Source organism: Cetorhinus maximus, chromosome 12 (genome assembly GCF_964194155.1).
Source record: "Cetorhinus maximus chromosome 12, sCetMax3.hap1.1, whole genome shotgun sequence".
Taxonomy (NCBI): Eukaryota; Metazoa; Chordata; class Chondrichthyes; order Lamniformes; family Cetorhinidae; genus Cetorhinus; species Cetorhinus maximus.
Window position 1 is genome coordinate 110,014,666 of NC_135890.1, and position 266,659 is coordinate 110,281,324.

Consider the following 266,659-nt stretch of genomic DNA (forward strand, 5'->3'; position numbering starts at 1 on the left):
AATATTACAATTTCTTGTTTTCTTGACACTATTGTTCATTGAGTGAATCTGTTTTTCCAATATTAGAAGTTTTTTTTCTAAACCTTCAGAAGATCAGTTTCTTATCCTTTTTCTTACATCCCCTATTCTGTCAGCTATTCAAAAGCATTATTCCAGCACGGTTTCATGTTTAACAATAAATGAGAGGTTTTTCTGTATAGAACCATGATTTCTTGGTGTTATAAAGGAAGAGATTATACACCTGTGGACATCTTTCAATCTTATACAGATGTTTGTATAGAATTCATTGATGTGATCTGTGGTAGGTGTAATTGATTTTTTATTTTTTGACCACTGGTGCCCAGGTATTCGAGTCACCTGTGATGCAGTGAACATGAACCAGGAGCATCTTTGCCTCTTATCTCATTCCATGGGGAACAGATTTTGCAGCAGTTAGATCATAAGAACAATGCTGTTTGAGGTAAGTATATTATCCATACTAGTGCTAAAAAGTGTTATACTTTCTTGCATCCCCCATGCTCTGGCCAGTTATCCAACATTGCAACATTCTTCATGCATAGTTTCATCAATAAATGAGAAGTTCTGCTGGTATGAATTGCAGAGATTGACAAAAAGAACACCCACCCCCTCCACTAAATTGGAAGGGGAGAAAGGGAACTCTAATCCACATAAGTCTTTGCTGCGGTTCATTAAGTGCCAACATGTAGTTCAAAGGTTGCTCCACTTCCTAACAGATTAGCATAAAGCCAACCATAGAAATGTTTTTCCTGCATCTGCAAGAAGTTCTGCTTCACTGTTTGTTGCGCTCATCTCCAAATGATTCCGAGGACCACATTACCAGTTAGTCCCTTCAACGCTGTCTTTTTTTACCCTTTTATTTCCACAACTTATCAAATTACCAGCTCCTTTTGAATTGAATCCCATGCTGATTTCAAGCAGATACTTACAGTTGGTTATACTTGGCCACCATGGCTGGACAAAGCAACTGTATGTTGAAGTCAACTGTACACTAATACAATTTTAATTCCAGAAGAGGAAGAGCTGAAGTCGGGTGCAGGCAATGGATCCAGTGGTTCTATCTGAAGTCTGAAATACTTCTTGGTAAAGTTGCCATAGCAAGTATAACTAAAGAAAAATATAAATACATAAAGGTAAAAACTACCTTTTATACACAGTAATTAGGGAGTTTCATTTTTTAAACTTAATGATTATGCATTTCTCCTTTCCTGGTTAGCCTTATATAGAATGCTCAAAAACAACATGCAACAGAAAGCCCAACACATACTGCCAAAAAATCGTAGCCAGGTTCGCAGCCTTGGACTCTTATCATGCCCATCCTGTTAGGTCATCGAAGCAGAAGATAGACAATAACTTGTATGGCATTCAGACTGGATCAAAATTATTTGAAGATCATTAAGTGCTTGTCACCTTTGTCAGGTGGTGGTGGTTTGCAGAACCCAGTGAAAAATATGACTATGATTTTGTCCTAATTTTTTTTATATTTGTTCATGGGATGTGGGCATCACTGGCTAGGTCAGCATTTATTTCCCATCCCTAATTGCCCTTGAGGTGGTCGTGGTGAGCTGCCTTCTTGAAATGCTGCATTCCATGTGGTGTATGAATACCCACAATGCTTTAGGGAGTTCCAGGATTTTAACCCAGCAACAGCGAAGGAACGGCGATATAGTTCCAAGTCAGGATGGTGTGCGGCTTGGAAGGGAACTTGCAGGTGGTGGTGTTCCCATGCATCTGCTGCCCTTGTCCTTCTAGGTGGTAGAAGTCACGGGTTTAGAAGGTGTCGTTGAAAGAGCCTTGGTGAGTTTCTACTGTGCATCTTGTAGATGGTACACACTGCTGCCACTGTGCGTCGGTAATAGAGAGAATTAATGTTGAAAGTGGTAGATGGGGTGCAAATCAAGAGGTCTGATTTGTCCTGGATAATGTCTGTAGAATAAGGGTCTGGCACATGTAGGGTTAATGTGAGATTGAGTACAGTAAGCCCACACAGTGATGTAAGAGAGCACATGACCCACACCCTCAGTCAGTCTAGTGTTGGATAGAGCTGTGTGACAGCAAGCATGTAGACAGCTCCTATCTTGTACCCTTTACTGTATATTTGTATATAGTTCTAAGAGTCAATAAAAACTTACAGTTAACCTCTGTATGACTACGAAGAATTCTTCAGACCTACCAAACTGTAACCAACACCCTGCAACAGTGCCGACTTTCTTGAGTGTTGTTGGAGCTGCTCATCCAGGACAGTGGAAAATATTCTATCACACTCCTGACTTGTGTCTTGTAAGACAGTGGACAAGCTTTGGAAGGTCACGAGGTGAGTTACTCATTGCAGAATTCTCAACCTCTGACCTGCTCTTGTAGCCACAATATTTATATGGCTGGTCCAGTTCAGTTTCTGATCAATGGTAACCCCCAGGATGTTGATAGAGGGGGAATTCAATGATAGTAATGCCATTGAATGTCAGGGGAAGATGGCAAGATTCTCTGTTGGAGATGGGCATTGCTTGGCACTTGTGTGGCTCGAATGTGACTCGCCACTTATCAGCTCGAATGTGACTCGCCACTTATCAGCTCACAAGCTTGAATATCGTCCAGTTCTTGGTGCACATGGACACAGACTGCTTCAGTGTCTGAGGATTCATTAATTCAGTGAACACTGTGCAATCATCTGCAAATATCCCTACTTCTAACCTTATGGAGGCAAAGTCATTGACTAAACAGCTAAAGATGGTTGGACCTAGGACACTACCCCGAGGAACTCCTAAAGTCATGTCCCGGAACTGAGATGATTGACCTCCAACAACCATAACCATCTTCCTTTGTGCTAGGTATGACTCCAACCAGTGGAGTATTTCACCGATTCCCATTGACTCCAGTTTTGCTAGAGCTCCTTGATGCCACACTGTCAAATGGATTTTGGACTTGAGCATAATGCTGGCACACACCTGTGTATTAGTAAGGGAGTGCTACATTGGTAATGTGCTGTCTTTCATTGGGATGTTTAAATTGAGGACCCAGATGTCTTTGAAAATGCTACAATATTTTTATTGCCCAGCTCAAAACGTAGTGTATTTTCCTCATGTCCTGATCAACATTTCTCCTAAATGACAATGAAAACTGAATAACTGGTCATTTATCCTGCTACTGTTTGTTGGATTTTGCTGCCTAACAATCACTGCATTTCAAAATAATTAAATGTGAAGTTAAAGCAGAAAATGCTAGAAAAACTCAGTGGGTCTGGCATAATTAAATGTGATGTATTCTTGAGATGTTTGAGAGATTTGGTGCATTTTCTTTTGCAGTAAATCTACTGCAGATATGGGGTTTAATGAAAAAAGTCCATTTATTTCCAACATACACTTGTACAGTACATGTTAACAAATGTAAAAAAAAGTGCAACATGCATACAACTAACATGCAGGGCTAACAGTAAAAAGTTGCTTCCTTTTTAAATAACAAAATTGGAACTATTTTGAAAAAAACATACAGCAACTACTTTTTGTACATAAATTTTGAACACCATTGTTAGACATTATTTTACAACATTACACACTGGACTCTGAACACTGCATCTGTATAATAATCATGCTTTCTCTCAACAACCATCACACATACAGTATTCACAAAATTAAAGGCACTGAAGTTTATCTGTACAAACTAAACAAAAAATATTTTAAGCAGCATTTTCATTAAAAAAAATCATAGCACAGCTTCAACTGCAAGACTTGTCTGAAAACATTTCTCCCACAATAAGCTGTTCTTGTTAACTTGGTGCACTACATTAACTAACAATGAAACCCTGAAAACAAGTTTTCCAAGTGCAAGATTGCTAACTGTAATACATGTGGTCTAGAATGTAGTAACATGGCAATAAAAATGAAAGTCAGAATTGCATTCAGTTTCAAACATTCTAAATGTCTCACTTTTAATGAGAATGTGAATTAGCAGTCACCTTCAGCTTTTTGTTCCCCAAATAAATGCCTTCTTTTGATGAGAAAATCTCAGAAAGGAAATTAAAAAAAAAAACAGGAATTCAAGTCAGAGAGAGACAGATTTTAGACAATTTAGGACAGAATGTGCTCAAGAGAGATGAGGAGCGGTGTTGGTTAGTTCCACTATTTTGGTTAGACTCATGAACAATTTGTCACCTCTACAAAGACAAAATAAAGGAAATAATTCTGAATTCTAAGGTTGAGTGCACAAACTTTGGGATCTCTAATTGGAAATATCTAAAAACAGAAACTTTTATTAGCGCTAAGTTATTAAAAAAGTGTTAACAGTCAACTCCTCTTGACAGAAAAACAGCTCGATTGTTAAATTATCTCAAGTACTTGTCACAGATTTTGGTCTTAGCATAAGAGAGGGAAAACTTTGAATGCCGCCTCAACTTGAATTGAATTGTAAGGGCTGGCTTGCAAACAGTCGCAGTGTTAACAGTGGGGCATTGAACACACGAGTATCATGGATGGTCATATCCATGTACTGCTGCAGTTGTACATCAATAGTTTATATATACTGGTCTGATTAGTATAGCTTATTTTTTTTTTAAACAAGGGATCAATGTTGGTAAATGTTGACGGAAGAATAGCTGTTAGCTTACTTGAACACACTTTTATCTAGTCTTTCCTCTAGAATGCGATTTGTAGTCATCAAAGATCTTTTACATTTCTCAAACATTAAGTACTTAAAAAAAAGAGAATTCCCTCCCTTTAATTAATGGTTGGTGTAGGGGGTCATAAAGATCAAAAACATAAGCGTTTTCTTAACTTCCCCTCTAAGACTTACCTGAATACAAATTTCATCCAATTGGGTTAAGCATATCTATTCATAATCTGTATATACCAGTCTAAAAATTGAATATTTTTTAGACCAATTTTTGACGCAAAAATTTAAGGGTTGACTTTCACACCAGTAATATTTTTGATGGGTTGACATGCTTGTTGCTTCGGGCCCACAGTGTGAAACAAGAAAAAAAAACAAAATCTTAAACGAAATCCAAAAAAGACTGTCACTCCATCACTAAAAATACAAAGTTGTAGGCTCACTTTCAACTAAAACACACCCACACAGCACACTTAACATGGCTCTTCAAAACTATCCACTAGATAATCATGGAAGCAGTGTCCACACCGGCCATTTATCGTCTGTTACTCGTTCTCTCCCCCACCCCTCAAATAAGCCTGGTGGATTAGGTGCTGGGTTGTTTCCTTCCCCTGCTGTGGCTCGGCCACCATTTGCTGTGAGTTCAGGGAAGCCCTGGGGTGCCTGGGCTGAACCCCAGCCTGAGAACACTTTTTTTTGCGGGGGGGGGGGGGGGGGAGGTGGTGGTGGTGGGTAATGGCCCACTATGCAGTGGGAGGGGTTCAGGGGAGACCTCCATGGTCCACTCCGAACTGCTTACCCCACCATCACCTGGGAGGGGAAGCAGCAGCGTCGGCTGGGCCTGCGGTTTCAATGCTGCTCGGGGACTGGGGGAAGGGAAAGGAAAGGGCTGTGCCATTAGAAAATATCGTGCTGATTGCCACCAGCCATTAAACTAGGCTGTGGTGCAGGAGGATTGCACTGAGTCAGCACTTAGAAGGACCCAATTGACGAGGCTCGAGTCTCTCCCCACTTCACTAGGAAGACTGGGGGCAATGGTTGAGGACACAAGGCCCAGGCGTTCATTTATTTAATGTTCTCTCTGGAAGCTGGCCCTTGCATCCTGTTTTATTTAAATGAGAAGTGAATTGAGGTTTTTGATGTGATGGAAGAGATTATACTCCAGTTCTGAACTTTTTGGGTTTTGAACTCTGAAAAACTAAGGCCAGCTTTTACATGTGGTATACGAGAAATCGTAAAATTTTAAACTAAAAATCATGGATCGACTTTTACATGAAATCTACTTTTACACAGGTATGTACAGTATTTTAAAATGCTTTCGAGTCTGTAATATTTCAAATGGTGACACTTGTGTAAATGTGACAAACTTTGTATTTATAAAGAGTGAGAAACATTTGTAACGTAGTCATTTGGTAGTACAGAACTTGAGTATTCTGAAAAAAGACATCTAGTCAAAGCTTTTCATCTTGCACGTATCATGACAATCACAAGAATACCAATGTCAGAAGAAGCAACAACTTTATACTGTATAAGAGAATGTTGACTGGTTGGCAAGTGGACACTTATTGGTAGAGGTGTTGCCATGGAGAATGCACCAGTTAATGGTGACTGACAGTTAATTGCCAAGCATTGTTTGAAATTTTAAACCAGTCATCTTGACTCTGATTGGCCAAGGCATTGCCCTGAGGAATGAACCTGCGAATGGCTATCACTTATTTTGTTTAGCTGAAACAAGCGCAATGTGTGTACATGTTCTTTCTGTCTGCAAAGAACAGGGCCCCATGTTTTAATATACGTCGCTTCCAGTACACGCAAAGGTGCCACACTGTGAGCCTGACTGATAATCTTAAATTGGTTGTCAGCGTAATTCTTAGCACACTGAGGATTATTTAGCAAATGTTGTCCAATTACAGAATCACATTTGAGTTTTTCAAGCATGGGCTGGTTGAGCATGTCTGTACCTTGCCTGTTGCAAACAGCAGCTGGGACATGCTGTTTAATACAATCTGCCAGTCTTTGGGATGTTTGGCCTACATACCTAGCATCACACTGGCACTGAAATTCATATACCAAATTACTAATTTGTGTGATAGGCAGAGCGTCCTTTTGGTTTGATGGCAGCATCATGTTAGTGATGAATACCACTCGTGTTGCTACTGCACAGTAGCAACGTGAAACTTTTGGCCCTGAAAAGTGCCCAGTCTATCTCAGATTACCCTGGAAGGGCAAGGTATTTCAAAAAAATTTCTATTTTATGCTGCTACTATTTAGTAGCAACATGAGTGGTATTCGCCACTAACTATTCGTCAAGCCAAAAAGATTTTCTGCCTACCACACAAATGAGTAATGTGGTATATGAATTTCAGTGCCAGTGTGATGCTAGGTATGTAGGCTGTACGTCCCAAAGACTAGCGGATCATATCAAACAGCATGTGCCAGCCACTGTTTACAACGAGCAAGGTACAGACTGTACCCAACCAGCCCGTGCTTGCAAAACTCAAAAGAGTGTCCAACATTAGGTGTGATTCAGCGATTGGTCAAAATTTGCTAAATAATCCTCAGTGTGATAAAAATTATGCTGACAACCAATTTAAGAATGTCAGTTGGGCTCGCAGTGTGGTGCATTCGCATGTACTGGAAGCTACACATATTAATACACAGGGTCCTGTTCTTTGATGACAGAAAGAACATGTATACACAGTGCACCTGTTTCAGCTGAACAAAATAAGTGACAGTCATTCGCAGGGGCATTCCTCAGGGCAATGCCTTGACTACAGTCAAGCTGACTGGTTTAAACTTTCAAATGTAATGAATGTAAGTACTCCCATTAACTGACAGTCACCATTAGCTGGTGCATTCTCCATGGCAACACCTCTGCCAATCAGAGTCCACTTGCCAACCAGTCAGCACACTCCTCTCATACAGTATAAAGTTGTTGCTTTCCCAGACATTGGTATTCTTGTGATTGTCATGATAAGTGCAAGACGAAAAGCTTTGACAAAATGTCTTTTTCAGCAATAAATTTGTAATGGCTAAAAAAATTCTCCTGAACCATAATATACAAGTTTCTAATTCACCTTGCCACAACAAAACATGGGTTCTGATCGGAAACTTGAATAGCAATTAACCTTTGCGTAAATTTACCCAGCCTTTTCTTATCAATTAATCTTGGTAGCCTTAAAAGGACACACACGTACACTTCAGTAGACATTGTATAATTTTCCTGTCCATATAAAATTCCGCATCCTTTGACTTGCTGTGATCAGTGTTACATATGTGTGAGTGTATACAAAACAACTGAGATCATCTATCACACTTCAAGGTTTCAATAGTATATAAAATGAGCAAGAAACTTAGTAATTCCAGTACTTTATCGATAGCAAGAGCTCTGGATGATTTTTTTTCACACTTCTTGGCAGTAAGGCCAACTGTAGCATCATAAAATAAATTTAACAGACTAGCTATTGAAGCTGGAACCTTATAGGCTGTTACATTTAGTAGCAGACCATGTGGTGGCATTTGTTAGCTATTATAGCCAGCTGCTCAAATCTAAAGGATAATTTTGAAGTCTAAATATAGATAGCGTGGGCCCTTATTACCAATGGTCTCAGGCTTTTATGTCCAAATGCGATTTTAAGCTGCAATGTCCTTAGGCAATGAGTTTTGGAATCATCTGTCTCCAAGACTCTTGGTTTGAGTACTTCTTTTTAAAAAAAAACGTGGACTTTGGCTGCATTGCGAATCCTGCCACTTAGAGCAGTCATTAACAAATCTTCCTGCAAAGCACAAACCTATCTACCTCACAAGATCAGAGAGACAAACCTACTGTAATATAACTATCAACTGATTTTCTATAATTGAGACTTTACATGTTAATTCGAGAAACTGTCATGCCTATAGTTTAGTGATTTGTGTTATATATTCCAGTCTCAGTTTGTCTGGTTGACCCCAATCTTGCAAATCAGTTTATTATCGTGCTTCAATTCTACCTTAAACTTTTCCACTTTTTGATGCCCCATATTTCAGTATTTTTAAGCTGTACAATACTTGATAATATAATCACCACCCACTCCAATGTATACCTGAATTGGTAAGTTGATGCCAGTGCATTAACACATTGCCATGACATATTTAATGGAGTTCCACCATCTTTCTCAGAAATTTGAAAATACATAAATCAGGTATGGTTTCATTCGCTATTCAGCCAAAGTCTCTCAGCAATCATCTGCATCCATCAGATGGGAATTAACAGCAGAAAAATGCTGAAAAAAATTAAGAAGCACAGGATGCCAACTTGTGTTAATATGTATGACGTTCCATGGAGGTTTAATATAATAGTGTAACCATGATTAAGATTTCTTTTTACAAAAATATGTGATGCATCCTCATTTGACATTACCACAATGAATTACATCTTTCCTGCCACACAGTGGCCTTATAATACTGCTGACACAGTGCAGTGTCATGGAATGTAAGTACTCCTATGCAGCAATGAGATTATGTGCTGCTTATAAGGAGGAGCTAAACAAATCCATTCTTTCAGATGGTTTCTTCCTGCAGAAAAGAAACACAGAATCTTTAGAGGAGGGGAAAAAAGATGCAAGGAAGTCAGATGGGTTTTGAGGCATGATAATTTTACTTCAAATTGTTTGTCTCCCTTCTAAGAAGTGGGTCAGAACATACAACCTATGCCTAGGACGCTTTCTTTTTGCAATTGTTTCCCCACTCTCCCCATCTCTCTTTTGAATGCAATAAATCACGCTGGGGTACACTCCATGGGCACCGGTCTTCTGCTAGTATGACACTCAAGCGGTCATTTTCATCAGTCAACCAAGACATTAAATCTCAGCCCTTACATGTATAGATTGCTATCATAAGCAAGCCAGATCGTGTCTTCAGCTGAAACCAGTCACTGGATATCAGTTAGGAGTAGGAAACCTGACTGATGTTCTGCTCTTTAGTCAATGGACACATTCTTCAGCATCTTCTCAGATAGCCTGGCTGAAAACTTTTAACACAGCAAAGACCAGGAAGCAAATTTGGGACCTCCTGCTCTGAATCTCAGCTTCATTCTGCTTGTATCAATTGGGGCACCAGGAAACTTTGCCCCAGGAATTTCAAACTGAAATAGGTTTATAATGTCTATTTTATAGGTTGTTTAAAATGAAGTGTTTGTTCTCCAAGTAATTTGTGGGCTGAGAGAAATCTTAAAAAATGACAATCTCAGAAAATAATTCTTCAAAGTATTAGCAATAATCCTGGAAAATTGTCACATGTGGTAACAGGAAAATTTGACAAACTAATCACTACATGCTTACATGCTAGCTGATGATTCAAGCGGACTCAGTTTTGAGTAAGACCAGAGATTATAGAAATGGGGTTTTTCTCAGAAACAAATTCTCAAATACATAATATACCCATTATTTGTAGGAAGAAACATGGCAAATCGTAGAATAAAGAACAAAGAAATCTGACCAGAGGAATAATAAACAAGTAGGAAATAGTCACAATATTTACATGCATAACGCAATGTATCAAGAAATTACAAGAAAAAAAACAAAACCTTGTGTGAAATTTTGAATTTAAAAAGACAACTACCACTTTAGAATTATTTCAACAGCACTATTAAATGGAGAGGGCACAATGTCACAAATAGAGAATTGATGGAAAAGTAAAAAAATGTGAAGTCTGATGTGTACTTTATGCTGGTCATTCTCAACAGCATACTAACTCACAGCAAAACAATTTTACACAGAACTACATTCTACACTACTTCAGCTTAAGGCAAGAATGGGAAAGAAATTATTTACAGAAGTAGGTCCAAAAAGGGGTCTTTGTTTGGACAGAATGAATCATTGTGCTGTTTTCTGCAAATTCTATGGATTTAGGGGTAAAATGGAACTCATGTTATAATCTTGGGAAAGATAATTTATTCTCCCACAACCAAAAATGAGATTATTAAAAAAAGTGCAAATCATGCAGGATTTGGAGACAAGCTACATATATCAATTGCAACTATGAAACTTCATCTTAATCCATGTGATTTTCTTTTCCAGTTTTTCTGTTGGGTTTGGAGAATGTAACAAACAATAGTTTTCAGGACTTTGCCTCAACATTAAAGTTTCATTATAATCCTCCCAAAATTAAGTCGTCCTAGCTGAATCGGTACTTCAAAGTGGTCTTCTTTTAAAAGAAACACTGCGAACTGTTGCTACAAAGTGTGAAATTTCATTTTAAAAGTAAAAACGCAATTTCAGAAATTCTAGATTCATTCTAAAGAAGCAAACTAATTAGCATGGAGCTTTGCCTGCCAAAAACATTGTTTTTGAATAATTTTCTGAGCTGTTACAAGAGATTGGCCAATATAGGCTAGAACTTCAAATATTTTTGGTTTAAGGTTTTTATGTTTAAAAAGGAAGATTGGAATGCATTCTCCTTGCCAAGAAATCACATGGTATTATAGAATGGATTGCTAGTTCTCTTTTTCTCACACGGCTTTCTGAGCTTCCAGATAGGATGCATTCGTACATTCTGTTCCCGAGAAGTCAAGGCATAGAGTTCGTTGGCACTCTGGGTATGGAACTGGCTTAGTCCAAATGATGGAATGGAGCTAAAGTCTATACGCTGCCGTGTAACCTCTGGATCATTAATACTGTATTTGGAAGGAGAAAACATCTGACAAGGGTGTTCAACTTGATCTGCGCACTGAATATCAGGCAATTTCAGAGTTTTATGTTCCAATATAGAACTGGAAGTCTCAAATGATTTATTTCGTGGCTTTATGAAGGAAACCTGTTCTGTTTGCATATCCATTTCCCCACAGAAACTACTTTCCCATTGCATTTTTGCAACAGCATTAGGCAACAACAAACTCTCAATTAGTTTGACATGACTTGACCTTACAAAAGTTTCAGCTTCTTTCTCCCTGGATGACAGATCCTCACTAGATATGTTCAAGTTTCCCAGTTTGGCTAAGGAATGCGACCGCTTCATTTCTGAACAAATGGTTAGTCCTGCCTGACGCATCCTGGCTTCAATTTCTTGTATCCGGAGCTCAACTAAACCAGGTTGTCCTTGAATGCTGTGAAGGCTATCACTGCTGGAGCTACGAGTCAAGCTTGAAGCTAAAGGAGATGGTATCAGTGTTGCACAGATTTGCTGCAAGCGATCTTTAGTGAGAAATCCTGACCCACTCCTATTATTCACATAAGGTGTAGATGTTTTCTGGAATATGCCATCCATAAAGTTAAACTCATCACAGCTAGCTTCTGGCAATGCATTGTTCTCCACATCTTCGTAGGCTTGTGTTAGATCCTGAATGTCTACCACTGGCTTATGCATGATCAACTCCAAGGAGTCATTCTCTGCAAGTGCAGCTTTTCTATTTTCAAAATGATGTCTCTGCAGTGGTTTGTTTGGAGATTTTAGAAAAGTTAGTCTTTCCAACTCTTTGGTATGTTTTCTTACCAATCCAGCTTTCTGAAGCTGAAGGATAGATTCTTGATGCTGCATTAAGTAGCTTTGGACTTTTGATCTTTCCATCTCCTGGTTACATATCAGTTGTTTTACTTCTTTCATTGAATTAGCACTTATCTTTTCATTACTGCAACTAGGAGATACCACTCGATTATCTTCTACTGATTGCCTAACAGATGGCATAGAAAGCACAAACTTAGAGTGCTCCATTATTTCTGCCGTATTATCCTGCTCATTTCCTAAAGTTAGGACATTACTATTTAACTGACTTAATTTGTATTCTGGCTGATGTTTTTTGGATTCTGGCAGCTGCAGCAGCTGCCTGTCAGTTTTAGAGTCTGGATGAATAAACCCAGAATTTGAATCTATTAAAGTTTTTAGATAGTCATGGCTGCCCATACATGGACTTATTGCTGGTAACTGTTTCAAGTCCTGGTGTCCACCAGACAATGAAGTCATCGCATCAAGAACCAAAGTTTCATGATGGAAGTCATTGACCACATTTCTGCAGTTGTGATAAGCCTCCATGGTTTTTTGCTGTTGCTTATGCCCTTCACAGTTCGTTTCTAAACCTACACCACTTTCTGCAGTTTCATGCAAAAGTATTGCATCAGTTGTGTCAACAGCATCAGACCTATTGACAGGCTTTCTTGTCACTTGATATAGTTCTGACTCACTGGGAATTCCATCAAATTTCGTCATTGGTACATCTGCAGCTACATTTGATAAATATCCCAAAATACTGGACTTGGTTGCTTTTGTGTCTTTAGTGCTGGTACCACATATCTGTTCCTGATGCAAGTTTTTAGGATGATCTGTAAATTGCTCACGCAGAAGATTACTTACAGAGTCTGAGCAGTCCACAGCAAATTCATTAATAGGTTTACCATTGTTGGAGGTTTCAGTAGTAGTAACATCCTGGAATAAATATGAAACATTGCATAGTTTAAAATGGAAGTTGCAGGTAAAAATAACGATGTTTGAATACACTCTAAATATACAAATAAATTAAAAATAACAGGGACCAAAATCACGGTGAAGTAGTTTCAATCTAAAATGTTTTTGCAATAAGTTTTTAAAAACGCAACCTACTGGAGGTATAATCTCCTACGTCACGTATCCCAGCTATTGAAGGGCTCATTAGTGCCAGGGTCCTTTCTGGCCCTGGAAATAAAATTAGTGTTCCAACTGCATTTGGAAGTTTAGTTTAGACTGCCTGGAAGTCAGGGTTGCTGTCAATATTAGTACAGTTAGTGCAACATTTGAAATTGTATCTAGCTATGGTTTGACCACATCTTGAGTTTTTGCCTCTATATTAGGAAAAGGATTTAAGAACATAAGATATAGGAGAAGTGATAGGCCGTATGGCCCATCAAACCCGCTGAGCCATTCAATAATACCATGGATGATCTGCAACTTTAACTCCACTTTCACACTGATCTCTATGACCCTTGAATTCCTTGCTATACAAAAATCTATTGATCTCAGCCTTGAATATATAACTGAGTATCCAGATCCCTTTGGGGTAGAAATCTCTAAAGATTCTTTACTCTGAGGGAAAACATTTCTTCTCATCTCAGTCCTAAATGATTGACCCCTTATCCTGAAGTTATGCCACCGCTAGTTCCAGACACTCCAGCCAGGAGAAACAGCCTCTCAGTATCTGCCCTATCAAGCCCTCTCAGAATCTAATGTTCCAATGAGGTCACCTCTCATTCTTCTAAACTCCAGAGAGTAAAGGCCAATTCTATTCAATCTGTTCTCTCATTCTAGGAATCAATCTTGTGAACCTCTGTTGCACCCCATCTAAGGAAAATATATTCTTTCTTAGGTAAGACCACCAAAAACGTACACAGTACTCCAGGTGTGGTCTCACCAAAGCCCTGGACAATTGCAGCAAGGCTTCCCTCTTTGAAATAAAGGCCAACATACTGTTTGCTTGCTGTACCTGCATGTTAACTTTCACGTATGAGGATAACCAAATCTCTCTGGTCATCAACATTTAACAGTTTTGCACCGTTTAAAAAACATTTTCTTTTTCTGTTCTTTCTTCCAAAATGAATAACCTTATAATTCCCCACATTATCTACCAGCTTCTTGTTCACTCGCTTACCCTATCCATTTCCAGATTCCTCGTATCCTCCTTTCAGCTTATTTTCCCACCTAGCTTTGTATCGTCAGTAAATCTGGATATTTTGCACTCAGTCCCTCCGTACAAGTATGAAAATAGGTTGTACATAGCTGAGGCCTCAGCACTGATCCCTTGGCACCCCATCAGTGACAACTTGCCAACCTAAAAATGATCCATTTATTCCTAATCATTTTTGTCCTTTAACTAGCTCTTTATCCCTGCTAACATATTACCCCTAACCCCATGAGCACATCTTGTGAAACAATCTTTTATGTATCACTTTATCGAATACCTTTTAAAAATCCAATATACATCAACTGGTTCCCCATTATCCACTGATAATTATATCCACAAAAAATTTATCGAATATTATTTCCCTTTCATAAAACCATGCCGACTCTGCCTCAACATATTAAGATTTTCTAAATGCTCTGTTACCACTTCCTTAATAATAAATTCTAGCATTTTCCTGATAACTGATGTTAGGCTAATTGGCTTGTAGTTCCTCGTTTTTGCTCTCCTTCCATTCTTGAATGGACGTTTTACATTTACTCCCCTCCCTTTGGACCATTCGAGAATCTGGGGAATTTTGGAAGATCATTACCAGTACATCCACTAGTCTGTAGACACTTCTTTTGGAATGCCAGGATGTAGGGCTTGTAGGTCATCAGATCCAGGCGATTTGTTGGCTTTCAGTCCCATTAACTTCTTCAGTACTTTTTCTTGGCTAATATTAATCACTAAGTACCTCACTCTCATTAGGCCCTTGGCTCCCCACTATTTATTTTTTTCACTATGTATATTCTACTATGAAGACAGACACAAAACATTATCTGGAAAGTTAACAGAATTTTTCGTCCCATGGGCGGGTGTGTGCCTGACCTGAACGGGAGTAAAATCGTGCACAATGACGTCGGGTGAGCATCCCGCAGCGCCCACCATTAATTAAGTGGCCACTTAAGGCCCTTAACAGTCCAATTGGCTGTGATTTTTCCTTGCTCGTGTGATTTTCTGCTCATTGCACAGACAAAACAGGCAGGCGGCCAGCCGACATTTTCACAAACCTCATCCAAGGGCGGGATAAAAAGGGTCAGCAGCATCGCCAGCATGAGTAGTGAGGAGTTTTGGAGATAGTTTGCAGCTGGTTGCTTATTGGTACTTGACAGCTTTTGCAGGCCTCATTTCAGGGCTCACTGCTGTCTGCCAGGCCCCTGGATGATTCAGACCATTTGGACCCTTCCAGACGTTTGGACAGCCTTCCCTTACCCTGGTAATGGGGATTGTGGTCTCTGCTGGAGGCACCTCCTTTGAGGAGGAAGAGAGGGGCAGAAGGGAGAGGAGGCCTGGTGCAATGCAGCTTCCAGGGGAGGGACTTGTGGGAGGAGAGGCACAGGCACAGGGCCAGCAGGTAATCCAAGGTGGAAGGGTCCACAGAAGACACCACTATACTGCTGCCAGGGTTTACAGATGGTGATGCAGCTACCTCAACATGTCTGAGGTGCAATGTCGAAGGAGGCTCCACCTCTCAAGGGAGAGTATGACCTCTATTTGCCAGATGATTGGGCCTGAGATCAGCTCCGGCTGTGTGGGTGGACACCTCATGCCAGTGGCTCTGAAGGTCACAGCGGCCCTCAACTTCTATGCATCCAGCTCTTTCCACAGCTCAGTGGGGGATCTGTGTGGAGTCTCCCAGTCAGCTGTCCACAGTTGCGTCAAGCTGATGAGAGAAGCTCTGTTCAGGCAGGTACTGACCTTTATTCTTTACCATACAGATGAGGTAAGCCAGGCGGAGCGAGCCAGAGGCTTTACAGCGATTGTTGGGACCCCACCCACCACCCCGGTCCAGGGTGCCATCGACTGCGCACATCTGGCCATCAAGGCGCCAGCGGGTTAGCTAGGTGCCTTCGTCAGAAGGAAGGGATTCCACTCCGTGAACGTGCGGATAGTGTGTGACCACAGGAGGCAGATTCTGCAGGTTACCCTGGCAGTTCCCATGACGCGTGCATCCTGAGACACTCCCAGGTGCCGAGGCTCTTTAGTGCTCCAGCCCGACTGGATGGATGGCTGCTGGGTGACAAGGGCTATCTGTTGAAGAGGTGGCTCATGCCACCTCTCTGCCACCCAAGAACAGAGGCAGAGAAGCGTTACAATACGAGTCATGCCTCCACAAGAGCAATGGTAGAGAGGATCATAGGTCTTCTCAAGATGTGCTTCTGATGTCTGGACTGTTCAGGGGGAGCACTACAATACCCTCCAGAGTGGGTGTCACTGATTGTGGCTGCATGCTGCGCTCTCCACAATCCTGCACTGGCAAGGGCAGACCCACTAGAGGAAGAGGATCTTGATGCAGCTGCACAGGCCACAGATGATGAGTCCAATAGTAAGTCCGAAGATGATCACTGTGAGGAGAATGCTGAGGGCATAGAGCCAGACCTCAGTAACGTGCAGGGAGGCAGGGATACCAAGGATGCCTTGATCCAATGCTCCTTCAGCTAGGCTACCAAGGATCTGCTTCAAATGCATGTCAGGGCTGCCGCCTCCATCCCGGTTGTCTGAAAGAACTCTTTCATTTGAACAGCAAGAACACTCAATGCCTGTGCAATGAAGTTCAGAGCCACCCACGTTCAGCATTAGATACTGGAGTTCCCCACACCAATGAAATAAAAAGGTGAAGCATACTCAGGCCATGAAGACAAAAACACAATTTATGTCATTCTGACAATTCAATAATCTTAACAGAAACATTTCTGGTATTCAACATCAGACCAGTGTACATAATGTTAACAAAAACTAACATAAAATCACCTGTTACCTGATCTTCTTGTGCTTATGGTGCCTTTAACTTAAGTTTGTGAGTGTTACATCTAGGTGCTCCTCCCTCGGTGGTACCGGTACTGGAGACAGGCTGCAGACTTGTTGGCCTTGATGACCTTGGCGGTTGTACTCTGGCCAATAGAGCCTGTATTGGCCCCGTCTGGGAGGAAGTAGCCAGTGCCACACCTGGCATCTCCCCAGCGACCGCAGCCTCATCAGATGCCCCGGTCACTGGCAGAGGGGCGGAGCTGCTGCTGCCTTCATCCAGAGTGCCCTGAGAGGAGCCTGCAGAGATGACTGTGAGGTCACTGTGACCTCCCTGCACACTGCTGATGGACTCTGGGATACTGGGTGCCTAATCTATCTCCCACACTGACACTGACCACCTGAGGTCAGTGCCTGTGTGAGGGCTTGCAGGTGCGAGTGCAACCCCAGGAACCCCTCATTCTGTCCCTGGAGCTGCTTCTCCATGAGTGTCACTGCCCTCTAAAGGGAGGAGGCAGTGCACTCGGCCATGGTCAACGCAGTGCTCACGCTCCGCATGGACTCCTCTATCACGGAGACCATGGCACACAGACCCTCATGGATATCTGCCAGATCCTCCCACACATCTCACTGGATATCCAGCATCTGCCGCCTAATGGATGACTCCAGATGCTCATCATCAGCCTTCAACTGAGCATCGTCCTAGTCCCCAGCAGTCCTCCAACTGCTGTCACCCTGGGCACACTTTGCCTCCACCTGCACCTCAAGTGATTATGAAGTCCCCTCACCAATGTGCACCGATATACTAGCTGCTGCTCTAATGCCCACCGAGGTGCTGGTATCTGCGTGGGTGCCTGCTTCAGAGAGTGGGTGTGACGGAGGTGGAAATGACGCCCGGTGGTCCTCCGGTGTCAGGGGTGGCCCTTCGGGTCCGGAGATCAAATGCCTGCTGGCGAACCTAAAAGGGAGAAAGAGGACATGTTATTAGTTAAAATCAATCACTGTGCGTGCCAGGCACCCTGGTGAGACAATGGAGATCAGCATTATGGTGCACTCGTCTTCCAACGATTCATGGGGACTCCAGGTTCGAGGCTCACATCAATGAAAAGACTGCACTAGAATGGTTACACAAGCCGAAATTCTCACCTCTATGCACTGCACTCTTACCTTCATCTGACACCCCCACCTCTCCACGCCTAGTTGCACTTGGGACATGCCTGCTCTCAAAAACTCCAGGGACATCTTGCTCATACCTAGAAAGGATTAGGAGGCTAGCAGGGCCTCCGCCGGTCTGCGATCTTCCTATATTGTTGTGGGCAATCTTCTCCTGAAACAACAAAGGAGCATTGATTCGTACACTTGGTACATACAACGCCATTGCAGCCTGGCCAACCCCAGCTGAGGAACACCTGGCAGGGCATTTCCAATTCACGGCCCTTGAGCCGCAAGGCACTCAGTCCAAGCAGCCAGGGTTCACCCCCCTCCCCGGCCAGCTCTGGCATGATGAACAGTTGGCACTCAGACTCAAGCACCCTGAGGTCCACAGGGGGATGGCCAGACCTTACACATCTGCACACTGACCCATGTCAACGTGGTACTCACCCTTCCCGAGTGCAGCAGGTCATTGAAGCGCTTCTGGCACTGCACCCAGGAGCGCGCACCATGTCATGCTGCTGACCAACACTGCCACCTCCTCCCATGCCCTCTTGGTGAGATGGGGTGGCCTCCTCCTCCCATCCCTCAGGACAAGGGTGTCCCTCCTGGCAGCCACCTCCTTCAGGAGGACGGCGAGGCATTCAGCGAAGCGGGGGGCCGCGCGCCCACCCGACCTGCCCTCCTGTGTCCAGCTGCACTCAGGTCCATCGTGCCGGCTCAGGGAACGTCCTCGGTGGCAGCCTTCCAGGGGCTGCCTGGTCCACTTTTAAACCGGCCGCCGGGTCACCATTGGACCCGGCGCGCCCCTTCCTGGCCAGAGCAGAACTGCGTTTCATGCTGGGCAGGCCTTAACTGGCCCACCAGCGTGAAATTGCGGTCAGAGCTCGATCGCAGGCGGCAGTCCATTTCCCAGCCGCTCCCAGGCCCGCCCAAAGAAGGGAAAATCCTGTCCTCAATATTTCTTGCTTGTTCATTCCCATATTCTATTTTCTACTCTGTAATTTTTTGGTCATCCTTTTCCGGTTTCTAAACTCTCCCAATCCTCAACCTTACTACTCTTCTTGGTATTATAAGCCTCTTCTTTTAATATAATGCTATCCTTATCCACTTAGTGTAGTCAAGTATGGACCACTTTTCCCATGGAGTTTTTATTTCCCAATGGAATGTGTATTTGTTGAGAATCATGAAATATTTCTTTAAATGTTTGCCATTACTTATTCACTGTCATACCTTCTAATCTAATTTTCCAATTTACCCTCAGCCAACTCTCCCCTCATACCTATGTAATTGGTTTTATTTACTATTAAGTTTGCTTAAGTTTAATACTGAAGCTTCAGACTTTTGTACATCACTCTTGAACTCAATGTGGAATTCTATCATATTATGATCACTCTTCCCGAGGATCCCTTACTATAAGATTACTAATTAACCCTGTCTCATTGCACAAAAGAGAGCTAAGTTAGCTCCTTGTTTGTTCTATGAGGCACTGTTCCAGGAAACGGTCAAATGCATTCCAGGAACTTGTCCTCCAGACTACTTTTGCTGATTTGATTTGTACAGTTCACATAAAAATTAAAGTCCCCACAAGTATTGCATTTCCTTTGTTAAGAGCTCCTCTTATTTTTTGATTAATACTCTGTCCAAAAATATAGCTACTCTTACAGGGGCCATGCCGTGCCTTTCTTACATGCTCCCAGTCTAAACCAGGAAATGCTGGGAGCATGTAAGAAAGGCACGGCAATAATCATGGGTGATTTTCATATGCATATAGGCAGGACTAATAAAAATGGCAAGGGTAGCCTTGAGGGAGTGTTCATAGAGTGTATTAGAGATTGTTTCTTGGAGCAATATGTTGTGGAACCAACCAGGGAGCAGGCTATTCTGGATTTGGTTTTGTGTAATGAGATGGGATTAATTAATGATCTCATAGTAAAGGATCCTCTAGGGAACAGTGATCATAGCATGCTAGAATTTCAAGTTCAGTTTGAGAGTGAGAAACTTGAGTCTCACACTAGTGTTCTGGAGTTAAACAAAGTTAACTACATAGGTATGAGGGCAGATTTGGCTCCAGTGGACTGGGCAGGAAGACTACAAGGTAGGACAGTTGATGAACAGTGGCAGATATTTAAGGAGATAGTCATTTCCTCCCAAGTAAAATATATCCCAATGAGGAAGAAAGATGGTAAGAGGGGGAAAAAGCATCCATGGCTAAGCAAGGAAGTTAAAGATAACTTAAAGGCAAAAACTAAGGCATAACAAATTGCAAAGATCAGTGGCAGGCTGGAAGATTGGGAAACTTTTAAAGATCAACAAAGGGTTACTAAAAAAAAAATAGAAAGAGCAAAGGTAAATTATGAAAGAAAATTAGCGCAAAATGTAAAAACTGATTGCAAAAGCTTCTACAAGTATATAAAAGGAAAGAGAATAGTAAAAGTGAATGTTGGTCCCTTGGAAGACGAGGCTGGGGAGTTAAAAGTGGGGAATGCAGAAATGGCAGAGACACTTAATCAATATTTTGCCTCAGTTTTCACTGAGGAGGACACGAGTACCACCCCAATAGTAACAGGAGGCGCAGAGGATATAGAGAAGGAAGAACTTAGAACAATCACCATCACTAGAGAAAAAGTACTGTGCAAACTATTGGGATTAAAGGGTGACAAGTCCCCAGGACCTGATGGCCTACATCCCAGAGTCTTAAAGGAAGTGGCAGTGGAGATAGTGGATGCATTAGCCATAATATTCCAAAATTCCCTGGATTCTGGAAAGGTTCCAGTGGATTGGAAAAATGCTAATATAATGCCCTTAATCAAAAAGGGGGGAGGCAGAAGGTAGGAAACTATAGACCAGTTAGTTTAACGTCTGTCGTTGGGAAATTGTTGGAATCCATTATTAAGGAAGTAGTAATGAGACATTTGGAAAGTCAAATTGCAATCCATCAGAGTCAGCATGGTTTTATGAAGAGTAAATCGTGTCTGACTAATTTGTTAGAGTTCTTTGAAGATGTGATAAGCAAAGTGGATAATGGGGATCCTGTAGATGTAGTATATCTGGACTTCCAGAAGGCCTTTGATAAGATGCCGCACAAAAGATTAATACACAAGATAAGATCAAACGGAGTTAGGGGTAATATATTAGCTTGGATAGAGGATTGGCTAACCAACAGAAAGCAGAGAGCTGGGATAAATGGGTCTTTTACTGGATGGCAAGCTGTAACTAGTGGGGTGCCACAGGGTTCGGTCCTTGGGCCCCAACTATTTACAATCTATATTAAAGACTTGGATTCAGGGGTAGAAGGTACTATAGCTAAATTTGCAGATGACACAAAAATAGGTGGGAAAGTAAGTTGCAAGGAAGAAATAAGAAATTTACAAAGGGATATGGACAGGTTAGGTGAATGGGCCAAAATTTGGCAGGTAGAGTTTAACGTGGATAAGTGTGAGGTTATCCATTTTGGTCGGAAGAATAAAAAGGCGACTTATTTAAATGGAGAGAAACTTCAGAACGCTTCAGTGCAGAGGTATCTGGGTGTCCTCATACATGAATCGCTGAAAGCTAATATGCAGGTACAGCAGATAATAAGGAAGGCAAATGGAATTTTGGCATTTATTGCTAAAGGAATAGAGTATAAAAGTAGGGAAGTGTTGTTGCAACTGTACAAGGCATTGGTGAGACCGCACCTGGAGTACTGTGCACAGTTTTGGTCCCCTTACTTGAGGAAGGATGTAGTTGCACTGGAGGCGGTTCAGAGGAGGTTCACTAGATTGGTTCCAGAGATGCGGGGCTTGTCTAATGAGGACAGATTGAGCAGTTTAGGCCTATACTCGCTAGAGTTTAGAAGATGAGAGGAGATCTAATTGAGGAATATAAGATGCTAAAGGGCATAGACAAAGTAGATTGGAATGGATGTTTCCCCTTCTGCAGCATTCTAGAACAAAAGGCCATAGTTTTAGGCTAAGGGGTGGTAGATTTAAATCAGAGATGAGGAGGAATTACTTTTCTCAAAGGGTCGTGAATCTGTGGAATTTACTACCTCAGAGTGCGGTGGATGCCAAGACGCTGAATAAATTTAAGGAGGAGATAGACAGATTTTTAATTAGTAATGGGTTGAAAGGTTATGGGGAGAGGGCGGGAAATTGGAGTTGAGGCCAAAATGAGATCAGCCATGATCGTAATGAATGATGAGGCAGGCTCGAGGGACTGAATTGCCTACTCCTGCTCCTAGTTCTTATGTTATAAACTACTCACACCAGCATTTCCTGCTGTTTGTCATTTCCTGGCACCACCCATATCAATTCTACTTCCTGCTCTTCAGAGCCAAGATGCAGCTTTGCTATTGTCCTTTACATTATCAGGACTATCTCCGCTAGGTTTCCATTTTGTGTCTTTTTGAAATGTCAAGTACCCTGGAATATTTAGTTCCAATCTTGGTCACCATGCAACCATGTCTCTGTAATGGCTGTTATATCATTATATTATATTATATTTAACACTATTTGTGCCATTATTTAAAATCATAACAAATACTTCATGAATTCAGATAAAGAACCTTTAATTTTAATTTTTTACCATAATTTGGTTCACTAATGCACTATTACTGTTAAAATCAATGTTCCTTCCTGTTACATTCTGCTTATTTTGATCCAAGTCGTTTCGGTTGCTATGGCCTTTTCTTTTCTCTTTAGATTTATAAATATCCCCTCACCTGAATCCTCTCCCCCAACTTTTTAGTTGAAAGTCCTATCTAAGTCCTAAATATTTGATTTGCCAGGGCACAGGTCCCAGCTTGGATTAAGTGGAGCCTGTTAATTGTAAATTAATTGGGTGTTTAACTGTATTCAGATGATGTGTATTAACTGGGGATTCACTTGTGCCCCTATGTATAGAGACTGAAGCTGTGTTTGTTGGTTTTGGTGGTGCATGTTTTAATCTGTGTTCATGTAAATACGAGTTTATAAAGTGTGTAAAAATTAGGCTCTGGTTTTCCTTCAATGCCTGGTTATATGGAATAGAACAGAGCCCATTCCAACCTAACAGCTCCCTCTTTCCCCAGTACTGGTGACAGTGCCAAGTGTACTATCTGATAATTAGGCTTCTTGTTTCATGTCCCAGGTCATGCCTCCCTGGGACACGTTTTCCTGGAATTATTGTCTGTGCATGCTTCAGCCAGTCTTTATGGCTGTATACATGCTGGCCAGTCTTCAATTTGCACATACCTCTGCAAGTCTGTTATCTGTGCATGTGTAGGCCAGTTGTGTTTGCATATGTATCAGCCCCAGAAGTACCGTGATTTGTGCTTTAGGGTTCCAAATGCATGTCCGGGAAGGCGGTCAATGCAGTTTGTGAGCCTGATCTTATAGTTTTGCCAGCATCCCCCTGCTCTGGTTCGGCAGCACCAACAGAGTCCCTTAATTTATTCCCTGAGAGTTGGTCACCCTGGTCAGTGCCCATGCATTGAAACCCTCTGTATCCCACACAACTCTGAGCCACACATCCAACTCGCTGATCTGCTTGACCCTATGCCAATTTGCGATTACTAACCTTCGAGATTCTACTTATTAATTTGGGCCCTAGCTCCTCAAACTCCCTCAGCAGAACTTCATTCCTCCTATTTGTCATTAGTTCCTATGCAACCATGACCACTGGATCCTTCCATTTCTTCCCCAACTGAGAGAAGATATCCTTAACCCTGACCCTGAACAGGCAACATAACTGCTGGAACTCCCAGTCGTGACTGCAAGGAAGCGTTACTATCCCCCAGCACTACTAAATTCTTTTTTACTATCCTAAGAATGGCCTCTTGGACCAGGGTGCCTTGGTCAATTTGCTCAACTACCCTGCAGACTTTGCTCTCATCCACACAGGAAGCAAGGGACTCATACCTGTTGGAAAAGGGCAAAGTCCTAGGCTCTTCCAGCACTGCACGAGGTGTCCCCTTATCTGCCTGACTTGTCGTCATACTTTCCTGACCATGATGACTAACTGGACCCGTATCACTTCCTAATTTAAAGGATGTGACTGAATCCTGGATCAAAGTGCCTAGGTAACTCTTGATCACCACCGCTCTCCCCCCCCACCCGCGATGCCCCACAATGTCCACACCTTGGACTCCAGCTTAACACACTGAGCTGAACTTCCTTAAAACACAAACACTTATTGCTGATGTGTTTGTCCAGGGTCACAGTGCTCTCCAGGAAATCCCATATGCAGCAGTTGTGTCACGCCACCTGCACTGCCATCTCTAGCTAATCTTATTTTATTGATTAAATGTTTATGTATATAATCAGCTTTGCATATAATTTTTTTAACTAATTACTTGTACTAGTTCATGTTATAGGTAGATTAAATTAAACATTTATATAGAGTTATGAGAGGTGTCCAGGGGATGACTACAAGGATGATTTCTGGAATAATCAAATTGGGTTACAAGGAGCAATGGTCTACTCTGAGAGTTTACTCATAAAATAAGGAGGATGACAGGGGACTTACTAGAGACCGTGAAAAATTTTAGGATTATAGAGAAATGGAATCTAGGAAACCTTTGCTGTTTAATATAGGAATCAAGGGCTAAGGCACATAGTTAAGGGTGTCAAAAGTTAATCATAAGTTGATGCACTTTCTAATATGCAATTGAGGGATATGGAATAGAGGGATTGATGGAAAAGGAAACTATCACAGGTTTATAAGCAGTTTTCTTCTTTTTATTCATTCACAGGATGTGCGCTTCGCTAAGCATTTATTGCGCATCCTTAGTTGCCCTTGAGAAGGTGGTGGTGAGCAGCCTTCTCGAACCGCTGCAGTCCATGTGGTTTGGGTACACCCACAGTGCTGTTAGGAAGGGAGTTCCAGGATTTTGACCCAGCCACAGTGAAGGAACAGTGATATATATCTAAGTCAGGGTGGTGAGTGGCTTGGAGGGGGACTTCCAGGTGGTAGTGTTCCCATCTATCGGTTGCCCTTATCCTTCTAGATGGTAGTGGTCATGGGTTTGGAAAGTGCTGTTCTAAGCAGCCTTGGTGAATTCCTGCAGTGCATCTTGCTTTTGGTACACACTGCGTCTACTGTGCGTCAGAGGGGGAGGGAGTGAATGTTTGTGGATGTGGTGCCAATCAAGCGGGCTGCTTTGTCCTGGATGGTGTCAAGCTTCTTCAGTGTTGTGGAAGCTGCACTCATCCAGGCAAGTAGGGAGCATTCCATCACACTCCTGGCTTGTGCCTTGTAGATGGTGGACAAACTTTGGGGAGTCAAGAGGCGTTTTACTCGTCGCAGGATTCCTAGCCGCCGACCTGCTCTTGTAGCCACAGTATTTATATGGCGAGTCCAGTTCAGTTTCTGGTCAATGATAACCCCCCAAATGTTGATAGTGGGGGATTCAGTGATGGTAATGCCTTTGAACATCAAGGGACGATGGTTAGATTCTCTCCTGTTGGAGAAGGTGATCGCCTGGCAGTTGTGTGGTGCGAATGTTACTTGCCACTTGCCAGCCCAAGTCTGGATATTGTCCAGGTTTTGCTGCATTTGGACATGGACTGCTTCAGTATCTGAGTCGTCACAAATGGTGCTGAACATTGTGCAATCGTATGCGAACATCCCCACTTCTGACCTTATGATGGTCATTGATGAAGCAGCTGAAAATGGTTGGGCCGAGGACAATACCCTGAGGAACTCCTGCATTGATGCCCTGGAACGCAGATGATTGACCTCCAACAACCACAACCATCTTCCTTTGTGCTAGGTATGACTCCAACTAGTGGAGAGTTTTCCCCGATTCTCATTGACTCCAGTTTTGCAAGGGCTCCGTGATGCCACGCTCGGTCAAATGCGGCCCTGAGGTCAAGGGCAGTCATTCTCACCTCACCTCGGGAATTCAGCTCTTTTGTCCATTTTTGAACCAAGGCTGTAATGAGATCAGGAGCTGAGTGACCTTGGCAGAACCCAAACTGGGCATCAGTGAGCAGGTTATTGCAAAGCAAGTTGATAGCACAGTTGATGACCCCTTCCATTACTTTACTGATGAGCAAGAGTAGACTGATGAAATAGTAATTGGCTGGGTTGGATTTGTCTTGCTTTTTGTGTACAGGACATACCTGGGCAATTTTCCACATAGCTGGGTAGATGCCAGTGCTGTAGCTATACTGGAACAGCTTGGCTAGGGCCGTGGCAAGTTCTGAATACTGAAGTCTTCAGTATTATTGCTGGAATATTGTCAGGCCCTATAGCCTTTACACTACCCAGTGCCTTCAACCGTTCCTTGATATCACGTGGAGTGAATTGAATTGGTTGAAGGCTGGCATTTGTGATGCTGGGGATCTCCAGAGGAGGCTGAGATGGATCAGCCACTTGGCACTTCTTGCTGAAGATTGTTGCAAATGCTTCAGCCTTATCTTTTGCACTGATATGCTGGGCTCCCCCAACATTGAGGGTGGGGATATTTGTGGAGCATCCTCCTCCAGTGAATTGTTTAATTGTCCACCAACATTCACGACTGGTAAGAGTTTCTGTTAGTAGGACAGATTCAAGGTTATTATCTTTAAAAACACCATCTGGTTTCTTACTGTATGACTGGAACAGTTGGCTCCGTGTATCAAGTGCAACTGTCCTGCCAAAGATCAGCCATGACCATATTGAATGGCGGAGCAACTCGACAGGCCATATGATCTACTCCTGCCCCTATTTCTTGTGATCTTGTGAAAACTTCACAATGTCAAAAGTATGTTAATGTAATTTCCCCTCTTCCTCAATGTGCTTCAACTAAGGATTTCTAGAAGAAATGTCATCAGACAGTTACAGTTTCTTTTCTACTTCCGCCCTCAATCCAAACATGTGCTAAGGTTAGTGGTATATTTTATTTTTGTGTGCCCACCAGATTGTCAACTTGCATTTGGGCTTATGAATAATGAAAGTTTCAAGCCCTCCATGGTATTGACTGTAAATTACTCAACCTACTTGGTTTCTGGGGTTGTTCAGCCACAGAATGCCCTTGCTGAATAATATTTCCTACCAACATTGGTTAAATTTTACTTGATTAAATAAACTGCCTGTAGTTTCTGGCCTTATCATGGCCATGCAATGAGTTAAAAGTCATGTTAAATCTGATAAACTACACAATACTACCAACGTCAGCTTATCAATATGAACATTTGAGTGCTTTCACAGAAATTAGCATTTGTCTTGTCGGTTAACAGAACAAAACTGTTGTGATGCAAATTGTGATGCTGACATGTGATTTATATTTGAGCGAATCTGGTATCTAATTGTCGCAAAGACAAGTTGAACCTGGATGGTATCACAGGTGTCTTTTTTAAAAGATATATAGGTTTACATTAATTACTCAATTGTTATATTATATATTAACCAGCAAATAGAAAGGTTGTATTGAAGTGAATGAGAGGTTGGAGTATACTAAAATGGTCACAGTTCTTTTATTATTTGTACTTACCTCATCCTCTTTCAAATAATTTCTTGTTGTGTTGTTGTTATTGTTCACATTGTCTTTATTGAGTTGACTTTCAAAACTTGACGTTGAATCTGACTCCAGTATGTTTGTTAGGTTTGCAACTGTCTCTGCATCATTTTCTTTATTAGGTCCATTAACCATGATGTGGTCACCTTGATCATACATACCAAAATCCGGTGTGTTCTCATTTTCCTCTTCTGATTCCTCCACTGCTGTAAACATCAGGTAAGTATTTTCCTGTTGGCTTAGCACTCTGTTTTCACCGTCATAAGTATCCAGAAGCTGAGGTGAGTCAAGTATCCCGGTGTCACAGACAACATCTTCTGCGAACCTGAAATCTGCATTATCAATCTGAATTGAATTCCTTTCCACATCATCAACTCGGCCTGAAAACTGTTCCAGCTCTTTCTGCTGTTTGACGTAGGCACTGTCTGTAATGGGGTCCGACAGACACCTGAAATAGTAATTGGAATTAACTGGCTCACTTTTAACCTCGTTGGCTACTACTGCATTTTGAGATGTCTTAATACCACTATATTTCTGCTCCCCAGATGTGTGTTGAATTCCTGCTTTACATCTGTTCAAGTCTTGTTGGATAGATGCTCTGCTGCTCTGGAACATCGGATCCCTCATAGTCTCTTCTAAGTCGCTTTCAGAGTTGCGTCGCCATAAGATATTATGTCGATGTTTACTGTTTTAAAGACAAAGAAGGTTATTACCCACAGGATCAATACTAGTAAAATATTGCTTAGTGATCTAATAAGAGGGGAAAACAAATCGTGCATTTATTTCACACTTTTCACAACCTCAAGTTGCCCCAAACAACTTTTGTAATGTAGGAAACATGGTAGCCAATTTGCATGCAGCAAGATCCCACAAATGTCACAGATAGTGACCAGATAATCTGCATTAGTGATGTTGGTTCAGGATAAATATTGGCCAGAAAATGGGCCTTCTCCTCTTTAAATAGCACCATGGGATCTTTTACACCCACCTCATTCAAAAGATGGTAACTCCAACAGTACAACACTCTCTCAGTATTGCACTAAAGTATCAGCGTAGATAAAGTGCTCTGGAGTAAGACTTGAACCTACAATCTTCTGTCTCAGAAGCAAGCATGCTATCACAAAGAAAAGGCTAACACCTTTCTAATTTAACACTAGTCTGTTTGGTTACCAATGGATGCTTCTGACCAGCTCAGAAGTGGTCAGCTGCTGCCACAAACAATTAACCAGATATTACTCTTTAACACTGACCCATGCTAAGTCAACAAACATTCTTGTCAAGCAAAGAAACAAAACAATATTGTACTAACAGTCCATGAGAGTTTAACTTCTGCATAGAAGTGTTTTGCCTCTCAAAAAGGAATTGCATGCGTCATTTTTACTTATGGAACTGTCAAATCATTCAAAAATCTTCAGGTTAAGTACCACTAACTTTATGTAGCCAGCCATATTTTGCTGCCTTGTTTCTAAACATTGCAAATCTAGCTTAAGTATAAAAGTAAAATACTACGGATGCTGGAATTCTGAAATAAAAACAAAAAATACTAGCAACATCTGTGGAAAGAGAAAGTGAGTTAATGTTTCATCAGAACTGCCTGCCTGACCTGCTGAGTATTTCCAATTTTTTCTGCTTTTATCTAGCTTAAGTAGTTGATTACTTTTCAGTGTTGACAGCTTGAATCCACTCAGCAGCAACTGCAGTGCCACTACTGGCATGAGGGTGTAATTATAGCATTGCAAACTGGCATTTTCTATTTTAAATGTTGATACAAGAATTGACAGTAGAAGTATAAAAATAGGGATAGACATTGCGATTTAAAGATGAGGAATGAATTACACCCATGCACCCTGGTCCAATTACCTCCCTCCCCTATACCCTACCTGGTCTTAATTCCCCACGTGCAACACCACAAGAAATCCAGTAGTATACCTTTGATTTTACTGACAAAGATAATTAAATTCTAACTAACTTAACATCCTTTTTAATTTTGTCTTTTTTTAAAACATTGAATGTTGATAAACGCAAGGAAACTGGCTAGAAGTTACTGAAGCCAACAGGGAGTTGCACACACAGTTGAAATTACATCACAATTGGATAAATGTGGGTTAACTAAGTGTTCTTGGATAAGGCTTAGCAATGGCCTAGTCTTTAGATATTAGTGGAGATCCCAGCCCTCAATTATAAGCAATTTTAAAAATTGTTGACAGGAGACCAGGGCTGCCTCCTTTTATCATGTTTCAAAGACTATTGGGCAAGTTAGCAATATGGATGAGACAAAATACAGCTTTACAACACTGAGATGGGAAAATAGTGAATCAAGTCAAAATTCCCAACATATTGAGGTCTCTGTCAAAATTGGACCACATAGGATCCTTACACGGAATGAGACAAAAAAAAAATCCAAGCGTAAATCAACCCATTTTAATTCCCAGCAACTAACTTAAGATTACCACATGTAAAGGCGTGCTGACAATACAAGAAAAGGTTCAGTTTTGCCAACACCATTATTATTATTACTATTTCAAGAAATATAATTACAACATTAACAACAAAAGTGGTCAAATAATGTCTCTAATGTATAGAAATGCCCTGAGGTGCTACATGGAGGCTTGAGCAAAAATTTCATTGGAAGTCTGAGCAACAAAGAAAGAAGGAAAATTGAGAAAATTAATTTAAATTCCATGTCTTTTTTTAGGCCAATGATCTCTTACTAGCATTCCTGGGTTTACTGCAGGTACATAAAGCTATGCTCAGTTAAAAATTGTTGATCATTACACAAATTACCCAGCCTTCCAAGTAATCTAAAACAAGCAGTGTAATTCCTTTGATGTCTGGAATTTAGTTATGCAAAAATAATCTTGGCAATCATAATACTCCCCCACAATTTATAAATTATTTTCCATTGCCTTAAATTTATTTTCACTGCCTTGCAATTTCTTACAAAGAATGCCCAAGTGCCCTCCTCATTTATCTTTCATCTCAATCTTTGTGTATGGGAAGAGCAGAGCAAAAAGACTCAAGATCAGATCTCCCCTCACTTTTGAATGAGGCGAAGCACCTTAGGACTTAATATTTTACAGCAATGTCATATGTGACAGTGTACTAACGATAATAACTAGATTTGGTTTGCTTCAGAAGTAGTTATTTACCTAGCATCTAAAATGCCTTCATATTCTGCCAACTGCCTCATGAACCCTGCATTTGGCTGTGCAACATTCCGTTTCTCCTTCACATATTTGTAGGCTTTCTCGAGTGACCACCTATATTCTTTCATTGCATATGCGATGACTGTTGATGCAGACCGGCTAACACCCATTTTGCAATGTACCAGACACTTGGAGTGATTTTTCCTGTGCGTAAAGAAAGATTAGAGAGCTAAAATAGTTGCATAAATACCTTGTTTGAAAAGCTAGAGAAAGCTTAGAATGGAAGTTAATGTACCGAAAGTGTCAAAAAGTACCAAATGAAGCATTAAATAACATTACATAAGAATTGCATCCTTTTCTGATCACTAATGAGCACTGAAGACTGGTTCTAACAATATTTCGAAGCCTTTATTATCATCTTGCTTATCTTTAGGATATTAACCCAATATATTAACACCAAATTATTTAAAATTAAAATATAAAAGTACATAAAGTTAGAAAAGGTCCTTTAAGACTACTTTTGACATACTTTCCAATGATCTCCAATTATTTCAGGAGGTTCACAACCAGAGTCAAAACACGCAGGAGGGGAAACAATTGAAATTTTTTCCTGAACTTAGAGACAAACAAGAACTGGATATTCACATTTACTAGCACAATATTGAAGTACACATGTATTCAGTCCTTAATGGCTGCATTTCGCATAGTCCCAAGTAAACTGAGCTACAGTATTCTCTATTAGATTGCCTATGTCTATACAGTAGACTCCAATTATGAGATATAATTTTGTCCAGAAAGTCTGATAACTGGAACAAACCACATCCATTTAAATCTGTTTACAGCCATAAACATTTGTTTGGTTTAACTGGACAAGATAATTGCTTTGGCTAGCCAAACTTCATACATGCTCCCCATCCCACCTCCTCCCCAACTTCTCTCCAGGCTACAAGTCTCCACAGTCTATCAGATCTAATATTTCCAATTATAATAGCTATCAAACATATGGGATAAATTGGGTCCAATGGGATTTTGCTTTAAGTGGTTTACACTATACTTGCTTGCCTCTATTTATATCTTAGTAATTTAAAACATTAAATATATACAAGTCAGAAAATCAAGGTAGGAACAATAGAAGATCAAAGAATCCACTCCAAAGTTCAAGAATTCTTCAGATTATTTTCCCGAGTATTAGTATGAAGTCCATACCCTTACACATTGTATTCAATCAAGAATCCATTGATGGTCTTTTTGAACACTGAAGCTAAAAGTATTCACCATGCTAAGTAGTAGTCTTAAGGACTTAGACTTAAGAATGAAGTTATTGCTCCTCCATCCACAATAAGGAAAAGGTATTCTCACCTAATTATGCATTTGGATCTGTTATCATAGCTCCTCAATCAGCTATGTTTCAAATTCTGTGGTTATAAGAACATCTGAAATAGGAGGAGTAGGCCATTCAGCCCTTCAATCCAGCTCCACATTCCAATAAAACCACAGCTTATCTTCTATCTCAACTCCATTTTCCTGCACTATCCCTTTTTGCCTTGAATCTCAATGATTACAGCAACAGGAGGGTGATATTTGGCCTGTTGAGCCCGTGTGGCCTGCTGCAAGAGCAATTTATTTAGTCCTACTTCCCAGCCCTTCCCCCGTAGCCCCGCAAATTATTGCCCCTCAGGTACTTATTCATTTCCCTTTTCAAAGACACAACTGAAACTGCCACCAATACCCATTCCAGATTGTAACTACTTGCTATGTCAAAATGTTTTCCCTCATGTTGCCTTTGGTTCTTTTGCCAATTAGCTTAAATCTGTGTCGTGTCAGTCAAACAAATTAAAATACAACTGCCCAAAATTTGCCCTCCTTGATGTTGCTGACTCAGATGTGTGTTTGCTCAAGTCATCTAGTGACAGTTAATTGGCACCTCCAAACTTATTCACACCACACTTTCAATTAATGTCTCTCTACACGTGCTCAAGCGAATCCCAAATTAATGTTCACCACCTGCATACAATTAAACACGATTAGTAACAATTAATACACTGGTTTGCAACCTTGTTGTCAAAGGGAATAGTTTCTCCCTATCTACTCTGTTTAGACCCCTCATGATTTTGAATACCTTTATCAAATCTCCTCATATCCTTCACCTCGAAGGAGAACAACCCCAGCTCCTTCAACCTATCAATGCAACTGATGTCCTTCATCCCTGGAACCATTCTCATAGAAAATAAGAGCAGGAGAAGATCATTCAGCCCTTTGAGCCTACTCTTCCATTCAATGTAGTCATAGCTGATCCTCTCTCCCAACACCATACTCCAGCTCTCTCCCAAAACCCCTTGATGTCTTTAGTGTCCAGAAATCTATTTCCTTCTTAAATATAATCAGTGACTTGGCTTCCACAGCCTTCTCTGGCAGAGAATTCCAGAGGTTCACCACCCTCTGAGTGAAGAAAGTTCTCCTTATCTCAGCCCTGAATGGCCTACCCCGTATCCTCAGACTGTGACCCCTTGTTCTAGACCCCCAGCCAGAGGAAATATCCTCCCTGCATCCAGTCTGTCCAGGCCTGTCAGAATTTTATACGTTCCAATAAGATCCTCTTTTATTCTTCTAAACTCTAGTAAATACCAGCCAAGTCGACCCAATCTCTCCTCGTACGACAATCCTGCCATCCCAGGAATCAGTCTGGTGAACTTTCGCTGCACTCCCTCTATGGCAAGTATATCCTTTGAGGTAAGGAGACCAAAACTGCACACAGTATTCCAGGGGCAGGACTTTACCGTCAGTGAGTGGGGGCGGAGCCTGCTCACTGACACGTAAAATGGTGTGCGGTGACGTCGGGCGGAACTCCCGACGTCACCATGCCCCATTTAAATTTTCAGGTAGGCAGGGACGCAGCGAAATCAGCTGCACGCCTGCCGACCTGTCAATGGCCAATTGAGGCCATTGGCAGAGTCAATTAAGTAATTAAAGGACCTGCTCGTCCAACCTTAAGGTTGGCGGGCAGGCCAGAAACCCCGGCGGGAATTAGAAAAAGCATGATGCCTCATCCACAGGTGGGATGAGGTTTCCTGCAGGTTTTAAAAAAATTTAATAAAGGTTTTGTAAAAATTATGGACATGTCCCAACTCATGTGACATTGTCACATGAGGGAACATGTTAGGGAAATTTTATCATTCTACATTTAGCTATTTTACATTCAGAGCCGATCTCCCTGAAGCAGCACTCAGCCTCAGGAAGATGAGTGCGCTCTTTCGTGCGCATGCGCGAAAGAGCGCACACTGGATTTTGGGACTCCACCCCGCCTGCACAGAGAGCGCACAGTGCTTCTGTGCCGACGTCACACTGGGCGGGCCTTATTTGGCCCGCCCACGTAAAATGGCGCTGCACCCCCGATCAGGGGCGAGGATCGGAAGTGCGCCTGTGTGCGCCCGCCCTTCAACTTCACCCCCGACTGGGGGAAAATCCTGCCCCAGGTGTGGTCTCACCAAGGCCCTGTACAGCTGCATTAAGACATCCTTGCTCCTATACTCAAATCCCCTTGCAATGAAGGCCAACATACCATTTGCTTTCCTAGCTGCTAACTGTACTTGCATGCTTGCTTTCAGTTACTGGTGGACAAGGACACCCAGGTCCCTTTGTACATCAACATTTCCAAATCTATCGCCATTTAAATAATACTCTGCCATTCTGTTATTCCTACTGAAGTGGATAACTTCGCACTTATCCACGTTATACTGCATCTGCCATGTATTTGCCCACTCGCTCAATTTGTCTAAATTGCCTGGAAGCCTCTTTACATTCTCACCGTCACTCACATTCCCACCTAGTTTTGTGTCATCAGCAAACTTCTAAATATTACATTTGGTTCCCTCATCTAAATCATTGATATATATTGTGAATAACTGGGGTCCAAGCAATGATCCCTGTGGTACCCCACTAGTCACCGCCTGCTACTCCGAAAAAGACCCATTTATTCCTTGGCTCAGTCTCTCAACCAATTCTCAATCCATGCCAATATATTACCCCCAATCCCATGTGCTTTAATTTTGCACACTAACCTCTTATGTGGGACTTTATCAAAAGCTTTTGGAAAATCCAAATACACCGCATCCACTGGTTCTCCCTTATCTATTCTACTAGTTACGTCCTCAAAAAACTCCAGCAGGTTTGTTGAACACAATTTCCCTTTCATAAATCCATGTTGACTTTGTCTAATCCCGTTGGTATTTTCGAAGTGTTCTGATATCACATCCTTTATGATAGTCTCTAGCATTTTCCCTACGACTGATGTTAGGCTAACCGGTTTGTAATTCCCTGTTTTCGCCCTCTCTCCTTTTTAAAAATAGTGGGGTTACACTTGCTGCCTTCCAATCTGTTGGGACTGTTCCAGAATCTACAAAAGATGAAGATTATTTTGGAAGATGACAACCAACGTATCCACTATTTCCATGGCCACCTCCTTTAGTACTCTGGGATGTAGATTATCACGCCCAGAGCATTTATCAGCTTTCAGTCCCAATAATTTCTCCAGCACTAATTGTTTTTTTTTGACTAATGCTAATTTCCTTCAAATCCTCCTTCTCACAAGATGGTTGGTTCCCTAGCATTTCTGGCACGTTATTAGTGTCTTATTCTGTGAAGACAGAACTAAAGTAGTTGTTTAATTGCTCTGCCATTTCCTTGTTCTCCATTATAAATTCTCCCGTTTTGGACTGTAAGGGACCTACATTTGCATTCACTAATCTTTTTCTTTTTACATACTGATAGAAACTTTTACAGTCCGCTTTTATGTTCCTTGCAAGTTTACTCTGATACTCTATTTTTTCCCTATTAATCAATCTCTTGGTCCACCTTTGCTGAATTCTAAACTGCAATCAATCCTTGGGCTCTCCTTTTCTAGCAACTTTATATGGCTCCTCTTTGGATCCAATACTATCCTTAATTTATTTTGTTAACCATGGTTGGGCTGCTTTACCTGTTGTGTTTTTGACCAGAAAGGAATGTATAACTGTTGCAATGCATGCATTCGTTCCTTAAATATTAGTAATTGCCTATCCACCATCATGCCTTTAAATGATGTTCCCCAATCTATCATAGCCAACTCACCCCTCATACCTTCGTAGTTCCTTTGTTTAGATTTAGGACCCTCGTTTTATATTGGACTACTTAACTTTCCATCCTAATGAAGAATTCTATCATATTATGATCAATCTTCCCTAAAGGACCCCGCACAACAAGATTATTGATTATCCACTTCTCATTGCACAAAACCAAATCTAGGATAGCCCGTTCCCTAGATGGTTCCACAACATACTGTCTAAAAAAAATTCTCTCTTATGCAATCCAGGAATTCATATGCCACGGTATTATTGCTAATTTGGTTTGCCCAGTGTATATGTAGATTAAAGTCACCCGTTATTACTGTAGCACCATTGTTACATGCATCTCTAATTTCCTGCTTAATGTCATCCCCTACCTTACCACTACTGTTTGGATGCCTATAGACAATCCCCACTAATGTTTCTGTCCCTTATTGCTTCTAAGCTCCACATAGACGGATTCAACATCTAGATTTTCTGACTCAAATCCTTTCTCACTATTGTACTGATTTCATCCTTAACTAACAACGCCACTCCACCTCCTTTTCCTTTTTGCCTGTCCTTCCTAAATATCGAATACCCTTGGATATTCAGTTCCCAGTCTTGGTCACCCTGCAGCCATGTCTCTGTAATCGCAATCATATCGTACCGGTTCACATCTATTTGTGGTGTTAATTTATTACAAATGCTTTGTGCATTCAGACACAGTGACTTTAGATTTGTCGTCATAACATTTTTACACACCTTTTTTTGTACTGTGGCCCTATTTGCTGCTTGCCCTCACTTCATCTGCCTTCCACTTTTACTTTCTACTTTTCTGTCCTTTTTTATCTTTGTTTCCCTCTCTTGTGTCTCCCCTTTCAAGTTCCCATCCTCCTGTCATTCTCGTTTGAACCCACCCCCACAATACTAGTGAAGACCCTGCAATGATATTGGTCCCAGTCCTGCTGGGGTGCAACCCCCCATCCAGTTTGCACAGGTTCCATCTTTCCCAGAATCGGTCCCAATGCCTCAGGAATCTAAATCCGTCCGTTCTTTACCATCTCTCCAGCCGTGCATTCATCTGGTCTAGTCTCCTATTCTGGATTTCGTTAGCACGTGGCACTGGAAGTAATCCTGAAATTAATACCTTGAAGGTCCTACTTTTTAATTTATTTCTTAGCTCCCTATATTCTGCTTGTAGGACCTGATCCCTCTTTTCACCTATGTCGTTGGTACTGATATGGACCACGGCCTCTGGTTATTCACTCTACCCCTTCAGAATGTCCTACAGCCAGTGACATCATTAACTCTGGCTCCAGGGAGGCCACATACCATCCTGGTGTCACATCTGCGGCTGCAGAAACATCTATCTTTCCCCTTATGATAGAATTCCCTATCACCATTGATCTCCCACTCTTTTCCCTCCCCGTGTGGCTGGGCCACTTGTGGTGCCATGGGGCTCTTGCTGCATTCCGCCGAGAAACAATCTCCCCCAGCAGTATCCAAAATGGAAAATCTGTTAGAGAGGGAGATGGACCCAGGAAACTCCTGCACTACCTGCCTAATGCTTTTACTCTGTCTGGCAGTCACCCATTCTCTTTCTGCCTGTGCACTCTTTACCTGTGGTGTGACCACCTCACTGTACGTGCTATCCATGAAGATTTCATACTGGCAAATGTTCCACCGTGACTCCAGCCGCAATCCAGCTCGAAAACGCAAATTTTGAGTAGCTGCAGCTGGAGACTGTTCCTGCACACGTGGTCACCCTGGACACTGGAAGTCTCCCTGATTTCCCACATCGCGCAGGAGCATTCCAAGTGGATGAGCTGCCCTGCCATGACTTACCCTTAAATTACTCCCTTAAATCTTACTTCCTCTGGTTTAAAGAATATTAAATATATACTAGGGACCTTACTTTACTTCTTATACTTCAAACACTACTTAATCTAAATTAATCTCATAATGAAGGCAACCTTGCTGTTACCAATAAATTGTACCAGTATTAAAAGATAAATAAGCAAAACAAGTAAAATAAGTAAAATACTCACCTAAGACATCACACTTGACTTTCGCCAAATCTGGTCGGTCCACTGAGATGCACACCAGGAGCAGTGGCAGCAGGTGGCTCTTTTAACCTCCCGGTTCCGTGCTCAGTCTTGCTCTTTCTCTATTACCCTCCGGGCTCCGCTCTCAGACTCGCTCTTTCTCGTGCTCTTTTACGCTCCCGGCTCCGCTCTCAGTCTCGCTCTTTCTCGTGCTCTTTTACGCTCCCGGCTCCGCTCTCAGTCTCGCTCTTTCTCGAGTTCTTTTATCTTCCCGGCTCAGCACCCTCTACAATGCCTTCATATTCTTCTGAAAGTGTGCTGTCCAGAACTGGACACAATTCTTTGGATGAGGCTAAACCACTATTTTATGCATGTTCATTATAACTGGCTTGCGTTTGTACTCTATGCCTCTACTGATGCCCTTAGTATCCAAAAATCTGTTGATCTTGGTCTTGAATATACTCAACGACTGATCATCCACAGCTCTCTAGGGTAGAGAATTCCAAAGATTCATAATCCTTTGTGCGAAAAATAATTCTCCTCATCTCTCTAAATGGCCAATCCATATTTTGAGTCTGTTGGACCTTGTTCTGGACTCCCCATCCAGGACAAACATATTCCGTCATCCACCTTATAAAATTCTGAATGGGCTTGACATGTTTCGGTGAATCCACTTCTCATTCATCTAAGCTCTGGGGAATATATGTCTGGTCTACTCACTCAATCTTTCCTCACAGGACAATCCCCCATCCCAGGCATCAGTCAAATGAACATTTTGTTGCATTCCCTTTTAGGCAAGTACATCCTTCTTTAGGTAAGGAGACCAGAACTGTACACAGTATTCCAAGTGTGATTTTTAATTCATTTACAGCATGTAGGCATCACTGGCTGGGTCAGCATTTATTGTCCATCCCTAATTGCCCTTGAGAAGGTGGTGGTGAGCTGCCTTCTTGAACCACTGCAGTCCACATGGTGTAGGTACACCAACAGTGCTGTTAGGGAGGGAGTTCCAGGATTTTGACCCAGTGACAGTGAAGGAATGGCGATATATTTCCAAGTCAGGATGGTGAGTCACGTGAAGGGGAACTTCCAGGTGGTGGTGTTCCCATCTATCTGCAGCCCTTGTCCTTCTAGATGGTAGTGGTCGTGGGTTTGGAAGATGCTACTTAAGGAGCCTTGGTGAGTTTCTGCAGTGCATCTTCTGGATGGTACACATTGCTGCCACAGTCCGTCAGTGGTGGAGGGAGTAAATGTTTGTGGAAGGGCAATCAAGTGGACTGCTTTGTCCTGGAAGGTGTCGATCCTCTTGAGTGCTATTGGAGCTTCGCTCATCCAAGCAAGTGGAGAGTATTCCATCACGCTCCTGACGCGTGCTTGTCGATGGTGGACAGGCTTTGGGGAGGCAAGTGGTGAGTTACTTCTCGCAGGATTCCTAGCCTCTGACCTACTCTTGGAGCCACAGAACTTATATGGCTAGTCTAGTTCAGTTTCTGGTCAATGGTAACCCCCCAGGGTGTTGATAGTGGGGGATTCAGTGATGATAATACCACTGAATGTCAAGGGGCAATGGTTAGATTCTCTCATGTTGGAGATGGTCACTACCTGGCACTTGTGTGGTGTGAATGTTACTTGCCACTTGTCAGCCCAAGCCTGGATATTGTCCAGGTCTTGCTGCATTTGGACATGGACTGCTTCAGTATCTGAGGAGTTGTGAATAGTGCTGAATATTGTGCAATTATCAGCACACATCCCCACTTCTGACCTTATGGTGGGAAGATCACTGAAGCAGCTGAAGATGGTTGGGCCTAGGAGAGTATCCTGGGGAACTCACCAAGGGTCTATATAATTGCAGTAAGACTTCTTTACACTTATGCTCCAATCCTTTAGTGTTAAGGACTAACATAATGGCCCAGATCTTCTGGTCTCCAGATTGTTGGAGACCGAACGTATGACCCAAGATGCACGTTGGAACCTTGCGGAAGATCTGATGTGCTGACTTCCGTGGGAATTGCCAGGCAAATTTCAGCTTCCTAAGGACAATCCCACTGCTCCCTGGGACCCTTTGTGAAAGTCTCCGACCCTTGGCTAGAGTCAGACATTGGTTTGTTCTGCAGCACTTACCTGAATAGTTATCCAGGAAATGTTAGACAGAAAAATTCTAATCTAACTCCTGGGTGACCCCACGCCGATCACCCAACCACCCCTTGGCCATCCTCCCGATCCGACAACCCCTCAACCCACCTGCCGCCCTACCTACCTGCCTCACCTAACCTAGCCAGTTACTCATTCAGCCACTCACCCATTCACTAACATTCAAGTTGGACCTTTAAACATACTACAAGGCAGCTAGTGCCATAAAAAAGCATGCATATCCTATCATCCCCCCATATGCTACAATGCTGTGATGGAGTTTTCTCGAGGGACACCATGCCCTGCATTTCTTGAAAAGCTGGGCTCAGAAGACCTGGCAAGGAATGCGGAGCTGTGATGAGGCTTGGAAAAGTTAGAGCAGAGCAACAACTGAACGACGATTGCCATTTGAAGATCCAGGCCAATTTTTTTCCTAACTGCTTGCTGTTCCTGCACGTTAACTTTCTGTATTTTGTATAAAAGACAACTGGGTCCCTCTGAATACCAATAATTCCTAGTCTCTCAAGATTTAAAAAAATATTCTTCTTTCCTAATTTTCCTACCAAAGGGATAACTTCACAATTCTCCACATTCCACTAATCCAAAATTGATCGTTTATTCCTACCTCTTGTCTGTTAATCACTTCTAAATTTATGCTAATATATTTTCCTTATTATTATCCCATAAGCCTAATTTTATATAATTTTAATAATAACCTCTTGTGGCACCTTACTGAACGTTTTTGGAATTCCACATACACTACATTTCCCCCTTGTCTACCATGCTAGTTATATCCTCGAGAAAACTGAGGAATTTGTCAAACACTATTTTCTTTCATAAATCTGTGTTGACTCTGCTTAATCATATTATGATTTTCTTAATGCCTTGTTACCACATCCCTCATAATTGACTCCAGCATTTTCACGACTACTTATGTCAGGTTAATTGGCCTATAGTTTCAGTTTTCTGCCTCCCTCCTTTCCTGAATAACAGGGTGATGTTTGCTCCCTTCCAATCTGTGGTAAGCAATCTAAATTCTAGAGAATTCTGGAAGATCAAAACAATGCATCCACTATCTCTGTAGCCACCTTTATTAAGGCCCTGGGATATAGGCCATCAGGTCCAAAGGATTTGTTGGCTTTTCATCCTCTTAATTTCTCCAGTATTATTTCTTTCTTTATACTAATTCCTTTAAGATCACCATTCTCACCAGACCCTTGGTTCCCCACTATTTACAGAACATTTTCTCTTCTACCATAAAGGTAGATACAAAGTGTCGAACATCTCTGCCGTTTTCTTATTCCCCATTTTAAATTCTCCTGTCTCTGCCCATAAAGGACCCACGTTTTATTTTGCTAATCTCTTCCTTTACTTATTTGTAAGAGCACTTACAATCTGTTTTTATTTCTCTTGCTAGATTACTCTCATAATGTATTTTCTCTCCATCAATTTCTTGGTCATCCTTTGCTGAATTCTAAAATCCTTTCAATCCTCAGGTTCTCTTCACTTTGGGCAACAGTATCAGCTTCTTCCTTTAATCTAATATTATCTTTAATTTCAAGTTAGCCATGGTTGGACCATTTTTCTCAGGTCTTTAATTACATAAGGGAATGTATATTCATTGCATTACCGTATTCATTACACTAGATTACTGATGGGTTCTGAATTTGCTTTAGCGCACACACCATCAACTCACAGGTTCACTAAATATTTGACTCTGGAGGCTCAGCTAATGTAATCAAATGATCATTTTGCCCACATGGAAAACTAGTTTACAAAGCAGAATGTTCCTCTACCTACTTGGCTTTTGTTATGAAGTTATATGTGTCATTCCAATATGCCAGTAGGTCTGTAGCATCTTCGTCAAACACCCGTACATTGTGATAGCAGAACATTCCTGGAAAGAAGTTATCTATTTCTCTGGTTACATTTAAGATGTAACCAACACTGTAAGAGACCAGGAAAATTGCATTGAGAAATTTCTTGACAATCATTTTTTTTAAGCAGTGTTAATGAAGGACAACCCACTAAAATGCATGTACTTAGTAAACACAGCATGATAATAAACAAAACTGTGACATATTTCAAAATATTGGTTCCTTGTCATGGCAATGTTCAGTTTCTCTGATGCAGAAATGGGTCAAGGCCCCATCAGGGTAGTACTCAGAAAGCTGTGACCTCCTGCATCACAGGAGTGAGTTAGCTAATCTCAACATTGGGCAGCTGTTTGGAGTCCTGCACTTGACCTCAAGCACCCTATACTATTGAGGGAGGAAAATAAGTCTAGAATCCCCACAAAGAGTGAGAGTAATATAAATAAAATTTCATGTGGATGGCCCCGTCATATATTTCAGAGTTAACCTTTATATTGCTCATGTGATATTCTTGTGTGAGACCCAAAACTGAGTGACATAGATTGTTTATGATCTCCTATACTGGCCTAGTAAGCCGCTCCCATATTGGTACGATGATGGGGGAAGATGGTGGTGTAATGGTATTGTCAATGGACTACTAATCCAGCGGCCTAGGCCAGTACCCTGGGGACAGGGGTTCAAATCACACCACGGCACCTGATGGGATTTAAATTCAATAAAAAATAATTGGAATTGAGAGATAGTCTCAGTAATGGTGACCATGAAACTATCATTGATTGTTGTAAAAACCCATCTGGTTCACTAATGTCCTTTAGGGAAGGAAATCTGCTGTCCTTACCTGGTCTGGCCTACATGTGACTCCAGATCCACAGCAATGTGGTTGAATCTTAACTGCCTTCTGAAATGGCCCAGTAAGCCACTCAGTTCAAGGCCAATGAGGTATGGGCAACAAATGCTGGCCTTGCCAGCAACATCCACATCCCATAAAAGAATAAAAAAATGTGTAGATTTGTGGGCGTTATCGTGCCACTGATTCCCTTTCGTTCTGTAATGTCAGTCAACAAAAGAATAGTTTTATGAGCTAACAGTAGCAATTAGAGAAATGAAATATTAAAAAAAACATACTGTTGTAATTATTTTGTCCTTACCCTGTGCTTTGAAGTTCTTCCAAGTTTGAAGCATTCCACTCTGAACCCTAAAATGGCAATGATTATAATCACTCTCTGGCACAGAAGTTTTGAAAACTGACCTTTAAATATTGTAATTTTCACTATGCCAGTTACACTATTACCTCTGTCATGAAGCTATGCAGCTTTATTTTTGAAAATATGATTTAAACTTTCAATTGACTGGAAATTTTGCAATTTGAAATGAGACACAACAAACTACTTAAAAATGCAAGGCCACCATCCAAGGTGAAGGTGTAGAAAACAAACAAGTCACCCTCACGGGAGTATGAAGAAAGAGACATTAAAATGCAATGTGCTGGATATTGAAAAAGTGGCTGCCACAGACAGACCTATGGAATCCTGGGCTTTATAAATCAGGCGCATAAAGTGTAAAAGCAAGGAACTTACGATAAACCTGTATAAAACAATGGCTCCGTCCAGTTCTGGGCACCACGCTTTAGGAAGGCCGAGAAGGCATTAGAGTGTGATCTTGGTGTGCAGGAAACAATTTCAAAGTTTGCAGACGAAACAAAACTTGGGGGAATTGTAAACTGTGAGGAGGACAGCGTAGAACTTCAAAAGAACATTCACACATTGGTAGAGTGGACAGATAGGTGGCAGATGAAGTTCAATACAGAGAAGTATGAGGTGATACACTTTGGTAGAAAGAAAATGGAGGGACAGTATAAAATAAAGGATACTATTCTAAAGGGTGTCCAGGAGCAGAGAGACCTGGGTGTATATGCACAAAAGTCATTAATGGTGGCAGGACAGATAGAGAGAGCTGTTTTTAAAGCATACAGTATTCTAGGCTTCCTTAATAAGGGCATAGAGTACAAGAGCAGGGAAGTTTTGATGAACTTATATAAGACACTGGTTAGACTTCAGCTGGAGTATTGTGTACAGTTCTGGGCGCCATACTATAAGGATATGAACGCATTGGAGAGAGTGCAGAAGAGGTTTACGAGAATTGTTCCAGGGATAAGACACTTCAGTTATGAGGAAAGATTGGAGAACCTGGGACCGTTTTCATTAGAGAGGAGAAGGCCGAGAGGAGACTTGATAGAAGTTTTCAAAACCATGAGGGGTCTGGACAGAGTAGATAGGGAGAAACTGTTTCCACTTGTAATCGGATCAAGAACCAGAGGGCACAGTTTTAAAGTGTTTTGCAAAAGAAGAAAATGCGAAGTGAGAATTTTTTTCCCCACACAGCGAGTATTTAGGGTTTTGAATGCACTGCCTGGAAGTGTGGTGGAGGCAGCTTCAATTGCGGCATTCAAAAGGGCATTGGATGATTGTTTAAATAGAAACAACATGCAGGGTTACAAGGAAAAGGCAAGAGATTGGCACTAAATTAAAATGCTCAGAGAACCAGTGCAGACACGATGGGCCAAATGGCCTCCTTCCGCACAGTAACAATTCTGTGATTCTATGTGTGCAGAAAAGGTTCTCAAGAATGTAGAAGCTGGGTTGTTCTGCTTGGAGATAAGATGATTAAGAGAAGATTTGATAGAAGATCTCAAGATCTAAAGGGGCCTAGACAGAGTGGATAGGGAGAAACTGCTCCTGATGGCGGAAGGATCAAGAACCAGAGGACACTGATTTAAGGTGACTGGCAAAAGAAGCATCAGAGACATGAGAAAAAACACTTTTTTTTTTACACAGTGAGTGGTAAGAATTTGGAACGCATTGCTCTAGTGTAGTGGAGGCAGATTGAATCAAAGTCTTCAGAAGAGCACTGGATAATTATCTTAAGAGAAAAAAATTGCAGGGCTACAGGGAAAAGGGAGTGGGACTAGCTGAGTTGGTCTTGCAGAAAATCAGCACGAACACGATGGGCTGAATAGTCTGCTTTTGTACTGTAGCCATTCTATGATATTCCTCATTATAGTTCCCTTCAATAACTGTAGATTCAAGGACCGACTTCACAAATGGGCATTACTTGTCAACTGCAGTGTTAGCTGATTGGGAAACTGTGCAAATGCAATTTCCGGACCTGTGCCATTTCTCGCAGCAAATGCCTAATCCCAGAGTCAGCCCTCAACTTTCCTCCTGTTTAATTTTCCTATATCACCAACCTTCCCACACCTTGGCAGCCACCTCGGAAAGGCCACCATTGATGAGGAGATCCAACACTGATCAGCTGCGCCAGCTCAGCCTTCTACAAACTATGGCAGTGAGTGTTTGACAACAGAGACATCCACAAGTCAACATAAGTCCTAATGTACTCCTGTAATGCAATGGGACATGGTCTTTGTATTAGCAACACATAAGAGCCTCCACCATATCCTCCAGGTTCAATGGGAGGACAGTTGAACAAACAATAGTGTCCTTCTTGAAGCCAGCTCACAAGCATTTAGGCAAAACTCCTGCAAAATCAACTTCAATGGACTGGACACCATGTCCAGATGGCAGAAAACAGTCTTCCCAAACAGGTCCTATTTTCTCAACTCTCAAATGAGTAATGTTCTGGGGAGGAGAAAGAAAATGCTTCAAAGATACTCTAAAGCTCTCCCTGAAGTGTGGCACTATTGACATTAATGGCTGGGAGGAGCTTGCTACTAATCATTCAGAATGGCGACAAATTATCTATCAAGCTGCATCATGTTTTGAGTCACAAAGTCTTAATGATGAGGCAGAGCAGCAGAAGTAGTAAAGCAAACAAATCCTGCACTCTGGATCCCACTGCCTCGTGGGACGTCCTGCCCCATGTACCAACGATCTGTGGGTCGAGAATCGACCAATTCAGTCACATGAAAATCCATGGCAGAAATTTGCGACCGAGTAGATGTCATCCTCAAATCGAGGCACAGCCATCGATGATCGCCAACCTGACCATCAAGACACTAGAAGTACAAGTGGGTATTTGCTTGTTTGAATTTTCCCTTGTACAAAGCCATCATCCTAACTGATCAACACAGGGTATGCCCACTACATCACTACCAGCTAGTATTTTATATCATGTTAACAAAGGTAAAATAGTTCAATGGTCCAAGAGCTCTCAGTTGCTGAACTTTGAGGTCCTCTTTGTGGCAATTTTTTCCCCCACTATGACCATATGTGGAAAACGATGGTATGCTATTTTCCAAAAAATTAGCTTAAGGGTTTACAAGGTCGATCCCCTTTTCAGTTCTCAATATTCTGGGGCTAGTAACTAGCCAAATCCCATTCTCCAAGGTCTCTCAAAATTCCTGCTAGAAGGTTATGAGAGAGGTGCAGGTTTGCCCTCCCAAACCAATTTCTCATGGCTCCCTGTGGGGAAGCACTTTATCTCTGTCACCTTGCCCAGGTAAGATGGATAGCTTCAGTGTCCATCAATTTTATGATGCAATAAGCCTTCCTAACTTGCAGATCACTGATTATTTACATTTGAGCTTTTTGTCACCATATTAATTTCTAATTACCCAATATATATACCTACATAGTGAAATCAACCTGTAATAGATATTAGAGATTCAGAACAGGGCTTGCATTAAAACATCTACTCATACCACCTAAAGTGAGTCCCAAAGGATTCACTCTATATTACAAAATGTTTCACTCTAAATTTTCAGAAAATACATCACATTTTTGATGAGCATATTTGAGTCCCTGGAATTGCAGGGATATCAAGCCTCTGGCTAAATGGAAGACATTTTATTTAAACAAATCACATAAATTAATTAGCACATATGGCACAAATGTGGCCCATGGGAGCAGGTTGTTGGGTTGGGGGTTGTAGTTGTAGAATCTGGAAGATGGCCTTACCATGCAGAGGCCAATTGGAGCCCTCAAGTGGCCAATTAAGGGCTACTTAAGGGCCTCCCTGCCACCGCTGGCATTTTACCAATGGTGAGAGGAGCCCTCGGCAACCTGTGGAAACCACCCAGTAAAAGCTAGTGGCCTCTCTGCAGGCTCTAGTGTGTTCCTCCTGACTGGGCACTGTGATCCATGGAGAGTACCATGGAAGCAATGTTGCTACATTGAGTCTATCGTGTTGTGTGGCACAACCACCGTGCCAAGTGGGATAGATTTCGAATAGATCTAGTGACTCAATACTGGGCAACCATGAGGCGCTGTGGGCCATCAGCAGCAGCTGAATTGTACTCAACCACAATCTGTAACCTCATGGTCCGGCATATCCCCCACTCTACCATTATCACCAAGCCAGGGGATTAACCCTGGTTCAATGAAGAGTGCAGGAGGGCATGCCTGAGCAGCACCAGGCACACCTAAAAATGAGATGTCAACCTGGCAAAGCAACAACACAGGACTACTTGCATGCCAAATATCATAAACAGCAAGTGATAGACAGAGCTAAGCAATTCCACTAGCAGCAGATCAGGTCTAAACTCTGCAGTCCTGACACATCCAGTTGTGAATGGTGGTGGACAATTAAACAACTCACTGGAGGAGAAGGCTCCACAAATATTTCCATCCTCAATTATGGGGGAGCCCAGTGTGTCAGTGCAAAAGATAAGGCTGAAGCATTTGCAACAATCTTCAGCCATAAGTGCTGAGTGGATGATCCATCTTGGCCTCCTCTGGAGGTCCCAAGCATCACAGGTGCCAGTCTTCAGCCAATTTGATACACTCCATGCGATATCTAGAAATGGATGGAGGCAATGGGTACTGGGAAGGCTTTGGGCCTCGGCAATATTCCGGCAATCCTACTAAAGACTTGTACTCCTGAACTTGCCATGCCCCTAACCAAGTTGTTCCAGGACAGCTAAAACACTGGCACCTACCCAGCAACGTTGAAAATTGCCCAGGTATGTCCTGTACACAAAAAGCAGGACAAAGCCAACCCGGCCAATTACTGCCCCATCAGTCCACTCAATCATCAGTAAAGTGATGGAAGGGGTCATTAATAGTGCTATCAAGCGGCATTTCCTTAGAAATAACCTGCTCACTGATGCTCAGTTTGGGTTCCACCAGGGCCACTCAGCTTCTGAGCTCATTACAGCCTTGGTCCAAATATGGACCAAAGAGATGAACTCTTAAGGCAAGGTGAGAGTGACTGCTCTTGACATCAAGGCCACATTCAACTGAGTATGGCATCAAGGAGCCCAAGCAAAACTGGAATCAATGGGAATCAAGGGGAAAACTCTCCGCTGGTTGGAGTCATACTTAGCACAAAGGAAGATGGTTGTAGTTGTTAGAGGTCAATCATCTCAGTTCCAGGACATCACTACAGGAGTTCCTCAGGGTAGTGTCCTCGGCCCAGCCATCTTCAGCTGCTTCACCAATGACCTTCCTTCCTTCATAAGGTCAAAAGTGGGGAGGTTCGCTGATGGTTGCACAATGTTCAGCACCATTCGTGGCTCCTTAGATACTGAAGCAGTCCATGTCCAAATGCAGCAAGACCTGGACAATATCCAGGCTTGGGCTGACAACTGGCAAGTAACATTCACGCCACATAAGTGTCAGGCAATGACCATTTCCAACATGAGAGAATCTAACCATCACCCCTTGGCATTCAATGGTATTACCATTGCTGAATCCTCCACTATAAACATCCTGGGGGTTCCCATTGACCAGAAACTGAACTAAACTAGTCATATAAATAGTATGGCTACAGGAGCATGTCAGAAGCTAGGAATCCTGCAGCGAGTAACACACCACCTTACTCCCCAAGCCTGTCCACTATCTACAAGGCACAAGTCAGGAGTATGATGGAATACTCCCCACTTGCCTGGATGAGTGCAGCTCCAACAACACTCAAGAAGCTTGACACCATCCAGGACAAAGCGGCCCACTTGATTGGCACCCCATCCACAAACATTCACTCCCTCTACCACCGTCGCACAGTGGTAGCAGTGTGTACAATCTACAAGATACACTCCAGGTGCTCACCAAGGCTCCTTAGACTGCCAAACCCAAGACCACTACCATCGAGAAGGAGAATGGCAGCAGATACACTACCAGCTGGAAGTTCCCCTCCAAGCCACTCAGCATCCTGACTTGAAAATATATCGCCGGTCCTTCACTGTTACTGGGTCAAAACTCTGGAACTCCTTCCCCAACAGCACTCTGGGTGTACCTAAACCACATGGACTGCTGTGGTTCAGAAAGACAGCTCACTACCACCTTCTCAAGGGCAATTAGGGATGGGTAATAAATGCTGGCTTAGTCAGCGATACCACATCCCATGAATAAATTTTTTTTTAAAAATCTCCCCCCTCAGCCCTCCCCAACAACCTCGGCCAGATGCAGTACCAGCAGGGGCCACCGTTTCCAGTGCTGTGACCCAAGAAATGCCAGCCCTCTGATACACTGGCAACTTTCTGAGACAGAATCTTGTCTCTTCAAGGGATAGGAAGCCAAGTGCCCGTTAGTTAATTGCCCAACGGCCAAAGAAAACATGTCAGACCTCCCAGAAAAGTCAGAGGCGGGGTTCACTATTGGGGCCACCACTGCCTGCATTAGATTCAGCCCTACCTCTGAAGGATCAGTTGGCACCAGCAACTATTGTGTACAAATGTGCTAAGTGATAATGAACAAGTATACTATGTACAGGGTTCTATATCCTTGAGGCATGTGTATGAGCTTTCAATGAAGGATTCACTCCACTTTCCCGATAGACAGCACCTAACACCACTTGATGCCTTCCCACTGATAGAAAGTTACCAACTGGGAACAGTGGACAGATTTTGTCCTTTGTCCCTCATTGTGTGTGGAAGTTTAATTATTATTCAAGGTAGTCGCTTTTGCTTTATGTATTGAGGTTTCAATGCCTGCTGCAATTATTTGCCAATTCTTTTCTCCTTTGATGGAGTTACTAAATTATACTAGGACTGATAAGATCAGGAGTAACACACCCAGAGAACCATGGATGACCAGAGATATTCAGGTTACGATGAGAAGGAAAAGAGAGGCTTTTAGCAGGTACAAGGCAGGCAAATCAGGGGAGGCATTAGTGGAGTACAGAAAGTGCAGGGTGGAGCTTAAGAAAGCAATTAGGAGAGCAAAGAGGAGATATGAGAAAGCTCTGGCTGGTAAAAGTAGGGAAAAGCCCAAGATATTCTATAAGTATACCAATGGGAAGAGGATAACCAGGGAAAGAGTAGGGCCCATAAGGGACCAAGGGGGCAATCAATGGGTGGAGCCAGATGACATCGGTAGAGTGTTGAATGAATACTTCACATCTGTCTTTACCCAAAAGAATGAGGATGAAGGTATCAAACTCAGGGAGAGACACTGCGAGGTTCTTAAGCAAATTGATACAGGGAGTGACAAGGTATTAGAGGTGTTGGCAGGCTTAAAAGTGGACAAATCTCCAGGTCCAGATGATTTGTGTCCCAGACTGCTGAGGGAGGCAAGGGAGGAGATCACAGGGGCTCTGACCCAAATTTTTAATTCCTCTCTGGCCACGGGGAGGTGCCAGAGGACTGGAGAACAGCTAACTGTTTAAGAAGGGTTGTAGAGATAAGCCAGGGAACTACAGGCCAGTGAGTCTCACATCAGTGGTAGGGAAACTATTGGAGAAAATTCTGAAGGAGAGAATCTATCTCCACTTGGAGAGGCAAGGTTTGATCAGGGATAGTCAGCATGGCTTTGTCAGAGGGAGGTCATGCCTAACAAATTTGACTGAATTTTTTGAGGAGGTGACCAGGTGTGTAGATGAGGGTAGTGCAGTTGATGTAGTTTATATGGATTTCAGCAAAGCCTTTGACAAGGTCCCACATGGGAGACTTATAAAGAAGGCAAATACACATGGGATACAGGGTAATTTGATAAGGTGGATTCAAAATTGGCTTAGTTGTAGGAGACAGAGGGTGATGACAGAAGGATGCTTTAGTGACTGGAAGCCAGTGTCCAGTGGCATACCACAGGGATTTGTGCTGGATCCCCTGTTATTTGTCATTTATATAAACGACATAGATGACAATGTAGGGGGGTAGGATTAATAAGTTTGCGGATGACACAAAGATTAACCGGGTGGTTAACAGTGAGGTTGAATGTCTTGGGCTACAGGCAGATATGGACGGGCTGGTCAAATGGGCAGATAAGTGGCAGATGGAATTTAACCCTGAAAAGTGAGAGGTGATACACTTTGGAAGGAGTAATTTGACAAGGAAGTATTCAATGAATGGTATGACACCAGGAAGTTCTGAGGAACAAAAGAACCTTGGCGTGTGTGTCCATTGATCTATGAAGGCAGTTATGAATGTTAGTGGGGTGGTGAAAAAGGCATATGGGACACTTGCCTTTATCAATCGAGGCAAAAGTAGGGAGGTAATGTTGGAGTTGTACAGAACCTTGACGAGGCCACAGCTGGAGTAGTGTGTGCAGTTCTGGTCGCCACATGATAGGAAGGATGTGATTGCACTGGAGGGGATGCAGAGGAGATTCACCAGGATGTTGCCTGGGATGGAACATTTAAGTTATGAAGAGACATACTTGGGTTGTTTTCGTTGGAGCAGAGAAGACTAAGGGGTAACCTGATAGAGGTGTACAAGATTATGAGGGGCATGGACAGGGTGGATGGGGAGTTGTTCCCCTTAGTTGAAGGGTCAATCACAAGGGGACATAAGTTCAAGGTGAGGGGCAGGAGGTTTGGGGGGGGGATGTGAGGAAAATCTTTTTTACCCAGAGGGTGGTGACAGCCTGGAATGCGCTGCCTGGGAGGGTGGTGGAGGCAGGTTACCTCACATCCTTTAAAAAGTATCTGAATGAGCACTTGGCACGTCATAACATTCAAGGCTATGGGCCAAGTGTTGGTAAATGGGATTAGGTAGGTAGGTCAGGTGTTTCTCACGTGTCGGTGCAGACTCAATGGGCCGAAGGGTCTCTTCTGCACTCTGTGATTCTGTGAAAAGAGGGGATCACAGCCAAGCCTGATCCTATTCTCATCCAACATTCAAAGAGGCAGATTTTCCAACAAGAGTCACTGGATAATGATCAGGAATGGGAACCTTAGCTGAAAATATAACTAGCCACCCTACTTGGCTATACTTTCCACCTACATGCCCCACCAAATCAGCACCGTGATAATGTGGCACTTATCAATAAGTCATACTTTGCTCTCTGCTCTGCTAGTACCTTCTGCAATTTAAAGTACCTCATGCTGTTCACCCTTCTTACCTCTCCCCACTTGAGTTTCTTCCTGAGATGTGCATTTCTTCCTCGGCTTCACAATGAGTGACTTTTCATCCTTGCTGATTTAAATCACCATCTCAGTACTCCTTGTCCCCTTCTCCCTACTTCTGTAATCTCTACTAAACTCTCAGTTCCTCTCACTTACTTTGTGTATTCCCTCCCCTCCTTTTGCCTCAGCATTGTCAGCTATGCATTAAGCCCTATGCTTTGTACTCCTTCCTTAAACCCCTTTGAAGTCGCACCCCCTTAAAAGCCAATTCTTCCCCTCCTAATATCTCCTTTGGCTTCGTGCTCACTTTATTGAATTTGCCTCTGTCATGCATTTTGGGACACTCTTACATTAAAAAATGATGCATGTTGTTAATCTTCCTCGCATTAGCTCAGGGAGCCTAGATCAACTGTGGCTGCAGGTGGGAATAGCTAGCTCAGCACAGACACGGAATCATAAATCCTTTCAGTTCAGTTACACATTGTCTTTGCCACCTACTCAAGAGATAAGTCCTTGTGCCATTTGACTGTGAACATTTCAAAGTTGAATTCATTGTTGCTACGCTCTGGAGTTTGTTAAAAAAGAAAATGATTTCCATTTATATAGTACCTTATCAGATGTTTCAAATGTAAGGAAGTGAAGAACTGCAATTGTATGTAGTAAATGCTGCAGTCATTTTGAATTCAAGATCTCAAAAATAGCAATTAAATGTATGACCATTTATGTTTTTGATACTGCTAATTACAAGAACAATGTTGACCAAGACACAGATAATACCTTACTTTTTTTTTCTAATACTACTGTGGGGTAAGTAGATGTCATTAAAATTAGAAGCATTGCCTCTAATGTTTTAACTAGTTTCCTGTTTTGCTACAAATAAATATTTTTAAGTTGACTGAAGAGTTTGCTGAAGGCTCGGGCTGCTCAAAATTTTGTGCGAAATACTGGATGGAGTTCAAAACAAAACAGTTATTAAAAATGTTTAACAAGCCAGTCACGAATATCAGAAGTAATCATCCTGAGATTTGTTCATGGTAAGAATACAATTTTACCACAGAAACTTTACATAAATCTTAATATTATTAAAAGTTTCACATATCCACAAACATCCTATTAAGTTTTATATTATAAATTCATACATTTGCATTTAAAAACTGCACAGTGCCACCACTAGCAGAAATGTGCTATGGCAATGAGATAAATTTGCACATGCAGTTTCCATTTTAAAATGTGGGGATAGGAATTTTCATCAAGTCTACAACACAGAAATGGGCCGCACATCTCAACTGGTCTATGTTGGCATTTTTGCCCCACGATTTCTATTTATAGTGGAAATTTGCACATGGGTCCAATTATTTCCCATTCTCCAATGCCACTTCACCTGCACACTACACTTGATCTTAAGTCCTCCATGCAATGCCAAAGCAAATTGACTAACGTTTAATTAGAGCAGTATAAATCAAAGTTTGCTTCCAGCCTATTTTAATTACATGCCATCATATACTGTGCTTTTGATGAGTGACATGTTATCCATTGTTTCAACACAAATAAGTCTACTTAATGATAGCAATAATTTGCAAACATCACTGGAAGGATTCAATCTTTTTTGAACTGCCTTTTACAAAATTCTTTCAAGGGATGTGAGCATTGCTGGCAAGGCCAGCATTTGTTTCTCATCTCTGATTGTCTTGACAAGGTGGTGGTGTGCTGCCTTCTTGAACTGCTGCAGTCCATGTGGTGTGGGTACACCAGTGCTGTTAAGAAGGAAGTTCGAGGACTTTGACCCAGCGACAGTGAAGGAACGACGATGTACTTCCAAGCTAGGATGGTGAGTGTCTTGGAGGTGGTCATGTTGACATACGCTTGCTGCCCTTATCCTTCTAGATGGTAGAAGTTGCAGGTTTGGAAGGTGCTGTCAAAGCAGCCTTGATGAGTTGCTATAGTGCACCTTTTGATGGCACACACTGATGCCATTGTGTGTTGGTGGTGTAGGGAGTGAATGTTCAAGGTGGAGAATGGGTTGCCGATCAAGTGGGCTGCTTTGTTCTGGATGGTGTTGAACTTCTCAAGAGTTGATGGAATCGCACTCATCCACACTTCTTCGTCTTCCATCACACTTGTGCCTCGTGGACAGTCTTTGGGGAGTCAGGAAATGAGTTACTAGCCACAGAATTCCCAACCTCTGACCTAATTTTGTTTTGGAAATGTGGCCGCAAAGGTTTCCGAGTGCATTTTAATACAAATAACTCACCTTTTGAGAGTTTGTGAAGAAAATAAAAAAGCCTGCAGAGAAGTCTGGAACATTCTGAAAAGTGTAAAGTGTCTTCACACCTTTGAACATATAGGTGCTGTATCGTAATGTAGATGTGTTTTTAATGTAACAATTCATCATAGGGATCTGTCATTTAAAATATCCTGTCAGCTTGTGCTGTCACCTTTTCTATTGTAATTTAAGTGGCTCTGGCTGAAAAAAAAATTGTGGTTTTGACAATTGAAAAACATCTAATCACCTGCTCCCTTAAATTGATTGACAGACACTCTGTTTTGAAATTGAACTGGAAATGAGCACCTTCTGTTTTTTTCCTTCCTAGAGAAGTCAATTGTTTGGACAGCTGTGACCATTAACAATGCTTGGTTGAGATTTAAGTGCTAATGGGTTTCGTCACAGTAGGTGTTCCATTCATCTGAGAATGAATGACAGTTTCAAGAGGTTATAATAACAGACTGTCCCTCTGATGCACTTTTAGGTTTATTGGCTTAAGCTAATAGGATTACATGTATCTCATTTTTTTTCACATGGAGGAATTCATTTTTTCCTTAGAATCAATGATATGGAGTCATTCATTAGATGGTGATTTCTATTTCCCTTCCCTAAGAAATGTAAAATATTTTCCAATGATGTTGTATGAAATCTGAGGACATAGTGCATACTGTGTGAATGGCTATGGAGGATACATGGGGAGCATGGAGTGATCGGAGAGGGCATGGAGGATACATGGGGACACAGAGATGGCATGGATAATCCGAGGGGGACATAGGTTGGCATAGAGAGTGGGTGGGGGGTTGCAAGGCAGGCAAAGGGTGAGGTTGAGGGGGCCTTTAAACATTGTTAGGAGCTGGGATACAGTGTTGAAGAATAAAAGCGGGCCACACTCCTTACGCACTCCAGCATGGCTTTCAAACTGCACTGCGAACCTGACCCCAGTATAAAAAGAGAAAAATGCCATTTGAAGTCACATATGTGCAGTTTGCAAAACACAAATGTTTGCTGGTTAGGTTTTTCCAAGCCCAGAGGAAGATTCAACCTCAACTATTCAATGGACTATCTGACACTAGATAAGTGTATTTGAGATAGGTATCTTGAAAAGGTGGAAATGAACAAGGGTATCCAATAATTGATAGGACATGAATGTATATTTTGGAAGGAGCAGGGTGGCAGCATGCATTCCATGGAATGGGACACTGACAAATATTTAAATTGGAGAAGGTGGGGGAGAAATAAGATGAAGACTCGGCAGACTCAGTTGTTCTTATCCAGAAGTAGCAAATGTACATTCCTTTAAAACAACGGTTTCATTTTGATGAATACAACGGTGTCAAAAAAAGTCACCCTGTAATTAAACAAATCTACAGAATAGAGAGAAAAAAATATTACCAGATAAAGATGATCAAATATTAAGGAAGCTTTATCCATTTGTCCTAAAATGATCAGCATTTCATTATCAATAAATCCTTTGTACTCTTTCAGATTGCAGTTCATCTGCTGTTCCAACTCATTTCGAATCTGTCAACAAAAAAATCTTCAGTAGCATGCATAATGCAATAATTATTATACATTTTTTTAGTAAAATTTTTTAGTCCTATTTTCTCTATCTCAATAAGATGGACTCTTCTTGGTATGTGACGCCATAGAGAGTGACAGTTCCCTGAAGACTAGTTCAAGTAGCAAATCTTTGTGTCCGAATGTCAACCAAACTATTTAGAGTAAAGGGCATCTTAACTGAACCTGATACAGCCTTTGCCGGATTTTCAAGTATGTATTGGAATCTGACTGATTTTGCACCCTGCCTTTGTTTAGGGTAGCAAGGTAAACTGCAATGCTCAACTGCTTCTGTGGCTGAGATCAACTAACACAGCATAGACCAGGAATTAGACTTAGATCTTTATGTCTATGTGCTGCAGTGGATGACATCATAATACTAGGCTCTCAGGTGATTTATATGACAATTTTTAAGTCAGTAAAATATGTATTCTTTGTTCCAATTCCAAGATTACTCTTCACCTAGAACCAAGACGTTTATAGCACAAAAGGTGACCAATGCAGCCAATCATGTCTATCAGTTCTTTGCTGGGGCAATCCCAAACCAATCACATTACCCTACTCTCTCCTCATAGTTCTGCCTCTTCCTCCATTTCAAATGTTTATCTGCTGTTCTCTTGAAAGAGACAAACATCTCTCTCAACGATATAACTTGGGAAGCATTCCTTGTCCTAACAAATCGATGCTAAAACATCTCCTAACTTCTGTCTTCACTGGGGAGGTGATAGCGTAGTGGTATTATCACTGGAGTAGTAATTCAGAGACCGAGGGTAATGCTCTGGGCACCCGGGTTCGAATCCCACCACGGCAGGTGGTGGAATTTGAATTCAATAAAAAAATCTGGAATTATTGATTGTTGTAAAAACCCATCTGGTTCAAATCTGGCCTACATGTGGCTCCAGACCCTCAGCAATGTGATTGACTCTTAAATGCCCTCTGAAATGGCCTAGCAAGCCACTTAGTTGTACCAAACTGCTACAAAGCCACGCAATGAGACCGGATGGAGCACCTGGCATCGACCTAGGCACAAGAAACGACAACTGCAATCTCAGCCATGTCGATCTTACAAAGTCCTCCTCACTAACATCTGGGGGCTAGTGCCAAAATTGGGAGAGCTGTCTCACAGACTAGTCAAGCAGCCTGACATAGTCATCCTCACGGAATCATACCTTACAGATAATGTCCCAGACACCACCATCACCATCCCTGGTATGTCCTGTTCCGGCAGAGGTGGCAGCACAGTGGTATACAGTTGGGAGGGAGTTGCCCTGGAAGTCCTCAACATCAACTCCAGATCCCATGAAGTGTCATGGCATCAGGTTGAACAAGGGCAAGGAAACCTCCTGCTGATTACCGTGTACCGCCCTCCCTCAGCTGATGAATCAGTGCTCCTCCATGTTGAACACCAGTTGGAGGAAGCACTGAGGGCGGCAAGGGCACATAATGTACTCTGGGTGGGGACTTCACTGTCCGTTACCAAGAGTGGCTCGGTAGTATCACTACTGACCAGGCTGGCCGAGTCCTAAAGGGCATAGCTGCTAGACCGGGTCTGCAGCAGATGGTGAGGGAACCAACAAGAGGGAAAAACATACTTGACCTCATCCTCACCAACCTGCCTGCTGCAGATACTGTATCGGTAGGAGAGACCACTGCACAGTTGTTGTGGAGACAAAATCCCACCATTCACATTGAGGATACCCTCCATCGTGTTGTGTGGCACTACCATCATGCTAAATGGGATAGATAGCAACTCAAGACTGGGCCTCCATGAGGCGCTGTGGGCCATCAGCAGCAGAATTGCAAACAACCACAATCTGTAACCTCATGACCCAGCATATCCCCCACTCTAGCATTACCACCAAGCCTGGGTATCAACCCTTGTTCAATAAAGTGTGCAGGACTGCATGCCAGGAGCATCACCAGGCATACCTAAAAATGAGATGTCAAACTGGTGAAGCTATAACACAGGACTACTTGCGTGCCAAACAGCATAAGCAGCAAGTGATGTTCAGAGATAAGCGATCCCACAACCATTGGATCAGATCTAAGCTCTGCAGTCCTGCCACATCCAGTCGTGAATGGTGGTGGACAATTAAACAACTCTTTGGAGGAGGAGGTTCCACAAATATCCCCATGCTCACTGGTGGTGGAGCCCAGCACATCAGTGCAAAAGATAAGGCTGAAGCATTTGCTACAATCTGCAGCCAGAAGTGCCAACTGGATGATCCATCTCGGCCTCCACTGGAGGTTCCCAGTATCATAGAATACAGTCTTCAGCCAATGTGATTCATTCCAATTGATATCAAGAAACGGCTTAAGGCACTGGATACTGCAAAGGCTATGGGCTCTGACAATATTCTGGCATTAGTACTGAAGACCTGTGCTCCAGAACTTGCCACGTACCTAGCCAAGCTGTTCCAGTACAGCTACAACACTGGCATCTACCCAGCCATGTGGAAAATTGCCCAGGTATATCCTGTACACAAAAAGCAGAACAATTCCAACCTGGCCAATTAGCACTCCATCTGGCTACTCTCCATCGTCAGTAAAATAATGGAAGGGGTCATCAACATTTGCTATCAAGTGGCACTTGCTTTGCAATAACCTGCTCGCTAACGCCCAGTTTGGGTTCTGCCAGAGCCACTCAGCTCCTGACTTCATTACAGCCCAGGTTCAAACATGGACAAAAGAGCTGAACTCCCAAGGTGAGGTGAGAGTCACTGCCCTTGACATCAAGGCCGCATTTGACAGCATGTGGCATCAAGGAGCCCTAGCACAACTGGAGTCAATGGGAATCAGGGGGGAAAGCTCTCCGCTGGTTGGAGTCATTCCTAGCACAAATGAAGATGGTTGTGGTTGTTGGAGGTCAGTAATCTTTTTTATAAAAGTAATAGGAGCAGAAATTAGGCCAATTGGCCCATCGAGTCTGCTCCGCTATTCAATCATGGCTGATAAGTTTCTCAACCCCATTCTCCCTTCTTCTCCCCGTAACCTTTGATCCCCTTACCAATCAAGAACCTATCTATCTTGGTCTTAAATACACTCAATGACCTGGCCTCCACAGCCTTCTGTGGCAATGAATTCCATAGATTCACCACTCTCTGGCTTAAGAAGTTTCTCCTCATCTCTGTTCTAAAAGGTCTTCCCTTTACTCTGAGGCTGTGCCCTCGGGTCCTAGTCTCTCCTACTAATGGAAACATCTTCTTCACGTCCACTCTATCCAGGCCTTTCAGTATTCTGTAAGTTTCAATCAGATCCCCCCTCATCCTTCTAAACTCCATCGAGTATAGACCCAGAGTCCTCAAATGTTCCTCATATGTTAAGCCTTTCATTCCTGGGATCATTCTCGTGAACCTCCTCTGGACCCTCTCCAGGGCCAGCACATCCTTCCTGAGATACGGGGCCCAAAATTGCTCACAATATTCTAAATGTGGTCTGACCAGAGCCTTATAAAGCCTCAGCAGCACATCCCGACTTTTATATTTTAGTCCTCTCGAAATAAATGCCAACATTGCATTTGCCTTCCTAACTACCGATCAACCTGCAAGTTAACCTTAAGAGAATCCTGGACTAGGACTCCCAAGTCCCTTTGCACTGCAGATTTCTGAATTCTCTCCCCATTTAGAAAATAGACCATGCCTCTATTCTTCCTACCAAAGTGCATGACCTCACACTTCCCCACGTTATATTCCATCTGCCACTTCTTTGCCCATTCTCCTAACCTGTCCAAATCCTTCTGCAGCCTCCCCGCCTCCTCAATACTACCTGTCCCTCCACCTATCTTTGTATCATCTGCAAACTTAGCCAGGATGCCCTCAGTTCCTTCATCTAGATCATTAATGTATAAAGTGAAAAGTTGTGGTCCCAACACTGACCCCTGCGGAACTCCAATAGTCACCGGCCGCCATCCTGAGAAGGACCCCCTTATCCCCACTCTCCGCCTCCTGCCAGACAGCCAATCTTCTATCCATGCTAGTACCTTGTCTTTAACACCATGGGCTCTTATCTTACTGAGCAGCCTCCTGTGCGGCAACTTGTCAAAGGCCTTCTGGAAGTCCAAGTAGATAACATCCATTGGCTCTCCTTTGTCTAACCTACTTGTTACCTCCTCAAAGAATTCTAACAGATTTGTCAGGCATGACCTCCCCTTGATGAAACCATGCTGACTTTGCCTGATTTTACCATGCACTTCCAAGTATTCTGAAATCTCATCCTTAATAATGGACTCTAAAATCTTACCAACGACCGAGGTCAGGCTAATCGGCCTGTAATTTCCCGTCTTTTACCTCACTCCCTTCTTAAACAGAGAGGTTACAGTAGCAATTTTCCAGTCCTCTGGGACCCTCCCTGACTCCAGTGATTCCTGAAAGATCACCACTAACGCCTCCACTATCTCTTCAGCTATCTCCTTCAGAACTCTGGGGTGTAATCCATCTAGCCCAGGTGATTTATCCACCTTCACACCTTTCAGTTTTCCTAGCACCTTCTCCTTGGTAATGGCCACCATACTCACCTCTGCCCCCCCGATTCTCTTGAACTTTGGGGATGTCACTCGTGTCTTCCACTGTGAAGACTGACGCAAAGTACCTATTCAGTTCCTCCACCATTTCTTTGTTCCCCCTACTACTTCTGCAGCGTCATTTTCCAGCGGCCCAATGTCCACTTTTGCCTCTCTCTTACCCTTTATATATCTAAAAAACTCTTGCAATCTTCTTTTATATTACTGGCTAGTTTACCCTCATATTTAATCTTCTCCCTCCTTATTTCTTTTTTAGTTGTCCTCTGTTGGTCTTTGTAGGCTTCCCAATCCCCTGGTTTCCCACTGCTCTTCGCCGCATTGTATGCTTTCTCTTTAGCTTTTATGCTGTTCCTCACTTCCCTTGTCAGCCATGGTTGCCTCGTCCTCCCTTTAGTATGCTTCTTCTTCCTAGGGATGAATTTTGCTGTGTCTCCCAAATTACTCCCAGAAACTCCTGCCATTGCTGTTCCACTGTCTTTCCTGCTAGGCTCATCTCCCAGTCAATTCTGGCCAGCTCCTCCCTCATGCCTCTGTAGTTGCCTTTATTCAACTGTAATACCGTTACATCTGATTCCAGCTTTTTCCTTTCAAATTGCAGGGTAAATTCTATCATATTATGGTCACTTCCTCCTAAGGGTTCCTTCCTTCACCTTAAGCTCCCTTATCAAATCTGCCTCATTACACATCACTAAATCTAGAATTGCCTGTTCCCTAGTGGGCTCCACCACAAGCTGCTCCAAAAAGCCATCTCATAGACATTCCACAAATCCCTTTTCTTGGAATCCACTACCAACCTGATTTTCCCAGTCTACCTGCATATTGAAATCCCCCATGATCACTGTAACCTTGTCTTTCTTACACATCTTTTCTATCTCCTGGTGTATCTTGTGCCCCACATCCTGACTGCTGTTCGGAGGCCTGTACATAACTCCCATTATGGTTTTTTTACCTTTGCAGTTCCTCAACTCTCCCTACACAGATTCTACATCATCTGACCCTACATCATTTCTTGCTATCGATTTAATTTCATTACTTACTAACAAAGCAACCCCACTCCCTCTGCCAACCTGCCTATCTTTTCGATAGGATGTATATCCTTGGATATTTAGCTCCCAGTACTGATCCCCTTGCAGCCATGTCTCCGTAATGCCCACCACATCATACCTGCCAATTTCAATCTGCGCCACAAGCTCATTTACCTTATTTCGTATACTGCGTGCATTCAGATACAACACCTTCAGTCCTGTATTTCCTGTCCTCTTTCTCATTGTCATCCCTTTATCTGATGTGCTTGAAGTTAGATTCCTAGCCCTTTCCAAACACACTGTCCTATTTTGTGTTCTGGAGACTTTAATAGCCTCTCCTGGGCTCTCCTTTCTTCTCAGTTTTTTCATAATTTTCCATTAAGTTGAATCCACCCCCCCACACGCTAACCTGCTGCTTTGTTTCCCATTAGTCATGATTCTTGGAGTTTTACCCTTCTCTCACCCCCCCACTTTCTAGTTTAAAGTCCTGTTGACCACCCTATTTACCCTTTTCACTAGAACATTGGTCCCAGATCGGTTCAGGTGGAGACCGTCCCAACGGTACAGATCCCTCCTGTTCCAATACTGATGCCAGTGCCCCACGAAATGGAACCCCTCTTTCCCGCACCACTCCTTTAGCCACGTGTTTATTTCCCTTATTCTCGCGTCCCTATGCCAATTTGCATGTGGCTCGGGTAGTAATCCGGAGAATATAACCCTTGAGGACCTGTTCTTTAATTTAGTTCCTAGTTCCTGATAATCCCCAAACAGGTCGTCTTTCCTAGTCTTACCTATGTTATTTGTCCCGACGTGGACCACAACAACTGGATCCTCCCCCTCCCCCTCTCTCTCCAATATCCTTTCAAGCCGGTCAGAGATGTCCCTCACCCTGGCATCGGGCAGGCAACATACCATGCGGGACTCTCGATCCTGCTTACAAAGGAAGCTATCAATTCCCCTAATTATAGAATTTCCTACAACTACCACTTGTCTTTTTGCTCCCCCCTCTTGAATTGCCTCCTGTGCCACGGTGCCATGGTCAGCTGGCTCATCCTCCCTAAAGCCCTCTTCCTCATCCACACAGGGAGCAAGTACCTCGTACCTGTTGGACAAGCTCAAGAGCTAAGGCTCCTCTGTTCCTGAACACAGGATCCCTCTACCTGCCTCACTTGCAGTCACACCCTGCTGACCCTGACCACTGACCGGACTTGAGGTACTTAATCTACCGGGTGTGACCGCCTCCTGATACAAAGCGTCCAGGTAACTCTCCCCCTCCCGGATGTGCCGCAGCGTCTGGAGCTCGGACTCCAGCTCATCAATTCTGAGCCGGAGTTCCTCCAGCAACCAACACTTGCTGCAGATGTGGTCACTGCGGCGCGCAATGGGATCTGCCAGCTCCCACATCATACAGCTACAGCACATCACCTGCCCAGCCATCTCTACTTAGATAATTAATTTATTACTTAGCTTTGCAGTGTTTTTTTTCCAAATTTGGTGCAGATTTCTTACCAAGCAATCAGGTCACAACTTTCCTGTGACGTCACTTTTTCAGTTTTGGCTTCAGTTACTCTGTGCCCCGAGGTCACCGCTCCGGTGCTCCTCCCTCCGAGTCTGCTCCATAGAGACAAGGCCGCGAATCCCCGAGGTAAGCTAGATTTATACTCACCGCTCCGGTGCTCCTCCCTCCGAGTCTGCTCCCAGGATTACTCACCAATCAGCTGCTTTTTCTTTAACATCCACTTTCAGAAGCGTGTCCCTCGCAAGTCTGGTGCACTCCTCAAGGCACTGCCTCTTTCTCTCTTTTTTTTTAGGTTTGAGGAGGAGGGAGGGATGGAAACACTACAGCAATGTAATGTTTGGGGCTATTCCGTTCTTTGACAATGGGTCCTCCTCGATTCCCTCCTGAGTCGCGGTGGCTGCGATGACTTCTTCCAGAATGCTTCAATCACTTCTCACCAGCGCCCTCTGTTGGATGCCCTTCCTCCTGTTGAGTGTAACAGTCCTTCTCCTCTGTTCCCTCCTGAGTCGCGGAGGCTGCAATGACTTCTCCCAGAATGCTTCAGTCACTTCTCACCAGCGCCCTCTGTTGGATCCCAGGTCTCAGCTCCAGGGCATCACCGCAGGAGTTTCTCAGGGTAGTGCCCTTGGCCCAGCCATTTTCAGCTGCTTCATCAATGACCTTCCTTCCATCAAGGTCAGAAGTGAGGATGTTTGCTGATGATTGCACGATGTTCAGCACCATTCACAACTCCTCAGATACTGAAGCAGTCCATGTCCAAATACAGCCAGACCTGGACAATATCCAGGCTTGGGCTGACAAGTGGCAAGTAACATTCACACAACAGAAGTGACAGGCAGTGACCATCTCCAGTAAGAGAGAATCCAACCATCGCCTCTTGATGTTCAAGCATTACCATCACTGAAACCCCAATATCAACATCCCGGACGGGGGATTACCATTGACCAGAAACTGAACTGGACTAGCCATATAAATACTGTGGCTACAAGAGGCTAGGAATCCTGCGATGAGTAACTTGCCTCCTGACTCCTCAAAGCCTGTCCACCATATACAAGGCACGAGTCAGGAGTATGATGGAATACTCCCCACTTGCCTGAATAAGTGCAGCTCCAACAACACTTAAGAAGTTTGAAACCGTCCAGGACAAAGCAGCCTGCTTGATTGGCACCACATCCACAAACATTCACTCCCTCCACCACTAACGCACAGTAGCAGCAGTGTGTACCAAAAATAAGATGCACTGCAGGAATTCACCAAGGCTCCTTAGACAGCACCTTCCAAACCCACGACCATTACCATCTCGAAGGACAAGGGCAGCAGATAAATGGGAACACCACCACCTGGAAGCTCCCCTCCAAGTCACTCAACATCCTGACTTGGAAATATATCGCCATTCCTTCACTGTTGCTGGCTCACAATCCTGGAACTCCCTTCCTAACAGCACTGTGGGTGTACCTACGCCATATGGACTGCAGCGGTTCAAGAAGGCAGCTCACCACCACCTTCTCAAGGGCAATAAGGGATGGGCAATAAATACTGGTCCAGCCAGCGACGCCCACATCCCGTGAACAAATTTTTAAAAAAATCAAGTCTATAATGGGACTCCCAAAGCTGTACACAATATTCTAAGTTGGGCTAAGCATTGCCTTTCAGAAATGGAATACATGCCTTTTTGCTATTTATAAAACCCAAAATGCCAATGTTGTTTGTCTGATGTTGCTTTATCTACCTGTACCTTTAAGCAAACCACCAACCTGCCTGTTCCCATGCAGGTATCCTAATTCAAGCACCAACAACAGTGCTTTGTGACTGGGTTGCAAAGGGCTGAACAGGATTAATGTAGGTAGGATCATTCCCCTATTTTCGGTTTCTGGCTATAGACATATACTCCAGATATACTCTTGTCTTTCTTTGCTGAAGTAATCAATGATTCTTCTATGTACAGGTAGAAACAAAATAAAATGCTGGAAATCTTAAAGAAAAGCTGAAAATACTAGAAATAGCATGGCAATCACCATCCAAAAAGGACAGACTCATGTTTTAAGTGTACACCTTTATGGCAAAGCATGAATTTATATTTTCCTTTGTTTAAATGCTGGCTAATTATATTTTGATTGTTAGAAGAAATCACACATTTACTTTATTAACATGGATTAATGGACTGCAAAATCAGTGCATTTGTTAAGGTGCAAGCACAAAACAACTGTTTAGGGGGAGTCGTTAAGTATAAATTGCTCTTCCTAAAGTCATTTTTGTAAATCATTGATAGAAAACTTGTTACTCACAAGTAACATTTCCACAATTTGACGCATGATATTTGTTTAGCACAACTGCAAACTTACTTCTTTAGAAGTGACATTTTCCAAATCTTTGCTCATCATTATGTATCTTAGTCTGTTTCTTATTAATTGTTCGGTTAGTTCATTCTCTGTTGGTCTGTTAAAAAAAAGTCCACAAGTACATTTATTTCAAAGTTCATTTGTCTTACCTGACTAAGAAAATCCAAACTCCTAACCAAAAACAAAAGAGGGTAAGTGTGACACTGGTGTCGTACCAAGCTGCGTTTCTAGTTTCAATCTTATCCAATGCCAAATGAGGTTTTTTCAGCCAGGGTTAGAAATGGACTGCAACAATTACTGGTGTATTGGCAAATCAGATAGCATTCCCACTCATTAATGTTATCTAAGAGCTATGCGCTGAATGTGCTGATTTGGCAGCGATTCTCTCCACGGTTGAAATGCCTGATACTCAATGTTGAGTTTTTGATTCTTACATTGGAATGGTTCTTAGGAGGAAGAAACTACTAAGAGAAACTAAAAATTCCTTTTAGCTTTTGTGGCGGTGGGGGGGGCGTAGTGGAGGAATTTTTGTGGCTATTAGAATATCAGTGCAGCAGGGCAGAACATTTTTCCACTCGTTTTTTTTCTTATGTCAGGCCTAGCACTCTGATCAGATTCAGTGTACAGCTCTTCCTGATCTGCCGTAAACAGAGAGACAAATAACTCTATAATGGCATTTTCATTCCAACACTGGAATTTTATGCCTTCACTGACTCAGAAGTATATTTAGTGAAGAATATTATGGGCTATCAGTGAGGGGAGAGTTTCAACCCAGGTGCTAGAGACAAAAGGAGAAAAAATACACTTCTTAAAAAAAACACACTTGTTGCTCAGAAAATCACCTGTTGATAATTTATATATTCCAAAGTATAGGCTCATTGGGAAAATACGAGCATACCATATCTCTACTTAATGTACCATTTCTCTTGTATCTTTTAAGGCATCAATGTAAATTTAATTTAGATGGCACGTTAAATATTTACAAGAATGCTCAATCATACTAAACAGCTGTCTGCACAATACACATGACAACTGAAAATGGTTGGGTTTTCTCTATGCTCCTTGTGCAAACTGCTGCAAAAGCAATGCAAGGTTAAAAAATATTTAAAAACAAAACAAACTAGGGTTGAGAAAGAACAGAGCAACAAAATGAATAAACATAAAATAAGAAATAGCAAATTTGTACTTCTTTATACGACCTCAGCAGTTTTCAGTATTTTGCTTTTTGTTTCAATGTCACTTACTCTTCAATGCATATTTGTCAAAAATAATTCTTAAAAATTGGACCTGGGAAAGTGGGATCATCTCAAATTGATCACAAAAAACTCTTGGGGAAAAAAAAAGCTTATAAAGGGGTGTAATCTTTACTCACTTTTCAGCAAACATTGGGGGTGAGTCAGCCCGCATGGAATGCAAGTCTTGCATTGTGTTCCATTCATTAATACAACTTTGGTCTGAATTAATGCAGCTCTCATAGTAACTGGTCCAAGTCAAAGCAATTCCTGATGGGTAGTAATTGTACCTACGTGCTATTTCGCAGGACTTGTGGAGAATTTGTAGTGCTGACCTATAAAACACAAATAATGGACGTGTTTTAAACCTTTCGTCTCTATAACCGTGCAAACAAATACCTTATTCAGGTCATCTTCATTGACATCTGACTTAGAAAGGAAATCTTACTATCCATGTCCCCTTTGAAAATAGAACATTTGAAGACTTTTGATTCCTTTGGAATTTGTGCTATTGATGTTTTCTTGCTGTTTATTTAAACTGTAAATGCCAATGACAGGCTGAGATAAATTACTGAGCTTAACAGGATGAGGGAAGGGAATTACTATCGCCAGAGGCAATCACTGACCTTTGGGTGTTTTGGTAATTGTGTGATCGCATTGAAATTAATTCACCTCTCTCAGTCTACTGATTCACTAAGGATTCTGCTAGTTCCCCTGATGAGGTTGTCAGTATATAATGTCTGAACAAAAATTGGTCAAAATAAAATAAAAACAAGGGTTTTAAAGTTACTTACAGTTTTTCTAATTTATGCATAGTGCTAATTCTTTTCAAGATGCATGAGGCTTTATGACCATTGAAGTTCATTCGTTGAGTACACTAACTCTCCTATTAAGGCATCTAATTATATTTTGAATAAATCAAATATCTTTCCCTATATTATCTTGCAAAATCATTCCAAACATTTATCATTCTTTGAGCTAAGATGATTTTCATGGTGTATTTCTCCAAATTTACTTTTTCCTTTAGATAGAGACAGACTGTACATGAAGTAATTCAAATACAGGTAGTTACAACTAACAATTTTAGTGGCATTTTAAGGTTCACTGATACAGACACTGCCAATAGGTGTACATTGCCATCTTATCTAGTACAAACCAGAATTTTACTGTAATGTAACCTGAGTTAAATATTGAGCTGCAGTGAAGAATCTGAGAAGAGAGGTAAGTTTATGAAATCAGTATATACTATACTGCAAAATCAGAAAACTTTTAGCAATCCACAGCCCGAGTACCCTTTCACATGTTTCATGCACCCATTATCACTGCTAACCTCCACATCCTCTAACTCAAACTCTTCCCAGTCTTGCTTCACTTTATTTGATACTTGACTGATCTTCAACTTTATGTCTCAACTTCTACTTGCCTAACTGTACTACACAAATCTACACTCCAGAAATTGATCTTTCAACCATTATACTGCTGTAATTTTCAATTCATATCTACAATCACTTTCTTTAGTTACTTCTTCCAGTTGTTCAAAAGATCCTTAAAAACCTCATTATTGAATCACGCCTTTAGCTCCCTTTAATTCTATCTGTTCTCAGGCTTGATGTTGTCTTCTCTCATGTAAAGTGCTTAGATATAGTTCTATGTTAGGTTCACTATATAAAATAATTTTCTACTTGTTGTTTGTGTTCATCTTATCTTCCCATCATCAACCCAAAGTCCATGCTAGCTTCTAATAGTCGGGTTGATCCAGCCATGGGCACATCGAGTTACAACATTAAGGTACTTCCTTGGTTTGCCCAATAGGATAATATCTTTCCTAGTGATTTTTCCCTTCCCCTAAGTTACATCAGTTTAGTGAAATGGCTACTAAAGAAAGTTTCCATCCAGTTTACAAGCCCAATAATCATTATGACATCAATGTGGGCATTTGTCTCACATTCCAGAAGTACATATTAGAAGATAGACCAATCATTCTACAAAATCAAGTAAATTATATCAGTCAATAAAACAGCAATAGGGAATACAATACATTACTTACCACATGGCTTGTACAGAAACTGGCTTGAAGATATGAATGCGATCCACTGTACTCACACTGAATCCACTGAAGTAAAAGAGAATTGTTATATAACACTATCCAGGTAGCAACAGCTTATTTAAAACACCAGAGGCAATATTCTTAAAGTGCAATTTCACAATTAAGTGCTGTAAACAAACTTATTCCTAAATGTATTCACTATGGTTAGCATGTTTTATTAGTGGATTTAGTGAAAAACTTCTTTTCAGTTGTACTCTGGAGGCCTGAAAGCACCTCAAAAGACTTAATCCATTAGCCAAAGGCACCCCTTATTGAGCACGCCTGTTACCCACCATTTTTATTATGTTTGCTCTCTGTCAAGCAAAACAATGGTTTTCAGTAAGACCAAAGTCTAAAAGGGCTTGTGAACAATATAAAAGCAGGAAAAAATATAGGGCTGAATTTCCGCCCCCCCCCGCCCCCATTGTGGGGGGGGGTGGGCGGGAGCGAGCGCGAACCTTGTGCGCCGCCATTTTACATGGGCAGGCCAATTAAGCCCCGCCCAGTGTGATGCAACCCGGAAGTGCTGAGCGCTCCCTGTGCGGGCGGGGGTGGATTCCCTGGTCAGGGGCTGCGCTCTTTCACGCAGATGCGCGAAAGAGCACAGAAATCTCCCTAAGGCACCTCCATGCCTCAGGGAGATCAGTTTAAGTTCTGGAATATTCAGTAAAGGTGAAAAAAACATTTTAAGGACATGTCCTCTCATGTGAAACTGTCACATGTGCTGGGACATGTCCATTAATTTTTTCAAAAACTTTTATTTAAATAATAAACCCTTCATGAAACCTCATTTCACCCGTGGATGAGGTTTCATTAAAATTGTGAAGGCCGCCCTGGGCTCTTCGCCTGCCCGCCAACCTTAAGATTGGACGAGCAGCATTCTTAACAACTTTAATTATTTTGTTAATGGCCTTAATAGGCCTTTGACAGCTCGGCGGGCGTGCAGCTGACACGGCTGCGCGCCCGCCAAACTGACAATCTAAATGACGTGCGGTGACGTTGGGACGCCCACCTGATGTCACTGCGCGTCATTTTATGGGTCGGTGAGCGGGCCTTGCCCCCGCTCGCCGATGGGAAAATTCTTCCCATAGAATTGGCATAGAAGGATATGAGTGTTGTCATCCAGTGGAACGTTTAAAATTGCCATCTCCTTCACATTCAATCCAACGTCTTAAATTCTTAAGCATCATTTAATCTTGTAATGTTGAAAAATGTAAAATGTCAGCAGTGCATCAATATTGAATGTGTATAAGTGCCAAGCAATGCTTCAAGTCACTGAAGTACCAAATGCTGTGTCACAAAAAGGCAAAGCCACCTTACATTGTTCCTACACAGCTCCGAGGCCTCATCTATTGCTACCACATCGCAGTTGGCGCATATTTCTAGTGTTGCTAGTCGGAGGAAATGTGTGTTTGAGACAAATGACCCTGCGACCTTTACCGACTTTATGGTCTCAAAGTCATCACCATAAAGAAAGTGGGCCACCACTGGGGGAACGGGGGATGGGCTGCCATTGGGGAGTCCCACTACAAGAAGGGTGGAGGTGCGATGCAGCAGGCCTTGCAAGCCTGTTGGAAAGTAGGTAGCATCTGTTCTGCCTAAAAAGCAGCATTTCTTTTAACCATAAAATTGTGATTCCTCCTGTAGACTCTGTGCAAACCAATACTCGGAGCACTTGTTCCAAAGAGACGCTTTGTTCCCCACCCCCACATGCCTTCCACAGAATGTTGAATACTGAAGGCAGTCAGCCAGACTACCCCTGCATCCAGTATGAACTGGGAAATAGAGAGAAACCCTCATTGCAATGTCACTTGTGGGCAGATACATTTTATGCTGCCAGACAGACCCTCTGGAACGGGACAGGGTACAAGCTGATAAAACAGTGGAGGGCATTCCCAAATCCACCATAATACAAGAGGAATGGAGCAGAAAAGCTTAGGCCCTAGCTTCCATTTCAGAATTGAATTGGCAGAGGCTTAACTGCAGGTTAGATAACATTAGAATTACACAATCGATCTGAAAGAGAAAGATAGATTAATGTTTCAAGCAGCGCACTTAGAATTGAGTTTCTAGTTAGTTGAAAGGACGTGTAAAAGCAGCATTAAAAGCAAAAGTGCTTTAATCACTGAATAAGCACCGATGTGTATACTCTGCTGCATTTTGTGGAGTCCCTCCTTGCAATCCATGCAGTACTTTTTGACTTTTTGTCTTGTGCCTCTTTCCACCTGCAAATCATTGTCTCTGGAGTTCCCAAAGATCGATCTTTAGCTGCATTCTATATTTCATCTACATGCTTCCCCTTGCCGATATAATTTGTAAACATGGAAGCAGTTTAGGACTCCATTGAAATTTGAATATCGACTGCCTGTTAAAACACTCATAGTTATGTCTAGAGTCCAGACCAAGTACTGAAGGGAAGTCTATACAGCTTGTAACCATGCTTTTCTTGATTTAAAAGTCCTCAATACAACCACAGGGTACAAACGCAAATGCCCCATACTAGCATTTCTCTCCTTTTCTTCAATTGTTGTTTAAAAAATTATTTTATAAATTGCATTAGTATCTTGAAGTCTTACTGAGATTTAAAAAATAATACTTTGGGCATTTCAGCAATGTGTTCTTTTCACTAGCACAAGTGTTTATCGAGATATTTACCAGTAAAAGCTACTATAAATGTAATTAATATAATCAACTCCCCTGTCAATTCTTTGGAAACCTTGTATTTTATGCGTTACAAAAAGTGTACAATATAATTGAACAGCATTACAAAATTTCAATGGAAAAAGTTAGTCAAAGACTTAAAATTAAGAAGTAGTCTGATAATACAAAGTTTAAAAACGTTCAGCAAACCAGGTTTTTGAATGGATAAACCCCAATATCCAAAGTTAGGTGATTCCAGACTCTCATAGATATGATGCATAATTTCATAGAAACTAAGCTTTAAAAAGTTAAATTAAAAATGCTGGGAAAATTTCAATGTAGGAAATTGAGTCTTGTAGGTTTCCTTAAACCCCTCTAAGAACGGGGTAATCCCTTATCACCCACAATGAGAGTAGAAACAGGTTGGCTAAACAAAGAAATTCCTTGCATTTAAACACAAAATTTTAAGCCAAGGACACAGATAAGTGTTATACTATATTAAGGATTATACTACATTAACAATTATGATTTTAGCCAGTCCTACTTTTTCTTTCTTAATTATGGAGGAATCCAGTTCCTTACCCATCTCCATCCAAGTGAATCTTTGTGTCACACCAGAGTGGAAGGGTCATTCCTATAGTACATGTATTACTAGAGAGAAAAAAGGTCAGCATTAAAGTATGATGATCAGTTTAGTAACGTGTCACGCATCTGTTTTATGAAGGTGCATCTGACACTTTAAAAACTATTCAGAGCAGGAAAACAATCTTAATTCAAATTTCATAGTCTAAATTATTCAAATGAACTACAATAGTTAATAACACCTCTAGTGACCAAAAGGGCATGGCCATAAACTAGATTAAATTGGCTCTGTGTTAATAAGTGAATGTTGCATTGAGTTTCCAAAAAAAAAAGACTTGGTGGCCTCTTTCCCTATTTTCCCAAAACGCTTTGCATAAAAAAGTGTTCAAAGAAAAAGTTCATAATGCAGATCTACAATTGCTTTGTCCGCCAATATTATTTATTTAACAGGAAGTCTATGCTGTCTGTTCTGGTGCTTAGTTTAGCTACAGCAATCCAAAACTAACTTCACTACTCTGCAGGGTCCCACAGCTCTGTATTTTCCTCTGGTTCAAGTACTTATTCAATTTCCCCTTAAAAATGCAATGGTCTGAAGCACTCCAGGCTCCAACAATCCTTTGGAAACAAATTTCACCTAACTTATCTCTCTCTCTCTCTCACTCACAGGGACAATTTTAAATATGAGCCCTCATCACTGACTCTCTAGCCAAAGGAAATAGTTTTCCTAATTATGCTGCTTCAGTGAAAATGGCCCCAGTATCCTCTTACTTTCCTCATAACTAGCATTTTTCATTCCTGGTATCATCTAATCAAAATAACACAACACTTTTTTATGCAAAAGACTGAAAATTCTTTCTGGACTCCCACTGCTTAACTTTCTTCTCCTAATGTACCTCCTCCCTGTCCCCTCCCCATAAATGCTTAACACACTATATACCTCTCTTTACTTGCGAAGTCAATTCCCAGAAGAACATTCTCTTCTGTATCTTGTTGTCCATTAGTATAGACAACTACCATGTATCGGATTCGATCAGCAGACATGCTTTCCAAACGTACAGCCTGTGGGAGCAAACCAATTCCAAAGAGTTTCAGCAAAAGATTAAACATATTAATCCTATTGTCAGCTAGGTTTGGTTACTCCACTGCTCTTAGCATTGTAATTAGTTAAGAAGTTTGTCTGCAAATACTATTGATTACTGGGGGAACCCAAATACAGAGCGGTGCAAAAGCACGAATAATGTATCTGGGTGACCTGGAACTGCCACTCCACTTTTTTCTGCCACAGAGAAATTGAAGTTATCAAGTTGGCTCTCCAAATATTCATCAGATTTGCAAATTTGTCTTCCCCTCAATTTGTTTTCTCCTGCCGTTTCTGAAAGCACTAAATCTGTAGACTTCCATGGACACCATTCTCCTCTTGTACCTTGCCATTAGTGATTTTTATTTTGTGGACCCTAAATGTGTTAATAAGCTACTTGCCAACAGGGTGAATCACATACAATCCTAATCATGTCTGTTCCCAACATACCAACTTACATTAGAAGTCATTGGATAGCAATCAAAAGTAGAAACTGATTTTCCTCTCCCAAACTAAAAGGGAGAAGGCTAATTATATCCCAGCATCACTGTGGCTGAGGGCAGCTAATTCAGCGCTGATCAGGGATCAAACATGAGACTTCTTGGACTTGTATGGATCAGTAATTCATTGGAAAAACTCAGAACTATTGGGAGAGATAAATGATTGAGGTAAATTGATCAATGCTGTTAAATTCTTTCGAGTTATCAACAGTCACAGATTGCAACTCTTTCGAGTACAATCACAGTTCTTGGTTTCTGGGAGTGGGACATGAACCCACAACCCTCTGATTCAAAGGCGAGGGTGCTATGAACTGAGCCACAGCTGACACCTCGCTTTCAATGCTGTTAAAGCAGTATCGGAGTAAATGACAGGATGATTGATTAAGTGAATGCTTTCCAGCTGCAACACTGATCTACCTTTCTGTGCTTCAACAGTTTATTGCCTATTTAATATTCCTCTATTCTTGTGGCTTTACTCTATTTTAAGTAAGTACTGTGCCATCAACAAGTATATCACATATAAGTTAAATGAGTGGGCAAAAAATTGGCAGATGGAGTATAATGTGGGAAAGTATGAACTTGTCCACTTTGGCAGAAGAATAGAAGTGCAGCATATTATTTAAATTGGGACAGATTGCAGAACTCGCTGGTACAGAGGGACCTGGATATCCTGGTACTGTACATGAGTCACAAAGGTTAGTGTGCAGATACAGCAAATGATTAGGAAAACAAATAGAAAGTTGTCATTTATTGTAGGAGGAATGGAATATAAAAGTAGGGATGTTTTGATTCAATTATCTTGGATCCTCATTTAGAGTATTGCATACAGTTTTGGTCTCTTTATTTAAGAAATTACATAATTGCATTAGAAGCAGTTCAGAGAAGGTTCACTCAACTGATTCCTGGGATGAGGAGGCTATCCTATGAGGAAAGGCTGGACAGGTTGGACCTGAATCCATTGGAGTTTAGAAGAATGAGAGGTGATCTTATTGAAACACATAGGGTGGGATTTTCTGGCCCTGCCCACCGTCCAGTCCCACTGAAAGTTAATGGACTTCTGGCTGGGGTGCAAATTCTCCCGCAGCAGTCCCACCACGAAAGAGTTGGAAAATCCTGGCCATAAGATCATGAGGGGACTAGACAGGGTGGATGCTGAGAGGATGTTTCCCTTTGTGGGAAAGACTAAAACTAGGGGACTTCTTAAAACTTCTTAAAATAAGGGGTCTCCCATTTAAGACAGAGATGAGGAGAATTTTTTTCTCTGAGGGTTGAGAGTCTGTGGAACTGTTCCCCAAAGCGCAGTGGAGGCAGGGTCATTGAATATTTTTAACTCACTTGTCAATCAAAAAGCTAAGAATTTGGAAGGAGAGTGGAGTTGAGGCCACAATCAGATAAGCCATGATCTTATTGAATGATAGAGCAGGCTCAAGGGGCTGGATACATAGGAGACCAGGGCAGAAAATAGGAAAATGGTGGAAGCACTTTTGTCTCCCAATTCAAGATGTGCTTAAACAGAGTTAAGAATTTTCCCGCATGCAACTGGAGGGCTTACTTTGGGTCCTGTGGAAGTTCTAGGATCAAGCTGTGCATTGAATTTGTGGCAAAAAATGGGTGCAAGGAAGGAGAGTTCAGGCCTACTCTGACCAGCAGGTATATGTCACACATTTGCCAAAGCTCTTCACATGGGGGTCTGGAATAAGCAGCTGGTGATTAGCAAGCCTGATGCATTCCATTGAACTTCACACCCAGGACATCTAGCTGCCTGATACATTGCAAGCTGTGCTATATAACTTCCATCACATTGATGCCTATTGTGCAGTTGTTATGGAAACTGAGCAATGGTACAAATTCTTCTGAAAAGCCTTACTTGAAAACTGGTTACAAGATCAAACATTTCTATATCTAGGGATTAGTCCTTATCTTAATTGGATTGCAGAGACATTAGCAGTTGCTACTGAATCCTCACATTTCCAACTAACAGATTCATCATTCAATGACAGATAGCATCTACCCAGCTGTGATCCTGAGTGTACTTGCAAAACACATGTTAACGTTTAGTTGATCTGCTCACTATGCTGCTCAGGAAATTTTCTTGTAACTGCTACTTCACCAAGGAAGACTCAAACCCATATTCATCAGTTGTTTCACGGTCAACTAGTGACAACCCTCCTTGATTTAGGGGAAGTGGGGATAGAAAAAAGGAAAGAGGGGTCTCTTTGGGGTTAACTTGGCTCCAATGTTTTTCTTGCTGCATATTAATGACTTGGGCCAGGATTTTTACAGCCCCACCGTGGCGTCTCTCCCAGTGAGCCATTTAAATCTCCATTCAGTTCGGCCAGACCGTAATATCCCACTGGGTGGGAGGGGAACTAAAATCCTGGCCCTGGACTTGGGTGTACAGGGCATAATGTTAAAATTTGCAGATGACAGAAAACTTGGAAGTATCGTGAACTGTAAGGAGGGAAGTGATAAACTTCAAGATGACTTAGACAGGCTGGGTGAATGGATTGAACGTGGCAGCTGAAATTTAATGCAGGGAAGCGTGAAGTGATTCACTTTAGTAGAAAGAACAAGAGGCAATATAAAAGGGATAATTCTAAAAGGATGCAGAGCAGAGGTTTCTGGGGCATGTATGTGCACAAATCATTGAAGGCGGTAGGGCAGGTTGAGAAAGCAATTAAAAAGGCATATGGAATCCTCAGTTTTATAAATAAAAGCATAGACTACTAAAGCAAGGAAGTTATGATGAAACTTTATAAAATACTGGTCTGGCCTCAACTGGAGTAGTGTGTCCAATTCTGCCACACTTCAGGAAGGATGTGAAGGCTTTAGAGAGGATACAGAGGTTTACAAGGATGATTCCAGGGATGAGGGACTTCAGTTACATGGATAGATTGGAGAAGATGGGCTGTTCTCCTTAGAGAAGGTTGAGAGGAGATTTGATAGAGGTGTTCAAAATCATGAGGGTCCAGACAGAGTATATGGAGAGAAACTGTTCACATTGTCAGAAGGGTCAAGAATGAGAGGACATTGATATAAGGTGAAGAGCAAAAGAACCAATGGCGACATGAGGAAAAATTTTTAAGCAGTAGTGGTTAATACCTTGAATGCACTGCCTTAGATTGTGAATAGAGGCAAATTCAATCATGGCTTTTAAAAGGGAATTGGATAAATACCTGAAGTGAAAAAGATTTGCAGGGCTATGGGGAAAGGGCTGGGGACTGTGATAAGGTGATTGCTCTTGCAGAAGCCTGGCAGATACAACAGGCTGAATAGCCCCCTTCTGTGCTGCAACCACTCTTGGTTGACATGCCTGGTGATAGAAGATTGGAACAGGATCAACATTCACTGACGCACTGTAATCAGATGCCAGTGTACAGGACTTTAGGAGACTTTTATGATTGACCAGTCAGCTTGACTCATTAAAATAGGACATGGACACATTGATCAATCATTAGGGCTGGAATTTATCACACTCAGATTCGAACAAATTTGTATGCTAACATTGGCATGATGGTCTTGCTTGGCAAGTAACAGGAACTTCAGTGCTCTGACGCAATAAGCAGTACAGATTTAGCTATGTGAAACCCAAGCAGCAGCCGTGCGCAATGGAGGTTTCCAAGCTTTGGCTATTACCAGCGTGGATTTCAGTAGCTTGCTTTGGATACCCATGATGTTTTCACACATCAGTCACTCCATTCATCAAGGAAAAAAGTTAGGACACAGTCTCTTGCTTCTCTTACCAGCTTTATCCTGTCTTCAGGGCGGAGGTGGTTGATCATCACTTGAAGATGTAGCTGTAGATCTCCTGCAGTAAAAAAGATTTTGTTTGAAAACCATAGCGATTTAAAATATTTTTTAATCTTTCATTTCAAATTGGCTTTTAGTGAAATCTTGGAAGAACAGCTACAAAATGGACAGGGCATGGTACAGGACATTTGTTTATGATTAGCTACACCATGAAATATTGATGCAGAGTGGGCACATGACACTCCAAGTTATGTTGCGTTATGCATAATCATCACAAAGTGGGAGTAGGCAGAACAAAAATCACGGAAAGGGAAGCACAACTCAAAATTTTCAAATAATGATAAAATTCAATTATATGCATGTAGAGGGGTAAAAGCAGTATTCTTAGTTTACAATAGATGTTATCTGTTTATCCAACTTCTACTTACTTTGATCTCTAATTTGAAACAAATCACAAGATTAACTGAATCATTTAAAGGAAAATGCAGCAGATTCCTCTAATACCAGGGATAAAATAACGCTTGCTTGAAATAGAAAATAAATCACCAATACATCTAGATAAAGTGCTGAAAGAGGCGCTGAAAGATTTGACAGCTTATAGTCTTCTTGTGATTTTTCATAGGGAGAACTGTAAATTTAGACAGAAAACAGAAGCTTAGACAAAGTTTCACAGAAACTTTCACAACAATTCTTGAGTAAAAAGGCGTTACATTGCAGGTAGGATCTGTGGCGACCAGAAAAATAAAAGGAGTGGATGGTGTTCTACTATGAAAAACTGTAGGGCTCTGTAAATATTTCATTTGTCATCAGCATCCTACCATTTACATAAGATGATGGGCATGCAATAAAACAAATCTGTTGGAGATGGGGTAGCTTCAGATGGTGCATTTTTGCTGATGGTTGAAGAGACCAATCCATGAGAGGCAAGTTCTGCCACAAGTGCCACATATGAGGTGGTTATCATGTGTCGCTGTGGGTAGTTGTTTTCAGTGTTAGTGCTGGTCGCCAAGCTGCTGCAGTCACTGATCATCGTGGCAGTGCATACCAGCCCACGGGTGATGTCGCCATTTTCCTCTGTGGTCAGTTTGTGCCTCCCAGATGCAAAATTTAATGTTAATTTTGTTCATTTCGCGCTTGCAAGCACCCTTGAAGTGGAGTTTTGGCCGTCCCATTGATCTTCTGGCTCCTAAAACCTCAGCATACAGAAAATCCTTGGGTACACATCATCATCCAGCCAACGAAGTTGCATCTGCTTGGTGAGAGCCAATGTCTTTGGGAGACTTGGCTTTGAGAGGACTGGCACAATCATGATTTTGTCCTTCCACAAGATGCTCAGAATGTGCCATAAACAGTGAAAATGAAAGTTGTTGAGCTTCCTTTCCTCCAAGTTACCCATGTTTCACAGCCATACAACAAGGTGCTGAGAACACAGGCCTCATTAACCAGCATCATGGTCCTAGGAGTCAGCTTGATGTTATTCCACACACATTTTATGAGTCGGTCAAAGGTGGTAGCTGCTTCCTCTATTTCGAGTTCTGCATGAAGAGACAGGTTGTCTGTCATTGTGGACCCAAGGCAGCAGAATTTGCTAATCACTTGCAGTAGGATATTATTTAGAGTGATCAAGGGTGAAGATGTGACACCCTGTTACATAACCACCATTTTCTTGATGCTTAATAGTTAGGGGGAACAAGTTACAGGCATGGGAGAGACAATCCATAAGTCTTTCATATAAGTCAGTAAATTAATAAGGAATTGTTCAACAAGTAATTGTTATAAAACCCTGTTTTATATCAAAAGATGACATATTTTGTGGCTTCAACCCACTCAAACAAAGTTTTAAAAAGACTCAAGTGTCATAAACAGCAGGTCTCAAAATGGCCAAACATTTAGTTAACTTCACCTGGCAATTTACAAGCCTATCAGAATGGAGTCAGGATCTTGATGTAGCCAACCAGAGACAAGAAGCTTAAATGTGTGTGAATTGCCATCTCCTGAATTACTCAAAGACATTCAGACACAATCTAATTATTTAGGTGGGTGAGCACCAAGCCATTAAACTCAATCACTTTGGACAATGGACCCCAGCTGAGACGAGGGCCCCACCGACCACTTTAATCTAATCACTATAAACAATGGACCTGGCATGAGCTTGTTATGACCACGTTTGGTAACTGGCTAGCTTGCAAAGGAGAGTCATGGAGAGACAGCAAGTTCTTTTAAGAAAGATTGCTGCCACTGCAATTGCAGGAGGTGCATTTACCTGACATGCAGTCGCAGTGCCTGTGACACCACTGCTTGTCACAGCAGCTGTCTGCATAAAAGAATAGGACCATCCATAATATTGAGCAATGTAAAGATATTTAAACACGTGCAACATCAATAAAATGTGTTTTTCTTTTCACATGATTAAGGATTGCAGTCCTCACAGAATATTGAACCCCAAAGCATCAGTTAAAAATCCTGAGATTGTATTTGCAACTTGCTTGTTGCCCTGTTCGCTGCCTCACTGGCCACCCTGCTCCTGAACCCTCACTGCCTCCCTCTCACTTGCAGCCCTTTACCCTTGCTGTCTATAGGCAGCGAGTGCAGTGGCGAGTGAAGAGGCCAAGGGTTGGGAGCGGAAGGGGGCGAGCAGAGCGATGAGTGGAGGGGTGAACGAGGTGAGCAAGTGGGTGGCGAGTGATCAATGGGTGCATAAAGATGACATCAGCGGCACCATACATGCGCTGAGGGCGTGGAGTCAGTGCTGCCTTCCTGTTCCATGCTCACAATGATGATATCAGCAACATCGACTTCCTGTTTTAGTGCAGTAGCAGGAGATAGTGTTTAAGAAACTGCTTTTCCAGGGCCAGAGACCAGAAAGACCTTGAGTGGGTAACTGCAAGAAGAGGACTTGTAGTTCCTCCCTCTCTCCAGCCATTCTGCAAGCTTGTGCCCCGCCTGTATCTGACCACTCAATCATCCCAGGCAGCATCCTCAATGTAAACAAAGCAGCTGCTGGCTTCAGAAGAAAAGACATAAATCGTCAGTCAATATTTTAAGTGCTTTGACTCGACAAAATCTGGAAAGATTACCGAAACCAGCCTGAAACCCTCCAAGTCATCAATCTACAGGATCCGTATATGAGTGACTTTCTTTTAGGTCTCAAACAATTTAACCTACCCTCCCTCTTTAAAACTTACTTGTGTGTGTGAACCTCTTGAATGCTTGTGAGAGAGTTGGAGGTTTGTTTTTATTATTTTTACATATCAGGTGTTAAGTACAATAAATATTTCCTTTTCTTTTAAAACTTACAAGAAAACCTGTCTGTGTGCACCTTTTACAGTCACAGCACTTGAACAGTTAAACACTCACTGAACTGGTAAGCACCGGTCAACCAAGAGGTGGACAGAGAGTGGAGCCATTCTACCACTCCTCACCTGGCCATAACAGTAATCATTAAATGCTTGGCTAAAGGTTTTTTTTTCGATAAATTGACTTTTGAGCAATACTTAAATGTTACTCACGTACATTATTTTGAAAAAAATCATAACATTACTTGAAGTAATCTTTCTTGCCACCACTATATCTAATTTGAACTAGAGCACCAACTATTTTAATTGCAGCAACTTGGTATAAGAGTTTCTTTAAATGAATGTCTGGTAACATACTTGTCATTTTTCATGTGTGATCCTAGGCAGTGAATGCCAGCGGGGTATTCAACCACATTCATCACTTCATGCATCAGTATGTTTATTAGATCGCTCATTTCACATTCAGAGATAGCATTTTCCAGCAGAAATCACTTAGTGATCATAAATGTAAACAGAAACTGATTTTCCCACTCCCTAGTGAACAGCTACCTCGTTTAAATATAACGCCATCAACCATTGACAAAATGAAGAGCAGCTAACTCGGTTATGCTAATAATTGAACCTGGGACCTTCTAGATGATATTGCTTAGTGCACAGTGCCTATAACTACTAAGTAATCAAGGGAATATGAATAAACAATTGTTATCGCAGATGGATTTATTAATCAGTATCGACTCAAATTATTCAAGTATCAACACCTTTAGGATTAAGCTTTCATATTAATCTTTGAACTATAGTTATGTCTGAGACACACACTATAATAATGTCTAAAAACTGGAGTGCACATTTGGACAATATTTTGCTCTCTTCTCACCTTCTGCCCCTATTATAACGTTCATGAACAAATTTCAGCAATTTTATAAGTAAAGCTTAACATGCAGTTCCTCGGACGGCCCGCTTCTACCTCCTATCCAAAATCCACAAACAGAACTGTCCCGACAGACCGATCATGTCAGCCTGTTCCTGCCCCACGGAACTCATTTCTTGCTATCTTGACTCCATTCTCTCTCCCCTTGTCCAGTCTCTTCCTGCCTACATCCGCGACTCCTCTGATGCCCTCCATCAATCAACAATTTCCAGTTCCCTGGCCCCAACCACCTCCTCTTCACCATGGACGTCCAATCCCTCTACACCTCCGTCCCCCACCGGGATGGTCTGAGGGCTCTCCGCTTCTTCCTCGAACAGAGGCCCGCACAATCCCCATCCATCACTACTCTCCTCCGTCTGGCTGAACTTGTTCTCTCACTGAACAATTTCTCCTTAAACTCGTCTCACTTCCTCCAAATAAAAGGGTACCCGCATGGGCCCCAGTTATGCCTGCCTCTTTATGGGGTATGTGGAACATTCCTTGTTCCAGTCCTACTCAGGCCCCCTCCCATAACTCTTTCTCTGGTACATCGATGACTGATTCGGTGCCGCCTCATGCTCTCGTCTGGACCTGGGAAAATTTATTAATTTTGCTTCCAATTTCCACCCCTTCATCATTTTCACATGGTCCATCACTGACACGTCCCTCCCCTTCCTTGACCTCTCTGTCTCAATTTCTGGTGATAGACTGTCCAGCAATATTCATTACAAGCCTACCGACTCCCACAGCTACCTCGACTACAGCTCCTCACACCCCACTTCCTGTAAGGACTCCATCCCATTCTCTCAGTTCCTTCGCCTCCGTTGCATCTGTTCTGATGATGCCACTTTCAAAAACAGTTCCTCTGACATGTCTTCCTTCTTCCTTAACCGAGGTTTTCCACGCACGGCGGTTAACAGGGCCCTCAACTGTGTCCGGCCCATCTCCCGCACATTTGCCCTCACTCCTTTCTCTCCCTCCCAGAACCATGTCCTCACTTATCACCCCACCAGCCTCTGTATTCAAAGGATCATCCTCCGCCATTTCCACCAACTCCAGCGTGATGCCATCACCAAACACATCTTCCCTTCACTCCCCCGGCGGCATTCCGCAGGGATCGTTCCCTCCGGGACACCCTGGTCCACTCCTCCATCACCCCCTACACCTCAATCCCCTCCCATGGCACCTTCCCATGCAACCGCAGAAGGTGCAACACCTACCCCTTTACTTCCCCCCATCTCACTGCCCAAGGGCCCAAACACTTCCTTCAAGTTAAGCAGCGCTTCACTTGCACTTCCCTCAATTTAGTCTACTGCATTCGCTGCTCCCAATGCAGTCTCCTCTACATTGGAGAGACCAAACGCAGACTAGGCGACCACTTTGCGGAACACCTTCGGTCTGTCCGTAAGCATGACCCAGACCTCCCTGTCGCTTGCCATTTCAACACACCACCCTGCTCTCATGCCCACATGTCCGTCCTTGGCCTGCTGCAATGTTCCAGTGAAGCTCAACGCAAACTGGAGGAACAGCACCTCATCTTCCGACTAGGCACTTTACAGTCTTCCGGACTTAATATTGAATCGACAATTTCACGTCATGAACTCTCTCCTCCATCCCCACCCCCTTTCCGATCCCCCTTTTTCCAATAATTTATATATTTTAAAAATATATTTTTCTTTTTCCACCTATTTTTAAATCTATCGTTTTATCTCCACCTTTTAGCCCATTTCGATATCTTCCCCCCACCCCACCCCCACTAAGGCCATCTGCCGCTTGGTTGTCCTGCTTTCTACCCTTAATGTCACCATTAGCACATTCCTTAGATAATATCACCACCGTCAACACCCCTTTGTCCTTTTGTCTACGACATCTCTGGTAATCTCTTCTTTGCCTCCACCTATCACTGGCCCTCTATCCAGCTCTACCCGTCCCACCCCCCTCTACCAGCTTATATTTCACCACATTTCTATATTTCTTTAGTCTGATGAAGAGTCATCCAGATTCAAAATGTTAACTGTGTTCCTCTGTGCAGATGCTGTCAGACCTGCTGAGTTTTTCCAGCTATTTTTGTTTTTGTTTCAGATTTCCAGCATCCGCAGTATTTTGCTTTTATCTTAACATGCAGTTGTTGGTCTCAACAATAATTTGTAAATAATGACAAAACTCACATAAAAGACTTTTCAAATTATAATTTTGTTTCCTGTAACTACTATATATTCCAGTCCTCCCTGTACCCACCAGTCATAGAAAATCTCAAGCATATCAGTGGAACTATGTATTCCCTCCTCAGAGACGCCCGGGGCGGACACAACTGTGGAAAAGGGGCAGGCAGCTGGATTGAAAATGACTCGATTAACAGCTGTGTTGAATAGTTCGGTCACATTGTTCAATCATCCTAATTTAAGCTCCCTTGTCTAGTTCTGTCATACAATTCTAGCAGTCTGCAATAGTCTTTCAGTCTTTCTCTGTAATCTTTTTCAGCCCCATAACACTCAGCTGTCAGCACTCACCTGTCTCTGGCCTCTTGAGCATCCTTGATTTTAATTGCTCCACCATTGGTGGCCATGTCTTTAGCTGCCTAGATCTCTACATCTGGGATTCCATCCCTAAACCTCTCCACCTCACTACCCCTCTTTCCTCCTTTTAAGATGCTTCTTAAAATCTACTTCTTTGACCAAGCTTTTGGCCATTTGCCCTAATGTCGCCGTACATGGTCCAGTGTTAAATTTGGTTTTACGATTGTTCCTATGAAGTACCCGGGGAAATGTTATTACATTAAAGGTGCTATATAAAAACAAGTTGTTATAATAGCTGTTATTGAAAGGATTCATTTAATGACACCTGAAAACTTGCTGGGATCCAAACACAAATGAAGGAAAGTCACATTTCTGTTTTTAGTCTTGGAAATGGTGCTGCTATTAAGAGATTTCCTTCAAATTAAAAGGAAAATGTCGCCTATTATTACTTTTTCCATCCTATTTCAAAATATACATTTTAGAGCTTACGGTACAAATGCACTGCAATGTGATAATGAACTAAACCAACCAATTCTTGGTCTTATGGTAGCTGATCACAGCCAGACTGTATAGTTATATAATTGTCTACAGTACATTTAAGCTGGGGAAGGCAAAGATAATTGCACAATCAATATCTTCACACACACTGCATGAATAAACATTGCAAAACATCTCGATTTATCCTTGGCTCAAATGTCAATGTCCTCTGATCTGCAATTATCATAAGTGATATCATGTTTGTCTTTCCGCTGCATTAGCTCAATTTTATCTCCATTTTTCGACAGACATTACTCAAACAAAAGCATTTTTAAATGTTGCTCTAATGTTAAGAGCCACAAAATTTTCTCAAGAGTTAGGGATAAGCAAATCACGTGTGTGGAAAAAGGAAAATATTCTCAACATATCAGAAAAAATGCGACTTCCATGTAATAAAAAACAAAATTTGACATTTAATCTCTGTAAATCAGAGACTTCGATTATAGGAAGTAGCTTTGTAGATTATATATTAGATCATTAATTTTCTGCTTCAGAGGACTAGTGGATAGAAATATGGAATGAGAGCCACAAAATATTGGTTAAAAACCTTGTAATGCCAAATAATGAAAACAGAATTACTTAATTTTAGTTACTAGTAGCTCTCACCCATCGTTTCCAGGATAACTATTTTAGTAATCCAAAAGGTCTAACAGAACCAAGACAAATGTTTAAATATAAGCAGCAGGATCTCAGTAAAATCTGCCAGGAAACAGAATAATGCAACAAAAGGGATGGCTACACCACTTGGCTTTAGTTACTCTTTAACAAGTTTGAACGTTTTAGATTATTGATTGTTTTAGCAGAAGCTTAACTGGACCAGGCACAAATACAGGTCAGAGGCTAGGTATTCTGCAGAAGTAACTCATCTTCTGACTCCTCACACTTTTATTCATAGGCAGTAATTAAATATTAGTAAGTCTGAAGCCTTTGCCTCTCAACATCAATTCTGTCCCCCCCCACCATCCCACATTGAAACCAGATTGTTCATAACCTCAGCATCGTATTTGCTTTGATCTGAGCATCTGGTCACATATCTTAAAAACAAAAAACTACTGCGGATGCTGGAAATCCAAAACAAAAACAGAATTACCTGGAAAAACTCAGCAGGTCTGGCAGCATTGGTGGAGAAGAAAAGAGTTGACGTTTCGAGTCCAATGACCCTTCAACAGAACTGAGTATAGTTAGGAGAGGGGTGAAATATAAGCTGGTTTAAGGTGGGGGGCGGGGGGAGAGAAGTTGAGGGTGGGGTGGTTGTAGAGACAAGCAAGCAGTGATAGGAGCAGAGAATCAAAAGATGTCACAGACAAAAGGATCAAAGAGGTGTTGAAGGTGGTGATATTAACTAAGAGAATGTGCTAATTAAGAATGGATGGCAGGACACTCAAGGTACAGCTCTAGTGGGAGTGGGGTGGAAAGATTGACAAGGTATTAGTTGTAGATTTTTAAAAAATGGAAATAGGTGGGAAAAGAAAAATCTATATAAATTATTGAAAAAAACAAAAGGGAGGGGGAAGAAATGGGGTGGGGATGGGGGGAGGGAGTTTAAGATCTAAAGTTGTTGAATTCAATATTCAGCCCGGAAGGCTGTAAAGTGCCTAGTCGGAAGATGAGGTGCTGTTCCTCCAGTTTGCGTTGGGCTTCACTGGAACAATGCAGCAAGCCAAGGACAGACATGTGGGCAAGAGAGCAGGGTGGAGTGTTAAAATGGCAAGCGACAGGGAGGTTTGGGTCTTTCTTGCGGACAGACCACAGGTGTTCTGCAAAGCGGTCGCCCAGTTTGCGTTTGGTCTCTCCAATGTAAAGGAGACCACATTGGGAGCAACGAATGCAGTAGACTAAGTTAGGGGAAATGCAAGTGAAATGCTGCTTCACTTGAAAGGAGTGTTTGGGCCCTTGGACGGTGAGGAGAGAGGAAGTGAAGGGGCAGGTGTTGCATCTTCTGCGTGGGCATGGGGAGGTGCCATAGGTGGGGGTTGAGGAGTAGGGGGTGATGGAGGAGTGGACCAGGGTGTCCCGGAGGGAACGATCCCTACGGAATGCCGCCGGGGGGATGAATGGAAGATGTGTTTGGTGGTGGCATCATGCTGGAGTTGGCGGAAATGGCGGAGGATGATCCTTTGAATGCGGAGGCTGGTGGGGTGATAAGTGAGGACAAGGGGGACCCTATCGTGTTTCTGGGAGGGAGGAGAAGGTGTGAGGGCGGATGCGCGGGAGATGGGCCGGACACAGTTGAGGGCCCTGTCAACGACGGTGGGTGGAAAACCTCGGTTAAAGAAGGAGGACATGTCAGAGGAACTGTTTTTGAAGGTAGCGTCATCAGAACAGATGCGACGGAGGCGAAGGAACTGAGAGAATGGGATGGAGTCCTTACAGGAAGCGGGTTGTGAGGAGCTGTAGTCGAGGTAGCTGTGGGAGTCGGTAGGCTTGTAATGGATATTGGTGGACAACAACTTTAGATCTTAAACTCCCTCCCCCCATCCCCACCCCATTCCTTCCCCCTCCCTTTTGTTATTTTTCAATAATTTATATAGATTTTTCTTTTCCCACCTATTTCCATTATTTTTAAATCTACAACTAATACCTTGTCAATCTTTCCACCCCACTCCCACTAGAGCTGTACCTTGAGTGTCCTGCCATCCATTCTTAATTAGCACATTCTCTTAGATAATATCACCACCTTCAACACCTCTTTGATCCTTTTGTCTGTGACATCTTTTGATTCTCTGCTCCTATCACTGCTTGCTTGTCCCTACAACCACCCCACCCTCAACTTCTCTCTCCCTGCCCCCCCACCTTAAACCAGCTTATATTTCACCCCTCTCCTAACTATACTCAGTTCTGTTGAAGGGTCATTGGACTCGAAATGTCAACTCTTTTCTTCTCCACAGATGCTGCCAGACTTGCTGAGTTTTTCCAGGTAATTCTGTTTTTGTTTTGGTCACATATCTTCTCTGCAATGAAGAACAACATTACTTCCACCTCCGTAATATTGTCCATTGCTGCCCATCTGCTCCTGAAATCTCATTTGTATTTTTGTTGCTTCCAGACTCGACTATTCCAAGGCCCTCGTGGCCAGCCCCATCTTCCATCCTCCATAAACTTAAGCGCACTCAAAACTCTGTTGCACTTATCCTAACTTGCACCATCAGGTTTCCCCATCACCCCTGTTTTTGCGTTAGCTCCCGATCCCTGTTTGTCCCCAATTTGAAATTCTCGTTGTGTTCAAATCAACTTGACAGCCTTGCCCTTCCATATCTCCGTAATTCCTTCCGCTCTGCAGCCCTCTAAGATTTCTATGTTGCTCCAATTTTGGCCTCTTGTCCATGCCCACTTGCTTCATCCCACCATTGGAGACAGCCTTTAGCTGTCTAGGTCCTAAACTCTGGATTCCTTCCCCAAATTTCTCCACTTCTCCCCCTTTCTCTCCTCTTTTACAACCCATCTTAAAACTTCTCTCTTTCACCATGCTTTTAGTTGACTGTCCTAATGTGTCCTTTATTGGATCAAGTTTTGTCTGATAGCACTCCTGTGAAGCATCTTGGGACATTTTACTACATCAAAAGAAGAAATCCAAAACCCCAGTTATTTACTGAAGGAATGAAGCCACAAGATTCCACAGGTTACAGCAAAACAAAGCAAACACTAAATACTATTTTAGGTAACCACCTATATTCTAAAAACCCAGAATCAACATAAGTTAAACAGGAATTAACATCAGGAAGATATAATATTTTTCAATTTTATTGGAATTTATTGTAAAATAGTGGTATGGAGAAAGAGAAAGACTTAAGTGGATTAAAGGCAGCTGGTCTGAAGGCCTTGCTGTTTTAGGAGATGCACCAGGTTTGAAATGTGAAGTAGGTAAACATAGGTGTCAAGGGAACATTTGCATTTTTAAATAAACCAGACTAGATTGTTTTCAAAGGAGGGGAAAAATGTGTAATCTAGCCGTGAGAAGTTTAGAAACAGGGTGTTTATTTTTCCCAAAGATTACTGGTAAAATGGTTCTATGCTAAATTTTTACGATCAGAAGGGTAAAGTCCAAAAACATAGTGAAACAATGGGTATTTGCATTCAAAGGGGAAAATGTGTATAAAGGAGCAAAGGCTGTAAGGCCAGGGATTCTAAGACCTAACAAGTGTGAAAAGCCTTCAGCATCTATGCCTCAAGCTGCTGTCTTCACAGAACTGAAGTTAAGAAAACTCACTTTGAATTCGACTGGTTCAGGGTATTGTGTGTCACATTGCCTGGGTCTTTTAAAATCTGTGCGTCTTACTGTTGCCTTAATAAAAATGTAACTGGGAGACAGATTAAGTAGGAGATTTAGAAGTTATTATAGTAGTAATTTGTAGACATATGTCTATGTTTAAAAATAATTTTTCTTGTTAATAAATGCTTAATCGAGTTTTGTAAAAACCTTTAAGGCTCAGTGGTCTTATTACAACTGAATTCAAAGCCCCATCTCGAAATATACAAATTGAAAAAATAGATGTGGTAATTGTTTCAAGTTTCCCTCTGGGATTTGAACAACTCAGCATTTACTATCGGCTGTGCCATGACATAGTTGGGGGCTCTTTGCAAGATATATTTGAAATTCCTTGATTGGTTTGGAGTTGGTGTATCTTAAGGTTACAAAAATCAGAAGCTCTTTAAATTCAGGAGTTGGTGTGAGGTTTTTTTTTTAAAAAAGAGGTGAGACTGCAATATGGCTTTGGCAGTTGCTCAGACTTATTTGGGAGTTGAAGTTATAACTTTATTTACCCGTTGTAAACCAGCCAAAGTTAAGTTAATGGAAGTAGCAGATAAAGTACAATTGTGGTTACCTGCAGCAGCAAAGGAAACAGATATAATTGAAGGTTTAGCACAGCATTTAAAGTTTGAAGTGATACCTGGCACTAGTGAGTCATAGCTGGAGGTAGTGAGACATCAGTTAAAAATGAAGAGGCTTGAATTTGAACAAACAAAGGAACGGAGAAAACATGAACTAGAGGCAAACGAAAAGGAAAAATAATTGGAAATGAAAAAACTGGAGCTAGAGGCAGCAGAAAAAAGACAGGGCATTTCAAAGGGAGCAAGTGAAATGACACGAGAAAGAAAAGAAGCTGGAACTGGAATTCTAGGCAAGAGAGAAAGATAAAGAAAGAGAGGCAAGGGAAAGAGAGAAGGAAAGAGAAAGGGCATACCAGCTTAAAAGGCTGGAAGTTAAAAAAGAGATCTCAGATTCTGAGGAAAGTTCTTATGAGGAAAAAATCTTTACCCTAAAACCCAGTGCAGAGATGTTTAAATTTGTACAAGCTCTTCCAAAGTTTGAGGAAAGACATGTGGAAGCATTCTTTATTTCATTTGAGATGATAAACAGATGAAATGGCCACAGGAAAACTGGACATTGTTCTTACAATCCAGGTTGGTGGGTACAGCACATGGGGTTTATGCTCCACTGTCAGAAGAAATGTTGGTGAATTATGAAGTGGTTAAAAAAAGCTATTTGGAATGCATATGAGTTGGTTCCTGAGGCATACAGGCAGAAATTTAGGAATACTAGAAAACAGCCTAGGCAAACTTATATTAAGTTTGAAAAAGTGAAACAAAGTAATTTTGACCAGCGGATACGGGCATTAAAGATAGAGATAACATATGCAGCTCTTAGAGGAGTAATTCTTTCGGAAGAATTTAAAGATTCAATCCCTTCGGTAGTGAGAATTCATGTGGAGGAACAAAGGGTTCAAATGGTAAGACAAGAAGCAGAGATAGCTGAGGATTATGAGTTAGTTCATAGAGCTAAACCTTTTTTGTCAACCTTTTAAATCAGAAAAGGATAGAAAGTGGGATGGTGAAAGGAAGGTGGGGTAGTCAGGGAAGAGGAGGAGTAGGTGGAAATTCACAGGAAGTTTTTTCTCAGAATTAAAAGAAAGGTACTGAGGGTAGAAATGGCATTCAAAAATTGAGGCGTTTTCATTGTAATAAAGTTGGACATATGAAATCTGTGTGCTGGAAATTGCAGGGAAAATCTGCTGCAATTACAGGGGTGCAGAAAAGTTCTGGAGGCAAAAGGTTCTGAGGTTCAGGCACAGGAAAAAACAGTGGTTTGTGTACAAGTAAAACGGAAAATCGGTGAAAGGTAAATAAGTGGGAATATGTTCACAATTTACCCCAAAGAATTCAGAGGAGCAGGTTGCAGAAATGTTTAAAGATTTTGTGTCTGAAGGGAAAGTATGTCCACGTGTATAGGGTGGAGTAGGTAAAGATGTTAAAATCTAAAGAGACACAGGGGCTAGTCAATCCTTAATGTTGTGGGATAGTGACATTTGTTGTTCAGAGGGAGTATAGCAGGAACAGGTGATAATAAGTAGGGTTCATAGAGATGCTAAACCTATTCCATTGGGGAAGGTAAATTTAAAGAGTAAGTGTTTGTTGCTGTCGTGGAAAAATTGCCCATTTCAGAGGTTCAATTTATTTTGGGTATATAGCTAGGTCACAAATGTGGATGATGCCTATGGTAGTTGAGCAGCCTGTAGAAGTGTTACAGAGAGAGCATCCAGGATTGTTTCGAGATTTTGCGATAACGAGATCACAGGCTCATAGGTTGAAACAAGAAGAACAGGAAGTTCAAAGGCAGGGAGAAGGTGTGGAAATCCAATTAGCTGACACCCTGTTTAATAAGGTTGTTCAGGAAGAAAGGCTGGAAGATAATTCAGTTGAAGTGTTTAACTCAAAGAGGCTAGTGGAATTACAGAAAAAGGATTTGCAAATACAACTTTTATATCTGACAGCTTACTCAGAAACAGAGGCAAAATGTATTCCAGAATGTTATTACCTTAAGGGTAATGTTTTAATGAGAAAATGGAGGCCTTATCATGTTTCAGCAAATGCAAGCTAGAGGGTGGTGCATCAGATTGTTATCCCATTTGGGTATAGAAATGAGATTGCAGAAACATTATCAAGAATTGGAGCTTAAAGGGAAACTTGGACGTTTAAAACCTGGATACTGAACTGAAATGATTTCTGTTGATATGAAGGATTTGTGTATATATATATTATGTTAATGCATGTATCTGGTAATGTAATAGTGTTAGTATATAGCTAAGTAAAGGAGATAGTATAAGATGGGTTAATAAAATGAAGTCGTCTTTTTAAATTACGATAGTTCATTTTTTAAAAATAAGGATGGGGGTGTCAGGAAGGTATAATAATTCTCAATGTTATTGGAATTTATTGTACAATTGTGTGTGTGTGTGTGTGTGTGTGTGTGTGAGAGAGAGAGTGTGTGTGAGAGAGAGAGAGAGAGTGAGTAAGTGAGAGATAATAAGAGAGAGAGAGACTTAATTGGATTAAAATTGGCTGATCTGAAGGCTTTGATGTTTTAGGAGATGAGCTAGGTTTGAAATGTTAAGTAGGTAAACATAGGTTTCAAGGGAACTGTTGTATTTTTAAATAAACCAGACTAGATTGTTTTCAAAGGATGGGTGAAATGTGTCACCTACCCAGGCAAAGTTTAAAAAGTGTGTTTATTTTTCCCAAAGATTACTGGGAAATGGGTACTATGCTAATTTGTTATGATCAGAAGGATAAAGTCCAAAGACATAGTGAAACAATGGGTATTTGCATTCAAAGGGGAAAATATGTATAAAGGAGCGAAGGCTGTATGTAAGGGTAGACATTTTTAAGATCTAACAAGTGTGAAAAGCCTTCAGCATCTATGCCTCAAGCTGCTGTCTTCACACAAGTGAAGTTAAGAAAACTCACTTTGAATTTGACTGGTTCAGGGTATTGTGTGTCACCTTGCCTGGGTCTTTTAAAATCTGTGTCTTACTGTTACCTTAATGAAAATGTAACTGGGAGTCAGGTTAAGTAGGGGATTTAGAAGTTATTATAGTAGTAATTTGTAGTCATATGTCTACGTTTAAAAATAATTTTTCTTGTTAATAAATGTTCAATCTAGTTTTGTAAAAAACCTATAAGGCTTAGTGGTCTTATTACTACTGAATTCAAAGCCCACAGCTCAAAACATACAATTTAAAGAAATAGCTGTGGCAGTTGTCTCAAGTTTATCTCTGGGGATTTGAACAACTCAGCATCTACCACTGGCCTTGCCTTAATGATTATGAACTATAAATTACACAATAAGTGGCAGATACAACTAACAGAGATCTTACAAATTGGCTTTGCAGTCCACTCAGCCTAGATATCATCAATCTCAGTCACAATGTTCTTCAAAATTCTGTCTTCCTCAAAAAGAATTTCAACTACACTTCTTCCAGAATTTAGTCTGATCCCCAGCCGATAGCAGTGCACAACCAACCAAGTCCCAAGGGCACAGTCTTCACCAAAAACTTCCTCAACCCTGCTTAAGACAGTCTGGTTGATATGGATTCACCAATGTTATTTTCAAACAACAGAAACAGTCACAGCAACTGCATATTTGCCTATTCTTAGTGCCTGGATCTAGCCCACCTGTATTGCACCATTGGAATCATTATCAACTGAACTCTGATGGCTCTGTGTCCTTTTATGTGGTTTCAATCACGTTTCAGTCGCCCCAGACGTTTTGGTTTCCATTCTCAGTTTCAGTCTTACTTTCCTTAGCAACTGGAAGAATTAGTTTCCCTTTTCAACTGTCTCAAAAACTACAAGCTTTGAAACCACAGATTCCATCACAATTGTAAATTCTGTTTTACAATTTCATTGTACTGAAATTCTAGTGAACAAATTCATCTCTCATTTATAGCCAGTGATTATGGAAATGACTCAAACTTCTCCAAATCTACACTACAAATAATCACACTGTTTTGTTTTCTGCCTTTTTAATTATAAAGAAACACATCAAGACATAATGCCCCTCCCCGCCCAATTATACTGCCAGCACAGTTGCAATACATTTTGCAGATGAGGTTAGAGAAGTGTTAAAAGTGGTAAAAAGATTCACTAAGTACAGAGAAACTATTTCCTCTGGTGGAGAAATCCAGAAAAAGAGAGTGTAATTTTAAAATTAGGACTCAGACATATGAGTGAAATTAGAATCCATATTTTGAAAGAGAAATCTAGAACTTGCTTTCTCAAAAGGCTGTGAATGCTGAATCAATTGAAAGTTTCATGACTGAGAGCGATAGATTTTTATTAGGTAAGGCTATCAAAGGATATGGCTCAAGGACAGGTAAACTGAGTCCAAGTACAGATCAGCCACGATCTAATTAAATAAAGAATCACATCTGAAGGCTGAATAGCCTACTCCTTTCTTCTGAAAACTTTAGGAATGGATTAAGGACACACTCCTTCATCGCTCTGTAAGGGGTAGCTCACATCGAATCAAATCTCCTCTATTAACTTATTGGCCTGGAATTTCCAGTCATTCCTATGATTTTATTTTTCCAAACAGTTCTTTGAACACCTTTAGACTGCTCCTCTCACTTAAGTGAAATTGAACAGCTTAATCAGATCTGTATTATCTGTGTACTGAAAAGAAAGCATATCTAAATGAATTATCGTAGAAAATCTCAGTATTAATCACTTAATGAGCCAAGCACCTGTTTACCTCAAGTGGCATTTAGGAGAGTTTTGACCTTAGACTGCTCACCTGCATATGTGTGCTGATGGTAACATCGTGGGACCTGTGGGCTGTTTCCCTGCTGTAGAAAAAGTGCTGCACCCTTTACTGTGAAGAAACTGTCACTGAGGCTGTATAAGAGACGGAACAAAAACAAAGGTCAGAGAAATTACTAAAAAATGCACAGTTTCATGTAATTAATCTACATTAAATTTATTGCTGTCTTTCTTCCCTATTTCTTTCCTAAAGGCATCTGCTCTTGCTGGTTTACAGGCCCACAGTGCCAATTGCTCACTGGTACCTTGTTTAAATAGGTATTCTTCCTGAGTGTCAAAATGCACTTTTACTGGAGAAGATGATGTATTGTAAGGAGTGTTGTAAGGTGTAATTGCAATTTATGTTGCCTAAAGTTGTCTTTTTTGATTACAAACTGAGAACAAATGAAACCGTGAGGACAAAAGCTTATTCTCTGCTTTATTATTCATTGTTATTTATAAAAAACAGTCTAGCCTGTAACTAGCTGAAATCAGAAGATTCACTTAGAAAAAGGATCATTTTCTGGAATGTAGCAGTACTTGCAAATAGGGAGACCTTGAATGCTGCTAGCAGCTAGATGACCGAAGGGAACTTGCATCCTGCCGAGCCAGAGTTCTCCTACATCACTAGCAGAATGGCTACAGATATAAGATATTGTTCTCAGTTGAAATAGATGACAGCAAGTGTTCATTAAATATAATTAACACATACATGCAAATCAAGTAAATAAGCTCTTGATCACTAGGTTTGTTGAGGCTAAATAATTCAATGTGTTGTGGCAAGGTTGTCTCTGGGTTCAAACTGGGATTGTATCAGAGAAATAGACTGTCGGAATCAGCCATTATAATTCAACTACTTTACACCATTATCAGGTGCTAGTCACAGCCAAAGCCTGCTGCTGTCCTCACCCAATATCTACACACATTTTCAAAATTTGTTAGTTATTAACCAAGTTTTACAGGTGAATTAATTGCAAAGCATGTTTTAGAGTAGATTTTACGTTATCTATTAAAAAATAGTTTTAAAACCTGCAACAAGCATGAACAATTCCTTCTATATGGTTATTGTATCTGTGCCAAGCATTTTCAAACTTTATTAAAGCAATGCAACATACATTTAATACAAACACTAGAAAAGTCAATTAATATTCAAACTTATGCACTGAAGACACACCCAAAACATTATTACAAGGTAATATACAGACTATCAGGGTAGTTTAACATGAGCCACAAACAATTTATCATATTTACAAACTACTCTGAACAGAGTTGTGTAAATTAAAAAGCATAACACAAGACTGAAATTATCCAATAATCCTTTCTATTCTTGTGTGAGCGAAGGACTTTAAAAGTGATGAGAAATTGTCAATGGCAATACAACTACTTACCATTGAGCAGGATCTAACAGTTACAACAACGAAGGACACATTACTTCATAGCTCTGTAAAAGGTCACTCACTCTGAATCAAACCTCTTCTTATAAAGCTATTGGTCTCAAATTTGGGGTTGTAATAACAGTGAAAGAGTCACTGATTGCCATCATTACCCTGTTAAACTGACACCAGCTTCTGACATGTGCAGTTAAATGCGGAAATCCAGAAGCCGCCTTCAGTGAATTCCTACTCCTCCACAGGATGCACTGTTGCAGTCTTCACACGATCAACACAAAATCAACAATTTGACATGAACTTCAACTTTATATGCATTATTCTTGCTGCAAAAAACAATAACGTTAAGCCCTGTTCAATCAGGAAGAACTGTTTTTCATTACTGATCAACTTCTCTAGCCCCACTAGCCTCTTCCTCATGTCCCCACTACACCTTCTGCCACTTATCTTGAAACTATGTACCCTGGTTCTAGAATTCTCCATCAAGGGAAACAATTTTATCCTGTCCACTCTATCTATTCCCCTCACAATTTTGTACACCTCAATCAAGTCACCTCTCAGCCTTCTTTGTTCTAAGGAAAATAACCTCAACCTATCCAATCTCTCCTCATAGCTGCACTTTTCTAACCCTGGTAACATTCTTGTAAACCTCCTCTGCACTCTCTTCAGAGCTATTACGTCCTTCCTGTAATGTGGTGACCAGAACTGCACACAATACTCCAGTTGTGGCCTCACCAGGGTGTTTTACACAATTCCAATATTATATCCTTACTTTTATATTCTATACCTCTGCCAATGAAGGAGGGCATTCCATATGCCTTCTTTACATCCTTGTCTACTTGAACTGCTGCCTTCAGGGACCTGTGTACTTGTACGCCAAGATCTCTCACTTCATCTACCCCTCTTAGTATATTCCCATTTATTTTGTAATCCCTGTAACTGTTTGACCTCCCTAAATGTATGACCTCACACTTTTCTATGTTAAAATCCATCTACCACTTTACCACCCACTCCACCAACCCATCTATATCGTTTTGGAGATTATGGCTATCCTCTACACAATCCACTACTCGGCCAATCTTTGTGTCATCTGCAAATTTCCCAATCCTGCCCCCCACGTTCACTTCCAAATCGTTAACATATAACACAAACAGCAAGGGTCCCAACACCGAGCCCTGTGGAACACCACTTGAGACAACTTTCTATTTGCAAGGGCATCCATCGACCATTACCCTTAGTTTCCTGTTACAAAGCCAACCTTTTATCCAGTTTGCCACATTACCCTGAATCCCATGGGCTTTTACTTTCCTGACCAATCTGCCATGTGGGACCTTGTCAAATGCCTTGCTAAAATCCATGTACACAACATCCACTGCACTACCTTCATCAGCCCTTCTTGTCACTTCCTTAAAGAATTCAATCAAATTTGTGAGGCAAGACCTTCCTTTAACAAATCCATGCTGACCATCCCTGACTAGTCCATGCCTTTCCACATGACAGTTAATCCTATCTCTCGGAGTTGATTCTACTAATTTGCTCACCACCGATGTAAGACTAACTGGCCTATAATTGTTTGGCATTTCCTTTGATCCCTTTTTAAACAATGGAACTACGTTTGCATTTCTCCAGTCCTCCTGTACCTCCCCTGTATCTAGTGAAGATTGGAAAATCATCCTCAGAGCATCTGCTATCTCCTCCCTGACTTCCTTCAGCAGCCTCAGAAACAATCCATCTGGCCCTGGTGATTTATCAGCTTTCAAGGATTTCAACCCTTTGAGTACTTCCTCTCTCTTTATGACTATCCCGTCCAATATCTCGCAGTGTTCCTCCTGGACTACTATATCTACATCCTCCCTTTCCTTTGTAAACACGGAGACAAAATATTCATTCAAAACCCTTCCCACAGCCTCTGCATCTACACACAAGTTTCCATCTTCATCTCTGATAGGTCCCACTTTTTCTTTAACTAACCTTTTAGCATTAATGTATTGGTAAAACATCTTTGGGTTATCTTTAACTTTACTTGCTAAACTTTTTTCATGCTCTCTCTTTGATTTCTTTATTTCCTTTTTTAGGAAATAGGGTTGAGGGTGGATAAAAGGGAACCAGTATAGTGTATTTGTATTTCTAAAAGGCATTCCATAAGGTGCCACATAAAAAGATTACTACACAAGGTAAGAGCTCTTGTGTTGGGTGTAATAAATTAGCATAGATAGAGGACTGGCTAACTAAAAGGAAACAGAGTCAGGATAAATGGATCATCTTCAGGTTGGCAAACTTCAGCCAGTGCGGTACCACAGGAATCAGTGCTAGGGGGTTTACTATTTACAATCTATATTAATGACTTGGACGAAGCAACCAAGTGTATTGTAGCCAAATTTGCTGACGATACATTGATAGTTAGGGAAGCCAAGTTGTGAGGGGGACACAAAGGCCCAGATTTTCTCAGAAGTGACTGAAAATCGTAAGTCCTACCCCCAAACACGGCACTTCCCATTTTTGAAGGGGGTGGGAATGGGGGTGGTGGGGTGCGTTTCGCATATGCATGTTTTAGGGGGTGCAGCTAGCCATTTAAATTATCAGCTGCCACCATGAAGTGGGATTTTTGTAGGTTAGGAGTGTGAAACCTGAAGTGTGCAGGTTCGACCAGGTAGGGGCAGGACTGAACTTTGCAGCTTCATTTGGGTAGACAGAGTACCCCTTTGCAGAGGTCCAGGACACCTTTGGGGGAGGTAAGGTACACTTTTGGAATGGTTAAAAGTAGGCATAAATATGTGTAAAATGTGCATAAACCCATTACTGCCAAGTTCATTGGAAAAATTAACAGACCTGTCAAAATCAATAAAATCAAAACAGTCAAAGCAACCTATCAAAACTGTCAGAAGCACCTTACAAAAAAACTTTGGGCACAGTGCCAGAGCCCTGAGGCAGGTTTTCTGCCCAGCCCACCTCCACACCCAGCATCCTCCTCAGTTATTCCTAGGTCACTCATCCCGACTTAATCCAGCCGTTCCCCCACCCAAACTGAAAATGATGTCTGAGCAGCTTTTTTAAAAGTCAAATCATCCCACCTCTACGCACCCAACTCAGGAGTGAAAATCTGGGCTAAAGAGTCTGCAAAAGGATATAGATAGGAGAACTGAGTGGGCAAAAATTCAGCAGTAGTAGTATGATGTGGGAAAATGTGAGGTTGTCCAGTTTGGTGAGAAGAGATAGAAAATCAGAATATTGTTTAAATGGAGAGACACAGCCGAATACTACAGTACAGAGGGATCTGGATGTCCTTGTATATGAATCACAAAAAGTGCAACATATAAGATTCTGAGAGGACTTTACAAAGTCGATGTCTCCCCTCGTGCAGAACTCTAGAACTAGGGGGCACAGTTTCAAAATAAAGGATCTCCCACTTAAGATGGAGACAAGGAGAAATTTCTTCTCTTGGATGGTTCTTAATCTTTGGAATTCTCAACCCGAGAGAACAATGGAAGCTGTATTGTTGAATTAATTCAAGGTTTATTTGGCAGCGGTGGTGGTGATGGTTGGGTGAGACGTCAGCAGGAAAGTGAAGTTACGGCCATAATCAGATCAGCCATGATTTTATTGAATGGCAGAGCAGGCTCGAGGGGCCAAATGGCCTACTCTTGCTCCTATTTTTTATGTTCTTATTTTTCCTCTAGTGAAAATGATTGTTTTAAGTTCCTCCCTATCTTTTTCCTCTTGATTTTCTACTATTCTTCGGATACTTTTAGCGTCTTTTGCCGTGAAGACAAATACAAAATATTTATTCGAAGTCTCTGCCATTTCAGTGTTTCCCATTAATTCACAATCTCACTCTCTATAGGACCAATATTTACTTTAGCTGCTCTCTTCCTTTTTTATGTACTTGTAGAAGCTCTTATTGCCAGTTTTTATTTTTCTTGCTAGTTTACTATCATTCTATTTTCTCCCTCTTTTTAACAAAAAATCATGTTTTGTTAGTTTCTAAAATTTCCCTAATCTTCTGGCCTACCACAAGTCTTCGCAATATTGCGTGCCTTTTCTTTTAATCTGACATCACCCTTAACTTCCTTAGTTAGCCATGGATGATTCATCCTTCTTGTAGAGTCTTTATTTCTTATTGAGAACTGACAACAGCAGACATTAGAAAGGGGGAGGGGAAGGGGGTGAGGTGGAAGGATTGAACCTAGGGCAGAGTTATCTGGGGCACATCAGTGCACTACCCCATTCTGCCTTCCCAGTCAACTCAAAATGTAAATTTAAACTGGGATTTAAAAGTTAGACCGGGGAATCCTCCCTGTAGTATGTCTAAAACACAGGACTAATTGTACCCTTTGATCCCTAACCAACCCATCGTGAACTTTGTAAACTATTAAGGATTTCATAGCAGCGATCCATTGCTTGTAATACAGCAAGAAAAACTGCACCTATGAAAACTAGCCCTGTGAAAAATGAAAGAAACATGTCATTCTCTCCCTTTCTAATATCTTATATCGCAGTTTAACCCACATGTAATGCAGAGGTAATACCAAGTGACATCAGATGGCAGGAACACATCAATATGACATAAATGAGCTTTAAACAGAACAGCACATGAAATCATACTTAGTACAATAAAATTACTTTCATGTTAAAAAAGTACTGCTTCATTTTCTCTAGACTCTCAGCTTTAGCATGTATTGCAAATGGAGATAGGTTTCATTTGTCTACAACTTGTTCACAAACAGCTTCCTTAAAACATAGCATAATTGTTTTTACAGAATAATATTTTTAGAAAACAATTGTGTGAAACATATTTCCTCATACAATACAAAGATTTACAATCCCAGAGGGATAACATTTCCAGTAATCAATCTGTTAACCAGAGTAGCAATCTTCAAGCATCCCTACATCAGACAGAAAGCCAAGTCAGGATATGGAGCCCTTGCTAGGATGTGACTCAGCAGCCTGCTTCCTGCAAGAACAAGGGTCAGTAAATAGTCATCAACAACCTGGCTTAACTTAGCTGTCTTTCATGTATCTGTTAGTTAGAATACTGGTCCAATCAACATATATTTTTGTCAAAAAAACAACGGGTGGGTTTCCCACTGATGTAGTCTTCAAAGCTTTTTATTAAATAAATCCTTAGTTTACATCTTAAATGCTATTACTAGAATGAAGTTACTTGTTGCTTCTTACGAACAATTCTGCTAGACAAAATCATCTGTAGGAAGCAGCATCCATCGGAACTCCAGATCCAATGTGGACCCAATTCAGTATACTTGAGCTCTCTTGCAATTTTTTACTGGAAAAAGTCAGTGCAGAAGAATTCCCTCTTTCCATAGGTAAAAGCAAAATACTGCAGATGCTGGAAATCTGAAACAAAAACAGAAAATGCTGGAAAAACTCAGCAGGTCTAACAGCATCTGTGGAGAGAAAAAAAAGAGTTAACGTTTCGAGTCCTTAAGATTTAAGAGAAGTAAAAATGTAACTAAATTTATACTGTTTAAGTGGGGTGGAGCAGGTGAAGCTGGATAGAAGGCCACTGAAAGGTGGAGGCAAAGGAGAGATTGCCAGAGATGTCATGGAGAAAAGGACAAAGGGTTGTTAATGATAGTGATACTGCCTAAAGGAGGTGCCGATGGTGGCATTAAGATCAGAAAGAAGAATGTGATAATGGCAGGACAAGGGTAAGCACCCTGGAAAGAACAACATGAACAAGTGACAGATGGTCCTAGTGGGGGTGGGTTGAGGGGAGGGGATGGTGGTGGGAAAAGAGATTGAAAATAGGATAAAAGGTGGGGATGAAACAATGAATAAAAATGAAAGTAAATAAAAATAAGTGGATAAAAAAATAAAAATTAGCAAATGAGAATGAATATTGAAAAAAGGGGATAAAAAGGGGGTGAGGATGGAGGAGAGAGTTCATGTTCTGATGTTGTTGAACTCGATGTTGAGTCCAGAAAGCTGTAAAGTGTCTAATTGGAAGATGAAGTGCTGTTCCTCCAGTTTGCGTTGGGCTTCACTGGAACATTGCAGCAGGCCAAGGACAGACATGTGGGCATCAGAGCAGGATGGGGTGTTGAAATGGATGTCACTTGTTCATAAAAACAAAAAACTACTGCGGATGCTGGAAATCCAAAACAAAAACAGAATTACCTGGAAAAACTCAGCAGGTCTGGCAGCATCGGCGGAGAAGAAAAGAGTTGACGTTTCGAGTCCTCATGACCCTTCAACATTCTGTTCATTTTGACGTTTCGAGTCCTCATGACCCTTCAACATGAAGGGTCATGAGGACTCGAAACGTCAACTCTTTTCTTCTCCGCCGATGCTGCCAGACCTGCTGAGTTTTTCCAGGTAATTCTGTTTTTGTTTTGTCACTTGTTCATGCTGTTCTTTCTAGAGTGCTTACCCTTGTCCTGCCATTATCACATTCTGCTTTCTGATTTTAATGCCACCATCAGCATCTCCTTTAGGCCGTATCACCCTTTGTCCTTTTGCCCATGACATCTCTGGCAATATCTCCTTTGCCTCCACCTATCACTGGCCCTCTATCCAGCTTCACCTGCACCGTCCCCCTGAAACAGCATAAATTTCATTACATTTTTACTTCTCCTTAGCTCTGAAGAGTCATAAGGACTCGAAACGTTAACTGTTTTTTTCTCTCCACAGGTGCTGTGAGACCTAAGTTTTTCCAGCATTTTCTGTTTTTGTTCCCTCTTGCCATAACTTTTTGTACATGCACAGCTGCTCCGTGAACTTCATTTTTTGGGGTTGCAGGCAAGAGAATACAGATACAATCATATTGATCAATGAGTTTTAGGATTTTGGAATGGAATAATTTAAGGCTTATGGTTTTAGTGTTCATGTCTAGCAGGTATATCAAAATTCATCTGTTAGTATGTTTTTCCTTAATGCTCTTCTAAAGTAAAAACTACTTTGAGAGATTTTGATGTGATAAAACCCTACATAAGTAAAAGTTTAATTACATTACACCAATGAGTGTTAAATGGACAGGGCTATCAGGTAAATCTTGCAAGATATTTTACCTTGTTTTTATGCACAATATATGATCAGATATATCACTGCATTGTCATTTACCCTGCTACTATTTTTTCTCAGTCTTAATTCTAAAATTTCTGCATTCAAAAAACTTCTACAGTACATTGGAAATAAGTCTACTGCAGCACAATGTAACTGTAACAATGAACATAGTGGTTCAGACTCTGCTTGGTTGTTCCAGGAACCCCCCCTTCCCTTTCCAATGATGACAATAACACCAATTTACAGGCAGTCAAGCAGCCCAAGTGTGATAAATTGCATTTTAATTGGTAAATAAAATAACTGTCATTGGGCAAGTGATCTCAAAATTCATTCACATGGTGAATTGTGTCTGTTTTGTGTTTGCTGGTGGAAAAATACAAAAGCAGGGTGTGAAAACATTTTTGATCATTGTGAGTTACTGATTTTTAAAAAACATACACAAGCACTAAATTCTGTGTATGTACGCATAGCATTTTCTACTAAATTAAGTGCATGCGACTAGAATGGTGTTGCCATAGCCACAAATGCCTGCTATTTCTATTGGACTATCAGATTTGCTGTGCATCTATCCCCACCAAGTGACCAATAGAAGAAATGCATAAAGAGTTCCCACACAATATTGGGAAAGGGTGCAAAATGCCAGGAATGAAGATATAAGGTGTTGAATTGTCTGTATGTTGGATGCACGCGTCATTTAGTGATTTATGAGATTTGTGTCCATCGATACAGATCAATTTTCAGTGCCTTATCCAGCTGACCCAAGAAATTGTGAAGGATAACAAAGGACCTAAAAATGGTGAAACATGTTTTTAATTTCTGGTCTGTTGAATGAGATTAGAGTTTTTGACTGGCCAACATTCACTTTCTTGCACAGCACTAGATTATAATTAAAAAGAATCATCTAAAAGAAAGTACATACACAATGGGAATAATGTTATGGTTTGTTAGTACAAATGAATATCAATTATTCAGATTTTCTTCTAGATGAACAGGTAAAGTGGCATGCAGATAGAGTGTTGAAATTCTGCAAACAGAACACCCAAGTGTAAATTAATGAGAGATTACAGAAACAAATGGCAGGAACATTAAGAAGTGAAACTGTAATGCCATTGTACTGCAGGATTTAGAAGTATGATCATTTAGCTGGTTTATACAAGCAAACCCTGAACAACGGATGAAACTGCTCTTCCTCCCCATTCCCAAGCAATAACATAGCAAAAAGTTGCAATTGACTCAATCGTCAAATATCTACAAAGGACAATGTTTAATTGCAATTCCTTGCTTGATTTCTTTAAATTTTAAATGTGCAATTTTCCATAAACCTGAAGAGAAAACCTTTTACTAGCAAGCATTTTATAACATTTCCCATGGAACCAAACTGAAACTCTACAAAACATATTCTTTTGAGATGATAGACCTAGGAGGCGAGGCAGTGTACATTATTGGAATTTCAGAAAGGCATTTGACACTGTCCCACATAATAGGTTATGACATAAGGTCCAAACCCATGTGTTGATAGAAATTCTTTAAAATGGATTGACAAATAGTTGTTTGGTAGATAACAATAAGTAGTAGTGCATGGACAAGTTTGAAGTGGATAGCCACTTAATCAGGAGACTGCAACAAGGACCTGTGTTGGTGCCGTTGATGTTTTTTCTTCTTCAGGTATCATGTTTTACAATGTTGGTGCTCATGGCTCTCCAACTTTCACGATTCTTCATAGCAACCAACATCTTGCTGTTCTCAAATCTTATACTTGTTCTGTTTCTTAAACTGGTGGTGTGTTTCCTCCTTTGCCTTTCCCTTGCTCTGCCTCCCTCAATTTTACCAGTCAAGACCAGATGTTCTAGTTTCTCTCTCCTGAGTATGTGCCCAGAATTTTTATAAATGATTTGGAGGAAGGAATTGCATCCAAAATGCTCATATTTCTAAGCAATACCAATTTGGAGGCCAATGAAGAATGTCAATTTGTGTAAATTCAAAAAGGATTTGACAAGTGAGCAGAGAAAGGCAGATGCAATTGAATAAAGGGAAATATATGTCGTAAGACTTGTCAGAGGGAATATTGATGTGGATAATGTGTTAAATGGAAATGTAGTTCAGTAGTTGAGCAAAAGAGAGATCTTGAGTTTTAGTGGACAGGTCACTAAAACCATCAGCACAGTCTTCTCAGGTTGCTATAGAATGTTGTGATACGTAGGAAGGGACAAAATACACAAATCCACAGATGTTATTTTAAAATTGTATTTGGCCTTGGTGAGACCACACCTGCAGCACTATTTGAAGTCTTAGTTTTAGGAGAACAATTTCTCCTTAAACTGGTCTCACTTCCTCCAAATAAAAGGTGTGGCTATGGGTACCTGCATAGGCCCCAGTTATGCCTGTCTCTTTATGAGGTATGTGGAACATTCCTTGTTCCAGTCCTACTCAGGCCCCTCCCACAACTCTTTTTATCGGTACATCGATGACTATTTTGGTGCCACTTCATGCTCTCATCTGGACCTGGAAAAATATATCAATTTTGCTTCCAATTTCCACCCTTCCATCACCTTCACATGGTCCATCTCCGACACTTCCCTTCCCTTCCTTGGCCTCGCTGCCTCAATTTCTGGTGATAGACTGTCCGCCAATATTCATTACAAGCCCACTGATTCCCATAGCAACCTCAACTACAGCTCCTCACACCCTGCTTCTTGTGTGGACTCCATCCCATTCTTTCAGTTCTTTCGCCTCCATTGCATCTGTTCTGATGATGCTACTTTCCAAAACGGTGCTTCTGACATGTCTCCCTTCCCGCGCCTCTGCCCTTACACCTTCCTCTCCCTGCCAGAACCATGATAGGGTCCCCCTTGTCCTCACTTTTCACTCCAACAGCCTCCGCATTCAAAGGATCATCCTCCGCCATTTCCGCCAACTCCAGCAAGATGCCACCGCCAAACACATCTTCCCTTCACCCCCACAATCAGCATTCCGTAGGGACCGTTCCCTCTGGGACACCCTGGTCCACTCCTCCATCAACCCCAACACCTCATGCCCCTCCCATGGCACCTTCCCATGTAATCGCAGAAGGTGCAACACTTGCTCCTTTACCTCCTCACCGTCCAAGGGCACAAACACTCCTTTCAGATGAAGCAGCGCTTCACTTGAACCTCCTTCAATTTGGTCTACTGCATTCGCTGCTCCCAATGCGGTCTCCTCTACATTGGAGAGACCAAACGCAGACTGGATGACCGCTTTGCGGAACACCTTCGGTCTGTCCGCAAACATGGCACAGACCTTCCTGTCACTTGCCATTTCAATACACCATCCTGCTCTCATGCCCACATGTCGATCTTTGACCTGCTGCAATGTTCCAGTGAAGCCCAACTTCATCTTCCGATTAGGCACTTTACAGCCATCTGGACTTAACATTGAGTTCAACAACTTCCGACCATGAACTCTCTCCACCATCCTCACCCCTTTTTTTAATCCCCTTTTTTCAATATTCATTTTTATTTTTAAATTTTTATTTTTTATCCACTTATCTTTATTTTTATTTATTTTCATTTTTATTCATTGTTTCATCCCCACCTTTTATCCTATTTTCGATCTTTTTCCCACCACCGTCCCCTCCCCCCACCTCACCCCCACTAGGGCCAACTGTCACTTGTTCATGTTGTTCTTTCCAGGGTGCTTACCCTTGTCCTGTTATTTAAGCTGGAGATGTCTGAAGTTAGCTGGAGCTGTTTGAGCTGCCTTGGGCAGCAGCTAGCAGTTTTATTCTGAAGTGAATTCTATAGCAAAGTGGAAGAGGGTAAAGGTCATGTGTATATCTTTGTGTAAGCTACAGCAGTTTGCCTTGTGAGATATTACTGGATTCCATATTTAAATAAGTGGATGTTGCCTGGAAGGTGTTTACTTGTAGGTTTGACCAAGTAGTGTGTTTTGGGGGAATGTTTTGAGAGACTAACCTTAATTGTGTAACTGTAATCTTGTGTGCTTAGTTTTTCTTTTTTGTGAATAAAACTTTTACTTTTAATTTTTAAAAACCCAAAAGTGTTACTGGATCTCTTACTGCTGAGATTGGTACGTCATCTTCTCGTTATTAGAATACAAAAAAAAAGGTTGTGGCCTATAAGCCAAGTTTCCCTCTGGGACTTGGTTTGCGCAGCAATTAACACCAGCTGTGGTCATAACAATGTTTACAGATATTTGGAGAGTGCAACTCCAGTTCCAATGGTTTTTGATTGAAACCAGTGATTTTAAATAACTGAACCTCAGCTTTTATTACATAGGATTCCACAATTTTCCAGGATTTTTACCAGTTTTGGGCCACTGTATTCCACAACAATACATCTATTTCTCTCAAAATAAGAAAAAAACAATGGTTTTAATTATAGATCATGGATTTAAATTTACATTTTCCCATATGACAGGTTTGTGAACTTAATCAATCAGGAGAAGGCTGGTCTTTCCTCACCTCAAAAGAGAAGGAAAACTGGAGGTTGAGATTTTCCCACAATTGTTAACTATCAGTTTCACACAAGGTACAAATGCAACTCATTTGATGAGACCAATAGTAGAGTGAGGAAGATATAAATGACTTAAAACAATACTTTAAGAAAAACCTAATGGTTATTATCTTTTCAGTGTTTCAGTGAAAATTAATAGCCATAAATATCAACATAAAAAATACTATTCAAATTACACAATATATTAAAATTGTGCATACTCACCTCTGTTGCTGTAATCTACGATCATCATCACTTCCAACTTCCTGTAAGAGAAAAAGAAAGTCACCAATTCTTGCTTTAAATCCCTTGATACAACGGAATGGTCATCACTGGGGCTTACGCAAGTTCGTGGCTACTTGGAGAGATCCAAAACAAGAATCTGTTTGTTTGAAAAAAAAGCCTTCTGCTGCAACTAGTTTATGGAAAGCTCTTGTCCCTTCAATAAACACATCACGGAATTCAAGTGTACCAAAGCACTATCTATTTTCCAAATGCACAGACCTCCTGCTGCTAAAGATCTGCACTTTACAACACTGATGTTTTTTCTATTTCCTCTAGTCTCCGAATGAGCTAAAAACATTAGCATGAAATTATAGATAGTTTTGTGCTACAAAATTAGAAACTTGGTCTGAAACAGCACAAAAGCATTTCACATTAGTCCCTTATGGACAACAGATTGAGGCAACTTGCAACTCATCAATCTGGATTTTTACTGCATGTTCCAGACTTGTTTGTATCACACATAGGAATTTCATTTTAAAGCTTTTGTCAAATTAATTTTGGTCTGATTATATTTTTGAAAGCTGCAAAATTAAAATCCCCATGAATAGAAGAGTTTAGAATGAATGAAAAAGACAGCATTCTTTACTGTTCTGAACCCAGCAATTTACATTATCTCACATGGATTAATTATAGAAATTTGATGGATGTTTTTTGACTTAAGCTTACAAAAGGCCAGCTTTTAAATAGTCAATGATCAATGATACTGGAGGAAATATTATTGTTCAGAATTCAACATTAAGCTTTATCTATCTGACAGTGTAGGGACATTTCTATATTTTGGGGTGAAAGCGGTTTATGCCAGCAGTGCAAAACAGGCATGAGGTGAATCGGATTTTTCACTGCGTCACAATACCTTTCCACTAAAGTTCTTAGAACGATAACTCAAATTCCTCTTGGAGACTCCTTTCCTAGTCTCACTGTGGTTTGAAATTAAAAATGGTGGCAACATTTTCCAAGTCAATAGAAAATAGTTTTATGTGGTGAAAAAAAATCTGCTGCTGATTTGCCACAAGTCTGTTTGCTCTGCTGATGTAGACCAGTTTCGCCCTCTTTATGTTTTATATGGATAGGGAAAATCAAATATAAAATGGCCTCAGACAATTAGATTTCTAAAGTTCTCTCAAAATTACTATTGGCACCATGTTGCTGATTACACACTGAATATAAAACTGGCAGGAACAATCACAGAAAATGCTGGAAAAACTCAGCAGGTCTGACAGCATCTGTGGAGAGAGAAACAGAGTTGACGTTTCAAGTCTGTATGACTCTTCTTCAGAGCAGGGCTCCCAGTCCTGCCAGCATAAAACTGACAGGACTGGGAGCCCTGCTAAACACTTGCTGGGACTGGCATGGGTTTCATGTGATGTTAAAGCAGTTTCACAGAAAGTCCAATATAAATGTGGCTAAATGTGTCTAAAATAACCCATTTTATCTGAAGCAGTGACGACCAAGACACACAACTGAATGAAAGGATGAATAATACCTAAAATGGTGAAAGTAAGTGAAGATGGATGCACATTACTAACAGTGGGATTTGAGATCAACTTTACCTTGGTAATGCAACTAAGAAAGGAGGATTCTAATTTGTGAAACTGAGAACAGTCAGGCTGTGCAAGTGCCAAAACTTTCATGCAATTTGCCAGTGTTGACGGGATTGGGGTTGGCATATTGGACTGTGGCATGCATAGAATTGTACTAAATTGTGCCTTTAGCTTTACCTACTTCATGTATTCAGAGAATTATTAGGATAACCTAAAAAAGATACCCAAAAATGATTTGCAGCAATCTACATCTGTATATTTTAGTATTATACTACAGAACAAAGCAGTACAATAAGACATGTTTTGCCTTAGGGACCTAATAGCCAATGTCAGTATAGGATACCAGTGCATAACATGCTCCAGGTTCAACAGGCAAGAGAATGAAAAAAATATTGCAAGAATGGGGAAATCACAAAGACATTTATCTATTTATTGCAGAAAATTAATCTACCCTAGTTGGCCATTGTTCCAAACATTAATCATGAGCATCAAGAGCTTTAATTTTAGGGTAGACCAACTCTTAACTCCATAACGAACCAGGATGTTGTGAATTTCTGAGTGGAGTGAGACATGGGCTTCAAAATGCCTGTTGCCACAATCCTTTACCAAAACTCCTTTGAGCAGGTGATCCAACCAGTATCTTGGATAAAGAGCACTTCTGTATTTTGTTTATACTCCAGGGATAGAGCTTGGCTTGAACAAAACGACTATTGGTTGTTAAGTATTTATGTAGCAGATGTTTGCTGATCGGCAAGAATGGTGAACATTTCAAGGACAAGCAGGCATTAAGTCTATTTGATCAGCCTATTGATAATTTGAATTCATAACACAATATTCAAATTTCAGAACAGCACATAAAGACATTTTTAATTGTTTGGCAAGAACCCGCCATTTTATTTATGCAGCTGGAGCTATTTAAGCAGACCAAAATTTCAGCAATGGAAATTCTCTTACATCTTGTGTACACATGTTTATATGATAAAAGTTGCAACATAAGAATTTGAATATTGGCATGAGTTTCAAAAACAAAGCTTCAATGAGACAGTTATCTGGACTCACAAGAGTCCATAACTTGTTCCAATCTTTTATTTTATCCGTTATCTGGAAGGATGTATAAATGTTTCAATTATAAGTTTCTGTTAGCATTGAAGGTCACTAAGCACAAGCCTTTAAGGACGACAGGGGTTTGTCACGTCAAACAGGAAGCACTACATCACAGTTCATGGCAAAGGACTGGTACTTGTGATGGATTGGAATAGAAGAAAACATTTCCTTATGTAATACTGGAAATGAAATGCAGTGCATACACTAACAAAGAGCAAGAGCAACACTGCATTGCTGCAGTACTGCTAATTAGGATGAACATCACTAATTCTTAATGTGCTGAAGGATCCTGAAGATCAGCCCAGGGTGATAATACATATGTAATTTTTTTACCCCTTGCTGATCTTTGCAAAGCAGAGAGAAAGAGCGAGCGAGCAAGAAAGGGAGAGGGGGACTATGGTGGCAATAGCAAGGATGATGCGCAGAAAAAAAGAAAGCAGACATAGCTTAAACCCAAAACCTTGTGTGCCGATAGAGAATGTGAAGGAAGCAAGAGTGAAGATAATGGAAAATGTAGGAAACTAAAAAACGAGATGGATTAATTTCCTAAAGATATGCACCAAGACACACAAGTAAAATGAAATACAACAGCTAAGTGGTTTAGGTGAGGGATGCAAGGACAATACAAAGGCTGTTAGCAATTGTTCCTGTTAATGAGATCAGTAGAAAGTAGAAAGCTTGGAATCACTGAAAATTGACCAGAAAACAAGTGCAAATTTTGCATTCCTAGCAATAATGGTTTCAGGGAATCATAAACAGACTATTTCTATAATTCACAGTGTGGCAAAAAAAAAAGGACAAAGTCAATTGGAAAGCTATATCAATCAGCAAAATAGTTGGAGATACAAGGCTTGTTGGAGAAAGTAGAATGGGTAGAAAGACAAATAAGAAAATGTAAAGGCTTAGGCTGAATAGAACTGATAAGGACGTTACCATGGTGAGGTGAAGGAAGGTGTTAAGAAAGGCACCTTAGGTAGTGAAAAAGCTTCACTGCATCACACAGAATGATTTGAGTGCTTCAAATATGGAAATTGACAATGATGATTTATTTGAATAGGTAGTTGGCAGGAAAGAGTGCAAACATTGCAGAGCTTTGGTCTGTTTGCCAAGGAAGATGTTTGCTGAACAGGAAATTGGGACACCCAGGTGAAGGCATTCAGGGAACTGCTGCCCCAAGGAGAGGACATAGGTGTGCTGGCCAAATCTTCATGTGCAGGCAGCTGATAAAAAAGGACTGAAATGTATAATGTGTATTTTGCAGACTTCAAGTAAGTTTATGATTTAGTGGGGAGAGATGGTACCCGAGTTGCTGGAACTGTATGGAACAGCTGGAAAAATAAATATATTGATAAAACATATATACAGAAGAACAAAAATTTGCCTAAGAGTTGAAGGAAGTGTGTCAGAATGGTTCAATGCACAGATGGGCCTCTGCTTTATCAAGGTCACATCTCATCTCATCAATAGCCTTGTAGAAAGTAGATGAAAGGTAAATACATAGAAAAAGGTAGCAACACAAAACTGTATGGGTAGGCTGCATGTTGCTATAATCAATAGAAGCTTGGTTATCACAATTAAGGAGCTGGATGAAGAAGGAAAGAAGTAGGATTTGTTTCTTAAAAGAAAAAAAATACTATGCTGGGTAATAAAATATCAGCTTACATGGCTTCTTTGAGATGTATTCTGTGAAATCTGCACTGCTGAATAATTCCCGCACAACATTTCTTTTCCTAATCTTATTTTATAATATTTTACAGTATACATATATATAATATACATATATGTCTAGACTTTGCAAAGCTATAGGGAAAGAGCTGGGGAGTGGGACTAACTGGTAGCTCCTTCAGAATGACAGCACAGCCACAGTGGGGTAAATGGCTTCCCTTCGTGTGGTATGATTCTATATTTTAAAATATAACAAAATTTAGATCTCATTATAGCCACTTAAAAATTATCATGGACAGAATGGTGGGTGCCAAATGTCACTTGCCCTTTCAGCCACAGGATGGGGTGTGGTGCAATGAAACCTAACAACACAGAAAAGGAGAAGAAAATAAAACAAATCTTAATTGAGAGATGGAATAAAATCTAAATTGTAATGAATACATTAGGAAATGTTTTTTAAAAACTGATAAAACACCAATTCCTCCAGAATATAGAATATATTTACAACTTCTTTGTGAAATTGTCTACAACTTACATTTGTGCTACACCACATGCGGGAATAAGTTTCAGCTGCTAAACAATGAGGGGAAAAAAAGACATCAAGTAGGGTTAAGGAAAATTAAAAGGAAAGAGGAAATGAAAACAGGTTTAATTTGATAGGTTTTTATTTTGAAGTGATGAAGTGGCTTAAGGAGAGATCGAGACAGGGATCGTGACTGAAGGTTTGTCATTGATGGGGCTGATGTGATGCAATGTTCATGGGTGTAAAATACATTTATGAAATCTCACATTGATCTCCTAAGCCTAGTAAACCTGCTGGTCAAATAAAGAGTGAGCAGCAGATGTGATTTTCCTGCATGTCAAAACAATATTGCTAAACTCAAATACAATAGCATGAAACTGAATAATTTTGTTGATTACAAAACACAAGTGTTTAATTATGCTAGGTCCATACACCAATCAGCCCAGCCTTCAATTGGGTCCACTAGTTCCCCTTGGGCTAGAGAATCCTCCCTAAGCTTGCTGGGCTCACTTTCAAATCCTTCCATGGCTTTGCTCCTCACTTTCTTGGCAATCGCCTTTAAACATATGTCCTTACACAAAACTTCCAGCTCCCTAATGCCACCTTACTTCTCATTTCCTATTCTCTCCATTCAAATGTTGTTGGCCATTCCTTCAGCTATTGTCGGGATATGGGGAAAGAGCTGGGGTGTGGGACTAACTGATTTGCTATTTGAAAGGGCTAATGCAGACTCAATGTACAAAAAATGGCCCCCTTCTGTGCTGTGCTAATATATTGTTATATTACCAACCTCTTAAACAATCTAACTCAATTTATCTGCCTTTTGCCACCTTCCAGGACTTCAAAAGTCTCCTTAAGAGCTTCTCTCTCATTACATATTCTTGCCCTTTTCTAACTATTCTCTCATTTTTCTCTCTCTTGTATAGTGTCCCCTTCTTATCGGCCCTCTAAAGTGTTCTGAGACATAACTTTGTATGGTTGTGGTGCTATGCAAATATGAAGTATTGTTATAGTTATAACTCTCTTGCTATCCTGCACAGGTATCGAGCTGATGTTTGATACTTGTAAATCTCCAAGTCATTTGTCGCAATCTTTACAGAAGAGACAGTGGCCTGTTACCTGCTATAAAAAATTGCAGCATTAGATAGTAAAATTAAAAGACATTCAATTTTGAACCTCCCCTAGGGCTCCATTTTCAGTAGTCGCTGCCCAATCATTACAAGTGGAAGAAATAAGCTGCTGCCTCTGATAATTAAAGTATGCCTCTGTGACTGCCATTGACTAAAAGGCTCAGTGGAGACCTTTCATATGAGTTTGTTTAATCTCTTGTCTAAGAATAGCTTGGAAGCACAGAGCAATAAAAGTATCAAGAGGCTCTTCAAACTCATATAGTGAACTCGTGATCATTTATATACTGAAAATAATTTGTTTTTATTTGTGAATAAAATAATTTCCTGAGGCTCAAAGCCATCTAAAGCTCACTACATTTTCCCTTAATATATCTATGTTTATCCACCTGGATCCTAAATTTTTCAGTCATAATATGGTGTGATTCATGCACTATATCAAAATGTGGCTAACTGCAAGAACAAAAGCTTGCATTTGTATAGCACCACTAACTTAGAAAGCATTTCAAGGTGCTTCACAGAGGCATAGTCAGAGAAAAATGGATATCAAGGAGGGTGTCCTAAAGTTTATCAAGAAGTGGGATTTAAGGAGGGCCTTCAAAAGGAGAAGGTGGACAGGTTTATGGAAAGAAATCCAGGATATGGACCCTGCACAGCACACAGTTATGGATCAAAAGGAAGAGGGATGCACGAAAGGCTACAGTCAGAGGAATGGAGAGTTAGTGAGGGGATTGTGGGAGGTTACAGGGATTGGGAAAGGCAAGGCCATGAAGCAATTTAAACATCTATGAATATATTACACTTGAGATATTGGGAAATTGGGAGCCATAATAGTTCAGTAATGCCAGGGGTGATTGTTGAGCAGAACGTGGTGCAGGATAGGATACAGGCAATGAGTTTTTGACTAACTGAAGTTTACAGAAATGGAAACTGAGGAGCTGGCCATGTAAGTATTGGAATAGCAAAGTCTGTAGGTGACAAAGGCATCTATCAGTAGAACATGGGTTGATGCGGACAATGTTACTGAATTACTGAAAGTAGGTAATCTTTGTGATAGAGAGGGTACTTGGTTGGAACCTCCACTTGGGGTCAAATAGGATGCCAAGACTACAAACAGTCTGGTTTGGCTTGAGACAGTAACTAAGTACATGGGTGGAATCAATGGCAAGTGTACAGTTTGTGGTGAGGGCCAAAACGATGGCTTCAGTCTTACCAATGGTCAACTGGAAGAAGCTACAGCTTATCCAAGATTAGGTATCAGACCAATAGTATGAAAACACAAGCATTAGATGGTTTGAGAGAAGTGGAGGAGATGTAGAGCTGGATGTTGTGGATGGTGTCGTTAAAAGGGCAGCATTTAGATGAGGAAGAAGGGGATAAAGACAGATCCTTGGGGGACACTGGCAGTAACAGTATGGGGGCTGGAAGAAAAGCCATTTCAAGAGTTGCTATGGCTATGATAACCAAAGTAGTACAATCCCACTGAGCTAGGCAACGGAGGAAAGGCATTGGAGGAGGATTCTGTCAAAGTCAATCACCAATTCTGTCGTTACTTGACATTCACTTTCCATTGAATAGTGATCAGGATCAAGGACACTAGCTGATTTTTTTCCCTCCTAGAACAATGATGAGGTTGATTGTAACCTCCCATCTATAGCCCAGATTAATTAACCGAGAACAGGCTATTACGATCCGGTTAGGGCTCAGTAACTTTCTGTTTAAAGTAGACAAAGTTTAAAATCCCAGTTATCCACGAAGAGGACAAAGCCATTTTAGCTTTGTAGTCACCTTTTTAAATGAGATAAAATATCTCTCAACTCCATCTTCAGTGAATTTAGGCACAAGGCAAAGATTCTTAGTTATATTAAACATCGGAGTGGGACTCCACTCATCATCCGAACTACTCAGCTCTTATGCCCCATAACCTAAGTTTATCTTTAGCTAGTTCAAACTGTGATTTTGCTGCCTCTTTGAAACTCTCACTGTCTCATTCCTTATCGCTTTCCTCCCTTGCTAAGTTCTCTGCCTGGAGTTCACGTTCAAGCTTTCGAATTTCTCTTTTTCAAGTTCAAGCATTTGCTTTTCTCTATCTCTATTTACCTCAAGCTACTGAATTCTAGCTAACTCAAGCTGTGTTATACCCATGTGAGGTTTTTCTTCTTCTAATTCCAAATGCTACGCTATTACCGCAACCATGTCTGCTTCTATGTCTGCTTTCTTAGCTCCTGCCTTTAACCCTAACTTCAACTTTCCTGCTAATGCGATTAACCTAACCTTGGTTAACTTTTGCAAATCATTCAGGAATAAATCTTCCCTCTCCAGAAAAGTCGTAGCAACTAACAAAGCCATTTTGTTTTTCAATAAGTATAGTAAGATTCACTGAAAATATTATCAACCTCAGCAAGTCCCAGCACCTATATTTCTCTGTGCATTCAAAACCCCGCAAGGGCCCCTGATTTATATTACGATTTGGTTAGGGACCGGTAACATTTTGTTTAAAGTATACGAAGTTTGAAAGCCAAATAACCCACTCAGGGAATAAAGCCACAAAGTTCCACAATTTTAAACGAAAATAAACTTTACTATGCAAACCACAACAATCTACAATATCTATCTTATACTTTAACATTGAGAATTAACATGGCGTAAATATGAATTAACAGGCAAACCGTGGTCAAACACACCGCATCGCACATTAACTGGTAGATGCCACCAAGATTCCTCAGCGATCCAATCAGACGTCAGTCACCACTGCAAGTCACAAATTCTCATTAACTCTGTATCCCTCATGAGGGATTTCAACACCACACTTTCAAAGAGTTAGCTTCCAAATTCCCTCGAAAACTGCTCAGACTGAGAGGGCCTCAATGACTGCTCACCTCCAGATGGTTCAACCTCTTCTCCTAGGACTGAATAGCTGCTCTGAGCTATAAATGGCTCCCAGGGCTTCTTCTGAGCCCTAACCCTGCCCAACAGCGAACCAGTGACCTTCTGCCTTCTTGTTATATATTCTCAGCTCCCCAAGACTTCACTGAGCCCTAATTGCCTGGAGCCTGCCAACAGTAGCACCTATTCAGTATCCAACCCTGCTGCAGAACACTTATTCTCCCAGCAAACACACAGATAAATTGAAACCAGACAACATTCTTCAGCTCCACCCATCTCCATGATAAAGTAACCTGCTCTGATCTATCTTCAAACTGACTTCCAAGCCAATTATCCTTCCTTTACCATTTCTCCAGCTAAGTAAACCCACCTGCTGTTCTATGGTTTCAACACTTCCCTTCTGACTCTATTAAACAAACATGGGTAACCTTCTGAACTGCTATTTTCTTTTAGGTATTCTGGAAATTTCTAAAGCCCAGCATTTTAATTACCTTACCTTCACAACAACAATCTTCCCAGAACTAAACTTTACCTCTAAGATATAACATGAGCCACGAACTAGGTATTCGTCACCTACCATGAATTGAACTCCCTTCATCCTTACATTAAAGCACATATAACATGAAGTCACGTCCTTTACCTGCTATCCAACTAGCAGAGTTTATTTGAACTGGACTCTCAGTTTTGGAATGCAAATTTGGGTAAATTTATTAGAGTCATATCTTTCAGGTCAATATTTTCTTGTAAAATATGGAAGGACATTGCATTATCTGGACACTTGGAAGTTGACCTGGATTTTTTTATTTTAAAAAGGTCATAAGTTCACCTTAGGTTGTCAACAACCATGCCTTTTCTAGGAAACCACATGAATTCAGCTAACTGATCAGCATGACACTTGATGCGGAGACATGTTTGCATGTTTGCAATGCAATTATTTTAATTGATGGAAAAATTCTGGTTTAAAGGCAAAGGCTAGTGATTTACTGGAAATTACATGACAGAAATTAGCCTTTTGTGAACTCAGTTGGGAATGAGCTGAGAAAGTGAATCTGCCTGGCTCCCACTCGGCTTACCTTGCCTGAAATAGAGTGGTTATCAGTATCCAGTTAGGAGTCCTCATCTTAGTGGAACTTGTCTCTCTTTGGAAACGCAAAAGTGAGAGAGTGAGAATGTGTGTGTGTGGGAATTTTAAAAGGAATAGATAGTTATAATTCCAGCTTACAATTATGCGTTAACCAGTTCTTGCAACTGGTTTTTAAAAAGAAGTTTCTTGTTATAATAAATCAATCATTCTGAGTTTATTAAAAGAAGTCTGGTTAAAGTCTCTTTTATTCTGGGTCAATCTTTGGCCATTTTGGGGAGTGAATTAAACTTTTAAACGAATGGTACAACCTGTTGAGCAGTGGGGCTGGATAAACTGGGCACTTCTCCCATCCCGGTCGTAACATAGATTGGAGGCTCTTGCAGAATCTTGAAACGCAGACAATGGGTGATTGGACGTGGAATAATAATAATTAGTAGAGGATAAGAGGACAGATACCAGGTTTCTAATACATTACTAAAGAAAAATGGCTTTGGAAGTTGCTAAGATTTTCTAGAGATAGAAGATTTAACCCTGACTGGTTTAAAAAAAGTAACCAAGACTAAGCTAATGGAATTGGCGGATAAGTTAAAGATAGAATTAACTGTAGGGATGAGGAAAGTGGGCATAGTTCAGAATTAGAAACTGGAAGAGATACAAGAGGCACCACAAGATTGGGGGGGGGGGGGTGAGTCAACTGAGTTAGCTAGGATTCAGTTGCAAATGAAACAACTTGAAAAAGAAAGAGAATTGGTATTGAAAAGGCTTGAGAGAGGGGAAAAAGAAAGAGCATTTAAGAAGCTGGAAATGGAAGGATAAAGGAAGAGAAGCAAAGGAATGAGAAAGGGAATACCAGCTTAAAAGGCTGGCATTAAATAAAAAAACCTCAGGTGCTGGGGAAAGTTCTGATGCCGAAAATACTACCCTCAACCCAAAGCCCAGTGGGGAGATGTTTAAATTTGTACAAGCCTTCCCAAGGTTTGAGGACAGGGATGTAGAGGCATTCTTTATTTCATTTGAAAGAGCAGCTAAGTAAATGAAGTGGACATTGCTCCTACAGAGTAGGTTGGTGGGTAGAGTTCATGAGGTTAATGCATCACTTTCAGAAGAGGTTTCTGTGGATTATGATGCAGTAAAAAAAGCTTTTTTAATGCATATAGTTTGGTGGCATGAGGCGTACAGTATAGGCAGAACTTTCAAAACATAAGGAAACAGCCTGGGCAGACCTATATTGAATTTGAGACAGTAAAGCAAAGTAACTTTGACCATTGGATATAGGCATTAAAGGCAGATACAACATATGAAGCTCTTAGGGAAATAATTGTCCAGGAAGAATTTAAAAATTCACTTCCTCCAGTAGTTAGAACCCATGTTGAAGACCAGAGGGTTGCAACAACTAGACAGGCAGTGGAGATGGCTGACGATTATGAGCTGGTCCATAAATCCAAACCCTTTTTCCGTCACCCCCACAAACCCAAGAAGGATAGAAGATGGGAAGGTGAAAGGAAGGCAAGTAGCCAGGGGAGAGAAGGGACGGCTGGGAATGCTCCGGAAATTTGCCCTCATAGCAGGGTAGGTGGTGGCATAGTGGTACAGTCACTGGATTGGGATCCCACCATGGCAGATAGTGAAATTTGAATTCAATTAAAATCTGGAATTAAAAGTCTAATGATGACCATGAAACCATTGTCGATTGTCATATAAAAAAACATCAGGTTCACTAATGTCCTTTAGGGAAAGAAATCTCCTGCCCACTCCTGATCTGGCCTCCATGTGACTCCAGACCCACAGCAGTGCGATTGATTCTTAAATGCCCTCTGAAATGACCTAGCAAGCCACTCAATTGTATCAAAACCGTTAAAATGTCTTAAGGAATGAAACCAGACGGACCACCTGGCATTGACTTAGGCACTGGAAACGACAACGGCAAAATCAGCCCTGTCAACCCTGCAAAGTCCTCCTTACTAACATCTGGTGGCTTGTGCCAAAATTGGGAGAGCTGTCTCACAGACAAGCCAAACAACAGCCTGACATAGTCATATTTACAGAATTGTACCATAACAGACAATGTGCCAGGTACCACCATCACCATCATTGGGTATGTCCTGTCCCAATGGCAGGACAGGCCCAGCAGAGGTGGCGGCAGAGTGGTATACAGGCAGAAGGGAGTTGCCCTGGGAGTCCTCAACATTGATTCCGGATCCCATGAAGTCTCATGGCATCAGGTCAAACACGGGAAAGGAAACTTCCTGCTGATTACCACGTACCCCCCTTTCAGTTGATGAATCAGTACTCCTCCATGATGAACACCATTTGGAGGAAGCACTGAGGGAGGCAAGGATGCAGAATGTACTCTGGGCGGGGGAATTCAATGTCCATCACCAAGAGGGGCTCGGTAGCACCACTACTGACTGAGGTGGTCAAGTCATAAAGGACATAGCTGCTAGACTGTGTTTGCTGCAGGTGGTGAGGGAACCAACAAGAGGGAAAAACATACTTGATTTCATCCTCACCAATCTGCCTGCCACAAATGCATTTGTCCATGAGAGTATCGGTAGGACTGACCACCCTACAGTCCCTGTGGAGATGAAGTCCCATCTTCACATTGAGGATACTCTCCATTGTGTGGTGTGGCACTACCACCATGCTAAATGGGATAGATTTTGAACAGATCTAGCAACTCAAGACTGGGCATCCATGAGGTGCTGTGGGCCATCAGCAGAATTGTGCTCAACCACTCTATCATTACCACCAAGCCAGTTCAATGAAGAATGCAGGATAGCATGCCAGTAGCAGCACCAGGCATAACTAACAATGAGGTGTCAACCTGCTGAAGCAACAACACAAGGCTACATGCATGCCAAACAGCATCAGCAGCAAGTGAAAGACAGAGCTAAGTGATTCCACAACCAATGGATTAGATCTAAGTTCTGCAGTCCTGCCACATCCAGTCGTGAATGGTGGTGGTCAATTAAATAACTCACTGGAGGAGGAGGCTCCACAAATATCCCCATCGTCAACGATGGAGGAGCCCAGCATGTCAGTGCGCAAGATAAGGCTGAAGCACCTGCTACAATCTTCAGCCATGAAATGCCAGGTGAATGATCCACGTTGGTCTCCCCCAGAGGTCCCCAGCATCGCTGATGCCAGTCTTCAGCCAATTCGATTTGCTCCATGTGATATCAAGAAATGACTGAAGGCACTGGATACTGCAAAGGCATGAAAATATTCCGGCAATAGTACTGAAGACTAGTGTTTCAGAACTTGCCGCACCCCTAGCCAAGCTGTTCCAGTACAGTTACGACACAGGCATCTACCCAGAAATGTGGAAAATTGCCCAGGTATGTCCCATACACAAAAAAAAGGGACAAATCCAACCCAGCCAACTGCCACCCAACAGTCTACTCTCGATCATCAGTAAAATGATGGAAGGGGCCATCAACATTGCTATCAAGCAGCACGTGCTTAGCAATAACCTGCTCACCAACACTCAGTTTGGGTTCCGCCAGGTCCACTCAGCCCCTGACCTCATTACAACCTTGGTTCAAACATGGACAAAAGAACTGAACTCCTGAGATGAGGTGAGAGTGACTGCCCTTGACATCAAGGCCACATTTGACTGAGTGTTGCATCAAGGAGCCCTAGCAAAACTGGAGTCATTGAGAATCGGGGGGAAAACGCTCCATTGGTTTGAATCAGACCTAGTACAAAGGAAGATGGTTGTGGTTGTTGGAGGTCAGTCATCTCAGCTGCAGGACATCACTGCAGGAGTTCCTCAGGGTGGTGTCCTAGGCCCAACCATCTTCAGTTGTTTCATCAACTGACCTTCCTTCCATCACAAGGTCAGAAGTAAGGATTTTTGCTGATGATTGCACAATGTTCAGCATCATTTGTGACTCCTCAGATACTGACGCAGTCCATGTCCAAATGCAGCAAGACCTGGACAACATCCTATCTTGGGCTGATAAATGGCAAGTAACATTCGGGCCACACAAGTGCCAGGCAATGACCACCTCCAACAAGAGAGAATCTAACCATCGCCCCTTGACATCCAATGGCATTGCCATCACTGAATCCTCCACTACCAACATCCTGCGGGTTACCATTGACCAGAAACTGAACTGAACTAACCATACAAATATTGTGGCTACAAGAGCAGGTCAGAGGCTAGGAATACTGTGGCAAGTAATTCACCTCCTGACTCCCCAAAGCCTGTCCACAATCTACAAAGCACAAGTCAGGAGTGTGATGGAATACTCTCCATTTGCCTGGGTGAGTGCAGCTCCAACAACATTCAAGCTTGACATCATCCAGGACAAGCACCTGGATGGTGCTTGATTGGCACCCCATCCACAAACATTCATTCTCCACCACCGACGTAGATGTTATGCACTGCTGCTACTGTGCAAGGTGCACTGCTGAAACTCATCAAGGCTCCTTAGACAGCACCTACCAAACCCATGACCACTACCATCTAGAAGGGCAAGGACAGCAGACAGATGGGAACATCACCACCTGCAAGTTCCCCTCCAAGCCACTTACCATCTTGACTTGGAACTATATCACCACTCCTTCACTGTCACTGAGTCAAAATCCTGGACTCCCTCCCTAACAGCACTATGGGTATCCTATACCACATGGACTGCAGCGGTTCAAGGCGGCAGCTCAGTACCACCTTCTCAAGGGCAATTAGGGATGGGCAATAAATGCTGGCCTAGCCAGTGAAGCCCATTTCCCTTGAATGAATAAATACAAGAAAGGAAGGCACTGAGGGTGGAAGTGATATCCGAAGGCCTAAGCGTTTCCATTATAACGAGGCGGAACACTTCCGTGCAAATTGCTGGAAATTGCACAGGAAATCCACGGATCTTCCTGGGGTATGTAAGGGCGATTCAGGAAAAGAAGCCCCAACTGAAAATACACCAGATCAAGTTGTAGTGTTAACTACAGCTGTGAAACTAAGTGTGAACACTGTTTTGAGTTCAGGAGAGGCAAATAAGATACATGAGAGTCATGAAGATTTCTTATCGAGAGGAAAAGTAATCCTTTATACCTCAAACGAGGCATCTAAACCTATAATTATATGAAGAGATACGGGAGCCATTCAAACACACTTACTGGGGAAAGGCATAACTTTTCCACCAGAAAGCACATCAAAAGCCAAAATTTTAATAAATGGTATCGGCGGGGAGTATATACTGGTACCTTTGTACCGGGTGCACTTGGGATGTGACCTAATGTCTGGGACAGTGGCGGTAGGGATTATCCACAAGTTACCCGTACATAGAGTTGACTTACTCATGGGAAATGATTTAGCCGGAGCAAAGCTAGTAGTTTCTCCCATAACTACGGAAAGCTCAAGTCAAGCTAAAGAGACCAAGCAGTTACAGGAAAAGGTTTCAGGAGTTTTTCATTTGTGTGCGATGACCCGAGGAATGGCTAAGCAAAGTCCATCATTGGAAGTCAAAGTGATATCACAGGCAGACATTTGGTTAGCTGAAACATTCTTTAGACACTTAGATAATCCAAAAGAGTTGTTAAATTAAATCTCCTCTAGTTGAAGCTTAGCAAACCGATCAGAGTTAAGTAAGATAGCACAATCAGCCCAAACTGAAACTGAAGCTGAGGAAGTTCCAGAAAGGGTGTTAGTAGACTGTGTGGGACTGTTACCAGAAACAAAAACAGGACACCAGTATATCCTTACTATTATGGAAATGACAATGTGATTTCCAGAGGCCATCCCTTTAAGAACAATTACAGCTAAAGTAGTGGTAGAGAAGTTAATCCAATTTTTTTAAAATTCGATATTGATTACTGATAGGGATCCAGTCAGGTCAAGGTTCCAATTTTGTGTGTAAAATTTTTCAAAACATAATGAGTAGTTTGGGTATAAAACAGTTAAAATCCACAGCATATCATCCACCGACACGGGGAGCTTTAGAGAGGTACCATCAAACTCACAAAACAGTGATTAAAGCATATTGTCATGAATATCCCAATGATTGGAACAAAGGAATGGACTTTCTTTCAATTGCTACCTGAGATTCACTGAATGAATCTGCCAGTTTTAGTCCTTTTGAATTAATTTATGGACATGAGATACGAGGTCCTCTGAAATTAATCAAAGAAATGTTTTTGGGACATAAGGACAAATCCTCTATGTTAGATTATGTGTCCATGTTCCAGGAACGGCTCACCAGAGACTGCAAGGTGGTTCAAGAACATCTTAAAGTTTCTTAAAGATGAAGGAATGGGTAGATAAGCAAGCTGTGACCTGAACATCACAGCCAGGGAATGAAGTACTAGTGTTATTTATTGCCTTTACAGGGGAAATCTCTGAAAGCACGGTTCAGTGGTCCATACAAGGTAATAAAGAGGGTTGGTAAAGTAAGTTATTTGAATGACAACCTAGATCCCAGGAAACGGAATAGGCTGTGTCATATCAAAACGTTAAAACAATAGCATCATAGGGAGGATGATAAGAAGGAGAAGGTATGTCAGGTTGTAAGCACAATGGGGGACAAAAGAGACAGCGAGTGAGAGGTGGAAGGAGACTTAGATAGTTCACAAATTGAACCTCTTATTATCTGGCTAGCTAACACTGAAATATTAGGACAGATAGACACCATATTTTCATACTTAGAGGGAGAACAAGATGATGATCTGGTGAGTTTACTTGCAGAATTTAAAGGAATCTGTAGGGATAAACCAGGGTGTACAACTTTAGCCAAGCATGGTATGGATGTAGGGGAATCTTCTCCAATAAAACAACATCCTTATCATTTAAGTACAGAGAAACATGCTCAAGTGAAAGCAGAAATTCAATATATGTTAGAAAATCATCTAATTGAATCTAGTCAAAGCAGCTGGAGTTCTCCAGTAGTGTTAGTGCTTAAAGCTAATGGGACAACCAGATTCTGCACAGTGAATAGAAAGGTTAATGCAGTAACAAAAACTGATTCCTACCCAAACCCTAGTTTAGAAGATTGTATTGACAGAGTTGGCAGTGCCATATTCCTTACTAAGATAGATTTCTTGAAAGGATACTGGTAACTACCTTTAATGTCGTGAGCTAAGGAGATAATGGCTTTCCTCATGCTGAATGGGTTACACCAATGCCATTCGGGCTAAAAAAAAACACTCCAGCCACTTTCCAAAGACTAATGAATCAAGTTGCAACTAGTGTTTCTAACTCTGTACTTTGCTTGGATGATGTATTGATTTACAGCAACACTTGGAAAGATCATTTAAAACAATTGGAAGCCCTTTTTAAGCAATACAGTTGGTAGATCTAGTATTAAACATTGACAAGAGAGAGTTTGTGAAAGTGAGAGTAACTTAACTAGGGTATATCATAGAGCTGGGGCAAGTCTCGCCAAGAACAGTGAAAGTACAGGCTTTGATGGAATTCCCTGTCACTAAAACTAAACAGGGAAATCATGAGATTTTTAGGGATGTGTGGCTCTGATCGTAAATTTGTGCCAAACTTCAGCACAATAGCAGCTCCACTAGCAGATTTATTGCAAAAGAAAGTAAAGGTGGTAGGGTCAAGAGAGTGACAGGCAGCGTTTGAGAAGCTGAAGGCGATCCTAACTAATGAACCAGTGTTAACCACCCCCAATTTCACTAAACCCTTCAAGGTGGCAATTGATGCTAGTGACTTTGGGGTGGGTGTGGTCTTATTGCAAAATGGTGAATCAGGCATAGAGAAGCCAGTGGGTACTTCTCTAAAAAATTAAATCCGCATCAAAAGAGATACTCTATGGAAAAGGAAACCCTGGAATTGTTACTGGCTCTGAAACATTTTGAGGTATATATTCGTCATGGCTGTAAAGAAAAACTAGTATATATTGACCATAATCCCTCGGCCTTGGTGAAAAAATTGAAGACTCAGAATGACAGACTGTTCTGATGGAGGTTGCTAATACAGCCTTCTAACTTAAAGATCGTTCATATTGCTGGAAAGGATAATATAATTGCTGACGCATTATCAATAATGTAATTTTTGTAGATTTATTTGGAAATAAAAAAAATCAGAGAAAACTGCACAGACCCTGTGTAAGGAATGAATGGCTGAGTGACTGCATGTTTGAATTTTGTTTTATATATTGTGTATCTTTTCCTGTACACTTTGTGATGAAACACATTTGGAAATGGTGTTTCATTTCTTAAGGGTGGAGGCACGTTAGAATCATATCTTTCAGGACAATATTTTCATTTAAAATATGGAAAGACATTGCATTATCTGGACACTTGAAAGCTGACCTGGATTTTCAAGTTCACCTTGGACTGTCAACAATCATGCCTTTTCTAGGGGCCCACATGATATTTTCAGCTAACTGATCAGCATGGCACTAGATGGGGGAGAGCTGTTTGCTTGTTTGCACTGCAGTTATTTTAATTGCTGGAATAAACTAGTTTAAGGACAAAGGCTAGTGATTTACTGGAAATCGCATGACAGAAATGAGCTTTAAGTTTTGAACTTGGTTTTTTGTGAATTCAGCAGGGAATGAACTGAGAAAGTGAAGCTGCCCAACTTGCATTCTCCTTGCCTTGCCTGAAATAGAGTGGTTACCAGTATCCAGCTAGGAATATTCATCTCCATGGAACTTGTCTGTCTTTGGAAACCTGAGAGGCAGAGACAAGGAAGACTGACCCGGCTCTATTTTCCTCCATGCTGAAGTTTTGTTGGTGAGAACCTCCAGGCATCAACTTGGATTAGCGATCTGTCTTCACATGAGGGAGCACCAGGTTGAAAGTTTTTTCTTCAGCCGCCCATCTCTGCAGAGACTCCACTTGTTTGTCATTTGTGTGTGTGTGTGTGTGTGTGTGTGTGTGCGCGCGCGCACGCGCGCGTGTGCATGTATGTATGTGCGTACATGCTGGGGAATTTTAAAGGGATAGGTAGTTACACTTCCAGATTACAATAGTGTGTTAACCAGTTCTTAAAACTTCTTTTTAAAAACAAAGTGTATGTTATAATAAATCAGTTTATTGAAAGAAACTTGGTTAAAGTCTCTTTTATTTTGGATCTAACAGTAGCGAAGGTAAATCTTTGGCCATTTTGGGGAAGGAATTAAACTTTTAAACTAATGGCACAACCTGTGGAGTTAGTGGGGCTAGATAAATTGTGCACTGCTTCCATTCCGGTCGTAACAAATTGAATGTTGAAACTGCCAAGGATCAAACAACCAATGTTATGATGAATATAGACAATTAAAATTAATTATGGAACTAAGTGTGAAACTAAGGCATAACTAATTGAAGTTACATTACATTTATCAATAAGAAATTAAGCGTTACAATACAGAACATTAGTATATTAATTATAAAACACTGCACTGAAGAACTGGTCATAACAGGTTAGTGTGTGCAACTATTGATCTCTGACACTGAACTCTTGTGATACAGTCAGTGGCTCATTCACAACCAGAATTGGACACAGGCACAGAATTTTGAAGACAAGCATGCACTTCAATCTAGGCAACACTAGCACCTGGAAACCCCATGTCTCAAGCAGGAGAGGGTGGAGTGAGAATCAAGTGAACATAAAGGATTCTTTGAAGGAAGAGATATACCGAATAATTTACAAACATTTTTATGATACTGCACTGTTGGATACTCCCTTGCTGATCAAAGGTTTGAGAGGCAGAAAAAAATTACCAGGGATTGAAAATTATTGATGGAAGGAGAAACAGAACTAAAGTTTCAGGCCGATGCTACCTGACCTGCTGAGTATTTTCAGCATTTTGTATTTTTTAAATTTCAGATATATCGCATCCACAACATTTTGCTTTTGCATCAAAATGATCTCCTTTATTTCGCATTGGAAAACAGTAAGAATCCAAACACAATCAAAAATCGAGGTCAGGAATTGTAGAAAAGAATCTTTCTCCACCCGATAAAAGCCAGCTATCTAAACCTCTTCTCTAGCTTTCTACTATGTTACAAAATGCGAGTCAAGCATAAGTTTCGTTACAATAATTGCTGAAATAGTAGTGTATGTATTAAAAGGAAGGAACAATGTCCCTGGTTATGATTCACATTATTAAAAGCATGTGGTGTCTCTAATGCATCATAAGCAACTACAAAGTGCAGGTTTCATCTCTTACTAAGAACCACTCTAAATATGTACACGAATATTTTAGGAACTATTGTAACTAGTCTTATGCTTCATTCACTTTTTTAAACATATCGGAAGGCTGTAAAAGTGGTTTATACAGGGGATGTTCTTAACTGAGCTGACAGATTCCTTTGGATAATACTTCATCTCCATTTGATTGTGATGGGTCCCAAAACAATCAACTGCTGTTAATTACCAGACCGGGATGGGAGGAGTGCGCAGTTTATCTAGCCCGACTACTCTACAGGTCACACCATTAGTTTAAAGGTTTAATTCGCTCCCCAAAATGACCAAAGATTTACCTTCGCTACTGTTAGACCCAGAATAAAAGAGACTTTAACCAGGCTTCTTTCAGTAAAATTATTTTATTATAACTCAAAACTAATTAAAAACAAGTTGCAAAAACTGGTTAACATACTATTGTAATCTAGAGGTGTAACTATCTAACCCTTTTAAGATTCCCCAGCGCACACACACACGCACACACACACACACAAAGGACAAACAAGTAGTCTCTGTAGGAAAGGGCAGCTGAATAAAAAAATTTCCGATCTGGTACTCCCTCATGTGATGACAGATCGCTCGTCCCAGTAGATGCCTGGAGGTTCTCACCAACTGATCTTTGGCGCGGAGGAAAATAGATCAGTCCTCTTTGTCTCTGCCTCTCGGGTTTCCAAAGACAGACAAGTTCCATTGAGCTGAGGATTCCTAGCTGGATACTGATAACCGTCTACTTCAGGCAAGGCAAGGAGAGTGCAAGCGGGGCAACTTCACTTTCTCAGTGAGGTAACCCTTAATTTCTTATCAACAACTTTTGCTACAAGTTACTGCACCCACTTGTATACCCTGTGAAGTAGTTTACCAACTGTACAATGTTAAACGGGAGACTTTTTTTCAACTTAGGACTTTTTGAAATTCTGTAGAGAAGACCATGTGAGACCAGATTTCGAAACCTATTACAAATCCACACTTCACATGCTCTACCCAGGATGGTAGCAGCTGGGGCATCAGTGTAAAGAGAATGGTAAGTAATTCAATGTATTTTTCAGGGCATTTATGCCAGGCAAACGGAGGCAGTTAAAATTGACCTTGCTGTGTCCGAGAGTAACTCAGATGTATACCTATAATCAGTGCACTCTTTTATTGATGATACCCAAACCAAAGACAAAAGGTTGTGCTGCAATCATTCCAAATTTATTGAGGAGTAATGAACAGTTCTTTGACAGGGCATAAGACAACCAATTTATAGACAATCTACGCAAATTCCATTACAACCTTAAATTTGGCAATGAAAATGTTAATCCAAAGAAGGCATTGCATTCTCTCCTTGGAGAGAAGGCGGCTGAGAGATTTTATAAGTTCAAAATCTTGGGGAGGCTGGACAGAGTAGATAGGGAGAAGCTGTTCCTGATCTTAAAAGGATCAAGAATGAGAGGACACAGATTTAAAGTGATTTGCAAAAGAAGCAAATGTGAAGTGAGAAAAAACTTCTTCACACAGCCAGAGGTTCGGGTCTGGAATGCACTGCCAGGAAATGTGGTGGAGGCAGGTTCAATCAAGGCATTCAAGAGGGTATTAGATGTTTACTTGATTAGAAACAATGTGCAGGGGTACGGGGAGAAGGCAGGGCAACGGCACAAGGTAATAATGCTCATTTGGAGAGCCAGTGCAGACACGATGAGCCGAATGGTTTCCTTCTGTGCCATTAAAATTCTGTGATTCTGTAAACAATGTCTTGTCTATTACATAACTACGGCAGCCTGCGGGAAGTCATTATAAAAGGACAGTCCTTGTTTTTAAATAAAAAAAGTCATTAAATATTAGATGATCAGTTAGACCGCCCTGGAAAAGGACAATTTTCCAATCTTGTCAGGCTTCTTTAATTTTTAATTCTCCGTAAAGCAGCAAAATCTCATCACAAACCTTAAGAATGTTAACAATTCACTATTGCTAATGAAACGTTTGAAAACAAAACATAAAACAATGTAGCTGTTCAAATCAAAACAAAGCAGCCATATACAACCCTCGCTTGTAGGAAAATTAGTGTTACCAGGATATCGTGATCAATACCCGGAACACAAAACAATTTTGTTAAATTGTGCATACTCTTTGGTGATCGCACATTTCAGTTGATCCTGAATTCATTACTCGAGTTTTGCTCTCAATGCTAATATTAACAGCACCATTGTTTTAAAAAAAAACGATTGAAATTGAATAACCTGGGTATAAATCTTGACAATTAACAGGTACAAATAATGATATGGTGAAATACGATCAGCGATAAGGGCAAAGAGGAAATTCGCTGTTCTCTGGTTGTGGCAAGCATTCAATTCTAATTCTACACCTTGCCCGACATAACGCTTGCATTGTAAACACTTTTGCTTTCCAGGTATAATAATAATAATCATGCCCCCATGAGGCCTGGAACATTCCCAGCCGGCCTCGGAAGGCTCGTCAGCCCCAGGCTGCTGACTCACCGGGAGCAAACTCACCGAGACACTGGGGCTGGAGGAGGCGCTCGGGGTCGGAGAACGCTGCACCGTCACCAGGGCCATAAGGAGAGCAATCAAAAGGAGCGAAGGAGCTCAGCAGGTGAATGCGGGAGAGGCTAAGGCCGGAGGCGGGGCTGGATGATGCCCGGATTCTGCAGACCGTTAGAAACGTACGGCTCACGCGGCGAGGGGAGAGGGGGGTGGTGGTGGTGGGGGGGCGAACGCGAGAGTAAGCGCGTGACCAAAGAGAGGATCGCGAGCATGTGAGTGAAGATGATGGCGATGGTGGTGGTGGGGGGCGAAAAGGGGGAGGGGCGGGAAAAATATTTATTATTATATTTTCGCCCGTTAGTGTGATTGCCCCTGAACAATATATCTCAAAAACTAAAGTAAGGATTTCAACGAAATTTCATACACAGATAGGGTATTGGCCTAAGTAAGAACCGACTGGCTTTTGGCGAAGATCCGATTCTGGATTTTTTTTTTAATATAAGGCCCCTTAACATCGGGAGATAGGGCAAATTGATTTTTTTTCTTTCAATGTTGTGGGTTGCTTTATTTAGAATGTTGTGGATTTCCTGAATAAGCTGTCAAAATGTGAGCAGAGTGTTCGGAGCAGGTTGTTGGATGTAGATTGGCCTGAAGTCTCCATGGTGAGATGGCATCTATTAATAAGTTTATTTCTTTTTTTCAGCTTTGTAGTTACAGAGCATCAACTAGGCAGGGAAAAGCTTCAGGAAGAGCTGCACAATTGTAATAAAATTGAGAGGCGAAGGTACGCAATCTTGAGTGCCCTCTTGTCTTCTACTCTGCATTCTTGATGTCATTCATTCTTTCACAATCGGGGAAGCTGACAGGCATTTAACAATGTTGTTAGACCATAAGACGAGCAGGCTGTCAGTTTTGCTTCGGTTCTTGTGCCTTTACACTATACCAAGGCCAATCAAGATTTCTGTTTCAAGTAGTTGGGTGTTCGATCATGCCCAGAAATCCCTATGCACTACATGCAAAATCTCAGCTAAATCATTGCAGGAAGCATTGACTGAATGTTAGGTCCTTCTCTATAGAGTGGGAGGGTCATCTGGGTTATTTTTTACAGCTAATTTCACAGCGACTTTGCAAGTCAATAAATTCACGAACCCAAGCAGAGTGAAGGCAGTCAAATTTGTATCACACCACTCTGGCTAATTAAATAGACAATACTAGAATTTCACCTGATTTTCATATTGAATTGACATCTAACCTAAATTTAAAAGTGAAAAAAAGACCTTGTATTTATATTGCACCTTTCATGACTTCAAGAATATCCCAGAGTGCTTTACAGCCAAGTAAGTACTATTGTAGTTGCTATTGTAATGTAAAAAAAAATACAGCAGCTAATTTGCACACGGGAGGATTCCACCAACAATGTGATAATCCCCAGATAATCTGCGTTTGTAATGTTGATACAGGGATAAATACTGGCCATGACTCCAGCAAAAACTTCCTGTTGTCCTTTTGAAATAATGCCATGGGATCATTTACATTCACCTAAGAGGGTGGTCTGCGCCTCATTTGAAAGATGGCATTTCTGATAGTATGCCAGTTCCTCAGTACTGCACTGAGGTGTCAGTCTAGATTTTTCAAGGATGTGGAGTGGAATTTGAACCCACAACTTTAGATATAAGAGTGCTATGACCTGCGCCATGCCTAACACCATGTAAAACAGCCAGAAACAGCCACGTTCTTGGCATCAGCAGCAGATTTACTGTGAAACGCACCATGCCATGGCACCGGCCCCAAAATACAGGACAAATCTGACACATTTTTGAAATATCTCCTGTCCAATACAATGTGAGCAATTATTGTGTATTGTGTCCTTCCCTAATTTGTAAACTTCGTTGTTCTGGAATGTGGGGTCATCTACTGACCGGAAGTGAGAACTGTAACAGAGCGGCTCAAATTCACATTTACTGTCAGTGCTACAGAAACAGGATAATGTGCATTGTGAGCAAATAATTTCTGTCTATAAAGCCTATTAGATTATTTCACATTTTATAGTGAAAAATAAGAAGAATTGAGAAATAATAAATAATTTACTTTACTCATTGGATAGTTGTAAATTTGCCACATTACCTTTTATTAGCCATTAAGTGGCATTTCTGTCTTGATTTCTCAGGATAGTCTTTACTTGAAATAAACCAAACACACATACCAATAAAATAGGGAAAACATGTAAAGCGGAAAGGGGCGAAATACAGAAATAATAAAATTAAATTAAAATATAAGTGTAAAATGCAGGGCTGATGTCTCCATGGCACTCAGAGGGGTCCCCCTGCAGGCAATAGCTGCTCACCCCTACCCCTGACTTTGACACCACTGCTGTAGAGGGTGATCCCTCTTATCATAACCTGCCTACCTGTCCCCCGCTCATTGTTTAAAAAAAGCTTTCAGAGCTTCTAAACATGGAAGCACCCTCTCCTTCTCCCTGCAGCTTCAGCAGTGGCCACCTCTGATTGGGCTGTCAGCTCTGAGAGGCCTTCTTCATGAACAGTGGTCCCGGGGGCGGCCTCTTCATTGCCCCTGCCAGTAAAATCACAAATGTTGTCCACTGCGTGGGCTTGGGACCAGCTTTCGGTCCTTATTAATAGTAATGGATTTCGGTGGTTTGAGACAGTCAAATTTTTAGTGCTGATGGGGTCTATTTCTAACAATGTGAATATTTATTTCATTGATGAGAGATGTGGAGCTGTTTAATGTCCTGTACAGATGGAACTGACAGTGCATGCAATAAATCAGGTCCAGCTTTGTAGGAAATCCATGATCAGAATTGCAGCTTCATAGTTAAAAGATAAACGGGCTGAATATTCAGGGTTAATCTTCCTCATAACTGAACTCAGAACGTGATAAATAAGCAAAGTCCTGCTGATGCTGGAAATTTGACATAAAAACAGAAAGTGCTGGAAATACTCAGCATACCTGGCAGGATTTGTGGAGCGAGAAAAACAGAGCCATCATTTTGGTCAATGATGACCCTTCTTCAGAACATGTGATATTGGTTTTAACGCTGCTGTTTTCAGTTCTCGATGACTGAGTTCTGCATTGAAATCATTCTAAAGCTGTGGTCCGCAAACCCCTGGGGGTGCAAAAAAACTTTCCAGAGGTCTGAAAAATAAATTTTTGACTGGGCGAGAGAGGAACGCAAGACAAGGAGAGAAGAAAACAAAAAAAAAGGATATGCTGCCTGCTTTGTATAAATTACTGGTAGTTAGTGTTAGTCCTGCAAGAGAAGCTGACAAGATGCACATCTGAAGCTTCTGAATACTTGCCCTTCTTCACGCTGATGAACACCTTAGCAGCCATATTTTCAGTGGTGAGTCTCACTGTTACTTTACGGAGGGGAAGTGGGAGACCAGCTGTTGTTGGATTAATACAAGTGTGTATTCAATTTGGAATCATACAGCAAGTAAGTGTCATTATGATGCTGTCTGACTTGCTGAGTGTTCTAACATTTTCTGTTTATCTTCATTCCTTGTTGGCTTGATTCTAGTAATGTAGGAAAACCTGTCAGTTTGATTTATACCTTTATTGCAACATGCTGGAAGATATCATGTAAATTCCTTGCATGATTAATTAAGGCTGAGAAGCTGGGCTGGATTTGCATACATCTGTAAAATATGCAAGAGAAAGTCTAAATTTTTCTTTCTCTTGGCTGGGTCCCAAAGGGGCGGGGGCCCCAAAAATGAAGCTGCACATAGGGCCGCACTAACTCTTAATCTACCACTGCGTGACATTGCAAACAGGTTAGTTAATAATTCACACAGCTATTACTATATTGCATGAGGAAAGGTCAAAGACTATATTCTGATCACAGGAAACTGAGATCAGACCTCAGCTGTAACATATTATACAAAGTAAACGAACCACCTTTATTTGTTTTGTTTCAGTTATTAGACGATCGACACAAAAAAATGCACGTTGCAGTAATTGGGGCTGGCGTGATTGGTTTGTCTACAGCTCAATGCATCATTAATCGTTTTCACTCCATAGTCAAACCATTGACTATTATAGTTTACGCAGATAAGTTTACACCGCATACTACAAGCGATGGAGCTGCTGGATTGTGGCAACCGTATGCGCATGATCGAGAGAACTTGGAGGAAGTGTAAGAAGAAAACTTTTTAAAACTAAAAATAAAAATGTGCCACATAAGAAATAGAAATGATGGAAGACTCATGTAATAGTTTCACCTTGTTTTTTAGTAGTTACTAATTTTCCTTTATTTTTCTTTTACTTTCTTCTATTTATTTATCTCTTCCTGAAGATGTTGGCTGTTGCTAGGATTTAGTTCCATTGGTGCCAGAAATCCAAATCTTCTGGCTGGACATTATTAATGGGTGAATATAATCAATGGCTGGTTATTTGAGCATGATGAGCATTACAACCAGATCTAATTCTATCCTCCCCTTTCTAACAGGCATTTCTGGATGATGATCAGGAGCAGGAATCTTAGCTACTTGCTTGGGTTCACTGAGCTCAAAAGGACAGTGGGATTTTCCAGTCCTGCCCACCATGGGACCAGAAATTCCAGCCCGAAGCCAACGGACCTTTCAGCTGGTCTGTCAAATATTCCATCCCACCCACAACAAATCCCATGGCGGGTGGGACTGGAAAATCCCGCTGTAGGATCTCTAATTGTACCCCTGGCTCAGACTGGCTAACGAAGCATAGACATAAAATCAAGCCTGTGATTTTGTTTGAGTTTGTTGTTCAGCAACACATCAGTCAACCAGGATGGGAGCTCCATCCTATTGGGCTAATGTCACTATTTTCTTTTTGAGAGAACTAGCAGGCAATCTGTTCCCAGAGAAGCAAGATTGACCTCAAAAGTGCCGTAATGAAAGAGTTATTGTAGTAAATGGATGAGTTTCAGTGACCTCATGGTCTTATATTATGATTCTGCTTCCAATATGGCCTGCCTCCGCGTGGGGTGTTCACTGACGTATCTCTAATCTCTCCTGTTTGTGCACAGTCAAATTTAAAGATGGTAAATTGAAAGTGTAAACTTATGTCCCACACAGTGTAGTGGATTGTTGCGTTAATGTGCTGGGACACTGCAGCATTCCATTTTATGGCCTGTGAAGCCCTTTTGAAAAATTCAGTAATAGTTTAGCACTATACATAATAAGTGTAGCTGGATAGAACTGGGCGTGAATTTTACAGTCCCCCCATTGGCGTTTTTGAAGATGATGGGCACATAAATTGAAGTGCGTAACCAAATTACCACCTTCCTGCCCATCCCTGACTCCCATATTATGGGGAGTGGGTTGGCATCAGGCAGCCTGCCCTCCCTTAGGCCTATTGAGGTCCTTAAGTGGACAATTAACTGCCACTTTCATTTCACCTGTGTTGGGAGTCCCCTGTGCCCTTTGGGGGTACCAAACTTGTACCCTCCCTTTGTCCTTCCTGCCGGTCTAACCCCACCCCCCTCACTGGGGCTCCCAATTATACCCGCCCAAAATCCTTGGACTTACCCAAGTCTGGTATCCATCTCTTCTTGGGAACTGCCTGTAGTCCCAACAGTGGCCACTACTCTCTTCTGGTACTGCTGGTACTACAGAGCTGCTGGCCAATGACATTGCCTTGTTGCTCTCTAGCGCTGAACTTTCTGGCTCTGAGGGTTGGAAATCCCTATCTGTTCCTATTAAGGCCAGCCCAGCCAGATTTCTGGTCAGCAAGGACGGGGTGACCAACTATCCCAGATTTTCTGTGACTGTCCTGTATTTCGGCTTTGCATCCCAAGTCCTGAGCTAGGTCTTCCTGGGACATGTTTTGTTCCAAATTTTTTCCCATCACTGCAGACTGATTCTGTGCATGCTTCGGCCATGGCTGGTTGGCGTTCAGATCAGGGTTTTCCTGCCTCCCACTCCCAGCTCCCATGGTCTTCACCCGCTACCACTGTCTCGCCAGCACAATCCCCCTCCAGCCCCTTGGTCCTGCCAGAATGCACCCCCCCCCCAGCCCCCACCAAACGTTGGATCCCACAATCTGCCAGCAACCCCCATGCCTCCCCACACTCCCATGGTCTCACCATCTCACACACACACGCACCCCCGCCCCCCCTCCAGCCGGCCACGGTCCGTCTGCCCCCTTGCCCCACCCAGCCTCCCCCCTGGGAGCAGGTATTCCACCCCTATGTAAAATCCAATCTCTGATCTTTGTCCCTGTATGTTAAAGGTTGTTCTGATCCATGGTAGCTTCAATAACAATGTGTGCAATAATAGTAGCTTTAATATTTACTTGTTTTTTTTCTTTTATGCCAATGGAATTTTCTGTAGTGACTAAATACTTGTGGCATTGTTTGAGTGCAATCATGGATTGTGACATATTTCCCAATGTTTTAACTGCAGCAAATGGAACAAGGAAACATTTGATTACCTTCTGAGATATGTGAATTCACCTGATGCCAATGAAATGGGTTTGTTTTTACAGTCTGGGTATAACCTCTTCAAGGAACGAGTGCCGGTAAGCGTTTGTCCCAAATATGAAGATGTTTAATTAAAGTAACAGTCTTCTTATCTTGCACCTTCCTTAATAGGTCTGTAACTGTATTTTCCTCATGTATAGCCAAGGACTAGTGAACTTACTTTTGGATGGGCAAATGTCTGTTCCTCGTATTTTACATGTGTAAGAGATTTAACTTTTTAATTTCAATGGTCCAGATTTTGCGATGGTGTTGATGATGAAACTATTTGTGTTCGCCGTCATTATGCCTCTGAAATAGACAGCAATTTCTTGAGTTTGCAGCTGTGCAATTAAACCCAGAAATCCAAAAGTTATTTTCATAGACTCTGTGCTTCTGAAGTACTCCCATACAAGTCACTGAACTGACGAGAACTTGACCTTTTACGCTATTACACTGTAATAACCCTTGAAAAAGTTACACCTTATTGACAAGGTGTAAGTCCATTTTTAATGGTACACTAAATTCATAATTACTTCTGAAAATCTTTTCTGGCCCCGAGAAACTAATTTTAGATTTGTGGGATGTCATATCTTAATGATAAAATTTACAGTTTTAAAGAGCTTGTTTATGATATTTCAGCTTCACTGAATCCCATGTATGTTCCCATCAACTATTTCACTTTATGTAAAATTTAATAAAAACAATAACAACATATATTTGTATAACATAATAAATGTCCCAAGGCACTTCACAGGAGCATTCCAAACAAAACGTAAGAACATATAAGGAGACCAAAAGATTGCTCAATGAGATAGGTTTTAAGGAGAGTCTGAAAGGTAGAAAGTGAAGGATAACCAGTGCATTTTACTCCTTGCTTTGATGGTAGAAAGTGAAAGTTAATCAGTGCATTTTACTTTTTGGTTTGGTGTGAGAATTATTCAGTGTGATTGGCTGCTTTTCTTGCTGATGACATCACTGTTCCTGGACACCTGGAGATTCTCTTGATTTGGCATCACATTCACAGTAACATCAGGAAAGGTGAAATCCATCCCACAGAGATCGCTAGATTTTTGTAGACAGCTTCTTTCTGGTCACTGGTGAATGTCATTGCTTCACTACTGACCGCAAAATCCAGGGCATTATGGTGTAATTTGTTTGCTCGTTGTGAATCGCCCAACACGTTGGACATTGGAAGAAAGACAGCAATGCTCCAACTCAATCTTTTTAGGAAGGGCTTCTGTTATTTCCAGCTTAATTTTCATCATACGAATTAGGAGCAGGAATAGGCCACTCAGCCCCTTGAGACTGCTTCGCCATTTAATAAGATAATGGCTGATCTGAATGTAACCTCAACTCAACATTCCTGCCTACACCCGATCAGTTGTTTTTCTTTTTGAGAAGCTCAAATGGTACTGCTAACTATTTTACTTTACTCATTATCATGAGCTGCTTAAGTGTTTGATACAGAGTGTCCATTCTTACTCTGCCAAAATATTCTCACAGCGATTTCATTGTTTCCCAATTTTCTTGCCATATTTTCATGTGTGTTCATGTTTATACAGGATAAGACACATGAGGTTAATCAGTGATTTATAGGAAAAACACTCAGTTGATGCTGCATTATCCAATTGCCTCTCCAATGTTAAGATATGAATTAACCAAATTTTCCCAGCTAAATGCCAGCAAAACTGAAGCTGCCCATTTCATGACCCCTGTCATCAGCTTTGGCTTTGACGTAATCATCAGCCGCCCACTACCACCTCCTTTGGCTCAGTCTGGTGGTGGAGAACCTTGATGTACTGTTTGACCTTGAGCTGAGCTTCCTCCATCACCCGCTTCTGCCCCAACTTTTCCTCTACTGCTGTTAAAACCCTAACCTGTGTCTTTATCACCTATAGTCTCAACTTCTCTAATGCTACACCAGCATTAGAGGCCTCCACCTCCCACTACTCACAATTCGTATTGGGGGTACACCAGAGATGCTTTGGGGAAGCACGGCAATTGCCCAGAAGTGCAAACTTCTCCTGGGCAATTGCTTTGCAATAGAAACCATCTGAGAATGTGATTTAAGTCGTAAACTTTGGATGGTTCCGACTGGGTTATACCAATAGATACCCAGAAAAGGATAGAAGGATTAAAACCACTTCTAACTTCTGGGTAACTACTGTACAGACCCAGGCTGACCCCCACAGGACTCCTGCTATCCCCTCAACCCCCCAAGGGCTCCCCCTACACCCCCCCAACTAACACCCCATGGGATTCCCCCACCCCCATAGGGCTCTTCTGCGCCCTCTCCCCACTGCCAGGCCCGACTCTCACCTCCAGGCTAGACCCAACTTGACCCGACCTGAGCCCCGACGCCTGACCTATGACCCCCGACCTCCAATCATCCCTCTGACCACTGACACCCCCCGACCTTTCCACCCCCAACACCCCCCACCGGCCTCAGTTCCCTCGATCTCCAGGTCCCTGCCCCGACCTCCGATTCCCCCGCCCCCCAAGTCCCATCCACTTACTTTAGATACTTACCTTCTCCTTGGCCTGTCAAGGGCCTTTAAACTTCAAAGGACCTTTAAATTTACCTGGTTTACGGCATCTAGTGCCATAAAAAAGGGACGTGGCCTCCTTCCCTTTGACTCTGCTGCACTTCGACGCTAGACCCCAAGGATGCACTCCACTGCCTGGATTTCACCCTGCCTGAATTGGAAGGTTGTGCGAGAGAGGCTGGGAAAAAATTCAGGTAAGAAATTGGGCACGGAGTGACAATCTGACCGATGCTGATTGCCACTCTGAGAAACTTTAGGCCCCTTGTCTTCTTCTAGTATAACCTGCTCTAGATATCCAGCATATTGATTTCAAGGTCCTCAACCTCAATTTGTTATGATGCAACAGATGATGTATGCCAGGCAGATCAAATCCATGAGGGGAAACTTGATCGTGCTATCATAACGGTTTTGCAATTTGTATTTATTTTGAGATGCATGCACTGAATTCGGAAGTAACAATTCCACCCAGACTTAAAAAAAAAACTAAAATTAAAATATTTATTAACGAAAGAAAAGATTTCAAGCACATACATAGAACTACAAATTACTACTATAATAACTCCTAAAATCCCTAATTAACCTGACTCCCAGTTACACCCCCTTGAAGGCAACAATACAAAAATAGATTTTTTTAGATTTTAAACAGATCCAGCAAATTAACACAATACCCTGGACAGTGGAATTCAAAATGGCTTTTTCCAGCTCCAGTTTTTGTAGACAGCAGGTTTATGCACAAATTCTGGAGGCTTCACACACTTCTGTTAGATCTTACAATGCGTTCCCCTGAAACATAGCCTCATTCTCCTTTGTATATATTTCTTTCTTTCTTAATATGTAAATTCTATTATTTCATAAGTGTTTAAAACTATATTTCCCTCATAACATAAAAACTTCACAATAAACCAGAAAAATATTATGAAAATTATTACACTTTCACCTTCAGAGCTTCAACCATCATAATCTATTTGTTTTTCCAGTCATGCATACCCTCTGCTCCTCAAACACTAGGCTACTCCCTTTTACACTGTGCTCCTCTTAACACTAGCTTATTGTTCCTCTCTTTGACAGTGCCTTTGCCTCTCCCTCCAAGTTTTTCCACTTTCTCTCCATTTAGTTTCTACTGAATGTCCACTGTTTTTCTCTACCTTGCAAAGTGCTTTGAGATCCCTCCTTGTATGTGAGAAACACTAAATGAGCATAGATTATTGTTGTTGAAAGCCTTGTTGGTGATCTAATAGGATTGTGATCCAGAGGGCAGGAGCATAGTGACTGAAGGATCTAGTCACTCAGGGTTCATGTCATTCACAGATGGCCGAACTAAAGAACAAAGATTGAAAGTATGAGACACAAATAAACAAAAGACTAAGACCACTAAACATTGCACAATTCAAAATCAGTATAAGAAAAATTTCTTGCAGAGACTCTAATAAAAGTCAGCACAAATATTTTACTGGTTGATCCTCCAGCCTGCATTACAGGACCTGTAAGGAACATAGGAACAGGAGGAGACAATTTAGCCCTTTGAGCCTGCTTAGCCATTCAGTTAGATCAAGGTTGATCTGTACTTCTGCCCCATTTACTCACCTTAACTCCCTACTCTTTGATACCTTTCCCTTACTTAAATTTAAAAATAAATTACCTAGCATCTACAGCCTTTTTGGGAGCAAATTTCAGATTTCCACTGCCTTTTGTGTGAAAAAGAGTTTTTTTTTGATTTTGCTGCTAAATGTCCTAAGTCTGCTAAACACTTGTGTTCTAGATTCCTCGACCAGAGGAAATAATTTCTGTGAGCTTATGATCAGGTGAGGAGGGGTGGAATGACTCTCCTCTTTTCCAATTCTCATTGGACCACAAGAGTTTTTTTTAAAAAGGGATATGCTGGCCAATTCAGTGAGTGTTTAACTGCTAACGTGATATGACAATAAAAGACACATACTGACATTTTCTTGAGCTTTTTGAAAAAAGGATAGTTTTTATTGTACTTAACCTGGTCTAAGAAAAACAATAAAAACCTCTCCAACTTACACACACACACACACACACACACTCTCTCTCTCACACAAGCAAATAGATTACAGATCGGGAAGATCGAGTAAGCAATTTAAAGTCAGTAAAGTTAGAGCTACATGGTCCTTGAAGGTTGATAATTGGTGACTTGGCTGGTTTTAGCCTGAACTCGGTGTTGAGACGGTTCAAAGATGTAGACAGACGTTTTATCTGTTCTTCTGAAGGTAGCAGCTAAACTGTTGAGTTCTTTTTAAAATCTGAGTGTGACACATGGAGAATCAAGCAACAGCAGACAGGATTCAAAACTTGCAAGTTGCCTGGGGAGAGAGAAAGACACACACAGGGATCTTGCTTCTTCAGCACCTCCTGTGCCTTTGGTCTGTAAAGAAAACAGGAGCTTAAACACACAGAGTTAGCTGGCTTGTCTCATGACCCTCTCCAACTGCCCAGTGACCTAAATATAGTCATGGCTAGTGTATTCCGGTTGTAACTTGATTGGATTATTGTTGGGAATTTATCAGCCAGAGTCCTTTGTCTGAAGTGATTACGTCTAATGCTGGTTCCCCACCCTGTTGACACTGGATGTCCTGCAAATGGGGACAGGGGATGTGGTTCATTCACATTCCCGTAAGGTAATTGACTTTGATGGGTTCTTCCAATCAGTTAGGTTCCACTTAATGGTATTGGAATGTAGAAGGGACAGTGGTGCCTGTGTACAGCTATCTTTGTGATTTCAAATCCCTGGAATATGGCTTTAATCTTTCAAAAAATTCAATTAGCAATACATTTATAAAGTAATTTCTTCATAAAGCATGGTTTCATAACAATCTATCTTCTCGAATCTCATAATCATTTTAAATATTTCTATTTGATCACCCCTGAGCCGTATAAACTCAAGGAAATACAAGCCAAGTTTATGCAGCTTGTCCTCATTATTTAACCCGTTAAATCATGATATTATTCTGATGGATGGTTCCCTACTCCAAGGCCAATATATTTTTCCTGAAGTGCAATCCCAAAACTGAATGCTGTACCACAGATAGGGTCAGACCAAAGCTATGTACAACTCAACCTTTACTTCCTGCCTACTTTGTATATTTATGTCCCTTTGTAACTTCCTATTTCCAGTCACCCAAATTACTGTGCCTTCTAACTTGGTGTCATCTGCAAACTTGAATATGCAACTCTCTATTTCTTCATCATTTTTATTTGGCAAAACACTGAGATCCCATTGCAGATCCCTGAGAACACCAAAGACTCCACTGAGAAGAAACCAACAAAGAGTTAAACAAGAAACTCAATGATGAGTTATTATGTGACTTGATACATTGTTAAACAAAGAGCTGAAGTGGATATTTGCATATTGCTATCAATGGCTTTGTAATCCCATTGACAGGGATGAGCAAAATGTCTCAATTCACAAAAGCAAAAATGAGCACAAGCAAGAGGATCAGAGATCCAAATGCCAATTAATCTTCAATTCCAAGAAGCTACAAATGCAAAATCTTATTATTTGCAGTTTCTAAATGAGTCAATTTTGGTTACTGTGTTTGACTTGGAATAATGTCAAATGAACACAAATAGAATTATGATGGTTAAAGCATGCAACATTTATTGGGCTGAATTTTGCCGTCAGCGAGCAGGGGGCAGGGCCGATGCGCAAAATGACGCGGGATGACGTCGAGGGGAACCCCCAATGTCATCCCGCCCCATTTAAATTTTCAGGAAGGTGAGGGCGCAGCCAAATCAGCTGTGAGGCCGCCGATCTGTCAATGGCCAATTGAGGCCATTGACAGGATCATTAAAACAATTAAAGGACCTGCCCATCCAACCTTAAGGTTGGTGGACAGGCCAGGAGCCCCGGTGGGGAATAGAAAAAACATGAAACCTCATCCACCGGCAGGATGAGGTTCATGTAGGGATTTAAAAAGGTGAATAAAGTTTTAGTGAAATTTATTAACATGTCCCATCTCGTGTGACATTGTCACATGAGGGAGACATGTTAAGGATTTTTTTTTTCTATTTTTAATGTTTATACAGCTGTCAGGTATCTCCCTGAGGCAGCACTTAGTCTCAGGGAGATGTGTGCTCTTTCGTGCGCATGCGCGGAAGAGCGCACTCTCGCATTTGGGGAATGCCCCCCCGCCCACACAGAAAGTGCATAGCATTTCCCGCCGGGCGTCACACTGGGCAGGCCTTAATTGGCCCGCCCACTTAAAATGGCGGCGGGCCCCACTTCTCCAGCGGGGATTGGCTCCCTGCCCGCTGGAAATCGGGTCGGGCCCACCTACCTGGTAGGCAGAAAATTCTGCCCGTTGTGTCATTTATGCAGTGAGTGCAGTAAAGACATGATATGATTATCTCTTTCATCCCTATCTTTTATAGCCTCCTTGATCCATAGTTAATATTCTCTGATACAGCATGTTATTGAGGAAGGCGAAAATTTTGCAAGAACTCTGCCCATTTACTCCTGACATTTCTATGTTTTAAAAAAAAAATGCACATTTACCAGCATTGATTGGTGATGTGACGATTTGGCCATTGTAACTGACTATGTAAATTGTTGTAAAAGGGGCAACAAAAGAAAATCTGCCAAGAATATGTGCTTAGAATTTATGGTTGGTGTAATTAGTGAATCAGCACTTCATGGGCTGAATTTTCCCCCCGTTGGCAGAGAGGTTAATAGGCGGACGCGTACGAGCGCACTTCCGATCAGCGTCCCCGATTGGAGGCATGCCGCCATTTTACGTGGGTGGGCCAATTAAGGCCCGCCCAGCGTGACGTCCGCAAGGAAGCGCTATGCGCTCCCTGTGCGGGCGGGGGAATCCCAAAATCGAGAGTACGCTCTTTCATGCATGTGCACGAAAGAGCGCACTCATCTCCCTGAGGCTAAGTGCTGCCTCAGGGAGATCGGCACTAAGTATGAAAAAGACAAAAATAGAAAAATAAAGTTTCCCTTACATGTCCCCTCGTGTGACAATGTCACATGAGTTGGAACATGTCCATAATTTTCACAAAACCTATATTTAAATTTTTAAAAAACCTACATGAAACCTCATCCCGCCCGTGGATGAGGTTTCATATTTTTCCTCGTTCCCGCCAGAGCCCCTGGCCTGCCCGCCAACCTTAAGGTTGGACGGGCAGGTCCTTTAATCACTTAATTGACCCTGTCAATGGCCTCAATTGGCCATTGACAGGTCAGCGGGCGCGCAGCTGATTTTGCTGCGCTCCCGCCTTCCTGAAAATTTAAATGGGGCGCGGTGACGTCGGGAGTTCCCCCCGACCTCACCGCGCATCATTTTACGTGTCGGCGAGCGGGCCCTGCCCCCACCCACCGACTCGTAAAATTCTGCCCCATGAATTTATATGACATTCTTCTGTCTGTTAATTTAATTGGCATTTAACAGTTTTGTTCAGTAAGTTAATACCTTTGCTAAAGAAGTGAACTGAGGAATTTAATGTGAACCCATTAAGCATTCATTAATAATGCCAACAGTGATTTCTTGGCTTTGATGTCTGCAAGTTGATATCACTGGCCAGCACATTGAGAAGAACTTTCTGTCCAAGTTATATCCTGAGAGCTGAAAACTACATAATGTTGCATTACTATCAAGGATTCAATCTATACTTATATATATTCTCAAATCACATCAAAAATTCTTTAGAAGCTGGTGGAAATTTTCAGTTATGATATTAATTTCTAAAAATGTCATTTTCTTTTCCTGCACATGGATACTTTCTGATAGGTGTGGCATTAACTACTACAGTCCACAGCGACTTGATCTTTCCTAGCTATGAGCATCTGTCTGAGTTCATACAGGAAACTGATTGGCTTCCCCTTGGTGTCATTCTACGTCAAATAACTCAATACCAATGGACTTGTCCCAACTCCACAGTGCACCACTAATCTCAGAGAGCTAGGTAAACAGAAGGATAGACAAATAGGAAATTTTGTTTATCAACACATATGCTGTTTGTCTATGTGCAATTGAGATTATAGCAAGAAAACAAATTACATTGTATAGTTCTAATATTTCAGGACCTGAGGAAAATGCATCTAATCTGATTCTTCGCTCATTCATCCTTTTAAGGACCCATCCTGGAAAGATGCTGTTTTGGGGTTTAGACACTTGACAGAAGAAGAACTCAAACTGTTTCCTGGATTTAGGTATTTATTTTCCCTAAAGGTTCTGAGCTATCCTAAAATGTCTTCACATGACGATGATATCACTGAATGCTCTAGTCCTGCAATGCAGAAATTGAATCCAGAGTCAAAACATCACTAATTAAACAACGGTTATTGGTGTACACTTTAGGTTAACGGACAATCTTTCTGAGTACGACTGGTCATCAAGAAAAGTTCAAACTGCTATTCTGAGTTGATAAAAATGCTCCTGGTTAATTTTCTAAAGAATAAGATTATCAGTGACCCTGTGTCAGAACACTTACCTGCAGACCATGCTGATAGTACTAAATCTCTTCCCATGATCATAGTCAGATCAACCTGTAGAGGGTTACAGCCACTCCGCCTGAAATCCCATTAAGTTCAATCAGGTTGAAGACAGAAGTGATTTTTTTTTTTAAGGCATCCGTTCCAAAAGAGAAAATAATTTGCACTTCAGGCCCTTGCATGTCTAAACAGACCAGAGTAATCAGTTCTGTTCAAATTTAGGCTCCCTCCTGAGTGGAAATCAAACTTTCTGCCCTCTCCAACTCTAGAATTTTGGGGCCAGGATATTTTTCTGTATTATAAGACAAAATACAGAATTTATTCATTAATACGCCTCACGCTAAGTCCTGATAAGTCCTAAGTGAAGAAGTGTTAAAACGGGAATTTCTTTTAGGGCCTCCCTGTTGTCACCACAGCAGCTTAAAATTATAAATGTATTTGATATAGTAAATTGTTCCAAGGAGCTTCACTGGAGTATTATCAGAGAAAATCTGATGCTGAATCACATAGAGATCTATTAGGACAGGTGGCCAAAAATTTGGTCATATGGGTATATTTTAAGCAGAATCTTGAAAAAGGAGTGTGACAGTAACAATGCAGAAGTTTTAGGAACAGGATTCCAGAGGTTAGGGCCTGAGCAATGGAAGGTACGGCCGGCTGTGGTGGGGTGATGGAAAACGGGGTTGCACAAGACACCAGCTGTAGGAGCAGAGAAATCTCCAAGGGTTTTGGGGCAGGAAGAGGTTACAGCTATAAGAAGGGACCAAGTCATGGAAGGATTTGAACACAAATCATTCTTTCAAGGCTTTCACATCTCTTTTAAGATGTGCAAGTTTATTGTCTCAGTCCAAGTACATGAATAAACAGTCAATGACAGTTATGGGGGAAGACTTCTTCTGTCGCCTATGTGTATTGAAATTGCAAAGCCATTCATAAATTATGAGGTTTACAGTTTTGTTCGACCTCACACATAGAACAAATCTTCCCCACCACTGGTTTTTGGTATGACCCAACAACAAACAGATCTGCTTCCCATTCATGAATATTCTGTTTTGCAGCTATGGTTGGTTTAACACTGCACTAATGTTGGAGGGAAAGAGCTATTTACCGTGGTTGATGGAGAGGTAAGATGCAATGATTTTTATCCACATCATTTCTGCTCAGTATTGGCTAGCTGATCTGAGGTGACTGAGGATCTCAATCCTGATAAGAGCTACAATAAATATAGTAAAATAAAATTAAGCCTTCATCTAAGGTTTTAGGGAGGTGAGAATTCTTCTTGGCCCAATTCCAAGCTGGGAAACAGCACTGTGTAGGCCTGAGATCAGCTGCCAGTGACTGTAGTGCCTCCACAGTGATTTCTTATTTGAGCCCCATTGCAACTTGGAAGCATTGAATGATGAAGAAAAGATGAGATGGTTAGTTTTAGTAGAGAAAGCCTAAAGTTTATTCCTGTGCTATAAGTGTTAGCAAGACATATAGAAATATAATTTTAAATGACAATACGGATTCCGGTAACAAACTTCACAGACATCTTTCATCTTATTTAAGGTTAAAAGAACATGGAGTTCAGTTTGTTCAGAAGAAAATCACTTCCTTCCAAGAGGTATTCGTGACTAACATTATGACATATAATGCCTGAGGTAGTTTTCCTATGTAACATCATTAGTGTGTCTATGTTTTTTGTGCGTCAGTGTGTTCTTACACATGCTGTTTGTTTTATGCATGTATCTATGATAGTTATCTCCAGACTTTGATGTGACAGTGAATTGTACAGGTATCCGAGCTCAAGAGCTGCAGCCAGACCCAGAACTCCAACCTGCTAGAGGGCAGATCATAAAGGTACTCTATATCTTGCAATCACTAGGGGTTCAGGAGAATGGGTAATTATTCTTTTCTTCCTATTTCATGATTTCTTCACAGCAGACACCAAGAGGGTGGCAAGAGCCTTGACTAAGGCAGCTCTTTATATGGCTCTGTAACTAGAATGCTGAAGTTCCAATGAACTGCCCTGATGTGTCTAACCCTCTGCTGCATCATAGACTACATAAATTGTTGTAATAATATTCATAATATCACTAAAGCGGGCTGGGAAAATCGACGAAGGGGAAGATCAGTGGTTGAGCAGTGGCAGAATTTAAGCAGATATTTCATAACGCTCAGCAAAAGTTCATCTCAGTCAAAAAGAAGGACTCGATGAGGAGGATGAACCACCCGTGATTAACAAAGGTGGTCAAAAACTATGGCATACAAAACAGTGAAAACTAGTGGTAGGCAGGAGGATTGGGAATTTTTTAAAGAACCAGCAGCGGATGCCTAAAAAGCTAATAAAAAGGGAGAAAATTGATCAAAGTAAATTGACAACAAATATAAAAACAAACAGCAAGAGCTTCTACAGGTATATAAAAAGAAAGAGAGTAGCTAAATTGAGCATGGGACCCTTGGAGGATGCGACTGGAGAATTGATAACAGGGAACAGGGAAATGGTAGATAATTTATACTAATAATTTATATCGGTCTTCATGGTGGAGGACACTATAAACATCCCAAAGATATCAGATAAGCAAGGAGCTAATGGGAGGAAAGACCTTGTAACAGTCTCTATCACGAGGGACAAAGTATTTGACAAACTAATGAGACTAAAGGCAGACAAGTCGCCAGGATCTGATGGCATGCATCCAAGCGTTTTAAAGGAAGTGGCTGCAGATATAGTGGAGGCATTGATTAAAATATTCCAGAACTCACTGGATTCCGGGAAGGTCCCAGCAGTTTGGAAAACTACTAATGTGACGCCCCTGTTCAAGAAGGGAGGGAGACAAAAAGCAGGAAACTATAGGCCAGTCAGCCTAACATCTGTTGTTGGGATAACGCCAGAGTCCATTATTAAGGAAGAAATAGCAGGACATTTAGAAAAGCTTAACGCAATCAAACAGAGTCAACATGGTTTTGTGAATGGGAAATCATGTTTGACAAATTTGCTAGAGTTCTCTGAGGATATAACAAGCAGAGCTGATAAAGGTGAACCGTTAGATGCAGTATATTTGGATTTCCAGAAGGCATTCGATAAGATGCCACATGGAAGGTTATTCCACAAGATAGGAGCTCACAGAATTGGGGGTAATGTATTAGCATGGACTGAGAATTGGTTAATACACAGAAGACAAGAGAGTCGGGATTAATGGGCAGGATTTTCCTGTCGGTGAGCAGGGGGAGGGGCCCACTTGCCGACGCGTAAAATGACGTGCGGTGAGGTCGGGGGGAACTCCCGATGTCACCGTGCCCCATTTAAATTTTTCAGTAAGCGGGGGCGCAGCAAAATCAGCTGCACGCCTGTCAATGGCCAATTGAGGCCATTGACAGAATAATTACACTAATTAATGGGCCTGCCTGTCCAACCTTAAGGTTGGCGGGCAGGCCAGGAGCCCCAACGGGAATTAGAAAAAGCATGAAACCTCATCCACAGACGGGATGAGATTTCATGTAGGTTTTTAAAAATTTTAATAAAGTTTTTGTAAAAATTATGGAAATGTCCCAACTCATGTGACAGTGTCACATGAGGGGACATGTCAGGGAAATTTTATTTTTCTATTTTTAGCTTTTCTACATTTAGAGCTGATCTTCCTGAGGCAGCACTTAGCCTCAGGGAGATGAGTGTGCTCTTTTGTGCACATGCGCGAAATAGCACACTCTTGAATTTGGGACCCCCACCCCCCCAGCCCGCACAGGGAGTTCACAGCGCTCCCGTGCAGATGTCACGCTAGGTGGGCCTTTATTGGCCCGCCCACGTAAAATGGCGCCGTGCCCCCGATTGGGGACGCCAATCGGAAGCGCGCTTGTGCACGCCTGCCCTTCAACTTCGCCCCCGATGGGAGGAAAATCCTGCCCAATGGGTCTTTTTCAGCTTGGAAAGACGTAACTAGTGGAGTGCCACAAGGATCAGTCTTAGGGCATCAATTATTTACTATATATGTTAATGACTTGGAGGTGGGGGCAGAGTGTAATGTGTCCAAATTTGCTGACAATACAAAAATAGGTGGGAGGGCATGTTGTGATGAGGACATAAGGAATCTGCAAGGGGATATAGACAGGTTGAGTGAGTGGGCAAAAACTTGGCAGATGGAGTTTAATGTGTGAGGTCATGCACTTTGGTAGGAAGAATCAGAAGGTAGACTATTATTTAAATGGAGCGAGACTCCAAAAAAGTGCAGCACATAGGGATCTGGGTCTTCTTGTGCATGAAACACAAAATGTTAGCATGCAGGGGCAGCAAGTAATTAAGAAGGCAAATGGAATTTTGGCCTGTATTGCTAGAGGGCTGGGGTTTAGAAATAGGCAAGTTTGTTACAACTGTACAGGGTGTTGGTGAGGCTGCACCTGGAATATTGTGTAAAGTTTTGGTCCCCGTATTTAAGAAAGGGTATACTGGCATCAGAGGAAGTTCAAAAGAGATTCACTAGGCTGATTCCTGGAATGAAGGGGTTGACTTGTCAAGACTGGCTAAACAGGCTAGGCCTTTATTCATTAAGAGTTTAGAAGCGTGAGGGGGGATCTTATTGAAACGTACAAGATTCTGAGGGGGCTTGACAGCGTAGATGTTGAGAAGGTGTTTCCACTAGTGGGGGAAATTCGAACTAGGGGACATAGTAGAGAATTTTCCCTATGGCGGGCGGGAGCAGGCGGGGCCGGGCACGGAGGCGATCACCGCCCGCGATCAGCTGCACGCCGCCATTGGCCCGCCCAGCGTAACACATGGCCAGTAGTGCTTAGCGCTACCTGTGCGAGCAGGGGGAGGAGGAAGAGTCGGGGCCTGCACTGTTTCGCGCATGCACACAAAAGAGCGCAGCAATGTCCCTGAGGCACAGGGGTGCTCAGGGAGATTAAGTAGATGATGAAACTTTTTTAAAAATAAAGTAAAAAATTATTTAAACATGTCCCCTCATGTGACACGTTTGTGAAGTTTGCAAAATTTATTTAATTATTTTATAAAACCTTCAGGAAACCTCATTCCGCCCGTGGATGAGGTTTCCTGAAAAACGCGAAGGCCGCTAGCGTTGCTAATAAGTTAAATTACTTATTTAATGGCCTTAATAGGCCGTTGATAGGCAGCTGCGCACCCGCCGAACGAAATATCGAAATGACGCGCGATGACATTGGGACGCATGCCTGATGTCATCTCGCGCCATTTTATGTGTCAGCGTGTCGGGCCCGCCCCCGCAAGCCGACGGCAATATTCTGCCCATAGTTACGAAATAAGGGGATACTCATTTAAAACTGAGATGCGAAGGAATTTATTTCCTCAGAGGGGAGCGAATGTCTGGAATCCTCTAACCCACAGAGTTGTGGAGGCTAGATATTTAAAGAGGAGATAGATAGATTTTTGAAATATCGGGGAGCTGAGGGCTATGAGGAATGGGCATGAAAGAGGAGTTGAGGCCTGGGCAGATCAGCCATGATCTTATTGAATGGCGGGGCAGGGTTGAGGGGCCAAATGGCCTACTCCTACTCCTATTTCTTATGTTCTTATGTAACACAACATATTTCAGAGTGCCTCTACTGAAAGCAGTGGAAGTGACAAATTTGGACTGGCATGAATGCCAATCTGAAGTCATCCGATGCATTGGAAACCATGTTACCAAGTTAGCAAGATATTCCTTTTATACTTTTAAGTTATTTGGATCCAACCACTGCAGTTGGGTTAATTGGAATTTTAGTCCACCCAAATACCATTTTTAAACTTAGGAAATTATGGCCAGGATTTTGCCCTCATTGGGCGGGCTCGGCGAGGGCCCGCAGGAGCAGTTGGGAAGCCGACTGCCGTCTGCGATCGGGGCCCGACCATGATTTCACACTGGCGGGCCAATTAAGGTCTGCCCAGCGTGAAACTCGCGCTGCAGCACTCAGCGCTGCCTGTGGTGGGGTTGGGAGGGGGTGGTTGCAGAGGGAGGAGCGTGAGCACGCAGGTTCGCGCATACGAGCGAGTGCATGCAGGAAAAGCTCTCTGAGGCACAGAGCTACCTCAGGGAGATTAAGATTTTGAAAAATAAAAAAGAAAAATGTTTAAAATGTTAACAATATGCCGTCTCATGTGACTCTGTAACATGAGCAGGGTCATGTTAGAAATCAGTTTGAAAATTTTTTTTAAATGACGGATCAAAACCTCATCCCACCTGTGGATGAGGTTTCGCAAAATGTCCAAAGGGCACTTGGCCTTTTCGCCTGCCTGCCAACCGTAAGGTTGGATGGGCAGCAAAAAATTTAATTCACTTAGATTTTTAATTGCCTTAATAGGCCTGTTAATTGTCAGCGCACGCGCTGCCGACTCCTGCGCACGCCTGCCGACTGAAATATTGTGTGTCATTTTACACTTGTTCGGGTTGGGTGCCTGCCCCTCCCCCCACTCCCCCCTGATGAACAGAAAATTCTGCCCTATGAGCCCAACATTAACACTGCTGAAAATATCTCAGTATTAGATTGCTTTTTTCTTATAGGAGTTATTATTGACAAATAATTTACCACAGTCCTAATATGCACCGAATATACCTGAATTTCAGAAATACAATATTTTTCACTTATTTCAAGCTACCTAATATTGCAGTTGTTTAATCTCTCATCTATTTAAAATTTTTATCAGGTTTATGCACCATGGATAAAGCACTTCATTCTGTCACACGATGAAAGGACTGGGATTTATTCCGAACCATATATTATACCAGGGTAAGTATAATCAAAGCACTTAAAGGACTGAAGGCTACAAGGTAACTATAGTGAAGATCGATGGGAGAACAGTTTGTCTGAATGGAGAAAATAAAAAAAATGCTACAATTATCCTAATGTCTGTCAAGTTCTCTGGAATTTTGTTTCTTTCCTTTTCTGCCAGCCTGCATTATCTTTGATTTTGATCGTCTCTCTCCTTTCCCTCTCAGCCCTATTGCTTTTCCTATATGCTATTTATTTTCTACTCTTCCATAGTTCAGTTGAATAAATAGTCAAAAATAAGCTGTGACAGAAAGCTTTATGAACTTGCTATTCTTACGTTTATAAACTTGCTAATCCAGAAACAACATTGTTCACAGGATATTGTATGACAAAATAATTTTCCTTTTCCCCTTTTTTGAGGATGCGAATCCTTCCTTTTTTTTGATCTGCCAACCCCTGCACTGATATTAATGGGTGTGCAATATGAAACTGGTGACTAGGAGATGTGAAAAAGGAGCTTAGATCAACCTCCCTCTACCTGTCTTACCTCCCTGCGAGGAAGTGTCAGTCCTCTGTATTGTACCTTGCCATGCAGGATGGCAAGATTCAGTGTGCTAAGACTCAGGATTGCTTTTGTGGTTCCTCACACAATGAGCTCTCTATCAGCTAAACTTTCATGACGGGGTTAGAGTCAGGGTTGCCAATCAGAACAAAGATATTCCTGCTCTCCCCAAGAGGATTGTGCATATGGAGAAGTGAATTGAAAGGACGATCCAGTACACTTGCTGCAAACAACTAAGAATGCCCCCAGCTCATAAGGAAAAGAAATAAGAATAATACAAGTTGCCCACCTGTACAAATTATTCAGCATACATATTATAACACTATTACTGGCTGAGAAGTAAGTTTCGTATCGGGAGAAAGGTTGTGTGCCACCTTCAATTTGAAAACCGCATTGCAGTCAGTTTTATTGTTTTCTTATTTCAGGAGCAAGTTAGTAACCGTGGGAGGAATCTTCCAGCTTGGGAATTGGAATGAGGAGAATGATCCCAAAGACCACAACAAAATATGGGAAGGTGGCTGCAAACTTGTACCTAGTCTGAAGGTTTGCACTTAAGAATTTTATTCCACTATATTGGAAATCAGAATTCCTGTGGAGAAAAAACACATGGAAACCCATATGAATGATTAATTTCTGTTCATTACTTAACAAATTAACTTCTTGCAGAATGCCAGGATAGTTGAAGACTGGACTGGACTTCGACCTGCCCGTAACAGGATCTGTATAGAACGACAGACCTTTCATGCAGGACCAGAGAAATTTGAGGTATGACACCAAAGCAGAAATAATAAATTTTGAAAATGGTTAACAAAAGAAAAAGGACGAGGAAGAATGAAATAAACTTAAAATAAAGCATCAAACATAAAGTTGCACTCCACTGCAATCATTGAGGAATATTTTTCTTTAATTTGCTTAATTACAGCTGATGATACATGCAGCAAATTATCAATTTGTCATATCCACATTCAAAGCATGTATTCAGTACACCAATAATTATGGGCAGAATTTTGCCCTTGGCATGTGGGATCGGTGGGGGCGGTCGGGAAGCCGACCGCTACCCACGATCAGCAGTGCTCTGCGATCCTACACGGGTGGGCTAATTAAGACCCGTCCAGCGTGATATGCGAGTGGCAGCGCTGAGTGCTACCTGTGCAGGTGGGGGGAGGAGGGCGAACAGGTCCAGCGTGCATTTCACGCACACGCGCAAAAGAGCACGGAGCTGCCTCAGGGAATGAAGAATATATTGAACAAATTTTTGAACAACAAAAAAAATTAATGAAACATGCCCCCTCATTTGACTCTGTCACATGAGCAGGGACATGTTTTTAATTAAAAATTAAAGTTTTTATTTCATTTATATTTGCTTTGGAAACTTCATCTCGCCTGTGGATGAGGTTTCCAAAAAAATGCAAAGGCCGCTTGGCCTTTTCACCTGCCCTTGAGGTTGAACGGGGCAGTGAAAAACTATGAACAATTGATAACTTAATAGCCTTAATAGGCCTTTTAATTGTCGGCAGGCACGCTGTCAGCTCTGGCGTGTGCCCGCCGACCAAACTATCGCGAGAGTGTGCGTTGACGTCAGCATGCTCGACCAATGTCAACGCATGTCATTTCACGCTTGGTCGGGTCGGGCGTGCACCCACCCACCGAGCTAAAAATTCTGCCCTATGTTTCTAAACTATTCAGTGCAAGTTTTATTTGGCTTTTCTGTGCTATTAAAGAAGGAATTTTAATTTTTATAGCACCTTTCATGTTCTCAGGAAGTCACAAAGCAACTTACAGCCAATGAATTACTTCTGAATTGTAGTTTTGTTTGAAAACATGACAACCAATTTGTTTACAGCAAGGCTTCACAAGCAGCCAAGAGATAACCAATCAGTTAGTCAGTTTTAGATGTTGTTAGTCGAGGGTAAGTATTGGCCGAAACATTTGCTTTCTTCAGATTGTGTCAGGGGATCTTTTAATTCCATCCAAATATACAGGGTTTTGGCCGCCTGTTATATGCAGAACCTGATATTTAATTCCATTGACTGCAATGGAACAGAATATCAGGTGCTGCATAGATCCGATATCATCCTACCTCCCAAGAGAAATTTCTGTCCCACTATCTGCAATGCAGCTTCTCTAAAAGGGCTGCACTCCTTTAGTACTGCACTGAAGTGTTAGCCTAGATTACGTGCTGAAATCGCAGTGGAGCTTGAGCTGCAAGCGTCTGACTCAGAGGTGACAGTGGTACGAATGAATCAAGCTAACCATTATAATGAGAAATGTGGTGCATCCATCGATCCCATCAAACTAACTTAGAACTTTACCTAAAGATTGCAGGTTAGGTGCAACGCTTCTTTAATTGTGACGGCAGAGGAGTGGAATTTTGTCATGCTACTGCGGGTCCTGCCACTGTAAATTGGTCCTGATCAACACGCTTAAAGGTTAAAATATGAGTAAGGAAGTCTCAGAGGGCTGGATTTTCAGCCCTGCTTGGGCCCAATTAGGAAGCAGGCGGGAGCTGAAAATAGATCTGGCCTGTATGCCAGTTTCCCGGCTCCATCTTATCTCCAGGCCAATTCTGCAGAGGCCAGATCAGGGGGCCAGGAGGATTACCTAGCAGCATGCAGCAGGTAGCTGATCAGGCTCATTAAGAGCCTAATTGTCCAGGTTCCTGTAGGCGGCGGAGGCCAGTTTGGGCTGCCTGGAGGCAGCCTCAGAGCAGCATGCCAGGAAGCCAGTCCTCCAGGCAGGACTAGGGACTGTCCCTGTTGATTGAGTCCAGGAACCAGGAACAGCCTTATGGAAGTGTTCCCAACCCTCATCCCCACAGTGAGAGTCTTGCTGCTAAATCTAGTTTTAATTAAAGATATGAAAAAGTTGGAGGCAGGGTGCCTCCATGTTGAAGTACCCTCTCTCTTACTTGCCTACCATTACAGCCTGCTGTTTCTTTCAAGCTGGAAGGCCTCTGATTTGCCCTGCAACTTCGAGAGCCTATCTGTCAACTTTCATGAGATGGTGAACCTGGCCTCTGATCATTAATTGGCTGCCCTAGGGACAGCTTCAGGACCCAGAAACCATCCCAATCTCTGTTTCCTGCTCCCAGAGGGAAGATCCAGGCAGAGTCACAGCATCCAGGGGCCTGCAGCGATTCAAGTGAATTTGCTTTCCTTTGGAAGTGAAAATTACTTAGAGTCATAGAGGTCTACAGCACAGAAAAAGATCCTTCGGCCCATCGAGTCTGTGCCAGTCAAACAAGTACCTAACTATCCTAATCCCATTTTCCAGCACTAGGCCCATAGCCTTGTATGCCATGGCATCACAAGTGCACATCCAAATACTTCTTAAATGTTATGAGGGTATCTGCCTCTACCACCCTTTCAGGCAGTGAGTTCCAGATTCCCACCACCCTCTGGGTGAAAAAATTCTTCCTCACATCCCCTCTAAACCTCCTGCCCCTTACCTTAAATCTATGCCCCGTGGTTATTGATCCCTCCACCAAGGAGAAAAGTTCCTTCCTGTCTGCCCTATCTATGCCCCTCATAATTTTATATACAATCATGTCCCCCCTCAATCTCCTCTGCTCCAGGGAAAATAACCCCAGTCTATCCTATATCTCCTCATAACTAAAACTCTCCAGCCCAGGCAACATCCTGGTAAATCTTCTCTGCACTCTCTCTAGTGCAATCACATCCTTCCTATAATGCAAATTCCAGAACTGCACACAATACTCTAGCTGTGGCCTAGTCAGCATTTTATACAGTTCCAGCATAGCCTCCCTGCTCTTATATTCTATGCCTCGGCTAATAAAGGCAAGTATCCCATATGCCTTCTTAACCACCTTATCTACCTGTCCCGCTACCTTAAGGGACCGGTGGACATGCACACCAAGGTCCCTCTGATCCTCGGTACTTCCCAGGGTCCTACCATTCATCGTGTATTCCCATGCCTTATTTGTCCTGCCCAGGTGCATCACCTCACACTTATCTGGATTAAATTCCGTTTGCCACTGATCAGCCCATCTGACCAGCCCATCTATATCCTCCTGTTATCTAAGGCTATCCTCCTCATTATTTACCACCCCACCACTTTTCGTGTCGTCTGTGAACTTACTGATCAAACCTCTTACATTCAAGTCTAAATCGTTTATATATACCACAAACAGCAAGGGACCCAACACCGATCCTTGTTGAACCCCACTGGACATAGGCATCCAGTCACAAAAACACCCCTCGACCATCACCCTCTGCTTCCTGTCACTTAACCAATTCTGGATCCAATTTGCCAAATTGCCTTGGATCCCATGGGCTCTTACCTTCGTTATCAGTCTCCCATGCGGGACCTTATCAAAAGCCTTGCTGAAATCCAAGTAGACTACGTCAAATGCATTGCCCTCATCTACACACCTGCTCACCTCTTCGAAAAGTTCAATCAAATTAGTCAGACATGACCCCTTAACAAAACCATGCTGACTGTCCTTGATTAATCCCTGCCTCTCCAAATGTAGTTCCCTATAGGTTGAGTTCAACCTAGAGGTTAAGTTCCAGTATATTCTGAATTTCAAAAATCATTCTGCAGTTCTTTTGATTGGAATAGAGGACATCAGTCAATTTTCCCAAGATGAAAGATGCATGCTTACAGACCTGGTGCACATATCAGTTGGGCTGTTAACTTTTGTCTGTGTGAGACCAACACCTGAAGGTTTCTGACAACTGGGAACATTTGTAATTTTTTTCTAACAAGTTTTTTTTTAATGTATCCTTTCATGGGATGTGGGCATCGCTGGCAATGTCAGCATTTGTTGCCCACCTCTAATTGCCCAGCGTGCTAGAGGGCAGTTATGAGTCAACCACATTGCTGTGGGTCTGGAGTCACATATAGGCCAGACCAGGTAAGGATGGCGGACTCTCTTCCCTAAAAGACATTAGTGAACCAGATGGGTTTTTACAACAATAAATGATAGTTGTCATGGTCACCATTACTGAGACTAGCTTTATATTCCAGATTTATTAATTGAATTTAAATTCCACCAGCTGCCATGGTGAGATTTGAACCCATGTCCCCAAAGCATTAGCCTGGGCCTCTAGGCTATTAGTCTAGTGACATTATCACTACGTCACCTTCTCCCCAAATACAAATTGGATAAAGTAGGAACAAGTAGGATAAAGATAAAGAAAGAAAGAAAAATAATATTTTTGAAGAAGCTATGGGGTGAGGGATATATTACATTGAAATAACATTTCCATCCCATTCTACCAGGGTGATCATAAGAAATAGGTGCAGGAGTGGGCCATTTGGCATATCGAGCCTGCTCTACCATTCGATAAGATCATCACTGCTCTGATTGTGGCCTTTTTCACTTTCCTGCCTGAACTCCCCATAACCCTTAACTTCCTTGTTGACCAAAAATCGAACTAACCAACTGTCCTGTATTTTAAGGGATTGTCCCTTATTTTGACCGTTTCTCATTCGTCCCTTATTTCTACAACAGCCTGTGGAAGACTGAGCCTGGGAGTCTCCTCTTGCCTTTATCTCGTATTTTCTGTGAGCATGCACACTGTGGCCGTTGGCCACCAAGGGGAGTTATTGTGACCAGCACCTCCCCGGTCGAAGAGTCACTTTTTTTCAAAAGAGTTGGTCATCCTGCATGCTACTGTCATAAAGCTGCCTTTAATGTCACATTTCTGAAAGGCCTAAATCGCATGACAGACCATTTCAGAATAGCCACTGGGATAAAGTACAATCTCACCATCTTCTGGTAGATCTATATTATTGCATGAACAAATCCTTGCCAAAATCTCCATAAAATAAAAAAAATGAAGTTTAAAGTTAACAATCATGCACCTGTATTATGGGCCTAAGACAGGCACAGTAATGAGTTTAGCAATGCAGAAGCTCATGCCTGATCTGCATGGGAGTTTGGGCCACTGCTAAATAGATTAGGGCCTTTGTCTAGGGCCTCTGTCTGAAATGAGTGCAGGTCTCACTTTGATATTGAAATGAGGCTCCTGCACTCATTATGGACTCCTAAATTTGCCTTAGTCAGAGCTTGCAATGTGTAAGATGGTCCAAAATTTTATTTTCTGTAGAGCTGAAAGCTGTGCTCCTCCTGGCTGCAGAAAACAACTGCAGTCCATTAGCCTTAGACCCCTTCCAATCACATTCTCTCCTCCCCTACTGAATCTACCTCTGCATCTCAGTGTGGTCCAAAATTCTTAAAACGCAGACAGGCAAACTGTGGCAATGTTGTCTGCAGCTCCCTTGAGCTATTTTGATTATGCCTAAAGACAAATTTACTTTGGTGGCATATTGCTTAAATAGAGCCCAGAATAGGCCCCTGTGACTAATATCGTTGTTGACTAGGTTTTGCTTAACAGAGGAACACTGGGAAATGTAGCAGTGTGCACTTCATGAAAATAGATAGTAGTGGAAATATAAAATGGGACCTTCACCACCTGAAAAGAGGAAATACAATTTAACTTTTATTATGGAGGAAACCCTTTAACAGAATTTTAACCTGTGTAAGATATGCTGATGGAGATGCTATTTATCTTCTGTTTCTGTTTCAATTTTTCACGATGCTCTACCATATCTTGTTTTGATTTGATGCAAAAAGGAACCATAAATCTCCTCAAGTTTAATCACTTTCTTTATGTTGTAGGTGATTCACAACTATGGTCATGGGGGTTTTGGTCTGACTATTCACTGGGGCTGTGCCATGCAAGTGGCAAACATCTTTGGCAGGATTCTTCAGGAGAAGAAGCCGAGCTGGAAATCCCAGTTGTAATTAGGCATAGTCACACTTGCCTTGCCTTACTGTTACTTCTGCTTCTTCAAATAATGATGATAAATGGCTTTAAAACAGGTAGAAATTTGTACCCATTGGCCCAGCTTTTCACCGAGTTGGAATGACTCTGGCCATTTAAAAATGGCGAGTGGGACCCAATTCCAGTATTTCTGCCCCCATTCTTGGCACCCCCAATTTTCACTGGTGTGGGATAAGGGCATGGGTAGCCCACATCTTAAACTTTGGACCTGGCTGGCTCTATTGCGAGGATAGGCGTCTCCTAGACCCCCGAAATTTTTGTGTAGTCTGCCCAGGTTCTGGATGACTTGTGGTTCATGACCTCTCCGAGGAGTCATGAACCATAGTTTGTATTCGGGACTCTTCCAAAGGTAAGTTCAAAAGGTCTTACCCATGCCACTGATGCTCCTTCCATGCCCATTCGCCCAGTATACCTTATATATGGAACCAATGAGCCATATAGTAACAATGACATGTGTGGAACTGCTCCAAAAAAAAAATACCCATTTATAAATCATCTTTTAAAAAAAAAACTGTTGTTCCTACAACCCTGTAAAATGTCAATCAGACAGACCATTAAAGTATAAATAACAGAGTCTTCAAACACTTCATAACTCTTAATTTTGGGCAATTAAACATTGAGACATTGACAAAAGAGATCACAGGAAGAATAACTTATTATACCCACTTAAAGACGTCAATCAAGCAAACTTAACAGCTGTTACCAATTGCAAAAACAGAACCTCATGCTGAGATAATCCTTGATGAGTCTGGGCTCTCAACCAAACATGCATAATAAGGCCATCCACTTATACTGAAAGAGTTCTTACACCTGTCCTCATTATGCATGCTTGAGTTGACATAGAAGTGGCATGGGTGTGGTGTGGGGCTAGAGGGCCTAACAGCATTTAATACAACTGGGACAAAGCGTCAGAGAACCGAGGTGGGCCTTCTAACCAGCCCGCCTCAGCACTCGCCTGCCCTCGTAGCTGCCTATGCTCTGCTTTCAGGGCTGACTGTATCCAGCAGTCACCCCCTCTCCCCAAGCGAAATTTGCAACATTTGGAGGCCTTTCTGCTGTTGTGAATCGGGAAATTTCCTGATTCGAGCTACCTGCCTTGGTAGTAAAAATTCGGCCCATCATATTAGTTTGTCATTGGCAAGTGATGAGCCCATTGTATTCTCCAAAATTGCCGAACCTTCCTCCCTCCCTGCCCTCCAAGCTTCTCCTCTATTAGTCCGCAGCTAAGTGTCTTTGTCCTACAAATCCCCAGATAATCCCTTGCTAACTCTAGAAATTTGTAAGTGGGGAATTCGTGTGTCACTCACTCTGAGGCACTGTGCAGTGGTACAAATTTGTACTTAGATGATTTTTGTTGCTTTGTAGTCTGCATTTTAGAAATCAGTTCATATCTTTTAAAATGGGACATGAATTGGGTGGGCAACACTGTTCCTTCTAAGCCTCTAAATCTAAGCCTCCTGGGTATCCTAATTTATCCTTGTCTGTCTTGAGAAATTGTCCTGACAAATGGTGCCAGGAAAGATTATTGTCCTAATTTTTAATCATATTAATAAATTTCTTTTAAGAAAAAAATTCTGCATTAAATGGACCTGAATTTTACCGCCAGCTACAGAACTTTTTGCATTTAACTTGCGCTATTGTGAATTTTATTTTTGGTGATTGAGTAGTATTAATAATATCCAATTTAATGGCTGGGGATACTATCAGGTAACCTTAAACAAGGTTTATAATGAATCCTGCAATGATTTCAAATAATTGATCCACAGTCAATAATTACTTTAATATCGAAACTACCTTGGATGATTTTGCGAACTAAATACAAATAACAAGGCAAATTCAGATTCAGAAATTCCTGACATCAAAAATCAATTAATGCAAATACAGCTCAGAAATAATATATTCATACTTTTTTGACTTATCATAATTGTTATATTAAATTTAAAGAGCGGACAACCTTCATGACTTCAGAATGTAAAAGAGTGAAGAATAAGTGGCCCATTGAATCCTCTAACATTACATCATTACATTAGGAACAAGGAATGAATTAATATGACAATTATTTGGTAATAGTAATTAATCTGTTACAACATAATTTATCCAGCCATATAGAATGGTGTATTATGGTATTGTTCATAACGACAAGGAATGTTGTGTTTTGACATTGTTGACTTATTGACACAGAATAGTTAATTTAACAATTCAACAAGGTCGCCTATAGAATTTTTAAATTCACTATAAATGAGCTCAATAAAACTTAAAATGAATTACAAAAAGAATCTTCATTTAATAAAATTATCTTTTTATATTTTAATGCAAACATTAATATCATTAAGTATATTTTTGTCCCATTACTATGAAGTAGCTTATTTACATCAATCAGGAAACAAGTTTACCAGTGACAGGCTGTCATGCAAGCACTGCATATGTTTTGTAAACAGTAAAATGCTCCAGTTCACTGCTTGGAGAACAAGTAAAATACATTCGAACACAAGACAGTAGTCACCTGATATACACAAGCAATCTGTAGGTGCACATTGAATATCAAAGCACAGTATTAATTTAATAATATGCTGTGCAGGTCCACATTTGAACTCACGTTGAACACATTCTTACAGTTCGGAGTAAAAAGAGCTCACAGGAAACCCAGATAATTCAATATTCACAAACACAATTTGAAACAAGCCAACAGTAATACCTGCACCACAGCCAGACAGAACACAGAGAGACCCAAACCTCCCTGATAATTCCATGGAGTCTCCTTGGGATTTGGAGATCAATTCTGCCATGTCCTGCTTATAATCAAACACAAAAAGAAATCACCAACGACATAGCCATGAATTTGACTCAGCCTCAAAGATCCCCTCCTGTCCCAGATTATGGTTGACAAAGGTTGTATCAAATGTACATAATGACATTTGCAATCAATCAAAATTGTCCAGATAATGGTGATAAGTGTGCCTATTTCCACTTCGCTTTTGTAGATTTGCATAAATGTGTAGGTCATAATTGTGTATGATATTAGTAGCAGAATTAACACATTTGTATGTTCACTCTGTCTACTATTACTAATATTACACAGTTTCAATCCAGTGAACTTTCTGAGGTTGGTAAGGATATGTGGTATCTATGATATTAATTTTCCCAGTGATAAAATGAATAGAAAAATAATTCCTTGGAGTGAATAACAGGCTGAGGTCTAATCAAGGGATATGGTCCAATTGTTTACATATAATAGTGGATGCTTGGAAGTGAGTTACAGGTGTCATCTAATTGAGGAATTGGAAGGTTAATATATAAAATAACTTAACCAAGAGTGAACTAAAGGCTGGATAACAACAAAGGATTTGGGGTAGTTTATATCACATAATAGATAACTGAGAGTGAGTTATAGGCTAGCATCTATTTGGGTTTTGAATGATGACCTGAACCACATGATATTGAGTAGTTTATAATTGCCATCTAAACCCTCAGTTATATATTTTAAACTAATAGATCGCTGTAGTGTTGCTCATGAGTAGTCCAGGACCTAAATGTTTACCACAATTTGCCACCGCAAAATATCACATCACCAACTCAAGGTAAGACGCACCTTACTGACACTGAATGTTACATGCTTCACAAATATATTTGTAGTACTATTAACTACTACTTTACAAAACTTGTTTAATCTGACTATTTCATCCCTGTCTTCCACCATAGTTTTGCGGATACCTTATAGAGTTGTTTATATTCCCTTCGCTAAAACCCTTTTTCATGAGTTATTTATATGATTAGCAGAGACTTTTTTTTGCTTCTTTGTTGCATTTCTAACTCTTGCTAAAACTACTTTTGGCATGTCACTGCCTTGGGAGGTTTTTATTTATTAATGGTTAGATCTCCAATGAGTTGAACCTGAACAGGTGATCATTGCTTATCACCCAGGCCCAGCTAACTGACCATCTCCAGCCAACCAATGTCTGAGGTCAACATCAGAGCACTTAACAAATATCCACCCCACCCATCACCCCACGGGCCTAACTAAAATAACGGTTTTGACAATACTTCTGTTTAGTGGTTTTATCTATAATTTGCCAGAAAATTATACCTTATTTTTGACAATTCTTTCCACCAGTATGCTTCACAGCTGTTTGGAAATTTTCTGCCTAGGTGTTATGACGTATTTCAAAGTATTTTAGTGCCACAGGGATAGAATGAAAACTGTGGTGCTTTTCACTCTCAAACAGAATTTGACTCTAAGTTCAAACTCTGTTCCCTGGTCTACCTGATCATTGTAACATTCAGAAGCAATCAGATTCAGCTCAAACTCTTGCCACCAATTCTACCCCCTATTTCGGCATTACCTCAGTTTGGACCAGTGTTTACAATCTTAGCATTCTATTTAGTCCTTAGCTTTGCTTCCAACCCCATATCCTTTCCTTCACAAAGACCACCTACTTTCACCTCCGTAACATCATCTGTCTCTGCCTCATGTGCCTCATCATTTGCTGCTGAAATTCACATCCATGCCCTTCTCACTTCTAAGCCTGACTATATGAATGTTCTCCTGAATCATTTCCTACCTACTCCTCTGCAAATTTCAGCTCATCCAAAATTCTGCTGCCCATATTCTATTTCGTACCAAGTCATACTCGCCCATCACTCCTGTCCATGCTGACCTATGTTGGGTCAGTCCCTCAACATCTCCAATTTAAATTTCTCTACCTTGTGATTAAATCCTTTAAAGCCTCCTCTCCACTCCGCCCTCCATAATTTTTAACCTCCTCCAGCCCTTCAACCTCACCAGGACTCTCTATTTCTCTGGCTCGGGCCTCCTGTGCACCCACTCTTCTGTTCACTCTACCATAGGTAGCTGTGTCTTCAAGCCACAAGATTCCATGCTGGGATTTTACAACCCTCTGCCTCTCCACTTTAAAGACCCTCCTTAAAGCCAACATATTTGACCAAGTTTTTGACCTTCCCTTCTATTAGCTTCTTCTTTGTTTCAGCATTGATTTTGAGTCTCATTACATCTCTCAGAATTGCCTTGATCATTTTTTTCTATGTTAAAGATGCCACATAAGTGGAAATTGTTATGGTGCACTCTGTTTTTGTGGAACTATAATATCCAGTGTGAATCTAAGACTCCCATCTCTCACTGTTTCATATTCCTAGAACTAGCATTCCTAGCACCCAAGCCCCAGTGAAATTTAAGCTCAAAACAGCAGACAGAAGGGCAGGCTTTTACAGTAGAAACATCTTGGAGGTGTAGCATTAAATAATTAATTTTATGGGTGAGATTATTGAGTTTCTTTAAAATCTATGAAATTTTGAAGTGAGCTTGATGTGTTATTTCTAGCTGTGTGTATTCACCTGAGTTGGAAAAGAAAATAGCAACCGAAAACAAAGTAAAGAAATTACTTGAGCAATATGATTGATACCCTGATTCACAAGCGCAAGTTTTACAAACATTTGAGGGATTTGATTTTTAATTTGATGCTCATTGCTTGTTTTTCTTGATAATTCTTGCTACATTTGGTTTATTCGTGTTTAATGAATCTGATCTTGGTGGTCGAACAGCCAAGTAGATATTTGAACCAGTTTTTTTTGCCCTGTAGATTTGTGATGGTCATACCTGATGCATGCCACTCATGACTTGTTAAGCTTCTGAGATCAGGTTTTCAGACACAACACAGCATAATTGAAAAATGACCAAAATTCTTCATGTAAGTCTGCATTCCCCTGTGAGCAGCATATTTGCTGCTTTCGTTTTCCAATCACATTAGAGAGATGTACAGTGTATGGAAATTAGGCTTAATCAATCAAAATTATTGGGATGAACTTTAATTTAGCTTCAAAATTGAGGTTTTAGCTTCTGGTCTGAACGAGTGCTCTGACTGAGGAGCAGTGGCACATGACCAATGAGAAAGGGCTATCCATGCTTTGATGAGCCCTGTTGCATACAGCATATCACTAAACATTCAATCTGACATGGTATTGAGAAAAACAAGCTGCTTCCCCATGAGGAGAACAGGAGGACTTTGAAAGTGATGTAACCATGCATCAGTAGAGATCTGAGGGCACGTACCTGCCATCTTCTGTGCCGGGAAAGGAGAAGATCACTTTTTGGGGGAGAGGGGCATGATATTCAATTATGTGTACTACTTGTGAGTTATCTAAAGTTGCACACATTTCAACAGTCAGATTTTGTGTTTGCTTGTAACCACAGTAATCACAAAATAGCCAATTTCTGAGCGAGAACTCATTGCTATTACAATGGCTCCACCAACCTGTAGTTAAGTGGCAGCCTGTCTCAGCTGGTAGCAATTCAGCCTCTAAATGTAGGTTCAAGCCCTGCTCCAGGACTTGAGCGCGCAATCTACGCTGAAACTCTAATGTAGTAGAGCGAGTGTAACATGAAGTCAGTTGTCATCCTTCAAATAAAACATTAAGCCAAATTTCCAATTACGTGTCAGGTCTACATTAAAAATCCCCTCCAGAATTTCCCCAAAGGTTTTCCAGCTGGATATCTCCAGAACCTCTGGAGAAACAGCTAAAAGTGCCTGTTCTGCTGTTTCATGGTTCTGCTGCTCATCCACTAAAGTTACAGCAGCAGATCAGGGAAACTGTGGAAATTCGGGGCCTCCATTTTATTTTGAGCAAGAGCAGGGATTCTCCTGGTGTCCTGGCTATCATTTCTACCACCACCATAAACAGAATCAATCGTCACTTGTGGGACCTTATTGTGTGCATTACACTTTGATTGTTTTCCAAGTGCTTTAGGATATTTCTAAGGCATTTTAACTCCTGTACAGATGCATGCCTTGATTTCTATTCACACAGGCAACTTCTCTTGCGCAAAAGTGAGCATGATTTGTCTGTCTGAAAGCCTGCCTATACCAGCCCAAATTAACCATGAACCATTGTTTGTTCTCAATATTTCCAAATTAATTAAATGTGATTTTAATGTAGCTAATTTAATGCCATTTGGAGTACATATACTAAGGCATTCATACATGACATGTTGAGCTCATGTTCGAAGCTCAACTCAATGTTAATCAGATTCTGCTGTCATTAAACCTTTTATAATTTTTTACAATTCACAAATGTTCTTGAAACTGCCCATTTCTCATCTTGAATCAGTGTCACTGTTGTTACTTCTCGCTGTCCCAGTGAAAGAGTTAGATTATGGTCTTAAGAGGGACTACCCCAACATAATTCCTTACAGCTAGTAAATATCTCTACGATTATCACAGGTTATATATTACTTCACTCATGCAAATAGGATTGGTTAGAGTTATGATTCTCAGTGAAGCACTGAAATGATATTGGTTCAAGCAGAGATATAGAGAGAATAAAAGAGGCAACTAGTGCGTGAACTCAATGTGTGGATCAGGGGTGGGGGTTAGCCAATCCTGTTTGGCAAGTACATGTCACATTTACCTAGTACAATCTTATATGTAACTGAGAATAGCTCTACTTGTAATGTACCTGTGAAATTTGCTACCAGAAATACTGAAAGTTAAAAATTCAAACATTTCTATCTTCTGGAAAATTTGTTGGAATGTTCTTAAAGCATGGCCCTCAATAAGTTCAAATCAAAAGCACCCTAATGATACTATCGCCTTAGCATCAGGGATTGGCTTTCAGCATAGCAAAGAATAACCAATTACAATATTGGTATAGCAACAGTGAAAATCTTATAATATTACTGATACCAACCAGGAATAATCAAGTCCGATATTAGCAACAAGGAATGACCTATTGTGACAGCGAAGTGACAGAATGCTGCCTATTGTGATATAGATGGCATACACATCAGGAAATGGCACCTTAGAAAAACATTGTTTTACCAGCAAGAGACTCATTAAGATATCACCTGCTTAGCAAAACACCTGATACAAGACCAGCTCGTTGAAGTTAGTGGGTAGCCATGATCTTGCATTTATACATGTTAACATACATAAATTTCCTGTTGGAAATGTTGACTTTCTCAGTATGTAACTGAGTTTTCTATAAAGCGGTGCAGCCTCAAGCACATTTTTTATTGTTTTAAAGTTACAGGTTTGTTAAGCAGTCCCATTGCATGGTACAGTAATACAGACAAACCTTGCAAATACAAACTGGTCTTTCTAATGAGATTACTTCTTTTTGTGAAGATGACCAGGATTTCCTGCTTTACCTACCTCATATTCACATTGAGGCTATTTCTTGTGTGGTTTGATCTTCCGTGCAATGATAAAGTCAAGTCCTTGTGCACCAACTTGTCCATACTTGGCAGCACGCCTGCAAAGTTCATTTGGACAGTGTACTTTCAGTACTTATTTCCTGCTTATCTTCTGTGCAAGAGTTATGATTAATTGAAAATGGGACTGTGTGGCCACTATAAGAGATTGTTTAGACCAGCTTATTGAAGTTTAATGAGTACCCATGATAGTTTTCAATTCATTTATTAATAAACATTGTACTTCCTGTTGCAAATATTTAATTTATCAATGCATGGGGTTAACTCACAGTAGGGGGAAATCATATACAATAGCAGTTTGTAGTAACAAAGCTTGTCTGTATTATGGCTGGGTAAATGGCAAGGTATGAAAGGCAGGTCCCTCCCCTTACATTCTACTTTAGATTCTACCTTTTAGTTTCCAATCATTTTTGGGTGCCCTTTGGTTTGACATCACAAGACTGCTGGGGTGGGGTGGGGTTGTTTCCCCTTTTTTTAATATATATATGAGCAACGCTCTACATTTGTTTCCCACCTTAATACTCACGCCATTTTTTAACCAGCAGAATGGATGTATAATGGTAATTATCACAATGCTGTCTGCTTCCTGTGAGGCCATTTTTGGTCTGGTTGCTCTTCCAACAGACTCACTCTAGGTGCTCCTGGTTGAGTTGCTTGAGCAATGTGTCCTGCCCACCATTTCCTGACCCCACTCTTGCTGACTGGACTCTTGTAGACCTCGCCCCATTGTTTCAATCGGTAGGAAGCAGGAAGCAAGGGCTGCCAATAAACAGCATCCACTGTATACTGAAAGCGTCAGGTAGATTGAGGATTCCAACATAACCTGATTGGGAAAAACAGGTTCTGTAAACTAATGTGCCTTTCTTCACTGTCTTTTCAATAATGTAACTACCATTTTACAAAGTTTTCTGAAAGGTGCTTTAAACATTTCTCCTTGGTCCTTACTTCCTTGTAGCATACAGCATTTACAGCTGAAAATACAAGTTGCTTCCAAGCCTCTGCCAAGTCACTCTGAAGTTAGCCACTAGGATGTGAGCATGGACCATCACGGGGGTAGCACTGCATTTCCTTCACTCTCTGAGTTTTTAAAAATTCTCTCACAGGGTGTGGACATTGCTGGCTAGGCCAGCATTTATTGCCCACCCCTAATTGCCCTTGAGAAGGTGGTGTGAGCTGCCTTCTTGAACCACTGCAATTCCATATGGTATAGGTACAGCCACAGTGCTGTTAGGAAGGGAATTCTGGGACAGTGAAGGAACAACGATATAGCTCCAAATCAAGATGGTGTGTGGCTTGGAAGGGAACTTGCAGGCGGTGGTGTTCCCAATGTCTGTTGCCCTCGTCCTTCGAGGTGGTAGATGTTGCGGGTTTGGAAGATGCTGTCGAGGGAGCCTTGGTGTGTTGCTGCAGTGCATCATGTAGATGGTAAACACAGCTGCCACTGTGCATTGGTGATGGAGGGAGTGACTGTTCAAGATGGTGGATGGAGTGCCAATCAAGCGGGCTGCTTTGTCCTGGATGGTGTCAAACTTCTTGAGTGTTGTTGGAGCACACTCATCCAGGTAAGTGGAAAGTATACCATCACACTCCTGACTTGTACCCTTGTAGATGGTGGACAGGCTTTGGGGAGTCAGGAGGGGGGTTACTCTTTGCAGAATTGCCAGTCTCTGACCTGCTCTAGTAACCACAGTACTTACATGGTTGGTCCAGTTCAGTTTCTGGTCAATGGTAACCTCCAGGATGTTGGTAATGGGGGTTTCAGTGATGGTAATACCATTGAATGTTCAGAGGAGGTGGTTAGATTCTCTTTTGTTAGAGACAGTCATTGTCTGGCACTTGTCTGGCAGGAATGTAACTTGCCACACATCAGTCCAAGCCTGCATGTTGTCCAGGTCTTGCCGCATATGGACGTGGACTGCTTCAGTATCTGAAGAGTCACGAATGGTGCTGAACATTGTGCAATCATCAGCAAACATCCCCACTTCTGACCTTATGTTGGAGGGGAGGTCATTAATGAAGCAGTTGAAGATGGTTGGGCCTAGGACACTGCTCTGAGGAATTCCTGTAGTGATGTCCTAGGACTGAGATGATTGACTTCCAACAACCACAACCATCTTCCTTTGTGTTAGGTATGACTCCAACCAGTTGAGAGTTTTCCACTGATTTCCATTGACTCCAGTTTATTAGGGCTCCTTGATGCCACACTCGGTCAAATACTGCCTTGATATCAAGGGCAGTCATTCCCACCTCACCTCTTAAATTCAGCCCTTTTGTCCATGTTTGGACCAAGGCTGTAGTGAAGTTGGAATCTGAGTGGCCATGGCAGAACCCAAACTGAGCATCAGTGAGCGGATTATTTCTGAGTAAATGCCGCTTGATAGCACTGTCTACAAAACCTCCCATCACTTTGCTGATGTTCGAGAGTAGACTGATGGGGCAGTAATTGGCTGGGTTGGATTTGTCCTACTTTTTGTGGACAGGACATACCTTGGCAATTTTCCACATTGTCAGGTAGATGCCAGTGTTGTAACGGTCCTGGAACAGCCTGGCTACAGGAGCAGCTAGTTCTGGAAGCCTGTAGTCTCAGTATGGTCGCATGGCTAAGAAAGGGAAACAGATTTGGAATTCTCTGCATCTCACTGCTCTGTGGCACAGTGCATTAGATTGAACGTACGACACAACTTTGCCACCATGGCAACAATCTGTAAAACTCTATGGAGCCTTAGACACTTTGTTTACTACATTTCACCTCCTTTCCCATTCTCTCCTTGTCTCCTCCAGATGGTGACTCATTGTGAGGCACAATTCCACCAGTGTAGGCAATGCACCAGTAGATTTCCTAAGTGGCCATTTTCATGTGTGGACATATGTGACAGAATGCTATTTAACTATAGGAACATTACAGTGGAGCATGATCCTGCCCTTACCAGGCAGCCTTATGATTACTTTCCAGCAGGAGTAGTATTCAGAATAGTATTCAGAAGCATGAACTCTGAAAGATTCTGTCCCCTTCAGGGACACAGCGAGTTGCATTGGGTGGAATTTAATGCCTTTCCCCGTGGCGAGTTTGGTGGCAGGGGAGCATTTAATCAGGCAGGCGGATCGTGGGTGGTGATCCTGCAGCCTTCCTGCCACAGGGAGGCTGTTAGGTTTCAGCAGATAGTCTTCCCACACTGCTGGTAAAAAGCCAGTGGCAGCCAGAAATCCTTAATTAGTGTCCTAATTGACCTCTAGGCAGGAGGGCTGCCCCTACCACTGGTGAAATGCCATGGTGGAAGGAAGGCAACAGGCACACCAACCAAGCCTTCTGTCTCCATTAAATGGACCCCCCTGCCTCCCAGCCTGTCCTGAAAGGGTTAGTAAAATCCAACTCACCGAGTGCACTGTGGATAGATTGAATTATGATCTATTGAAAAAGGTGGGACTTGTTTTCATCATACCTGTGCAATGAAAGGAGTGATTAGGGCTCCCACGCGTGCCATCCCACTGCATGTTCCTAATCCCAATGCACGGGTGGCAGTCGGGTAAACCTGGAAGAAATAAAGCCAGAGAGAATTAAAGTGAAGGATGACATTTGGGGATATTTGGGTATTGTTACTTTACTACTTAGTCTGCACAAAAGAAAAACAAAGCTGTAGATCACAGCCAGGAGAGGAAATGGAATAAAGTGAGAGGATTAGAGTGGTGAAGCCAAAACTATGGTTAAAGAGAAAGATTTTGAGAAATTTTCTTAAGAGAAAAGGAGGTGGCAAGGTGGAGGGAACTGGGTGGACAAGGGTTTTGGCTTTAGATGGAGAGAGACTGAGGTGGAGGTAGTGAATGATGTAGAGCTGAAACAGAGCAGTCATAGTAGAGTGAGTATGGAGGAAAAAACTGAACTTAATGGTTATAAAACCATTTTACAGCGACACTATAATTGCCATGTACACAGCTGAAGATTCTTGTTACGTTGGAGTTCATCCCTACTCTTTTCCATCTTATCCTTCTTGACAAATGCAAATTGTTTGAGGGAATCTGAATTTAATTCTTGGTTTCAGAATCTTAATTCTAACTTTGGTTGCTCCTCAAAGGTGAAGATTGTTTTTAAAAAAAAAACTGTCAATCTAATCATGTAGATTCCAATTAGTGCACTGTATCCAATTTCTTTCTTTATATCATGCACCATTTTTATGCATCCTCAGGATGTGGGTATCACTGGTGAGCCCACATTTATTGCCCATCCCTAGTTGCCCTGAGGCGATGGCATTGGGCCTTCCTCAGCCACTGTAGTGGTTTCACACAACTGAGTGGCTTACTAGTCCAGATCAGAGGGCAGTTAAAAGTCAACCATGTTGGTGTCAGACTGAAGTTAAACGGAATCCTGACAGATCCCAGGTTTGCTTTTATAAAAGGACATCTGTGAAACAGTTGCATTTTTATGACAATCCAACTGCTTCACTTACGCTTTTACTGCATATTTTAAAAACTAAATTCAAACTCTGAAACTGACATTGTCATTTTCTGGATTACCAGTTAAGTAACATAACCACTGCACTACTGCACACATGAGAAATGGATAGCTTGACTCTAGAATTCTTGTGTGCAGCAGTACATTGACCTTACCTCAGGAGTATAAACATATGCAGCTTGAAATCCACCTGATATGAAAGCTCTGGCAATAAAGAGGAATGCTGTGAGGGCCAACCTGAAGAAGAGAACCACATAAATAGTCATCCCCACAGATAATAGGATAACTGATATAAAAAATGAATTAGAAACAAAAGGCAATTATTCCTCTATTCATTCTGACTAAACTGTTTCTTCTACATGCAGCCCTGCAGCCAATGTGGTATCTCACAACATCACTGGAACTTAGCAATGATTCAGAGGAGGCCCAATGCAGATCAGTGTCAGGAATTTCAGAACCCCAAATATTGGGTAGCCTAACGCACATTGAATTTAGTATTGTCACAAGGACTAACCTTGTACAATGAATTTCTGGCTTGTGAAATTTAATGTAAACATACTTTTTGTTACCTAAGTAAAATGCAATGATCTGTGTGAGAAATGTTCATACTTAAATTTAGCAAAAAAGGCAGTACTCTAATGCATTTCTTCAAATTTGGTTTGTATCTGCCAAGGTTATTTAGAGTTATTTAGCACCCAGTGAGTTCTGTCAAAGATGACTGGAACAATTTGAGACAATAAGGATTTTGCACACACAGCATAATAACATATTAAAGTGTGCTAGTAGACTTCTCATAGTGTCGCTCAAGATTGTAGTCTCATATTTGGGGTGCAATTTTTAATGTTTACCTTGCAGTGTAAACAAACAGTAAGTTTCCCATCACTGTAAAAGAAGAAATCTGCTAAAGTCAGTGTCACATGGTAAAAATATTATACCCTTTACTGATACTAAAAGGTATAATATTTGTAATACTATTTATCTGCCTTCTTACTTAGTTAAGTAACTTTGTTCCTGTTCAAAACCTCTTATTCTTCACTATTTACAATATAAAATCTTCCTTCTTTTTCTATTAGTGTGATTTCCAACCAAGGTGCATTTCAGTGTTTTTATATGTAACTATTCGGGGAGGTTTTCCCATTGTCACCAGTGACCAACCCCTCAACTGAAGTCAATTTGCCATTGTCTGAAAATGACCATGATCCTGGCTCCAACATCATTTCCTCTCAGCAACACTAAAAATGTCATTCAAAACAACACTCCAATTCTTTACTTAATGGGTAAAAAATATTTTACATTTTTTGCCATTTATACCTTGCATTACCACAATGGGTGAATAGGTGTGACTCAGGTAAATCTCAAAGACTGAACTCCAGGTACTGGGGCACCTGTCTGCTACTCCTCAAATAGTAAACTTACAGGTGCAAAATGATATTTTAAAAAGGGCCAATCATTTTTCTGACATTGGAGAGGACTTAAATAGCCTCTAACTGACTTTAGGTTGGGCATGTTCAGAGCAGCCCTTGTAATCTGAATAACAGATTGTGAGTTACATGATGTAAAAGCTCTACTTTGGAAAAACTATGTATTATGTGGTTTACTGTTAGCAATTATTATGACCACAGTCGATGTTATTTGCTGAACAAGCCAAATCCCAGAGGGATTTTGCCTGGAACCGGGACAGCCAAGATGCAAGGGCCATTGTATTTGCCCTGATCTCGGGATTCCCACAGGTGCAGGGTACGATTGACTGCACTCATGTGGCACCCAGGTCTCCGTCGCTAAGCTTGGTGGACTTCATCAACTGCAAGGGCTTCCACTCACTGAACATGCAGCTGGTATGCGACCACCAGAAACACATCCTTCAGGTGTGTGCACGCTTTCCAGGGAGTGTGCACGATGCTACATCTCGAGTCATTCGCAGATCCCTGCAGTCTTCCACAGAGGCTGCAGGGTTGGCTCCTTGGGGACAAGGGCTACCCTCAGAGGCTGTTGCTGATGACACCCATGTGGCAGCCTCAGACTGCAGCAGAGCGACGCTATAATGAGGCTCATGCAGCAGCTTGCAACTTGGTAGAGCAGACCATCAGGATGTTGAAAATGCGGTTCTGATGCCTGGACCAGTCTGGTGGAGCCCTGCAATACAGTCCGCAGAGGGTGTCATGCATCGTTGTTGTCTGCTGGGCCCTTTACAACCTGGTACTGCAACGGGGAGAGGAGCTGGCTGAGGAGAAGATGGAGGAGCTGCATGTCTCCTCCAATGAGGAGGATGCCAACAGGGATGAGGTTGGGTGGGGTCCTCGGTGGTGACAATGATGGGGATGGGGCTCTCGCACTGGCTAGACGAGGCAGGCGTGCTCAGGAAGCCCTCCTAGCTTCCAGATTTATGGAGGATAATGATGACATGCAGTGAGGCATCCCCATAGATCCTCACATCACAGCTGTGAACGTTTGACTCCAGTCTGGCTTATGGCAGTGCCAGTACCCTCTGTGAGAATGCTCCTGTCATGGAGATGCAGTGGAGGGCCTAATAGTCACTCGATTGCAGGAGCATGATGACAACATGCAGTAAGGATACTTCATAGATCTTCACATAGCCTCTGGGAATGTCTGACTCCTGTCTGGCCACAAGCTCGCTTGCGCTCCATGATCAGGGCCATCTCAGAGACGCAGCCATGAAACGTGAGACGCATCTGATGCTGTGTCCGCCTTCAGCACCTCAGCCCTTCAGGAGCTGGTGCACAGCATCACTGGTTATAGATGCTGGTTTGTTGGAGGCCAGCCCTGCCTTAAAGGTGCTGAGAGCACACAGAGAGAATGAGAGAACTCGGTGGCATCTGCCCACTACATTCTGGCAGCAATGACCAGCACCACTGTGGTGCAGGCATCAGTAATGTTTTCAGGGAGTGTGCGACTGGACCATCACTGTGGTCTGAAGGCTGCACAGAGTACAGGGAAGAGGCCCTGGACTGAGACACCTGCCTTTTATCTTGTGCAGAAAAGTTTCACATCTGAATGACAAGAACATTGCTCATCAGAACAAGGAGCAACAGGGAGACATTCTTAAGAGTTTATTGACAATAGTGAACAGTATGTACAAGTATCAACACCCGTGGCTGGGCTGTGCAACTACTCTTACCTAACTTTCCTAACCCTGATGCCACGTCTTGGTGTTCCCCAGATATCCACAGCAGAGGTGGAGGCAGCCTGCTGACTGTGGCGACCTGTCTGTGATGACTTTGGTGGGCGTCCTCTGGAGGGCCAAGACTTGATGGGCCCTGGCCTGCTTTCAGAGTCCTGCTGTGTGGCAATGGCACCCTCCTCGGCCTGTGAAGCTGGAGTTGCGGAAGTCACAGGAAGAGGGGATTTGGAAGGGCCGGTCACCCCCAGAGTCACCTGGGTGGATGGATCCGGAGTGTGCACCTGCTGATCCTCCTCCCTATGGGTGCCGAAGGGCCCCTGGCTGACTCTGTGAGTGGAAGGGGTCACTGGAGTGAGATCAAGCTGCTCAGCATTCTTCTCGCATACGCACTGTTGGAAGCCAGCTATGGCATCAGCGATGGAGTTAAGCCGACGCAGAAGTGCAGGAGTGACATCCTGGACCAAGGTCTCCATGGCGGCTGGCATCCTGCCAGTGTTGACCTCAGTGGGTTGCAATGCCAGGGCTATCACCTCAGCCTGAAGACGGACAGACTCCTTCATCTTGCCTTGCAATCTGAGGAGTCATCTGACTCGGACTCAGCAACGTTCTGGCCTCCACCAGTCCTCCGAGCGCCAGGAACCTGCAAAGTCCCTGCCTCTGCCTGCTGTGGATCAGAAATTGTGATGTGCTCACCAGATTGTGATCCCGAGGCTATTCTAAAGCTAGGCCCCACCGAGGTGTGTGTCTCTGCGCTGGTGGAGGGTGTGGGTGAACGCTGACGGGTCTTCAGAGGTTTCTTCGAGGCTTGATTGGAAGCCCTGAGTCATGGACTCTGTCGGCTGTTTGGCAGATGTGCCTGCGAAAGCAAGGGGAGATAATTAGTACATGGCAGTCGCCTGTGAAAGAGGACACATCACTCACAGCATGGTTGTCTGATGGATGTTGCACTGCTGGATCCTCACTTAGTAGAGCAGCTCTGACCTCACCATCAGCACAGGACCAGTCCCGGTCATCGCCGGCTAGCTGGATGGCTCTGTTTTTGAATTCTGTCAGAACTTTGATCTCCGGCATCCTTCCACCTGTCTGCGATTTCCCTCCTATTGTGAGCCAGTTTGTCCTGCATTGATAGAGATCAGGAGAGTGTATCAGGATGCCTGCCGGGCCAGATCATAAGTACGTCTGGCCTGTTTGGGTGTTGAGTGGTCCCATCAACGGGATGAGGACAATGACGGTGTGTGTGAAATGATGATGTCCCTTGCACTGGCAATGAATGAGGACCCTGTGAATGTGTGATGGGTTTGTGAGTGTGTGAGTTGAGAGTGATAAGAGTGACTTACCCTGGCAGAACGGAGGAGATCATTCATCCTTTTGCGGAACTGGGTGGCTGTCCTCCTCTGCAGGGCGTTTGTGCTGACCACTGCTGCCACTACCTCCCAAGCTGGGTTGGTGACATTGTTACCCATCCTGCGGCCAGAGCAGGGGCAGGGCAAATCCCATCGGGCTCCATGGCATCCAGCATTCACTCAAGGGACCCGATTTTGAAGCAGGGGGCTGCAGTCTTTTTTCCTTTGCTGGCCATGTCTCCTGGGCAGCGATGGTGAGCTGGTGGCGATGAGCGCTTTGCTGGCGGCTGCCTTTTAAAGATGTTGGCAGGCGTGATGCAACAGCAGGGTGATGGCGGCGGGCGAAGGAAAGCCCGCTCGCCATGGAAACAGCGTGTTTCGCAGGAGCGAATAAATAATGAGGCAGGTTCGGGACGATACAGCGTGAAAACCTGCCATTTTCACCAGTGGATAGGACTCCATTTACCCGCCCGCTACCGCACTTAGTGCAATTCTGGGAAAATTCCGCCCAAAGACTTTTTTGGTCCCGCTGGATGGCTGGTTCAGATTTCACACCTTTTCTCAGCATAGAGCTGGTCTTAGGACATCTCCCCTGCACAGCCACCACAACTCAACTAAACATCTTTCCTTAAATGTCATTTTTCCCTTTCATCTTAGATTCCATTGTTCTCAAACGCCTCTTTGACCTCAATTTTTCCAAAATATAAAAATCTTTCATGTTTTCCTATTGCCTCCACTTTCGGGTTAAATAAAATTTAATAACCCCTTGTTTACTTATGAAACCTTTGTAAGCTGTAAAAGTCCCTTGTCACTTCTAAGCTCCCCTTTGAAATTTGACAGCTGAAAAGTCAAATCCCTACTTATCACCTAATACAAAATTTAAAACATGACCTATTTACTTGTAAATTCACTTCACCAGAGCCTCTCATTATAAATGCATGCATCTAGCTTCTTTACCCTTTTATCTTTCAACTCCCACAGACAAGCTGTTTCTATGAACCTCCCCCCCAGTTTAATTAATCATGGACACATGCACACATCCTCCATTACAGAATACCACCATGTTCCCAAAATATTAAAAATATTATGACATGGCAGGTGATGTGTGCTGGGTGGACCAAATCCACAAGGGAAATTTGGCCACAAAATCACAACTGTTTTGCAATTTGTGTTTATTACAAGAAGATTTGTGCACTGCATTCAAAAGTAATGAGTCCACTAACACCTTTGGAGATTTTAAAAACCAAATTAAAACAGTTATTAACAAAATAAAAGATTTCAAGCACATACATAAGATTACAGTTACTTAATAATATAACAAATCCCAAAATTTCTAATGAACCTGATACACAACTACACACCCACTTTAAGGCAATAGTCCAAAATAGATTTTAAATTTAAATAATCAAGCTAGCAAGTTTACCACGGCACCCACTTGACAGTGGAATTCCAAAGGCCTCCACCTTTGGTTACTGGACACAGCATACTTCAGCAAAAGTGGCTGGAGGCTTCCCTAAGGCTGTTTTACACGGTCCTTTAGATCTTACATGCACCCCCCCCCCTCCCCGCCAACAACATAGCCTTCCATTCCTCTTTAATATATGTTTCTCTCTCTTTAATCTGTAAATTCCATTATTCTATATATCTTTGGAAATTTACTTTTCCCATAATATAAAAATCTTTCTTGTCGCCAAGATGGTCAGCACCTTTGGGTAAAATAAACACACTGCTTGGCCTTGCTTATCTTGTTAGTTGTAAACATCCTATCATCCCTTTGAAACCCAAACAACTCTTCACTTATCTAAAAATGCAAATTTCCTTCACACTCTATATGCTAAGCCCTCACCCATGGTTACTCATTAACATTCCAAATGCCTTTTACCCCTAACTTCTTTTGATAATTTCAAGCTACCTGACTCAAATTAAATCACAGACTCACACCCTTTAACCTACTTTATAATAAGCCACAGTAATATAATGAAAAAATGTTACTTTCATGCCAAAACAATTACACCCATCTCCACATAATAGTATGGGAAATCTGCTAGCGTTGATAAAACAAACTAAGGAAGTTTAAAAGAGATAAGAATCTTACCTCCCAACACAAATGAACAACAGCAGAGCAAAAAATGAAAAGATAAGGAAAGACACCGCCATCGTCTTCTTACGCCCAATCCGATCAATAATCCATAATGTCACTAAAACACCTGCAGAAAAATCAACATGCCCACATGAATGATGAACCCAGGTGCTGTTACATGGATTTTTACCTAGGTGGCATGAGTTAATTCTCTCTGCATGTATTTTTAAAAAAATAATTGCTCCTACTTTATTTTTTCTTGTGACTGTGAATTCAGCCAGCTGTACAACCATGGAACATCCCAGCAAAGTTCATTCACGTGCACACACAAACGCTTTCCTGCAAGGGCCAATCCACCTTGGATTGGGAGGAGGAACTTCGGTGTGTCTGGTTTCACACTGGTATAATTCTCACCTCTGAGTCAGAGGTTGTGGGTTCAAGGCCCATTCTAGAAAGTGACTGCATAAATTTAGGTTAAAATTTCAGAGCAGTATTGAGGGAGTGCTGCCTTGTTTTACAAAGTACTTTTTCAAAAAGAGCTGAGTTCCCCTTGTGTTCAAGCCAAGATTCATCCTTCAACCACCTCCAAAAGAAAGAAAAAACTTGCATTTATATAGTGCCTTTCATGACCTCAAGACATCACAAAGTGATTTTCAACCAATGAAGTACTTTTGAAGTGTAGTAATTGTTATAATACAGGAAATATGGCAGCCAATTTGTTCACAGCGAAGTCCACAGACAACATTGAGATGAATGACCAGTTAAAGTTATTCTTTTAGTGATGGTGGTTGAGGGATAAATAATAATCAGAGCACCAACAAATTTACTAGCTGTTCTTCTAATTGCTGTTTGTGGGACGATTGCAGTTTGCAAATTGGCCGCTGCGTTTGCCTGTAAAACAGTGACTATACTACAAAGGCAAGTACATTTATTCACTGAGCCATCAGGAGCTGTCTTCTTCATTTCTTTGAATATCTTTCATCGTTGGATGAAAGTTGATAGGAATATGCAAAGACTTATTGGACAAACATTCTGTGGTAACAAAATAATACCTATGCTATTGGAATATTGCATTATGAGGATGACAAATGTCTCTGCAATTATTCAGTACTGGATAATATAAGTTATTAGACTAATATCCTGGAGTTCTCACTCAATTTTCTTCCCCCTTCCGCCACCCAATGACAAATCAATGATAAATCCACTCATGAATGCAAAATAGAACACCTTCCAAGTTCTTACCTGGGAATTCTGACAATGTAGTCCAGAGAAGGTCTGTGTAATCTGTGACATTCAGATATTTACATTCCAATGTACACCTTCCCTCAGGTTTCTTACCACCTGTCGACACTAAAAAAAATTAAGTAAAATTACCTTCAGCCCATGTACTCATGCCAAGTGAATATTATTCACACACTATTTTATATTTTTTGTCGATTTTCTCTCCTGAAGGGACTGACATGCTGTATTCAAAAGAAATGTGTTTATGGCTTTACATAGTCACGAGAGCAATCTTCCTTTAAGACGTGTAATTGAAGAACAGGAGAAATATGTAATTGTGTAATGTGGAGTCGGCTCAAAATGCAGGAAATATTCAGTCAATTGGAGGCATAGTGGTATTGTCAGAGGACTAGTAATCTAGAGACCCAGGGTAATGCACTGGGGACTTGGGTTTGAATCCCACCACGGCAGATTGCAAAATTTGAATTCAATAAAAATGTGGAATTAAAAGCCTAATGATGAAGCAATTGTCCTCTGAAATGGCCTAGCAAGCCACTCAGTTGTATCAAACTGCTAAAAAACCAATAAAAAGGAATGAAACCAGATGGAGCACCCAGCATCAGAAACGACAATGGCAAACCCAGCCCTGTCAACCCCGCAAAGGCCTCCTTACTAACATCTGGGGGCTTGTGCCAAAATTGGGAGAGCTGTCTCACAGATTAGTCAAGCAACAGGATTGTCACACAATCATACCTTACAGATCATGCCCCAGAGACCACCATCACCATTCCTTGGTATGTCCTGTACACAAAAAGCAGGAAAAATGCAACCCGGCCAATTACCATCCCATCAGTCTACTGTTCAATCATCAGTAAAGTGATGGAATAGGTCATCAACAGTGCTACCAAGCGGCACTTGCTTAGCAATAAGCTGCTCACTGACACTCAGTTGGGTTTTGCCAGGGTCACTCAGCTTCTGACCTCATTACAGCTGAACTCTAGAGGTGAGGTGAGTTAAGGTGACTGCCCTTGACATCAAGGCAGTATTTGACCGAGTGTGGCAAGTGTAGCAAGACTGGAATCAATGGGAATCAGGGGGAAAACTCACCCCTGTTGGAGTCATACCTAGCACAAAGGAAGATGGTTGTGGTTGTTGGAGGTCAATCATCTCAGTTCCAGGACATCACTGCAGGAGTTCCTCAGGGTAGTCTCCTAGGCCCAACCATCTTCAGCTGCTTCATCAATGAACTTCCTTCCATCATAAGGTCATAAGTGAGGATGTTTGCTGATGATTGCACAATGTTCAGCATCATTCGCAATTCCTCAGATACTGAAGCAGTCAATGTCCATATGCAGCAAGACCTGGAGAATATTCAGGCTTGGGCTGAGAAGTAACAAGTAATATTCGTGCCACGCAAGTGCCAGGTAATGACCATCTCCAGCAAAAGAGAATCTAACCATCACTCCTTGACATTCAATGGCATTACCATCACTGAATCCCCCACTATTAACATCCTGGGGGTTACCATTGACCAGAAACTGAACTGGACTAGCCATATAAATACTGTGGCTACAAGAGCAAGTCAGAGGCTAGGAATCCTGCAGCAAGTAACTCACCTCCTGACTCCCCAAAGCCTGTCCACCATCAGGAGTGTGATGGAATACTCGCAGCTTGCCTGGACGTCTGCAGCTCCAACAACACTCAAGAAGCTTGACACAATTCAGGACAAAGCAGCCCACTTGATTGGCACCCCATCCACAAACATTCACTCCCTCCACCACCGACAAACAGTGGCAGCTCTGTGTACCATGTACAAAATGCACTGCATAAATTTACCAAGGCTCCTTAGGCAGCACCTTCTAAACCCACAACCACTACCATCTAGATGGACAAGGGCAGCAGATACACTACCACCTGGAATTTCCCCTCCAAGCCACTCACCATCCTGACTTGGAAATATATCGCCATTCCTTCACTGTCACTGGGTCAAAATCCGGGAACTCCCTGCCTAACAGCACTGTGAGTGTACCTACACCACATGGACTACAGCGGTTTAAAGAGGCAGCTCACCACCACCTTCTCAAGGAAAATTAGGGATGGGCAATAAATGCTGGCCTAGCCAGCGATACCCACATTCCGCAAATGAATAACAAAAGAAATGCTTAGCTAATATCATGATTGAGCTTCAAAAGAATGAGAGAGGTAAGGATTCCCGCACATTTGAGGTCCTGAGAAGACAGACTCAGAAAAGGAAATGGTGCAATGAGTCTTGATATCAACGCAAAAGTGACGCAGCGGGAAGGAAGAATATAAAAAATGCTTTATTTGGAACTGGGTGGAAATTTCAAAGGAACAATGGCAATTAATTAAAAGGCAAAAAAGTAACAGCAGAGAAAAAGATTGGATCCAAGAGCTGAGAGAAGAATTGCCTATCACAATACAAGCTATAATTTGTCCATATAAAACTTAACTAGAAAACTAACATCTAACGTGAAATCCAGCAGCATTTAAGATTACTTTTCAGGCTGTTCTTGGCAACAACCTCCAATTCATCACATACATAACACATTGCCTATTTGCATGATCTTAACAGGTAATGTTAGTACCTTGACGGAGATTCCCACTTAATATATCAATGGAACAGCCCACTGAAAATGAGTGAGCAACAAATACAGATGATGATTCACTCCAAAAAGTGTTCTGTTGGGCAAATCAGTTTGTTTCCATGTTATTGGAGTTAGGTTTAAGACCAATATTGTCATTTAGCTGGAGTTGTTTCTTTAACATTGACTTTAGTCCATTAGAACAGCTTTCAGAACTACAGTCAATGTGGATCAACAAGATTTGCCCTCTCCTCCCCCATCACTATACTGGCAAAATAGGGAGATGTACTTACTGCTACACACGTCACCTGCCTGGAAAAGCTCTGTGGTTAATAGAACGAGTCCATAATAGGAGAAAGCATTGGAAAACCTGAAAACAGAAGCAGAGGCCAATCACTCGGCAATGTAACCTTCCCTTCTCCACATTATGAACCCTGTGCAGAGATGTTGGCTAGTCTAAAATTAACTAAGGGCGGAATCGTCCCAGATTTGCACAAAGTACGGTAGCAGGTGGGAAAAAAGTTGATTTACCTGCCAGACGTAATGGCGGGTTTTCACGAGGAGGCCTGCGTGATGTTCTCTACACCTGCCCCCCCCCCTCCCTCCCCACCAGCTGCAGGAGGGGCAGCAACATCACCAGTCCGGCTTGGGAGGCAGTGGTCAGTGCCAATGCTGCCCACAAGAGATCAGCCATCCAGTGCAGAAAGAGGATGAATGATCTCATCCGTGCCGCCAGGGTAAGTCAATCATCTCATCACTCTGAATTCAGACATTCACAAGCCCATTACTCATTCAGTGGCATCTCACTCACTGCCAGCTCAAGAAACATCACCATTCACTCCCTCACACACACCCTCAAACTCCATCTGACCTCACCTCCTCTGGAGATCACCTCCTCATCCCATCCATAGCTCCACTCAGCGCACATACTCGCACACCTGGCATCCTTTTCATTTGGCTGGGCATGCGCCTCGCTCACACTCTCTCCATTTGTCTTTATGCAGGACAAGATCGCGCACAATAAAAGGGAGAGGTCCCAGACTGGGGATGGAGTCCCGGACAGCAAGACCCTCATTCCCTTTGAAGACTGCGCACTAGAGCTGGTTGGAGAGGACGTGGACCGTTTCTGCGGTGATGGCGAGGTCAGCGCCAAGCAACCAATTGAGTATTGTGCACCAGATCATCCCTCTGGCAACTCAACTGTGAGTCCACTGTTCTGTGTACCGCAGTGGCCATTCACTAGCAATCTCCACATTCTCTCCTAGGCACATCTGCCACATCGCCCTCAGGCAACCTAGGCCCTGACTCCAGCACCGACAGCACCTCCGATAAGGACCCTGAGGACAGCCCCCTCAAAGACCCATCACAGTGCTCACCCACACCCTCCACAATGCAGCAACACACACCTTAGTGGAACCTACATGTACAGCAGGCTTGGGTTCACTATCTGATGAACACAGCACACAATCTGTTCCAATGCAGGAGCTGGCAGGGACACCCGAGGTTGCTGGCACTCGGAGGACTGCTGGAGGCAAGAGATCTGTTGAGTCTGAGTCAGATGATGAGCCTTGGGACTCGGTCCTAAATCAGTTGTTGGAGCTGCAGCAACATTCACAGGAACAGCAGGAAGGGATGACGGCTGCACTCCTCAGATTGCAAGGCATGATGGAGGAGTCCGTCCACCTTCAGTTCTAGATGATCGTGCCATCATGCCACCGCACCAAGGTCAACATTGACAGGATGGCAGCCATCATGGAGACCTTGGTTCAGGACATCTGTCCTGCACTGCTGCGTGGGCTAAACTCCATCACTGATGCCGTAGTTGGCCTCCAGCAGTGTCAGCGCGAGAGATGTGTGGGGCAGCTGGATTTCACTCCAGCTGCCCCTTCTACTCAAGAACTCAGGTAGGGGCCGGAAACCCATAGGCCTGAATTTTCAGCTCGGTGGGCGGGCACGATCGGCGGGCCCGGGATCTTCCCCCGACTGCGATGAAGCGTGCGGTGGAAAGCTCAGTGCTGTCGGGGTGGAGGCTGGAGGGGGGCAGGCGATGGTGTCAACAAGGTCTTGGGCAAGTGCTGAGAGCTGCCTCAGGGAGCTGCAGACCCAAAAACCATGAAATAAAGTTTTGAAATTCAGAAAAAAAATGTCCAAACAACACAAGCCTGCACCTGAACATATAGATGATAAAAATGCTGTCCACAGTTTTTTGATTTTAATTTTATTTAATAACGGAAACCTCATCCCGCTCTTGGATGATGTTTGATGAAAAATGCAAAGTCCGCCTGGCTGATTCACCCGTCCGCCAACCATAACGAAAAATTGGAGGCAATTGCGCTGGTTAATGAGCTTAATTGTCCTCTTAATTGTTAGCGGGCGTGCTTCCAACATTTTGCGCATGCCTGTCGAGCAAAATATCACGCAAGTGCGAGATGACATCGCAACGCTTGCCCGATGTCTTCTCTTGCAATTTTACACCTGATTAGGTCTGGCGGGCGCCAGCCTGCCCACAGGACGTAAAATTCTGCCCATAGTGGGGAGGACCAGCAGCTCAACACATCAGCTCCAGCTCCACAGACCGAGGAGGGTGCACCTGCCCCACATCACGAGATCAAAAGCAGGCTGGAGCCCTCCATGTCTTGGCCCTCCAGAAGAGGCCCGCCAAGGTCATCACAGTAGCAGTCAGCAGGCTGCCTCCACCTCTGCTGTGGATGTCGGGAGGGGCACCAAGACGTAGCGGTAGGGTAGGAAGGTTAAGAAAATGTAGTTTCACCATATGGGCACGGGCGTTAATCACTTGTACATATTGTTGACTATTGTAAATAAACTCCCAACAATGTCACCCTCTCTATGGCTTCTTGTTATGATTATCAGTGTTCGCGTCAGTCTAAAGTGAAAGCTTGGTTCCTGCACAAAATAAAGGCAGGTGTCTCAGTCCAGGGCCTCCTCCCTGCTTTGTGAAATCTTCCCAGCACACTGGTGGTGCACCTTCACAGTCACTGGACACATCAGTCATGCCTGCACCTTGATGGGGCTTATCATTGCTGCCAGAATGTCCTGGGCCGGTGAGACAGAGTTTCATCATTTTCTCTGTGTGCTCTCAACAACTTTGAGGTGCGGCCAGCCCCCCATCTCATCAGCATCTGTGTCCGGTGAGAGCGTGGTCCTGAAAGCTTCAGCTCACAAAGGATGCCATAGGATCAGGAGATATTAAAGTTTCCCCACTGCATCTTCATGATATGACCCTGTTCACAGAGTGCAAGTGAGCTGCCATCAGCCAGACAGGAGACAGACATTCACAAAAGCTATGTGAGGATACATGGAGTGTCCCCACTGCATGTCGTCATCATCCTCCTGGAATGGACTGTGGACATCCGCTATGTCTCCATTACAGGAGCCTTATCACAGAGGGTATATGCGTTGCCATCAGCCAGACAGGAGTCAAATATTCACAAATGCAATGTGAGGATCTATTGGATGTCTTCACTGCATATTGTCATCATCCTCCACAAATCTAGCGGCAATGAGGGCCTCCCAAGCATGCCTGCCTCATTTAGACAACACGGTGGACTCATCGTCGTCATCCTCACCTTCGAGGACCACATCACCCTTATCTCCGTTGACATCCTCCTCATCGGAGGAGACATGCAGCTTCTCCATCTCCTCCTCAGGCAGCTCCTCTCCCTGATACAGTGCCAGGTTGTGAAGGGCACAGCAGGTGACAGCGATGCGTGACACTCTCTGTGGACTGTATTGCAGGGTTCCACCAGACCAGTCCAGGCGCCGGAACCTCATTTTGAACATCCCAATTGTTTGCTCCACCAAAATGCGAGTTACAGCATGACTCTCATTGTACCCTCTCTCTGCTGCACTCTGGGGCCACTGCAAGGGCGTCATCAGCCATGTCCTCTGCAGGTAGCCCTTGTCCCTGAGGATCCAACCCTGCAGCCTCCATGGACCCTGGAAGATGTCAGGGATCTGAGACCTACTGAGAATGTAGGGGTCGTGGATATTCCCTGGGAACCGTGCACAGACCTGCAGAATACATTTGCTGTGATCGCAGACCAGCTGAATATTCAGCGAGTGGAAGCCCTTGCAGCTCACATACTGCACTGCTTGTTGCCATGGAGATCAAAGCACAACGTGAGTGCAGTCGTAGCATCCTGCACCTGTGGAAAACCTGAGACCTGCGCAAATCCCAGTGCTCTTGCTTCTTGGCTTGCCTGATCCTAGTCAAAATTCACAAAGTTGTGTGCCTTTGCGAATATGGCGTCCATGACCTCCTAGATGCACTTGTGTTTGGAGGCTTGCAAGATCCTGCACAGGTCACCTGTGGAGCCCTGGAAGGAGCCACTGGCGTAAAAATTGAGCACCTCGGTCACTTTCATGGCCACTGGCAGTGGATGCCCTCCAAATCCCCGTGGCGCCAAAACCTGCAGCAGTTGACATGTGACTGACCAGTTCCCTGGACATGCGCAGCCTTTGGTTCTCGGTCATCTGCAGGAATGACAAGCATGTCTGTAGACCTTGGGTGTAGCCAGGCATGACCTGCGATGGCTTGCTGTGGCTCTTCAGCGTCATGCCCAGAAGCCCCAGCCACCCCTTCTTCTTGAGGATGCTGCTCCTCCATCTGCCCAGCCAGGCGCCTCCATCACTCTCTTCTCTTTCACTTCTGCTCCCTGTAAGCCATGAGGTGTACAGCTAGGTCACCAGGCTCCATGCTCCTGGATATACTCCTCCTACAGGATGAAAGAGAGAGAGGCGTGGGTTAGCATTGGTCTCCGAGGGAGCTCTCATGGTTACGTGTGCGACTCCAGCTCCGCCTCAAGGCCCTTTAACACATGCTGGAGGGTGATAGCCACCACTCAGATGGCCATAGTTTAGTGCGCTGCATGGCTGCCCGAAACCCCACCCACCTCCTCCCCAGTCCACGTAAACAATTGGCGGCAGCTTCGACCACTGGACTGCATGCTGTGCTCTCAGCTCAGACACAGGCATTCTCCTAACCCGCATTGCAGGCAGCGCTGTTAGCTGGAACCGTTGGGTAGACTGGTCCAAACCTGAATGAAGATATTGCAAGGGGTTATGAGCGCCTCCATTAGTGACTGCTCCATGGCCAGCTTTCACAAGGAGATGATACAACTTGCCCAGTTGTCCAATTGTTCTGCAGCCCCCTAAAACGCTCATTAATTTGCAGTCTGCACCCGAGGGGTGAAAAGTTCAGGAGCATTTGGTGACACTTTCGTGCCTCTGCACAGATAAGCTAGAGGCCTGACACCAAGCGTGTCAATGTAGCTGTGCCTGAGCTGTCTCACCTGTGGAAGAATGCTCACTTTATAAAAGGTTTCCCTAATGTGTGGCTGCTTCCCTCTCTCCCCCGCATGTGCTTGTGCAATACCATCAGACTGTGCTGCCTTTCACCCCACGCCCCCCACCCCCCCACTTCGCCCCAACCGCAGTGCAGCTCTTGCCACGGCACTACACTATCAGGCAGCTGGGAAAAAGTGACTTGCCTATGCCCTCCCCTGAATGCGTGGCACCCCTGCCTTAAAGTCGAACGGGTAACCCTCGTGAGCACTTGCAACATTAGTGTGCACTCATCTCCAAGTTCCCTCGAAGCTCAGCTTGCCTGGTGCACGCCCTTTAAATGTTGTTGTGAATCACGTCGTTCTGAAGTCACGCTGACGTGGGAGGTAAATTTGACACGAGGAGATGATTTTGGCAGGCAGGTAAGATGATGAGATGCGATTGCATTGAAATTACGTTCCCGACGGATGGCAGGAAAGGCGGCCCGCCATTGACGGGCAGAGCAAATGATGGCTAACTTGTTTCATGATGATGTGAAACTGATTAATGGCCTTTGCGCCATATTGTTGTTCCCCCCCCCCCCCCCCCCCCCCCCCACCAACCTGCCATGACGCTCGCCACCAACAGGGGCAGACGATTCCGCCCTAAGATTATTCCAGGTAACAGGTTTGAACTATATTTATCAGACTAATATATTCTTTTGGACTTTCAATTTCGATTGCAAGGAAAACATTCCTAAATTTGTGCATTTTTAATCAGCTTGCTAAAATGTTCTGTATTTCCCCATCATCTCTTGAAAACTCAACAAGTGTGTTACTTCTTTCCTTAGCTCAAGAACAATACAGTGACTACAATAAGGGGGCTATCAGGGAAGAAAATATTTTTCACATCTAAATTGTCAACTGATACAAAAAGTCAAGAAATGCCAAAGTAAGCACACAATAAATCAATATCATAAGGGAAAATAACAACATGAGAAATTCTGCTCAAATTAAAGGATATGAGAGATGGTATACTGCGTGTATTTTCCGAACTTTGGCACATGGAACTAGACAGAAGTGATCCCTTCTGATTATGTATAACCTATTTAAATGGACACAATTCTGATAATAATTCACAGCAGAATAGCATTTTTTTAGTATCAGCACATTTTTAAGATTAGTTGACTCGCCATCTGAATAGCTCGCAGCAACCCAATTACTGTGGATATAAAAACAATGGGTGGAAAAGCAGTGTAATTACTCTAGCACAGAAGGAACTGAGTTAATAACTGTTGGGAATGATTGGCCATGGTACTTTTCATCCACCCATATTCTGAAATGATATCATGCTTGCTTCAGCTTAGCGCCTTGGCTCATTATTCATGCTCAGTCTTCATTAGTGCAAACAGATGACAAATGTAGTTGGAAAAGTTGGTGTTAGAATGGGAGTACTCAAGGAAGCTTGGCTTTCCTTATTTTCCATGGAGGACTGAGAGTTCAAAAAATTCTTGGTTTACTGAGTGGATGATCCGAATAATGAAAATTAATTTGTTGTTAATCAGGCTGAAGTTTCCAAAGATGGCTAGGATCGTTCAAGTTATTAAAAAAGAACATTGAATTTCATTCATTTGATATTAAAAAAACAGGCTTACCAAATGAACCATAAAAGGATGGTGGTCATTCGAAACTGTGGTGTGAAGAGGTCCCCAATATGACCACGGTCCTCCTGTCTCAAACAAACATTTGCCAGGTTTAGTTCAGTGAAGGCTGAGGAAAAAGTTTAATTTATTTCACAAGCAGCCAGCAACTACAATCAAAAGTTGGGTGCTATGGAATCTGTTAATTCCTGAAAGAATTTTTAAAAAAATACATGCCAACTCATTTATTTTCTCAAATACCGCAGATGCTGGAGATCTGAAATAAAAACAGTAAATGCTGGAAACACTCCAGTAGAGCAGGTAGCATCTGTGGAGAGAAACAGAGCCAATGTCTCAGGTTGATGATCATAAGATCAATAATAGGACTGCACATTTTTAACAATATGCATATTTAAACCTTTTAGTAACATATGCGTATTTAAGCCCTTTAGTAAGCCCTTTGGCCAACAGCATAAAAGAGCACTCTTATTTCCCAGTACTGTGACAAGCAATGGCAACCAAATAGGATTCTTAATCAAATGGCTGTTCATCTTATGTAATTTGGATAGTGAGTTTTGACAAACTAGTTGACCACAAAGAACATCATAGCAAAGTCCAATTCTGACCTTAACTGACATCCATGTGTGTGCATTTTCCAGCAAGTGTCATTGGATTAGTGATCAGGAGAAGGAACCCTGATTGACATCACCTTGTTTTTGTCTGCGGACAAGATCAACCATACCACCCCACAGGTGTTCAACAAATCCATCAGGATTTAATTCAGGATCTTCCTGATCTGTAATGGTTGGTATCACACTGGGCAGTTTTATCCATTATGCCATTAAGTCAGTTCACTATTTTCTTTCATTTTTTTTCTATTTCTTGGCTCTCTTTCCCTCTTCGTCCCCACAAGTCAAGTACATTTCCTGACTGAGAAAGCAGGCTGGCAAAATACTCATAGATTGGCTGCCCTTTCTGGTTCCAAGCTGACTTCCATGTAGTGCACAAGAGTGTTGCAGGTTAATCAACTCTTAGCTTTATCTTTCTATTCACCTTGGCCCCCAATGGAGTAATTACCCTATAATGGCCAAGCTGTGAAACAATCTTGCCAAGAAATTATAAGGTTAGACAGTGCGTTAGTGCACCACTGGAGTGTAGCATTACTTGGGTCAGACATTATCATTTTCTTTCTTAATTGACATGGAAGAAAGTACAAATGAAGGATTTTTAAGTAAAGAGCATGAATAAGTTTAAGAGGCAACTAGATGCATATCTAAAGAAAGAAAGGATCAAAGAAAATAATGAGAAGGTAGACAGGGTTGAGGTTTACCAAAAGGGATGTTCTTGTTCAACCTATTACTCTTTTCCTGTTATTAAAAATTCTTGTTCTAAGTTTAACAGAAATAATATTTTAATAAAAATTAACCATTATCCCTTACCTGTCTGGCAACTATCAATTTTCCAAGTGGCATTGGTGCTCCATTTTCTGTAGCAATGCGCTTTAATGTGGCGATGGCTTTTTCTTGGTTCCCAGACAATACGTCATAACGTGCACTTTCTGGAAGCCACTTTAAGGAGAAATAAGACTATCTGATAAACTTAACTTTGGTACATAATGATGATGGAGTGAGGGTTAGTCAAGCCTTCCCTGTAATCTGACCAGGTGATTTTATTAATACAATCTGGTTAAAAATAATTTGGTCCATTATCAAACCAGACTAAATGATCCAACTCCCCAATATACAGAAATCCAGTTAATTAAATCCTTTCTTGGTTACTTCGCTACACAGAATTCCAATAGATCAAATCAATTTCCATTTTGTTCCATTACAAAGCATTTAGTGAAAAATCCATGATATCCTATGGTGTCTGGTAGTTTGAGCCCTGCTACGTGAGCATTTCCTTTGTCAATGATTAATATCAAGTTACCAAGTTGAAAATTGTGGACACTTCTTCCATGAGGTAGAGGGTTGACAGGAGGATTTAAATTTGGGTCCCTTCTAATTAGTCTGTGATTTACTGCTATTGTCATTAAGTCATTTATTCCCCCCCCCCCCCCCTCACATTATAACATTATCTTTTTCTCTTTCCCCTCCAACCCTCATTCTCCATCCTCAGTGCCCAGCATCAATTACCCAATGTATAGGCAGAGGGCCTGCCACTAGACTTCTACAAATGCTCTTGTGAGCAGCTACTACAAGGTGTGCTAGGTGTACCTTGGATCACTACCTTTAGATTATCTCTTTTTCGTGGGAAAGAGCCTACCCTCTTCTCAACCTTCCTCTTGACAGTTCAAATTACAGCCTCACTGTGTGAGGACTCAAACGTCCTGGACTTGCCACATTAGGTGAACCGAATGAACTGATTACTTTTCCCACTACTCCCTCAAATTCATACATTCCCATCATTTTCTATTCAAGTTTTCCTTTTAGTGGAAATACCTACAAAACACAAGACGGCGAAAATCATAAGAGGCACTGCAGAAAGAATGAGCAACCAGCGCCAGCCTAGTGTGGGCATCACCACCACTGCCAGCAGTACCTCAAACACTGTCCCAAAGGCCCAGAACACCTGAAAATGAAGAGAGCTCCAATTAAGCACAATCCACAGATGCTGAGAAAAGCAGTAAGCTCGATATTAATTATTGATAGTCTGGATTTTTTATTCCTTCTCTTTTCTTAAATATCTCTCCCCGTCATGTAATAATTCTCTGCCAAGAGGCAGGGAGGCAGCAATGCCAATCAATAACTGAGCTTTAGGAGGTACACTGGAATGGTCTGGGAAATGATTCAAAATTCATATTTTCTCCATGGACCTTGTGGGGTAATTGTTTAGCTTCAGCTTAATGAAGGGGGAGCTTAGTTTTGTATCTTATCTATGTTGCACTTAACCTGGGAGGGCTAATGTAAAGGAATCTTTACTTTCTATCTAATACATGCAACACTTTGGACAACTCGAAAGGGCAGCATTAACGAAGCTGTATTGTACCCCATTCCACGCATTACTTGATTTGGGAGAAATTGATGGAACATAGTGGATAGAACATTATCCTGCATCTAACTTAGGCTATACCTGACCTTGGAGCACTTGTTATTGAGACCTAGTGTAAAAATTGTTTTTTCCCAGCAGTGACGTCCCTCAGCTTAATTAACACAAAGAAAAATTCAGTATCCCTCCCACAAATAATAAAAGGTAGTACACATTGCAAGAGAATGATCATGTCCCACTGACCTCTATTAGTAAGATGCACTTTGCTCTTGACTTCATTGGAAGGAATTCTGCATATAGCGTTACCCTGTGTGGAGCAACCGAGACTAGAAATAATTATTTATTTATTCATTTAGAATGAAGAAGTTTAAGTTATCTTAAACTTTAAAGTGATGCACTCACGATTGTGGAACACCTCCAATCCCAAAGCCTACCAAACCTCTGAGCACAAGGATCCAGCTGTAGATTGGTGAAAAGGCACTCAGAATTCCATAGTACAATGTCCAGAGTACACTAACTTTCAGACCCTGGAATTAACACATAAAAACATAGATGGTTAATACTAGACTCTAACAGTGGCAAGAGATTTAGGCATAGAAATTCTTCTCAGGGAGTAGCACAAAATGGGCAGAACCAGATCGGCCACCCGTTAAAATCAATGCCTGATACTCAGCTCCATTGCAGTCCATGGAAGTAAATACTTGTCTCTGCATAGAACGGGTGACCAATCTGAACCACTGCCTTTGAGAAATTTCTACCCATTAACATCAGCTCACCTTGGGACCAAAAGTTTAAGAGTGCTAACCCACACCGGAAATTGAGCACATAAATTAGGTTAACACCACTGATGGAGGTTAAAAGTACTGATGGAGGTTAAAAAATGTTTTGCTTGATATTCTGGAAGGATAAGATCAAATTGGGCAAAGTACATCCATCATTTAAACCTAATTTAGTTGGTGGCATTCAGCCAGCAAATGTGGTAGACTCTGTGACACAGACCTTTCTGAATTACAAGAACATAGAATATTGTTACTTCAAGACAGTAAGCACTCCAACACTGTGCTGTGGAATAATAAGAGGCAGGTTCACACTTATGATTCCCCACATAGTGAACTCAAAACGAAGCTCTTCCATTGTATGGGACACCTAGCTTCAGCAGCAGGGTTACAGACAATGAATACCTGGTACAGTTTAAATCCAATTGCTAGGCATTTTGAGGTTGCTTGGAACAATGTAGGAAACCAAAGATGGAAACACATCTTCAAGTGCTGAGCCACAGGCTGGTCAGGGTCACAATTGTGTCTGCAATGGAAGTATTTAGTCACCCAATCTGTGAGAAGACTACACCATAAGCAGCAAATAGAGTTTATTAGATTAAGAAGGATGTATATGTAAATTGTTAAGCCACACAGAAGGAATTCTTGTTGCTGTGGACAATTAGAGGGGAGGTGATGGCGTAGTGGTATTGTTGCTGGATGAGTAATCCAGAGACCCAGGGTAATGCTCTGGGGATCTGGGTTCAAACCCTGCTATGGCAGATAGTGGAATTTGAATTCAATAAAATCTGGAATTAAAAGTTTAATGATGACCATGAAACCATTGTCGATTGTTGTAAAAACCCATCTGGTTCACTAATGTATCGTCCTTACTTGGTCTCGCCTACATGTGACTCCAAATGTGGTTGACTCTTAAAAGGCCTAGTAAGCCACTCAGTTGTATCAAACCGCTACAAAGTCACAAAAAAGGAATGAAGCCGGATGGACCACCCAGATTCGACCTAGGCACTGGAAGCGACAACAGCAATCTCAGCCATGTCAACCCTGCAAAGTCCTCCTTACTAACATCTGGGGGCTAGTGCCAAAATAGGGAGAGCTGTCTCACAGACTAGTCAAGCAACAGCCTGACATAGTCATCCTCATGGAATCATATCTTACAGATAATGTCCCAGACACCACCATCACCATCCCTGAGTATGTCCTGTCCCACTGAGTATGTCCTGTCCCAGCAGAGGTGGCGGCACAGTGGTATACAGTTGGGAGCGAGTTGCCCTCAACATTGACTCCGGAACCCATGAAGTCTCATGGCATCAGGTCAAACATGGGCAAGGAAACCTGCTGATTATCACATACTGCCCTCCCTCAGCTGATTTATCAGAACGCTTCCATGTTAAACACCACTTGGAGGAAGCACTGAGAGTGGCAAGGGTGCGGAACGCACTTTGGGTGGGGGACTTGAATGTCCATCACCAAGAATGGCTCGGTAGCACCACTACTGGCCAAGTCCTAAAGGGCATAGCTGTTAGACTGGGTCTGTGGCAGATGGTGAGGGAAAAACATACTTATCCTCACCAACCTGCCTGCTGCAGATGCATCTGCCTATGACAGTATCGGTAGGAGTAACCACTGCACAGTCATTGTGGAGACAAAATCCTGCCTTCACTCACATTGAGCCTACCCTCCATCGTGTTGTGTGGCACTACCACTGTGCTAAATGGGATAGATTTCAACAGATCCAGCAACTCAAGACTGGACATCCATGAGGCGCTGTGGGCCATCAGCAGCAGCAGAGTTGTATTCAAACACAATCTATAATCTCATAGCCCAGCATATCTCCCACTCTGCCATTACCATCAAGCCAGGGGATCAACCCTGGTTCAATGAAGAGTGCAGGAAGGCATGCCAGGAGCAGCACCAAGCATACCTAAAAATGAGGTGTCAAGCTGGTGAAGCAAGACTACTTGTGTGCCAAAAAGCATAAGCAACAAGTGATAGACAGAGCTAAGCGATCCCACAACCAACAGATCAGATCTAAGCTCTGTAGTCCTGCCACATCCAGTCGTGAATGGTGGTGGAAAATTAAACAACTCACTGGAGGAGGAGGTTCCACAAATAACCCCATCCTCAACGATGGAGGAGCCCAGCACATTAGTGCAAAAGTTAAGGCTGAAACATTTGATACAGTCTTCAGCCAGAAGTGCCAAGTGGAGAATCCACCTCAGCCTCTTCCAGTTGCCAGTCTTCAGCCAATTTGATTCACTCCATGTGATATCAAGAAACGGCTGTAGGCACTGGATACTGCAAAGGCTATGGGCCCTGACAATATTCCGGCAATAGTACTGAATATTTGTGCTCCAGAACTTGCCATGCCCCTAGCCAAGCTGTTCCAGTACAGCTACAACACTGGCATCTACCTGGCTATGTGGAAAATTGCCCAGGTATGTCCTGTTTACAAAAAGCAGGACAACTCCAACTCGGACAAATTACCGTCCCATCACTCTACTCTCGATCATCAGTAATGTAATGGAAGGGGTCATCAACAGTGCTATCAAACAGCATCTGCTTAGCAATAACCTGCTCACTGATGCCCATTTTGGGTTCCGCCAGGGCCACTCAGCTCCTGACCTCATTACAGCCTTGATTCAAACATGGACAAAAGAGCTGAACTCCAGAGGTGAGGTGAGAGTGGCTGCCCTTGACATCAAGGCAGCATTTGACTGAGTGTGGCATCAAGGAGCCCTAGCAAAACTGGAGTCAATGAGAATCAGGGGGAAAACTCTCCGCTAGTTGGAGTCATACCTAGCACAAAGGAAGATGGTTGTGGTTGTTGGAGGTCAGTCATCTCAGCTCCAGGACATCAGTGCAGGAGTTCCTCAGGGTAATGTCCTAGGCCCAACCATTTTCAGCTGCTTCACCAATGACCTCCCTTTCATTATAAGGTCAGAGGTGGGGACGTTTGTTGATGATCGCACAATGTTCAGCACCATTCGCGACTCCTCAGATACTGAAACAGTCCATGTTCAAATGCAGCAAGACCTGAACAAATCCCAGGCTTGGGCCGACAAATAGCAAATAACATTCGCGCCACACATGTGTCAGACAATGACCATCTCCAACAAGAGAGAATCCAACCGTTGCCCCTTGATGTTCAATGGCATTATCATCACTGAATCCCCCACTATCAACATTCTAGGGATTAACATTGACTAGAAACTGAACTGGACTAGCCATATAAATACTGTGGCTACAAGAACAGGTCAGAGGCTAGGAATAGTGCGACAAGTAACTCACCCCCTAACTGCCCAAAGCCTGTCCACCATCTACAAGGCACAAGTCAGGAGTGTGATGGAATACTCCCCACTTGCCTGGATGAGTGCAGCTCCCACAACACTCAAGAAGCTTGACACTGGGATGTCTGCGTGATGGTGAGGTACCAAAGTGATGCCAATGGGCATAAACTGTACCCAAGTGGGAGTCAAAGTTTCAGAACACAAGGGAAAAAAAACAGGAAAAAAAACAGGTATGGCTGCTACTCACTGTCTTTCTGCCATACTGGTCTGATATATTTCCCCATAGTGATGAGCTGGACATCATTCCAATGAACACTACCTAAAGCAGAAGAGGAAGGGGAAGAAGAACAGGGTTGAGAGAAAAAGGATTGAAATAGAACTTCAGTACAATTTATTACCATGTGGTCAGTGCCTAGTGAGTGGTGCTATTCATTAAAATTCAACAATGTTATCATACCGAGGTTAGGAGGGCAACTTGCCAGCTCTGCAATCTCCACTCACAGTGTAGCTGAGGTGCAAGAATGCTGAGTATCATCATCTCCATGGCATCGGCCATCTATAAATAAAAATAAGTGCACTTAGGACATGTAATACAGAATTAGCAACCAGCAGCCAACATAGAAAGGAAGTAAGAAAGCTTGGAATGAGAAAGGTCTATTCCTTCCATCATGGTCTATATACAATCTGTTCTATAATGGGCTCTGTCCTGCTGTGATGTTTATGCTTTTTTGTAAAAGGACATTTTATTTAAAAAGAATTGTTTTATGAAACCTGCCAGTAGGGCGTGCTAAGTCCCGGATGTTTTGCCCTCCGGTGGAGAATAAGGAATAAAGAAACCTTCTGTTTTTCACAAAGGAAGTTGGAGTTCAGAAGCAGATAACTGTGTGTGTATTCTTAATTGTTAAGAAGTGACACAATACTTCAAATGGCATCGAGGATGGGATCATCATTATTAGGGCTTTAGAGGCTTTTGATCCAGCTAAAATGGACTTAGAGTTTATGTCAAGCAAATGGAACAGTTTTTCATTGTGAATGAGAATGAAGAGGAAAAGCAGCCTCAGTGTTTCTCGTGTTCATCGGAATGAAAAATTTCACTTTCCTGAGAAATCTCATCGCTCCTGAAGCCAGCAGATAAAAGCTTTAAAGAGCTTGTGGATGTTTTGAAAAAGCACTTCGATCCCAGACCAGCAATTATTGCCGAGAGAATCAAGTTTCACCGAACAGAACAGCATGAGAATGAGTCAGTTTCCCAGTTCCTGGCTGAGTTGAGAAAATTAGCGGAACATTGTGACTTTAAAGGTTACCTGGGAGAAGCGTTGTGTGATCGCTTGGCTCTTTGACTAAGAAACGAAAGAATTCAGTGTAGATTGTTAGCAGAACAAGAGTTGACACTGAAGAAAGCATTCAAGACTGCACAAAGCATCGACATGGCAGAGAAACAAGCTGGAGATTTGAAAGCGCATTCTAACAATGCTGAAGTTAAAATAGTAAAGTCAGGGTATACTCGCTTCCAAACATGTTACCACTGTAATGGAATAGGGCATAATGCAGAAGCCTGTAAGTGGAAAACCACTGATTGTCGCTACTGTGGAAAAAAAAGACACATACAGCATGCATGTAGATCAAAGGCTAATCACAGTAAAGCAGTACCACCAAGAAAAGGGTATCACGAGGAGCACACATACAAGTCGTGCTTGACAATAAACTGGCAGTTTAAAAAGGCGCCTTACTTGGAAACACAATAAAAAAGTAATGTGAGTCCAGACGAGGCAGGAAATGAAACTAACAGCAACAATGAGGAAGAGCAATTGTATTGCATTCAGTCTGATCTGAAACTAGATGAAGGACTAAAAGTTGGCATTGCCTTAATTGTTAAAATGGTTGTAATAGAGGGTGACACTGGAGCATCAGTTTCTATTGTTTCAGAGAAGACATGGGAGAAAATTTTCAAGAAACGCCTATTGGAAAAAACCCTCCGCCAGCTTAGCACCTACACTGGTGAGCCTGTGAATATACTTGGAAACATGTCCATTCAAGCTAATGATGGAGGTCAAATAGCAAGGTTTCCACTTTTCATTGTGAAAGGGATTGTCCATCGCTTATGGGCAGGGACAGACTAAATGAAATTTGGCTGGACTGGAATAAAATAAGTAAAGTGCACTGCAACCCCATGTTGCAGTCCTTGTTAGACAAGTATACTGATGGCTTGAAAGAAGGTCTTGGAGTTATTCAAGACATTGAGGCAAATCTTGCTGTGAAGGCCGAAGCTTCTCCAAGGTTCTTCAAACCATGTTCAGTTCCCTACTCAATGCAACAGAAAATCGAGCAGGAACTAGAACGACTTGAAAACTTTCAGATAATTGAGGAAGTTGATTATGCAGAGTGGGCAGCTCCAAGAGTCCCAGTAGTGAAGGATGACGGGTCTATCAGAATATGTGGTGACTATAAGATCACCATTAATCCTTTCCTCGAAGTGCATCAGTACCCACTACTGAAAATTGAGGACCTGTTCGCTGCTCTGAATGGAGGTGAATTATTCACAAAGCTTGACCTAACAGGCATTTTTGCAAATGCAGCTGAGTGAAGGTTCCAGGAAATATACAATCATCAGCACACACAGAAGTCTATCTCAATGAAACAGCTACCATTTGGAATCATGTCATTGCCAGCCTTATTCCAGCAGGCCATGGACAAAATTCTACAGGGTCTCCCTGGTGTAATCTGCTTCTAAGACGACATGCTCATCACCGGGAAAAACCTCCCAACTCATTTAGAGAACCTAGGCAGGATCCTGCGTAGACTAGAAAAATACAGCATCTGCTGTAAGAAATCAAAATACTTGTTTCTGAAGCCCTCAGTGGAGTACCTGGGACATGTGATCGACAAAACTGGCCTCTCAACCTCACCCAGAAAGGTGGAGGCAATGGTGAATGCACCACAGCCCAAAAATGCTAAGGAGCATCGTTCATTTTTGGGACTTGTGAATTGTTACAGCAAGTTCATTTCCAGTTTGGCTACCAAAGCAGCACCACTGAATAATCTGATGAAGAAGAATACAAAATGGAATTGGTCACAAGCCTGTCAGGAAAGTTTCAAGGAACTCAAGCAAGAGCTCACTTCTGCTAAAGTCCTGGCATATTTCAATGAAAAGTTGCCTGTCAGCCTGGCTTGTGATTCATATGGATATTCATATGGTTGGAGCTGTCATCTTCCACACATTTCCTGATGGCAGTGAAAGGCCCATTGCATACACCTCACGCACATTGTCCAAGGCAGAACAAAATTATGCCCAAATTGAGAAGGAAGCACTTGGACTAATCTATGGAGTCAAGAAGTTCCACCAATATTTGTATGGGCGTAAATTTATGTAATTACAGACCACAAGCCTTTGACCTGGTTGCTTAGCCTGAAGTCACAAATCCTGACATTTGCCGCTGCACGCTTACAAAGGTGGACACTGATCTTATCTGCTTACCAGTATGAAATTACATTTCGCTCGACTGAGAATCATGGAAATGCAGACGCACTTTCCAGACTTCCATTACACCACAGCTTCACAACCCAAAGTGAAGTCACTGCTTTCAGTGTGAACCAGATGGACGTGTTACCTGTTAAAGCGGATCAAATTCGACCTGAAACGCAGAGGGATGCTGTATTCTACAAAGTTTACCTATACACACAGAAGGGTTGGTGTTTACCTCAAGAAGTGACTACTGAGCTTAAACCTTATTATATGTGTAGATTTGAGCTGACTTTGCAAGATGGTTGTTTGTTATGGGGATTCAGAGTTGTTATTCCTCCAAAATCCAAACACGAGTTTTAGAAGAACTTCACCTCAGTCACATGGAATTGTCAAAATGAAAGCATTAGCTCATCTACATAGCATGGTCGCCACACCTGGATAAAGACATTGAAGGCATGGTCAGTGATTGCCCTTCAAGTTAAGAAATGAAGTCTTCTCCTGCACCTGCCTCATTACATCCGTGGGCTTGGCCTGACCACCCATAGCAGAGATTTCACATGGACTTTGCCGGACCACTTCTCGGACATACGTTCCTGATTGTGGTGGATGCTCGCACAAAGTGGCCTCATGTTATTCCCATGATGTTGACTACTTCAGCAAAGACCACTGATGCTCTCTGGAATGTGTTCACTACTTTTGGATTGCTGGAGCAGATTGTGTCTGACAATGCCACACAGTTCACATCATGTGAATTTCAAACATTCCTGAAAAACAATAGGATCAAGCAAATTCTCATCTCACCTTACCACCCATCCTCAAATGGTGAAGCTAAGTGCTTTGTCCAGATATTCAAAATGGCCATTTTGAAGGAAAGGATGCAAACAGATTGGAAGTTGAAGCTGAAGAACTTTTTGATGATGTATCGTAATACTTTACATTCAACAACAGGCATATCTCCTGCTGAGCTGATGCTCAGAAGATGACCACATACCAGAATGGATTTGCTGTGTCCGGACTTGAAAGGAAAGATTAGTTCAATGCAGCTAGATCAGAAGAGGTCACATGACATAAGTAAACCAGCTTGGGAGTTTAATCTGGATCAGTCTGTTTGGGTCCGAAATTACTGTGGGACACTAAAGTAGCTCCTGGGAAGAATCATCAAGCATTGAGGACCACTGACCTATGATGTTGAACCTTCCTGTGGAATCTGGAAGAGACACACTGACCAGATTAGAGAAGCCAAATCCAATGAACCAAATTTCCAGGGATCTCCAGTCACAATGGAAGATTTCTGGGAAACATCTGCTCCAGTTGGGGAGACCTGACTTGATTCAGCTGACAAACCTGTAGCACCTGTAACTGAAACTGTTGAATATGAACAGAAACAAGTGGAACAGCAGAACCTTCCATTTCGAAGCAAACAAACTGAGATACTTCTGCCGAAGGGCCATGAAGGCTCGAAACGTTAACTGATTTCTTCTCCGCCGATGCTGCCAGACTTGCTGAGTTTTTCCAGGTAATTCTGTTTTTGTTTGAGATAACCTAAGCTAACACTCCTACACCAAAGCGAATCTGTAAACCGCCTGACCGATTTCTTCCTGGCTAAAGGGGGAGGAAATGTGATGTTTGTGTTTAATGTTTATGCTTGTTTGTAAAAGGACATTTTAGTTAAAAAGAATTGTCATATAAAACATGACAGTAGGGTGTGCTAAGTCCCAGATATATTGCCCTCTGGTGGAGAATAAGGAATAAAGGAACCTTCTGTTTTTCACACAGGAAGTTGGAACTCAGAAGCAGATAGCTGTGTGTGTATTCTTAATTGTTAAGAAGTGACAAACCACTTCACTTACCCATTTAATCATCTGAGAAAAAGCCTTGCAAAGCTTCCCTTATCTTTAAGAAAACCTTATATTTTACAATCCTGACTAGTTGCCTTCCTTGACCAGATATTCTCTTGGTCCAAGCTGTTGTGGAACAATTTTTTCATCTCTGTCTGTCCTTAATGCACAATCCCATTCTTAACCAGGTATTCATCCAGTTGTTTTTAAAGGTGCTAATTGACACATTATCATCTAGTTTAGCCAGGAGTTTATCCACATTTCTATTTTGCTATGAGGGAACCAATTCTAATCTTAAGATTTTTTAATTTTGTACATCCTTCACAATCCTTCTTTGTCTCCTTTCCTGTGCCTTCATCATCATTTTGCAACAACTACAGACATCCTCTAACTTAATGGACTAAACAACTGAGGCTTTGGGGAAAAGAAATGGTGAGTGAATGTTACTTACCCATGCCAGTCCAGTAAGGACTGAGAGTTTCCATTGAAACTTTCCAAATCCAATGGCCTCCACAGCATCCTCCACCATGAACACATCTAAAAAAACACAGGGAATGTTGAAAACCGCAATATCTTTTTTCAAATCATTGACTGCTGTTACTCAGTTTAATTTTTCATTCTCCCTTTATCTCTCCTTCCATGGGATAATTAATTTTATTCCTGTCATGTCCTGTAATTCTGAAGTGCTGCCTCGGTTGGGGTACAGTTCCACTACCTACTCTAAAAGTATCAGCCATGGATAGCACCTTTTCCTTTCAGTCAGAAGGTTGCGAGTTCAAGACCCACTCCAGATACCTGAGCACAAAAATCTAAGCTGACTCTCCAGTAAAATGCTGCACTGTTGGAGATGCGATCTGTTGAATGAGATGATGGTCTCTTGGGTGGATTATAAACGATCCCATGGCACTATTTCAAAGAAGACCAAGGAAGCCCCCCACAATATCCTGGTGAATATTTACCCTTCAATTAACATGACGAAATAAACCAGATTATCTGATCATTATCACTTTGCTGTTTGTGGCAGGATGGAAAGAAATTGGAGTCTGTACCATCACTATCCATAGCTCCAGGCTGCAACATGCATGTAAAAGTGTATGCTGCCATAGCAACTTGGACTCCTTGGTTGGCTCAGTTGGCTGGATGGCTGGTGTGGATCAGATTGGTGCCAACAGCATGGAGTTTGATCCCCATTCCAGCTGGGGTGGATTCGGGACCTGCCTTCTAGCCCTACTGGTGGTGGAGATCGAAGCGCTGTGGGTTGGAACTGCCTTCCGGCAGAGAACTCAGGAAGAAGTTTGCGGGAGGTGGCTTCCATTACAATAGTCACTATACTTCAGAAGTACTTCACTGACTGTAAAGTGTTTTGATATGTCATGGAAGTCACTATATAAATGCATGTCTTTCTTATTGTGCCTCACCCAAATTTCCGTTCTTCATGTTTGAGCCTAAATGTCAGCAGGCTCTTCTACCATAAAGTGCATCACAGCTGAACCCAAACTTGTCTTGAACAATAGTGATAGGTAGTGATCAGGAGTGAGTACTGCAGTTGATTTTAATCATCCTTCTCAATGGAGTGGAGGCAATTTGTGTCTGAGATGTCTATGTTGACTGAGATCAGCCAAAATATTACAGGTTAGAAATTGAAGCTGAGATTTTCTTGTCAGTATCGTTTGTTCCAGACAATTCCATTATCACTGGGGCCATTTAATTTTAATGTAACGTACAAGCAATACATTATGAAAAGTTGTTAATTATTTGTAGCATATAAGTGATATTGCACATATTTCCATTCTATATATTACACAAATTTTTATGATGATATAAGCCTCTCTTTAATAACAATATATACCCTACCATCTGTAGGATTTGCAAAATCTTTAGGGACAGTGCCTCCATCGTCCAATTCAACTGGCTCTAGCTCGGACCGCACTCCTTCTATCTCAATCTCATGTTCTCCAGAACATGTGTCATCTTCTGACCTTGTACTTTCACCCGTGCGACGGAACTTCACTACACTGAAAAGAAGTAAGCATCCAAAGAATCAACACATCAGTGCCTTAAAGACTGATTTGTGTCCCAAACAGGGAATATTCATCAGCATAACTTTTGAGAATTCTCACCCATCAGGACCCTTTTTAAAGAGGGATCTCGTTATCAGTTCTTTGATCAGGGCGTCTCACCATCATGAGCTCTATAGAGAGAGATTCTCACCATTGAGACTATTTTTTAAAGAGACAGCATTTTTATTAAAGCCTGCTTTTAAACCATGAATCTCTCAATCAGGATCCTCTTGAAAGACAGCATCTTGTCACCAGGGCTACTATTAACGAGGGATTTGGCCATCTCTAATCCCACTAAAAATCAATTACTTTTGTTTAAATACTTTTGTTTAAATTATGTCTGTTGATCAGGGAATAGACCAGGACTATTTATTCAGCATGATGTATCAGGGAGCTCATTTAACATTTAGCTCAGAAACCTGAATTACTGAAGCCATCTGGATAAATAACTACCAGTGAAAATTCATCACTCTGAGACAGCCAAATTGAAACAGGACCCAACCTAAAGAAGCCAGTGCCAGGACCACAGGAAATTGGTCTGCTGGTCCCAGTGGTTTATTACCGATGAGCTCCACTTGCTAGTTTCGGCTTCAAAGACAGGTTGATAGTCATGAAAGATTGGTTGGCCCAGGTGGTACGGAGAATCCATGAAGAGGGGGCGGCCATCAAGAGAGAAGGCTTGCAGTGGTCAGCAGTGGCCCGCAGATTTAATGTGCAGCCAGAAAGAGCAGGTAAATTATAAAAGGCTTACCCTTTAAAGGCCACTGGTTGGCTGTCAAGCCCCTGACAAAACTGCCCACAGTGTGCATGGCTTTAGGCCCGCAATTTACACATGCAAACTGCTTAATGCATGTTTCGGGCATGTGCCCTTGACACCTATGAATGAACCTTTACCGATATGGGGGCTGCACCCTTCCAGTTCAGAATGAGCAAGTGCAGACCATCTGCCATAATTGAACTATAGCTGCCCATTTTATGCCTGTTGAACCAGTTTTTAGGGTGATGATTCCTTCAAGGCAGTTCATGTCACGAGCAATTACAACTTAAACAAAGGTATTAGGGAAAAAATGGACAAATAAAAGAAAAAAAATTAAAATTTGACATAATTATTTTAATTAACTCAGATGGAAGAATCTGTTAAGCTGTTCTGTTCCAGAGCTGGTGTACATTATACTCTCACTTTTGGTCTTAGTTGAACAAATCATACTGAAGTGAATATGAGGGACTCCTACTGTTCTTCAGGGGATCAGCTAACTCAGCACACATCAGGAATTGAACTTTGATCTTTCTGAACTGTATGGCTTAGTACTTCCTGGGGCAGTAACTCTGCCATGAAGGAACCTTAAAACTTAGGCTAAAAAAAGGACTTTCCATCACCCACTAATTACCTTTACTGGTGATTAGTTCATCAAATATAAATGCCTTAAAGTATTCAAAATGAGCTATTTCTGGATGCTTCTGGACATTGTCTTCTCATGGAGGTGACGTGAACACCTCTGCCATTCTCTCAACATAGCAAAATGAGTGCAAGGAATAGAAAGATAAATGGTTTCAAAGCAATGGTGTGACAGGATTTGGCCATGGCTTTTATCACATGCTTAGCTAATGTTATTTTGAGGATTATGAGAGAATATAGGCTTTTAAAAGCCACAATTTTGGGATTGTTCAATGGAGTATTGACATATGGCAATACAGGATGACTTTCCCTCCACCTTTCAGAGTTTTTAGTCTAAGTTGTGTCTCCTTGGAAGAGCAACTGTTAACTGGGAGGAAAATCTGGAGAAGGCTATCTCTAGTGGCCCTATCTCATTGGCTAATTTTTAAAAATATTTTTTAGTGGATGTGGAAGTCGCTGGCCAGCATTTATTGCCCATCCCTAATTCCCGTTGAGAATGTGGTGGTGTCCTAATCAATAACCTCATATAAAGGAGCCTCTAGGCAACAGCGATCATAATATCATAGAATTTCACGTTCAGTTTGAAACTGAGAAGTGTGGGTCAAAGACTAGTGTTTCAAATATAAATAAAGGTAATAATAAGGATATGAAATCAGAGTTGGCTAAAGTCAACTGGGAAACTAGATTAAAAGTTAGGACAGGAAAGATGCAGTGGCAGACTTTTAAGGAGATATTTAATAACTTTCAGCAAAGAATTATCCCAGTATAAAAAAGGCTCTTAGAAAAAGATACATCATCTGTGCATAAATAAGGACATTAAGGATACCATCAAATTGAAAGAAACTCCGTACAATTCTGCGAAGGCTAATGATACATCAGAAGATTGGACAGAATTTAAGAATCAACAAAGACCAAAAAATAAAAGAGGCAGAAATTCAAGTTGAGGGAAAGCTAGCTAGAAATATAAAAACAGGTACTAAGAGTTTCTACAAGTATTTAAGAAGGAAAAGAGTAACTAAAATGAATTAATAATGGAAAACAAGGTAATGGTGGAAGGGTTGAACAGACATTTTATGTCTATCTTCACTGTAGAAGACTTAGAAAACTTCTCAAAGATATTTGAAAATCAAGAGGTGAAAGTGAGGGAGGAACTTAAATCAATCAGAATCACCAGGAAAAAGGTACTGGGAAAACTATTAGGCCTAAAGGCTGAAGTCCCCAGCAACTAATGGCATGCATCCTAGGGCCTTAAAAGAAGTGGCTGCAGAGATAGGAGAGATATTGGTTATAATCTCTGAAAATTCCTTAGATTCTGGAAGGGTCCCAGTGGATTGTAAAATAGCAAACATAACACCTTTATTCAAGAAAGGAGGGCGGCAGAAAGCAGGAAACTATAGGCCAGTTAACGTAGCATCTGTCACAGGGAAATTGCTAGAATCCATCATTAAAGACTCTATAGCAGAATACTTAGAAAGTGGGATCAGGCAGAGTCAACATGGTTTTGTGATAGAGAAATCATATTTAACTAATTAATTAGAGTTCTTTGAAGAAGTAACAAACAACGTGGGTAAAGAAGAGCCTGTAGATGTGGCGTACTTGGATTTCAAAAAGGCATTTGATAAGATGCTACATCAAAGGTTGCTACGCAAAATAAGAGTTCATGGTGTAGAGGGTGACATATTAACATGGATAGAGGATTGGTTAGCTATCAGGAAGCAGAGAGTAGGGATAAATGTATCATTTTCAGGTTAGCCAGCTGTAACGAGTGGAGTGCAACCAGGATCAGTGCTGGGGCTTCAGCAATTTACAATCTATACCAATGACTTGAATGAGGGGTCCGAATGTATGGTAAATTTGCTGATGACACCAAGCTATATAGGAAAGTAAGTTTTCAAAAGGAGGTAAAGAGTCTACAAAGGGATATAGATTGGTTAGGTGAGTGGGAGTGGGACAAAAATCAGCAGATGGGGTTTAATGTGGGAAAATGTGAACTTTTCCACTTTGGCAGGACTCCACTTTGTTTGGAGTCATATCTAGCACAAAGGAAAATGGCTGTGGTCCTTGGAGGTCAATCATCTCAGTTCCAGGACATCATTGCAAGAGTTCCTCAGGGTAGTGTCCTAGGCCCAATCATCTTCAGCTGCTTCTTCAATGACCTTCCTTCTATCATAAAGTCAGAAGTGGGGATGTTCACTGATGATTGCACAATGTTCAGCACCATTCACAACTCCTCAGATACTGAAGCAGTCCATGTCCAAATGCAGCAAGACCAGAACAATATCCAGGCTTGGAGTGACGAGTGGCAAATAACATTTGTGCTTCACAAATGCCAGGCAATGACCATTTCCAATACGAGAAAATCCAACCATCGCCCCTTGACATTCAATGGCATTACCATCGCTGAATCCCCACTATCAACATCTTGGGAGCTACCATTGACCAGAAACTAAACTGGACTAACCATATAAATACTGTGGCTACAAGAGCAAGTCAGATGCTAGGAATCCTGTGGCGAGTAACCCACCTCCTGACTCCCCAAAGCCTGTCCACAATCTACAAGGCACAAGTCAGGAGTGTGATGGAATACTCTCCACTTGCCTGGATGAGTGCAGCTCCAGCAAAACTCAAGAAGCTTGACACCATCCAGGACAAAGCAGACCGCTTGATTGGCACCCCATCCACAAACATTCACTCCCTTCACCACCGAAGCACAGTGACATCAGTGTGTACCATCTACAAGATGCATTGCAGGAACCAAGCCTCCTTAGACAGCACCTTCCAAACCCACACTACCATCTAGAAGGACAAGGGCAGCAGACAGATGGAAACAACACCACTGGAAGTTCCCCTCCAAGCCATTCACCATCCTGATTTGGAAATATAATGCCCTAACTTCACTGGGGCTGGGTCAAAATCCTGGAACTGCCTCCCTAACAGCACTGTTGGAATACCTACACCAAATGGACTGCAGTGGTTCAAGAAGGCAGCTCACTATCACCTTCTCAAGGGCAATCAGGGATGGGCAATAAACGCTGGCTTAACCAGTGACGCCCACATACCATGAACAAATAAAAAATATAGGAAAGCAGTATACTATTTAAATGGAGAGAAATTGCAGAACTTGGTGATACAGAGGGATCTGGGTGTCCTGGTCCATGAATCACAAAAAATTAGTGTGTAGGTACAGCAAGTGACTAGGAAGGCAAATGGAATGTTAGCATTTATTGCAAGGGGAATGGAATATACAAGTAGGGAAGTTTTACCGCTGCTGCTTTTGGGGGAGTGAGACCACATCTGGATTACTATGTACAGTATTGGTCTCCTTATTTGAACATAAGAACATAAGAAATAGGAACAGGAGTAGACCATTCGGCCCCCTGAGCCTGCTCCGCCATTCCATAAGATCATGGTTGATATACTTGTGTTTCGATTTCCATGTTCCCATGTAGCCCCAAAAACCTTTGATTCCTTTGCCTAACAAGAATCTATCTACCTCTGCCTTAAAAATGTTCAATGACCCCGCCTCCACCACCTTCTGAGGCAGAGAATTCCAAAGCCACACAACCCTCTGAGAGAAAAAAAATTCTCCTTATCTCTGTCCTAAAAGGGCATCCCTAATTTCAAAACAGTGGCCCCTAGTTCTGGACTCACCCACAAGAGGAAACATCTTTTCGATGTCCACCTCGTCATGGCCGTTCAGGATCTTGTATACTTCAACCAAATCACCCCTCACTCTTTTAAGCTCCACGTGGAAACAAGCCAGTCTGTCCAACCGTTCCTCATAAGACAACTCACTCATTCCAGGTATCAATCTAGTAAACCTCCTTTGAACCGTCTCCAGAGCATTTACATCCTTCCTTAAATAAGGAGACTAAAACTGTACACAGTATTCGAGGTGCAGTCTCATCAATGCCCTGTATAACTGAAGCATAACTGTCCACCAATATTCATTACAAGCCCACGGGCTCCCACAGATACCTCAACTACAGCTCCTCACACCCTAATTCCTGTAAGGACTCCATCCCATTCTCTCAGTTCCTTCAGGTCCAACGCATCTATTCTGATGATGCCACTTTCCAAAATTTCTGACATGTCTTCCTTCTTCCTTAACTGAGGTTTCCCACCCACTGTTGTTGACAGGTCCCTCAACCGTGTCTGACCCATCTCCCGTGCCTCTGCCCTTACACCTTCCTCTCCCTCCCAGAACCATGATAGGGTCCCCCCTTGTCGCCCCACCAGCCTCCGCATTCAAAGGATCATCCTCTGCCATTTCCACCAACTCCAGCATGATGCCACCACCAAACTCATCTTCCCCTCAACCCCCTGTCAGCATTCCATAGGGATCGTTCCCTCCGGGACACCCTGGTCCACTCCTCTATCACTCCAAAACGTCACCCCCTTCCCACTGCACCTTCCCATACAATTGCAGAAGGTGCAACGCCTGCCCCTGTACCTCCTCCCTCCTCACCGTCCAAGGGCCCAAACACTCCTTTCAGGTGAAGCAGCACTTCACTTGCACCTCCTTCAATTTAGTCTACTGCATCCGCTGCTCCCAATGTGGTCTTCTCTACATCGGGGAGACCAAACGCAGACTGGGTGACCGCTTTGTGGAACACCTTTGGTCTGTCCGCAAGCATGACCCAGACCTTCCTGTTGCTTGCGATTTCAACACACCATCCTGCTCTCATGCCCACATGTCCGTCCTTGGCCTGCTGCAATGTTCCAGTGAAGCCCAACACAAACTCGAGGAACAGCACCTCATCTTCCGATTAGGCACTTTACAGCCTTCCGGACTTAACATTGAGTTCAACAACTTCAGACCATGAACTCTTCCCTCTATTTACACCCCTTTTTATCCCTTTTTTCAGTATTCATTTTTATTATTTATCCCCTTATTTTTATTCATTTTTATTTTCATTCATTCATTGTTTTATTCCCTCTCTTTTTATTGCCCCCCACTTTTTATCCCATTTTTGATCCCTTTTTTTCCCTCCACCACCACCACCCCCTCTGCCCACCCTACCCCCACAATGGCCACCAGTTACTTGTTCATGTTGTTCTTTTCAGAGTGCTTACCCTTGTCCTGCTATTATCACATTTTGTTTTCTCACCTTAAAGCCACTATCAGCATCTTTTTTAGCTCTTACCACTACCATTAACACTGCCTTTGTCCTTTTGTTCATGACATCTTTGTCAATCTCTCCTTTGCCCCCACCTATCGCTGGCCTTCTATCCAGCTTCACCTACTCCAGCCTCCCCCTCCTTAAACAGTATAAATTTCATCACATTTCTACTTCTCTGTGGCTCTGAAGAAGAGCCATACAGACTCGAAATGTCAACTCTGTTTCTCTCTCCACAGATGCTGTCAGACCTGCTGAGTTTTTTCCAGCATTTGCTGCTGTTGTTGTTGAAGCATAACATCCTTACTTTTATGTCCAATCCCTTGCATAACAAAGGACAGCATTCCATTAGCTTCCTTAATTACTTGCTGTACCTGAACACTAACTTTTTGTCTCGTGTACTAGAACGCCTAGATCCCTCTGCACCTCAAAATTATTCAGCCATTCTCCAGTTAAGTAATATTCTGCTTTTTTGTTCTTCCTGCCAAAGTGAACAACTTCACATTTTCACACATTAAACTCAATTTGCCAGATCTTTGCCCACTCACTCAACCTATCTATATCCATCTGTAACCTCCTCATGTCCTCTTCACAAAATACTTTCCTACCTATCTCTGTGTCATCTGAAAATTTAGCTACCATGTCTTCACTCCCCTTATCTAAGTCATTGATGTAAATTGTAAAAAGTTTAGGCCCCAGTACAGACCCCTGTGGGACTCCACTCGTCACATCCTGTCAATCAGAAAAAACCCATTTATGCATACTCTCTGCTTTCTGCCAGCCAGCCAATCTTCTATCCATGCTAATATGTTACCCCCTACACCATGCACTTTTATTTTCTGTAATAATCTTTGATGTGGCACCTTATCAAATGCCTTCAGAAATCCAAGTACAGTATGTTTACAGGCTCCCCTTTATCCGCTGCACATGTTACTCCTTCAAAAACCTCCAATGCGTTGGTTAAACATGATTTTCCTTTCACAAAACCATGCTGACTCTTCCCTATTGCCTTGAACTCTTCTTAGTGCCCAGCTATAAACTCCTTAATGATCAATTCTAATAACTTCCCCACGACAGACATCAAGCTAACTGGCCTATAGTTTCCTGTTTTCTGCCTTCCTCCCTTCTTGAATAGAGGGGTTATATTTGCTACTTTCCAATCTGATGGAACCTTTCCAGAATCTAGCAAATTTTGGAAAATTAACACCAGCGCATTGACTACTTCATTAGCCACCTCTTTTAAGACCGTAGGATGTAGTCCGTCGGGACCTGGAGACTTGCCAGCCCGCAGCTCCATTAATTTGCTCAGAACCATTTCCCTAGTGATTTCAATTTCACCAAGTTCCTTTCTCCCGTTCACCTCCTGATTTGAAGCTATTATTGGAATGTTTTTTGTATCCTCTATAGTGAACACAGAAGCAAAATATTTGTTCATTTCTTCACCATTTCCTTATTATCTACTATTAACTCCCCACTGTCACTCTCTAAAGGATCAACACTCACTTTACTTACTCTTTTCCTTTTTAAATACCTTTAGAAGCTCTTGCTATCCATTTTTACATTTCTAGCTAGCTTCCTCTAATACAATAATTTCTTTATCCTGATTAACCTTTTAGTCATTTTCTGCCATTTTTTATATTCTGTCCAATCATCTGTCCTGCCACTCATCTTTGCAGAGTTGTGTGCTTTTTCCTTAAGTTTGATGCTTTCCTTAATATCTTTAGTTAAACATGGATGGTGGGTCCTCCTCTTAGAATTTTTCTTTATAATAGGAGTGTATTTATTCTGAATACACTGAAATATCCCCTTAAATGTCTGCTATTGCTTCTCTATTGATCTATCCTCTAGCCTAGTTTCCCTGTTCACTTCAGCTAGCTCAGTCTTTGTCCCCATATTGTTGCCCTTATTTAAGTTTAAGTTAAGATACTAGTCTTAGACTTGCTCTTCTCCCTTTCAAACTGGACGTAAAATTCAATCATATTGTGATCATTGCTACCTAGGGGTGCCTTTACTGTGAGATCATTAATTAATCCTGTCGCGTTACACAATACCAAGTCTAATATAACCTGCTCTCTGGTTGGTTCCAGAACATGCTGCTCTAAGAAACTATCTCAAAAGCATTCTAAGAACTCCTCATCCAGGCTACTACTGCCAATCTGATTTTTCCAGTTTATGTGTAGATTAAAATCACCCATGATTATTGCTGTCCCTTTATCACAAGCACACAATATTTTCCGAATATTTTGTCCTACACTGTGGCTACTGTTAGGGGGCCTATAGACCACTCCCACTAATGACTTATTTCCCCTACTATTCCTCATCTTCACCCAAACTAATTCTACATCCTGATCACCTGAATAGCTCTAGCTATTGCACCAATGCCCTCTTTGATTAACAGTGCTACCCCTCCACCTTTACGTAGCTTCCTATTCTTCTTGAATGTCATGTCATTAGAAACAGTTCAGAGAATGTTTACAGCTCATTCCTGGGATGAAGGGCTTATCTCATTGGGTATTAAAGAGGTTTCTCACTTCTCAATTGGCATTGGACAGTGGTTTGTTATGAGGATGGCTTTTTTTTATTCACTCATGTGATGTGAGTGGTGTTGCAAGGCCAACATCTCTTATCCATCAATAATGGCCCTGGAGAAGGTGAAGGTGAGCTGCTTTCTTGAATACAATGAGTGGCTTGCTAGGCCATTTCAGAGGCCAATTAAGAGTCTGGAATCACATATAGGCTAAATCAGGTAAGGGAGGCAGATTTCCTTCCCTAAAGGACACTAATAAACCAGATGGGTTTTTACAACAACCCAGCAGCTTTATGATCATCATTACTGAGACTAGCTTTTTATTCCAGATTTATTTAATTGATTTCATTTCATTTCCCCAGCTTCCACGGTGGAATTTGAGCTCAGATCTGCAGATCTGTGTCCGGAGTAATCCACGTCCAAATGCAGAAAGATGTGGACAACATTCAAGCTTGGGCTGATAAGTAGCAATTAACATTTGCGCCACACAAGTGCCAGGCAATGACCATCTCCAACGAGAGAGAATCTAACTATCGCCCCTTGACATTCAATGGCATTATCATTGCTGAATCCCCCACTATTAACATCCTGGGGCATTACCATTGAACTGAACTGGACTAGCCATATAAATACTGCGGCTACAAGAGCAGGTCAGATGCTGGGAATTCTGCAGTGCATAACTCATCTCTTGACTCATCGAAGCCTGGCCACCATCTACAAGGCACAAGTCAGGACTGTGATGGAACTCTCCACTTGCCTGGTTGAGTGCAGCTCCAAAAACAGTTAAAAAATTTCACACAATCCAGAGCAAAGCTGCTCCCTTGATCACTACCCCATCCACCACTTTAAACATTCACTCCCTCCACCACTGACGCTCATTGGTAACAGTGTGTACCATATTCAAGTTGCACTGCAGAAACTCACCAAGGCTCCTTTGATAGTACCATCCAAACCCACTACCCCTACCAATGAGAAGAACAAGGGCAGCAGATGCATGGGAACAGCACCACCTGCAATTTGCCTCCAAGCCACACACCATCCTAACTTGGAACTACATCATCATTCCCTCATTGTTGCTTGGTGAAAATCATGGAATTCCCTCCCTAACAGCACTGTGCATGTTCCTACACTAGATGGACTGTAGCGGTTCCAGAAGATGGCTTACCACTACCTTCTCACAGGCAGTTAGGGATGAGCAACAAATGCTGTCCTTGCCAGCGTTGCTCACATCCCATGAAAGATTAAGTAAACAAATCAGGCCACTGGATTACTAACCAAGTAACTTAACCATTATGCTACTCTTCCGTCCTAATCACATGAATATAGGGAGGAGACACGTGATGAAACCCCCAGGAATACATTCAACGGCAGTTGGCAAACCTACCTTTAGGCGAGATCAATATGGCTTGAAAAATAAGTATCAATTCCCACATATGAATAAGACTGACAGTAATTGGTAAGTATTTTGTTGGGAACATCTTGAATTATTCTTAGTCAGTATACATCTCATTAATGGATTATTTTGCTTAAGTTTAGGGATGTCAGTGATAAAAAATTGAATACAAGGGAATGTTACTGTTACATCCTCGGGTTATACTATCTTGGAATTAGATATAGGGCAGGATAAGTGAACTTCCAGAAAAGCAGAATGCTCAGGTTGCTGACAGAAGCTACAGGTGCCACTGAGCCTGAGAAGGATCTACAGCAGATGAGTATTTCCAAGAGTGTCTAATTGAAGAAATGTAACATTTTTAACACCAGCTACCTTTGTGGTCTATGTGAGTGATGTCGCCTAAATATATATGTGGGATGAGATCCAGGGTTGGGGGGTACAGGTAGGCACTATCACTATCTTACTGAAGGATGAAGCAGGCTCAAGGGGCCAAATGGCCTACTCCTGCTCCTATTTCTTACGTTCAATGTTTTGTCGCATTGAGTCAGGTCTTTCCAGCAGACAAGGTGGAATTTGTACTGTCCTGAATTCTCATTAGTTTAGTTAATATCCTGAGTCCCAACAGAAACCATGGCCAGAATGTGCGGTGACGTTGGGCGTGCGTCCTGACGTTACCGCATGTCATTCCGATTTTCAGTTCGGCGGATGCTCACCGGAGTCAGCTGCGCACCTGCCAAACTGTCAAAGGCCTGTTAAGGCCATTTAAAAACTAATTAAACCACTTAACATAGCTGCCTGTCCAACCTTAAGGTTGGCAGGCAGGCGAAGAGCCCAGGCGGCCTTCGTATTTTTCATGAAACCTTATCCATGGGTGGGATGGGGTTTTATGAATGATTTATAAGTGAAATAAAGATTTTCATTAAAATTCATATTCCAGTTCATGTGACACTTTCACATGAGGGGACATGTCCTAAATTTTTTTTTCTTTATTAAAATTTTTGAAACTCAAACTGATCTCCCTGAGGCAGCTCTGTGCCTCAGGGAGATTTCTGCGCTCTTTCGTGCACATGCGCTCATACAAGAATGACCAGCATCTGAACAGATGGTCATTCATCAACATCTAGTCCTGGACTGACCTCCGTCAAACATGTCAAACCAATGCACCACATCAGCATCATCCTCAGGCCCTGGTGCAAACATCAAACCTCAGCAAATCTGAGCTCATACAAGAATGTTGGCTCAGAACTTTTAATGAATGGCTTAAACTATATAAAATATAAAAATGTTTTATTTTTGTTGCCTTTTCCTGCCACTCGTACTTCACAGTTGTTAGTAAATTCCTTTGAGTGGTTTGTCACAGTGCACTGCTCATAGCATTGCTGAGGCAGGCATCAAAGTGTATCCAGTGCTGGTATGACACAAAGTATGAGGAATACAGTGGATTGCATATTTTGCACATTCACATCTTACCATGATTAGCCTACATGCTCCACTAGAAACAGTCTGAGTTATTTCAATAGCATAACTATTGTTGTGAGCAGGTGAGAAGGGATGAACTGGCTCCCCTCTATTCAACCTCCTCAGTTGGTCACAACAAAGTTTAAGTTTATTTTTCACAAGGATACGCCTTTTCCAAATTAGAATGTGTTTAACTATTTAAGCTGTGAGCAATAAGGAGTCAATCAAACAAGGTTTTCCTGAGTTAAAGAAAGAGCAAATTTATTCACCACTAAACCCAAGAAAAATAATAAAAACATGACGTCAAGCATTCGGCTTTCATGCAGTCACTTGAGTCCACATACACACATACACATGCGTGCACGTGCAGACACAGGTATCAGAAATAAGGAGAGTTAGAATCCAATAAAAAAAAAGGTAAAAGAATATATGAGTAAGTATCCTATGACTGTCCTTCAGGTGTAAGTTTTAGACACTGTGGCCGATTTGGGTTAACTGGTTTCCTGGATGGAATCAGGTATAGAAGATGTTGCAATTATTATGAGATCTTGGTTCACTGATAGGTTTCTGTTAGACTTGACTTCTCGAGCCGGGCGACACTCTTATTCCAAATGAGAGATGGGGAGAGAGCGCAGCCTTCAGCCTATTTCCTCTGCTGAAGACTTTCTTGATACCGCCTGTGTCGCTTGCGATGTCTCTCAAGTGGCTGGGCAGCCTTGCCTTGAAATACTTCACCCGTTGTGTATTTATAAGAGGTTTTGGGTGTGTCTGTGTGGCGACCATTGTTTCGATATCCAGTGCGTTGTGTTTCAATGCCTCTTCCTTAGACGGTTACGAGTTTCAATGGGTGCCTGGATTGTTAGAAATGTCTCTCTCTTCACACTCCGCTGACAGCGATTTGTTTGTTTCTCCCCTTCACCTAGGAATGTGGCCTTGCATTTTTAAGATGTTGGCTCTCTCTCAGTTTGAATTGAAAAATTTCCAATCAGTTGAAAGATTAAATACCATATTTTCAAAATTAAAGGAGGATAGTTTCATCCTCACCTTTATCCTGGTGAATGTACTCTGTACTCTCTATGACATTAAAGCCCTTTCTATAATGGGGCATCAAAACTACACAAAGGCTGTGGACCTAATGATTGATTTGTACTAATGTATGTTTACCTCCTTACTATGAGCCATTATCTATAAAACCCAAATACCATTCCCCTTTTTATAATGGTTTTATCTACCTGCCTGCCCTTACACTTCCAGAGGATCATATCTTTCAACTTCCATACCCTTCAGTGTCTTTCAAATTAAGTGAAACTTTGTATACAGTTTAAATCCACAAACTTCTGACCCAGAGATGAGTGTTCACAACTGAACCAATGTGACACAATAAATATCTCCATTAGAATGGGGCTGATTCATGCGCCTCATAAGAGAAGATATTTTATTACATTACCTCTCCAGCTGAAATGCATCCATTTATTCTATTCTATAAAACAGTCATAGAAGGCCTTCGAACTAAGAAATATGTTTATAGTTTTACAGCTAAAGGAAATTAATTGAAATTGCTTTATACTATTTTTCATTGTGGTGTCGTGTTGGTAAATCAATTGTAATATATTAAAAAATTCACATCTTATCCCAACTACCATCAGTCTTGCAACTTAATTATAAATAGAAATATAAAATTGAAGCACAATATAACAGGAACGATTAATGGATGAGTTTAAAAGGAGGATTGAATGATATTTGGACACCTTGTGTCATTATCCTCCACTCTCACCTGAAAACTATACTTAATCTTTATTGTCTAAGTGCAATACTAGTTTTTTTTTAGTTTCCATAACTTATTAAGATCGCATAATCTACAAATAAACTATGAATCTGAATGTCTTATACATGCATTGAGCCATATCCCACTTTTCTCATTGCGCAATCAAGTAATTCCACTTGTGAATATGTAGAAATAAAACAAATAAAGTTATATCACAAAGGATTACATTTCCTTCAGTTGCAAATACACTGCAAGGTGTTGTGGATAAACTAAGTCATGCCTTTTAGTGTGATCACAGAAGTTGCAACTTCTCACTCTGTAAAGCTCAAGTTTGTTGAACATCTGAATACTGCTTCCATTCCTCATAAGGCTCTTTTTACACCTATCATAACTCCTGGGTAGGACACAAAGGAAAGGTACCATTTGGTAAGTGACTGTTATCTTACATTGAGCCTCCACATTGTCTGCATTTTCTTTGTATTACAATTGAGTTTTTACTGTAACTTATTTTTTTCAAATGACTGAAAGGACTGGAAGTAAAAAATGCAGCAAGGCCAGATTTGGTTTATCTTAGGATACTCAAAAACATGAAGACCTTGTGTGATACCCTGGCAAACTGGGATAGTTTCAGATGTTTGAATAGAAGCATATGTGATCTTTTTTATTCAAAGAAGGAGTAAAGTCAAACCTGGGAACTATAAACCAGTGAATATAATCTCTGTGCAGGGGAGATTAATGGAAAGTATCTAAGGAGGAGCATATATGGGTTAAAATGGATATCCAACACAGATTCAGAAAAGAGAAGTTCTAATTCAATTTACAAAGGGGTGACTAGAACAGTGCATCAAGGGGACCTAGTAAATGTCATCATGTTGGACTTACAAAAGGCTTTTGATGAAATTCCACACTCATGGGGGGAGTTGGGGGGGACGGTTGGGGTGATGAAATGGTAAAGTGGATAAAAATAGATTAAGTGACAATAAACAAAGGGTGATTTTAAATAGAGTCCCTTCTCATGGTGTAATTATGCTTGCGGATGAGATCAAATGGTGTGAGAGAGTCAGTAACACTAGAGGAGGGAGATTGCAACTAGATTAGGATAGATTGGGGAAATGCATCCAAGACTTGCAAATGCGCTTTAAAGTAGGCAAGTGTACAGTTATTTACGCAAATATATATATAAGAGCATATAATATAAGATGAGTGGATGTAGGTTAAAAGTTAATGAATGAGAAAAGTTTAGAAGCATACGTTGACCATTCGCTCAAGGTTTATGCTCAGGGTCATTGTGACCAAGACCAAAGAAAACAGATCCTTTATTGTATTATCCTGGCTAACCATTATAAAACTAACCCATAATACTAGGGTTATATAACAACAATTTATATTTCTTCTGTGCCAGAAAGGTAGTAAATTGACTTGAGGCTTTTTTTAGAAGATCTGACTTGGAGCACTGTGTCAAGTTTTGGGCTCCATGCCTCAAGAAGATCACAGTGTCTCTGGAGAAGTTACAGAGAACATCAACAAAAATGATCTTCATTGCAGAGGAAGAATAGACAAGGCCTTGCATCTGTACCCAATGGAAGAACGTTAACTCAGAAATGATCTGATCCAAGGAGTTAATGTTACTTAAGTCATAAACATTATTAAACATTATATTTGGAGTGATGGATTTAGGTGGAACTGGAGCACACTAAACAAAGCAGAATCTGAGATTAAATATACAAAAAAATTACTTTCCTAGAACTTTGATCAATGGAACAGAATTCCACAGGAGCTACTGGAAACTCATTCCTTATAGTCATATCAGGTGGTGTTAGGTTGATTTCTGGGAAATAAGGCGATCACAGCAGGGAAAAACTAAGTGTAAATGATTTCTGGATAATAATTGGTGGTCATGGATCATTTGTGATATGCCAGGGGACTCCCAAAATGGCTGGAAGTTCCTGTTTCAGGAGGTGATGGTGTGTTGCATAGAGATGCAATCAAAGAAAAGACAGGAACAAATATATAGCTGCCTGATAGTCTTCTTATCCTGGATGCATAAACATGCCAGTTTATATGTGATGCACAAATGTCCTAACAACTAGGTAGGGATGTAACAGGGATGATTGCACTCTATGATGGAATAAGTGAAGAGTTCTGGGATTTCATTGAAGTTTTGCTAATGTAGCGTCAGGGCATTGGATTGGCATAGATGTAAATTGGTTGGATTTGAAGTATTTTACATTCCTAGAGACAAAGGATAATGTCAAGGACCATTGAATCATGGTTTACATTCTTCTGTAATTAAATTTACATTATTAATTGTGATGTTTAAGGACACTCTATATCAACCATTTGAGGACTGAAGTGCTTTTTATTATAATCTCCCTTCAAATAACATTATTCTTTTAGTAATAAAAGCAAAATACTGTGGATGCTGGAGATCTGAAATAGAAACAGAAAGTGCTGGCAAAACTCAGCAGGTCTGGCAGTATCTGTGAGAAAAAAAAACCGAGTTAACATTTTGAGTCCAATAAGACTTCTTCAGAACTCAAAAATTTTCAAAAATGTTGCAAATTATTAAAACAAACGTATAGCTTGAAAGCCAACAAAAATGCCTTGGCACCGCACCAAGGGTTAAAACCCAATTTCATATCCCACTCTCAACACAATGAGAGCACAGCAAGACACCTGGCAAATATCTCATTCATGACCTACATAGACTCCTTATATACATAATTACAATACACACAATCACAGTTTTTAACACCTTACACAGAGAGAAACACAGAAAATTAGTCTGGCACAGATTTTAAAATTGTTGCAGCAAAATTCACATTTAATTTGAATTTTTAAAAATACTTTGGACTACATATTAAAGCTTTTAAAGACTCTCAATTTGCAGCAGCTCATTAGTAAAATACACAGCTTGTATCAATATTTAAATAATTAACTTTTAAAATCAATAACACGGTCAAAGCGACAAGGGTTGTTTCGATTTGCCTATATCTGATCTACCTGAGAGTTAAACCACAACAACTATTATTAATTCTAGAACAAACCACAAGCTTTGAGTTGCCCCTGTTCTTATGACAATGTAAATATTGGAATTAATTCCGTTGGCGATTTGTAATTAGGCTGCCCTGTGAAAATATTTAAAATACAGAATGAACTCACTCAGCAAGTACATATACAGTAAATAGTAGGAAATAAGCTCAAAGAATACCTGGTAATACAAAACTAATCTTGGACGATGTATTGTTCAATAGACGCAGTCTATGGTCACATTCCTGATTTAATTAGTTTAATAGTAATAGATAATTTTTCAAACTGACAAACATCAAACCATATAATCAGACATATTTATATCTTTAGTTTCCTGATTTTTATAACATTCAGACTTTAATATTTTCTATTTCTTTTGAATCAATTCACTGACAACCCTCTCCCATTCAACAACGTTGCAGACTTTCAAATACGATTAAAGATCAAATTTATTGTGCGATCTAACCAATTGTTTAATTTCAGTCAATGTTACTTAATTGGTCTCGATGTTGTTCTTTATACGATCGAGGCCAGTGACTAGAATCTGAATGAGGGTTTGATGTTTCAGGCTGGCTGGGGGATGCACAGGCCTAGTGCCCATGTCGCCAAACACAGACTTATTCATGTGTATCCATTTGCATGAATTGGGGACTTCTACTTACGGTAGATGCCGAAGCTGAAAGAGGTCTTCGTCCATGGTGGTGCGGTGCAGATGCCGGATGTCCCGGTCTCATCGCTCAGCGAGTGGTAGCGAAGGGAATCGCCGTTTACATTCTCACTGGAATCAGGAGATTGGCAAAGAAACAACACCGAGACCGCGCCAGCTCCAGCTCCAGCATACACTCTACAGCGCCGGATAGCGGCTGTATTCAATAGCACAGCGCCAAACCTCAGCAAAGGGATTCAGCACCACAGGGCCGGACAGCGACGAACAGCAAAACGCTGGAAAGAGTACTGAGTTCAGCACCACAGCGGCGGACAGCGCCAGAGTTGATCAATTGGGCGCAGCAATGAAGCTCATCACCAAGGCTCCCAAGGTTACAGCATGACTCAGAGTGCAAAACCAAAACACGGACAGCGTTGGGATCCAGCACCACATGCAGAACTAATTAGAAAAATAATTCAACACTAATATTGTTGGAATCAAATCCATGTTTTCAGCACCAAAGGCAATGGGATCCAGTAACACCATTTCTAAAACCATTAACTTGTGACTCGATTTAGTACCAGTTAGATAATCCCCATTCGGTGCAATGTCCGAAGCACCAGATAGGGCCTAGATTGAGATTCACTTTAGGCAACGATAATTAGATCAATTTCCAGGTTAATGTTAGTATTCTCCATATTGAAGGAAAAAACTTGCATTATAGAACCTTACCACTTTTTTAAAAAATCATTTCTGAGATGTGGGCATAGCTGACAAAGTTGGCATTTATTGTCCATCCCTACTTATCCTGAAAAGCTGGTGGTGGACCATCTTCATGAATCTGTGATTGAAGGTGCTCTCATAAAGCTGTAAGGCAAAGAATTCCAGAATATTGATCCAGCAACAATGAAGGAATGATGATGTATCTCCAAGTCAGAATGATGTTTTAAAGTTGCTTCAGGGCATTCTGCAAACAGTATGTACTGCAGCATAGTATACTTACTGCAGGTGGAGGGGTTGGCATTTAGACTAGTGGATGAGGTGTTGATCAGGTGGGCTACTTTGCCTTGGTCAGTATCCTGTTGTTGCAGCTGTGCCCTTCCAAACATCAGAAGGCATTTCATCATATCCCAACGTGTTCCTTATGGATGGTGGAGAGGCTTTGGGGTTTCAGGGGGTCCCAGTTGCTGTAGAATGCTCTGCCTTTAACCTGAACTAGTATTCAAAGCCTTTGTTTGTCTGGTCCACTTGAGCTTTTGGTCAATGGTGTTGTTGATCGGGAACTTGGCCACGGTCAATCTCCTGTTGAGTGAACTGCTCTTAGCTAAAGTGGCAGTTGGTGTATCACAGTTGGGCTCAATGCCCATGGGCTGGGAAGGGTAAAATCAGTGCTAGCCACTGATCTGGCTGCAAGCATGTGTGCAAATGGACATTAGTTCAACACAGTATTAGTTTCAACTCATATTTGATTAATGCTCACTTGGATGTGGTATTGCACCCAGTACCAATGGAACAATTGATAGCATGAGGTTTGAAAGAAGGGGAAATAATTGGAGACAAGGAAAGTACCCAACGCAGTTAACAACAGCTATAGGAAAGATAAATCAAAGGCAGAAGGTGTAAGTAGATTCATAGAGGAAATGATCCTAGATTCCATAAAATACAAATGAGATCTAATGTTTCAGCTAATGTAACATCTCAAGCTGTTGTAAATGTGCTTACAAACAGAAAGAGATGCAATGGGGGAGATTCTGACACAGAAAATGGAAATTATTTCAGTTTTCAGACCAGGGAGGCATGTAGAGACTGGTGGAATTAACATACAAACATACAAGTTAGGAGCAGGAGTAGGCCATTCGGCTCCTCAAGCTTGCTCCACCATTCAATAAGATCATGGGTGATCTGATTGTGGCCTCAACTCCACATTCTACCTACCCAGATAACCTTTGATTCCCTTGTTAGTCAAGAATTTATCTACCTCTGCTTTTAAAATATTCAATGAGCTGGTGGAGAGAGCACCAAAGATTCACAACCATCTGAGAGAAAAAAATTCTTCTCATCTCTGTCTTAAATGGGAGATCTCTTATTTTTAAACTGTGTCCCCTAGATCTAGTCTCTCCCACAAGGGGAATCATCCTTTCAGCATCCACTCTGTCAAGCCCCCTCAGTATGTTTCAGTAAGGTCACCCCTGAATCTTCTAAACTCCAATGGATACAGGCCCAGCCTGCCCAAACTTTCCTCATAAGATAAGCCCCCCATCACACAGCAAACCATCTCTGAATGGTCCTTTGTTCAATAAGGAGACCAAAACTGCACACAGAACTCTAGATGTGGTCTCACCAATGCTCTGTACAACTGTAGCAAAAATCCCCTACTTTTATACCATTCCCCTTGCAATTATCAACAACATTCTATTTGTCTTCCTAATCACTTGTTGTAGCTGAGTAATAACTTTTTGTGATTCATGTCCCAGGACACTCAGATCCCTCTGTACCTCAGAATTCTGTCCCCATTTAAATAACATGCTGCTTTTCATTTCTTCCTGTCAAAGTGGAAAAGTTCACATTTTCCCACATTACACTCCATCTGCCAAATTTTTGCTCAGTCACTTCATCTATCTATGTCCCTTTGCAGACTCAATTTGCCCTCTTCACAATTTATTTTCCTACTACCTTTGTGTCATCAGCAAATTTAGCAACTATACATTTGATCCCTTCATCCAAGTCATTGATATAAATTGTAAATGAATGAGGCCCCACCACTGATCACTAGCATCCCACTCGTCATATCTTGCCAACCTAAAAATGTTTCCTGTAGCTAAATGATCTTCTAACCATGCTAATATGTTACCCTTTGCACCATGAGCTCTTATTTTGCATAGTATCTTTTGATGTGACACCTTGTTAAATGCTTTCTGGAAATCTAAGTCCAGCTCATCCACATTGTAAATGTATCCTCACTGCAATAATGATTAAAGAAGGGTACAATCCAAGTTTTGATAATGGGAAATGATAATGTGAATGCTGAGGGATGTTTTGTAAAGAAGAAGAAACCAGAGAGCATGGCCATAAAGAAATAAACCATGAGTTAACATGTCTTAAGTAATAATTTCTTCACATTCACATTCTGTCCTTATGGAACAGATTGTATCTTGATGAAAGAAGTATCACACCATTCATATTAGTCCTTGCTGCACACACTGTGGTTCATTCTTGCATAATAATAGTGAATGGGTTTTAGCAACAGTTTATACTTGTGCAACAGTGAAATACAACATATGCCGCAAATCTGAAATAAAAACAGAAAATGCTGCAAAAGCTCAACATGTCTGGCAGCATCTGTGGTGACAGAAACAGAGCTAATGTTTCAGGTATGTGACCTTTCATCAAAACTTTTCATCATGACATTCAAGGCTATGGGCCAAGTGTTGGTAAATGGGATTAGGTAGGTAGGTCAGGTGTTTCTCACTTGTCGGTGCAGACTCGATGGGCCAAAGGGCCTCTTCTGCACTGTGATTCTGTGATTCTGTGAAAACTGGGAAAATTTAGAAATATAAGAAGTTTTGAGCAAGTGAAAAGGGGGCGGGTGGGAAAAATAACTAAAAGAAAGGTCTGCAATAGGGTGGAAGACAGGAGAAATTAAATGACGGAAGGTTTCATGGTGCAAGGCCAAAGTGAGTGGTAATGGAACAAGTAAAGAAATAATAAATGTGTCTAGAGGAGGAGTGAATGGCAGGATCCTGATTAGCTACCATCCAAAGGCAAAGAAAATAATAGAGAAAGAAGAGAGGAAAAAACAAACCAGCAAAGAAAACAATGAAACATAACAATTATGGTCTCAAATTGTTGAACTCAATGTTGAGTCCAGAAGGCTGTGACGTACCCAGACAACAGATGAGACTCTGTTCCTTGAGCATTGAACTTCAGGGCATCCTGTAAATAGTATGCACTGCAGCATTGTATACTGCAGGTGGAGGGGGTAGACATTTAGACTAGTGGATGAGGTTGTGTTTAGATGGACTACTTTGTCTTGGTCAGTATCAAGATTATGGATGGTTGTTGCAGCTGCATCCTTCCAAACATCGGGAGGTATTTTATCACATCCCAACATGTCTCTTATGGATGGTGGAGAGGCTTTAGGGTTTCAATACTCTGCCTTTAACTTGTACCAGTATCCAAAGCCTTTGTTTGCCTCATCCACTTGAGCTTTAGGTCAATGGTGTTGATGGTTGCAGTAATGCAAATGAATGTCAAAGGAAGGTGGTTAAGCTCACTCATGTTGGTGATGGTCATTGCTGTACTGGACCAGCTTCGCTAGGAGCAAGCTAGATAAATCAGGCAAGTGGTTGATTTCCACAGAGAAGTGAATTGAGACCAAGGACAGAAATATCAGAGTGGGAGCAAGGCAGAGAATCAAAATGACAGGCAACTGGAAGTACAGGGTCATGCTTGTGAACTGAATGGAGGTGTTCTAAACTGATAGCTATATTACTCTTTTAACATAATAAAATGTCCCAGGGCATTCATTAGTTCTAAAACACTTTGAGATATCCAGAAGATAGGAGAAGGTAGTATACAAATGCAAATGCTATTTCTTTTACCTTTAGTAATGATATTGTCTAAGAAAGGCTAGAGCAACAGTGTCATGGGAACAGCATCATCCCCAAGTTCCCCTAGAAGTCACACATATTCTTCATCATTGCTAAGGCAATATTCCCTACTGAACACTACTTTGGGGGTACCGTTACCACAGGGACATCAGTGGTTCAAAAATAAATCCCATTACCATCTTCTCAAGTCAATTGAGGCTTAGCAGTAAATGCAGCCTTTCCAATTTGGCTACATCCCAAAAACAAATAAAAAACAACTGGAACCTGTCACACACACACACACACACACACACAAACGCACACACATGCACAGATACAATGAGATAATCATACAAAAAGTGAGATAGACATATACTCTCAGATATCTTCAGTGTCAGGCTATATTCCCATGTAGTCTGGGGCCAGTGCAGTTGGATGCAATGTATTTGTGAATCAATTAGTTGTATGACATTCATAACTTAAACATTTGTTTCAAATAGATTTTCAAAAGAAAATGTGATTTCTGTGGCTATGATCTATGCATTCTCAGCTTCAGCTTTAGCTCACTTGACAGCCATGCCGAGCTTGTGATTTGGTAAGCAGTTATACAGAGGTGTATATGTGCTACTACAATATGGCACACTCATCAACCTCTCCTATATCTATTTAAAAAGCTCAGCTAAATGTTTTCAGTAATACATTCACTCCAATATAATCTTTTTGTCCTATTGATTAGTATGTTATCTGTTGATTTAAAGAACTGTTGAGCAATCAAGACTAATTGCCATTTTCTGCACGGTTTCAATTCACTTCTCTGTGGAAATCAAAGAGAAACTTAACCACTGGCAAGGTCTCTTTCTTCTAATGCCAGAATTCTGGGATTGATGCTGGTGTGGCAAGAAGTAAAAAGGAGAAAAAATGGGGAATGGTGGAAATTAATGGACTATTTTTAAACAGCATGGATTAAGCTGTAGGGGACCAACTGGTTCAATAGATGGCGACATTATTCTGCTTAGCAGCAGAACTCAGTCCATTTGGTTCTCAACGAGTAGACACGAAGGTTTACTGACATTTCAAATGGGTTTACATAAGTAAAGACATTAATGCGACACTAATTGTAACTTCATCCTTAGATTATGAAAATATTTTAGAACAAGACTCATTCAAAGGACAAGAATACAGAATAACAATTTCTTAAAAATGTCATCTACTTTTTCTCCTGTCAATCTCCATCTCTGTTGGAATGTCCTCTGCTGTATTCTCTCCTTGAGTCTCCTGATTATAGAGATATTCAATTCTACTATAAAAACAAAATGGCATAGACGCTGGAGATCTGAAATAAAAGCAGAAAGTGCTGGAAAAATTCAGCAGGTCTGGCAGCATCTGTGGAAAGAGAAACAGAGTTAATGTTTCCAGCCCAATATAAGTCTTCCTCAGAACTGAAGAAGTTCTGAAGAAGAGTCATATTGGACTTGAAACGTTAACTCTGCTGCCAGACCTGCTGAGTTTTTCCAGCACTTTCTGTTTTTATTCCATTATATCTTGGAAGGAAAAGTTCCCCTGCATTAAGGTAAATCTTGTCCCTGCCCCTTGCATTGATCTCCAATCACAGTTCATTCCAAACTCATCCTCAACTAACATTCATGCTTCTCAGAGAGTGGTGAGAATGTGGAACTCGCTGCTAAATGAAGTGATCGAGACAAATATCAAAGAAGCATTTTAAGGGAAGTTAGATAATTACATGAAGGAGAAAGGTATAGCAGGATATGGTGATGGGATGAGATGAAGTAAGATGGGTGGAGACTTGTGTGGAACGTAAATACTGGCATAGATCTGTTGGGCTGAATGGCCTGATTCTCTTCCATAAATTATCTACAATTCTATGTAATTCTCTGCATACTTCCAGCTGGGATCATTGAATAGTGAATTCAGGGTGGATTCTCTCTCTAGTCGGAGGAGCTCAATGGTCACCTCCATTTTCAGAACAACAACAACTTATACCTATATAGGACCTTAAACGTAATAGAATGTCCCAAGGTACTTCACAGGAACATTACAAAACAAAGTGTAACACTGAGCCACATAAGGAGAATTAGGTCAGATGACCAAAGCTTGGTCAAAGAGGTAGGTTTTAAAGAGCATCTTAAAAGAGGAAAGCGAGGTAGAGAGGTGACGAAGTGCAGGGAAGCTATTGGTGCCTAGGTAGTTGAAGGCATGTCCACTATGGAGCATGGTGGAGCAGTTAAAACTGGGGATACGCAGGCGATCAGAATTAGAGGGGTGCAGAGATTTCAGAGAGTTGGGGCTGGAGGGGGTTACAAAGCTAGGGGGGGGTGAGGCCATGGAGGGATTTGAAAACAAGGGTGAGAATTTTAAAATCAAGACATTGCTTGACTGGTAACCAATGTAGGTCAGCAAGCACGAGGTTGATAGGGGAATGGGACTGGGTACATGTTTAGACACGAGCAGTAGAATTTTCAGATAGGAACAGGATAGTTTTCAAAACCAGAGTGCAGAACTGGCCTAATTTTATCATCAATCTGCCTACCACCATTTTGATTAGAGCCTTCAAATAGGCAGCCAAGATTTTTGCTGGGAACAATAAGCTCCATTATACAATGCAAACCTGATGCAATTTCCGGGTACCAATAGGCAGAGTGTTTGATAGTCACACTATGTTCCATAGTCCTCAATACAGAGTGACATAACCTTCAAGTGACTTCTGGAGGCCCACTCCAAAAATGCAGCAACTAGATTTTATTGTGGGGCTGGGAGCAGAGGTGAATTCTCAGAATTAGTTTTCCCCTCTTTAACCTAACTGGCTCAGGTTCTGCAGAGGAGCAGCTGGATTTCCCACACTCCCCATACCTCCCAGTGTTTGGGGAGCTCACCACGAATATGGCAATGAGGCCTGACCATCAAAGTGCCTCAGAACCCAACTGCTTTCATCAGGCCGGTGGTGGGTTCATTTCACCCACTTCTCACAGTGAAATGGGTCACATTGTAGACAGCCCCAAAATTACTGACAATAATTTTAGTGACTCATTGTTGCTCCACTGAGATCTGATAACAGCACAGGCCATGGATTGAACCTGAGGCCTACTGGCAGCCACTTATGAGAAAAACTCATTAAGCCATTGGAGCATTTAATTTTAATGTTTTCAACTGTCTGCTGATAGGTGTATAAGAACAGCTTATCATGATGGTGTATAAGAACAGCTTATCATGATGGATCATGTTCAGATTTTCTTTCCCTTTGGGAAGTTCATGAACTACATACAGTTCCCTCTCGCAAAACATATCACACCTGAGATTGGTAACTTAGCACATGAGGGCTTTTAAACATAAACCATTGTCCCATTATTATGTTGTGTTATGAATCAGAAATCTATGACACAAAATTTGCAGGGCATCAACAATCCATTGACCAACCATTGCAAGGATGCAATTTGTTAACAATCCTCAGTGCTTTGATGTAGTATCCAGCACATGAACTGTCTACAGTTCCTTGACAGTCTAATGCCATTTGGCTTTATGTATTTCCTAGATGTAAAAGCCTTGGCTAATACTGAATATAATTGCATTGAAGGCAGATATACTTGCATTGGAGGCACTACAGCAATGGTTCGCTAGATCGGTCCCTAGGATGAGAGGGTTGTCTTACAATGAAAGGCTGAGTAAATTGTGTCTATATTGTCTGGAGTTTAGAAGGATGAGAGGAGATCTCATTGAAACAAACAAGGTTCTGAAGGGGCTTAACAGGTTAGACACTGAGAAGTTATTTCCCCTGGCTGGGGAACCTAAAACACAGGGTCACAGTCTCAGCATAAGGATAAGCGGATGATCTTTTAGGACTGAGATGAGGAGAAAATTATTTACTCAAAGGCTTGTGATTGTTTGGAATTTTCTCTGCACCAGAGGATTGTGGATTGTGGATTGTGGATGCTCCATTAATAAATGTTAGGGGGAGGTGATGGCATAGTGATATTACCACTGGACTAGAAATGCTGAGGCTAATGCTCTGGGTTCAAATCCCACCATGGACAACTAATAGAATTTAAATTCAATAATAAAGCTGGAATATGAAGCTAGTTTCAGTAATGGTGACTATGAAAATATAGTTGATTGTCATAAAGACCCATCTGGTTCATTAATGTCCTTTAGGGAAGGAAATCTGCCACCCTTACTTGGTCTGGCCTACATGTGACCCCAGACCCATTGCAATGTGGTTGACTCTTAACTTCCCTCTGAAATGGTCTAGCAAGCCATTCAGTTCAAGGGTAATTAGGGATGGGCAACAAATGCTGGTCTTGCCAGTGATGCCCACACCCCATGAAAGAATAAAAAAAAGCTAAGGCTGGGATAGACAGAGTTTTAGTGTCTCAGGGAATCAAGGAACATGGAGAACAGGCAGGAAAGTGAAATTGAAGCCGAAGATCAGCATGATCGTACTGAATGACAGAGCAGGCTTGATGGGCCATATGGTCTACTCCTGCTCCTAATTCTTATGTCCTTATGTTGTTATGAATAATGCTTGGTCATCATCCATGAAACCCTTGGTCACACTTCTGTTACCCCCAGGCTTCATTTCCAAGGACCTTCTTGCTTGTTTCCTGAGCTCCACGTGCTCCAACATATCCAAACTCAGCTACTGACATCTACTCTAGCATTAATTTCTGCTCACCCATCACCCACCTTGTCAATCTCAAATGGCTTCCTGTTCCCCAATGCATTGAACTCAATACTTTCATCCTCATTTACAGATATCTCCCTGGCCTTGTCCGGTTTCACCTCTGCAAACGCCAATCCTCCACCTTTGGCCTCCACTATCCCAATGCTCCATCATTGATAGTAGAACCTTCAGTCATTTGAGTCCAATTTTGGAACAGATTTACTCAACCCTATGACCTTGCTAAGTTCCCTGACTACCTTTAGGGGCCTTCTTAAAGCTTACTCCATTAATCAAATTTTCAGTCATGTCTTCTAACTTTTGTTACTGGTCGGCAAACATGTCTTTTTGATGAAATGCAGAAGGGGTGAAACTGGACATGGGCCAGGAAGCAAAACCATTGGCTTTGAGGGACTGGAATTTATGGGGGGGCGTGTATTGCTTGCCCCCCACCATTTAAAAAGTCAGTCGCAAACTGACCTACTTTAAAAAAGGCTGCCCCACAGCTATTATACACTGCAGGTGGCCTTAACATGCTCAGCTTGGGACTTCTGTCCATCATTGGAAGGAAGTCCCGCCCTTGAGAGCTGCTGGCCAATCTCATTGGCCGGCAGCACTTGCAGTCTCAGCAGAACTCAGTAGTGGGTGCTGCTGGGACTGCAATTGGTCCAGTGAAGAAGACAACATGGTTATCAAACTAAGGTAAGGCTGGACTTTTGGGTGGGGTGGAATCAGGCACCCTAGGGAAGTCTGGGAGGGGGGGGCGGAGTGTCGGATTTTGAAGGTCGGGAGTGGAGGGGAGGCACAAGGGTGGGTGCCATCTTGGGAGGCGTGACCCCGATGTGCATAGGGAACCCCCCAAAAAGAGGTACTACCCCTTCCTTCCCACCTTTTCACCAGAGTTGGCGCAAAAGCAGCCTGCCCGCTCTTGTCTGCCTTCCACTGCCAGCTATATTATGGTGGCAGAGGCGGAATTAGGCCCTTAACTGCCCCTTTATTGGGAAGTTAAGGGTCTCAGTAGGCCTAAAGGTGGGAATAGCAGGAGCCTTACCCTCTTACCGTATAAAAGGGAACAGTTCAAGAGTGGGAAGAAAGGCTGGGGATGGGGGGAGGCTGTAAAATCCAGCCCAGTAAAACTGAATATCAAGTGTGGTGACTGTTTTGCATCCCTGCCCATGACCTATTTATGTGTTTAAGGTGCTATGTAAATGCAAGTTATGGGTATTGGGGGGATACCAATTTTGAGGTTTCACAAAGAAGTACGGAAGAATGAACATCATAGTTATTTTTATAAGTCAGCTGCTCTTGTGCAGTCTTTTGAAAGTTACTGACTATGAAGTTTTGTTGTGTCACTCTCTCTTTTGTCAAACATTTTATTTGAAGTTTTGACTTGTAACAGAAAAAAACTCTATTGTTCACATGTTTTTAATTGAAACTGGTCACGCAGCATAATCCTTCCATCCAGATCAATATAAGGCTGTAAAAGTGTTTGCTTCATTTCCCCTCTTTCACCTATGCAAAAGACTCTAACTTTATAAATAACTAGGTACAGTCAAATTTGCTGAATAGGCATAGGGGCAGCAATTCATTTACACGTGGTCCCAATCCCTCCAACATCGATGTATCACTGTGGTCATATACTATCTATAGTATAAGATGCACTGCACCATCTCATCAAGTTACATCACCTTCCAGCCCCATGACCTCTATGATTGAGATGGACAAAACCAGCAATATTATGGAAACATCATCATTTCCAAGACAAACAGTACCCTGCCATGAGCATACATCATCATTCTATCATGTTTGGTGGACAGAATTCTGCAATTGTCTATTTAACTCCTTTGTGGAAATACCACCACCAGCACATGGACTCCACTGGTTCAAGAAAGTCCACTAACACTACCTCAGGGTATCTAAGGATGGGTTATATATGCAGCCTCATCTGTATTTTTCACATCCTGGAGAACATAACAGAAGTTATTATTAAAGAGAAAGCTTGCTATTTCATTGACACCTCTAACCTCAAAGCTTATTCTCTCTCCATCAAAGCATTACTTGTCTCTTGATTGTATTGACACTTTGGTCATTGCTCTTCTCTTGATCCACTAAGCACCAAAAATTCAAACATTCATCATCTTTCTTCCTTTCCTTGTCCTCATTATGTTGAAAAAAAATCATCACACTGTCTCTTTCTCATCCTTTCCTAAGACATCATACCTAAAGAATTCCCTATCTTCTGCAATCTTTCCTTCCTGGCGTAATCTGCAGGTTTTTGGAGTCCAATGTTTGCATTACTTAACTAATACTTCTTGGTTTACCTCACCTTCCCTTCTGCTCTTTTCAAACTTGATGATGCCCTCAGCCTTTCCAATAGATTTCTCAATTTAAAAACCGCTGCCCTAAAGGATTCATAAGTATCATCGGACATTTGGTTATTACTAATCATAGCAATGTCCTGTCTGGATGTAAAAATCTGTCCTTTTCCTTTTGCCAATTTGCAGAGAGCTTGTGGTAACACGTTTTGGGAGGAAAAGTGAGAAATGGAATATACGTTGAATGGAAAGACACTGAAGGGTGTGAATCAACCGGTATGTAATTCTCTGAAGACATGAGCTGAGATAGTTATAGGTCCATAAAAGAATATTGGGTTCATATATAAAGGCATCAAGTACAATTAATGGTATTTTTTTTACAAAACATAGGTTAGACCACAGTTTAGGCAATAGAAAGGAGACTCAAATCTATGGCCTATACAATGGATTCACCTGGACTAGGGAAGTGAAATCATATTTATGAGGAGAGACTTGAGATTCCAGGGTTCTTTCCACTGGAGCAGAGGAAACAAAGAGGCGATTTAGTAGTGGTTTATAAAATTATTAGGGATTTTGCTTGAGTGAACATGGAAAGATTATTTCCCATGGTTGAAATTTAGTGACAAGTTTCCTACACTAGTGCATCACATGATCACCAGTTCTTTAGCATGTGGGGCAGTAAGAGACTTTCAAAATGTACCAATTAATCATTCTGTAATAAATCAGAGTGAGTATATAGAAACAATTCAATAAACAATGTCCCAGAAATCACCGGAAAAATAATGGTGGGTTCATGACTGCTGTTATGAATTTTTTTTCTTTATTCTTTCACAGGGTGTGGACCTCACTGGCATGGCCAGCATTTGTTGCCCATCCCTTATTGAACTTAGAAGCTTCTTAGGCCATTTAAGAGGCCAGTTAAGAGTCAACCACATAGCTGTGGATCTGGAGTCACATGTGGGCCAGACCAGGCAAGGACAGAAGATTGCTTTCCCTAAAGGACATTAGTGAACCAGATGAGTTTTTACAACAATCAAAGATAGCTTCACGATCACCATTACCCATTACTGATCTAGCTTTATATTCCAGATTTGTTAACTGAATTCAAGGCCTGAGTTTTTCTCTTGTCGGGCGCGTGTGATCGGCGTGCCCGGAAGCGAATGCGAAACGCGCTTCCACCTGCAATCGGTCCCTGACCGTGACCTTACGTTGGCTGGCCAATTAACAGCCAGCCAGTGTGAAACATGCCCAGAGAAAGGCTCAGCACTGCCATTGGGGGCGGGAAGAGGGTGGGCACCAACGTCACCACGGGTGCTGGTGAACACTTCCACTGAGCTCCCTGAAAGCAGACAGCTGCCTCAGGGAGCTGCAGACCTCCAAACAATAAAATAAAGCACAAAAATGCTGCAAAAATTGTCCCTGCTGCACAATCAAGCAGACCTCATTAAAAAAGAAGTCCCTAGATATTTATTTTTATGTTAAATCTTAATGGAGATTTCATCCTGCCCTTGGATGAGGTTTCATCAAAAATGTAAAGCCCGTCTGGCCTGTCCACCAACTGTAAGGTTGGAGGGACCATAAAAATGCGCTGACAATTGGGCAGTTAATGGGCTTAATTGTCAGTGGGTGCTTTTCCAACTTTTGCCCGTGCCTGCCGAGCAAAATATCACGTGAGTGCACGTTGACGTCGGAATGCTCACCCAACATCATCTCACACGGTTTCATACCTGCCACAAGATGTAAAGTTCTGGCCCAAATTCCACTAGCTGTCATGATGGGATTTGAACCCATATCCCCAGTATTTTACCCTAGGTCTCTGGATTACTAGTCCAGCAACATTACTACTATGCCACCATCTCCCCATTGCATTAAAGCCCAGCAATCTGCAGCAAGGAAGAGATATGTAGTGACTTGCAAATTGCCACAAATTGCTGGATGAGTTGTCCTGCTCTGCTGTTAGCTTTGCAAAAATGGGAACTCATCATCAAACTGTCCACCAGTGTCAAGAAATTGCTGGGTTTGTGCATAAATACAAATGAATCTTGCCTCAGATATTAAACGCTGGCACTTCATGTCATAAAGACCCTGTTAATGATTTTTAGTCCTGACATAAAACTCATTTTTGGAGACCAGAAAGGAAACTATGCACTCTCTCTCCTGGAGGTGTTTTTAAAAAAATTCTTACTTTTCATTTCTGCCTCTTTTTTTCTCTCTCTCTCTCTCTTAATCCAATCTTTCTTCCCCTCTCTATTTCTCTCTCTGGATCTAATTTGATCCTAATTCACTGTATTTTCTTCTCCGTTGTTCACTCTGTTTCTTTCTCTATCTTTAAATTTCATTGGTTAAGGAGGTAAGACACTTGGACCCAACATTCTGGAGATCACAGATGCTGTATTAAGTTAGTTGCACCATTATCAAATCATATTTCCAGCAATTTGCAGCACAGAAGTAATACTATCTGAAGGGTGAGGAAAAAATTCCAATTCAAGGCACTTGCCACAAAATTCCATCTTGTATCTCTAGCTCTAGCAATTTCTAGGGCAATAACTTTAAAATAACAACTATTGACTTAACTATAATAATAGTTATGCCAGGACCAGACTTTGAAGTAATTATATTATTCCTGATGTGAACCTGCCTGGATTCATGTACAATGCAGGGTCAATATATAACTATGAAGTCTGCACACCTCAAACAGAAGCTTGTACAGCTTGAGAGTCATTCTGCAACATTTCAGAGGGAGAAAAGCTTTTGAGCAGCAATTACAGAGGTTGTTTAGAGTGGAGAATCTGGTGAGGGAGGCAAGTTGACCATCGGCAGACAGGGCAGGAATCAACAGGGGCGAGTAGAAAGAGAATCGTCTGTGGAGTTGGATTTGTCTTATATTTTTACCAATTTAGGTTGCAGTTCATAGACCATTGAACGTTATAGTAAAGGAGGAGGCCATGTGCTAACTCTCTGAAAGAGCAGTCATGCTTGGTCCCGCACCCACACGTTTTATCCATAACCCTGTAAGTCCCTCGTCCTCAAATACCTGTCCAAATCCCTTTTAAAATTATTTATGGTATCAGCTTCAGGTAGAGCATTCCCGATCCTGACAAATCTCTGAATGGAAATATTTCTCCTCATCTCCCCTCTTGATTTTTTACCAATAGTTTCAAATCTATGTCCTCTGGCATTGACCCACTCACAAGAGAGAATAGTTTTTTTCCTAACAGCTCTATGAAAACTTTTCATCATCTTGAAAATCTCTGTGAGGTCACCTCCTAACTCTCTCTGTTCCAAGAAGAACAATCCCAACTTTTCTAACCTCCTATTATCCTTAGTAACATCCTTGGAAACCTCCTCTGTTCCCGTTCTAAAGGCTTTGCATCTTTCCAAGTGAGGTGCCCAGAATTGTCCATTATACTCCAGTTGAGCCCTAACCAGTGATTTATAAAGTTCTAGCATGATCTTGTTGCTTTTACATCTATTCCTCTATTTATAACCCAACTAGCCCATGGAGGGTTTTAACCGCCTTATTAGCTTATCCTGCCACCTTTAAGGATTTGTGCATATGGACACCAAGGTCCCTTTGCTCATCTACATTTTTCAAAATCATGCCATTTCACATTTCTCAGTATTGAACCCCATTTGCAATGTTTCTGTTCCTTTCACCATCCTGTCTATATCACCCTGAAGCTTACAACAAACGTTATTGGGATCTACAGTTTTGTCAAGTTTTGTGAACAAGAAGAGTGACACAGTTGGAGTGACTACAAAGCTCAAGGGGAAGTGGTTACACACAGGTGAAAAAATACAGGTAGTAAGAATAGGTGAGTGATTGTAGGGGGTTCTGTAGTCGTGGGGTGTGTAGGGATTGGGGGGTGGTTGTGGATAGCTTCTTTTGTAGCTGTGATCCAAATGGTATGTTGTTTCCCATGTATCAAAGTTTGGGGCATTGTAGAGTGAATACAAATGGTTCTGGAATGGGAAGACATAGAAATATAAAAAAACTTATGGCACAGAAGGAGGCCACATGGCCCATCATGTCTGTGGCATGCATGTAGCTCGAGGTCATGGTTCATGTGTAAGCCAATCACAAAGCTAAGAGTCGTTTGAAGTTTTACAAAGCAATTTCAAGATGATAAATTCTAGATTAAGGAGCAGAACGTCCAGGGATCCTTGGGTTATCCCCAGGAGAGAAAGATTAGGATTGTTTCTTTCTGGTTTAGATGTTGTCTAATCCTTCCAGTAGGGAGCTTCTGTGGCTTGGAGTTATATCTCCTTCTGAATTAACTCCTTGTTGATTTCTATCTTCCTTAGACCTGACTGTTTTGTATTCTAAGTTCCTTTCTAGAAAGCTGGTTTCTTTAATCTCTTGAGCTGACTGTTGGTTAAATTCTGTTTGTAAGACAGCTTCTTTAGTCTGGAGTACTTACTCCTTTTGTTTAATGTCTGTTTATGAAGCAGCTTCTTTAGCCTGGAGCTCTTGTATCAGCACAAAATCAGCCATATTCCTCGCCTGGGCCATGTAAGCCCTTATTAATTTCTCATCACATAGTACAGCAGCGCCACAGCAAAGGCTGCAATCACAAGCTTATTAGCTTTGCTTTTCATCTGACAACCCTTTTCATTGACTCCTGCTGTCACATTATTCCTCCAGCTGTGCATTTATTAACTACTATTGATTTTTTAAGGTGCAGACCTTTTGTTTGGACCAAGTTAGCTCACATAACATCAAATGAAGCTTTTCATCCTGCAGGATTGACATTGAATTTGTTCAGTTATTCTACTGCCCTTATTTCAGCACCTATTCTGTTGCTTGTTTAGACCCGAGGGCCATAATACAACTCTTAAGTTTCTAAACTGTTGTGGAACCTCCACCTTTTTGTCACAGGGTTAACTAAATAGTGCCTTTTTAATGCTTAATGTTACATACCTCCTGCCTTAGTTAACACTTCAACATACTGACAAATGTGAAAAATGTGTTTAAAATTGTACAAACACTGCGCTGTTTGATTCTTTCACAAAAGTTAAGTTCATTCTGTTGTATATGTAATGCATTTATCATCAGAATTGCTCTGATGGAAGGTCATCGACCTGAAATGTTAACTTTGTCTCTCTAGCTCCGCAGATGCTACCTGACCTGCTGAATACTCCCAGCATTTTCTATTTTTATTCCAGATTCTCAGCAACTGCAATATTTTGCTTTTGTAATACATTTGAACATTTGCCCAGATCTGATTGCACTTCTGAATATTTCATCAGATCAATCCAATCTCCTCTAGCCTGTAACCTCTCTTTCGCAGAGACTTGCTGCCTGCCTGAGGATTGTTGGCAACCTTCTGCCTTAGGCCTAGAAATTTAAACAGTGCAGATCTACCTCAGGGAGCTGATTTCAAACGAATTATCTAAATTTGATTCAAGCAGTTGGACATTAAATTACACCACAGTCTGCGTCAATAGAAAGCTAAAGCCACTTTGGTTGCAAACTGCACAGTAAAATAAACCCTTACATCTTCTTGTAAGAAGATTTCTAGCCTGAGATGAAGATAACATTTTTGTTATCCACCATGATTCATGAATAGTTATCCTGTGATTGATGATATCAATGAATTGCAACACACAGCAACTTTAACAAACCTATCAGGCTTAGACCCAAACTAGGGTAGGAAGAGGGCCAGCAGAGGTAGCTGAAGCCACAATGGAAGCAAGTTTTAAGGAGGTTTTTAAGGGTGAGGTGAGACATAAGAATCGAGTTCCAAAGGGTTGGTTAAAGATAGCTGGAAGCTCTGCTACCAGTGGTAGGGTATAGATAGAAGGGAGAATGCACAATAGCTCAGAGTTGGAACAGCAGGGGCTATGGGCAGGGCTGTAGGCAGAGTTAGGGAGGAGCAAGATCAGCAGAGACATGAGGACAAGGATTTGAACATCAATGTATGATGATGGTGATGGTAAAAAATAGAGGTCAGCATGAATAAGGAATATAAGTGAGTGGCATTATGTGTAGGATAAGATGCGGTCAGCAGAGGTTTGGAACTGCTGGAGTTTATATAGGCTGAAGCTCAGGAGCACAGCAGGAAAATGTTGGAAAAGTCAAGTCTGAAGTTTTCAAAAGCGCAGTTTCAGCAGTGGAAGTAAGGTAAGGTTAGAGACTGGCTTGGTGACGGTCTGGCAGGGGTGTAGGAACATGTTCCCTAGGTGTCTTTTGAGTCAGGCAATGCTGCAGACTGGAGGAACCTAAAAGAAAAGAGAATAAATTAAGGGAGGCAGGGGAAGCATTAAATTAATTTGCACATTGTGGATGTACATTGCGCCATTGAGATGATAGTACGATGCATTCGTTCCTGAAGAGCTTGTCAAAACTAGCAACGCATCCAATATTAATCAAATACCAGTGCAATTTCCCAGCTCTTCCATACACTGTCACTATTTCATTGCAGTTCACTGTACAAACCCAGCACAGAAGTGAATCAAAAGAATAGAGAATAAAGAATAGAATTTTCTTATGAATATTGTGAGGGGCGAGGATATGTGCCTGGGGTTAAGAAGAGCTCCAGCACAGACACCAAATGATCAGATTCCCATCAGTATATTGTCCCTGAATTTTCATGATTGTCCATCTCCTTCACACTCCAGGCAAAGCAACATTTGATTGACAGCAGCTCTGCCACATGGTAAGCACAGCAGTTTAACAACTGTCTGAACCCATCTTTCACTTGGTGAGAAATGAGATTCAACAAAAGAGACAGGGCTATTGCTTGGCTTAACCTTGACTGCATCAAATTAAACTGTTAAAACATATTTCTTGTGTAAAATCAGGTGAGGCAACATTGCTTTCAATGGAAATAAAATGGTTTGCCAACTTATTATCTCCTATTTTGTACTGACACACAAAGATCTACCCCATTTTGTTTGGGTTAAGTTAGATAATCCACTAATATATAATTGCATGAAGGTAAGTGAGACTGTTTGAAGTAAGTGAGTCTGATCATACCTGTTGCTAGGTATATTCATCTGCGGTGAAGTAAAAGAGCTCAACAATTAATACCAAGCCTTGCTTCACCAAGTGTTTGGTTCATTACAGGAGAAAGTGAAGAGGCACACATGCAAGAGCAGGATATCTAGGAGTCAATCTTCTGCCAATCCCTAAGAGTAGCTTGTGACCTGAGTAGACCGAAGGGTAACCATGAGTTCAAACTGATACCAAGAAAATGACTACAAAAGTTGTCAAAACTCAACCAATCTACCAGTATGCTTCAGGTCTGGTCTGCATGTTACTCCACTCCCACTCAATACGGCTGATTTTAAATGTCCTCAGGGAATGTGGGAAATTTGGGGTAAAATTGGTTATGGTGGTAATACAAAGAGATGATAGTAAATCAACAGACCAGGGAGTTAATGGAAAAGAAAATTATATGTTGTATAAACATGGATTGCCAATTCATTATTGCCCATGTTGCTTTACCCCGGAGATCAATTATGTCATGATAATAGTTGATTGTGGTAGTGGACTCCAATATTAGATACTCTACAGTACGCTGACCTGCTAAATACTCCCAGCATTTTCTATTTTTATTCCAGATTCTCAGCAACTGCAATATTTTGCTTTTGTAATACATTTGAACATTTGCCCAGATCTGATTGCACTTCTGAATATTTCATCATTCAGGGTTGGCTCATCGATGACAAAGGCTACCTGAAAAAGTCATGGCTAATGACACCCGTTGGACGGCCAGAAAATGCTTCAGAGGAGAGGTATAATGCGGCTCATTCCACAACACACTCCTTGATTGAGCAGACCATTGACATACTGAAGATACATTTCCGATGTCTGGATTGGTCGGACAATGCTCTCCAGTACTCTCCCCAAAGGGTGACACATATCATCGCGGTTTGCTGCGCTCCACACAACCTGGTGATCCAAAGGAAGGATGAGTTGCCAGATGGAGAGATGGAAGAGCTGCACGTCTCCTCCAATGAGGAGGACATCACAAGGGATGAGTTTGATGAGGACGAGGATGTTGGGGCCCCAGAGGAAGAGGCCATTGCACAGGCCAGACGTGGCAGACATGCCTGTGAGATCCTTATAGTCACAATGCGCCAACATTTCGGTTGATCTTCAGAAATCATGTTTGACTAATTTATTAAGGTTCTTTGAGGAAGTAACAAGCAACATGGATAAAGGGGAACCTATAGACGTGGTGTGCTTGGATTTCCAAAAGGCATTTGACAAGGTGCCACATAAAGGATACTACACAGAATAAGAGTTCATGGTGTAGGGTGTAACATATGAGCATGAATAGAGGATTGGTTAGCCAACAGGAAACAGAGAGCTTGGGTAAATGGGTCATTTACAGATTGGCAAGATGCAAATGATTGGAATGCCATGGGGATCAGTGCTGGGACCTCAATTTACAATCTGTATCAATGACTTGGATGAAGGAACCAAATGTATGATTGCGAAATTTGCTGATGACTTGAGTAAGTTGTGAAGAGTACATAAGGAATCTGCAAAGGAATGTAGATAGGGTTAAGTGAGTGGGCAAAAATGGAGTATAATGTGGAAAAATGTGAACTTCTCCTATTGGGCAGGGGGAATAGAAAAGCAGCATATTATTTAAATAGAGAGAGACTGCAGAACTCTGAGGTACAGAGAGATAAGGATGTCCTGGTACATGAATAACAAAAAAGTTAACAAAAAACAGCTACAGCAAGTGATTAGGAATATAAATGGAATGTTGTTGTTTATTGCAAGGGGATTGGAATATAAAAGCAGGGAAGTTGTACAAGGCATTGGTGAGACACATCTAGAGTATTGTGGTATAGTTTTGGTCTCCTTATATAAGGAGGGATATAATTGAATTGGAAGCAGTGCAGAGAAACATAGAAACATAGAAAATAGGAGCAGGAATAGGTCATTCGGCCCTTCAAGCCTGCTCCGCCATTTGATATGTTCATGGCTGATCCTCTTTCTCAGCGCTACATTCCCGCATTCTCCCCATACCCCATGACGCCTTTAGAGTCCAGAAATCTATCTATTTCCTTCTTAAATATATTCAGGTCACACGGCCTCCACAGCCTTCTTTGGTAGAGAATTCCACAGGTTCGCTACCTTATAATTAAAGATGTTTCTCCTCATCTCAGACCTAAATGGCCTACTCTGTATCCTGAGACTGTGACCCCTTGTTCTAGAACCCCCTGCCAGAGGAAACATCATCCCTGCACCCAGCCCTGCCCAGCCCTGTCAGAATTTTATAGGTTTCAATGAGATATTTAAATAATCAATTACCCTATTGATTCCTGGGATGAAGGGGTTGTCCTTATGAGCAAAGGTTGGGTCTGTATCCATTGGAGGCTAAAGGAATGAGAGGTGATCTTATATAAGATCCTGAAGGGACTTGACAGGCTGGATGCTGAGTCGATGTTTCCCCTTGTGGAAGAGACTAGAACTAGGGGACATCGTTTAAAAATAAGAGGTCTCCAATTTAAGATAGAGATGAGGAGAATTATTTTCTCTCAGAGGGTTGTTAATCTGCGGAATTCTTTTCCCCAGGGAGCACTGGAGGCAGGGTCATTGAATATTTTTAAGGCTGAGTTAGATAGGTTCTTGACTGATAAGGGAGTCAGAAGGTAGAGTGGGTAGACTGGAAAGTAGAGGCCACAATCAGATCAACCGTGATCTTATCAAAAAGCGCAGCAGGCTCAAGGTGCCAGTTGGGCTATTCCTGCTCCTAATTAATATGTTTATTTGTACATATGTAATATGGCACAATCTCAGGATAAGAGGTCAATCATTTAGGATTGAGATGAGGAGAAATTTCTTCACTCAAAGGGTTGTGAACCTTTGGAACTCTCTACCCCAGAGGGTTGTGGATGCTCCATGGTTGAATATATCTACAGCTAAGATAGACAGATTTTTGGTCTCAAGGAATCAAGGGGTAAGAGGAGCAAGCGGGAAAGTGGAGTTTAAGCCAAAAATCAGCCATGATCATATTGAAAGAAGCAGCAGGCTTGATGGGCCAAATGGTCTTCTCTTGCTCTTTTTTCTTGTGTTCTTATGCTTGGATGAAAGCTGTAATGAGATCTGCAGCTGAGTAGTCCCACCGGAGTCCAATCTGAGCATTGATGAGCAAGTTATTGGTGAATAAGTGCCACTTGATAATACTGTTGACAACTGCTTCCATCACTTTTCTTATGATTGGGTGATAGGGCAGTACCTGATTAGGTTAGATTTCTCTTTTATTTAATGGAAAGGACATAGCTGGACAACTTTCCACTGTTGGGTAGATGCCAGTATTGTAGCTATGCTGGTTCAGCTTAGTCGGTGTTTGGCTAGTTCTGGAGCACAGGTCTTCAGCATTACACTCAGCTCATATGCTTTGCTGTATCCAGTGCACTTAGCTGTTTCTTGATGTCATACGGGAGAATTGAGTTGGCTGAAGGCTGACATTCATGATAATGGGGACGTTAGAAGGAGGCTGAAGATGGTTGCAAAAGCTTCAACCTTGTCTTTTGTACTCATATGCTGAACTGCTCCATCATCAAGGATGGAGATGTTCATGAAACATCCTGCTCACATTATCTGCTTAATTTTCCTCTATTATTCATGACTGGATGTGACAGGGTTGCCAATCTTTGAGCTGATCTGTTGGTCATGGGAGTCCTTCAGGGTAGTGTCCTAGGCCCAACCTTCTTCAGAAGGTCATATTCTGACCTTCCCTTCATCATAAGGTCAGGAGTGGGGATGGGATGTTCGCTGATGATTGTACAATGTTCTGCACCATTCGTGACTCTTCTGGTACTGAAGCAGTCTGAGTCTACATGTAGCAAGACTGGACAACATTCAGGCTTGGGCTGATAAATAGCAAGTTATATTCATGCCACACAAGTGCAAGGCAATTCTCATCTCGAACAAGAGACAATCCAACCATCATTCAATGCCATACTCAGCTTACAATCAATGGCATTACTATTGCTGAATCCCTCACTATCGACATCCTGGGTGTTACCATTGTTACGATGATGGGAAATTGTGATCGAGTGATATCTACCTATAATTTCACCAGCTAACCAAAAACATACTGAACTGTTTAAAAAGGACCTTTTTTTAAAGACAGGAAAATACATTGACCAAAGATGGCTACCACAAGTCACCTGATGTCTAGAATTGTAAGTGGACCACTTCTGAATAGTTACCATATAGATTGCACTGCAGACCTGCTCTGATATGTCGCCCATGGAATTTCACACCTGGGGATGTCAAGATCCACTTTAAAAAATGACGATTGAAAGGAAGATATTAATAAATTAAAAGTGCCAGACTTTAATCAACTGTAATCCTATCAAGACAATGGGGAACTTCTAGCCAGCCAGGATATACAACCAACTGACACTCAACCCCCCTGTGGAGGATGAAAGCACCCTATCTCCTGTTGGTTTCTATTACATTGAAATATGTCAGAAGTTTCTGAGATAAAAAATCAAAATGTGATTACTTATTCTACAACCAAGACTATACCAGACATGGTTATCAAATTCCTTTGGAATATACAGCAAGCAGGACTTCAAGAACTGGTTTAGCCAAGCAGAAGCAGAGAAATCTGGAGAAGCTGCTAAAGGAGCAGTAAGGAATCTCTCTCTTCCTCTGTCTCTTAAGTTAAGTAAAGCCCTAACTCTAGAGTCTAAAAATTCAGCACAAGAGATAGTGAATGTCCATCAGAAAGAACCTCAGGAGAAACTTATTACTTTCTGGAAGACGAGGTACAGATTTTAAAAAAGGCAATTGTCTCCAGCAAATGGACTTCAATTCAGTTCTTGGATTTTAAAGGAACCAGCTAACTTAAAATGGCTGCAGTGTTCAACAATCTACACCTCAAAGACAAGTAAAGGACTTACCAATACATTCTTTTAACTTTTTATTTGGACTCTAACTTTTTTTACTTCTGATACCTCTTTGTGTTTAACATCCCATTTTTTCCCCTCAGGTTTAGTAGCTAATAAATTTGCTCTTCCTTTTACTCAAGAAAACCTCATGATTGGCTCCTTATAGTTCACTGCACAGATAGTACAAAATACATATGGATTTGGAAAAAGGTATCCACAGTTTAAAGAAATTTAAAAACCTTTGTTGCAACCAACCAGGGAGACTGAGCAGAGGGGGGCCAGTTCACTCCTCCTCACCTGATTGTAACACCATTGACCAGAAACCGAACTTGACTAGCCATATAAATACAATGGCCACAAGAGCAAGTCAGAGATTGGGAATCCTGTGGCGAGTAACTCACCTTCCGACTCCCTAAAACCTATCCACCATTTACAGGCACAAGTCAGGAGTGTGATGGAACACTGTCTACTTGCCTGGATGAGTGCAGCTCCCACAACATTCAAGAAGCTCAACACCGTCTCGGACAAAGCAGCCTGCTTGATTGGCACACCTTCCGCCAACTTCAACATCCACTCCCTCTACCACCAACGCACAGCTGCAGCAGTGTGTACAATCTACAAGATGCACTGCAGCAACTCACCAAGGCTCCTTCAACAGCACTTTCCAAATCCACGACCTCTACCACTTAGAAGGACAAGGACAGCAGATGCATGAGAACACCAGTATCTGCAAGTTCCCTCCAAGCCACACACCATCCTGGCTTGGAACTATATCGCTGTTCCTTCCCTGTTGCTGGGTCAAAATCCTTGAAATCCCTTCCTAACAGCACTGCGGATGTACCTAAATTACATGGACTGCAGCAGTTCAAGAAGGCAGTTCACCTCTACCTTCTCAAGGACAATTAGGGATGGGCAATAAATGCTGGCCTGGCCAGCAATGCCCACATCCCATGAAAGAATATATAAAAAAGATTGCCTAGCTCTGTTGCTCACTGCTTTCCCTTTTGACCTTGCATGCAGTCTTGTATTGTAGCTTTGAGTTTGGCTCCTCATTGTTAGGATCGCCTGATGCTGCTCTCTGCAAGCACTCATTCTCTCTGCATTAAAGTGGGAAATAAAAGAAGAAGATAGGGAACTAATAGCTTTTATGGTAGACCATTCAGTGGGCTCTAATAATTCTAGTAGCATTACCATCGGATTCCTACAGAAACAGGCCCTTTGAGCCTGCTGCACCATTCAGTATGATTGTGGCTGATCCTCTATCTCAACCCTGTACTCCTGTGCTCTCCCCATACCCCTTGACACCTTTAGAGTCCAGAAATCTATCTGTTTCCTTCTTAAATATATTCAGTGACTTGGCCTCCACAGCCCTCTGTGGTAGAGAATTCCATAGGTATGCATAACATCCAATAAATTAGAGCTAGAAACTCAATCTGAGGGCTCAGAAGTTTTAGCAGGAGATTGTTGGACCTTTATTCAGGGTTTAACACAAGCATACTTCCTACTAAGAGTTACACATAAATTAACATTCACGAACTTTCACAGATTTGTAGTTGAAGTTCTAAATCTCTGCCAACCAAATAGATCCAGCAGCCATTTTCATGAACATGTCCGTTTTTGGGCCAAGTGCCATTTTTTTCCCCTGCCAGTCTCTTCACTCACACCCCATTTGCAGGCAAGACGTTGGGAAGGGAACCTGCTCCCCACTTTCTATCTATGCTGTACTATACTGGATGCAAGGAGGCATGAAATGGTAACCCACTCAGGGTAACTCTCCTTTTGATTCTCTCTTTTCCTGTAGGGAAGCACCCAGCCTTTGCTAAGCAACTCCTCTTGTTAGCACAGCTACGATCTGTAACTCAGTATGTGGGGAATGAGGGATGTAAACTCATGCCTCAACTGTCATGCAACATGTTGGATCTCCAATAGTTAGGGCTACCAAGATTTCTAGTCTTGTGGGAAGGTTAAACTACTAAGCACTGATTTTCCAGTAGTATTTGGATTACAGGACAGCAGTGTCATTGCTTTTCTGAAAGCTGTCTAACTAACTGCTGCAGTATAAGAAACCGATGTAGTGGTTCAATCTCAAATGATTTGTTAAGTTTGACCAATAATGCCGCCCAGTTTGGTTCTTGCCGTGAGTTTTCTATTTTGCAACTAAACATCACAGCTCAAACATTGCAAGCTGCTGACAAGTTTGCTGAGAATGAGCACACCTTGAAACCACCTGAATAATGGATTTTGTGACTTGCTCGTATCTGATTCAGCTGGATTTCTGTCCCACAGTGAAACAGAAACACAGCTGATTTAAGACTGAGGTCAGGAAGCTGAGAGAAAGCATCACCCACCAAGGAAATCACAGCAGAAAGATTATATTATCCTAAGGATCAATCTCAGCCTGTAGTTATCGAATCAAAAGAGAAAGTAGCAGAACCCAAATGCCGGATTTCAATGACATAATTAAGATTAATTAATGTAAAATCAATAGGTAATTAACTTCAATTTCCAACCTATGAAAGAAGTCCAACGCTAATGTTTTTCTTGATTTAACTTTGACTGATTCTATATGGAGTACTAACTTTATATCAAAGGCCACAATCTGGATCCACCATGGCCTTGCTCAAGGGATAGTGTCAGGTTTGCTGCATCATAGAGATGAAGGACTGTGATTCCCTATGCAATGGGGCCCTGCTTTCAATTGCAGTGCATGGTTGCTCACTGTAATGACTTGTCAGGAAAAATTGTGTTTTTCCAATACTGACCTCTTGTCCACCATTGTCAGCCATGCCTTCAGCCATTTAGACCATAAGCACTGGAATTCCTTCCTTAAACCTTCATTTCTCCCTCTCCCTCTCCTCATTTAACATTCACTAAAAAACCTAGTTCTTCAGCCAAGCTTTTAGTGATCCATCCTAGTATCTCCTTCTTCGACTGGATATTCTCCTTTGAAGCAACATGGAATGTTTTTTTACATTAACGGCACTATATAAATGCAAGTTTTTGCAATTCTGCCTCACTTTGATTAAGGGGACAATTAAAGGGATTGTTTACTGGCATCGATGTTGGAGATGGATGTTAAAGCAGTCAGGAAATCATCTGATCCAATAGTTTTGTTAGTTTCAGTCCTACTCTCAATTTTCTGCCTGGTGAAAAAAACCACTGGATTAATTAAGGAAATTTCACCGCAAAATCTGCCTGAGCTTGTCAAGACCAAGTAAGGTCCTGCTTAATTGTCAGTAGAAATTTGAGTTATTTTCAGCTGTTTTTTAAAATGAAAATGACCAGGGCGTATAGAGCTCCCCTGCAAAGTTGGAGTTATTTCAATGGAAGAACAGCTCAATGTGGATTTTGGGTGCCAATGCTACATTACTGATAAAGCTCTTGCATCAGTGGGAGCGACCTACCTGCGGGGAGCAGGGAAGGCTAACTGTCTACTTGAACAATGACCGCCATAGTTTTTAAATAGTTTATTGCTCCTTGTTCAACACACTCCAAACAGATGTGCAGTTCTCTGATTTTGGGCTTCTTAAACAGGTGAGTAGCAAACTATTTAAAGCCTCCCAAACACGGCTCAGTTTTCCAGATGTTGCTCAGCTCTCTATTTCATTCTCCCTGGTGAAAAATTGAGAACCTCAAGGCTTGTTAGTCTAAATAAATCATTACAAATACAAAGCAATGCGAGAAATGCAATGCCTTTCAAATTACAAACTGCACCAACAGATGTTAATATTTTTAAATTACATCTTTTTTCCATCTTTATTTCTGATTTGAAAATGCAGAGAGGTTGATAACACATGGAAGAGCCAACATTTTGATTCTGACACCTCTAAATCGGTCAATTGGCCTTTCAAAATCTTTGATCCAGACAGTACAAATTTATTATTCTGTTTAATTCCTTGCGGTTTTCCAATTTTACGGATGGATTGATGTATGTTACTCGACTGGTCCAGTGAACTTTACGCCACTTGAGAAGCATAAAATGAGAATTTTTACAAATGTTCCTAGTTGGTCAAGTTTCTGTTCCACTTACCATCAAAATCCTAATGGATGAATTCAGTCAGTCCTAAACAAGAGGAAACAGAAACTATACTTGTCGTTAATGTTTTAAAAGAGTAAAATTAACACTCCTATTTCTAACGGTAAACAGCACAGCAACAAAAACAGAAAATGCTGGAAAAACTCAGCAGGTCTAACAGCATCTTTGGAGAGGAAAAAGCAGAGTTAACATTTCGAATCCTTATGACTCTTCTTCTGAAGCGTTCTGAAATGTTAACTCTGTTTTTTTCTCTCCACAGATGCTGTTAGACCTGCTGAGTTTTTCCAGCATTTTCTGTTTATGTTTCAGATTTCCAGCATCCGCAGTATTTTGCTTTTATCTTAGTAAAAAGTACAGTCCTGGTCGGCTCCAACAGAAGTACAATATGTAGGGACTGTATAGTGTGTAAAATAGTCTTCTCGTTCACCTCTGGGATTGATAAAGTGAAAGTTACCTCGCTACTGGCTGTAAAGTGCAACGTGGAATGAGTTTCAGTAGTAAGAATGCTAATGAACCAGGTTTACAGGGCAAATTGACCCTAATTTGGCACTAACTTGTCAATTTCGTTTAGAGAACATAAGGTTACTTGCTAAGAAAATATCGATGTGAGGTGCAATAGGAGATGGTCTTATGAGATATGGGGTTAGGGCAAAAGAGGGGATATACTCTTCAGCTTCTACATCTAATCATGGAGTGCTCAATGTTGGCTTTGGATGCCTAAACTGGTAATGTGTGTCATTTTATACTACTAAGATTCATTTCGGTGTCAGCCATGGCTCTGTTGGTAATACTCTCAACTTTGCACAAGAAGATGTGGGTTCAAGTCCCACTGAAGAGACTTGAACATAAAAATGTAGGCTGATGCTCCATTGCAGTACTGATGGAGTTCTGCACTGTCGGAGGTGGTGTTTACTAGATGAGATGTTAAACCGAGTTTCTTTCAGGTGGACATACAGGATTCCTTGGCACTATTTTGAAAAAGAGCAGGGGAGTTCTTCCCCATGTCCTTGCTAATATTTATCCCTCAGTCAACATCACTAAAAATAAGCAGATGGTCTGGTCATTATCATGTTGCTGTTTGGGAAGCTTGCTGTGGTGTGTAAATTGGCTGCTGTGTTTCTTACATTACAATAGTGATTACACTTCAACAAAATGTACTCCATTGGCTGGAAAGCACTTCACGACATCCTGAGGTTATGGAAGGCACTATATAAATGCAAGTCTTTCTTTTGTTCAAACAAGTCAGGCAACATAGTAGAGTATGGCAAGAGTGAATAGGTCCTGGAAGAGAAATGAGACTTGAAGTTTGTAAGGACAAAAACAATGAATAATAATAGATGGGGAAGAAAACACAATCAAGAAACTCAAACAAAAATCTGATCCTTTTCAACTTTAAATGAGTTCATTTAAGAAATAAGAGCAACAAGTGCACCGCCACGTGTAGTATGGGTATCAGAGTTTTAACTTGAAGAATGTAGCTTTCACTGATTTGACAGATGCTGCATGAATTGAGCATGGGTGAATGCATTGGGACTGAGCTGCTTGTGGGCACCATGGTTGACTGGCACTGCACTGTAACAGATGTGGTTCAGAATTCCAAAACTCACGTTTTCAATTTGGCCAATTTCACATGGTCTTCTGATTGTTGATCATCTGACAGCAGGCTTGCCCCAGGTCCCAACCTGTCATAGTTTGTGGGCTGTTGGAATGTTGATATTTAATCTGGAATGACATAGGGAATTGTTTTGGCCATTCAGCATGGCAATGGACTGTGTTTCGCTCAGAAATAAAAGTTACATAACACTTTAAAAAAAGAGCACTCTCACCAACCTTTGTTGTAAGTTTACTTAGTGAGACCTGTTAGGTCTCGTACAGGCAAATTTGTTTCTGTGAATGCTGTGTGTTTGTACGTATTTAGGCATGTTTGCATGTTTGTGTGTAGAAATTGGTCTTTGTCAAGATGTGTAGGTTTAACATCTCATCTAGTTTGTGTATCATCAACATGTTTGTGTATCTATGTCACCATTTATATTTGCATGTATGCAGTAATAAACCATTCTTTATAAGCAGCTCAGAAGTTTACAACTCCTTGTCTCCTTCAATTTTCACTCCTCCAAGTCTTTATGGCCTAGAAATTCCATGACAATTCTGTCAATCTCCCACTGTAGCTTCAGTGGCAGAGAGTCAGAACCCCCCTGCACAGATATACGGCAATGAGAAATTAGGAGAATCCCTGTGGAATTTCAGCCCAGCTATACCTCCACAGCCCACTCTTTCGTTCGTGGATTTTTGGTGATTACAGAGTGTTTGTACAAAGCTTTCGCAAAGCGGGAATAAATGTGTGGGTAAAGTTCATATCAGGGGAGATTGTAGATGATCTCTTGATCAATTGTGTTTAAAAAAAAAAAGTTTTTTGTATTCCATGCCTTCTTGCATTCTGATATAATTTACAAATCTCACTCAGAGAAGCCAAGAGAATGGCTGGTACGAAGAATAGAAAATCTCATACGAGTCCAGCAAATGTTGTACTATGCATTTTCTGTTTTTATTTCACATTTCCATTACCTGCAGTATTTTGCTTTTGTGTTACCGTTCTTCCATGACTCTGATTCAGATTTATTGTTGGAGTAGAGCAGAGAGAGCTCTGTTTTCATATACTGTATTTGTATCATAACTTTATGGAAACATTTAAGTTAAATATATAAATACAAATATTAGAGGAAGATAGCTCAGGGAATTTAGAAGAGGGGTTAAGAAGTCAATTGGTTATGGAGTAACCTGCCTCTTACTCCCTGCAGCTCACCTGCTTCATGGAAATGAAGCCTGGGACTCAACTTTGGAGGTACCTCCGGACTCACCATAGTGACAGACACAGGGGATAGGATTTTCCAAGACCTGCAAAAACACAGTTGGAGGCAGGGAAGGCTGGAAAAGTAGGAGGCTGCCAGATCAGGACAGTTTCCCAATGATTTCCTACTTCTGGGGAGCTTTCCTAGGCATAGGTGTGGATCTGGATCGAATGCCTGATCCACAGCAGGGCAGACAATTAGAATGATTAAGGCCCCAACTATGACGATTTTGCACCAGTGTCAGTATATTACCAGTCGGAGCATGACCCCCCCCCTCTCCCTACCCCCGCCATGTGCAGAGGCCACCATCTCGATCAAGGCAGCAAGTTCAGAGGGCCGTCAGTGCCAGGCTGCATCCACAGCTCAAACAATTCTCTGGAGGGGTCTCCCCACCACTCCAAAGGGCTACCAGCTTCACCCCTCATCAGACATGAATGCCTCCAAGGGCGCTTCCATGTTGAGGCATCATCATTGTCTCTGACCTGCCTCAGCAGCGCCCATCTCTCCTCCTGACTGGGCTTGTAGCATTGAGAGCCTGCCTGTCGTCCTTAATAAGATGGTGAACGTGGAGGCAGCCAATTAGAAGGCTGCCTCCAGGAAGATTGCTCTGGCTGATATACTGCCAGCAGTGTGGGCTCAAGAGACCCATTTGGCCCTGACGTTGGAGGTCAGAGGCCCCTGGGAAAACCTAGCCCAGAAGCTCTAACCTGTGATGCCCATGCACCATAGAATGATCTGAATCTCTACTCCTATAGACCCAACTAGCCAACCATCCTGCTGTCTGAGCACTTGCAACCCATGGGGTGTTTCTCTTTAAGATGCTTATCTAATTTTAACTTTGAAGAGATCTGAGCTGTGGGCCTCATCAGTTTCTCTTGTAAAACAATCCAAAAACTGTCCACACTCTCAGTGAAAGTGTTTTTTTTTAATGTGCAGTCAGAATCTATTCCTTTTCATCTTATGGTCAGGTTCCCTTTTTCCACTATACCATACCAAATCCTCTTTCTGGAATGTGTATGTAAAAGAAAGTTTGGAAGGAGGTTCAGTGGTTTTTGTTGAGGTTCGTCCAGAGCAGCTTGTAACGCAGGACTCTGTGCTCTGCTGGTTGTTCCCACAGAAGAACACTGAGTCAAACATCAGCTGCTGCTGGAGGACCATCAACACAGTGAAAATCACTTATTGGTCTGCCTAACACAAGTTGGTCCTGCAGTGCAACGAGCTGCCCACGACCGAGCGTTACAGACTGGCACCTTCCAAGGTTTAGAACTATGTGCTGAGGGACACATGAAAGCTTATGACGGCCACCACATGGACTCAATGGGGAAAGACCAGAGTCCTCCTGCCATTGTACATTGGAAACAGTGTAAAATCCCTTGGGCTGTGTGCACCAGAGAATGTTTGACATAAAATGTATTTGCAAATATAACCTGTAATTGTAAGTGTAATGAGGAACCTCAGAATGATGTGTACTGTGTTGAAAGAAATTAAGCTGTAATGCACTTTGTGTAATGCCAGATTTGAACAATCACGCAATACGCTCTTACAAATTTTATGAATGAAGTATATCTTTTGAAGAAAAATTATTTCTTATCAATTTACACATTCCAAGATTCAGAACTATGTGCTGAGGGATGCATTACAGCTTGGAGCAGCTGCTATAGAGGCCCAATAGCGAAAGGCCACAGTCTCAAGCCCTCACACCATAGTACACCAAGAGGCTGGAAACCATATAGGACCCCTCAGGTTATACACACCAAAATGGGTTTGAAATGGAATGTATGTTGTAAATATAATCTGTTATTGTAAGTGTAACGAGCACCTCAGAGTGCCATGTATTGAAAGAAATTGAACTGTATTGAACTTTATGCAATGTTAAATTTGAACTGTTATGCAATGTACTTCTGCAAAATTTTATGAATAAAGTATATTTCTTGAAGGAAAAAAAATACACCAGACTGACCCTTTACATGCTTGAGCCTTGTTAATGTGAATGCCTCGATCATATCTCCTTGGTTTTCACCTTTACAGTGAATAGAGTCCAAATTTTGTAATCTTATTCTCATGTGCTTTATCCTCTAATCCCTAATCATTCTGAAGGCTCTTTTCATGTTTTCCAGAGTGTTTCCAGTATGGCCTGGCAAACTGTCTACTTTTTTCCTATTTTCACAAGACCCAACAACCTAAGATCAACAAATCACTCTGTGTTAAAAAGCCAAACCACAGTTTATTCCAAACACTGAGGTTCCTATTAATATTTGTTTCCAAACTGCACTCACATCATTACGTCAGAATTGCACTGTGCTGTCAAAAAGGAAATGGATTTACACATTCCAACCAGCTCACTTGCTCCCTGTCATCCAAAATAAATGGTCTTTTGAAAATAAAGCTAAAATGGAAATAAAAATTGACTTCTTTTTGGAATGAAACTGAGCAGGGTGGATGTGGAGAGGATATTTTTCCCTGTGGGAAAATCTAGAACTAGGGGTCACTGTTTAAAAATAAGGGGTTACTCATTTAAGATAGAGATGAGGAGAAATGTTTTCTCTCAAAGTCTTTGGAACTCTCTTCCTCAAAAGGCGGTGGAAGCAGAGTCTTTGAATATTTTTAAGGCAGAGCTAGATAGAGTCTTGATTAACAAGAGGGTGAAAGGTTATCGGGAGGGTAGGCAGGAATGTGGGGTTGAGGTTACATTCAGATCAGCCATGATCTTTTTGAATGGCGGAGCAGGCTTGAAGGGCTGAGTGGCCTACTCCTGCTCCTAATTCATATGTTTGTACGAAGTATGTTACTGAAGGGGAATTTTTATTTTTTAACTTTTCCCCTGAAGGTATTGAGCCCATTATTCAGGTTTGAGCTTGTAGCGAGTGTTGGTTAGCTTTTCAATCACAGTAGGGGTCACAAGTAAATCCAGTGGTGTCCTCATCCAATACCCATACATATGGCATTTTCCAGCAGGAGTAGCTAGCTTTAGGAGTTGGTATTCTAGCTGATTTTCGCTCTCCATTGGCAATTGGTACTGAGGCTAATTGCAACACCCTCTATAGGTATGCTAGCTGAGATCAGCTAACTCAACACAGACAAAGGATCAGACCTGATTAATATAAGTCAGTATCACAGTGGGTGATGTCAACAAAGGCAAGGAAGGAATTACTACCTGAATCTCTTGATTTGTGTGTGGAAACACAGAAACAAGAAATGGAGAGGTGCCAATAACTATAGATATAGCTGCAAAGCAATTCAGATGAACCCACAAGCTTTTAACTCAAGAGGTTTGCTGCACTTTCAGTGCCTCTGAAGCTAGTAATTTCTAACAGGCATGCTGATTATGTGCAATATTCCATCAAAATTGATCAAGAAAAACATCAGCGACAGCACCAGGATCCATGTTTTCATCTTGTTTGTCCATGTTTCAGCTCTTTACACAAATTGCTGCACAGAAGGTTTTACTCAAGGTGATAGGAAATAGGTGCAGGTATATTTCTTGATGTTAGAGTTTCTGACTCAGCCAGTTGATGTATCTGTTAAAAATTAAGAAAGAATGTTGTTTTGCATGTTCATTATTTTGGCTCAAAATTCTGATTGAATGAAGGACAGGGACCAAAATTTGGAGTGGAATTGAGGTCTACCAGTGTCTGCCTCATTTGCACCTCATTCAGTTTCCTAACCAAAGTGGAGACCATCTAGAGAAGTACCGCTCTTCTAAAATGTGCAACCATGCAAATGACAGGTTTAAGACAGAATGATGTCGCCGCTTTTAAATTATCTAATTTCGGCTTTACAGTACACCTCATTAAACAACACTTATTGGATAAGCATTTTTGCCAAAGCACGATAAAGTTGAACAAGGTTCTAAGTTGTTTCAGACCTACTGCTGATGGACACATGCTAATGTGCTCCACATAATTCTAATCCACTGACTTGGGCATGCATAGGACAAACCCCACCCCACCACAGTCCCAGCAGCAAAATCTAGAAGCATTAACTTTTACATTTTAAATGCATTAATGCCTCTATTAAAATAATGGTCTTACGGGGGAAGATGGTGGCATAGCGGTAATGTCACTGGACTAGTAATCCAGAAGCCCAGGCTAAAGGTCTGGGAACATGGGTTGAAATCCCACCAAGTCAGTCGGTGGAATTTAAATTCAACTGGAATTGAACGCCAGTCTCAGAAATGCCGGAACAGCTGATGGAGGCTGTGAAAGCTGAGGACCCTGACAGCCAGAGGACTGTTGGAGACTGTTTTGAGATGGTACTTCTATCTTGGAATCTAGGCGTGGACCTTGGTTAATAGACAGACTGTAGACATGCTCTGATATCTGCTTAACACTTGTTTATTAGTACTACTTATAAAAAGTTTACATAGTAGGCACGTTGCCCCTGGGCATGATGTTCCGAGAGAGAGAGAGAGAGAGTCTAACACATGACTGACTGAAGTCAGTGGAACATCATCATCCATGTCATACATCAGACAAAAACATGGTCAGTAATGGTGACCATTACTGACCATGACAACTATCATTGATTAAAAACCCATCTGGTTCACTGACACCTTTTAGGGAAAGAAGTCTTCCATCCTTACTGGGTCTGGCCTATCCTACATGTGACCCCCAGATCCACAGCAATGGGATTGACTCTTAGCTCCCTCTCTGAAATGGCCTCTCAGTTCATGGGCAATTAAGGAATGGGTACCAAATGCTGGCCTTGCAGGGACACTCGTGTCCTGTGAAAGTATAAAGAAAAAAGCACTCTGCATACAACTATCATTGTATTTGTATGTACTATCAACTGTATTTGTATGCTAAACTTTACGTAGCATAATTTCAAGGCCGCAATTATTCATTACAACTACTTGCATTTGCATAGCACCTCTAACATAGTAAAATGTTCTAAGGCACTTCATAGGAGCAATTATCAAGTAAAACATAACACAGGTGGTATTAGGATATGCGACACCAACTTGGTCCAAGACCAAGGTTTTAAGGAGCATCCGAAAGGAGAAGAGAGCTTCCATATTCTTTAGCTGCCACCAAGTGGATACTGGCTATTTCTATGCTAGGAAAGTCCAAAGAACAGAGAGAAATTATCCGGTCTCATATAACCAAGAAGCCAAATGCAAAGCAGTGTTGCACAAAAGCAAGGAAGAGCTGCCCAGGTACACGATACAGGACAACATGAAAAAGAAAAGAAAACATTTTAAATGGAGGAATAAAATGAAATAAAACCCGTCAATATATTCATGTTGTGTTTCTTGAAAATGCTTGATGTGATCGTTCAGAGGGTTAACATATGATACCACACTGCCCTCTGTTTGCTTACACTATACAGGTGGACTGAGCATTAATGGATAGTGCTCATAATATGAAAGTACATTGCAGTAAAGGCAAATATGAAACAAAATATCAGGTTAAATCAGGGAAAGGAAAAGTTAAGCTTGATGTGATGAAGTTCTTCGCATTGCTGGACATGTGGTACTGTACTGAAGACAAAAACTTTACAACAATTTAGGAAATGTCAAATTCTGTGATTGGAGGACTGCAGCTATGTTCTGGGTGGATGAGCTTGGATGTGTCAAGGTATTTTCTTCATTTATGTCTATTCTGTGATTTTTTCATACCTGTACATTATTTCTGAACTGATCATTTCTCAACTTCTAAAAATTGCTGCTGTTCATTGTGTCATATATGGATAAACAGTAGTTAACAAGGATAGCAATATGTTCAAATACATTTTCCGATTCCTGTAATTATAAAAGAAAACATTTAAACGTGAGAAATATTTCCCTAATATCTCAGGCAGTAAATGCAGTACCTAGTACTCAGCAATCAGGCCAGAAAACCTCAGCTTTGATCTTCATTTGTAGTTGGTTCATCTGAATTGGGTGGAGATAGCAGCAGTACAATTGGCTAGCTGTCTAATGGTTAAAGAGGGGGGAATCAACCGATGATCCCTAACAAAACCCAGTGAACCTTCTTAGAAATTGCATGCTTGCAGGAGAATTGGGCTGCCCCATGATCAAATAGTCTCACTGATTATAGTCACACACATGAAGAAAGACTAATGTGGTGAGGTACTAGAGGGCTGCTGGAGCATGTGAAAGACTTACAAGGTAAAAGGACAAAAGTGGGGAAGGAATAGATAAGATTTGCAAAAGAACTCAGTTATTCACCAAAAAGTAAACTGTTAGAAAGACCCACGACTGCAATTTACACCAATTAGGCACCTGCTATCATTCAGGACTTTGTTGCACTTGTAAATAACAAAGTCCTATTGTGAATCTTGGGCACAATTTTCCACTGGTAAAATGGACCTCTTCCTCTTTATAATCAGACAAACAAGCAAGACCAAATTTGTTCAGGTGGAAAATCACAAATGAAACCAATACAGCTTTGGACAGCATCATTAGATTAGAACAGCACATTGTATAATGTAAACATTCATTCATGAACCACTTTGTCATCCAAGAGCTCAGCTGCAGTGATTTCAATGCACCTGTGAATGTATCATCACCACAGTTTCCTCTCTCAACCACAGTAATGAACTAATGTATTGGGCAGGGAGGCTCATTGCTGTACTTCTGTGACTGACAGACTGATGCAGAATAGCCTCTCCTAATGATGGTGTAAGAATGTAACAGCAAAAAACATCTTCTAGAATTCTGACTCTTCTTCATCTACTTTATGATATAATCTTAGATAAGATCAGCAATGTTATTCAGCCCAACGAGCTCACCTTTCCATAGGAATCATATCTCCCCCTCACAGGATCTGTCTCTTGAATGTTTTCAGAACAGCCCCAACTGCCGTCCCCAGAAGAACATTCTAGATATGAGATGAAGATTTGTATTCTGACATACCTGTCACAAAGGAAGATGGCTGTGGTTGTTGGAGGTCAGTCATCTCAGCTCCAGGATGTCACTGCAGGAGTTCCTCAGGGTAGTGTCCTTGGCCCAACCATCTTCAGCTGCTTCACCAGTGACTTTCCTTCCATCAAAAGGTCAGAAGTGGGGATGTTCACTGATGATTGCACAATGTTCAGCACCATTCGCGACTCATCAGGTACTGAAGCAGTCCATGTCTAAATGCAGCAAGGCCTGGACAATATCCAGGCTTGGGCTGACAAGCAGCAAGTAACATTCACGCCACACAAATGCCAGGCAATGACCATCTCCAACAAGAGAGAATCCAACCATCACGCCTTGATGTTCAATGACATTACCATCACTGGATCCCCCACTATGGGGCTTACCATTGACCAGAAACTGAATTGGACTAGCCATATAAATACTGTGGCCACAAGCGCAGGTCAGAGACTAGGAATCGTGCAACGAGTAACTCACCTCCTCGCTCCCCAAAACTTGTTCATCATCTACAAGTCAGGACTGTGAGGGAATACTCTCCACTTGCCTGGATGAGTGCAGCTCCAACAAGATTTGACAAGCTCGACACCATCCAGGGCAAAGTAGCCTGCTTGATTGGCACCCCATCCACAACCTTCAGCATTCACTCCCTCCACCACTGATACACAGTGGCAGCAGTGTGTTCAATCTATAAGATGCACTGCAGCATAAGAACATAAGAACCTACGAGATAGGAACAGAAGTAGACCATTTGGCCCTTCGAGCCTGCTCCACCATTCCATAAGATCATGGCAGATCTTCTTGTATTTCGATCTCCACATTCCCATCTAACCCCAATAACCTTTGACTCCCTTGCCTAACAAGAATCTATCTACCTCTGCCTTAAAAATATTCAATGACCCCACCTCCACCACCTTCTGAGGCAGAGAGTTCCAAAGCCACACAACCCTCTGAGAGAAATAATTTCTCCTCATCTCTATCCTAAAAAGGTGACCCCTAATTTTAAAACAGTGCCTCCTGGTTCTGGACTCACACACAAGAGGAAACATCCTTTCCATGTCTACCTTGTCAATGCTGTTCAGGATCTTGTTTACTTCAATCAAATCACCCCTCACTCTTCTAAACTCCAGTGGAAACAAGCCCAGTCTTTTTTTTTAATTCATTCATGGGATGTGGGCTTCACTGGATAGGCCAGCATTTATTGCATATCCCTAGTTGCCCTTGAGAAGGTGGTGGTGAGCTGTCTTCTTGAACCGTTGCAGTCCATGTGGTGTAGGTACATCCACAGTGCTGCTAGGAAGGGAGTTCCAGGATTTTGACCGAGTGACAGTGAAGGAACAATGATATATTTCCAAGTCAGGATGGTGAATGACTTGGAGGGGAAGTTCCAGGTGGTGGTGTTCCCATCTATCTGCTGCCCTTGTCCTTCTAGATGGTAGTGGTCGAGGGTTTGGAAGGTGCTGACTCAGGATCCTTGGTGAATTCCTGCAGTGCATCTTGTAGATGGTACACGCTGCCACTACTGTGTGTGTTGGTGGTGAAGGAAGTGAATGTTCATGGAAGGGATGCCACATAAGTGGGCTGCTTTCTCCTGGATGTTGTCAAGTTTCTTGAGCGATGTGGGAGCTGCACTCATCCAGGCAAGCGGGGAGTATTCCATCACATTCCGGACTTGTGCCTTGTAGATGGTGGACAGGCTTTGGGGAGTCATGAGGTGGGTTATTCATTGCACAATTCCTAGCCTCTGACCTGCTCTTGTTGCCACAATATTTGTATGGCTAGTCCAGTTCAGTTTCTGGTCAATGGTAACCCCCAGGATGTTGATAGTGGGGGGTTCAGTGAAGGTAATGCCATTGAACATCAAGGGGTGATGATTGGATTCTCTCTTGTTGGAGGTGATCATTGCCTGACATTTGTGTAGCGCGAATGTTACTTGCCACTTGTCAGACCAAGACTGAATATTGTCCAGGTCTGGCTGTATTTGGACAAGGACTGCTTCAGTATCTGAGGAGTTGCGAATGGTGCTGAACATCGTGCAATCATCAGTGAACATCCACACTCCTGACCTTATGATGGAAGGAAGGTCTGTGATGAAGCAGCTGAAGATGGTTGGGCTGAGGACACTACCCTGAGGAACTCCTGCACTGATGTCCTGGAGCTGAGATGACTGACCTCCAACAAACACAACCATCTTTCTTTGTGCTAGGTATGACTGCAACCAGTGGAGAGTTTTCCCACTGATTCCCATTGATTCCAGTTTTGCTAGGGCTCCTTGATGCCACACTCAGTCAAATGCGACCTTGAGGTCAAGGGCAGTCACTCTCACCTCACCTCGGGAATTCAGCTCTTTTGTCTATGTTTGAACCAAGGCTGTAATGAGGTCAGGAGCAGAGTGGCCCTGTTGGAACCCAAACTGGACGTCATTGAGCAGGTTATTGCTAAGCAAGTGCCACTTGATAGCACGGTTGATGACCCCTTCCATTACATTACTGATGATGGGGAGTAGATTGATGGAGTGGTAATCGGCCAGGTTGGATTTGTCCTGCTTTTTGTGTACAGGACATACCCAGGCAATTTTCCACATAGCTGGGTAGATGCCAGCGTTGTAGCTGTACTGAAACAGCTTGGCTAGGGGCACGGCAAGTTCTGGAGCACATGTCTTCAGTACTATTGCTAGAATATTGTCAAGCCCCATAGCCTTCGCAGTATCTAGTGCCTTCAGCTGTTTCCTGATATCACATGGAGTGAATCGAATTGGCTGAAGATTGGCATCTGTGATGCTGGGTACCTCCGGAGGGGGCCGAGATGGATCAACCACTCGGCACTTCTGGCTGAAGATTGTTGCAAATGCTTCAGCCTTATCTTTTGCACTGATATGCTGGGCTCCCCCAACGTTGAGGATGGGGATATTTGTGGAACCTCCTCCTCCAGTGAGTTGTTTAATTGTGTACCATCATTCACGACTGGATGTGGCAGGACTGCAGGGCTTAGATCTGATCCGTTGGCTGTGGGATTGCTTAGCTCTGTCTATCACTTGCTGCTTATGCTGTCTGGCATGCAAGTAGTCCTGTGCTATAGCTTCACCAGGTTGACACCTCATTTTTAGGTATGCCTGGTGCTGCTCCTGGCATGCCCTCCTGCACCCTTCATTGAGCTCGGGTTGATCCCCTGGCTTGATGGTAACGGTAGAGTGGGGGATATGCTGGGCCTTCAGGTTACAGATTGTGTTTGAGTACACTTCTACTGCTGCTGATCGCCCACAGCACCTCATGGATGCCCAGTCTTGAGTTGCTAGATTTATTCAAAATCTATCCCATTTTTCACAGTGGTAGTGCCACACAACACGATGGAAGGTATCCTCAATGTGAAGGCAGGACTTCATCTCCACAATGACTGTGCGGTGGTCACTCCACTGACTGTGTCATAGGCAGATGCATCTATGGCAGGCAGGTTGGTGAGGATGAGGTCAAGTGTGTTTTTCCCTCTTGTTGGTTCCTTCATCACCTGCCGCATACCCAGTCTTGCAGCTATGTCATTTAGGACTTGGCCAGCTCGGTCAGTAGTGGTGCTACCGAGCCACTCTTGGTGATGGACATTGAAGTCCCCCACCCAGACTTCATTCTGTGCCCTTGCCATGCTCAGTGCTTCCTCTACGCGGTGTTCAACATGGAGAAGCACTGATTCATCAGCTGAGGGAGGGGGGTACGTGGTAATCAGCAGGTTTCCTTGCCCATGTTTGACCTGATGCCATGAGACTTCATGGGGTCTGGAGTCAGTGTTGAGGACTCCCAGGGCAATTCCATCTTGACTGTATAACACTGTACTGCCACCTCTGCTGGGCCTGTCCCAGTGGGACAGGACATACCCAGGGCTGGTGATAGTGGTGTCTGGGACATTATCTGTAAGATATGATTCCATGAGAATGACTATGTCAGGCTGTTGTTTGACTAGTCTGTGAGGCAGCTGTCCCAGTTTTGGTACTAGTCCCCAGATGTCAGTAAGGAAGACTTTGCAGTGTTGACAGGGCTGAGTTTGCCATTGTCGTTTTCAGTGTCTAGGTCGATGCCAGGTGGTCCGTCCAGTTTTTTTCCTTTTTTGAGGCTTTGTAGTGGTTTGTTACAACTGAGTGGCTTGCTAGGCCATTTCAGGGGGCATTTAAGAGGCAACCACATTGCTGTGGATCTGGAGTCACATGTAGGCCAGACCAGGTAAGGGCAGCGGATTCCCTTCCCTAAAAGACATTAGCAAACCAGATGGGTTTTTTTACAACAATCGGCAATGGGTCATGCTTACTTACGCTTTTTAATTCCAGGTTTTTTTTATTGAATTCAAATTCCACCATCTGCTGTGGCAGGATTCAAACCTGGGACCCCAGAGCATTACCCCCGGGGACAATACCAGCAACAATGCCACTATGCCATCACCTCCCCAACCTTTCTTCATAAGACAACCCACTCATTCCAGGTAGCAATTTAGTAAACCTCCTTTGAACGGCCTCCAATGCAACTCTCCAAGGCTCCTTAGAGAGTACCTTAGAGACCCTTAAAGGCCTTAGAGAGTGCCTTCCAAACCCATGACTTATAGCGCCTAGAACAGGGGCAGCAGGCACATGGGAACACCACCACCTGCATGTTCCACTCCCAGCCACTCGCCATCCTGACTTGGAAATATATCGCCATTCCTTTACTTTCGCTGGGTCAAGATCCTGGAACTCTGTCCCTAACAGCAAGGTGGATGTACCTACACCAGATGGACTGCAGCAGCTCAAGAAGGCAGCTCATCACCACCTTCTCAAGGGCAACTAGGGATGGGCAATAAATGTTGGACTAGCCAGCAACGCCCCCATCCGTGAAAGAATAAAAACGTATTTCTGGTGCCAACTTTCTGTACAGATAAATAGGTCGATAGAAAGATTAAACCTGGTGCCACAGTATGGGAGTGTGCGAAAGTTCATGCCACAGCTGCACAGAAAATCTGTCGCTATCAGGTCTGCGCGTACTTATTTGTGGGGATAGTCTTTCTGTTACTCAAATTCTTTAGAACCGAGACACGTCGATTATCCAAGTCCACAAACTTTACCTCGAATCTCACCTCTCCATCACTTTGACCAGCAACCACCCCTCTAAACCCTGCCCCCCGCCAATATCACTCCAAAGCCGCCACATTTTCCTCTTCAAATCACTTGCCATTCACGTTGCTCAGATTCCCTTGGCGGATCAATGCGATGCTGCTCAGGATTGAACTCATCTCTGGCGGCTTCGTTTAGTCTTCAAAAAGTGAGCAATCCTGGAAGAGGAAAGCCACTCCAGGATTTGTCAGCCGCTCGCGAATTTTACCCGGCGACAAAAAAATGAACAAGTTGTACCCGATAACTCAATGCAAGAATATACAGGTCGCGAATTACTAACTGTATTTTCGTTTGTAATATAATCCAACCCGGGTTTTATTAAACATGAATAGTGGATCTCGCTGAGTCTGAAGATTTGTCAGATCTGAACAATGTGCTTCCTTCGATGTTAATGTAGCGCAGGTTGCACAATCTGTGAACATAGAAGACAAACGCTTTACTTGTTACCGTGTAGAATTATATTTTAATGTAATGCGTTTAAATTCGAATAGAAAGTCCGCCCTTCGCAGCCTCCTTTTTTTTCCCTTAAATTGGGAAACCTAACTGAAGGAACCGGACTTTCTGAGCTGGGAGACATTCCCGGGAATGGAAAGAGTTGGGAGTTAAGCCCAGGCTATTTAAAAGAGTAATGATTAGGTGAATCCAAGCTTTGGCATTGGAAGGTGTGGTGGGGATGAAGTACATTCGTTCTGTTGAGGGGGGCAACTTGCCGCTAATGTTAGATGCCGAGAACTCTTCCAGTCTTCAGCACTCACACTGATTTTCCTCTGTCACTGTTGAAAATTTATTCCCAAAACACAAATTTCCAAAATGGCATTTCAGGGCGATGAGCGTTTTGTATTTCAGGTTTTTGTATATACAGGCTGAAGACAAAACAATTTCATTGTGCAGATTTCACGGAAGTGAAATTAATTTACAGCCAAGAATTAAAATCCGGATCCATACAGACTGACTCTGATGGTCTTTACCTTTGAGGCTTTGGGAATCTGTTAACGGTAATATCGAACACGAAAAGATACTTATAAGATGATTAATGTCATCCTCCACAAGCTCTGGCGGCTAAATTCTCCTAGGAGGACCTCACTTTTAGTTTTATTTCTCATTGTGATTTCTCACTTATTTGAACAATTATTTGTGACACACAAATATTGTGCCGCAGAGGTTGACTGAACGAATTAATGATCGGATCATGAAACTATTCCCTTCTTAATGGGCAGATCGGCGTACGAGTGAAAGGCTGGATATTTATTCAGGGTAGAAATAAGATGGAGCGGGGGGGTGCTGGAAATCTGAAGTGTAACAGAACACGTGGAAATCTAAGGAAGAAGGACAAGGCAGCGTTTGAGGTGTAGACACTTCGTTGTGACTTCAACCCTCTTTCAGGTGGTGTTCTACTTGCTCGGCATTTCCAGCATTAATCGGTTTATATTTCAAAGCCGCAGGTCCAATTCTGTGCGGCTAAGACACTTAGTGATTGGACTCTGATTCCGCACTTTTCCTGGGGTTAGAATGGGTTTATTTTTCCCGGGACATGGTCCTTCCCGGTCTGAAACGCGGTTTACGCCTCTTCAAAATCACTGGACACCATTAGGGACTGGGATTCGTTACCATCAGCCAAATGGGAACAAGAGATCGAAATTTCAAACAAAAATAAAAAAATACCTGGAAAAACTCAGCAGGTCTGACAGCATCTGCAGAGAGGAACACAGTTAACGTTTCGAGTCCGTATGACTCTTCAACAGAACTAAGGAAAAATAGGAAAGAGGTGAAATATAAGCTGGTTTAAGGGGTCTGCTCGCTTCCCCTCAGCGGCCAGATGCCCTCGCCACTGCCCCCGGTGGAAACCAGCAGCAAAAATGGAGCCTGTTCGGGAGTTATGAGGGGAATGAATGAGATGGGTCCAAGGATCTCATCGCCTTCCCACCTGCACATCCTAATCCACCTTGTAAATCTCATAAAATCAGTGTGTGTGTGTGTGTGGGGAAGGATGGGGGGGGGGGTCACCAGATCATTCAACCAAGTATAAAAGCTAAATCTGAAACAAGAGCAGAAAATGCTGGAAAAACTCAGCAGATCTGGCAGCATCTGTGGAGAGAGAGAGAAACAGAGTTAACGTTTCGAGTCCATCTCTCCACAGATGCTGCCAGACCTGCTGAGTTTTTCCAGCATTTTCTGTTATTGATTCAACCAAGTACGGTTGAAGCTGACCTAGTGTGGGACAGTCCTCTGTGATAGAGGTGGGGGGGGGTCATACAGAATGTGACCGTGTCAGTGTCCAAATCATCATTTAAAGGCGTTTATTGGTCTGATGTGCTCCGTTTGTCATTGGCCTGTTAATTCCGGTTACATTGGCTCCTCTGTTCTCAGTACTGTGGGATATTTCAGCGACGCTTCTAGCTATTCCTGCGATTAAAACGGGCTTAACTTTCATTCGGTGTTTTAATCTCTAAATCTCTTGCATTTGGGGGTATTTTAAAGGCACGTGGATTTGGAAATTGTGTTTTTATTTTAAATGGCCGGGGTTTCGCCTGGAATAATTTATGGATCAGATTCCTCGCTCTTTGTGCTTTACTATTGAGAATATGAAATATTAGTTTTCCAAAGGGGGACTTGCAATCAGATCAGTGTCGCTGTGAGAAAGGTGTAAGTGCGTCTCCCTCATTAAAAATATTCAGGCCAAATGTTCTGAACGAGGAAGGCGGGTCTCAAACCCATTGAGATACACGGAGTTGTGTTTATTTTTTTTTAACAATGAATGCATCAAAACGGGTTATATTACTTGGAATGAAGCGGGTTTCGCTCCACATGCTGGAGAAGTGTCACGTGCTGCCGAGGGGGGAGAAATAGATTTTAAGTTTCGGTGATAGACAAGTTTCAAATTGTTATAAATCTTATGGATAAGCACTTCAAGATAAACAAATATTGCGGGGCTATCTGGACAGGCGGGGGGGATTGAGACTAGCTGAGTTGGTCCTGCAGAAAACTGGCATGGACACGACGGGCCGAATGGCTGCTGTAACAATTCTATGTTTTTTATATGTCCTATTTACTCTCAAAATGTCCAAAGCAAAATTGCGCTTTATATAATTTTTAAAATGCATTTTCCCCAATAATATACTTCATTCATAACATTTGTAGAAATACATTAAGAAACACTTCAAATTGAATATTGCAGAAAGTGCAATAAAATTCTCCATACAGCATGGTCCACTCAGGTGTCCCCACACAATTGCAATACTCTTGATGTTTACAATCTACATTCTCCATGCCAGGCACACTGTTTAAAATTGGTAAATCCA

General features: G+C 41.9%; 3 protein-coding genes across 6 annotated transcripts; 1 reads left to right on the forward strand and 2 right to left on the reverse strand.

The window, feature by feature from the left end:
• Positions 1-6,802: 6,802 nt before the first annotated feature.
• On the reverse strand, positions 6,803-129,908 carry LOC144687862 (protein phosphatase Slingshot homolog 1-like). The gene is made up of 15 exons (XM_078554412.1): positions 129,804-129,908; positions 107,202-107,242; positions 94,074-94,174; positions 77,240-77,304; positions 72,856-72,977; positions 71,919-71,987; positions 68,658-68,723; positions 66,751-66,945; positions 65,382-65,475; positions 55,812-55,940; positions 43,066-43,112; positions 41,844-41,990; positions 30,791-30,991; positions 27,618-28,326; positions 6,803-13,014 (listed from the first exon to the last, which is right to left on the reverse strand). The coding sequence occupies exons 1-15, from the start codon at positions 129,864-129,866 to the stop codon at positions 11,068-11,070; spliced, it is 3,996 nt and encodes a 1,331-aa protein (XP_078410538.1). The 5' UTR covers positions 129,867-129,908; the 3' UTR covers positions 6,803-11,067.
• On the forward strand, positions 129,729-160,920 carry LOC144687864 (D-amino-acid oxidase-like). Of its 4 annotated transcripts, none has more exons than XM_078554417.1 (12): positions 129,729-129,903; positions 130,498-130,578; positions 133,730-133,947; positions 136,193-136,307; positions 144,893-144,969; positions 146,310-146,375; positions 146,803-146,857; positions 146,992-147,093; positions 151,883-151,965; positions 152,935-153,052; positions 153,176-153,274; positions 159,156-160,920. In XM_078554417.1, exons 3-12 carry the CDS (start codon positions 133,754-133,756, stop codon positions 159,279-159,281), a joined length of 1,035 nt encoding a protein of 344 aa, XP_078410543.1. In that variant the 5' UTR covers positions 129,729-129,903; positions 130,498-130,578; positions 133,730-133,753; the 3' UTR covers positions 159,282-160,920. The 4 variants fall into 4 exon arrangements, with proteins under 4 accessions (XP_078410543.1, XP_078410544.1, XP_078410540.1 ...); XM_078554416.1 differs by having other exon boundaries at positions 129,839-129,973; XM_078554418.1 differs by lacking the exon at positions 130,498-130,578.
• A 76-nt stretch (positions 160,921-160,996) lies between these two features.
• svopa (SV2 related protein a) lies at positions 160,997-221,192 on the reverse strand. Its single transcript, XM_078554413.1, has 17 exons — positions 221,064-221,192; positions 203,507-203,667; positions 202,104-202,189; positions 196,809-196,907; positions 196,599-196,670; positions 192,688-192,812; positions 192,529-192,592; positions 191,743-191,868; positions 190,737-190,865; positions 189,313-189,386; positions 182,669-182,745; positions 179,794-179,901; positions 178,567-178,678; positions 172,145-172,226; positions 170,983-171,072; positions 168,173-168,365; positions 160,997-162,110 (listed from the first exon to the last, which is right to left on the reverse strand). Exons 1-16 carry the CDS (start codon positions 221,096-221,098, stop codon positions 168,174-168,176), a joined length of 1,632 nt encoding a protein of 543 aa, XP_078410539.1. The 5' UTR covers positions 221,099-221,192; the 3' UTR covers positions 160,997-162,110; position 168,173.
• Positions 221,193-266,659: the final 45,467 nt, after the last annotated feature.

Coding starts and splice junctions, on each gene's coding strand:
- LOC144687862 (XM_078554412.1), bottom strand. CDS start 129,866: ATGGCCCTGGTGACGGTGCAGCGTTCTCCGACCCCGAGCGCCTCCTCC. Junction 68,724..71,918: donor ATTCACTTGGATGGAGATGG/GTAAGGAACTGG, acceptor CTTTTACTTCAG/TGGATTCAGTGTGAGTACAG. Junction 30,992..41,843: donor AACTTCATAACAAAAGCCAA/GTAGGTAGAGGA, acceptor CTTTACGCACAG/GAAAAATCACTCCAAGTGTC.
- LOC144687864 (XM_078554414.1), top strand. CDS start 129,908: ATGCGGGAGAGGCTAAGGCCGGAGGCGGGGCTGGATGATGCCCGGATT. Junction 147,094..151,882: donor CTAGAGGGCAGATCATAAAG/GTACTCTATATC, acceptor AATTTTTATCAG/GTTTATGCACCATGGATAAA. Junction 153,053..153,175: donor AACTTGTACCTAGTCTGAAG/GTTTGCACTTAA, acceptor AACTTCTTGCAG/AATGCCAGGATAGTTGAAGA.
- svopa (XM_078554413.1), bottom strand. CDS start 221,098: ATGGACGAAGACCTCTTTCAGCTTCGGCATCTACC. Junction 203,668..221,063: donor TTTCAGCTTCGGCATCTACC/GTAAGTAGAAGT, acceptor ACTTCTTTTCAG/TGTAGTGAAGTTCCGTCGCA. Junction 189,387..190,736: donor AATTGATAGTTGCCAGACAG/GTAAGGGATAAT, acceptor TGTTTGAGACAG/GAGGACCGTGGTCATATTGG.